This window comes from Bemisia tabaci, chromosome 5, assembly GCF_918797505.1.
Source record: "Bemisia tabaci chromosome 5, PGI_BMITA_v3".
NCBI lineage: Eukaryota > Metazoa > Arthropoda > Insecta > Hemiptera > Aleyrodidae > Bemisia > Bemisia tabaci.
This window is the reverse complement of record NC_092797.1, coordinates 35088980-35376677: the sequence shown is the minus strand read 5'-3', so window position 1 is coordinate 35376677 and position 287698 is coordinate 35088980. Positions and strand designations below refer to the sequence as shown.

Sequence of the window (287698 nt, the reverse complement as noted above, 5' to 3'; positions counted from 1 at the left end):
GGCTCTGAATGGAACTAAGGGTCGTATTCATAGTCACTCTATAAACAGCTCCTTTCCTTGGGAGGCCCTATAGCGTCGCTCCTTTGACGTAAGGGCTTGTTTCGATTTAGACATGAGACTTGGAAAGCATAGAGTTATATATGGACAACAGGATTCACGTGGAAATCGAGACACGTCCTTACGTCAGAGGGGCGATGAAATATTGATGGTAAAAGTCCTCAACCGAGTATTTCGGAAAATCCGATTTTTCAGAAGAGCGAAAAAACTGTCTACAATCCTCTTCTTTGACGGAATAGAAAGTGAAATAATAGAAGTGAAATAATTCTCATAGATTGCAAGGAACAGTAGCGATTTTGCAAGTCGGCGACACTATTTTTCCTCGATTTAAATCCATTGAAAATATCGATATTAGGTGACGCAAGCTGCCTCACCAAGAATCGATTTTTTGCATACTTTTGTATAGAGGAAAAACACTGTTGCTAAATTTAAATGATAGCCTTTGGCAAGGATAAGATGCCTTTGCCCTTGGTGCTTTTTATTAGAAATGTTCCTTGAAAATTTCATACTTAAACATTAAATGTATTTGTCCAAAAGGAGATGAAAATCAAACAAAGGATAACTTGTTAAAGAAAGTCAAAGACAATTCTACAAATCACGTTCAGATACCTGTATTTTTTGCGATTTTGAGGAGCGAGCACCGGCTACGTTGAGATACATTCAAATAATCAAAGCATTTTCGGGAAAACTGACTGTGTCGTGATAAAAACCAGCGATGGTTTACTTCATCGGTGCAATAGGCAACGGTGGAATTCAACTAAGGGGTAAGAAAAAACAAGCAGAGTGCCCTCAGCCCTGGTTAATATCGCATGCAACGAATACTGAACGAATTTAATCATATAGCTTGGATGCAACTATTCGAGCTCCAAGGATGTCCGCGTTGCATACTTACAAAGTTGAAGGCGTTTTGACTTTCCAGGCACTCACCGCACCGCTTCACCCGTGGCGCAGCGCAGCCGCACAGTGGATCGAGTCAAGAGAGGTCATACATGAACTGTTTGACTAAAACTGCAAATTCTAATGTTTAATGCGTCACATTTTAAAGTTTTAGGGGTGCTTTTAAAAGAAACGTTTTGTATAAACGGAGTTACAGGCGTTTAGAGTTTTCAAATGTTCGACCTGTCCTGTTGACTCGATCCTTTGTGAGCCGTGGAGTTCTACGAGGATCTTAGAGAACTGAGCACTATCGATTCTTCGTTTATACTACAAGCACATAAGTCCAACGGTGAAAGTCCGCAATCAACAGTCAATCTTGTTTGCGTTTTTTTTAAAAATCCCCGCTCATAATTTCTTTTTTCTTTTTTTTTTTTAGGGAGAACAAGTCGACATCATTACTTGTCGCAGAATTTTCTTCGCACAGGGGAGAAAAATCACGGCAGTTTTTAAAAATTGCTGTTAAGTAGTTTTCCATTTAAAATTTAAAGTATAACAGAACAGTTAGTTTCCAATGTCGCGATCCTAGATACGTGGTTGCAGACTTATACCGTCTATGTAGCATAACTATTCTAAGAGCAAGGGAATCCAGAAAAACTGCACTCCTCTTCTCCTTAATATTATAATTGCGGCAACGTTATATCCAGACACGAGTAATGAGTTTTGTTGGGTGCGGATTTGAGAACTTGCAAGAAACCGAATCTTTCAAGACAATGTTTAAAGACGCGACTATTAAGACACGTAGAATCTGTTTTCGCTTGATCGCTCAAATGAAGGTATACCGCGCTGTAGTTGCTTGCTCGAAACCACAGTATTTGCTACCGTGCATTGTTCCCCTCAATTTCAATGGAAGATAGCTCCTAGATGGGAGTACAGCCGCATTTACAAGGTAACTCTATCTGTATCAAGTTTTTAGAGGGGCCCAAAGCTATACGTATTGAATTATTTGGCGAGCTTGCAACAGCTGTTCCTGAGTTGTAAGTCCTAAATGAGACGTTCGTCAATCGAGCAAGGATGAGAGTTAATCATGATAATTTCACCCATTCACGAAATTTTAGCCTGCCCTGTAATCATTGAATTTCAAAAAAATATCCTTAGAGTCCAAATATCAGGAGATATGTATTTCTGCTTCCTTCCACAATGAATGAGGGATGCTCATTGTTATTTGAAAAATGCTAATGCATTACTGGTTTTAGATTAAAATTATCACAAGAACATTTGCACATGAAGTGTGCAGATCCAATGAATGATGCAAGAATCTCTTCCTTTAAGATAGGAATGCCCTATAACCATTTGAAGGAAGTTAGAATCTTGAGAGAAGCTCGTTCGTGTTTCCACCTTCAACTGCGCTTCACGTGTCAGGGACTAAAAACCACCTTGATATCGAAAAGTAGGCAAAACACAAAGCTTATGCCTCAAAATGGCCGCCTCTTTATCTACTGCGTTCGTGCTTCATCATGAATATCATGCCCCATCTTTCATCATATTTCATGCTTCATTGCAGCTCTTGAGGAATTTCAGTCGATGAAAGTTCCTTAACTGACTGTGACAGCCGGAGGAGGGAGTTCGCAAAAGTTAGACATGAATGTTTACTCCCTCAAGTCAATCTTAGAAAAGTGTGTGCACACAGCACTCGTTGAATTGTGTCCTATTTCAAACCAAGAAGACAATGAACTGCAAACTGAACGCAGAAAAATATATCTCAGTGTTTTGCGATCTAAATAAACATTTTGGTCATAGCCAACTGGAATTTATAACCGGTCAGTCATTCAGATATGGTCAAAACTGTTTTGAACCGCTGTCAGTCATAATTATGAGAAGTATTTTTCCGCGGTTGAGACCTTTTAAAGGTAACAAGGACTCAAACCATCAGCCTTTGAGTTTTTTTTCCTAATATGAAAAGGTTGAAAATAGGGAGATCCTCCTCCGTTTATGTTAAGCCGTGTCAAAGTCAAAGCAATCGACGAGAATGGAGATAAACGTTACTTCTTCGATTAATATTGAATGGCTGAGGAAATCACGGTATTGACAGTTTAATTTTTTGTGATTAGCGTAACCTATAACAGACGTGAATACACTTACATGGCCAAAATAGAACCGTAGCTTGCCCTAGATGAGTCGAAATGACTAGTATTCAGACTATTTCCACTTTGAATTTCTTCAAATTTTATATATTTTCTTGTGATTCAATGGTCCTAGTTTTGGCGCCCCACACTCCGAATATAGGTTGTTCCTATAGGTTGTTCTAGTAGGTTTTTAAGATATTAGTCTCGATCAAGACTATATACATAACTCTTATGGACACATTTTTTAGGACTGCACGACTTACAGTCAAATCAAACCTTAAACGTCAAAATACAATTAAAAATGTTTTAGTGTTAAAGAAATACAGCTGATCATTTAAGAATTAAACTTTTCTTCCTTAAATGATTTCCTCGTAAATTTTACTGCAAAAATATACATAGGGGGAAGAGGGTGTTCTAATATTACGTATTTCACTTAGAGGGGAAGGGGGTTTGAGCCAGCGTAACGGTGTGTTATACAAGGGGGAGGGGTTCACGGTTCAAGTCCAACGTTACGTGACGAATCCGAGCCAAGAGGGGCGGGAGGGGGGGGCAAACTTTGATAAAAACGTGCAAAAAATAAAAAATCCCGCCCTTCTCGAATGAATTCTTTGAAAATGGGGGGGGGGGGGCAAGCCAGCGTTACGTAATTCAAAGGGGGAATTAGGGCTGCGTTACGGGTGCGTTACAATAAGGGGGAGGGGGTAAAAAAATCGGAAAAAGTGCGTCACGTAACACTTGAAAGGCCTCCGAAAGGGATCTCTCTTGTTGTAATTTTAAAATTTTTCTTAGCATTTGTCTTAAAAACATGTAAGTTTTTTAAAAGTTTTTTTTTTTTTTTTTTTTTTTTTTTTTTTTTTTTTTACAAACGATTTAGGTGCTAACAGGGAAATTATGTTTAGGTGATAGAATCCCGTTGCTTGAAGAACTTCAACTTATGTTAGTAGATGGCAACGCATTGAGCCTCCTCCTCTTAGGCCCATGGTGGCATCGTTTAGCCGGTAATATCCTTTGTGGGGTGCGGTCTGTGCGCGCCTCAGCTTGTTGACCCGGCTTCCGGCTACCACGCTTTTCGGCGCATTTGTTTACTTTTAATCTCATCATCGCATCCCTTTACACGTCCTTTGCCGGACTAAATTAAGGCGTTTCTCACCTCAAGAGAATCAATTTGCGGCAGCGCGGGAAGGCGTAGGAGGCTCCCTCTAAGTAGGGAAGTCTCACTGAAATGGAGGCGTGTTCCGGCTCAAAGATCCTGTGTACTCAAGACGAAAAAGATCGACGCTGCAGGGTCTTTATTACCTCTCACTCCCGCATTGAAATCAAAAGTTGGGAGGGTTGCAAACCATGGTTACCACTTTTACGTTCCGCGCAGGCATATGGCGCAGTTACCATTTGGCAGTGCTCCTATTCTATGTCCATTAGAAGCTCCGGGATTCGGAACTTTTTTGTTGCAATTCCTCCCACTCCATGAAGGACAACAGTTCCAGGATTCTTTTTAAATTTTTTCAAAAGTTCCGAGAAAGTTCCGGAAAATGCAAAAGATCGGAAACATTTCGGGAATTTTTGAGGTTCCGGAAAATTTTCAGGAAAATCTCAAAATTGTGGACTGTTTGTTGAATTTGGTAGACAAAGCGATGAAAAAAAAGACAAAAGGGATATGGAGGTATCCTATTGGTGGAGGCGGGTGGTTGCAATGAACAAAGAGGTAGGTAATAGACTAACCAACGGCAACCAACCCACGAGAGACCCTGTAGATAGTCCATCCACCATTTAGTCGCCTTAGTCCGTCCTTAGTCTAACCACCCATATCAACCAATAGGACCGCTCCATATTCCCTACGTTTTAGATATTATCTATCGCTTTGTCTATCAATTTCAACAATCAGCCTGCAGTTGGCGATATGTTTGTTTCAATAACGCAGCATTGATTTACCAATAATTAGCCTGAAAAGACTGTGGTGTGATATCCATGTGTTTTCTTTTTTGTGTCGAATGGTTTCTTTTGCGCATACTTGAGCAGGAGCGGAAACCGCGAAGTTGCGCGGGAGGCGGAGACGACGCACAGTGAATCGAGTCAATTGGAGAGGTCGGACATGAAATTTTTGACTAAAAACTGCGAATTTCGATGTTTATTTTGCCGCATTTCAGACTTCAAGGGGTGTTTCTTGAAGTAAATCTCACAAAAAACCAATGAAACCACTTCCAGAGCCTCAAAGTTTTGTATAATACGCGTTTAAAATGTCCAAATCTTGTCCGACCTCTTCCAATGACTCGATCCACCGTGCGACGACGCATCGGCGAAAAATTGGATTTCGCTGAATGCCTTGGATCACGAAAAACGGAGCCCGGCGTGTGCGGAGTGGGACCGGGCCATTGTTATCCGGCTGGGAATTCAATAAAATCAAGAATCGAGTTGTTGAAACATTCCTATGATTGGAACGGAATGAGGAAACGTGCCTCCGATGGAATTCAAATTTATGGATTTATCTGGAATCTCCTACGTCCCTTCCGCCTCCCTCATGCATCCTCCATTTCAGTCTACCTCGGAGAGGGACTACAGCGTAAGTGATTTGCGGCACCTGCATGCAGAAAACCCCGGCCCTACCATCCTTCCGATCTTCCACACGTTTATGTATCCTATTCTCAAATATTCCATGAGTAGGTAGTACTCCCGGGTAGGTACTCCTGACCCGGATTTCCTGATGGATTTAGGATTGAGCCGATATGCACAGCTGAATCTAGGAATGAACTTAATGCACGCAGCAAGGGCCATAATGAAACGTATATCGACGGTGTAAGTCGGCAATCACAAAACTCGTTTGCGGTGTCTGAAAATCTCCGCCTCTATATTAATTTTTTAAAGGAGAACAAATTGAAATCATTCCTTGAAGTGATTGCAGAATTTTCTTCGCACAGAGAAGACAAATCACGACGGTTTTAAAGAATTGCTGGTGAGTAGTTTTCCGTTTAAAAAATAAAGTATGACAGGAAGTCTGCGCCGTCGCAAACCGAGTTATGTGATTTCCGACTTACACCGTCGATATGTCGAAGGCAAATCGTCGAATCAGGAATTTTGTCAAATTCCTAGGCAAATAGTCAAATATTCTTACTTTATTTTGAAATTTTGATTTTTTACCCTAATTTTAGACAAAATATTTCGTTGCTCCTGTAAGAGAGAGATCTCTGTAATCGCATGCAGCATACAATAGTATTTTAAACGATTTTAAGATCCTGAATGCACATTTCTCATGAACTTTTCAGCACGTCATGAAACATAGAATTTTTAAAATTTTAACATTTAAATGTGCTAGAGTCAGAGTTATTCTTCCCAAAATACTGAAAACCTGTGAACTCCTCGCCATAAATTTACAGAGTTCCGTGAACTGTCAAAATTTGACTACTAGGCATGCCTGATTTGACTAACTGCCTGCGACGTATACACACAAAACGGGTAAAACAGTGCAAAAGTAACGACAAGCACTGGAAAAAGTCAACTTTGTTTACTAAGATTATTTTATTTTAAAGAAATTTTACCCAGCGAAAGTCCACTAACTGGACCGCCTTCAGTAGAGAAAAACCAAGCCACATCAGCTATTGCCAAATTTAACTGAGCAATCTAATTTTTTACATGAAAACGGTTGTGCGGATTTCAGTGAATTTTCTTCACAGTGCGAAGCAAGTTCCTTAAAATGTTCAAAAGAATCCACAAAGACGTGCTCTTGCAAAAATTAAATTACCCAGTTAACTTTAGCTATGACTGATGTGGCTCGGTTCCTTTCTGCTCAACGCGTCTAACTCAATTATTACCCTTGACGTGCAACGGGCAACGGACACATTGAGCTGTTCTGATGAAAGAACTGTTGTTGCCTACCCATTGAATTGAAGGCGGAAAAACCCCTCGTCGTAGAACTTGCTCTCATTTGATCAACCGAGTGTTGTGCATCTCGTGATCCTTATTCAAACCCTCATTTCATAGCATCGACAAAAGCAAACCTCACGTGAAGGGATACACAAACCGTCTTCTTCTTTCTTCTTTTCACTCCCTCCCTGAGAAATTAAGAAAAAGACACACGCTTACACATGCATCTAGACAAGTTACTCACTCACATTTTGACGTATTTATGCTAAAAGGAACTATGTGCATATAGGTTGTACGCGCGATGTAGTTCTTTTTAGCATAGATACGTCCATTTTGAAGTGCCACCGAGAACGCTTCCGAGAACTTTTTCCCAATGATTCCCGGAAACTTTTCTGCTCCTCTTTTCGACACTTTACTTTTCCAGGAAACTAGATACAGTGGTCGAGATAACTACATTCCCAGAGTTCTGCATGTTCTTGAGAACCTTAAATTCTGAATCTCATGACACACTAAACTTAATGTGTATACGTAAATGTAATGGTGGAAAGGATAGTTGTATTTTAATTTTTTTCAGACTAAGTTTTTAATAGTTTTTATGATATCACTCACGCCAGATGGACCACCGGGAGAAATTAAGTATCACATTACATGTGCTTTCGTCAAAATTCACGCAGAGCATTGTGGATACATGATTCATTGGAACTTTCCGAATTTAACCCTTATGTGGACGATTATCGTCTTCGGTATTCGACAGGCAGATTTCCTCTCGGTTCTGGGGACCATATTTTCGGTTCACACGACCAAGCTTTTGGCGCGTATACGTAGTATACCGCCTTTGCGATCGTTTCGAACCCTGCTCGATACAATAACCGAGTCCCTTAGTTCCTTACCGAAAAGTGACTACCGCGAACTTCTGAGATTTTCCAAAGCGTGTAAAAAGTTTATTTATCCATCAATAATTATGATTTAAAGTTGTTTCTCATTCTGGGGCTCATTAGTTTATGTGCAGTGAATACCAAGAGTCTACGTTACTTGGTTTTTTCAAAAAAAAGCCTAAGAATGCGACGCGCTGATTTAAAATATGCATATATAAGCAGAATCAAGCGAATTGATTCGAGGATGGCTGAGCAGGTCGGCACTCTCGAAATGAGAATTTAACTCCTCCGTTTTGTTCAAAACGTTGCTTTGACAGATCTGTAACCTCGGTTATACTTTCCAAAAGTTGGTACCCGTGCTCTGATAGTGCAATCTGTGTAAGTGCAATCTATGATGAGCCTCGAGACTCATTAGACCATTAGCTAAACGTGGCTCATACAGGAATCCACTTACCCCTCTCTTTCCCACGCTCCTGCTCACTGCGTCGGCGTCTCGACGAACAACAGCTAATGACGGTCGCCAAGCGATGCCGGGATCCTCAGCCTCTCGCCCAATTACTTACGCTTCATTAACCATTTCACCGTCACGCTAGGATTCGTCCAATTTTCAAAAAAAATTGTTTCGCGAGTTTTTAGCAATTTTTTCCTTACTCTCCGTTAAAACACGAATTAAAAGAGGTCTCATTCATAAAAATCGGCCAAATAGAAGAGAAGTTACAGTATTCGAAATCCGAAGAAATCAACAAAACTTCTCCAAACAAAAAATAAAATGAAGGGGGGGGGGAATGTATAAATTACAATTTAATATGATTGACCTCAGAATGTGACAAGCAATTCAATTATAAAAAGGAGAAAAAATTGAGTGAAATTACAAAAAATTAGCCTCTTGCAAGGGGCTTCCTTGTATGAGTTTTGACCTGAAGACAAGTAAATCCCGTTATATTATTAAAACGAAATTGACTCCATAGTTTAATGCCTTAGTTTCTTGAATACGATTATTTTAAGCACTCGATTTATATCAGCAATTTTACCCATGAGGTGATTTCCTGAGAGCTGATAATATCACGAATTTCTCATAGAGCCCTTCAAAAATGGCTTGCTTTTTGGGCAGCCGATTCGGCCATCAAACCGGGGTTTAAATGGAAGCTGATAATAACACAAAGCTCTGAGAACAATTTTAAGATGAGTATAGGAACGGTTTGTACATTACGAGGAGAGGCGGGCATTCTGTTCAGCATATCGATACATAAGTATTTTCACACGTAGAATTCAATTTTCACGTCAGGGAGTCGACATATTTTGATTTTTTCGATTTTATACGGGAAATTTATGGTTTTTCGGGATTGAAATTACTTACAATTGTTTCATGAAAAATGAATGCACCCAAAATGACTATAGCATTTTGACTTTCACATACCTACGTGCACTCACTAAATTGATTGGTAAATTCAAAGAGTGGGTACATCGACCTGGTATATCAAGTTTCTGCGATTTTTTACGGCAAATCGGTAGATTTTCGGGATGTGGATTGCTTACTTTCAATTCATGAATGAATAAAGCATGGACATGGTTGAGCTTCTTTGCATGAAAAGACGTTTAAAATAACAAAATCAAGACATATTTAATACAATTGCATTTATATCGAGTCAATTTCTTTTCAATAATATAACGGGATTTATAATACCGGTGATTTGGGTATTTTAGCCCCAAAATACCTTTAAATCGACTTTATCTTCTAGGAATTCGACAGAATTTTTCCTTTCTTCGCTTAAATTTTTCCGTAGCACTTTTCTTCAAGAATCTGATAAGATTTTGCTTGAGGCGGATCAAAAAACTTAAATTTGTTCGAATAGCTTTCTAGATTCACAATACACGGTCTCGTCAAGATGCGTCGTTGACCTTGCAGTGTTGGATCGTGAATTCTCTTGTTGTGCTGCTTGCCTTTTTTAAAATCTCTGTAAATGAAAACTAAAGGGGTTGATATGTGCGAGTTAATGACGCGCCTTATCAACACATTGTGTTGGAGTTCACTGCTTGTTTTTTATTGTTCGGTTCGGTTTGAAAGCTTAGTTGCATGAACCGATCGGGGATACGGTTATTGTTCATATTTTGATCGAACTTTTTTCCTTAGAAAATAGGGGGGAGAGTAAATGCATACATGCATAAAGAACTTTTAAATGACACGTTTTATTGTACGGCCCTATCCTTTACAAATTTTTAATATAAAAGTGGCCCTCTTTGTAATTCGTTCCCTATTTTTAAAGGACATTGAATGGCAACAGACACGGAGGAGTGAGAACAAGATAGACTGAATAAGTAAAGGATACACAGAAAAAGGCATGGAGTAAAGACATTTTTGCATTCTTCGCAATGCAAAGGTAATTTTTACCAGTTAAAAAGTTTCAATATTCCATAGAATGCCACTTCCACTTTCCCTAGCAGACGGCCTATCGGAAATTAGCCCCTGAATTTTTGATCGGTTCTCTGTGTGCCGGTCCGTGTTTTCGTGAAAGTAATTATCACGTCGACGAATGGAGGAGTTAGAAAATTGTTGAAACCGTCGAGAAAATGACCACGAATGAATCGATATGTTTGATTACCCCGATAAACTAAGCCCGAAACTGAGTGGCAGATACTACCGAGTAATAGGTTTTGAGCCCGCCCAGTTCATCGCCATTTATTAGGCTATCGTACAATTGCAGTTTCGGTTAAACCTCGCTGTTATGTAAATATGAGCCGAGGTTACAGTTCTATCACGCATGCTTCGTCATGCCTCCAAGGGATAGTTTCTCAACATGCATGTTATGCTTAAATTAAGCCCAGCTTTCAATCTCTGCAGCTTTTCTAAGGTCAATAAGTCTGCCACAGACAAAAGATTTAGAAAGACAAATGAATATGTTGTTTAAGGTAAAACCACCCGAAAATCACTGTGAGAACGTGAAGAAACTGGGATATCTACCTTTAAAACTAGCTATTTTTAAATAGTTTTTGTCTGTATATGTAGTGTGCAGACTTATCGAATAACAAGGAGCCGCGCTAAGCATCGAAGGTTTGTCTTAATGACATTTCAAATTTGTATGAGCGTTAGTTTTCTTTGCTTTGTTTTTACTTTTATCAAGAAGCTTGCATTGACAATGGAAGAAGTATTGCTCGTACAGGGCACTGGAGGGGGAGGCCGAATATTCGTAATAGGATGTGCGTGCAGAATACGAGACAGAACTAATACTCGTTTTACGGTATCTTCCATAAAATTTAAAGTTTCATCAAACTTTCTAATCAAAGAGACGTCGCTCAGATTTAAGAGTAAAGCTAAAGAGCGAGGCTGGATTACGTCTCTCCTGTCTTCAGCTGTGTTGCACATGTAGCCTTTGAAGCAACACTACAAAATTACAAATAAAACGAACGGAACCAACACAATATGGAAATAGAGCAAGGGAAAGGAAGCGCGTTGATGACGGCGCAGAGATACAACTATTCGTACTTGATGGATGTCCGTGTTGCGTGTGCAAAATTGAAGGCGCGATAGCATGAGGCACGAACTCGCAATTCTGTATACTCTGTGCTGTCTATGAACTGTCGCTCAGATTCGGGAGGAAAGTTAAACAACGGAGCTAAAATACGTCTCAAACTCTTTGACTATGTTGACACTTGATTCTCTCTTTTTTAACGTAATGTCTGATCCTTTTACGACGTATTTGTATTTGTTTTCTATGTAAAGCAGGTAAGTACCGGTCCCATACAACCCACTCCACACGTTTTTCTTGGAAGACTCGAGTCAACTTGATCCGACTTAGGCATCTAAGGGATAAACTCCGACAGACTGAGGAAAAGCTAAAGGTGTGCACTTCAAATATCTTAAATTACGACTTGCGAGCTTGAATGCAAGGTTTACAAGAGGTGGCCAAACAGGCCACCCTTTGTAAACCCACGTAACATGCGCTCTACGGCACGTGCTCTTGGCTTTTTAACGTGTCAAAAAATACTTCCTAAAGAGTTAAAATTACCGCTGTGGATAATGAACCAAGAAAAAAACTCTGTCCTTGACGTTACGTATTATTCCGTCATCCTCTACTGTCCTAAATGACAACCACGGACGGAATTGTACTTTGTGTTTAAATTTTTAAGGATATTCGATGAAAAATTCCTATGAGGGTATAGGTCTGAAAATCATGTAATATCTTGAAAAAATAAATTTTGATGGACAAAATAGGAAACCACGTGGCTCTGTTTGCGACGTTACAGACTTCCTGCCAGATTTTATTTTATCCTCGAAAAACTATTCAACATAATTTCTTGATAAATTCTTTGATAATTCTTTTCTGCTAGCAGAATATTCTGTGTGAATTTCAAACTGCGAGTTGGCTAGTTTGTCTCGGAGAAAATATGCTAGGAGTGGAAATTTTGAAAAATCTTAAAGAAGATACGTGGTTTTGACTTTTGGCCATCGACATATGAAAGAGAATTTTTGGAAACACGACCAAAAAAATAATTTTTTTTTTTTTTATAGTTGCACCATAGACATACAATTCGACGACCTATTCTTAAGTGATGCGTCACCTCGAAATGTTCAATATTTATCTAGTGTGCAATAATTTTGGGCCAGAAAGGACATTCGGCCTTCGTTGGAAAGATTCATGTGACATGAGTGACTCTGAAGCTGGGAGCTATTAACAGAAAATACTCGCGGAACCTTTTTTTCCAGTTTTTTGTACTCGGACCTTTAAAGAATGGCACCATCAAAAGTAATAGATGAGGAACGATTATGTTCTTCGATTTGCACTCGAAAGCAGAGGAATGTAAACCGTGCTGACTGGCGGGAATTTTTTCTTTGTTAGTTGCCCGGACTCAGTCTGAGCTTTCCCGAGGGCTGAGGGTCGAGGGTATTCATTTGAATTTCAGTTGAGCGTGTTATTATCTCCACGATAAATCTCACGCCAAGCTGTGCCCTGCGAACTTTTTCTTTGTCTGGATTCATTCAATTCCGAACAGATTTAATTTTGCAATTCCTAATTTTTTTATCATCCTCAAATCTGATATTTTGCTGCTCCTTTGAGGTTCCGACCGTCATTTTGTGCACTATCGTCATTGTGTCCTGGCATATCTGAGAGTTTCTCGTATGAGAGCACTTCATTTCAGTCAAGCCACGTAGCTCTCAGTCCTACAGCAAAACTTTCTCACGCAACTAAGACGGGATGGAGGAGGTAAACTGAAAAGAGAAATTTTTTGAGTGAAGTTTTAACAAATGCACATCGGACGAAATTGCTTGTACTGTGGATAGCTATAGAGACATGAAGGTATTTCAGTGCACTAAAACTCACATTAATGATCCCTTGAGTTCATTCAGAGTATATTTTTGGAATAAAAACGTGCCATTAATGACGGTAAAACCGCCACGTGTAATATAAAATAAATTGATGTGCAATGTTCTCCTTCAGCCCAGTAATCTGAACGTAAGGGTTGTAAGTAGTCACATGAATATAGATCAGCTGTGAAGAAGGATTGCGCACATTTCAATCGAAAAGCACCATATCCATTACTATCCATTATTGTGATGCATATATTCTTGTGAATTTCAAGACTCGTTTCGGAATGGATGTAGTTAATTTTGATTTAAGCACGTCTAATACATCTAAATAAGAATTCACTGGTATTTGAAGAATTTGTACTCGGATGTATGTAAAATACCCTGAGCATATGAGTTGAACATCTACTGATATATGTAAATCAATGGTCAAAGTGTTGGACTACGTTCTGCATTGCGATTTTTCTAATTTCTGTTCCTATTTTCTTTTTTCGAAGGATAATAAATCAACTTCATACCTTGAAATTAACACAGAGTATTCTGCTAATAAGGAGGAAAAATAACGGTATTTTTTGAGAGAATACGGTCAATTTTGTGCCAAAGAAACAAATACAGTATGACAGGAAATCTGCAACGCCGCGAACCGATATACGTGGTTCCGTGCTTCGGTCATCGACATCGACGTGAAACTACAGGAATGAATATCTAGGTTGTGGTGTTTCGAAATCTCCGCCTCTACATTATTTTTCAAAAGCAGACGGAACCAACATTTTGGCTTGAAGTTTTCACAGAACTTACTTCATGTTATGGAAAGGAGAAAAATCGCTGAAATTTAAAAAAAAAGACGTTTATTACTTTTCCAAATAGGAAATAAAATGACAGAAAGTCTGCAACGCTGCAAACCAAGATACGCATTTTTGCAGTTTCACCATCGATTTGTTCGCCAAAACTGCCGTGCTGAGGGAAAACGCCGCATGAGTCTTCAGACGTTGCCAAGTTTCCTCCGATAAATACAAAATTTACTTGGAAAATTCTAAAAAATATTTTCCAAAAGGACGACGGACCGGTCTTATGGGAAAAGTGGGCCCGGTTAAATCGGCTGGCGTTTTGATATGTTGTAGGTCTTCACCTACTGATCAAAAGTGTCAATGGGCATTTCTCTCTATCTCGAAGTTTTACCCCCCATTTTGGGGGTCAAAGTTGCCAATTCGGCGTACAATTGGCAGTTTTTTACACCCGGGTTTATTGGTCGCCTATGAGACTCTTTGATGGTTTCTTGAGTCTTTTGTATCCTCTGAATAGGCTAGAGACCATCCGAACTCAAAAACTGACAATTTTGCCTTATGGGGAAGGGGGGGGTGTTCACGCCACCGATTTCAGAGTCGGCGAGCCGCATTAAAACCGATTCTTTCGCCATGTTTGGAGAATTTTTTATGCAAATGATTGCGACTGCATCTTGAAAGGTCGACTAAGATGTAGCTCAGAATATACCCCCGGGCGGGAGGGAGGGGGGGGGGGGTGCGACCGAACTCAAGCAGCGTAACTGGCTTGCGCGGGTCGGGTCAAACCGATGCTTCTATTATGTTTTAGAGAACTTTTTTGCAAATGACTCAGGCTGCTTCTTGAAAGGTCGACTGAGATGCAGCTCAAAATATACCTCCCCTCCCCCCCTCCTGGGGGGGGGGGGGGGCGGAAACTGGGCCGAAGAGCCGACCGAACTCGGGCAGCGAAACTAGCTTTCGCGAGTTGCATCAAACCGATGGTTTTGTCATGTTTTGGAGACTTTTATCACAATGAAGCAGACTGCATTTCGAAAGGTCGACTGAGATGGAGCACGGAATATACTGTATGAGAAAGGAGGCTTCTCAATCCGCACCCTCTGCCACAATAGGATCTCTCAGCATAGGTCAGTGTGGCACTGACACTAGTATAGTGGCACTTTTTACCACCACCAGCACTCATACATAATTCCAAGGGTCATTTTTAGCTGACACGCATTTCCGACTGAGCCTAATATTTCTATGAGCGAAAGCTAATGGTGCAGATGATTCCTACGGCTGAGACTATATAACGTCGGTTGATTTCAGAAATATCTCATCTAGGTGATTTTTTAAATGAAATCGCACATTATTATCGAGCATTAAACAGTTTTGTAGAATGTCAAGAAAGGCAAGGAAGAAAGCAAAGCATTCGCAAAAAGGCAATATATGCAATGCAATCAGTTCTGAAGGTATTTGACGAGTTCTGGGTTTTTCATTCTTTCTACTGGAGCTCCATAAGTAATGTATCAAATCCTGGAAGCTCTCAGTGCAGAAAGTGAGGCGAGCTCGCTGAGATTTTTTTACGTAATCAGAAAATCTAAGAAAAAAACAAGGTCATGTACTTCTTCTTTTTAATTTTTTTTCTTTTCAAAAGCAAATAACCCCTCCCCTCGTTGAGATTCTGAAATGCATCAGGATATGCTGAAAATTGAATGATGCGTTAAATGGTATGAAGTTTTAATCGTCCTAGCCACGTTAAAAAGTGTCACTCTACTACTTTGATGCAACTCGCGAGAGTTGCATCAAACCGATCAACTCAATCTCATCAACCAATCAACTCATCAACCGATCAACAATCAAGCTCGGGCATTTTTCGCTGCCCGTGTTCGGTCGGCTTTTCGGCCCAATTTTCGCCTCCCCCCGGGGAGGGGGGGGAGGGGAGGTATATTTTGAGCTGCATCTTAGTAGACCTTTCAAGAAGCAGCCTGAGTCATTTGCAAAAAAGTTCTCTAAAACATAATAGAAGCATCGGTTTGACCCGACCCGCGCAAGCCAGTTACGCTGCTCGAGTTTGGTCGCACCCCCCCCCCCCTCCCTCCCGCCCGGGGGTATATTCTGAGCTGCATCTTAGTCGACCTTTCAAGATGCAGTCGCAATCATTTGCATAAAAAATTCTCCAAAACATGGCGAAAGAATCGGTTTAATGCGGCTCGCCGACTCTGAAATCGGTGGCGTGAACACCCCCCCCCCCCTTCCCCATAAGGCAAAATTGTCAGTTTTTGAGTTCGGATGGTCTCTAGCCTATTTAGAGGATAAAAAAGACTCAAGAAACCATCAAAGAATCTCATAGGCGACCAATAAACCCGGGTGTAAAAACTGCCAATTATACGCCGAATTGGCAACTTTGACCCCCAAAATGGGGGGTAAAACTTCGAGATAGGGAGAAATGCCCATTGACACTTTTGATCAGTAGGTTAAGACCTACAACATATCAAAACGCCGGCCGATTTAACCGGGCCCACTTTTCCCTTAAGACCGGTCCGTCGTCCTTTTCAGACAATTTTGTACACAATTTAATTTAAACTATCTGAAAATTTCAAGGTAAAATATGCATGAATATTATCAAAAATATACGTTTTATCACGGGAAATTTGAAGATTCTCAAATGTTCATACGGCGTTCTTCCTTAGCACGGCAGAAAAACGCGTAGGTTAGGTGAACATTTTAGTAGGGAAACCTAGTCTGGAAACATAATGTTCCTTGAATCGATTAATCAGTCAGCGAAGCTTGTAGGTTGGCTGCATTGTTAATTAGTCTTTCCAGTTCGATATCCACAGATGCAAGTGAGTTCCTCAGCGGAGGCTCCGCTAAAATCGGGACTCGATCGAGCGGACAGTGCGGTTGGAGCCTGTCTGCTCCTGTCGCCCCATTTACGAAACTGACAGCGCCATAAAAAAGAATTATTTCCTTGTTTGTGCTGACCGGAATATTGCGGATGCTGTCGAATCTCCATCTTTAGAAGCGTCGCACAGTGAAAAGAGCTAATAGAAAAGGTCGGATATGAAATTATTGGCTGGCGCTTCAAATTTTGATGTTTTTTTCGTCACAAATTCAATTTTAAGGAGTGTTTTTGAGAGGAAATTTCACTACAAAACCAATGGAACAACTCTTAAACTTTTATGTTTTATGCTATCAAAAATATAAGCTTTCAAAGTTTTTAGATTTTGTCTGACTTTTCCTATTGACTCAATCCAATGTGCGTCGTGCCGAAGACTTCAACAATTTTCGACAATTTGCATGAGTTTCGATTGTGCGAGTCCACCGCACGGCTGCCCCTGTCCTATACTGCCGTGCTAAGGAAGAACGCCGTATGAACATTCGAGAGTTGCCAAATGTCCCCGAACAAAATGATCATTTTTGAGGAAAGTTATGACAATTTTTTCTTGAAAATTTCAGGAACTTTGGGTGAAATCGCGAACAAAATTATCTGAAAAATCGGAAGGAAAATATTCATAGGTTTACCAGGAAATTCGTGTTTTGTCAAAAGAAATTTGGCAACGCCGGAAGGTTCATACGGCGTTCTTCCTTAGCACGGCAGTATACGCCTCATAGAGCTTGATGGTTGAAAAGTTGCAGGCGGAAGAGGTTTACTCGAAACTTGAGGGAAAGAAAAAGCAGCAAAGAACCGAGCGAAAGGGGGACGGAGAGAGAGGGAGAGAGGAATTATTCGGGGAAGGGGTGAATTTGCGAACAGTTGCTTCCAGTTAAATGGCCGGGCGATGGGAGTGAAGAGACAAAGACGAGGACAGGCAACAGTTTTATAGTAACGAGCGTAAATTGCCGTTTTATAAATGTTGCAAATACAATGGCCGCGGCTGGCAGTGACCCAGAAAAAAAGATGCATACAACGGAAAATGGGACACTAGACAATGAATAGGTGCTTCAAGTATAGATTTACACGTACAGCTTAGCTCCGGCCCAGCGGTGTGCAGCATCCACCGTCGCGTCGCCGCTGCCACCCTACCGTGCTAAGAAAAAACGAAATATGAATATTCCAATGTTGCCAAATTTCTCTCGATAAAATATTTATTCGTTGCAACAGTTACGAATATTTCTCCTTGAAATTTTTGGACGTTTTAGATTTAATTTCGATTAAAATTCCCTGAGAAATTAGAAGCAAAATATTGAAAGGGTCTTTGGAAATTTCGTGTTTATCAAAGGAACTTTGGCAACGTTTGAGGGTTTATACGGCGTTCCTCCTTAGCACGGTTGCACCGGTCTCGCCGAGACGGGAATAATGAGGTGCCGGGACGAAAGCGCCAACTTTTGTCGGGGTAAAAGCCGGGGAGCTGAATGCTCCTCGTCATATCATTTCTCAATTATCGTGCTCACATCTTCCTCAGCCTCTTCCTTCGATCTTTTTTAGGTGGAGAGAAAAAAATTCCCCGAAGGTCCGACCGGAGCTCCTCAGAATGATACGAATTTCCATACGCCGCGCCGTGGCGGACAATGCACGGCATCCCACATGACCTCGCCTAAGGTGATGCGAAATATGATATCTGACCGGATCGGCGAACCTCCTCTGCAGAGCGAAAAGTTTCCGGCAAAATAGTATACTGCCTTGTCGAGGAAAAGCACAGTTTATTAGGGGAAATAGGCATTTATACCGTACGCCTTTCCATAATAAAATCTTACCCCGCGAGTTTGAGAGAGCAAAATTACGCACAAATATTAACAAAATGAAATATTGACATATGATAAACGGGGATGATCATCGGGCCTGTCCATTAAACGTTTTGTAATCAGGGCAATAGTAGAGTCAATTTTCGTTAAAAGAGTACTCTCCGTAGAATTTAATAATTTCTTTTTGATCGGGCAGTATAGGCAACCAGGTAAAAGATTACTGATTAATATTTGCAAGGAAAAAAACTTACAACTTTCTCAATAGATCTCTCGGCGTGACTTCAACTGAATATTCAAATGCAAACTGCCTGAGCTGAGCACTCTCCCTCCTCAGTTTTGTATTGATCCTCATTCGAGTTAAACATTTTTTGACTCTGATTGTAAATTTTGGGATTTCTCGGCTTCGTTCTCTCCGCGAAATAGTGTGGATCCAGCACTATTCTCCACCTTGTTACAAACAGTTTCGAGCCATTTTTTAGTGTTTTTCTCGTTGCTCAATGAGATAACAGCTAATTTACTTCATCTCTGACACTTAAATGGCATTAGTGGTTTTTTTATTTCTTCCGATCAGTATTTTAAAAAAGACACAGCAGTAAGACAAGTGTTTTGTATGAGTTCGTTTTATTACAATACTGTTGACTAGAAAAAAAGTAGAGTCCCCTGCAATTTAATTTGACACCTAAAACACGACACTTAGACGCGACGCACACGAAACTTCTCGAGTTTTTTTTACCGTTTTTCATGCCTTGTTTCCCTAGTTTTTGTTTTCCCTACATGTTCATTTGACATAACATGAGCATGAGCATATATATAAGCGGATACCATATAACGTCGCAATCGGCGACCGCATCTTTCTACTATAATCATCGAAATGCCCTTAAACCTCTTTTTAAAATATTAATCGTTATTTCCAAGAAATACTGTAAAGATTTGCCCTATTGACCTCACAAATTAAGGTCATTGTAAGCACCACTTTGTTATCCTCAATCATAAATTAAAATTATACATAATAGGCGCATGTTCGAAGACAGAGCCAACGTCGTTGTTTACTCGCATATCCGACTCTTGACTTCCGCGTGAATCGGTCGATCATAAAAGCGAACGTGCCAATCATCAGATGATCCCTAGAATGAAGGCATTCTTGCGGCACTCGGGGCCCACGATGAAATGCGCATGTTCGGTTTCCAATATTCACGTATTCATGTTTTGCCGTCAACCGTTTGTAGAGGAGCTCATTTGGCTCGTGACGGATTACGGATCCTCGGAGGGAGGTTTCTTGGAAGAGTCGTGCTCGAGTACTTTCTTACCCATTTACACGAGTCAAGGCACTATTCCTCGTTTCCCTCAAGAAAGAACGTAAGTTCATTCCAACGTTGTCAAATTGCCCCCCAAAAATTGCATTTTTATCGATAGAATTCTGAGTATTTCTAGGTGAGAATTTAACTAATTTTTCTTCGTGTCTCATGGAAAAATCAGAAATAATTTGGACAGCAATTGCAGGGTTGCGTTCTCGTAGAAAATTAAATTGTTTGAGTAAATTTGGCAACCTTGGAGTGAAGTTACGTTCCTTCGTGCGGGAAACGGCGTGTTCGGAGACGAGAAGGGCGAGGGCGTATCTACCGGCGCACAAATCACAAATTGCCGAAAATGTCAAGTACCAGCGCCGCGCCGGGGCTAACTCCCCTCTCGAGCCGGGATGTCAAGAGCTGGTTCTGCGCATCATCAACACGAGTGCGACAGTTTCGAATCATTCGCGCTTCGATGAAGCGGTCCTCCTCGATTCGATGGCGCGGCGGCTCGAGAACTTCAAAGGGAATTATTCAAAACATCCAAACGGAAACGAAAAACTGTAGAGGTGCTAGAATTAAGAGTCAGCTTATCTTATAAAATCCATGTCTCAGTGAGGGATAAGGGGCGCTTTCCCCATCCAGGGGGCTGAAGATGCATTAGGGGTTGGATCAAGTGTGCACCAGCTACTTATTTCTTAGATGACGGCTGATTACCAGACTTTCGAACGGTTTTTACGTTTTCTTATGATTTTATCATGAAAAATTATGAGTTGGATATGAATATATCGACGGTGCAAGTCCGCAATCACATATCTCACATATTTAATATGCGTACATTGCAATTAAAATGAATGATTGAACTATACGAAGAGTCCCAAAATGTCTTCGACTTCCTCGCGTGTGATTTCTATTATTTTATAGTAATTTTTCTCATCCTTAATAGAAAGAAGGAAAATATCTAAATCCATATATGCGTTGAAGTTCAGAGAAAACTTGCGAAATTTTTAGATACTTACATCAGATTTTCTTACGGCTCTCTTTGGGAAAATCAGGTAGCCAATGATGAAGAATCAAATCCTCGCGCGACGCGAAATCGACAATGCGTAATTGCAAGTACGCAAATAATTGTAATCTTCCGTCACATTCTTACGGCGCAATGATACAACTATTTGAACTCTCCAGAATGCGTGAGGTATCGCGCCGCATTTGAAGGCGTTTTAAAAACAGTCAAGTTCCGATGGCCGGATTATCGTTTTGCAGAGTTCTTATTATTATGTTTTATTTCCTACCACTTGTTTATTTATAATCCTCGTATAAAACAACCAATTTGCTGAATACAATTCTAGCTGGAGCGCACTTCATCTATGCATTCACCACTGCAAAAATGTCAAAGGAAATCGACAAGCCCAGCGTATATGGAGGCTATTTCAATTGTAATCTTCCGTCACATTCTTACGGCGCAATGATACAACTATTTGAACTCTCCGGAATGCGTGAGGTATCACGCCGCATTTGAAGGCGTTTTCTAAACAGCCAAGTTCCGATGGCCGCATTATCGTTTTGCAAAGTTCTTATTATTATGTTTTATTTCCTACCATTTGTTTTTTTTTCAATCCTCCTATAAAACTATTCATTTGCTGAATACACTTCTGGCTGGAGCGCATTTTAGCTATGCATTCACGACTACTAAAATGTCAAAGGAAATCAACAAGACTAGCGTGTGTGAAGGCTATTTCAATTGTAATCTGCCCTCGCATTTCTAAGGCGCAATGATACAACTATTTGAACTCTCCGGAATGCGTGAGGTATCACGCCGCATTTGAAGGCGTTTTCAAAACAGCCAAGTTCCGATACTCGGATTATCGTTTTGCAAAGTTCTTATGATTATGTTTTATCTCCTACCATTTGTTTGTTTTCAATCCTCGTATAAAAACCACCCATTTGCTGAATACAATTCTAGCTGGAGCGCACTTCAGCTATGCATTCATCACTGCAAAAATGTCAAAGGAAATCGACAAGCCCAGCGTGTATGGGGGCTATTTCAATTATTGTGCGTTAAAGAGAGGTTTCAGGCCTTTTTCAATTGCTCCTTGTGATTTGTGAGTGGCTCTCACTTATAAGACAAATGCCGATAATTTATGTGTATGTATTGTGTGAAATTTTTACATTAGAGACGAACAATACTCCCGTGCAACGCAAAAACGCCGTAAACGCCACTTTAAATTTTTCGGAAACAATACATCATAGCAATAAAAGTTGTGTACTTTGGGACAATGTTTTTACAGAATTCTTTTTCAAATGCTATCAAGAACTTGAAAATGCGAGGTGCATGGGTAAAACGGTTTTTATTTTATAAAGTGTCAAGTTCCGAAAACCGCGGAAAAATCTCGATGGATTTACGGTTGTCTTGCTTAGCACGGCAGTATGTGCTAACTTTATTTGGGCGCTGCATTTTGGCATTTCTGCATGTGCGAGAAAAGCCGGAAAGCACAACCGGCTGAGCTGAAGCAAGTTAATCAAGCGTCAGAGTTGAGATGCTCACACTGTTATGGGAGCCCAGCTGCATGGATGCGGTGAGAAGTGGTGTAGGTCGGAGGCCTTGCGGTGGTGGCGGTTGGGTTTAAGCTCAGTTTTGAAAGCTGGTGGTCCTGGTCCCAGCATGGCAGTGTTGGTGACGGGCCAGCGCTGCCGCACCAAGCCAAGAACACCGTATGAGCATTCGCATATTGCCAAAGTTCCTTAAATAAAATATTTATTTTAAAGAATTGTAAGGAATGTTTTCCCTCGAAATTTTCAGGCAAACTAGATTAAAATAAGAATAAAATTCTTTGAGAATACTAAAGAAAAAAGGGGTCGGCGATATGTGTGGTCTGACGAGCGCTGAAAGTTCCTGGGTTCTGACCACGGAGTGATCTAGTACTACTTGCCAATGGGCCTGTTGCAAACTTCAGCTAGAGGAAAAAGAAGAATTGATTTTTATAGAAAATGACTCGAAAATCACGATGAGCGCATTAAGCGAGTCTAAAGTACATTCCTAACTTCACAACCTGTCTGAGAAATAATTTTTTTGTAAGTTTCCCGCTTCTAAAACGATACTACGGCATACGTAAACATTTCTTGAGGGAAGTCGTTCCTTCCAACCCTCTTCGCACCAGGATGCTACCCAATTTTCAACATGGACATTTCTTTTCAACATGGACATTTCTTTTCAACATTTTTTCCCCCGCGTAAATCGTCAGGAAACACCATGATCTTTATCAACGTGAGGAAAATGTAAATATAAACACGCCGGTTCATAAAATCCAGTATCGTCACGTGTGTTATGACGGATTGGCGTCGGACGTGTCGAATACTGCGTAACATCCCAGTGCGAGAGGGTTGGATGGAGCGACTTCTATTACGAAATGTTCGCTTGTGCCGTAGTATCGTTCTTGAAACGAAAAGCTTAAAAATGCAAATTTCTTACGCAAATGGAGAATTTGCAAGGGACTGAAATTTGATGAATTTCCTGTTTAAGTGGAATCCTCTGAGTGAACTGAACACGAAGATACCCTTGATTCATAACTTGAGCAATTATTAGAGGAGATATGACAAAATAACCGATTCTGCTAAAATACATGCGTTTAAATGGGAAATGCCGCCAGATGACGTCACAAGGCGGCGCATTTTCTCACTTTTAAATCAATTTTTCTCCAATTTCCCATGTCAGAAAAAAATTATGAAAAATGTTGCGAACTCAGCTCATTAGGCACTTTCAGATGAAGCAATAAAAAAATTGCGTGCAAATTCTCCATTGTGAAGTTGAGACTGTATTTCAAACTTACCAAGTGCGATCATTCTATGTTTTGAACCATTTTCTGTAAGAAATAACTCTTCTTTTTGCTCTAGCTGAAGTTTGCAACAGGTCCATTCATTAGTTTTTTCATTTAAAAAAAGTTGATTTTATAGGCAGAAATTGAGCAACGTCCAAGTGTCCATGCGGTGTTTTTCCCCAGGACGACAGCGCGCGGGCGTGGCGCGGAAAAGAGGGGGGTAGGCCGTTGGGAAGGGGGGGGGGGGGCAGGGAGCGGTCCTCGAAAGGTGCTCATTTAATTGAAGTGCTCCCGAAGGTTTCTCACTTTCCCCGAAGCTCCCCGAGGACTTGCCGAAGCTCGTCGTCATGCCCTAGCGCACAGTGCGCCATTCCACTCTGGTTAGCACACCGCAAATAATAATTATCTCCAGACCACGCCGCTTGTCTTCCGAAGCTCCCCGGTTCTTTTAATTGACCAATTGAATAAGCCCAACTCCAAACCGTATAGCTCCAACCTGACCTCAGAATCCTGACGGAGCGCCGCGTTCCTCCGCGATTTTCCTTCGCCCACCCAATGAGCCGTGGCGCATCTCACGTTTCAGATTCGCGTCCCCAAGTCCCCCCCCCCCCCCCCCCCGCAAACACCCCTGTTCCATTTTCGATTTTCCGATTTTTGCCGATTGTCCGGATTTGTCAATACGTGCGCGGAATTCAGGAAAAGGGCTTTGGAGGTATTTTTGAGTTCCTACTCAGCTTGTTGATCGATACGGAGAAAACCCGACTTCGGATCAGAAAAATTAATTTTAAGTTGTCGATACAAGACGCCGTCTAATATTTTCAAAAACATTACGTGAGCATTGTGAGCCGAAATTTTCATTATCAATGATATCGTACATTTTGAATATGGATGGTAAAACTTCCAAACCACGTATTTCGGTTTGCGACGTTGCAGAGTGCGGACCTCCTGTCATACTTTATTTTTTAAATGGAAAAATACTTAACGGCAACTCTAAAAAACTGCCGTAATTTTTCTTCTCTGTGCGGAGAAAATTCTACAAAAATTTCAAGGAATATTGTCGATTTGTTCTCCTTTGAAAACATAAAATAAGAGAGGAGATTTTCAAACACTGCAAACGAGATACGTGGTTGCGGACACACACCGTCGTTATTCGGTTTTTGAATCCGATGAATTATGAGTCATTTACGCGATGAGAGGCCTGGGCATTTTAAATTGACTGAATTAAGTAGAGATGAAGCACGTCAAAATTGGGGTACGGGGTGGGGGGTGAGTTATGCATAGCCTTGAGTTTAACTGGCTGCGAATTTTCTCTTGTCAAATCGAGCGAAAATAGGCGTTGAACTTCGTCTCTGACGTCGAGTCTCATAGGAGAATGAAGCCTTGGTTGAAATGAGACACCGCGTTTCTTAGGAGGCAAATCGACGTAACATAATTGCAGTGTTTCAAAATTTCTGCTATTTTATTTGTTTGCATTAAAAGGAGCCAACTTGGCCCAACCAGCCCCTCCACATGTACTTCGATAATCGGGACTTTTTTACATTAAAAAGATGGGAGCTTATATCCGAATATAATGCATATGAAGTTTCAGGATTCGTATTGTACATATGTGTCCATTCTTATTTTCATACAAAAATGTGCGACCGTTCTCGGGAAATGGCAGGGGTGACTTTTCTTCATCAGTGTACGCCGGGTCCTGCAATTCTTGGTTTTAGTGTACGCACCATAACGGCCGCTGCCTCCCCCCCCCCCCCCCACCAACAAAAACAATTGATGCGCTCTCAGCTATTTTAATTAAACTTAAACGTAATCGCAGTAGTTTTCACCAAAATTAAGCAAGCGCGCTCACATTGTTTCTGCAACAGAATGATTCTTTTTAAAACTACTAATTAATACCTATGTAAATAAACAGAAAAAAATTAAACAGATTTTGTGTAATTTTTTTATCATTTCAAATGACGGTATTCCATACAAAAATTGCAAAAATTTAATGGTCATAATGAGTTGAAAGGCGCTGACTCAGCGGGTAACCAATCGCGCCAAGCACAATGCGGTCGTCGCGTTGCGCAAACCAGCGCCTACCAGACCGCAGGAATACTTCACGCATTGCGCGTATACTACGGTGCGTGCTCCACGCATGTTGGCGCCTACAAGACTGCAGGAATACTTCACGCATTGCGCGTACACCACGGTGCGCGCTTTGATCGTTGGAAATTCGTAACGAATTTCTTGATGCCAGACCTACCTACTGCAGTTTACACCATTTCTGACCTGTGCACACTGCGTGCCTGCATTCGTAGGATCGAGATATCTTAACAATCTTGCACCCTGAATGGTACCTTAATCGATGGAGTCATCAAGGAGGATGGAGTCGTTCAAGGTCTAGAGAAGTGTTTTTTAACCTTTTGGGGAGGGGGGGGGGACAATACCAAACATGTCAAAATGAACCGGAATTATGACTATATGAATTTTGAAATTCAGAAAATGTATCGTAGTTTCGAGAAAAATTTATTAAAAATTCTGATTTGCTTCGTTCAAGGAATATGAAATTGCAGAGTTACGATTGAACCTTCGCCATCTCGTGGCGCGAAAAGTAAAAACATTGCTCTCAACTTACTCTTTAAGAAATCATTGAGAGTTTTCCGCCAAAAGTTCAAAATCTTGTTTATTTGTATCCATAACTGGAAAAAAATCGCTTTATTAGTAATTGTACCCCCTTTGACTCTTTTACCCTCGGATGATTACATAAGCATTTAATTTTAACTTGAATCTCAAATAATTAGGATTCAAATAAACTCGAGAAAGAAATTAATGGCATAGAAGTTTAATACTGGCTTTTCAAGAAATACATTATATGAAGCATTCGAACTATGTGGGTTACAGCATATCACCTGAAAATGGACCCAAATCATGAGACCCAAGATACCTCTTACGCTATGTGTGATTCTATAACTACACGCATGTTCTAATGTAAAAACAGCGTAGGTTGAGTCTCTTTTCCTTACAACTACACTCCATATTTTCAACAGCCGTGCTTGCGAGCCTATGATTTAAGAGCGTTGCATTGTGCAGGAATAGCAAAATTCGCTTATGTTTTCTTGAGTGTGTTATAATTGAATCAGTGAGATCGAAAACACACCAACTCGGAAAAACGAAAGTAATCAAGACACACACAAAACTGCACAGTAGATAAAGAAATTAGTCCTAGAAAAAGATTTTTGGTGCCGAAATACAAGCACTTAAGGAAATTTTAAGGGTCCAAGTTGGAGTAGATGCGCGAACTTCACTGACCGTCATAAAAATTGACCGTCTTTGATGAAAATTGAGCATTTTCGAGTTACCATGTTGGTGTGTTTTCGATCTCATTGATTCAATTATTTAGTATTGAAAACCGGAAATCGATGTTTTTGTGCCTCTATTTCGCTGATGACCTCAACCGATAAAGAATTGCCGAAGTAAGGATTTATCGAGCAGGGTCGTTGGACAAAGATTCGACGACCGACTCGCTGATCCGAATATTTATTGCGATCCTCAGTCAATCATGAAGGCGCATCGCACGTAAAGCTCTAGGGGCGTTTAATGACGACAACTCTCAAATCTGTGCCCACGGTTTTGACTTCTTGATTTCCTCCGGTAGATAATGCCTTCGTCAGACCCTCATTATCTCTTTATCAGACACTCATTAGATCATGCTAATACCACTGTCAGATCGGATGATTCGGCTCAAATCCCTTCCAGCGGAATCAGTGGCGAGACGTGAATAATCGATTATCGATATTTCCCCATTTGAAGCTATGGTAAAGAATCGATTATTAGGGCGTTCGCTGCGAACACCCTGTTTATCGATCCTTTTCCATAGGTTTATATGACAGATCAATCGATATATCGCAAAGCACACGCTACTGAAGCGCCTAATTTCCAGCCTCACCTTAATCGATCGAACTGAACGGTTTTCCAGCCTTGTCGCGTGGTATGCCAAGCATAGGATAAGAGACAGAGAGAGAGGAGGGGAGGGTTGAGAGAAGTGGAGAAAGGTAAGCCTCTTATGATGTTCCCCCGCACCAAAATTTAACCCCAGGTTGACCGAGTCAGGTCCTTTAGAGCCGTAGCTCTCTATGATGGGTGGAATTGAGTAGGAGGATCACACCGATATGAAAAGTCTTGAAAAAACTCGTTATGTGTATTAGCGTATGTCTCAACATGCGTCAAATGGGAATACCTTAGAAATTGAGATTCGAAGAAGAAGAAGAAGAAGAAGAAGAAGAAGAAGAAGATGAAGAAGAAGAAGAAGAAGAAGAAGGAGAAGAAGGAGAAGAAGGATAAGAAGGAGAAGAAGGAGAAGAAGGAGAAGAAGGAGAAGAAGGAGAAGAAGAAGAAGGGAGAAAAGAGAAGATGAAAAATAACAAGAACAAGAGAAGAGGAAGGAAGATGGAAGAGGAGAAAAGGAAGTGGTATAGAGGGGGAGAAAAAGGAAGAAAAAGACGAAAACAAAGAAATTATATACCAGAGCGTGTTATGATGTTCTTCCGTAACAAAATGTAACCTCAGGTTGACCGAATCCCATCCTTCAAATGCGAAACCTACTATGATTATAGAATGAAATGTCTCATGGTGCACTGAGTATAGATTAATTAAAGTAATGAAAATTAGGTGTTCTCCTTCTTTCTCTTCATCTCTCTCTTCTTCCTCCCTTCTTTTTCTTCTTCCTTTTTTTCTTTTTATTCGCTGTCTCTCCTCTCTCTTCGTGTTTCTCCACCCTTTCTTTCCAACTCCTTTCTGTTTTTCTCCTTCCTTTTTTTCTTCTTCTCATTCTTCTTTCCCCCCCCCCTTTTTTTTGTAATGTCTCGAGTGTCCTCTCCTACGCATCTTACAATTTGAGTCTGTCAGTCTGAGATCAAGCCCGGTTGTATTTTCATACAAGAGATACTTCTGGTGGCAGCAGTTATCGATTCCTTGTCGATGTAATTGTTGTAATTGATGAAACAAGCGCAAAAGCACATAAATCTAGATTTGTGAAGTTGCAAACTCCAATATCGTATTTCAACATTCATTAGGGAGAGAGAGAGAGAGAGGAGTGGCGGTTTTATTGTAGTGCGAGTTGTACCGTCGTATGGCGCAGGGCAAAAGTTTAAACAACCTTGTTTCTTACCCTCGTGACCCTTGCCAGATGCTCCTTCCCGCAATGGCTTGTCGGCCACTCCGAACGGGGTATCGCCGCGTGCGTCACCTCACACGTTGGAAACAAGCCTTCATTTGTATCCTTATGCAACGCGGGTAACTGACAGGAGAGAGTGGCAGTGGTTGCTGTATCGAGGCGTTTTTCTTACTACACGTCGCGACCGTCGACCGCTATAGGAGACGGTTTCCCAGGAGAATAAAAGGAAGAAGAAGGAGGAGAAGGTAAAGAAAGAGAATAACGAGTGATGCATATGTCACAACTTTTTTCCTGCCGTTACACCTATAGTTTTAAAACGGGAGGCTTGAAAATGGACCGATTTCTTACGCAGATTATACCATATAACAATTCGTGAATTGCATTTCAGACCTCTCCAAAGGCAAATTTTCGCGAGAGGACTGGGTTAAAGTTTTCAACTTACTGTAAACCTCTGTTACAATAAACCGAAATTCCCTCCAGGCGACAGTGCGCCTACAAAAGTTTGTGCTCATGCTGGCAGCATTGACGTCCACTTCCAAAATTCTCGACCCACCTCCCGAGGTGCAAACGTTTGCCAAAATTCACCGAGAAACTAAATCTAGTTTTTGACATCTGCAGAGCTCTCCGGTGGTTTGCAACCCTGTCGACCTGGTTGAAAAATTCGACCAAATCCACTCGCGAAAATTCGCATCAATGCGCTCATTGTGACTTTTGAGCCGTCTTATTTCCTAAGAAACTATCCTCGTTTTCACTCTAGATGAAGTTTGCGACACACCCAATGTAATCATAGAAAGTGAATGAAATCGATTCCAGACTCATTCCGTCATTCCATTCACGCTAGAAGACTGCGAACAAACCAAGACCATGTCGCGTTGCACCATCAGATACTAATTTTTTCTTTCTTTTTTTTCGGAGAATGGATCTGTTGCATGTAATAAATACAGTCATGTGAATAGACTTTCTGCATGTGAAATCGCACGAAAATAACGTTGAGCACTTCAAAAAAGTCTGAAATTCACTCCCTAGCGCTCAGTTTCCTTAGTGTGTAACAAGGTCTCTTAAAATTACCGCGTCAGCGGGCAGTTTTCCATAGTGGCAGAAAATCAGGTTTGTCTAGAGGGGGACTATTTCTCGAGTTTTTTCTAACCTAAATATAAACAAACAGCCTCGCGATCTGTTAAAAACTTTCCTTACGTAGATTTCAAATCGATTTAAAGCTTTTGTTAATGCAAAATAAAGAAAGAAGAGGGGAAAAATAGCAGAAAACAAATACAATCATACACACAAAAAAAAAAAAAATCGCGAATTTTTTTGCTTATGCAAGTTAGGTTTTGAGTTTCTATCGGGGTAATCTTAACCGTCAGCCGTATTTTGTGAAAAACTACTCACAGAGGCGATAAATTTGGAAAAGCGTGTTACAAACGACGCAGATTGCGCTCTTAAGGCGTAAATACACACGGCGATCGAAAGACGAAAGCCAATGGAGAGCCGGGATTTCGATCCATTGACGTCGATGTATCGAAATCTAGGCTCTCCATTGGCTTCCGTCTTTCAATCGCTGCGATTAATAGCCGTGTGTATTACGCCTTAAGGTGTACATTTCAGACTCTTTTGATGTGACCAACGTGATTTTCGAGCGATTTTTCACGTGAAAAGTCATTTTCACTCGGCTGTATTTTCTGCATGCAACAGACCCGTTATCTCATAAGTCATAACTCGCCGTCTGGCTGCAAATGATTTGCGCGAACAAACCTCAAAAAAAAAAGAAGAAAAAAAACCGGACCTCGCACATCCGAATGTTCGACGAAGGAAGCATGCAAAAACATAATCGAGGGGAGTAGAGTCTCGCGGGGGGGGGGGGGGGGAGGGGAGAGAATGCGGCTGGATATAATCGAGAGGGAGAAGGAAAGTAGGTTAGCTGGTTTTCTCGTCGGTTTTAAAGCGCTCAGACTCCAAGTGGAGGAGGAGGGGGAACGGAAAGAGGTGTAGAGTAAGAGCTGAAAAAGGGAGGTGAGTTTGAAGCCCTTGACACTCGAGCTTTTTCATAGTCAGCCCGATTCGTGATGACGGCGGCAAAAATGAAAAGGAAGGAAAGTCAAGCGAAAAGTTCTCGACCAGTATTTAAACGTATCGACTAGTTTGTTAAGAGTGCTAGCTAATAACGAAACAGTTACATCAATCATTTCCATGTTACACATCTCTCTTTTTCCCTCTTGCTTTGAGAGGTTATCGGGACTCCTTAAACGCATTTTTGCTCATCCAGGTTCTTTCATCTTTTATTTTTTTCTTTCTCCCTTAACCTCTATTCGTGAGAGGTGTTTGAAGTACGCGAATTTTCGGAACAGATAGTATCAACTGGTATAAACGAATTTCTCTCCGGAGGAAGTTATCATCATGTTAACATCATGGGTGATCTTTTTGCTAATCTTTGCTAAAAATTTGCAGTTCATCCTCAATTTTTCTTTAGTGCGACCCCAACATCTACTCACATCGGAGGGAAACTTCAGTAGTTCGCGAGGAGAATTCATAATGGAACTTTAATTGACACGTTACGACACTGAACTTATCGCATAATGTTATTATTATTATAAAATTGTTTTCAAACTAAGGATTCATTTGAAAGCTTTGTAGGTTTTTCCGCAACTTTTCAATATTATTCATTTCCTCTAGGTACAGTCAGGGCCGGATTAAGGGGGTGGCCATATGGGCCGTGGCCCATGGCGGCAAATTTAAGGGGCGGCAAATTTTGCAATTTTTCTTAAATGTAGGTATAAAAAAATCGGATTCAGAAAAAAAATTATCAATGAGAAAAGGGGACAACATCTCTCTTTCCTGAGAGTATAGACATTTCTAATTTTTTCGTTTTTCGGTATTACAAGAGACAGCATCTTTAATTAGTCGAGTTAAGAGAGGAACTAAACACGCAATTTGGCCTGGAGCTTAGAGCAGAGAGGAATGACGACGAGGACTTGAAAATAATGAAAAGGACAAGCACTCGGCGCGGCGCGGCGGTCGGCATGTAACACATATTAGCGCCTACAAGACTGCATGAATACTTCACCCATTGCGTCGAATACAGTGCGGTCAGGAGCGATTGGCGTGAAACGCATAGCGCCTATAAGACTGCCGGAATACTTCACGCGTTGCGCCAACCACAGTGCGATCATCAGCGCGGCGCAGCGGCGGAAGTTAAAATTATTAAACCACATTTATGTTTGTTCTTTCATAATTTTTTGGTTCATTTCTTATAAATGAAGGACCTTGTCCACACAGAGACAGGTTTACGGAACTTAACTTTCGCGCAAAGTTCCGTGAAATTTGACTAGTAGTGTTGACAGGGCTTTTGCAAAAAATGTATCCAACATGAGTAGGTAAACGCGTCTTATGCACCCTTCCCCCTCCGGCACGTTCACTTGATAGTCTTTATTGATGTTTCAAAACGAATGAGAAGTGGGCGGCAAAATACAGGCGGCCCATGGGCGGCAAGTAGGTAAACCCGGCCCTGGGTACAGTATTGATGGAAAATAATTGAAACCGTGAGAGACATTCGAACGCAAATCCATATCCGCTTCAAAACCCGCTATTTTATGTATAAGTTCCATTAGTCGTGTTCACATCCCTGTAAATTGTCCTGTCTAAAATTGTGAATCAATCTGTTCCTCCATTACAAACATTTCCATACCTCGGTATTTTGTCGCATCTTTATTTTTCCATCTATTGTGAGTCCACACGCGGGTTTTTTTTAAAACGCAACTCCAAGAGCAGCAATTTTAATTGATTCCGTCATGTCAATCTTCACCAAAGACATAAAGACGGAGCACTAAAAGCAAAAAATGAAGCTTCTAGAGCTTCTTTTCAATCACCTTTACTATTGGCTAGAGGATTGGCGGCGAAATCGGGACAAGTTTGAATTCAAATGTAGGGCGGGAACTAATAAATAAAATTGCGGAAACAAAGTATTTTAGGTTGATTTTTGCCCTAATTCAGGTACACACTCATATTTTTTTAACTTTAGGTTAGTTTCAGTCCGTCGTCGACCGATTAATTTCATTTGGGAGTAACGTTGATCTAGAACTGTAACGGCCTGTTTGAACCTGCAGAACCACCATGAGCAGAAGAAAAACTAACTTTATCTGAGATTACTGCCTGTTACCGAGCAAAAGTAGGTGTATTATATTAGGACGCAGACCGAACTTTCTTAGTATATTCGTTTTAGGAATTTAAAATACGTTTCAAAGAAGAAATGTGCAAAAATCAAGAGGACAAGTTCAAATCAAATTTCCGTTTGCCGCCATGGATTCCCGCGCTCATTTACACACTCACACAAGCGCGCAGCGCCGAACCTAGCTTCACTTTTTCCCCGTGCTTTTAGATACGAGCGCTCCGTCTTTATGTCTTTGATCTTCACTCTAGAAAATTACAAACTTTCGAACCCCCCCCCCCCCCCCCCCCAACAACCGCCAACCTTTTCTCACATTTTTACAGCCCTTTGTTCGATACTAATCGAAGCAATTTGTTCCTAGAGACGAAAGACTAACTACTTCAAGCGCATAATTGCAAGCTGAAAAAAATAAAAACCTATTTTCTCTTATTCTTCTACGAATGCAAATCAAAGTTATAATTTGAATTATTACGGGTCGCGTGACACCTCCCCTCTCCCCTCTCCCTTCTAGGGGTCCATGGGGTACTTCATACTTTTCAGGAGATGAGGCGAGTCGTTGCTGATTGGCGAACGCGCAATTCCTGTCGATCGGTCGATGCCCAAATTCTATAGGATCCATAAGCGTGGCGTGAACGATCGATTATCGATATTTCACCATTTGAAGCTAAGGTAAAGAATCGAAGAACAAGATGTTAGCTGCGAACACCCTGTATTTCGATCCTTTTCCATACATTTAAATGGCAGATCAATCGATACATCGCAAAGCACGCCACGCTACTGATAGGGGCATTTATAAGTTGCCGGATGCCTTATAAATCAATCTCGGGAATTTACTCTAAAGATATTGGAGGGTAATAAGTCTAAAGTTCTGTTTTTCACTTCACTTAAAACTAGATTTTTTTTTTTTTTTTTTTTTTTTTTTTTTTTTTTTTTTGTAATCTGAAAATAATGGGCATATTTGCCACGTGCTCTTGGTTACTTTCCTCCCCTGTCCTTTATTTCCACTAGTTTCGAGAAACGAATTAAACTTTGCGTTTGTTACCGGCCAGCGGGGCGATTATTGAAATGTCATCGACTCTATGTCGCCGCTTACGACAAGACATAGCCCTATCTTAACCGTGCAATATATCGCAATTCGATGTTTTATCGGGCTGGTTTAAATTTCAATAATCGGCCCGCAGGGCTGAAAATTTGGATACCAACCGACCGAGGAGTTTGGCGAGAACCGTCATCAGTCAATTTAGAGTCCCTTCATAGAGGGAGTGAATACAAGGCGGCTCATGGATGTCAAAAACGAGCATGAAGATTACATAAATTGAACGTTTTTTTGTAATCTTTGATCAACCCATTCCCAAATTTCTATCTCCATTCCTTCTCTCGTTCCGTTTCTTCCTTGCCGGGCCCCTCATTCCCCAGTCCATTCCAGTTTCTAATCTTTGCGATTGGTGAATATGTAATATTTTTCTCCGTTTGTGACACTATGGAGGCCTAAAATAAGGGAACCAATCAGGAATGGATTCGTATTGTCTTCAGGGGCGGACTGGCCCTAAATTAAGTATGGGGCGGGCCCCTAGGGAGGTCTGGGGGGCCCCCCAGTAGAAGGGGGGTCCGGGGGCCCTCCCCCGGAAAATTTTGAAAATTAGGCCCTTTTAGAATGAATTTTACGCTATTTTAGACCCTATTCTTTAATATTATTTTTGAAACATTATCCAAAAAGAGACCAGAAATGCAAAACTTAGTATATTTTCTTCAACTGGATGAAAAAATGAGAATCCGTTGTATACTTGGAATTCAACTTTTATTTTCCTCTTCCAACGAAAAATTGTGCCAAAGCTAAATTAGTATACAGAAGATACATAGAATCAAGTAGAATAGTAATAGTGACAGTCTAAAAAGAACACATTCTGAAAAACACAGTTCGGATTTTTTTGTTCGTTTGTTTTTTTTAAATGTACTTTTTAGCCGCCAAAATTGACAACTGTCTTAATTTTTTTTGAACGTTTTATTGGATCCTTTCTTCGCTCTGCTCATAGAAAAATCAGTGCCGTTTACTAGTTAAATGACGCGTAATGAATGAATAAATCAATGGTTAAATTCTGAAAACACGTAACTCGGAATCCGCATCATGAACCCTGAGACTCGTAAGGATGCTCATGTTTTGCGTGTATCCTTATGAGTCTCAGGGTTCATGAGTTAATGATGCGGATTCCGAGATACGTGTTTTCAGAATTTAGCCATCGAAATAAAAATAAAAATGAAAATAAAAATACAAACAAAAAATTGACAAAAATCTGACACTTTGAAAATTATTGTGCTAATTAAACTGGAAATAGAAACACAGTTTTACGCCATTAACAGCCTTTTTAACTCTGTTGAGGTTGCCGCGATCAAGTTGATTATTATCTCGTGATCAATAGATTTGGTCAAATCTCTTTCTACGTACAATAACATCAAGTAAGTCAGTAGTTCTTGCCCAATTTGCGATCGAATCCGCGTTTTAATAAGTTTTAGTTTCGAAAATACTCGCTCACAGGTAACTTGGGTGCATGGTAAGGTTAAAACATACCTAAAGACAAGTAATAAACCATTAAAGTGGCCAGTTTGACTTGACTGTGCAAACACGATTTTATAGGCGCAATGGAGGCAGTTTTCGCAAGCCTTTTTGCCAATTTTGGTATATGCATGGGGACATTTTCTTACACTCTCCTCCTCATCCTCGCAATCTACATCGGAGTCAGTCTCAAAATTGCCTTCACCTATTAATTCGTCGAGCCAATCATTTGAGTGAAAGTTAGACTTGAAGGCAGGAAACAGATCTGCGAACTGTTTAAGCTCACTAATTATCGTTGAGCGATCAACTTTTACTAGTTTTGAAAGTTTCACAAATGTTTCAGGGAGGAAATCTTCAAGTACCATTTTCGTGATGGTTTCATACTTTGCTTTACTTTTCATACTTCATAGTGTCCTGTCCTCTCAGGAGTCTCGGGGCCCTTTCTCGAGGACGAACCGAAAAAGCCCTCGGGCGCTTCTTCGAAACGGCGAAATACGGCCCTTCAAATCGGCCAAAAGGGGCCCCTCGATGAAAGTGGGGCGATCGCCCCATCGCCACCCCGGCCAGTCCGTCCCTGATTGTCTTTACTCTCAGTAGAAAAGAAGTCTAAGTCAATTCATCACCTTAAGTAGGAGGTGCCATGCGGGCCGTAATTCAAATCACAGCTTTTGTGTTCTCTTTGATGCAAGTTGGACTTTTATCAAGCAGAAATAGTTGCCTTTGGGGACATGCTCAGCATAATCGTGGTGTTTGTTGGCGTTGGTGAAAATAAGTAATGAGAGTGCTTTGTTTTCAGTTCGGTCTTAATGAGCTGTCTATGTTCGAAAAATGCATTTTGAAAAAAAAAACGGTCATTCTCACATCCAGCGATTTCTTTTTTTGTAATATCCGACCATGTATTCAACTTTTCGCTCAAGAAACCCCCAAGCTCCTTGCAATTTTTCCGAGGGATTTTTCCTCTTCGTAAAATATTCATGCCTCAAATCCTCGTATCTGACATAGGATGTATTAGAGATTCGAATGTTTGAGGAGCAGTTGTTCGACTTGAAGACGAGTTTATAATCCTCCTTGAACCGCGCGCCTCGGTAAATATTCACTGACTTATAGCATGAGCGTATAAAAGTTCCCGTTGTTTACCAAGTACTAGAGAGGAAGTTCAATTTTTCTTCTGAAGTATTAATTAAGTTTAAGGTTGTGTGCCGTCTTCCGGTTTTCCGCCTCCTCAAAGACTTAAACGACTTATTTACTCCGCAGATCATTCATACCGGGGCATATTGCAGGGGCGGCCATGATAGAGGCGCAGTTGAATGCAACAGGCTTCGGGCTGCACCGCCGGGATGAAGATTCAAGGAAACTCTTGGGGATGGCGCGAGACGGTAAAAACAGAGGGGTGAAGGAGGGGGGAGCTTGAAAGGGATGACCTGTTTTTTTCTTTTTACTCCTTAGATAAGCGCAAACGGGTTTAATGCACTCAAGAGATGCAGCCAGAAGTGTGGACCGTTGGCAGGTAAAATCTGTGGCAAGTCAGTTTTCCAGAAAAAAATTTTCCTCCTATAAGTTTTCTAATATTTCTTTCCAAGTCGTTTCTTGTCCCATTACAAGTCGTTCTACAACTGCCGTGCTAAGGAAGAACGCCGTATGAACATTCGAGAGTTGCCAAATTTCCTCCGATAAAATGGTTATTTTGGAGGAAAATTATCAATATTTTTCCTTGAAATTTGCAGACTTTTAAGATCAAATTTCAAAGAAAAATTTCCTAAGAAATTGGAAGAAAAATATTCACAAATTTTTTTGAAAATTAGTGATTTGTCAAAGGAAATTCGGAAACGCCTGAGGGCTCATTTATCCTTAGCAGGGCAGACAAGCACACCCTTCAGAAAAAAGCCAGTAGGACATATCACTCGTAAGGCTTACTGTAATAGGACAAAAACGAGTAGGAAAAAAGTATTGAGAAAACTTTTGGTAGGAAGAAAAAATTTAGGACAAATGACCTAACGACGGTAAAATCACTCGAAAACCATGTTGAGCATACCATATCGACGGTGTAAGTTGGCAATCACATAACTCGATTTGCGACGTCGCAGACTTCCTATCATACTTTATTTTTTAAACGGAAAACTACTCAACGGCTACTCTTTAAAACTCCAGTGATTTTTCTTCTGTATGTGAAGAAAATTCTGCAAAAACTTCAAGGAATCATGTCAATTTGTTCTCCTCTAAAAAAATAACATAAAGGCGGAGATTTTCAGACACCGCAAACGAGTTATGTGATTGCCGACTTACACCGTGTAAAAGATCGACTTCATTAAAATTCCCGACGAGACAAGAGGCCATCAAAATGCGATGGATTGAATTCGCTTTGTACTTTACGATTAAGTACTTTCAATAATATCACTTTCCATCATGAAAGAGTTGCTCGTAGTTTAAAATTGCACTCTCTGTTTGGAGAAAATAACGTGAACCTATAAATCGGCTGTCTGTACCAATTCTGAGAGATTGATCCTCAAAAAAAAAAAAGAAAAAAAAAAAAAAAAAAGAAAGGAACTAGTAGGAGTAGTAAGATAAGTTTATTTTAAAGCGGTGCTTTAGCATCTAAGGCCATTTACACCTCTGTGTGTTTACATGGAAATCAAAAAGGAAGCAAGTAGTAGTAGTAAGATAAAGAAAGAAAAAAAGAAAGAAAGTAGTAGTAGTAAGATAAAGAAAGAAAAAAAGAAAGAAAGTAGTAGTAGTAGTTGGAAAAATTTATTTTAAAGCGGTGCTTTAACATCTAAGGCCATTTACACCTCTGAAGTAGTGGTAGTAGTAGTAGTAAGATAAGTTTATTTTAAAGCGGTGCTTTAGCATCTAAGGCCATTTACACATCTGTGTGTTTACATGGAAATCAAAGTTACATCAGTGAAAATACAAAAGGGTTGAGGGGGAGGTTGAAGAATACAGAGAAAATAAAGAGAGAAAGAAAGAAAGAAAGAAATAATGAAAAAAAAAATCTTTTACTTGAGTGTCTTAAACCAATCTTTGTGGAATGAGATGGATATCACTCTATAAGTCCGGGAGGAGAAGCTATTAAACTCAAAATCCAGTGATTATATTCCTACCTCACCACAGACCTCATCGAGGACAAAATGAAGGTCCACGAATTTAACAGGCTTTCAACTTGAATGACCTGATTACAAGGAGGGAGCGGAGGATCCGCCATTCGAGCGAAGGTAAATGGACCATTTCAATTAAATAATGAGGGCAAATAAAAAGGAAGAAAAATAGGAAGAAAGAAGACATTAAACTGTTTTGAAAGCTGAAACATGTGACAGCTTCACGTGGATCGACCATGAGATGAAATACGTAACTACCCAGGTTGCCAGTTCACCGCCAAAGAGGTCAATTTCATTCCTCATGGGGCGTTGATCCCGATGTTTTTCAAAATATTTCCAGAAGACCTTGAACGTTAATGAACCTTAAACTTAAACTTAAACTTAAAGTACTTAAATTAATCTTAAGTTTAATTCTATAAATTTGAATAGAAAAATTATGATTTTTATTTATGGTTTAAGAATTTCTGGATTTCCACCTTTTCTTGGATTTTTTATTAAATGGTTAGTAATTAATTATTTTTGATATCTTGGTTTGAAACTTTTAGTAAGATTAATGATTTTAATTTCAGTTTTATCAGTTTATTTCTATTTGCAATTATTTTTTTTTTTTTATACATACATATATTTCTAAATTAAAGCAAGAGGCAGTGTAAATACATTTTACTGAGCTGAGCTGTAATATTTTCTAGGTATTTTGAAGATATTATCATTAAATCCATCGCCACGTGCAAGCAAAAGAAACTAAGCATGTCGCGGTGAAACTCCCAAGCCACATAGCTCGGTTTGCGACGTTGTAGACTTCCTGCCTTATTTTGTTTTTTAGATCGGAAACAACTCAACATCGATACTTTATAACTTTCATGATTTTTCCTCTCCGTGCGAAGAAAATTATGTCAAAATTTCAAGGAATAATGTTGATATGTTCCTCTTTAAAAAGATAAAATGGGAAGCGGAGATTTTTTAACACCGCAAACGAGGTACGTGGTTTGGAAGTTTCGCCGTCAATGTCATAAAAACTTATGTGAACGCTCAGTTTTGCCGAGTAATGAGGGTTGCCATTAACCCCTCTTTTTAACATGTACATCGTCGTGCTTAACGCAAATTGCAAGATTGTTTTCAATTCGCCTTCAGCCACATCTGCAGCAGCTGTTGTTTTGGATATGTTGTGCGTGCAAATTTTAGCCCATAACATACTTGACTCTCTGAAGGCGTTCAAGCAATCCGCCTTCATCTGCGTCTGCAGCAATTGTTGTTGCGAATATGTTGTGCGTGCAAATTTTAACTCATTACATACTTGACTTTCTGAAGGCGTTTTATGTGCGCATGTAGAGCACTCTGTTGGAGAACGAACGAAGTAGAGATTGAGCGATGCATTTAATGTCTATTTTTGTTGGTTTCCAGCAGAGTGCGCTACTTGCGCACATAAAACGCCTTCAGAGAGTCAAGTATGTAATGAGCTGAAATCAGCACGCACAACATCATCGTAACAACAATTGCTGCAGACGCAACTGAAGGCGAATTGAAAAAACCTGTGTAATTCACGTTGAAAAACATTTTAGATTTTAAATTAACAATTTTACCTATTAAGAGCTGTATTTTACGGTCTTTCGACGGGGGATTCTTAACAAAATTTTCATAATAAACTAAGTTTCAATGCAATATGAAATAAACCATGCAACAAATTTTCAATCTTGGCAGCCTAAACTTCGCCCGCGAAGACTGAAACAGCGCCAAGACAACTGCGCTTTTTGTCGATTTTTGGAAGCTCTGTCAGAAGAGCATACCTTCGTTTTACCTAAAACGTGATTAAGAGGGGTTTAAGGAAGCCTTCAAGGTAACATCATCAAAAGAACATTTTTTGCCAAACTCTTATCAAATTGAGGATTATAACCATTCAGATGGGTCCTCGGAAGGGATTACATGGATATAGGTACCACCACAAAAAATGCTATACCCGGAAGGAAACATGTACAGGTACACGTACTAAAATTACACACCACATTAAAACTAAATGTTTGAAAATTGATCCACCATCTAATTTGGAGTATGCATGTCTATCTGATGGAGGGATATCTGAAAAAAAAAAAGATGACTTGATTCGAATTGAAATTTCCCTCGAATCAAGTAGGAAAGCAAGAAAAAGGTGACTTATACATATCAAGCAGAAAGCTTGGCTCAAGAAATTTTATCCTTAAATCAAGAGGGAATCTCCTCGGCAGTAAATGCAAGTAATTTTTCCCCCTGTGGTATTGGTTCAGTTTGAAGAAGTTTTTTTTTCCAATTTTGAAACTTTGGACATGAAACAAAAAATACCAAGATGCTTCAATGGCCCACGAGGGACTCCAATTTAATAAATTGGCACATTCGTTTCCAAGTGAGGTAGCATGATGCTGCGTTCCCATATAATCGAATTCTTCCTCAGATTTTAAGTTACAATATCAATAAATATGGACAATTGGTGTAACAAACCAAATGACAACGCTGTTTCACAATGAAATGCTGTCATAAACACTTTACAATTCGACCACTGTTTCGGAGTGCAAGGTGAGAAGTGGGGGTTGCGTTTCCTTCAACTCGTCCCCCTCCTCTCTCTTTCACTTACTTCATTTACCTTCCTTCTCATTTACACCCGCACTGAATGCTGAAAGGAACTTTCGAAGCCCAACGAAGTAACGAGGGCCGTTGGCTTTTTCTTGCGACGATGAACAAACGGCCTTTGAAATTGCCAAGACGGTGACGATTCGTAATTTTATAAGGAACGTATCTTCACTCCGAGGTTGCTTACTCGACTCAAAACAATTTTAATTTTTGGTGGAATCTGATGATGCAATTACTGTCCAAAATGTCTCTGATTTTTGTGCGGAAGCAGCGGGAAAAGCAGAGAAAGTTTCATCTTGAAATGTTCGACGGTTTCTGGGTAAAAGAAAAATTTTCGAGTGGAAATTTCGACGACGCTGGAATATACATGCTGCGTGAGACGCCTGGCTGAAAGTTAAACGCCTGTTACATTTTTTTTCTTTCTTCTTTTTTTATCTTGACTCTTTGTTTAAAACTAATTATATTTTATTGACCGAAACCTCGTTAGACGCACCAGTTGTTAAAGTTCTGGAATTTCAAAGGCAACTCTTGATTTAGTTTGTTACTCTTTCCGGAGCAGCAGCGTACCAGAGAAAGCTGAGGCGCTTAAGGTGATTCGATAGACGCCATATTTTGTGTCAAAACTACATGCGATAAAGCGCATCGATTGGTTCCATTTTTTCAGCTACTCGTCATTTTTCTCGAATTTTGAGATCGCAATTCTGTTGTCAGGAGACTAAGGAATTCTCTTACCCATGTTGACAAACAAATTCAACGAAATATAGGCGTGCTTTTTTTAGAGAGAAAATGTCGCATTTTAGTGCAGTTTTGATATCATTATCGAATGTGATATTTTTCCTCTAAAAAAAACACGCCTTTATTGAGTTAAATTTGTTTCTAAAAATTGGTAAGTGAATTCTTTAGTCTCCTGACAACAGAATTGCGATCTCAAAATTCGAAAAAAATGACAAGTAGCTGAGAAAATGGAACTAATCGATGCGATACATCGCATGTCGTCCTGACTCAAAATGTAGCGTCCATCGAATCACTTTAATGTCACCTATGAAAGGGTTTTGCTATTTAGAAGAAACTAACCTGTTTGCACCATGTTGAGATCAAGTTGTGACCAAGACAAAAAAATCGGACTCCGTATAATACATGTTTGAAAGAAAATGGCTCCTGAATCTGATATCGGCATATAATTATGCGAGATAGTAGATGGAAATATGCGTAGGAACTTATGTCTACGTAATCCAGAAATAGAAAAAATACTAAAGGAAGGAGTGGATGCAAAATAGGCAAATTCTTCCCATATCTGGGTGTGGGGTTCTTTCAACATGCTTTTGCAGGACAAAACAAAAGGAAAAAAATATTCTATGAAAAAAAGAGAAAAAAACGTATTAGGGAAAAATCTTTGGTAACATTGATCTAGAAAAACATCTGAGTCTACTTTGTATTGCTCTAAAGGAAATTCTAAAATGTAAGAATAAAGCAATAATAATGATTAAGTATGAGCCATGCAGGGCCGGGATTAAGGGGGTGGTCACATGGGCTGCGGCCCATGGCGACAAATCTATAGGGGGCGGCAAATTTTGCAATTTTTTTAAATGTAGGTATAAAAAAAAAAATCGGATTTAGAAAAAAAAATACAAACGAGAGAAGGCGACAAAATCTCTCATTTCCTGAGAGTATAATAATTTCTATTTTTGTCGTCTTTCAGAGATACAAGAGACAGCACCTTTTATTCAAGTAAAGAGAGAAACCAAACAGTTAAAACACGCAATTTGGCCCGGACCGTAGAGAGAAATGATGACGAGGACTTGAGATGAAAAGGAGAAGCCCTCGGCGCAGCGATCGACATGTAACACATATTAGCGCCTACAAGACTGAGTGAATACTTCACGCATTGCGTCAAACACAGTGCGTTCAGCAGCGGTCGGCGTGAGACTCACAGCGCCTACATAGACTGTTGGAATACTTCACGCATTGCGCCAAACACGGTGCGGTCAGCGCGGCGCGGCGGCGGAAGTTAAAATCATTAATCCACATTTATGTTTGTTCTTTCGTAATTTTTTCGTTCATTTCTTATGAATAGAAGGCCTTGTCCATACAGAGATAGGTTTACGAAACTTAACTTTCGCACAAAGTTCTGTGAACTTTTGCTAGTAGCGTTGACAGGGCTTTCGCAAAAAATGTGTCCAACACGAGTAAACGCGTCTTATGCACCCCTCCCCCGCTGTCACGTTCATTCGATGGTTTTTATTGATGTTTCAAAACAAATGAGAAGGGGGCGGCAAGTAGGTAAATCCGGCCCTGGTGTCATGTGCGATTTATAAATAAAGACTTGTGTGACACAAATGTCTTCGTTGTTTATTGGCCTTCCATCGGTGCTTTTTTGGAAGTATTAAGTTAAAAGGAACCACCCTAATTGTGACCTTTGCCTTGAGACTAATAAGAATACATGCATGACAGGGCTCATGTCAGAATGGGTATGGTTACTATTGATGTAAGTGCGTCCATTTACGAGTCTTTCTGGTGATGTCTTCTTAAAAGAATTTATAATTTTAATTTTATTTTTTATTCATTAATGTTTTTACTATGCGGAGAAAATTCTGAAAAAATTTCAAGGACTGATATTCGTTTCTCTTTTTCAGAGAAATAAAATGCGTGTGGAGATTTTCGAACAACGCAAATGAGATGCGTGGTTTTATGGCGTACCGCCGTCAAATGTCACTTTTACGAGGTAAAAACTCTAAAATATGGCCCTAACTGTATGTATCGAGATGGCTAAAGAGCGCTGCGAGGGCTCACAGTATTTAGCGGGGAAAGCAAGGCCAAAAAAATTTTAAAAAATTCCGAATAAATTCAAAATTTGAGTTCTAAAGAAAATTGGTCACTTATGCCCGCACCATCTTTCCTATAATACCAATCTTAATTTTTTACTCTAATATTCTTGTTCTCCTTTTTTTCGGTTTTCTCCTAATATTGGGGACCAACAAGCTAGGACGAGGTTGGAGCAATTCGATTAAGTCATACCAATGAGACTTGACGCACTCCCTGGCGTCGAATGCTGCAACATGTAGTTCTCGATCCTACTGACAGAATGAGCCCAATTGCTCGTTCCGATGGAGCTGAAAGCCCGTGCTACATCCCGTGCGGTAGCGGTAGAGGACCTTTGAGGGAAGAATATCTATGATCACTGCTCTTCTGCCGTGGTAAGTTAAAACACCGTATAAACATTCGAATGTGGCCAAAGTTCTTCTTTGAAAATATTTATTTTTGAAGAAAGTTATGAATGTTTTTCCTGATAATTTTCAGACTTTTTAGATCAAACTACGGACAAAATCCTGTGAAGAATCGGAGGAGAAATACTCATCAACCTTCCTGAAATTTTGTGATTTCGAAGGGAAATTTGGCAACGCTTGATGGCTTATACGGCGTTCTTACTTAGCACAATAGTGCTGCCATGCTGAGGAAGAGAGTAATATGAGTATTCACATGCTATCAAATTCAGCTCGGTAAAATATTTATTTTTGAGAAAATTCAAGGATATTTTTCCTCGAAATTTTCAGATGCTCTCGAAAAACGAGCAGAAACTCTGAACAGCTCTCTAGGCCTTTGCTTCCATCAAAACTGGTATAAGCGAGTCAGGGAAAAGGACGATTAAGGTGGAAGAGTAAAGGCAAACATCCATGAAACAAGTTACCCTCGTAAAAATGACCGGTAGAACAGTGAGATAATGCCAAGTTGAGCAGTTACATTTTTTCTGATCCTCACTAAACATTTTCCTTGCTTTTCTTTTTTTTTCTAAAACAATGAATCTGCTCCTACCAATTTATTATTACAATATCCACTCCGATTGATCTCTTTCTGACAACAGTTCATCAAGTTTTCGATCGACCAAGAGCAGTGCAATTACTCTCTACATAGATGCACTCCTGAGGGACCAATCAATCATAAATGAGGGCACCCCCCCACCCTGTTCCTTCTCTCTATTGGCGTAGGAAGTGGGAACAAGCAATGGTTTTGTTATCCCAAGGAATACTCTTACTTAATGTACTGCTTCCCAAACAATCCATTTCTTCCTACACCTGTCATTTCTTCCGAATTTTTGCATCAATTACAATCCGATTTTTTTTACTTCGTTTAAGTTGTATTTATACGTACGTATAGACTGTGCTATTTAGGCGGCAGAGCCAACCACTGAAAAAGATTTTTATTGATATATTTAAATAATTCCTTCAGATTTACTACTCGTGTCGCATGAGATTTTTTCTACTGGGACCGTTTTAAAATGATAATTATTTGTGTGGTATCATTCTAAATAAATGACTATCTATCTATTTATCTGTATAGTAGTTGAAAAAAATGATTTACCATCGCCATTTTGGGGGCCGAGCAGTATTCACAAAAATTCCAACTTCTATTTTTTGTAATCCTGACTGGAACCCTGCCACTAATTCAGAAAGTAAGTAACTAATGAATCAAAAACAAATAATCATAAAAAAACTGAATAACATGAACAGAGAACTCTAAAAAAAAAAAAAAAAAAAAAAAAAAAAAAAACTGAAAGCAAAAAATTATTAGAATAAGTAGTATTGAGATTTTCCTATTATTTACTCAATCTGTCCACGTACATATTTCTCTGTATAATATTCCTACTATTACTTATCACGTAGTTTTTGCTTCTACGATATTTCATCATTTTGAGATTGAAAGAGCGCTCCTGTTTTCAACGAGCGACAATTCATATTTTCCCGCTAAATCCCGAACCAATGTTTTTACGTCGGACTTTACCAGAAATACTTGTCGAATGGGTAGTAGAAGCGTTTCCCCTCTTTCTCGCCAGTTTCCGTTTCCTTGTTGTTTCCAGTATTGTGCTAAAATTGAATGTGTAGTATTTGTTACTCCCATCCAATGTAGTTAATAATTGTGTGTTGTTTTGTTATTTTGTGTTATAAACCGTTTTTAGTATTTTAGTTTTTCAAATTTTTACGATATGATTCATCAGTGTTTGCGAGGAAGCACTGCGATCAGTGCGAAAATCCCAGAAGTGCTGTGTTTTCGTCGAGGATTTTAAGGTTATGCTTGTTTTTGTGATATTGTTTGATGGCCAGGTCTCATTTACTCTAAATAGAGTTTCTCGTACACCGTGCAATTTGATTCCATCAGCTGTCTACTCGTAGAAAAGTGGAAGGTAATTTTCTTGTTTTTAAGTATTAGCCAGTCCTCCATTTATGTTTACGTGCATATCCTAACAACTCAGAACTTGCGCTGCTAGATACCTCAACTCAATCTTTCAACCGTGTTCACAGGACATGATATGTATTCTAGAAGGTTCTAAGTTTGCTGAAAGTAGGAACTATGTAATTTTATTGAACTACTTGCTTAGCTCCCGCTCTAGAGATAATCCTATTTACATATGAGCAACTGACGATACTTCTTATCAAGTTGAAAATCATACTTTAAAAACATAGTCCCTGTTTACGGAACAAGACATATCATGTATTCAGTATCTCTAAAGATCATTGTAAATTCGTAATTTCTTGCTGTATTGATGTGACATATTGGCCTTTGTCTGCTGTCTCCATTCTTCATTTTTGAACTGATGAATAGAGTCCCTGCTAAGTAAGTTTGCGCCTGTCTAGAGTGCGATGGAGATTAGCTGTCTTCAGTTTGGCATTAAAGGTAAACTCCAGAAGCAAGATGGTCGATCCTCTTCTTTACTCCGAAAATGCGCAATCTTATTCTGTTGACAATGGAAGTTAGTGAAAGCGCCAAATGAATTTGCTTGATCATTGCATAGAAATCATTTTCATACTGACTTATCAGTATAATGGAGTGAAATTGGACACGAGAGTTCCAATTTCTTGTGTCAACTTTTCAAATTAAGCTTGAAGTTTGAATTACAGATTTAATGGAAATATTATATAATTTCGTTGTCTACTGAATTGATAACAATTTCTTTAAGGCTAGCACCTATCTTGATATCGAGAGGGTCATCTCTCAAGAAACACTGCGGTGGAACACAAAGTTAGGTTGGTTTTTTCAGGAGTAAGTTGATATAATTTTTTATCATGAATTACTTCTATATCGCGGTTCAAATAATAATCATGAATGATAAGTCTAATATTGCACTGATTAGACACAAACCCACACAAAACTTGTGTCAGTTCACTTGATAGCTCTTTATTTTTGACCGTCATGTTTGGTAGAGTGTTTTTTATCAGCGCTCAAAAACGTCATCATCTGTGGCCAATCTTCAGTGGCCAGTTGACAACAACAAAGTGGTTTATCATAAACAGGAAGTCAACACCTGCCTCCTCACTTATCTGAAGCCAGTTTTTCAGGCTGACACCAGTGCGAAACACATATTTTCATAAATTTTTAATTGATCGCTTTTTGATCTTCGTTTAATTTTAATCACTTCCATGACTTAAACCATTCGGAAATCCTTAATTTTAAATTACAGAGCAAGGAACCTTATGGTGGAAAAAATAAACTCACTCATTGAGAGTAATTTTCTGAAAAATTGACAGTAGGTATTTCAAGGTTTCATTGGTCATTCAGGTGCGCATTGAAATTTTGAATTTCTATATCAGCTAAGCAGAGCGCACAGACTGAGTCAACTGTAAATCAGTCATGGTTGCAGTTGTGAGGTCTAGTGAAAGGTCATGTGAATCCCATATAAAAAAAATAGTTTATAACCGGGATGACATGTTCCTAGTAAGTACGAAAATCAAGAAAAACCTGGAAAAATCAGGTTACACTGCGTTTCAATCTCCTGCAGATTATTGCCTTATGAAACAAATTAGTATTTCATTGCCTGGCAAGATGTGGAGCAATGCAAAAGAAATTGAATCCCAGGGCAATGAGGAAAAATTTTGGCCCCACCACAACCTATTCTTATATGCAATCTGCAGGCAAGTGATACAAATGACATAGATGAGAGGGAATGTAACAGTAAAAATTTGGCGTGAAGCTGTGCAACAATTTTGTATCATTTCACCGCGCTATTTTGGGGCATTTTAAAAATTATGTTTCATTGCCCTGCGCTATTAATTTTTTTGTATTGCTCCTTGCAATTTAAAGTGATTTGTCACTGTTTCTGAGGTGGTCGAAGTGGCATGCGATATTACATCGAACCTGTCAAAAATCTTTGCAGATTTAGAATATTCAGCCAGAAAAAGAACGCACATGAGCCTTAAAAATCATTGTAAACAAAACAACTGACAAAATTAAGAAAAATGGAAACAGAATCCTGTTTAGAGTCGATTTCTGTATCAAATGCAAAGTTCTTTTCTAAACAGGATTCTGCTTTCATTTCTATGAATTTTTCGAATCGTTTAGTTTAGAATGATTCCTTAATTTTCCTAAATTTGCCAAGATTTTTGACATAATCGATGCCAGGTTGACCACGTCAGAAACCTTGACGAATCACGTAAGGAGGGTGTGTTTCTCGGGGAAATAATCTACGAGGCTTTGCAGTGTTACTCTCAGGAAAAAGTCAGTAAATTTTGCTGCAGAATCTTGAATCTTTTCCTGCAGTCCAAAAATTTAACTATTTTTAGGCCCTACTTATTAATAGATCCTATGACATATTGACTTTTCCTCTAAAAAGTTATATGGTAAAATTTTTTGTTCTAAATTTTCATTCGTAGGTAACAGATGAATTATTGTAAATATTCTGACTCATTCAAAGCAGCCTCTAACCTACTTTTTTTTAAAAAAAAGTGTGTCAGCAACTTTTCCCCTACTTAATTCGATCTGATGATATTAGATTTAGTTCTTTTTTATGAATTAAATGCCCCAGAAATATTCGCAGGAACTAATCGACGACTTAATTCCTTCACTATGTTTCGCAGCCGATTCCTCTTAGCGAGCTGAATAATTCATCTTTTCGAAACATTTTACCGTTCCACTTGCGTCATGCGCTGCAATTAGTAATTGTTTGTATCGTCATCTTTTAGCTTCTATAGCTAATTTTATTTACGACCTACTATATTTCCAGTTGATTCCATTGGAATTTGATTGTACTTAGTTCTCTTGCACACACATTGAGTCGGTGTAAGTCGGCAATCACATAACTCGTTTGCGGTGTCTGAAAATCTCCGCCTCCATGTCATTATTTTTAAAAGAGAATAAATTGACATGATTCCTTGGAGTTTTTGCAGAATTCTCTTCGCACAGAAGAAAAGTCACGGCAGTTTTGAAGAATGGCCGTTGAGTAGTTTTCCGTTTAAAAAATAAAGTAGGTGTGAAAGGAAGTCTGCGACGTCGCAAACCGAGTTATGTGATTGCCGACTTACACCGTCGATTGGCGATACTGGAAACTTGGCAACACTGGGATGCGCCCTTTTAAATGTATGTAAAATAACCGATAGCCTAGGATTTGCTTAAACGAAGGGAAAACGTTGCCCATAGTGAGAATTGCTGTTGTGTATGAATTCACTTTTACTCTTGAGGAATCTCAAGAAAAACCAACTGACGACCTGATTTAATTTTGTTTTCATTCTGTCAACAGTGAACCTGCTATGGATGAAGCAGTCATCAGAAAAGAAAATGAGACCGAAGAAGAAGACGACGACTCGGAAGAAGAGACGGAAGAAGAAAACGGGAACAACAACGACGGGGTGGGAGAGGGGCGGGTAGAGGAGGAGGAAGACGACGACGACGATGATGACGTCGACGACCTGGTGTCGGCCATCAACTACAACACCATCAACTCCTTATCGGCGCTCAAGGAGATCCTCGGGGACAGCCAGGAAAGCGAGCCCTGGTTCCAGCACTACTTCCTGCGCCACTGCAACCGGTTGCCCTCCCGGAACCAGCAGTACCCCGACTTCCCGCGGCGACGCCTCTCCGAGTGCAAGGAGGAAGACGAGTCCGTCGACGAGCGTGGCGACTCCCCGAAGACGCATACGACGGGCTCCTTGACGCCGACCAACGAATCAACCCCGACACCTACCCCCACGCCGACGGGGACGGTGACGACGATCAAGACCTGCGGGAACCACACGTTCACGGTCTCGGCCTGCGAGAAGGTCTCGGAATCGACCGGGACCAACGCGAGCAACACGTCGTCGGAAACGACGTCCACGTCGGCCACGCCCAACTCGTCGATGCCCTCGACGCCGATGAGGTCCAACCAGTCGGACACGCCGCCCCTCTCGCCGAGGGTGAGCAGGGCCGCGTCCCCGCACCTGGACAAGAAGTTCTTCGACTCCTCGCTCATCGAGATGAAGTCCCAGGCCTCGTCGTCTTCCACCATCGATAATGACTCGTCCGAGGACATCTGGGTCAAGCGCATCGATTTCGATTCATTCAAAAAGAGGGTGAGTCTTTTCCTATATTTATCTGCCTCTCTTTTTGTTTTGCTTCTCTTTAAGGAGTTTCAGGGAGTCTAGCATCAGGATTATCCCAATTCTATCAGGTTTTTGAGGTCAATTCGGACTTACTTAATTCCGATTTCATCAGGATTTGAGGAAAAATCGGACGTAAAATCAGCATTTGAGAAAAGTCGGCCGTCCGATCGGTTTTTTTTATCGAGCTATTTTTGTGATTTTTTTTGGTATTAATTTTTCTCCGCAAAAACTAGAATTTGATCAGGATTTGGAAAAATTATGAAATCAGGATTTAACAGTCATAAATCAGGATTTTCCAAAATGAAAATCTAGACACCTTGTTTGCTTTGGACGTTTTGGGCGTTTTTGTCCTAAAGTTTTCATGGCACGCTCTTCCATGTTCTGGAATTAATAAGACGAATCAGAGTTTTTGTGGACTAAGGCCCCGTATGAACAAGCATTGGCGGATCCAGCTAATCGGCAACATTGTCTTTTCTCCATTGAAACCTATGGAAATGTATAGATTCTTAGAGGGACCAGGTGCTCCGACAAGAATTCATTATTTAGCACAGGTTCAAATGGAGGCAATCCGGTGTTTCCAAATTGCTGGATCCGCCTCCGGCAAATGCACGAAAACGCCGCCGAAGCTCTCAAGCGCTCAGTCCACGTGCAAACTAGAGGCTTAAAAGAGGTTCACCGATGCCTTTCTTGGCTCTCTCATTGGCCAGTGCAGTGGTGCAAGTCGGAGTAATCGATGAGTCGCTTTGAAGCCTTTAGCTTGCACGTGGGCTCGACGCTGCAAATCGTGAGACTTGAAGTCTCGCCACCGATGAAACGTCTCAAGTTGACGTTCGTCCACACAACATCGTGACGCAGCACAACTAATTGCCCGGCGTCACCTTTCCCAGGTGCCTGTTTTTTTGCCTCATTTTCACCTGTTTATCGTCGTTGAAAAATTTCGGATCGGCGTTCGATTCGATCGATCCTTGATCTACATCCTGAGCAACGTTCGAGCGGCCGGAGCGGAGTGACGTCACCTGTTTGGACGTTGATCGTGACATGCCGCATGTCGCGCCACCCGGTCTCGCTCTGCTCCGCCTTGAACTTAAAGTTGTCGGATCGGCGGGAAAATGTGAATGCTCTCAATGGCAGAGCCATATTCGTCGCCTCGGATCCTCGCCCATTTGAACGGAGCGCGCGAGAATCCTCTTTTACGACCGGCATAACATTACTGCCTGCCGAGCTAACGAAAAACGCCGTATGTAAAATTAGACATTGCCAAATTCTCTACTAATAAAATACACAATTTTCTATAAAATTTTTGGATGATCTTCCTTGAATTTTTCCGAGAGGATTTTACTCGCGTTTTAATTCAGCGCACCCGTGAATTTCAAGGAAAATTATTCACGACTTTCCACGGAAATTAATTTTTTTATCTTGGGAAGTTTGGCAACATTCGAATGCTGATAAGGTGATTTTGCATAGCGTGATAGATTACCCATTACATCGCGTCAAGCGTTTTTCCTGGTAGTTGCTTTTTAGGTTTTAAGAAGGCAGAGGTGCAGAAAACGCGGGATCGTGAATCACGTTAGGAAAGGCAAGGGCTATTTAAATAGCCGTAATACCCACCCCCGCCCCCCTCTTATTTTTTTATTCACAATTACTTATAGGGAAATGTTGCAACACGATCTTGCATCAGGGCTGTCCAGGATCCATATATAACATGATGCGATTTTTTTAGATTTTTTGACGCCACCCGTCCCTTCTTCCAAATAATTACGTAAATGAATCTAAATTATAATATTGTAATTAATAATTATGACACCCAATTATGAAATGCGTTTATCTAAGGATAAAATAGTTGAAGAGAAATGTTGTGAAAAACACAAGTGAAAACTGTTAAAGCCGTGGACAATAAATGATAATGTTAGTCTAGAAAACGCGGGTTTCCCACGTGGTCGAATAGTGATATCACCATTCGCTTACATCATGTGCGCTTACTCGGAATACAAACAAAAAGTAGCTTTTACCTGACGAGAAGAGGTGACTTTAACGCCTTGTCAGTTCGCCTTCAACTTTTAGTGTAGGCAACATGGGCTCTTACGTGGTCGAATTGTGGTATCATAGTGCCATGGCACGTACAGTCGGAATACGCACAAAATATAGCTTTTCACTGGACAGAAAGAGGTGGATTTAAGGCCTTGTCAGTTCGCCTTCAACTTTTAGGGTAGGCAACATGGGCTCCCACGTGGTCGAATAGTGGTATCACCGTAAATGTCACGATTTATCGGAACACGCAAAGAATAATGTGGATAGATGATTCTAACGCATCGGTAGTTCTCCTCCAACTTTTAGTGTAGGCAACATGGGCTCCCACGTGGTCGAATAGTGGTATCATCGTGAAATGTCTCGCATACTTGGATCACACACAGACGCAAAGAAGAGATTCGCTCGCCTGCAATCGTGGTTCTATCCAATATAAACTTTCACATGATCAAATAGTAATAATGCTAAAAGGTGGATCGTGAGCTTACGTTTGTAGGACCTCCGTGAATTGGCGAGGCTAATACATTAAATTAAAATCTAATTGAAAACGTGAATATTTAAAGCACTGAACTAAGAAATATGCGTTTTTAAGGAAAGAACAGGTGAAAAAATGATTACCGAAGATAAGAGCGTACCGTTATTTTTGCACAGTCCCCTCACAGTTTTGCGAGAAAACTTCGCAACCATGACTTTGCGTGAATGTTTTGAGACAGCTTTCCGCGAAAATCACGCGATTTCGCGGCAGAATTCCCGATTTCTCTATTTTTACCTTTTCGTGCGTATGTAATGAAATATTGATCGCCGTTAAGTCAGCGTAGGTATGTACTTCTTGCCATTTGCTGTTTTCGAACGCACTTATCTTTTTCATCTTTGAAACTGTATTTCAATTAAGTTTTCGATGAAAATAGATCAGAACCGCCCGTGAGACGATTCAAGAGTTTTTCAAACTTTCCTGGGGGAGGCTTCTGTGTCCCTTCAAGGAGGAGCTTGGGAAGTTCTTCCAAATCTTCTCTTTTAACCGGTGGTGATCTTCAGACCTCTTTCCTTAAGGGATGTCTTTCTGTGTCCTCCGGACCTCTCTTAATCGGGTGCCCTTCCCTCCGCAAAAAGTTGCTATATTCGTATAGTTTCGCCCAGGGGAGCGGACTATATTTCTGTCATGATAGCGAAGAGAGCAGTAAGTGTCAAATTTTCGAAATCGAGTTTCCCTCAAAATTCATATAAACTCTTTAGATTAAATCACTGAAATAGCTAAAATAGAAAAATTCATCTTAATTCTATATAAATGATACACTTGTGAAAGCCATAAGTGCGCAAAAAATGACGTAGTTTCAGGCAAGACAGCAGTAAGTGACAATATTCCTCCAGAGAGCCAATGAAAACAGTTCTTTCAAGGAAAGTGCCGCCCTCCTCTGCCAATTTCTAACTTGACGATGTGTTTGTTGTGTGCCCAAAACGCAACCAGCAAGCACTTACGGCTGTCTTGCCTGACAATAACCTAGCATGAAAATGAAAAATACAATTTTTATGTAATGGAAATAAAATCAGTCGATTTTTAAGTACCCTCTATGATTCTTTCGGACGATTAGTGGCAATTTAACAAAGAACGGAGGCTTCTTTCAATACAATTTTCCGCTCAGGAGCTTCTGAGCCCGTTTTCTCAGAACTTCACTTTTGCACTTACTGCTCTCTTCCCATCAAAGAGTAGGTTCTTCTCGCTCGTCGCCGCGGCTGGTATGTTGAGGAAGGTCGGCACACCTTCGCCGTGCATACGATCACGCTCCTCAGCCAGTGTCAGTGTTTACAGTAACGACAGTGTCGCTAAACGGTGCGATTAACTTTGGAAGTAAACTCGTCGGTCTTATCGATTTCCTGTCCCCTCTTTTCCCTCCTCGCTCTCCGGTGAGATCTATTCTTTTCCGTTCGTTTCGCGTTCATTTTTGAGCAGGCGCCTCATTAAACAATTATCGTTCTCACCAAATATCCTCAAGGGCACCAGCGACTCGGGCCGTGTCGCCAAACTTTGTCCACGAATGATGAATCATTGATTTTAAAGTGGGACCCGATACTTCCTGGCCCATGGGAACAAGTACGCGTGAGGTTGTCACGTGACTTGGATTGTGTTACATCAAGCTTCGAAAGCTTCGAGCTTTGCGTTTCTTGACGTGCAGCATGGAGAGGGACCCAGCAATGAGTGGGAGTTTCCCTGGAAATTCTGGGGAAAATACACTGAAAAAAAAACTCCGGCCGTGGAAGCCGTACTTACGGGCTATATAGACATACCGTCCGCCTTCCGGGTTCGGAAGCCGAAAGTTCCAGGCGTTCCGGAACAATCGAAGCTACGGCTCCAGCACCCGGAACTTTCGGCCTCTGAGCTCGGAACGGTGTATTTCTATACATATACACTGGAAAAAAAAACACATTGGATCTAGAGTCCAGACTCTTGTAAACATTGACAAGAAAAAACACTATTGATTCAATCAGATTTAAGCTTTAATCAAAAGACAATCCGCTTAAATTAAGAAACTTGGATCTTGATTTAAGCAAAAATCCGATTAAATCAAGATTATTTTTTCTTTTCGATGTTTTTAAGAGTCTGGACTCTAGATCCAATGTATTTTTTTCCAGTGTGTATAACCCGTAATTTGTTTTTCCGTGTATGTACGTTCGGGGAAAATTTGATAGAAAAACATACACACATGCACGTCATGTACACGGTGATCACTCACACTCTAAAGGGACACTGAGAACTTTCCCGATAGTTCTCGGGGACGTCCCGCGTAATCCATTAGCTTGACAGCTCTTTGGAAAAAATCGATTCGAATTTTTTAATGAAAGGGAAGTGAAAGTTTATTGGAATGCTTCGAACGTAGCAATAGACAAAAATCCCAACAAAAAATATTGACATGACGATCGCTGAGCTCAAAATTTTGCAAGGAGCCAGGACCACAACAGGAATTATTAGCGTGTACCATCAGAATATTTGATGCTACCGAGCGAGCCTAACGTGCCAAAGAACGCACGATTACCTAGTTTTAATCAAACAGTTCTCAACTAGCAGAAAAACTGGTTCACCAATTAATAATTTCTGAATTTTAAGGTGCGTATCAAAATATCTCGGAAATTCAAGTTGTCTCAAATACAACAAAGTACAAACTAATGATCAGATCTGAAAATCCAATTGAAAACATGAGTTGAATAATAATATGCACTGGGAAAAAAACACATTGGATCTATAGAGTCCAGGCTCCAAAAAAAATCGACAAGAAAAAATAATCTTGATTCAATCAGATTTAAGCGTAAATCAAGAACCAAGCCTCTTAATTTGAGAGGATTCCCTTTTGATTTAAGCTTAAATTTGCTTGAATCAAGAGTCATTTTTCTTGTCAATGTTTTCAAGAGTCTGGACTCTAGATCCAATGTGTTTTTTTTTCCAGTGTGCCTTTGCGTAGCACTACTTTTCTCTCTTTAAAATGTACAGTAACCCTAATCTATATCTTTAAACCAAACCACGTTGAAAGAAGCAAGATCACCGATCACCTCCATTTGAAGAACATTAAACATGACCAGTGCATGCGACTGATTTTTGGAGTGGCAAGGCGTGAATGAGCGACTATCGATTTTTCCCCTCTTGAAGCTATGGCACAGAATCGATTATTCAGGTGTTCATCGCAAACGTCCTGTTTACCGATCTTTTTCATAGGTTTAAATGGCAGATCAATCGATTCATCGCAAAGTACGTCACGCCATTGGATTCTTGCATGGCGAGCATTATCAGTGGAAAGAAATCAATGCACGCATTCAAAGGAACTGGATTCTATAATATTGTTTGCTTTCCGACTACGCTCAAATCTTGATTGGGTGTCAGTGAGTGAAGTCAAGTGGCTAATGGCAGTGTGATGGAGGCTGTACACTTTGCAAAATTATCACCGCCATTCCGAAGGCGGTCGGAAAATTAGGGCATGATTCTGGTGTACCGAATCTCCAAGTCTTGTCGTTTAATCATGCTGATGTCATTGGCCTCAAGTTGAAAGCTCATGCACACACATGACCCGCGCTTCAACGCGAGGCCAAACGGCGCGATTTTTGGGCCTCGAAAGAGGTGGGATAGAGTTAACTATATTTGAGGGGCTTGGAGCACAAGGCGCATAAGTGCAGTTTTTGAAAAAAATGAGATATCACTGATTACAAGTAAAATCAGTCTCATTGCTGACTCTGTGAAAAATTCGCTCCCAAATTCTACTTTTTAAGAACTAAAAAGTCAGTTAAAACATTCTTTCCGCCGTAAGGCTCCATGGAATTTCAAAACTTCAAACACGTATTTCTCGAAATAGCAAAAACTGCACTCGTACGCCTTGTCCTCCAAGCCCGTCATTGATCGTTACGGAATAGGGGGCATGATCCGATCAGTCCACGCGGTCAAACTTTACAGTATAGCAATTTCTGTCTAGGTAGGTCGAAAAATTTAATTTTGAGTTTTCAACGGAAATCCCACCAGAGTGTCCTAACCTAAAAAAGAAAATATGATTATTTTAGTCAGTTTTAATGCCAAAAAAGGCGTGAAATTCCAACAGAGTCTGTCGATTTTTCCCCTGAAAATAGCAGGGTAGAATTCGGAACATGTTTCCTCGAAATTGCCATTTTCATTAGCCGCAAACTGCGAACAACAATAACTACAGTTTGTTTTGAAATTTTTGGGTGTCTCTTGTCACCAAATATTTGTAGAATACTCGTCTTTTATATTAGTATTAGTGGCTCTAGTACCAATTATTCAATTTTGAATTTTTGTGGATTAAATCCCCTTCCCCAATTCTCTTTTAACACTTCACGGATCGAGATAGGGGCGGACAGATTTATGACCTTAAGAAGGAGAATAAACATATAAGAGAAACATGTAATAATTGGAAGGCGTTAAACACAAACCAGTTAAATTACATCAGACATTGTCCTTAACTTCTCACGATTAAATTTTTATCAGAAAACTGACATCGAGTAGCGCTGTAACTCGCAGTTTTGTGATTGTATTCTTTAAAATCCATGGTAAACTTACAGTGATTTTAAAGGCGTGGTATGTTGCTTATTAGTTTTCTGTGGCAGGAAATCAGGCGATACGAAATCTAGTCGAGCTGATTCTGGCTGAAGCCGTCCACACATTAGAAGCTTTCGATTCCTTTGTAGGTTGACTTTAAAGTCACTTATGAACCGTCAATTAGTTTTCCGGGCCCGTGTCTCTTCACGTTGTCACCTCGAACTGAAGTTACTTAAGTGGCGAACAAATTTTAGTAACGTGACACCTAATCTCTTTATCGCCGTCCAGTCTCTTGTTTAATCACGCTAAGTGTGATCTTACCCCGACTTATTATCATATTCTCGCTTTATCTTTCTGTAGTTTGAGCTTTTGTCTTGTTCCCGATTGGCATCCGATCTTAACGCACAGTCTTTCCGCCCTTTTCTTGAGGTCCTTGTCGCATTGTCAAAGTTTCTGTCGCAGTTCGTTTTTTCTTTCATGTACGATCTTTTAACACAACCGCGTCGGTGTTTTTTGAAGTTTTTTCAACTTCCGTGTTCTGTTTTGAACTATTAATCGAACTTAAAGTGTAGTGGGATTTTATATTGTTGGTTCCCTATAATCGTGATTATTTTTCGAATCATCAAGCAGTTTCCTCTCCAGTGCAACGAATAAATCGAAGCTCCAAAGTATTGTCCTGTCATAAAAAACACCGTATGTACATCAGTTATATTTTCCTCCTTTCTCCAAAATCCTCTCCATTAATCTTGGATCTTGAGTATGAGTTCAGACGCAATAAACTGCGCGAAAAAACGGGTTCTCAGGTTGATCATTCACCTTCGTCTAAGGTACTCGAATGATAATGCCTTGCGCAATGCCATAAGCTTCACGTCTTGAGTTTCCAATTTTATGTCGAAGCTCACCTTCAGACCTGTACGCCCTCATCTTTTTTTTAGCGAAAGTTTCTCCTCTGCCTCCTCCTTTTCCTCCTTTTCCTCCTCCTCCACCTTCTCCTCCTCCTCTTTCGCCTTTCCTCCCCTTCATCAAAAATCACAGAAGGAACGGAATTTGTAAAAATAAAACTCTGCACGGTACAAAAAAAAAGTAACCAAAATGTTGTTTAAATATGGGAAATGAAATACAGAATAATGCAAGTCTTCGGTTATTTTTAGAGTTTCCCAGTCTCTCCGTTGTTTTCGGCGCTAAATTTACCGTAAACTTTACCAAAACCCACACGAAATTTAAGTTGGTTTGTGTTTTACTTCCTATATATTAACCAAAAGTAACCCAAAGAACACTAATATTTTTCTCAGTGTGGAAAAATATAGAGGTTCGTCTCACTTCGTGATTTTATGGATAATTCATACACCGCAATCGCTGTTTCTCAAATGAGCTATAAATGGTAGTTTCCTATCGTAAAATGAGATTCAAATGTAGTTCAATACAGCGCCGGATTTACCTACTTACCGCCCGTGGGCTGCCTGTTTTTTGCCGCCCCCTTCTCATTCGTTTTGAAACATCAATAAAAACCATCAAATGAACGTGCCAGCGGGGGAGGGGTGCCTAAGACGCGTTTACTCGTGTTGGACACATTTTTTGCGAAAGCCCTGTCAACACTATTAGCAAAAGTTCACGGTACTCGGTGCGAAAATTAAGTTTCGTAAACCTATCTCTGTGTGGACAAGGCCTTCCATTCATAAGAAATGAACGAAAAAATTACGAAAGCAGAACAAACATAAATGTGGATTAATGATTTTAACTTCCGCCGCCGCGCCGCGCTGACCGCACCGTGTTTGGCGCAATGCGTGAAGTATTCCGACAGTCTTGTAGGCGCTGTGAGTTTCACGCCGACCGCTGCTGAACGCACTGTGTTTGACGCAATGCATGAAGTATTCACGCAGTCTTGTAGGCGCTATCCGTTTTACGCTGACCGCAATGACCGCACTCTGTTTGATGCAATGTGTGAAGTATTCGTGCAGTCTTGTAGGCGCCAATATGTGTTACATGCCGATCGCCGCGCCGAGGGCTTCTCCTTTTCATCTCAAGTCCTCGTCATCATTTCTCTCTAAGTCGCGCCGTTCCGGGCCAAATTGCATGTTTTAACTATTTGGTTTCTCTCATTACTTGATTATACTCTCAGGAAATGGGAGATTTTGTCGCCTTCTCTCGTTTGTAATTTTTCTTTCTAAATTCGATTTTTTTTATACCTACATTAAAAAAAATGCAAAATTTGCCGCCCCCTCTAGATTTTTTACGCTGACCGCAATGACCGCACTCTGTTTGATGCAATGTGTGAAGTATTCATGCAGTCTTGTAGGCGCCAATATTTGTTACATGCCGATCGCCGCGCCGAGGGCTTCTCCTTTTCATCGCAAGTCCTCGTCATCATTTCTCTCTAAGTCGCGCCGTTCCGGGCCAAATTGCATGTTTTAACTATTTGGTTTCTCTCATTACTTGATTATACTCTCAGGAAATGGGAGATTATGTCGCCTTCTCTCGTTTGTAATTTTTTTTCTAAATCCGATTTTTTTTTATACCTACATTTAAAAAAATTGCAAAATTTGCCGCCCTCTATAGATTTGCCGCCATGGGCCGCGGCCCATGTGGCCACCCCTTAATCCGGCCCTGGCTCAATATTGACACGGAGTGGAGTTGGACTTATCATCTAGCCTACCTCTCGTCAAAGCTTGACATCTGCTTTCCCGTGCTGAAGCGGGTTGGTAATTGGACTTATTTATGCTAAAAGGAACTATGTGCATAGGATTTGCGTGTAACATAGTTCCTTTTAGCATAAACACGTCCAATTATGACTAATGCTTCACCCGCGACTCTCGGGCCAGCAAATTGAAGTTGGTATTCCTGACTCTGCCCTTTGTAAATATTAGAGAATTCCTGATCAGAGGGATTGAGATTTTCAATTACCAACCTGGGCAGCTTCATGAGCCTTCATGCACAGTGAGTTAAAATGTCCTATATTTCTGTGCTTGAGTACGATCTCTTGTTTTTGAGAAATGCGCCAAGTGGCGCCCCCTGCCCCGTTATTCCACGCAAATTATATTTCAGATTGGTCTCATTAGTGATTATGACAGGATCTGTGAAAACGGATCTTATTTTCCGGGAGAAAATGGTCCAGGAGAGCTGAATTTTGGGGAAACGATCTAAATTGGCGATTTTGAGTTCTCTTAAGAATCCTCAAGAACAAGCCACACGCGGTTTTAGTGTAATTCCTTACTACAGAGGACGATAGCTGATTTTTTTCTGCATGCATGTCAGATTCCTAATCTTAGAACCTAAAACTTAAGAATGTTGGTCTCTAAACTTCAAGACTTCATATCTTTCTCAATTTTTGAGCTTTCAGGGTCAAACCTGCGCCAAAAATTCCAATTTTCTTTTCTTTTATGCAGTGATTAGGGTTTCTTCCCACAGATTCCAATACAATGAATTATGCAAGTAAAATTATCAGAGCGGATTTCAGTCGTTTTTAATTAACGATACCAAACTAGCAGGCCCATCGACAAAACACCTCAAGTGACATTCATACGTCGCAAAAAGACAACATCCGCAGTCTTTTCACGTATCATCGCTTGTTTTCAATGTACAATTGTGCGTGCGTGAGCGACTTTTCCGCCTAGAATTTTGTCCAGCCAGCGAATTGTTTCCGATGGCGACAGCGCTGGAAAAGTAGGTGGAACGTGGGAGAGGTTAGAAAACCGCGTCGAAAGTTATCGGAAGTCTCAAGAAGAAAGGAAAAGTGCAGACGTATTACCGCCAGGAGAGGGGGGAGGGAGAGAAAACATCGCGTTTAATATCGAAGAAACAAACAAAAAAAATCGCATAAATAAGACGATAGTGCTGACAGGTCTGTGTGACCCAGTAACGGGTTGTCAGATCAACTCGTCGCCGGTTTAAAAGCGCACCTGTTGTGGTGGCTTTCGTCTTCGAGCAAGCGACAGCGCTGCCGGATTTCCGGGGAAAAAATAAAGTACACTCGTCTCCTCTCGAGTTAAAAATGGATTTCGCCGCCTTGACGGCAACAGGTTTTTTTTATTTTGATTTTGTTTTTTTTTTCCGGAAAGTTGGCAACATAGAGATGTCAACAGCGTGGTATGATGCGGGGCTAGGGTACTTGTTCTTTTTACATCGACACCGCGGCCCATAGAATATCATATTGTGCGGAAGTTGCGAACCTCAAGGAGGCACCCTAACCCCTAGTCAGAAACCCCGAGTTACCCATAAGATGTCGACTTGTTCTCTATTATTTAACCTCTCTGCACTAGTTTTAACGTACCGCGGATGAGTTAGTTTTTGAATTTGGAATTTTTTCCAACTCTCAGACAATAATCGTGCCGGAAAACAATAGCTAATTGAAACATTTTCTGCGTCGGTGATTTTTCGGAGGGTGTTCCAATGCTTTATCTACCAAGAGGGAGACCTGTAAGTCTTATCATTAATTTCATTCAATCGCAAAACTTTGTTTTATCGCTGGTATTTTCACTCATTCTAGCTGTTGCTACTGTCTTTCCTTACGTATATGTATCACTGCACTTCTCGAGTTACGCACCTCTGTCGCTTTGCCACTTTCTCGCCAGAAAATCATTTGAATCAATGTTTGTATTTTCGTTCCGTATGTCCTCTCTTGATCAGGAGCCTGGTGTGGTTTGAAAAATTTTGAAGCAAGTTTGAACCCATACGTATATTATCAAGTGAAAGAAAAATTGATTTCTCCTCGAAGATTTGATGCAAGAAAGTAAATAAATAGAAAAAACCTAGCATGTAATGATATTGCTAAAACTGTCAAAATTTAGGAGTTCCAGTTTGGAAAATAAGTTGGACATTAAATGCTCAGAGGTTTGATCAGAAAGGAAGACGTCAAACCCAAGAGGGTTCAATTTTTCTAAAATAGTCAAAACTTTGAAGTAAATGATTTAATTGTGCTCAAAACGTTTTTTAAAACGAGGATTTCCTCTAAGATCAAGTACATGTAAGTGCTGAAGCGCCTTTATCAAGTACATGAAGAGAACGATCAAGAGGTAGTTAAAGGTCTCAACACTGCTGTGTTGCAGCCGTCGCCCCCCCCCCCCCCCAAAAAAAATAATTTTTTTTTCCATGACCAAAATTCCTTAAGAATTTCATACAAGAAAGTAACGAGAAACTTGGTTTAAATGTCGAACTGTACTTCAATCCACCTAAACTTAAACTTGAAATCACGATAAGAATAAATACCAACTTTACTCTTGTCATCTCAGAGAGCAGTGACTGCCAAAATAAAGCCCGAAGTCAAATCCTGATTCCAATATTATACTCTCCAGTCAAAATTCCGAAATTATCAATGTAGCATAATCCGTATGAGCAATGAATCCTTACAGTCCAGTCAAGCGACGATAATTTTAGACGATAAAAATCCAAGCAATTTTAATAGTCATCTACTTACACTGTGTTCCAGTACAGAAGAAAATAGAGACTTTTCTGTATTCTAACAAAAAAAGTGAGAAAAAAAGAAACGAAGAAAGATGATCGTCCCGATGAATCTGACGATAGTTATAGAAAGTGCTGTCATCGTGTAGAAAAATACGAAATTTTAAATTCTTGCGGTATGAGGGAGAAATGCCAGTGTTGAACCGGTCAAGAAGTGGGAACTCACAAAAGCACCAAAAATTGTGAAACTAACAATAAGTCCTTAGGATGAAAGATAGTAAAAAGTATTCGTCTCATGTCGGAGTGATACGCCATCCATTTCTCGCTGTAGACTTGTTTTGCACTCGCTCGTAGCTGTAGGACTAAGGCGAAGCGTGAATGATCGATTATCGATTTTTCCGCATCTGAAGCCATGGTATATAATCGATTATTATAGTGATCCTTGCGAACATCCTGTTTATCGATCTCTTTCCATAGGTTTAAATGGCAGATCAATCGACGTATCGCAAAGCACGGCACGCCACTGCTGTAGGAAACATCCAGGCCGTTTAAAAGTGAGTTCAAAATGCAAGCCAGTGGCACTATTTCTGTCCGAAAATTATCGTCGGAGTGATTTAAATTCAAGAAAATTGAAATCGACTTTTGCAATTTGGCATAATTTTGATTGGGTGGCTAAGAATTTAATTTCAGTGAGTACAGGAATTTTTATCGTGCTCTTTCCGAACTTGGGAGCATCTACGTAGTCGCTATGGTGACGACGGAAGGTGTGTGGTTGTTGTATTTATGTGCATGTGTAGTAAGTTACCGGTCGAACTGCATGAAGTCACGCGATCGCTTCAGGATGACGGGTTTCAACCTGGGTGATGCAATGAATGCTTTCCTCTATATCAGGTTCTCTGAATGCGGAAGGACAAAAATTTAGAGGTTTATTTATTTTAATTTCCCCCAATAAACGATTATCATTTCCTAAGTGAATACATATCCAGGAGAAATTACCGGGAATCCGCGGGAACAGGTAGGAGGGTTGGAGGGGGGGGGTTGGGGGTTTGTTTGATGACTAAGTATGTATAATGTCACGAGCTTATAGCATCTTACACTGGGAAAAAAAACACATTGGATCTAGAGTCCATACTCTATACTCTTAAAAACATCGACAAGAAAAAATACTCTTGATTCAATCAGATTTAAGCTTAAATCAATAACCAAGCCTCTTAATTTGAGCGGATTTCCTTTTGATTTAAGCTTAAATCTGATTGAATCAAGAGTCCTTTTTCTAGTCGATGTTTTTAAGAGTATAGAGTATGGACTCTAGATCCAATGTGTTTTTTTCCCCAGTGTATAACATAATTCTTGTAAGGGTGGTCCCAAATGTTTTGGAAAATGACTAGCTGCCATAATTTTACTGTCCCATGGATTCATTTTTTGGTTTTAGGGTATTTAGTTTTAGCATTCTTTCGTAAATTCCTCATTTTGGAGGTTGTGTTCTATTGTTGGGGCACGTTTCGACTCTCGAGTTATCGAAACGACAGTATCGTTCCATGACGTCACAACTACATGCGTCTATATCACTTTTTCCTCCTCTTCTCTGTCAATTCAATCACATAACACTTTTTTAAAAGCCATGGGGCGTCTGCAAGTTAAGTGGGGCCACCGTACTGTCTTGCTAAGGAAGAACGCCGTATGAACATTCGAGAGTTGAAACATTTCCTCCGATAAAATGTTTATTTTTAAGGAAAATCATCAATACTTTTCCTTGAAATTTGCAAACTTTTAAGATCAAATTGCAAGCAAAATTACCTGAGAAATTAGAAGAAAAATATTCACAAATTTTCTTGGAAATTAGTGATTTGTCAAAGGAAATTCGACAACGCCTGATGGCTCATACGGCGTTTTTCCTTAGCACGGTAGCTTAGAACCCCATCGAATTCTGTCTAAGGCTTTCGGCCTTCAAGTTCAACGTGTCGCCATAATCGCACCAGGGAGCGTACATCATACATACATGCCGAGTCTTAAAGACATCGGTTTATTTTAAGTACCCCCTCCCCCTCCACCCTCCTAGCGAGACACACGTGGATGACAAATCTATAAACTGCTTTCGCTAAGCGCTGACAGCAATAAAGTCGGACCGAGAACATCAGGATTTTTGCTTTGATGAACCTCGCCAAAGGTAAACCTCGTTCGACCAAAACATAGACGAATAAGCTGTGAAACGATATCAACCAGACCAGCTTTTAAAAACCGCGGAGTCATATTTTCTCTCTCCTCATTCATTGTGTTTAACTAATTTTAGGCGTTTTAGTACCTCAGCCCCGAAATTCCTATCAATTCCCATGCCTTAAAGGACTGCAATGACGTTATGAGCCGCATCTATTTCGTTTAATTTGCAAATGACGCTGGGTATTTTTTCGGGACGAAAATCTCAAAGCGTTGTCCTTGTGAAACTCAGAATTTCCGCGTTTTTAGCCTATCGTTGCTACCAATTTGGGAGGGGTGTATATGTGAAAGGCCCCTAAAATGTACCCAATGTCATCTTTTCAGCTTTTTCTCCATTTCTTAGTTGATTATTAACACGGGAAAGGTGGGTGAGGGGGGAGGGGGCAAAAATACTAGATAAAGGTGTAACAAAACAAAAGGCAGAGGTACTATAAGATTGCTTGAATGTGAGAAATTAGCAAATTGCGTAATATTAAGATGATTTAGTGTAATGACAGGATTTATGAAGCAAAGAAATATTGTGGGGCTTAAACCCCCTGATCGCTTCGCGGTTCAACCCCCCGGAGCGCTTCGCGTCTCGGGCGTTATGCGTTAAGCGTTACTCTCATGATCTTACATCGTTGAGTTTGACAGTATTTCCTGTAATCTTAAAAATGTGTCACCAGAGCGTCATTTAACAAGACCATCCATTAAGCCCTAAACTCGGTTATCACATCGTCGCTGCAATAGAGGTCCCTAAGGCGTTGGGATGTGAGTAACAGCGGAGAGGAGGAGAGGATGCTGAAGGAGTGGAAGGGGGGGGGGCGGTCCAGTAGCTTCATGACCTATCTTTACTCTCTAGGCGGCTGGTATGGCAGGAGGCTGTGAAGCATGTGCTGGGATATACATAGAATGCATGAGCATGGTATGTGGCCGAGTACTCCACATCAAGGCTGACCTTGAACCCCATTGCACAATTCCAGAACCGGCGCATAATACACAACATCTTGGCCCCCTCAGCCTCAACTACAGCCTCATTGGACCGCTTCGCGGATCGCGCTCTTGCTCTCTTCCCTGTTTGCGGTGTTGCCGAATCTCTGTTCTCGTCATAAAACATCTCTCAATGAATTATCCCGAGGGACCCTAAGAGGAGGATTCGTGACACCTTGCAAAGTTTTGGTTTTTTTTTTTCAATTTTCCAAGTCGTTGAATATCCTTGGATTTCGAGAAATAACCAAACATACCTGAGAGTCTTAGAATTTGACTTAATCGCGATAGTTACAATGAAGAAAATTCCAAAATGCCCAATAATGTCGTTTGTAGGTCGTGAAAATGGATTTCGTTTCGAAATGAAGAGGGCTCTACTTTGGGCTCATCTATGAAAGCTCTTATCTGCATAGAAAAACTAAGACCACAATGTTGTCTCTGAATTGGACGTATTTATGCTAATAAGAACTGTGTGCATAGGGTTTGCGGGCAACATAGTTCCTTCCAGCATAAATACGTCCAATTGAGGTACTAATAGCGGTTCATCGTCGCAAAATGTATTCCAAATCACTTGCATTTATGCTTGACAGTCCTTGAAATTTTTTTGGAAATCCTTCAAACCGTACATGAAAATCCTTGATTTTGCTGCTGATAAATTCTGGGACAATCCCTGAAAATGATTTTATTTCTGAAAATTTTCTTCATTTATGCAATGAGTAACATTTACAGTACATTTGAAGAAGATACTCAGCAATTTAGGACTGAAGTTACTGAGTTTGTGCCTCTTTAGATCAGCTCATCGCGATTATCTTCTGATCTCACCTTTTAAAAGTCTACTAGGTAATTGGTCTGTTTATTCAAACACGATTCCATGATTAGCACAACTGATCATTTTACTTGATGATCAGCTGTCAGCCATCAATCAGATAATTTAAGAATAGTACGGAACCATCGAAGAATAGCACGGAAATCGTGAGTGAAAGAGTTGGAAAGCGAGGAAAGAGGTAACCAAATTGAGGACGAACGCAAGTACTTTATTATTTATCGAAGATCAATAGGACATTTAAAACGGCTTTTGCTCGTCGGGAGTCTCGCGCAATAAGACGAATGAAGTGACGAGCCTCGATTCGAACGACAGTAAATTTTAAAGCGACAGACAGAGGTGCCCTGGTGCCCGCCGCAGACTTCATTTTCCATGCACGCCTTGAGGTCAGCCTGCATGGCCCCAAATATTTCGGATAAAAAACGGAAGAGAAAAAAAAATCGGCCTTCATAATCGACTACTCGAGAGTTGTCACCTTAGTGCTCACAAATATTCAAAAGCAATAAATTAGATTTATCCTTTTTTATTTATGTTTTCTCTCGTCTCGAGCGTTGTAGGCAATACATTAAGTGCTCAATTTTTTTCTTTTTTTCCCCCTTAACTCTAGTGTGAAAAAAAAAAAAAAATCGATGGAATTAAGAGTCTATATAAAATCATCGTAATATCTTGTCTGTAACTGATTTTCTACTTTAAGAATTGATTAATTTATCATCATCCAAATGAAGAGCTGCAACATAATTGAACGTATTTATGCCAAAAGGACCTATGTGCATAGGGTTTGCGTGGGACATAGTCCCTTTTGGTATAAATACGTCCAATTTATCTATGTACAATTCAATTTATGGCGCATATCGACGGTGAAACTACTACACCGCGTATCGCGTCTGCGTGTTCGAAAATCTCCGCTTCCATTTGATTTTTTTGAAGGAGAAGGAATCGATATCATTCCTGGAAGTTCTCAGAGTTTTATTCGTTCAAAGAAGAGAAACCGTACGTAACTTTTCAAGGAGTGACGTTGATTAGTTTTCCATTTAAAACATTAAGTATGACAGGAAGTCTGCAAAGCGAGATACGTGGTTCTTCAGCTCTTCGTTTTTCATGCAATCAGTCGGTCAGAGACATTCCGCTAATCTTCAGTCTTGCTCGATTTATTTCTTACATTGCTGAGCGAAGATTTTATAGCTTTGAAGCTAGAGCCATTTTTTTAAAAAAATCGTTGTCATTTCTCGTTTATTGAATCCTCATCGTGACGAAAAAATCATAATCAATGGCAGAAATGAATATGGCACTCGCAAAACCCGCTCCGAGGCTCCATCAGTGGCGATCCTTGAAAGGTGGCAACACCGATTTTCTTCTATTTAATGCATGTAAAACAATCGATTCTTGGTAGTCAGCTTGCCCCTCATAAAATCGATATGTTTAATGGATTCAAATGGATCAGAAACAGTGTTGCCAACTTGCAAAATCGCCACTGGGCTCCATTAAACTCCATAATTATTCGCAGATGTGAGGCTCTTGCCCATTGTAATCGATTCATGATTGAATACGGTTTCGCAAAACCGTCACACGTGGAAGAAAAAAAACATTCTATCCATGTAAGACCATCGTCGATGCTATTTAGAATTTTAATGCAGCAATGGGGGGAAAAAAACACATTGGATCTAGAGTCCAGACTCTTGAAAACATCGACAAGAAAAAATACTCTTGATTCAATCAGATTTAAGCTTAAATCAAGAACCAAGCCTGTTAATTTGAGCGGATTTCTTTTTAATTTAAGCTTAAATCTGATTGAAACAAGAGTCCTTTTTCTTGTCAATGTTTCCAAGAGTCTGGACTCTAGATCCAATGTGTTTTTTTCCTTTTCCAGTGAGGGCTTCGCCGCTTCGTGTCCAGAAATATCCCAAATCCAGCTTCCTTACGACAAAACTTTATCTGAATTCTTCTGTCAAAAAGATGGTCACTTTAAATGGTTTTTCTAAGTAATATTAAAGTCGCAATTCTAAGACTAACGTAAGCAACTTATTACACATCTCAGATTCTCTCCGCGGTTCTGAGACTTTAAGCTCCGAGCTTGGCTTGCCGTTGGTGAGGACATCGATGAACGTCTGAAGTTTCATCATCGGAATTCGATTGGAGTCGGAGTTTTCGAGCCGTGGAAAATGACGTGTTTATGTTTTTTCACACGTTACAAGGTGCTTTGCAGTCTCGTTTCGCCTCTGCCACAGCTTCATTCCTCCGTGTCACGTCACTTCGCGTCGCGTCGCGGTGTATCTCTTACATGAACAGTATCCATCTCGGTGGAAACCACGAAAGCCGCTTTATTAGCTCCCCGCAGTTAAATTCGTCTCCTTTTATTGCCTAGTGTGCAGCAGGGTTGCACGCGTGAAATGAAAATATGAAAGAATCTAAATTCATATTTTCCAGGGGCTAGATTATGCAACGCGCACCAAAACACACAAAAACTGAAGACAGTCACAATTTATACATTTTGCGAAACATGAAAAGGAATCAGTGTTTTTCGATATCTTTCAGAAATGTCTAAAATTTCATGAAATATTTCACGTGAAATTTCAAGGTTGTATTTCTTATGAAAAATTGCAATCCTGGTGTGCAGTCGTCCAGCTGCTCGGATAAAAAGGCAGTTTAGTCGCTACCAGAATCCTGATTTCCCCAAGAAAATCCGTCATTCATGTGATTTTTAGGGGTTTGTTTTTATCCAGAACTAAAATGATTATGAGGACTGGTTACTAGATTTCCTAGGGATCATATCTTCGTTTCTCTCGCGGAAGAACGTAACGGCATTTTAATGGTTTTAAATTTGCTCCTCAAATTGCTTTTTCACTAAGAAAATTTTATACATTTCTAAATTAAAATTCCTTCGCATGCTAATATCATTAAAAATTGAATTTATTGAGTAAATTTTGCAGCCTTTGAATGATGGTGGGTTAGGTTGAACCCTTGAAGTGCTTTGCGCCCCATAGGTGTCATGCGTTACGCGTTTTTCTTATGATTTTATATCACTGAGTATGATAAGGCTCCAATATTTCTGGCTTATCTGTAAAAGCTCCCATCTATTTAAGGAAACCAATGGCAAATACTTTAAATGTTTTTGAAATGAACCAGTAATTGCGGTACTTTATACAGAATGTAGTCCATTTGTCTCTTTCAGCCGTAATAAGTGGATTTTACCCCTTATTCGAAAACCTTGGATTTTCCGGAATGGCAAAATTTGCTCCGGATTGAACTACACTCCAGACACCTTTTGGCGGTATCTAACAGCGTTGTATCCGCTCTTAATATCCGGGTTTTAGTGTCAACGCCCATTTATAAAACGTTTCCTAATCATGTGTTAGTCTCATAGCAATAAAAAATTGGCCGTGAGGAGGTCCATAGTGCTGTGTCTGTCAAATAGAACGGGACCAAACGCCTTTTCGTTAAAATGAGAAGCTGCCAATTGAGCGAGTTGAGAACGCGATTTTATTAGGCGCCTGAGCGGAAGGAGAGGGGATGGCACCGCAGTCCGTTTAAATTCACCAAGTGTAGACGCGAGTCTAAGTCAAAATTGATTCCTTAATCAGCGAGCCGCACGATCCTGCAGTCGCAAAATTGAACTGATGCTTGCCGCGCTGCGGTGACACACTGGATAGAATTCACGCATTTCTCGGTAAAAATGCCAACATCGCGGCTTTATGCAGCCCGTTTATGTAATAACAGGGTGTCTAGCATCAGGATTTTCCGGATTTGCCCGTTTCTATCAGGATTTGTGTTCAATCAGGATTTAAAACCGATTTCTTCAGGACTTGAGGAAAAATCGGTCGTAAATCAGGATTTGAGAAAAGTCCTCAGAACTTAATTCTACAGTTCTGCTTTCGCATACTCTTATGCAAACATTTTAATTTTTTTCCGCAAAAAATCCGGATTTAGAAAATATCTGAAATCAGGAGCTAGCAGTCAAAAGCCAGGAAAAATCAGGACTTCCCAGAATGGAAAAAAAACTTCTTCCTGAAAAAAGACTTCCTGAGTAAACTGAGCTCCTAAGACTTCCTGAGCTTTAGAGAGAGAGTGAGTTCAGAACTGCGTTGTTGCAGTGCCGATTTTTTGAAAATATAAGATAGGAGATCGACGCAAAGTGACAATTTTTATCACCGAAACGCGAATCGCACTGCGTAACGAGCTGTCGCTGACTATGATAGACTATCTGCGTGCTAACCATCTTTTCCCGTACGAAGAAACGTAACTTTATTCCACGGTTGCAAAGTTGAATCAGACAACTTAATTTTTTAGAAGAGTGTACCTGTGGACTTACGTTTTGTTGAAATTTGTTTCGATTTTTGTATGAAACCAGAGGAAAAATCACCTAAATTTTTAGGTAGATAAGTCCAAGATTCTCCTGATAAGAATGCAGTTTGCGTGGGGAAATCTGGCGATATTGAAATGTGGTTACGTTCCCTCGTGAGGAAAAGTACAAAATGTATGTAGGGAAAAATGAAGAGCGTGAAAAAAGTTGAATTTTTTCAAAGAATTCGCGCCACTTTTAGTCGTGACCGAATTTCATTGTTTTTAGTGATCCTGTTGTAGCGTTTCTCATAAAAGAAATCATCGCCAAACGCTAAGGGGAGGGGGCTCTCTTTTAGATTTTCTATCTATGAAATCAATTCAGAGAAAAGAGACCAACTGCGTAGTGATACTCATGGAGTGCTTTCAAGTATAGAAAAAGCACTTTCCTTGTTTGCCAAAAAGCCCGGTTTCTTTCCGTTGAAGTTCATCCATTTATCCCGGAATCGGTAGGCACAATCTATTCTTATTGTGAGCGCACAACGGCGTTATTCGAGTGCGACAGAACGGTGAAGAGAGCGCACTCATCTCGGGTTGATAAAAGCCGAGGAAAGTGCCATAAACGCAAATGAACCAATTCAGCGCGGCAGCCGCAACTGTTCGGAAAATGCGTCGTTCGGGAGCCTTTGTTTAGAGGGGACAGGGACAGGGTGCGGGGTGCGAGCGCCAAGGTCGCGTCAAATTATCTAGACCTTGAATGGCTTTACACCAGTCGACTAAGTCGCTCATAGTGACGTTGCGTTGTCGATGAGGCAGGGCACACACTGCGGCGCCCTCCAGGGATTACCCTAAGACTCGGGGCGTTGGTGTAAGAGCCGGCTCGGAAAAATATAGTCACGGAGGGAGGTTTGTGGGGTGGATTCCCCGCTGGACATCGCTCTCTTGGCAGAGGAAGTCGTCAGCTGTTGTCATCGATTTTTTTAGTAATGAGCTTACCAAAGCGACCGTTCATGAATGACGTAACGCAATTTTTCGGCATTTTTGACCCGCTCCCCCGCTTGTAAAGTTTTTGTGACGTAGATCCCTTATCCTTTAATACTTGAAAACAAAATGGCGCAATGTTCTTTTCGCACCCCCTAGTGTTACGTAATTTACGAACGGCCCCATTCGTAGATTGCGCTTTCATTAACTCTTCATTTTCTCTCGTAGCCTCTTCAAAAAATTTTGTAGGAAAAAAAGAACCAACATCAAATAACAATTTTGAAAAAATTAATTTCGTTTGCACTCTTCTGGGAGTCGTAATTCCCTCCTTAAAAATCTATGATCCGTTAAATATGTTTCGCCTGCAAAAAGATGTATTTGGTTTTTGTCGACAGATCGTCTTTTATGGGGCATTTTTCGCTTTTCCGAGTTCATGTCAATTGATATAATTGTTCTGAACTGTGGCCAAATATAATTCAAATACTTTAAATTGAACCGTTTTAGAATCAACTAATGTATTTGAGAAGAATCGCATTTTAGCCGTAAATAAAGCAAATCGCAAAACATTCCTTAATGATGGCTCGCTAGCTCTTTTCTTGTTCGCGAGATGATTGTTGAAACTATTTCTCATTATGGCAGCAAGGTGGGACCAGCTCATCTAAGTCACGTGATACATCGATTTTCGATGTTTTGTGCTGAAGTTAGTCTCTGCAATTCAGCCCGCAAGCGACCAGAATCTAAACTTTCATGTAAACTTCGTATTGGATGAAAAGTACGCGCTGCAACTTTTTCAACTCCTATGTAGCTTCCATTGCATAATCACCGAAGGTAAGGCGCGTCAGCTTCTCGCGTAGATCCATGTCAGAACTGATTGAATTTTTCCTGAATTTTTCTTACCTTTGGTCCAGCTCACAATTTTTAAGCAGCTTCTTGTTTTTTTTTTTTTTTTTTTTTTTTTTTTTTTTTATTTTTATTTTTCCTCTGGCGAACGGTAGCAGAAACCAGAATGCGGTTTGTGTAAGGTAAGAGTGCTAGTAGGTAATGACGATCGATAAAACAAAACCAACCATACCTCTCAATGTCAAACATTGACCAAGTTACAATGTCGGGCTGACCCATCCAGGATTTGTAGCATTTTTCCTGAAATAAAAACAATGATTTCAAGAGTCAAAAATTCTACACACACAAACAAACAAACCAACAGAAAACACCACGATCGGAAAAAAATCCTAGACGGGTCAGCCCAGCAAGTAATTTTCAAAACGCTGTAATTTGGTCAATTTTTTACACAGAGAGCTTAAGTTGATCTTGCTTTATCAGTCATTACTAGCACGCTAACCATACACAAACCACATTTTGATATCTGCCACCGTTACTCTAGCTACCGTTCATCAGAAAAAAGAAAACGCGCAACACTTTCTGGACACCCTGTATAGGCTACCGTTCATCAGAAGAAATAAAACGTGCAGTACTTTCACGACACCCTGTATAGTGGCCTGTCTAAAGCTCCATGAAGCCGTCATCTTCATTTTCGACTTCTGCGTAAACACCCTGCAATTGCGCCATGAATCGTACCCACAACGTAGAACGTAAGCCGGCAACTCGGTCACGGGGGTTGTCAGCTCGCGTTAAATCCGAAAATGCAGGAGTGCATGACTGCAGCTCGGGGTCGGCGTCGCGACGCCGGTGGCGCGCGTCCATGTCCTGTCTGCTCAACTCGGCTCGACGCACAGTAAATCGAGTCAGTCAGAAAGTCGGACATGAAATATTCGACCAAAACTGCAAATTGTGATGCTTGACTCGTCACAATTTCAATTATAAGGGGTGTTCCTAGAGGAAACTTTCACGAGGAATCCAATGAAACCAGTTTTAGAACCTCGAAATTTCGAAATGGACCTCTAGAGAAGGTACGAATTTCAGCATTCTGACACATGTTCCTTAACCAGAATTTCACGTAGAACACGATTTGCGCAACGAAAATTACTGAAACCAACTTCTAACGAAGATATTAACGTTTTTATTTCACATTGGTTACGAGGAATTTGAACTGCCCGCTCACAAGAAACTCAAAGCTTTACGTGAGTCAAATCGCGCGTTTCAGCAAGCTTCTCAATCGAGCAATGTTCATTTCCCACCATGTGTTTTTCAAACTATAAGCAATTTACTATAGCTGAGCCAAAGCGTCAACATTGCGGTTGCCAGATTTTTTTTTTTTTTTATCGCAGAGACGTTCATGATAACGTTTAGCGCGCGATGTGAGCAGAGCATTGAGTTTTCATGAGCGGGTGGTTTGAATTCACGCATCAAGAATCATTAAATATCTTTGTAAGGAGTTAATTTCGGTAATTTTTGTTGTAGGCATCGTGTTTTACGTGAAATTTTGATTCAGAAATATGTATCAGAATGCTTAAATTCGTACCTTGTTTAGTGGTCCATTATAAGCATTTTCAAATTTTTTCCGACCTCCCCGATTGACTGGCTCCGCCGTGCGGCGCGGCGTCTCCCGCTTTTGCGCGCTGGCTCCGGCGAGGAGCGTCGTCGATTTTGCTCAATGGGACTCGAGGCGGTGGCGGGCGTCCCGACGCTGGAGCCAGTCACGTTGTCCCCTCTACTCCCTCTCGCATGCTCCCGTTTTCCGCGCGTCCCTCGTCCCCGGGTGCGTTTCGCTTTGTTTTCACCGGGCCCCCTGCAACGGCCACCGCGGGATCATAACGCCGTTCTTTTTTTAAAACGGACCTATCGCCCGGCTGCAGCCGACTTATTGTCCGCGCTCGTGCCTGTGCGTGGGACTCGGCGCTTTTGGAGATTGGTTTAACGTTTAACGCCCTCCCGAGTGCGTTACTTCTACGACTAACCTCTTTCCACCCACACGTGGTCTACGCATTCGTGTCTTTTCCTCCGGGGCTCCGCTTTGTCTCGCGTGATTTTCATTCACAACTCGAGAGTATTTTTTACTCCTCGTCTTCACGCTGCGCTTACGGACCGCCCTACTGGTATACAAAACGGAAGCACTTAAACAGAGTGTCTACCGTCAGTAAGAAACTGGAATATAGCAGGAGAATTCGATGTTATTAGTATAAATCAGGAAAATAGGTGATTGATCTGGGAATTCTGAGTGCGTCGAGAGTTTTTCAACTTCATGCAGTTGAGCACATGCACGAGTGAAACATTTGGTTCAATTCACTAAATATGCTGGTTCATGAAATTACCACCTTACTTGCACCCTTACCTTTTTTTGCACCTTACTTGTGCAAAAAAAGAAAAAAAATCAGGAGATTTTATTTAAAATGTTAGGAAATATCAGGAAAATCCAAAATGAAATTTTGGTAGACACCCTGTAAGAGATATGTTTCCGATTCTGAAGTTCGTGCGAGAGACACTAATTTTGTTGAGAAAAATTTCAAAATCAGCTCATAGATGAGAAATAATTTTATTTTCGGATTAGAAAATTTAAAGTTCCCGACTGCGAAAAAACCAAAATCAACTTAGGGCAAATATTGGCCATTGGAAGTTAATTTATATTTAGGTAAAAGAGTAATGTCAGAGTTTACAAAAATCTCTCGTACTCTGAAACGCCGTATTTGTGAAGTCGTAAAGAGAAATTAGTTCAGTGGTCAATTTACTACAAGTAGATTACAGTTTTTTGGCCATTTGCAATTCTAAATCGACGAGCACAAGAAATGCAAGAAATCGTTTTCCATGTGAATGAAGTCTAAAAATGTTTCTTGTTTCTACTCAAAATTTGGTTAAGAAATCATAAGTCGTATTGCTGAATGTTTCACTCTATTTAGTGGTCCATTTCGTTTCTAGGATTGTCAGAAGTGGACGAAACGAGTAAGAATCGGAGACGCTGCAAAATGAATGCAAGAAAGTCCTTCTGGGGGGGGGGGGGGGGGGGATTTAACATGAAAGCGTGACGTAATCTATGCCAACCGGCAGGTCCCTCAAAATAAATTATGCTGTTGACTTCCCCCTTTGCAGTTTACTGTCACAAAAAAACGGATGAGCATTTGATTTTTCAACTGTTTTGCATCCCTCAATAATTCGATGATTTTGCCCATCACCGTTCATGGATTTTTCCAACCCAAACGAGCAGACTGTGAATGATCTGTTCTCGAGGTTTCTCCCCAGTTCGTGGCGTGCTGTCAAAAATATCGACCAACAAAGCAGCGGGAGGAGCGATCTCTGACAATGTTTACCCTGTGCTGTTTGATTTTGGCGTGTGTAATCAGGTCATTGAAGCGCGGTATCCCCATGTGCCCCGGCGGTGATCCGGAAATTCGTTTTCTAAATCTCGCTTTGAGTGGAGCTATGAACGGTTTGTGGTGGAACTTATCGCTCATTAGATTATTCAGGGTCATCTGTGCGGTTCGTGGACCTACAATCCAACCTCGATGCCGAGCGGTTGGTTGTTCTTGTAAAAGACGTGCAATGGCGGTGGAGGATACGAGATTGAAAGTAATCAAATCGTCATAGGTATCCTCGCTCAACGACTGGACCTTTTTTTGTCACAAGGTTCAGGTCTCGAAACTCAACGACATGGTGAGTTCGCTTTTTCAGCAGGTCGTTAATTGGTTCGCAGTTAGCAAAAAGGAACCAGCGTGACCACACTGTTTTAAAAATCCTGCAACTTCTTGATTTATTTTAAAAATACGAAATATAAGTACAGTATTAAAATTAACACAATTATTTCCATTTAAAATTAGCAATTTTTCGGTTGAACGCCAAAAGTTTTTGATATTTTGGGAGATATTTTTTTAATGATTAAGTATGCAAAAGCAACATTTCAACAACACTGTAATTGCGCTGGTTCCTTTTTGCTATATGCGATCCAGTTTGTATTATAAAGCGGCTGATTCTGAAGAATAATTATATAAAGGTTGCACTTTTGTCCCTTTCTCGCATTTCAAATCGTGTGAATAATATGAATGCAATAAATCTCAAGCCTCACGTATCCAGTCAAATTATGATTTCCTCTCCTATCATCATTTCCCTATTGCCTCCTCACAAGTAATACATGGTTTAAAATTCGATTTTATGAGCACACATGAAAGGAAAAGGATAGCGGTCTGAATCCTCGTTCCGCAATGACGCTTCAATGAAATAACCCAGGATCCTCGACTTCGGTAGTAATTTAATTTCTGAAGAGACACAGCACTACTATACACGGATAAAGGAGAATCATAGTGGCATTTTATCCGATCCATGTCAAATCAAGTAGCTGGGCTAGATTTTTGATGTTCTGTAACACGCGTCTTGTAATCGCAACAAAATGCATGTTTAACGCCGACAAAAATGTAGTATTGATAATTAGATTTCTTGTAGAGCATAATCTAGAATCTTGTAAGCACTAAAATTCTATTCATAAATGGATGAGAATAAGTTTCTTCCTGTGGCTGAACTTGATGTACCTATAAGCCGGAAAAGTCAACTGCGTCTTGGAATAACCAATGAATTTCGGGTCAAGTAGTTCTCAAAGAGAGTTTGTGGAATCGCGGGATGTTCATCTCGTGGATTTCAAATGAGTTATCGGGCAGAATGTATTTTTTTTAGCGAGAAATTGTGTTCATCCCGGGAAGTAACTTTCGTACACTGAGCTATGATGCAGGATAGATTCATCCTTGTTTCCTAATTTCTCTTCAATTTTGATTCCATAACTTTAGACACTGAATGTTTCCAATTTTAACAAATAGAAATCAAGTCATATTAGACTTGAACCGGAGAAATGTTTGAAGTTTCATTCCTCTACGCAAGACGCAACATGTAACAAGTGTTTTCACATTTCAAATTTTTTAACAACTTTGAATTAGCGATTAGAGAAAATGCTCTACAAACAAATCCTAACGCACTTTTTCCTTTATTTGACTTGGTTCTCTCCTGTTCATTTTCATCGAATTATTATTTTGTTTATTTCGTTGTATTAGTTCTTGAAAATAGTTGCAAGGTGAGCCGATGATTTTAAACTTAATTACTGAATACGACTTCACGTTATAGCAAAAAAGCTAGGAGAAATATATTTTTCATTCACAATTTAATTTCGCCTCTTATCATGCTTTCCATCGGTATATGTCTCCATATCATCGTTAACGGCGCGCAGAAATATGGCATCGTTAAATCTGAATAGAGAGCGGATGACGAATACAGTAACCTGACTCATGCTGGGTTCGAATCGATCAATGGGGAGGGTGTGAGCAACTCCAGTTTCAGGAAAATCGATGCCGTAAATTTTATGCATGCTGGGAGCAAATGTTATTTTCTCATTCGGCCATTTTTCTTTGCTTTTGCAATTCGCGAGGATAGCTCAATGAAGTCCATCCAGAATAATTTTCTTCTATCTCCTCCAAATTTGTCATCCTTCTACACCGTCTGTCCCGTCCATTCATAATCGTTCAAAAAGAAAAGTTCATCATATTATGATTGAAAGCTATTATATCCTGAGTCTTTTTCATTTTATGACCAATCTGTGAGAGAATTTGTGAATCAATGCGAGTCGTAGCCTTTCGAACAAAGTGAGGAACAATTGGATAAGGTATAAATTAAGAGCCTTCCTCTCATTCTTTCCGACTTTCCAATTTGAACGGGAAGGCGTCCATATATTTTTACGACTCTACGCTACGACCTCTCTCGTTATTGCAAACGGTACGCTCTCACGGACCTTTTTTTAAAAAACAATGCGCTTTCAAACGTTAAAGGAAAACCAAACATTTATTGAAAAGGAAATTTTCTATCCTACTAATGAAGAGCTCTTCAACTCTCAATTAATTGCACTTTTTGGACATCTTTTTCACTGTAAATCAATGTTTTGGAATTGAGGGAGGCTCAGAAAGAGCTTAGCTGCGTACATTCGTAGCCATTAATCCAGGGAGAGGGGGGAGTTATCTTAAACGATCCCCTAAGTCGTAAAATTTGTTATGGGCCAGTATCTGGGTTGATCTACGATCCTGATTCCAAGACTGCGCGGAAAACTGCGTCAGCGATGCCTTTTCTTACTCTTTCTAAGAAAAACTCTTCCACGTGTCTTTGCCATGATTTTAGGAAAAACTTTCGTGCTAGAAGCAAGAAGGAAGCACAGCGAGTCACGAATATAAAAAAAGAATATCCCAAGATCTTTCAAAGGCTTTTTCCTCGCGCAAAAAGTCAATTTCAAATTGAACAGATGAAAATTCTACAATTTTTAAAACTCTTGGAGTATAGTTATACATCATAAGTAAGTACGTGTGTTGATAAATAAAAAGTACTTATTTCTGTAGGGAAACGTTTATTTTTTCGCAAATGAGCCAGAAACAGTAGTTCCTCGTTGCAGAATTTAGTCCATCTGAAGGATACAACTATTCGGGCGTTAGTGTCGTGATCTGGTATCAACAGAAAATGAAGGCTCTTATTTTGTTCGATTCGTTTCCTCCTGCTCCTATACTGTTAAAGCGCATCGTCCCATTTCTTTTGTAGCTGTTTCCATTTTCTCTCTCTCCCTTTTGTCTTTTCTCTTAACAATAAGTTTGGAAACTTTCTTATCCGGGTCTACTTCATCTTATGCCCGTATTTTTAATCCGTTGTTTACTTTTTGTCATCGCATGCGATAAATTTTATTCTAACCGTTTTAAAAAAATAAAAAATCTGCGCATATCTTTCATTTCAATGATATATGGTCCGCGCCTCGTTTCTTCTGCAGTTTTTCTTTGAATTCCCATAATGAATACAGAAATTATTAGAATCTTTTGTTGGCGGTGGAAATATGGTGACTCATATTTTTTTTTTTTTTTTCTTTCGCAACAACACAGTCTCAGTTATGTATAATGTATAAATAAGTAGCGTGCGCTCCAAAAACAGACCAATTCTTTCAAGAAGTTTTCTTTTATCTTTTCTTTATTGTTTTAAGAAGGAAAATAATAAAAGATACCCATTTAATGATTTACCAGTATTTTCTCTCAAAAAGTATACATAGAGCATTACTATTAAACATATTTGCCGTTATTTTTTATAAAAATTAAACCTTAAAGGAAGTACTGAAAAATCACGGCTTAGTCGGGCAGTCTTCAAAAGAAGCCTTTTTTGTAAACGTGAACTCAAATAGCTTACGTGGATTGTGAAATTTTAAAGTAAAGTTCCGACTTTCCCGATGCGTTCATCGTAATTTATAAGTCCTCTCTTCTTGAGAAATAATTCCTCCATTGGATCAAGCAAAAATGTGCATCATTCGAAATCCTTACAGGCCCGACGGTTTCCTGAAAGTTCTGGGTGTGTTGACAGGTTATTTACGATAGCTCGAGAGTCCATATCCAGACCCTGTGTATTGATTCTCAAACGGAAGCTTGTCCCACAGGTTGATCGAATATTCCTTCGTGGGACGACACCCTCCTCGGCGAACGTCAATTATGAATGAAACCCTAGCTCAACTTTAAGTTTCGCTCGTATTTCGCCGCAGGAATTCAACGCCAATCGGTGGTGCCGCACAGTGAATCGAGTCAATCAGAGAGGTCGGCCATGAAAATTTTGACTAAAACTCCAAATTTTGATGTTTAATTCTTCACATTTTAAGCAGGATTGCCACAGTCGGGGAATACTGGGAAACCCGGGAAATATCAGGGAATTTTAAAAAGTCAGGGAACAATACGAAAATGTCGAAAATAACAGGGAAAAATTGTCGGCCACCTTTAATTGCTCTCTAGACTAAGTTTGACGTGTCAAACAATAGACTTTGCAAGAAAACTATTTGAACTAATGTCTTTTTAACCATCTGGCATATCTTTAATTGTCAGGGAATTTCGCCAATACACTGAAAAAAAGTATAGTAACTTTTACTATGAGTCTACTTGATTTTTTACACAGTGATACTATTTCGTGAAAATAACCAGAATTATAGTAGTATTCGCCAGAAGTCTGGGAATTCTTACCATAATATCGTAAATGCTATCATAGAGTCTGGTATTTATTACCATACCTTCTTGTATCATTGTGTCAAAGTATGGTAAAATTTAATATATTTTGTTTCAGTGTATATGACAGGGAAATCAAAGAATGTCAGGAAATTTCATTTTCTTCATTCTGTAGCAACCCTGTTTAAATTTTGAGGGGTGCTTCTGCAAGAAAATTTCACGAGAAAACCAATGAAACCATTTTGAAAATCTCAAAGTTTTGATTTCCCGTAGTTATAAGCTTTGAAAGTTTCCAAATTTTGTCCGACCGCTCCTATTGACTCGATCCACTGTGCGGCGCGTCACACCTACGTATTTGAATTCCTGTAACAAGCGCAAGCGACGTTGTTCGAGGAAAAGTGGCGCGCTTCACGATACAAAGTGGAAAAATGTATGGGAACTGTGCAGTTGTAACGAGATAAAAAAATCACGAGTTTCATTCAAATTCTGCGTGTTTGAGTGTATTATTGTTCGCTCGTGTCTGCTTCTTTCCATTATGTATTTGCTATATTTGTTGCAGTATTTTTGTTAGCTCCCCTTACAGTTCATAGCTTTGATAAGTCGCAGGCAAATAGTCAACTGAGGCACTTTTTTAATAACCAAGTTGAAGTTAGTACAGACAGAGGATGTTGAAGCAGGATTCTTTTCGAACGACTCAAAGCAACAGATAATATAATATCTTTCTTCGGTTTACTAAAAAATTTGTCTACCTTTTTTTTCCTTCTCTGCAAAAGAAGAAATGGCATAATCGCCTTCAACTCATTTTTTTGGAAATTTGACTTGGTTCTAATTGTATCCATCGGGATCTAATTTCCTTGGTTAAGAACAGTATTCAAAAATAGCCATAATTCGACGTAAAAGATACAAGAATATGGGTAAACAAGGCAAAAGATTCACATCAAGATTCTTGGGACCTCTAGGGATGATTTCAATCCTTCTGGCAACGAAAGAGTAAAAAATAAAATCGACCAAAAATAGAAAAAAAACCAAATCACCTGTTGGTCATAACAGATAAGAGGATATGGCATCCTCAGAAGCCTACCTTCAAGTGCTAGGTATATTTTACCAGAGTTATCATTGTAATTTTAAGTTTAATATGTTTTTTTATAGTTTTATTTTCTTTATTGTCATTTTAAGAAGGGATTATCTGGAGAAATTCTAAAACAATTTATTTATTTGATAGCCGTGTTTGATCTGCGCGAAGGGAATTATCCTCTCCGTCTCTTCTTAAAGCATCCCAAACTTTATGTCAAGCCTTAGCTCCTGGCATGATGAGTCATTATCAATCTTATGTATTTATTTTGTCTGATGTGTTTCAGGAGTTGGGACCGGAAGATGTGGACGGCCGCAGTAGTATGACCCATTATGGCGGACGCAGAACTCGAACGGGTAAGTTGCACAATATGTCACATGTCTTAAAGGTAACCTCAAACCTCCCTCGCGGAGATGGTACACGGACTTCATGTACACTTTTTTTACGTCCACAGACTTTTCGTCCACAATTTTTACGTCCACGGTTCTAAAGCCCACACTATTGTTAAGTCCATTACTTAAACGTCCACTAAGTTAAGTCCACAAATGTAAAGTCCACTAAAATCAAATTCAAGCGTCATATTTTAGTCCGCACATCGACCTCCTTGAGTCAAATACGTCCAATTTTGAGCGTTTAGTTGCGCTTACACCACGCTGCAGCACAGTAAAAGCCCAAAAGATAAAAGAATAAACTTGAATGCTTTGGAAATCATTCAATTTGACACGGAACCACTATTATATTTACAAAAAACACATTATATTTTCCAGTAGTACATATTTCTTTTTCATCAGTTTAAAAGGGAATAATCAATGCAGAGAGTGCAAACATTTCAAAATCATGAGTTGAAAAACGCTGACTCCGCGAGTTTAAATATTAGAGCTTAACACAGAGCGGAGCGGCGTATTAGCAGCGCAGAACGCGCACTGGCGCCTACAAACCTAACGGGATACTTCACGCTTTGCGCAACGCGTGAAGTATCCCGTTAGGTTTGTAGGCGCCTATGCGCGTTTCACGCTGGTTGCCTGCCGCGCCGCAACGCTTTAAGCAACTATTTCGCGTCAGAGGCGTTGCGCAGTACCCTACAAGATTGAAGGCGCACGAAATAACTAGTTAAAGAGGACTTTATATTTTGACTGCATCTGTTACTGAAAAATGTTTAATTTGGCATTTGAGCGTTTCCTAGGCTCCCGCTATGGTTTTCATCTCATCATATCCGTACAGTGTGCACATGAACATATGTTTTTATCTGCTCTTAGAGACTGTTCTTCGTTTATACTCCCATTTTCAAAATTATCTGTAAAGACGTTAATAGCCTGAGACGCTGAATGTCTTAAAATTATAATAACTATCTAACTCTTTCAAGACTTGATTCATGAATGAAATGTTTTTAAGAATGAAGGGAGTAGTAGTATGCATTTATTTATGAGGTGGTTCCTGTCATTTAAATGAGAAGAAAAAAATGTGGACCTAACATGTCCACAATTTGGACAATTTTGGACATTAAATCATGTGGACTTAATAAAGTCTGGACTTAACGTTTAGTGGACATTAATAGCGGTGTACATTTAATGGACGAAAGGTAGGTGGACATAAAGTCCTGGAAGCGCGGAGATCTCTCCGCTGATTCTGTAACTTCAATGATTCATTTGAAGAATTTTTGATTTTGCAGACTAATGATGCTCATTGAACGTACATTATGATTATAAGAGTATCACAATTCCTCAGTCAAAAAGTGACAATAGGTCTTCCGGTTTGATCACGACTATATCATCCACACTGTCAGGAATATCGGCGTGAAATTCGGAACACAACGCTACCGTGCTAAGGAAGAACACCGTATGAGCCTTCCTGCTTTGCCAAGTTTCCTTTGATAAAATACGAATTTATTGGGAAAGCTATGAATATTTGTCTTCCCATTTTTCAGACAATATTTTTCCCAGTTTAATCTAAAATATCTGAAAGTTTCAAGGACAAATATGTATAACTTGCTTTCACAATAAATATTTTATCGGTGGAAATTTGGCAATTCTCGAATGTTCATACGGCGTTTTTCCTTAGCACGGCAGAATAATAGGTGCCTGAAAATTCGAGTCAGATTATTAAGTAGAGTGAAATCCGCATTATTTCAGCCGAATTAACACCACAAAAAGAGTTGCTTCCGTTTTGTAAGAGTGGAGTCCACGCCGAAAGAAAAGTATTCCACTTTTCAATCCGTAGAGTTTGCTTTTCAAATTCTTTAAATTCAATTCTAGATGAAAAACGCTGTAAGTCGGCGCCACGAGTCGTTAACATGACGCGAAGTCGCGCCACGCCGCGCCGCGCCGCGCCGTCTGCGAGCGATGCAAAACACACTGTACGTTTGGCTGCGTCCATCGTGTTTGAAGGCGATTTATCCGCGTGCAATAATTGCAATCTCTCTCGCTCTTGTAATGGACGTCAGAGGATTTACATTCGTCTTGAGTTTAAAGTGCAAAAAGTGAGAAGGTGTTAAAAATTCTCACCTAGGCCAGCGGGCGAAGTTGGGTTCTAATTGATTTTTCGGGGTTCGTCTGGAAATTAAGTTTAGGCTCAGTCGGCCCAAAATTTAAATATCTTAACATTTCCAATAATCTCCAATGAACACCAGTTTTCCTGTCTGTGTGAGCAAAATAAACAATTTACCGCCGAAATTTTAAAACTTTGCAACGAAATTCGCCGTTTTCCTCATGTAAGAACGTAAATATATTTCAATGTTGCCAAATTTTCCTTCGAAAATTTCATTATTACCAGGACAATTTTGGATATTTCTGACTGAGAATTCCACTGTTTTTTCCTCTAATCTCACGCAAAAATCATAAAACTTGTGAACTAAAACTACACAAGCACACTTTTATAAAGAATTTAATTTTTTTTAGTCAATTTTGCAATCTTGGAATGGAGTTACGTTCCCTCATGCGGGAAATGACGAATTGACCAGGTTTGCCAGGGTTTCTACAAGTCTGAAATTTCCGGAAAGTTCGAAAATATTACTGATTTTTTAAGGGCAGTCCGGTATTACTGAAAAAAAGCGGAAATTCCGCAAGAAGGTCCGGAATTTTTGTCATTTTTTTCGTTATTTAAGCGAGAAATTTAAATGTTCGTAATTTATCGAATTTCGTCAAACGGAGGCACTGAATTTCCTGGGAATATACTGAAAAAGCACTGTAAAAGCACTGATTGTTGGCCAGCCGGTTTTAGTAGACACCCTGTTTGCTAGCAAGGGCTCATATTGTTGAGTTCCGTCACGTGAGCTGAAATAAGTTTATCCGCCACCAGCCTACATGGCTTCAGTGATCCCTCGGTCCAGAGCCCTGAAACATCAACACGAAATTAATTAATTCTCTGTGGTTATCGGTCTCAAGGGCCCTGAACTAAGCTCATCTTCCTCACTCTGTATGAAGTCCTTTAGGGACTCGCCGCTGTCCCTCTCTATTCCATTTCGCCCTTTTCCCGCCTCCTGGGAATGGGCGGATTGAGATCGCAAGTCAAAGGACTAATTAAACCTCTTTCAGAATAGTGTCTCATAATCAATTAATTGAGTTACTCAAAGGTTTTGGGGTCTGGGATAGGACTAACTGATCATACGTAGATTTCCGGAAAACAAGACGGTGCTTGTGGTTTTTTCTTGAGTCACTATCTGAACTCTTAAGTCCATGAAAAACCGTCTAAGTTGAAGCCGTAACCGCCAACAAAAAACCAAAAAAAATAATAACGAAAAAAAAACAAAACAAACAAAACAAACAAAACAAAAAACAAACAAAAAACAAAAAAAAAATAAAAAAAAATTTGATTTGAAATTTTGAATTTTGATTTTTTTAAATTTTGTTAATACAAAAAAATATGTAGCACACTGAACAGGGATAAGGTTCCAGTGCGAGCCGCAATGTATAGGGTTCGAAATAAAGTATCGCAATACTTATTTTCTTATCAAATTTCATTTAGGCCTCGATGAACGCATTGATAAAATTCAACTCATAAGTGAGTTTGCGTTTATTGTGCTCGGAAAAGTAAACAAGCGGGAAAGTTCTCAGCTGTCATGAAGACGCGTTTTTAATTTCACTGAAAAACGTTTTTCCGGAGATGTTACTTTGACTTAAATAAGCGTCGTCATTTGTCGACAAACTTTGTTCTTTTATTTTTTTTTAAGATTTATCTCAAAGTTAGTTTCTGGAGTTAAAAAACATTGTTTTGTTATTGTTTTTTTTTTAAACTTAAACTTAACGAAAACAAAACAACGTTTCTTTAATTAAAAAAAAGAAGAAAAAAATTGTCGACAAGAAACGTCGCTTTAAGTCAAAATAATCTGTAAAGAAAATGTTGTTCTGAGTTCCTCGATGAAAATGAGCACCGTTGAGATGAAAGAACTCGCTCATAAAAATTTCAACTAACAATTTTTAGAAAACTACACCACCTTTAAAAAAAATTAACCATACAAAAAACGATTATCATCCTCCGTGCTTTGACATCAGAAGGTAAAGGTATATCATAAAGGTATCACAGATTAATCCATTCTGAATATCTCATGCCCCTATGTACCGGATTCATTATCAAGACGAAACACAAAACATTTTGAACGGAAAGAGTCAAAAGCCATAAAATCAAGAATAATTTTTAGAAAATTTGCCTCATTGTAAAGGTGAACCTGTTCCCCACAATTTAATAATCAATGATATGCCGCCTAAAGGTATGTATCAGCCCAGGCGTGGATTTTGACAAAACCAGTAGCACCATCACGTTCCTCGCGAAATGCTACACAGGACTAGTTAATTAAATCGCAAATTCGAGGAACTCGTAGCAGCTTCATTCCATAGCATTTTAACGGGGCACGCAGAATGTTAACACATTTTGGCAAAGCAACCCCTAGCCTCTTGAACGGACTTCTCAGTAGAGAAACAACGAGTTATCCAGTTCAATGGCAGACGCCGTTATTCATGGGTTGATGCCAATTTTTTTTTTTTTATAGAATCCAAGAAAAACTGTCAAATGGTTTTTTATTCAATCAAAAAAGGAGACTCGCCAGATTTTAGTATGTTTAGCTGGCTGTGCATGAAATTTGATAAGTACACACGAACCATATTTCGCAATAAGGAACTAAAATTTCTGGTTCATCGATGAAAACACCAATTTGTATAGGGGAACTGATGGCACATATGTCATTTCTAACGTAAGCCATAAATTGTAGTTCCTCATTGCAGAATGTGGTCCAATTTTTTCTGAGTGCACCAACTGCTCTGGTCGGTGAAACTCGTTTGATGGCATGATTCAGTGCTCCCATTCCATGACTGTCAAAAGCTCCGGAATTCGAACTTTTTTGTCTCAATCTATCCCATTCCAGGACGGTCAAAAGTTCCGGAACTCCTTTTAGATTTTTTCAAAAGTTTCTAGAAAGTTCCGAAAAATGCAGAAGATCCAGTACCTTTCAGGAATTTCAAAATTCGGTTCAAAATTCACTAGTTCCGAGGAATGGGAGCACTGGCATGATTATTGTTCTCCCGACGATAATAATCATGTTTTCTGTTCCAGGTCCATGGGGAATCGTTCAGTTGACGCCTTACCATACGGTCCACGCCCCCACTTACGTGCCTCCGCCGAAGACAAGCGCCGAACGGCGATTGTCCAACGATGATATTTTGGTATCGACCGCCTCATCAAGAACCTCAGCTCAATCGCCTCGTCGGCACCCGACCATCTTCGACGTCTTCAGGCCCCGCTCCAAGTCAGATGCAACGAAAACCCAGAACAAGAAAACCGGATCCAATTTTATCTCTCAGATGAAAAACGCTGTCCAGGTACGTTTTGTACAACTGGCTTTCCAATTAGGAAATGCAATCTCTGGGTCATCCAGAGTAGAAGAAATGAAGAACCAGAAGTGCCAAACACAACACTGGAAAAAAAAGCACATTGGATCTAGAGTCTAGACTCTTAAAAACATCGACAAGAAAAAATACTCTTGATTCAATCAGATTTAAGCTTAAATCAAGAACCAAGCCTCTTAATTTGAGCGTATTTCCTTTTGATTTAAGTTTAAAGCTGATTGAATCAAGCGTCCTTTTTATTGTCAACGTTTTCAAGAGTCTGGACTCCAGATCCAATGTGGTTTTTTTCCAGTGCGTTAAAACATATGTACATAGGGAAACTAATGGTACCTACGTTTTTTCTTAACTGAGCCAGAAATTGTAGTACCGAAGTGAAAAATGATATCCAATAGAAGTTCCATCCCGTTGTTTTTGTTTTTTTAATTTCTTCCCCATTTCATTTTGTTTTCTTCAACTATTTAGAGCAGACCGGAACGGAAAACAATGGATCAGTTGAGCTGGTCACGGAATCGTGTGTGGATGCTTGATTTGTTTAGATTAACTCACAATCATGAGGTCTCTCAAACAGCAAGTTTCTACGTTCAATATTAATCGAAATATCGCGCTTAAAAAAATTCGGTTTATGACGTCATTCACCGCGGTAGTGACACGCTTGGCTTTTTCCACCTTGCTTTCATCCGAGTTTCACGTTGAGTACTCAGTGAATATGTGTGTCTTTCTAACGAATGAAAGCAAGGTGGAAGAAACCAAGGGTGTCGCCAACACGAAGGACGACGTCACGAAGGAATTTTTCAAAACGTGATATCTCGGTTCAACGCCGAGAATTGCTGTATCAACAGATCTTATTGTTTCAGCTTCTCCACAAGAATGAAACATCAAACACAATTCTGTGACCGGCGCAACTGACCCATTAAAAAATACGGGGGAAAATAGAAAATTATGCTCTCAAACTTCCCCAAGGGTTAGCAAATATTTTATAGTACCTAAATGAAGTTGGAGCGATAAATCTTATGCTCTTTGCATTTCTGTTTGCGTTCCAAGTTGGTCGCTTGAAACTTGGCTCCGTCACAAACTAAGGCGGACTTCCCTGATACTACTACCGTGCTAAGGAAAAACGCCGTAAGAACATTCGAACGTTGCCAAATTTATCCAGATAAAAAACTTATTTTTGAGGAAAATTATGCACGTTTTTCCCTTGATATTTCCCGATAATTTAGATATAACTGCAGATCAAATTCTTTGCAAAATGGAAGAAAATTGTTCAAAAGTTTCACAGAAAAAGCGTAATGTGCCAAATTACATTTGGCATCGTCCGGAGGCTTATAAAGCGTTTTTCCTTCGCACGGCAGATTATTTGGACGTATTTCTGTCAAACGGAACTATGTACGTTAAGACATGAGCCCTGAGACCCATAAGAATATATGTATAACATGGCTCACGTCATAATGCACATAGTTCCGTTTGACAGAAATACGTCCATTTGAAGAGTTCCCCCAAGAGAACGAAATTTTTTACATGCGTCCTCAAAGCGTGGTTAAATATTTGCACCCGCATTCACCGCGTATTACCCCGTAGTGTGTCGACGTTGAGTGAGGATTTGAACTTGCAATGTTTCAGAATTCGTTGATGTCGCCTGGATCCTCGAGCCGGACGTCTGCGAGCAGTAGTGCATCGAATTCCTCCAACGAGGCGTCCATCGAATCTCGCTCTCAGTCGAACTCCTCGGAACATTCGCTGTCGAAACAGAAACGGAACACCGGTCACGCGGACCATAGTAAAGCGAGCGGTGATTCGGCGGGAAGCAGACCGCGCGCCGGCTCGGATAGCACCACCCTACCACGTGGGCCTGTTTCCAAAATGATGGACATGTTCCGTCACCGCTCCAACTCTGCTGTCTCGGAGTCGGATAAACGACGATCGGTGAGTTCATCTTCATTTACTTACTTTATTTAATTTTTATGGATTTACGAATGTAATGACGTCCAATGTCGGGGACGGCTCGTAAAGGGATGGCGGAAGGGCGTTGACGAAGAGATGTTGCGGTGTCAGTTGCCCGATAACCTCTGGGAGGATAGGCATATCGACGGTGAAAGTCGGCAATCACATAACTCGGTTTGCGACGTCGCAGACTTCCTGTCATACTTTATTTTTTAAACGGAAAACTACTCAACGGTAATTCTTTAAAACTGCCGTGATTTTTCTTCTATGTGCGAGGAAAATTCTGCAAAAACTTCAAGGAATCATGTCCATTTGTTCTCCTTTAAAAAAATAACATAGTTGCGGAGATTTTCAGACACCGCAAACGAGTTATGTGATTGCCGACTTGCACCGTCGATATGTGGCGTTTGGGTGTCGCAGAACGTCAGAGTACGTTGTAGGAGCGACTGTATATGTATACAAATGTAATGAGCCGGGGACATTCAGACTCAACGTTGACTGTACCGTTACGAGAGCTGTCTGTTAGCAGTCTGGGAAACCGGAAAAATCAGGGCAAGTTGGGAAGTTTGTAGCGGCCAGGAAGAGTCAGGGAATTTCTGGCACATCTACTAATGGATAGAACATTTCTATGATCTGCTAACTGTTTACCCTGTATGGTCTTTTTAAGACTTGTCATTTTTGAACTAGCCGTTTAATGCTTTTTTTCCAACCATTTGTGAATCTTTAAAAGAATACGTTTAAGGAAGAAAGGAAGTGAAGAAAACTTTGTCCCCGCTAATACTCAGGTAAAGAATAGGTGGAAATTTTGTGTGAATGTCAGGGAAAGTCAGGAAATTAAGAAATTTTTCAGTCAGGAAATTAAGAAATTTTGAAGTCAGGAAATTAAGAAATTTTGGAGTCAGGAAATTAAGAAATATTGGAGTCAGGAAATTGGGAAATTTTTGAGTCAGGAAAATAAAAAAAGTTAGGAAACAGTCAGGGAATCAGAAAATGAAGAAATTATGGCAACTCCGTAACAATAATAGAGAGAGAGGTTAATTTCCATCCGTAGTATTAAGTTGGAGCTAGCATCACGATGCATTGAAGAAAGATTGTTCAACATTAATTTATTGTAAGCTATAAGGTCTTAGTGAAGGCCCTTATCTGAAGGAGCTATAAATGTGTGTTTTTCGAAGATACAACTATTCGAACTCTCCGGTAGGTTTATTGCCTATCCGGCGAAATTGAAGTAGAACCTTGAGTGGACGCTGCCCATCACTCGGTTTACAACGTCTCGGCGTTTGTCGGTTCAATTAAAGTTCTTGAGGCAAGATGAATGTGTGTTTTTCGAAGATACAACTATTCGAACTCCCCGGAAGGTTTGTTGCTTATGCGGCAAAATTGAAGGAGAATCTTGAGTGGACGCTACCCGTCACTCTCTTTACAACGTCGTGGCGTTTATCGTTCAATCAAAGTTCTTGAGGCGAGATGAATGTGTGTTTTTCGAAGATACAACTATTCGAACTCCCCGGTAGGTTTTTTGCCTACATGGCGAAATTGAAGGAGAACCTCGAGTGGACGATACTAGTCGGTTCGCACCATCGTCTATCGGTTCTGTCCAAGTCCAAACTGATGGAGAGATAAAAATGTGACGATTCGAAATTGACATTTCATTCGCTTAATTTCCGACCGCAGGTAGGTTTGTTGTCTGTAAGCCAGCATTGTAGGCAAACTTTCGTGCTGCTCGGTAGAATCGTAGCATAACCGGAAAAACTGAAGGTGAAAAGGCGGACAATGCGATATCTGAAAAAAGGAATGATCTAAAACTTGTCCTACTCATAAGACACTTTGACAAGGCTTTACTTTGTTAATATTGTATATCGTAGGAGAATTTCAGTGGTTTCATTCTCTGTTCACCCGAAAATTTTAATAGGAACTTTGGTTGTTCCTCAGAAGTCTTCTCAATCAACACTGAGAAACAAGTTATGATTGCTTGCACGAGATCGGATTAAAAGTTTGACTCTCCTCTGGGGACTCATCTCCCTCCCAAAAATCCCTCTTCTCTTCTAATAAAATCACTTATCCTAGCGAGTTTCAAATAATTTGAATGGGAGTGTGCCTGCCACTAAAAAAAAAAAAAAAAAAAGACTGCTTCAAAATGTTAAGGTTTAAATTTTCTTTTTCTTTTTTTGACTCTTTCAACAAGGAAACCGTCCAATTTTCCAAGCCCTAGTAATTTTATCGTGTAATCTCAGGAGGCATCTCGTGAACTCTGGAACCATGAAAGTGAAAACTTTGGTGTCATTTCAAACTTTAAACTGCCTCCTCTTATTCTTTCGCTTTTTTCCCCCTCTTCATATACTTTATTCCTCTCCCTCGTGTCAGACCAGCCCCTGAAAATTGCTTCAGTTACGCTTACAGGGTGCCCGGTGCGGTACGTTTGATTACATCTTTCTGAATCGCCCTCAGATTTTTCTTCTCCTGCGGCTACCGGAGATTTTTTAGCGGATGACATTCCATCCAACAAAGCGGTAATCGTTGTCGGCTCGGGTAAGGCGATGAGATAGTACATCGCACAGTGGAACAAACCATTCAGAGAGGTCGGACATGACATTTTTGTCTAAAACTGCAAATTTTGTTGTGTATTACATTACATTTTAAATTTTAATGGGTGCTCCTTGAAAAAGATTTTACGAGAAAATCAAATGAACCACTTTCAAACCTCTTACGTTTTCTATTGCCGAACTGTACACTTTATAACATTTTGAAGGGACATTATATTCTGTGCCGGAGTCTATACAGCGCCCAAAGCTATATAAATGCGGAGCTGGAGCTATGCTCCGTATGCACTCGTACGGAGTGACTTTCACTCGCACGGAGTGACTTTCACTCGTACGGAGCGGAATCTACTCTTCTTGCGTACGGTCATACGCTTTTGTGGTGCTAATTTCACTTCGCATTCCTATCACTCGCGGTTTTGGGGCGCTGTATAGACTCCGGCACCGAATTGTACACGGAAAAAAAGTGTAAAGGGCTCATACCTAAAATTGTGGGAGAACCTTAATTTGTTGGATGATATAGGCATTTTCTATTATTTTTGATAGTACCGCACTTCACGTTGTGGCCGCACCGCAACATTTGGGTTGGTAACCTGATTTATTTGCGTATTACTCTATTGCAGAATTTGCAGGTGTCTCAAATTTTGTGAATTTCATCTTTAAAATGATTTTACTAGGAAAACTGGGCACGAGGGTATCCTTGGTTTCTGAATTGAACAGTTATTGGAGGAAATATGACAAAATAACCTAATCCGCTAAAATACATGTGTTTAAATGGAGATGAGCCAGATGTCGTCGTAACTCGGCACATTTTCTCACTTTTAAATCTATTTTTCTCCTATTTCGCATATCAGAAAAAAATTATGAAAAATACTGCGAACTCAGCTCATTGAGCACTCTCTGATGAAACAATAATTTTTTTGTGTGCAAATTCTCCATTAATCTGAAATGTCTATATCATCAAACAACCCCGTACTCTTTTTTTCCGTGTACCATTCGATTTTTATTAGCGTAAGCTTGTTAAGTTTCCGCATCATTTCCGACCTTTTTGCGTGGGTCCATTGTGCGTCGGTGTCATCAGCGTTTGCCAAAACTTAAGTGGTCGTCTGAGAATGGACGACTCCTCACGCGCTCGTGACAAATGAAGCATGCGGCCGGTGATTCGGACCCCGATTTTGGGTGAATGAACCTGGTTTGAATGGTCGATAGCAGCGCCCACCGCGCAGGTGGCATGGCGCGGCGCGCTGCGTGGCTGCGTGGTCGTCATGGTCGCGAAATACCCGTGCACGCTTTTTCATTCATACCTTCTATTCTTACCGGCCGACCAAGTTCCTCAGCCCTCGTTGTCAAATCTGGTAGAATTCAGCGTGGTTTCGCAAAAACTTCCGGACTGAATCTGGTTTTTGATCCTGAACCGATCCTACAAGTTTGGAAGTTCATGAGCCGTGTTTGACTCTGAACGTGACGAGTTGCCCGGCCCCAAAGTGATTCTTGCAATATTGCAGCGCTGCTTTTTCTCCATTTAAATGCATGTAAAACAATCGATTCTAGATGAGACTAAAAATGGACTTTTCTTGGAATTTTCATGGACTTAAATGGAGAAAAATAGTGTTACAAACTCGTAAGAGTCGTCACTATATCATCTCTTGAGTTATTTATTTGAATCGAATCGGAATTTTTGCGTTAAGTTTCTGTTGATTTGATTCGATTGACACTTCACTTTTATTCTGAGTTTTGGAAGACATTTTTCAGAAATATATAGACGTATGACGTACTATACTTAGTTTTTTCTTTAGAAATTAAACTAGTTAACTTAATTTCTCGAAAACTTCCTGGATTTTCCTCCTCTTTTAATAGGATTTTTGGTAGAAATGCCAAGCTACATAGCTGACTTGTTTCTGTTTGCAAAAATAAAATAAGAGCAGAGTTTTTGAAACACCGTAATGGAGATACCCAGGTTCGCACTTTAGCCATCGGTGTGTCGATGATTTTTTACTTTCACGTAAAAGTCACCTTAAAAAGATAAAATGAGAACCGCGAATGGAATCAAGCGTTGTTCGTCGCAGTTTCTTGTCGTCGATTTTGAAAAACCTTAGAATCTCGGGAGCCGGAAAAATTGTACGAAAGAGACGATTAGAGTTCATAACCGGTCGTAACGAGCGTCAGGTTTAACGCACTTTAATGAGGCTAAGGTTAACCGCTGAAGGAACCGTACTCCACCGTGTTTTTCAAGGTTTTCACGCCGAACACAAATTCTCCTCCAAGTAGTTTCAGACTGCAACTTGCTCCACGTTGAGCACTCGGAGAAAGTGCTCGGGAAATGTTTACACGGAAGTTCAATCAGGTTTTCTCGTGGCACTTGAACAAAGTCGACTTGAAAAATGAGGCAAGATGAATCTACCGATCCCAATTAATTTTTCAAGGGTTGTACACTTTACAAGGCCAGCCCGAAAGAGCCAATTAATTGCACGTCGATGTTTGCACAAGTTGCCGCGTTTTTGGCTCCTTCCTCCGTTTATGTACGTTTTTTAAAGCCTGGTATCTAGGACTGGGAATATCCGGGATTCATCAAGGAGTGAACAATTTTGGGGGAAATCAGGGAATAATCGGGGTGTATTTTTCAGAATCCTGAAGTCTCCCCTTCTATCACATAGAGACTATTTTGTTCCAGTCATTGTCCACTTAAAAGATAGATAAGGATAATGTCTTTGTGCTTATCTTTTCTTTTCAGCTTGTAATTTGTCTACCTTTTTTTTGCATCTTAAGGAAGTTTTTCATTCTCCTCATGCATCATCACTTTTCCTCTCTAGTCCTTTCATTAAGAATCGAGAACATGTGTATCTAACTTCATTTACTTTTTTTCAATCTATTTATGTTCAGAAGAAAAAAGAACTTATCGGCCGTCTTACAAAGGGTCACAGATTTAAAAGTTGATGTACTGTTTCGATGTATTTCAACAGGTCATTGTCAAATTCAGACCCAGTTAGGATATCTTAACAAAACTTAATGGAAAACTTTCCAGTGTCCATAGAGATTCACAATAAAAATAGTCAGAAGTGTAGCCTCGTTCAAGTAGTTTTACGATGCATATTTATGTCTCGTGTCCTTCTTTCGTATTTATTTCTTTAAAATATTTAGAAATAAGTGGGTACGAGTAAGTCATAGCGACAAAGAAGCGTATAGAGATGTCAATAAGATTTCTTCTTTTTCTCCCATTTAAAATTTGCATAGAAGGAGATTTCCCCACATGGAGTACATACTCCGATCCAAATTCAAAGGGCAATCTCAAATTCTTGAAGCGCAATTTTGAGTAGATCTCACTTAATAATTTTGTATTTGAATGTATTTTAATAGTCTTATACTGCTGTGCTAAGGAAGAACGCCTCGTGAGCATTCTGACGTTTACAAATCATTTCCAATGAAACGAAAAATATCCAGGAAACCATGGCAATTTTTTCCGGTCATTGTAGAGAATTTTATTCGGAATTGTGTCGAAAATGTCTACAATTTTCAAGACAAAATATCCTTAATTTTTCCCAATAATAAATACTTCATAAGGAAAATTTGGCAACATTTGAATGTTCTTACGGCATTTTTCCTCAACCCGGCAGTATAGCCGGCCGGTCATGTCTGTGGATTTTCCAAGCCGACCTTCCTAGCTGCATTAACACGTTCGCCAAAGTAAACACGTAATGAATCAAGCGAATGAGATTTTGATGTCATAAGCTTTATCCTCTTTTAGGGTCGTTCAAAATTACGTAACTCACTTGTCCGGGTTTTTTACTACCCCGCGCCCTCTCGGAACGCACTGCCGTGCTATGGAAAAACCCCGTATGAACATTCGAGAGTTGCCAAATTTCCCTTGATAAAACATGAACTTTGGACAACATTCCTGGATATTTTTCCTTGAAATTTTCAGATATTTTAGATTAAATTTCGTACTAAATTGTCTAAAAATTTTGGAAAATAATATTTGCAATTCTCCCAGAAAACTCGGTTTTAATCGGGAGAAACTTGGCAACTCTCGAATGTTCATACGGCGTTTTTCCTTAGCACGGCAGCACACTTCTGCGATTCTGCATCGGAGCGTAAACACTGATGGAGACACGACTAGGCCCATTACGTAATACTTAACGGCCGATTTCCCGCTTGAAAGCTCTGCTGTCACAAAACGCCCGCATCAATTTTTCTTCGATCCTCAGCAATTTTATGTCGTCGGCACCGATTATAGGCCCGGTAGGCTCGATGGCGCCAACGGAATTGACCCTCCGACGATGCCAAATTTATTTTCATAAAATCTGAATTTTCCGGAAAATTTGTGAATCAGTGGCAAAGCGTGGATAATCGGTATCGATTTTTCCCCCACTTGAAGATATGGCAAAGAATCGGTTATTGAGTTGTTCGTTGTGAAAACCCTGTTTATCATTCCTTGTCCATAGGTTTCAAAGGCAGATTAATCGATTTATCGCAAAGCATGTCACACCACTGTTGTGAATTTTTTTCCTCTAATTTTCTGAAGAATTTTTTCTCTGAATTTGATCGCAGGCACCCCAAACTTTTACAGGAAAGAATTCTTAAACTTTCATGATAGCATAGCAGTAGATCAATCTACGGATCTAGATTTTTTTGCAAAACTTTGGAAAATTTGTCTTCCAATTTTTTTTCCAATTTTTTTCCTAATTTGATCTAAAGCATCCAGAAGTTTCAAAGAAAAGAAATCTTAAATTTTGTTTAGAAATAATTATTTTTTTGGGAGGAATTGAAGTATATCCGAATGTTTTTACGGCGTTTATACGTAGCAACACATTGGACCAATCCGCGGATCTGAATTTTTTCCCACCAATTTTGTTGAGAATTTTTTCTAAATTTGATCTAAAGCATCCATAAATTTTTATGAAAAGAGTTCTAAAATTTTCTCCAGAAATAACTATTTTAGCGGGAGCGTTTTAGCCATAATTGAATATTCTTACGTTGTTTTTCCGTAGCACGGCAGTGGACCAGCCGGCGGATCCCTGTCCCCGTACCCTGTCTGGCCCCCTCCGTATAGTGGGGCGCGGCGTGGCTTCCCGGCTCGCTTTAAATAACGCCTCCAAGTCTCGAACTTTTCTCATTGATGTTAAACTGCACGTTATTCATCGCATTCTACGGCGAGTCTGTTGTGTCGTGGCTACATCGCGTCGCATTGTTTACTTCAAGCTTGTCCGGCATTCAATGTTGCCAACTCTCTCGTTGTTGCCTTCTCAAGGATACTTGTTACGTTATATCTCTATTCTGCCGTCCGAAGGAAAAAATGCCGTATGAACCGTCAGGCGTTGCCAATTTTTCTTTGACAGAACGCGAATTTCTCGGTAAACTTATGAATATTTTTATTGGAATCTTACAGATAATTTTGTTCACAATTTCACCAAAAATTCATGAAAATTTTAAGGAAATATATTCATAACCTCCTCAGAAATATAAGTTTCATCCGGAGAAATTTGGCAACTCTCGAATGTTCTTACGGCGTTCTTCCTTAGCACGGCAGTAATAGAGTCCCGGCTTGCTTTTTTAGAGGAACAATCAATAGTTTCCGCTCAGTTAGCTGAATAGTGAATATTGAACTAGTTTTTTTTTTTTGTGAAACTTGACGCACCCAATTTGTCAGCACAAGTTTCCAACATCCGCATCAACAGTAGCTCCAATTTGCTGTAAATTCACTCAATATCTGTCTTTCTTTTTTAATTTATTTGTACTCTTTTTGGCGTAAGAGTTACGTATTTGCCGACCCATTCCTTTGATTCGTAGAGACAATACGCGTTTTCATCGACCTGTCAGAAGTCAGGATTTTGTCACTTAACGATTTAAATGTGAAAAATCGATTTATTGAATATAGATTCATTGATTTGAAGTTGAATATTGGCTGATAAAAAGTTGATCCAACGGAAGGTCACTCAGAACATCCCCACACTCTTTTTTTCACATGGGTCTAAGTTCAAGCCTTGACAGCCACGTGACTTCAACTTTGGACGCTGTGTAGAGATGTGACATTTTTTTATCAGCTCGAAGTATGAATTTCTTCTAATGACGATTTACATATGTGAAAAAAAATGCATCTAATGAGGATTCGTTCAGTAAGAGCTTCATTATCAAAGAAATCTAAGATTAATTGGTAGTCCCTGCGTTCCGCTCTTCTTTTCATAATTCAGATACCACTAATATAGCCCCGAAGGGTTTACTTTTGCTTATCTCGTGAAATGAAGGCAGAACGCTTCTTCCGTGTAGCCGTCACATTTTTCCCGTGCTTTAATACGGTGCACGGCGAAGTATGCATTTTGTGTATGATCGAGAGTCCAGGGCCGGATGAAGGGGGTGGCCACATGGGCCGCGGCCCATGGCGGCAAATCTAGGGGGCGGCAAATTTTGCAATTTTTTTAAATGTAGGCATAAAAAAAAATCGGATTCAGAATAAAAAATTACAAACGAGAAAAGGCTACAAAATCTCTCATTTCCTGAGAGTATAGTAATTTCTAATTTTGTCGTCTTTCAGTGATACAAGAGACAGCACCTTTAATTAGTCGAGTTAAGAGAGAAACCGAACACAAAATTTGTCCCGGAACGGCGCGACTTTGGGAGAAATGATGACGAGGACTTTAGATGAAAAGGAGAAGCCTTCGGCGCGGCAATCGGCATGTAACACATATTAGCACCTACAAGACTGCATGAATACTTCACGCATTGCGCCAAACACAGTGCGGTCGGCGTGAAACGCATAGCGCCTACAAGACTGCGTGAATACTTCACGCATTGCGCCAAACACGTTGCGGTCAGCGCGGCGCGGCGGCGGAAGTTAAAATCATTAAACGAAATTTTGTGTTTGTTCTTTCATAATTTTTTCGTTCATTTCTTATGAATGGAAGGCCTTGTCCATTAGAGATAGGTTTACGAAACTTGACTTTCGCGCAAAGTTCCGGGACCTTTTGCTAGTAGTGTTGACAGGGCTTTCCCAAAAAATGTGTTCAACACGAGTAAACGCGTCTTATGCACCCCTCCCCTGCTGGCACGTTCACTTGACGATTTTTATTGATGTTTCAAAACGAATGAGAAGGGGGCGGCAAAATACAGGCGGCCAATGGGCGGCAAGTAGGAAATTCCAGCCCTGCGAGAGTCTACTATAATTCTGGAAATTGTAATGCAATTGACTTCGCACCTCGTTGAATCTGCGAGATCAATTTTTGCGGTCTTGACTCTTGTCTCGCTTTTATTCTTGAACACAAGAAGAAGTTGTCTGTTGTAGTTAAATCAATCTCTTCTTTAAATCAGACATGTCGAAATTTTTTATCGATTCGAAGTGTATGGTCTGGTGTAGTGATAGGATTGGAAACACCATTGAAGTTAAATGAAACTACAAACTCACTCTCAGAGAATTTCTGTCAAACATCGCCAAAATCGTAATGAGTGAATTGATTAAACGAACCAAAGCTATCATGCAGCTTTTGTAGCACCTTTTGTATTATTGTGTGAGGTATGTAATTTTATACTCTGAAGATAACCACTAGATCGAAAAGCTTTAAGCAGTAAACAAATTGAAAAAATTACATTGCTTTGGTTCTTTTAATCAGTTCACTCATAACAAACTTACCGTCAGTAGTTTTCTATGAGACTGCTGACTCGCGACGTACGGTTGATTCTCAGTTGATGCAGACTATGTGTTCACTGGTTGAGACCAGCAGTAGAACAGGATGTCTAGCATCAAGGTTTTTCCCGATTTTCCCGACCCTATCAAGATTTGAGGCTAATCAGGATTGAATCCGTATCTCATCAGGATTTGAGGAAAAATCGGTTGTATAATCAGGATTTGGGGGAAAGTCGGCCGTCCGATCGGATTTTTTTCATCGAGCTATTTTTGTGAATTTACATTCGCCTCTTTTTCTCCGCAAAAAATCAGGATTTAGCGGTCGAAAATCAAGAAAAATCAGGATTTCCCGACATTAGGAAGAAAAACTAGACACCCTGTAGATTAAACTCGTGCCAGCATGCTCATAGCCTGCATCAACCGAGAATCAACCGTATGTCGCAAGTGAGCAATCTCACAGAAAACCACTGAAGGTAAGTTGGATTGCATGTTGCATAAAGGAACCAGGAGCATTCCAATGTCGCTAAGATGGTGCAACTTTGTTTACCTCGCAAATATAAACTAATCATCTAAACAATATTCACCTTTACTCTCAATAAACTATAAATTCATGACGAAAATTACCCTCGTATATTTAATTTTTTGCATGATTCCAGTAATTGTATTGTAAAGAATGTAAGTTGCACAATCCTAGCAACGTTGGAATGCTCTTGGTCCCTTTTTGCAAAATGCAATCCAGTTAATAGTTCAATTGGATTGCATTTTGCAAAAAGAAACCACTAGTACTGCAATGATGCTAAGATTGTGCAACTTCATCTTTTGCAATAAAATTGCGGAAATCGTGAAAAACTATGAAATTTAGATGGTAATTTTTGTCTTAAATTTACAGATTTTAGCGAGTAAAATAGAAACTATTAATGGATTATCGGGTTTTTCCTCCAAGACAAAAGAAGTTGCACAATCTTAGCAACATTGCAATGCAAAAGGTTCCTTTTCGCAAAATGCAATCCAATTTTACCTCAATGGTGTTTCTAATCATATCACTTCACCAGAACATACACTCTCCACCTACTCAGCCATCTTCGGTAATACGGCAGTGCAGTAGTGCAGCGGAGACTGCATCTCGTTGCATCGGCGGCGACAAGCTACAAGCATCGCCGAATTTCTCGCGATTATCGGCGTCTTCCCCGGACCCGCGGCGCGGCGCCGCGACTCCCACCGCCGCCGCAACACCGCACCGCTGCGGGCTGCGGCATGCTACCGGCTCGGCCGCCGTCTCCGTCTCCGTCTTGGTCTTCGCGCCTCAGTTGTTTCCCGTCGTCGTCGCGCAACCGATCAGGAGCCGCCGCGCTCTTCACGCCAGTCTGGCCCGCGCGTAAACTCACCCGCCAGCGTGCGACTCGCGCCGGGAAAATCGCCTCCGTCTTTTCCGCCGACAGCGCCATCGCCAGTGAGCTCATTCGCGAAACGCGATCCTCTTGTGGTCTCCTTCTCCTTGCTTACACACTTCCGCTCCGACGCGGTGTCAGTGTCGGTTTCCCGGTTTTCCTCCTCGGGTTTTCGTGTTTGTTTGGTTTTGAAATCCAGCGCATCGCGGAACCCCGCCTCGTCAGTGCGAGCAACGCAGTTTCGATGCGCGCATCGATCTGATTTTTCTTTTTAATTTTCCGCGAAACCATCAGTGAAGAGTGTTCGTGTGTGTTGTTTTGGTTTTTTTCTCGCTCCGGAGCTTGAAATTCCGACAGTGTCAGTGCTTCGGAGGCATTCGAGTGAAAGTGGAATTCAAGTGCTGCATTTCGTGCATTTGACCTCTCCGGATAGGAGAAATTCCGTTCGACCGCCGGGCTCTGCCCTTTTTTCGACTTTTTTTGTCGCCTCTACTCATTGTGTCGTAAGATCACTTGTGCTGTTTTTGTAATTGCAAAGCGACGGTGAATCTGCAGAGACACGTATCTTGATTGCCCGATTGAAAATCCACACTCTCTTTTTATTCTGCCGTGCGAAGGAAGAACGCTGTACGAACATTCGAGAGTTGCCAAATTTCCCTTAATAAACTCGTTTTTCATTGAAATTTTCAGATTAAATTGCGTACAGAATTGTCTGAAAATATCGGGAAAAAATATTCACAATTTTCCCAGTAAATTCAGATTTTACCGAAGGAAACTTGGCAACGTCTGAAGGCGCATACGGCGTTCTTCCTTAGCACGGCTGCACGGCAGTATTATACCAAAAGAAAGAGAAACAAAACAACATCATTGATTAAAATTCTCGCAAAATATTATTTACACACAGATAGAAGATCATTGAAATTTTCAAGAAATTATGTTAAGCAGTTTCCCCTGAGTACGTAAAGTATGACAGGAAGTATGTAATGTCCCCAAGGGACTTACGCGTTTCTGCAGTTTCTCCGCCGAATCGTCACTAGTCGCGTTCTTCATGGTATCTTGAAATCTGAAGTTTCCCTTCGCCAAACCGGCCGGTCTTTCCCAGTACTGTCAGTGCACTTACAAGTTGAGCTTGTGCGGGCTCACAATACTGGCTCGAGGCATTGCTCTTGAATTCATGTTGAGAGTTTCTGTTCGCAAATATCTCACAGAAGATTATGTCTATCCAGTGGCCAGTATCAGAAGCTTGTAGTTTTTTAAACTAAATCGGACCCAAATTCATTTTGAATTTGTAGTTTTAGCCAGAATCCCAACACTGTCCTTTTTTTAGCCTTCTCAGTATGTCACCTTAGTTGTTCGGAATGTTTTATCCCGGAAATATATTACGTATCGAAGACCAAGATGACCTAATAACTTCCCCATCAACATTTTTTTACAATAATTTTAAAGGAAACTTGGAAATTGCTCTATTAAATCCAGCATTCAAATCCACAAATCTTCATTTTATGTAGTTATGCATTTTTCAATATTTTCTTTCATGTCAGGTTCACGTCTTTCAAAGGCTTTTAGAGCCAAAAAGTTCAGCATGACCTTGAATAAGAGGAATACAGTATGACACATAGATAATTTTCTTGAAATTTTAATGTAAATACTTTTTACGTTCTTATCAAAGATCATTTAATGAACACAAACTAAATCATAGATCACTGTTTCATTTTTTTAAAGATAATGTCACTTCCTAATATCGTGAAAAATTCCCTCGGTAGGTTTATTGTAATAAAAGTCGTACGTCTAAGACTCGGTTCCCTAATTTTTTAATTTCCCACTTTTAGGAAGCAGACAATGCGTAATTCAATTTATGTTCGAAAAGAAGGAACGAGAAGGGTTGAGTTGCGATAAATATTCTGCACACCAGAATATAATTTTGCTAGGAAACAGAGGCAAGTTTACGGGAGCTTTCAATCCAGCTCGCTTTTGGTCGCTCGTAAATTTTGCGCAGATATTGCACTAAAACTTCGCTGTGTCGCACTGCACCACAGCCGACTATGACCCATCCTATAACCTATTTTTAACTATCAGTGCGGCTCGTTTGTCGCCTTAAATAAACATTTGAATAAGTCTGCACACCGAGATTGTTTGAAGATTTCCATGGAAAAATATCACGCACCTAGAGGTTTTCAAAAGCTTGACGCGAAATTTCGGCACCTTTAGTATTTTGTTGTTTGCTTTGGCCATCATAAAAAAGATCGATTTTGAGGTGCGAAAGTCATTGACGTCTACCCTCGACGAAATTCACTTCCTTTACGCTCAAATTTCTCGCCGGAAACGTCAAAATCATGCTTGAAGAAATTAAGTAAACGTACTGTATTTTCAGTATTGACGCATTCGGACTGAAAAAATTCCCGAAGCAGTTACAAAGTGGCATTTTGATTCAAGCTTAGTTTACATTTTCTCGTGGAGGAGTATCTTCGCGTCTTTAAATTTGTTTTTATTCATCGCGGATTCTTATGCCCTTTTTTCAAAAGTCATTCCTAAAATTTGAAAGTTTTGAAGTTTTCGGCCGCCAGAACTAAAGGATGAGCTTCGTTCTGTCATCGCCCCTGATTACCCTTGGCGATTCTCACGAGCTGGTCAGTGGCGAGGTGTCAATGATCGATTATCGATATTTCCCCATTTAAAGCTATAGTGAAGAATCGATTATTAAAGTGCTCGTTGTGGACACCCTATTCATCGATACTTTTTCAGAGGTTTAGATGGCAGATCAATCGATACATCGCAAAGCACGTCGCCAAGCCACTGGAGCTGGTACTGGTGGGTTATGTCTTTTTTTTATACATCGAAATGTGCTGTTTTACGTAGGTAGAACCGATTTTCGATAACTGATGTTAACGCAGGAAAAACAAGGTTGACAACTTGCGAGAACCCTCACTGCCGTTAATAGTATTCACAGTCTAAGTCTTTGCCGCGAATTTCAATAATAGATGTTTTTTTTTCACACGTTAGCATTGAATTGCGTAGGTAGTGTGACTGGCCTGTTTTTAATCAAGACAAAAAATTTCGAGCTTGTTGAAATCCGGTGTTCTCAGCAAGAGTATTTTACAAACTTCTCTCATCAGTCATCAGTCGCGGGTTCATTCTTAATTTTGAAACTGCGCTCGGGAATAAAGAATTTTGTTAAAAAATATTAGGTATTGAGCGTTATTCTGAGTGAATGCCTACAGGATTCCTGGGTCTCAGTATTTACCAACGAAATTCTTTTATAACCGGGCGTAAAAAAACAATTGTGTTTACACCCCCGCCCCCCTCCAACCCATGCGCTGGCATCAATCGTCGACTTTTCTCAGTGTTGGAAGTCTGCTCAGCTTCATTCAAAGAAACAACGGGGGAATCGTTGCTCTTCTGACGTAAGGGCGTATCTCGATTTCCAAGTGACACCTGCTCTCCATATAACTCTACGCTATTCAGGGGTCATGTGGATATAGAGAAACGCCCTTACGGTAGTGGCGCGACGAAATAACCTGCTTGACTGTGGAGGTGTATTCTCACAACCTTGAACAATTATCGCTAATTTAACAGACCACGGTGAGGAACTCAACCAAAACTATTACACTCACGGAAGGATGAGAGATTCCGTATGTAAACAACTCTATTATTTTCTCTCTCAATGACTTTTGAAGTTAGGTCGCGAGAAAAATCACTCGAAATGTGACCTCTAATAGTTTTGTGAGAGCGAACATCACGGGTGATCTCTCGTCTGAGCTTATTGTCAGCCAGAGATTAGACTTTTATCGCGTCTCTTGCTATTTTTAATTTTTTCACTCGATCTCTACCTGCAGTCATCAGAGCTTAAGTTTGTCCTAAATTACCATTGTACGATTCGTACCACATTCAATTAAGGTGCATGATCGCATTTTATTTTTATTTCATCCCGTTATCGGCCGCCTTACCTTTGAACCCTGCGTTCGTGAAATGACTTCTTTTCAAAATAAAAGCTCTCATGAAAGTGATACGCCTGCCAGCACGTATGCATTTATCTTCAGTCATACAGGTTAGGAGAGGCTTTTCAACCGAGCGACGTCTATCGAACTTTGGAACTCTCGTTTTTTGTCGCTCAACGCAACCTCATAAACACTGCGTCGACGGATTCATCACATTCTGCAGTTTTTCTGCCGTTCTGACAAAGTGATATTTCTGCCGGTTGATCAGAATAATTGTTTCGTCAATGACCCCATAAACCACTGCATAACTAACTTGTTTTCACGGAGATATCCCAGGGCGATTTATCAACTCAGAACTGAAACCTGTGCATACTCTCGAGAGAAAAAGTTCAAAGTGCGTCACGTAGGGTGTCTAGTGTCCACGGGTCGGAAAAATCGTCTGGAAATTTCATCAGTCTGGAAGTTAAGGAAAAATCTGGAAATCGTATAAATAAGATCAGAAATTCGAAATATCCTTGAAAAACTCTCAATTTTATTCTTATAAAAATGCATTATGATCAATATTGACTTTGTGACCATTACTTTTTCTGCGTAGGATTCATTTCTGGAGCCCATTCTTTCTTTATACGTTCAAGCTTTCCGCGGTATTTACTGCTGCAGGAAACAAAAATCGTGTCTACTCCTTATCTGGCATGATATCATGATGTACTCTCTAAAACGGAGAGAAACAGCATGTCCTATTTTATACTTACTACTCTTTAATTCCCCACAATGTGCACTTTCAAACCGACCAGCGTCCATTCTGAACTTCAGTCCGTTTATGCATCAGTCCTTGCTTTCCTTGCGGAGAATTCTAGAAAAAATAACAAAATCTAGAAGTAGACACTAGGTGCACTTTGCCGTAATTTTTAGTTTCTCTCCTGCGTGACATTATTATCAAATTACAGTAGAAGCAACCCTCCAAGAAAAGGCAGCACGCAGCGCCTCACGAACGGACATGCACATGCCTCCGTATTTCGTCTCATCTCGGAAAAGTAAAGCCGAATTTATGGCATGTCTTCTCTGTGGGTGAGTCGATGAATGATGCAGCGCTCATCTTAGGTGTGCTATTGTCATCTCACTCGATTTATTTTCCTTTTTAAGAGTTTTTGTGCCTGACTCCACAAAACGCCTGTAGAGGCGGCTTTCATTCCCATCGCATAATGACATCTCTTGATCATATTCGATCATCCTCAATTTTGTAAGGCTTTGAGTGAATATATGAATCACGAACTGTATTTCCTCTCTCTCGCTCTCATTCTTTTAATCAAGAACAAATCGTCAAGTCCTTATGCAGTGCAAGTATGTTAATCAAAGCCTTTTCGTCAGGAAGTTAATTTCTTGACACTGCCAATTCAGAATGCAAGTGTCTCACGAAAACTTCGTAACCGTTTGAATTAGCTAATTTTGTTGGAGCATTAACTTTTCACGGTTTCTCGAGTTTCCAGAATCTGTAAACGGAGAAAAAACGTCGTGCGTGGGACCCAAAGTTTAGGTCATATGGATCTCTGAAGTTTCGATTGAGCATTGAACACTTTAGGTCCAGCTGTGAGGTTTGGATCACACATCTGAAACTTCAGTTCTAATCTGGAGTACTTCGGTTTCACTGTTTTCATGAAATTGAAATGACTTATGAAAGAATGTGTGGTGTACTTGCTGGGAAAACAGCAAAATTGAAAAATTGTCGCGCCAGTGTGAGAAACACCCAGCAGAAATATTTAATCGCTCAATAAATGAGCCACGATTAGCAGACAGGAACTAAGCAACATCAGCTATTGCCAAATTTAACTGGGAAATCCAATTTTTTACAAGAGAACTTGTGTGCGGATTCCTTTGAAAATTTTAAGGAATTTGCTCGGTGCTGTACGAAAAATGTACTGAAATTTGCGCACAAATCCGCTCAACCGTTTTCATGTACACAAATTAAATTGCCCAAATTAATTTGGCAGTAGCGGATGTAGTTTGGTTCCTTTTTGGTTAACGCGGTCTAAATAGTTACTAAAAAGCTTTGCCTCCTCGCCGCTACGCCGTACAGTAGAACGAGCTAATAGAAGAGGCTGGACATGAAATTTCTGGCTAAAATTTCTAATTTTGATGTTGATTTCGTCACGAATTCAATTTCAAGGAGTGTTTCCGAGAGGAAATTTTACGGAAAATCCAATGGAACCATTCTTAAACTTTTTTGTTTCATATTTTCGAAAATATAAGCTTTCAAAGTTTCCAGATTTTATCCGATCCCTCCTATTGATTCGGTCTAGTGTGCGCCGCCCAACTCCCAGTCCGGACCGCGGAGCAGTCAAGGGGCGTGGCCTTCCAGGGTGTCTACAAGTCCGGAAATAGTACTGATATTTTAAGGGCGGTCCGGAAGTACTGAAAAAGTGCAAAAAGGTCCGGAATTTTTTTAAAATTTTTGTAATTTTTTTCGCAATTTCAAATTTTTGAAATTTTTCTAATTTCGTCAAATGGAGGTACTGAAAAAGTACGGATTTTTTCTGTTGGAGGAGGCACTGAACTTCTCGAGAATGTACTGAAAAAGTACTTTACAAGTACTTATTTTTGACCAGCCTGTTCTGGTAGACACCTTGAGCCTTCTAGTCTATATTATTTCCAAAGATTTCACTCTCGTTTTCAAAGATTTGAATTTATGGCTATAACGGCTGAGAAAAGAGCAAACTTGAATGATCATTGCGCCAATGCGAGAAATCCCCAGAAGGGAACACGGGGAAATGACGTGAACTCGCAATTAGGTATTTCGTGCGAATGCACTCGAAGGACGGTGACCGTATACGAAGTCATGAGTCGAGTAAAAAATTACAGGGGTAAACAAGTGAGCACTGATGCGATAACCGCTTATCACTGACCTACCGTTCAACTGCCATGCCGCGGACAGCGCGCAGCGCAGCGCCCGGATCCATCGCAGTGCCGCGGCGTGAATTGCGATACATCGATCGTTATGTCATTTAAACCTATGGAAAAGGATCGATAAACAGGGTGTTTGCAGCGAACACCTTAATAATCGATTCTTTACCATAGGTTTAAGTGGCATAACAATCGATGTATCGCAATTCACGCCACGCCACTGGCAGCAGCGCCCGGATCCATCGCTACGTGCCGCTAATCATAGTCGTCCGTTTCCAATTAATCTCGCACTTGTCTCATGTCCATCAGCTCCTGGTTTCCATTCGCGTCGATTTAATTTGAAAATATCCACGGGTCTCCGCTGTGTCATGGAAAAGAGCCGTAAGTGCGGTCTGGAATGAGCCCCGAGATGCATACGAGCATGTGTTGATCATGCCTCTTACAGGGATGCACATACGGTTCTCTTCCGTGGTATGACAGGTCGAGCCGGCCCCTTCGCCGGGCGCCGGGCGCCCATTAGTGCAATTTACGAGAGAGCCCTGACCCACGGGAAAATATCGCGAGTCCATGCGTGGAGTCGTGGACTAGTCTGCCCTGCTAAGGAAGAACGCCGTACGAGCCTTCAGACGCTGCCAAGTTTCCTCCGATAAAAACCGAATTTACTGGGAAAATTGCGAACATTATTTTCCAAAATTTTCAGACAGTTTTGTACGCAATATAACCTAAAATATCTGAAATTTTCGAGGAAAAATATGCATGAATGTTCTCAAAAATACAAATTTTATGAGAGGAAATTTGGCAACATCCGAATGCTCATACGCTGTTTTTCCGTAGCACGGCAGTGCAGTCCAGGCGAAAATATCAATTAAAATTCCACGCGTCAACCCACTCGCATTTGGATCAAGGTGATTCGGTCATCCGGATGAAGTTCGTCGGACGCATCGTGCTTTATCATATTGGTCGTTACGGTTTCGATTCTAACGAATCTCCCCAAGTTTCTATAGCATTGCTTCACTTTTCCGGCTCCCAAGGGGCTGGCCGTGAATTCCGCACCGCTCAGAGGAGTCCTTTAACAGGATGTCTAGCTACATCGATTTTCCTGATTCTATCAGGATTTGAGGTCAATCAGGATTAATCCCGATTTCATCAGGATTTGAGGTCAATCAGGATTTAATCCGATTTCATCAGGATTTGAGGAAAAATCGGTCGTAAAATCAGGATCTGAGAAAAGTCGGCCGTTCAATCGGACTGCTTTCGCATACGCTTATATGCTGAAGATGTAATTTTTCTCCGCAAAAAAAATCTCACCCTTGACAGATTCCAGTGGCGGTTAGGTGTCGCAGAACCTACTACAGTGCGCTGTAAAATCAACTGGCTCATGCACACTGTTAAAAATATAATATTTATTTCGTTCCATAAATAAGTCGAATTAATTGACTCGTAGGTACTGTCAATGACGAGGCTTCATTTTAGAGGCATTTATAGTAATCTAGAGTCAAATGGTGCATCTTAGAGTCATTTAGAGATAATTAGAACTAAATGAATTGAAATATAGTCAGACATGAGTGATCTGACTAAGACGTGTTGTTGAAGTTGAATTGATCTTATTTTCCATGATGGCACGGAGTATTATTAATTTTTCAACAGCGTATGTCGGAAAAATACAGTTTGACAGAAACATGGATCATGTTCAAGTAAATCAAAGGAAAACATATTTTTGCATACGCAGAGCAGGTAGATCCCTCATGCATGCATATTAACTTGAGGAGAGTGTGCAAAACAAGCAGAAAATGGAAACAATGTATCCTTTTGCATAGTTTTATGAACACGGCTGCATTTCCTTAGCATTTCTGATTTTCCTTTCCTGACGGGAATCATTTTTAACCGACATCTGCCGCCCGACGAGACGCAACGTCCAGAGTGCCGTGCTAAGGAAAAACGCCGTATGAGTCTTCAGGCGTTGCCAAATTTTCTTCGATAAAACACGAATTCCCTGGTAAAGTTATGAATATTTTTCTTCCAATTTTTCAGGGAATATTCTTTGTATTTTGATCTAAAGTTCCTGAAAATTTCATGGAAAAATATTCATAATTTTCTTCATAAATAAACATTTTATCAAAGGAAAATTGGCAACTGTCGAATGTTCATACGGCGTTCTTCCTGAGCACGGCAGCAGTGTCCGTTGCGAATCTGAGAATATTTGTTGGTTATGTCTCGCGCCGCGTTTGTCAGCGGTCGAGCGACCACGTGGTTTTATTACTTTCAAATAGTGCACGAAGAAGTCTCAAGGTCAAAATAATGAATCAGCGGTGTCTCCCGCGATCCGAGTTCCACAAAGCAACATTGTAACCTTAAAAATGAGAAACTAGTCTTGACATTGAGGACATAAATTTATTATCGCGAGCGTTTTTGTCGGAGTGTAACTCGCGCTCCGCTGACACCTGCCGCGTTTTTCATTAATTTGAATACGTTCAGCTCGGTTAATGGAAGAAAAATTGTCGCAAATTCTCGGTTGTATCGTGCGACTTTTAATAGAAGACACAAATATTATTGTCGAGAAACCCCTAGGATAGGAGAGAAATTCAATACGTGGTCTGTAGCAGCTAACTCCTACCTGTGTGAGAAGAAATTCCCAACTGCTCTTTTTGGACACTTAAAAAATTCATGCAACCGTAAAAATTGATTAAATTGAAAAGCATCATATATTTGGATCGCGTTTAGCAGAAAGGAACCAAGCCACCTCAGCTATTGCCAAATTTAACCGGTAATTTAATTTTTTTACAAGAGAACGTTTGGGCGGAGTCCTTTGGAAATTTTAAGGAATTTGCCTCGTACTTTGCTAAAAATTCACTGAAATTTGCACAAGAATCCGCGCAACCGTTCTCATGTAAAAGATTAAATTACCCAATTAAATTTTGCAATAGCTGATGTGGCTTGGTTCCTTTCTGCTTAACACGGTCCATTTAGAGAGTTTAAACTTTAATTTAGTTAAGTTACCGATTCAAAACATGGTTTTGCCAGCGTATTTCATATTTTATGAGGAAACCAATAAGTAGATTGTAACAGAATTTCATGAGAAATCAGAAGCAATGTAAATATTTTTTGACGTATCACCTCTCCTCTTCTGCAGAAGTGATCGCCCAAAATCGGGACGGATAGGATATATGGACTAATAGAGATTTTTGAGTATCAGTCAGGGTTCTTACATGGCACACACTTGAAAAAAAACACACTGGATGTAGAGTCCAGACTCTTGAAAACATTGACAAGAAAAAGGACTCTTGATTCAATCGGATTTATGCTTAAATGAAGAACCAAGCCTCTTAATTTGAGCGGATTTCCTTTTGATTTAAGCAAAAATCTGATTGAATCAAGAGTATTCTTTCTTGTCAATGTTTTGACGAGTCTGGACTCAAGATCCAATGTGTTTTTTTCCAGTGTAGGATTGAAGAATTTTATCCTAGTTTAGAGCCGGCCACGTTTCCTTTACAAATTGCAGAATAAGAGTAAGGGTTACTCCGTACTACTTTATGAAACTCGCAACTTCCTCTCATCCCACCGTTTCCCCCTCTTCTCTCCTGTTTCAAAGAGTGAATAGTAAAAGTGTCGTTGTATATGGCTTGCAATTGAGAGCTATAAATGGATTTCTAACCTATAGGTGAAGCGCAGCGGAGGAAGTTAATTGGAAAAAGATATGGTCATGAACTCTCGCACAAAGAGTGAGACCTCCGTTTACAACTTAGGTCAGTCAGAACGCAGCAGCAGTGCAGCACCTGCCTCTTTGCTGGGCTCCAACAGCTAATGAAGAAAATAATCGTGTCTAGAGTCCCGACTTTCGCAAGGGTCTTTAAATATCGTGCGTAAAGTATTTACGCACCTCCTGCCGAGGCTGTCAGAAAATATGGCACTTGGATTGTTGATTCATAAAAAGCTACCTCTATTACGTTGACTGTGAAAACCTGTTTTCCTCCTTGTGTAGTAAATTCTTTTCGTTTTAACTCTACCTATAGCCCACTCTCAATAGAAGTGATGATAGCTATCGGGGCAACTCGCAATTATGCCTGCGGAAACCCAAACTTTTTACCCGGCTTGTGAAGCTAGGAGTAAATTTTCGACTTTTCCGATATGCTCATCGTGATTTTCAAGCCTTTCCTCTTCGAAGGCAACTCGTCTGTTTGCTGTAGCAAAAGTTTATGCATCAGCGGATCGATTGTTGAATCGTTATCGGAGGACCTTGATCGATACATAGCATTGTCATTCGATATGATTTGACATAATGATTCAACAATCGACCCGCAGACCCATTTCATCACTTATTATCAAAAAATCCTGAGGCATCTCTCCAAAAAAAAAAAAAAAAAAAAAAAAAAAAAAAAAAAAAAAAAAAAACAGCGGGCCTATCTAAACACACTTATTACTTGTCTGTAGCTGCAATACCCATGGAAATCTTGCCTGTGTATCCCAGAAAAAACTATGATAAAAAATTAAAATTTGGGGATTGAAAAGGTTCATACACATGATAATTAATGACAACGTGACTTTTCGTTGTGGCGTGGGGCTTAAAATGTAAATTAGTTGACAACTGCGCAAGAAAACTCACGTTTTTCGTTTCATTGACGAGGTAGCTCTATTGCTCGTTTTCGCTTTGCTGCTTGAATCTGACGGGAAACGATGACAAAATCAGGGAACGTTGTTAACCTTCGTCAAACTGGGAGAACAACCGAAAGCGGCGGCAGCGGTGCTGAAGACAAGTGCTCTGTCGTGCTAAACAGGAACCGCCTAACTTCAATGGAAACCATACACATCTACGCTGTTCTTGCTAAGCATGACGAGACAAGACGTCACGTTGCGGGCGATTGACCGCACGTATCATTTATCGTCCACGCGCAGTGTTGTCCAATCCCGGAAAATATATCCTTTTTTTGTCCAAAGAAGTTGACAGTTGATGAAAATCAATACGGCGCAGTCATGAACTATGGAATTATAAAATATATTAGAAGAGTAAATTTATTATTCTCGGAATTTCTTGCAGAACGCCTTAATATGAGTTAAAATGAGAGAAAACCATTGATAAAAATCAGTAGCGTAAGTTGCCAAGCGCGGGTCCGCCCAAAGACTATTGCTGAGCCCTCCTCAACACCACCAATAAGGCTCGATTAAGGGATAACATTTATTTAAAAGTTTTAAAAATGTTTTTAAAAGTTCCAGCTGGGCTGGGCTGGGCCCCTTAGAGATGTGGGCCCTTCCGCATCGCGGGCCTTATAAGTACGCCACTGATAAAGAACATTTACGAGTATCTTGTTAGTTGAACTAGACCATCCGAAATGAACGCAACCCAAAGGCTAGTGCCAGTATCATAAAGAACGCGAATTTCTGGGAGTTTTTTCTTTCTTTCTTTTTTTTTTTTGGTGGATATGTCTAAGAATGACGGCAAGCACGCATGTAACCTCCGATTTTATGTTTTTACATCATCACATTTTACGTGCTCGGAATGAAGTGTTGGTTCCCGTTGGTCTAACGCGCTCTAAACGCCAAGATTCTCTCAAGCGATTTTACCTTGCCGTGCTGAGGAAGAACGATGTATGAGCATTCGTTTGCTGCCAAATTCCCCCGTCTAAATACATGTTTATCATGGATATTTTCCCCATCCAATTTTCAGATACATTAGAATGAAATTTGAAATAAAATCCTCTGAAAAATTGAATTATACCATCCATAAGGTTCCCACGAAACGTATGTTTTAGCAGAAGGAATTTAAAAACGTCCAAATGTCATACGGTATTTTTCTTTAGCACGGCAGTGCCGTCCTATGCCCATCCGTCGTTCACTTACCGTCAGGTTGCCAAACTAATCTTCCTCAACTTAAGTTTCTCAGCCAAGTCCCGCTCCTAGTTTTTAGCACCTTTTTGGCAACCACGCTTTTGTTACAGAGGTGCTAATTAACGAATTTAATTGAGCTCATCGTGCAGAGTGTCATCGGTAAAACAAACGCGAGGCTGCTGCAATTTAGTGGTGTGACGCAAGATTTCCTACGAAAATTTGCATCATCACCAAATTGCAGTTACTCTGGTGTTAATTATAGTTTTGGAAGGTCCTCTAGGATTTTAATTTTCTGTTTTACCATTGATCTTCTAAATTGAATCTAACAGAAAGCACTATAACTTTATCTAGAGAGAATGATCACTAAGATATCTTTTCATAATTGGATTGCATTTTGCAAAAAGGAACCACTAGCATTCCAGTGTTGCAAGGATTGTGCAGCTTATACATTCTCTTCAAATAAATACTGAAATAATGCAAACATTTACAATAAAAAATTTAATTTTCGTCTTAATTCATAGTAAATGGGGAGTAAGATTTCGATTATCAGTTTATATATTTGCAAGGTAAACAAAGTTGCACAATCTTAGCAACATTGGAATGCTAGTGGCTCCTTTTTGCAAAATGCAATCCAATTGGTTCTATGAAGATTTTATGGTCAAAAAGGGATCTTCTTTCGTTTTTAATTGCAGGCTTTAAACCTTGAAAACCCCGCTTCCTAGAATAATTGTTTGATATCCTCTCTTTCTCTTACATAATCTTTCACTGACCAATTTCTCTGTACGATCGAAAGAAATTCAATGAGATTTTATGCAATGCGAGAAAGTTGAATTCCAACGATGTTTCGTTTAAAGGGCGTCGATAATTGGGTAACAAGTTAAAAGAGAACTTGAATGCGGTGTTAGAATTTTTCGCCATGCAACAATCTTTTTTGCGAACATATCACACCCGAATTAAAGGTGACTTACATTCGCGAGAATAATTGGATATAAAAAATTGGTCGTGTGAATTGGGCTTCAGGATGGTGAGACCGGTGTCCGTCGCCGGTATTCTAATTTCATCGTTAGCCTCCTACCCATCGCAAAAAAATTTCTTAAATTATGCGACCTTTTGATAGATTCTTTCGTCGAGCTTCCGACCTAGAGCTTCCTCGTTCAAGGTCAGCTGAAAAGACTTTATCTCGTGCTGCTCAACAGAGCAATGTGAAGCCCCGCTTCCACAGGCTGTGCGCGACGAGAAGTCACCGGCTCATTCGCGCGACCGGATCCAATGATTTTAAACCCGTCCGTTGCCACACGCGTTTGCAATGCGAATTGCTTTAACAGTGGCAACAGCCATTTGCTGAGCAACTGATTTTTGACATTGATAGACAAAGCTATTGACAAAGAAGACGAAAAGGATAAGGAGGGATCCCATTGTTGGAAGTGGGTGGCAGTGTTCGAAACTCACTGCAGGCGCCAATGCTCTGAATGCGCCCAAGAAATCCGTCATGACGCCTGTAAAATGAAGGCTTTGCGACAACGTGACCCCTAAAAATAGCCCCCTCCTCCCCCCCTAAAAAAATCGAATTGGTGATTTTTCGAAATTTCAACGCACGGCACCATATTACAACTTTTCCTGAAATGCGCCGTGATATATAGGCAAAAACTCAACTTGGCCCCTAAAAAATCCTCAATGGCTCCTAAAAATCGAGCTTGATTGGCTAGGAGGCTCCTGAAACTCGAAGGTGAGTTTCGAATACTGGTGGGTGGTTGCAATGTAGTCCATCATTTTCTCCCCTAATCTACAGGAACCACCCATTTCAACCAATAGGATCGCTCCGTACCCTCCATTTCTTCTTTATCGATCACTTTGTCTATCAAACTTAACAACCAACCCGTAGGTATATTTTAAATCATCGCACCGGGGGGCGCGGATTTGCCGCGCGGCCAATTCCACGTCGCGTCGCGAGCCGCCTGTGGAAGCGTGGCTTAACCGGGGTCCTGATTCCGATCAGCTGATGGCTGATTTGAACCCCGCGTCGCGTTCACTTTTTGCGCTACAGTGAGTCATCTATTCAATTTCGCTCTCTTCCTCCTCACCTTTTATCGTCTATCGTTGGGCTGAGGATGAGAATAGGAATTCAATTTTACTAATCACTTCGTCAGACTCCGAAGCCTCCAGTGTATACAGTAGCAACCGGTTCTGCTGTCGCGTCGATAACATCATTCAAATTTTCAATACAGGGCGGGTTTTATTCGCGCTGATATCTCTTTGTCAAGACGCTGTATGGCCCACAGCGACAACAATAGACTTGTACTTGTACAGATTTTTTTATCCCCTTTGCCTTTACACCTCACCCTACCCCCATTCCCCAGCCAGTAGATTCTCTTCCGTTCCCTCCGATTTTAAATTTCTTGTATAATACTGGAAACAAATTTTGAATGGGGGCAAAAAATCCGATTGTGTCAATAAATTTAGGGTTCTCGGCGGTCTGGAAAATCGATAAAGTGAGGGAATTTTCAGCGACCGGGAAAAGTCAAAGAAAGTAAGGGAACTCAGTCAAAAAGTCAGATAATTTAAGGAGTTAAGCTTTTAGCAGAAATCAGTGCAATTTTAAGGGAAAAATCAAAGTGGAAGTATTATTCGAAGGGGGATGTCAGAGAATGCGAAAATTTCAGAGTCAGGGAATAGCAAGAATAGTCAGGGAATTTAAATATGATGAAATTATGGCAACCCTGTAAAATAAAAGTCGTATCGTACGTGTAGTAGTTACGAAATTTATTCTTATAAAGTTTTTAAAAAAGGAACTGTCCAATCGAATCTGTTCACATTATTTTGAAGATCTCAAAAAACTGTTCAGAGCTCGAACTTGGTATGTTTAGATAAAGCGGCAGAGTAGGTTGAATGTTAACATCTAAGCCGCTTACTAAACTCCGATCCGTCTTGTGGTTTCAAAAATATTTTAATCTTGAATTGTGTGTATCTGATAACCTAAATGTATCCTCTTTTATGCATGAATCTGCATTTAAAGGATTCCAGTACATTCGTCCTATACCTCCCGTCCGATTTACGTCGCATTAGCATTATATAATAAATGGATCAGAATATGTTTAAAGTTGCATCTCCTTTTCCTGATATATTTGTCAGCGATACTCATAATATTTATCTCTGCGGTTCTCCTGGTCTTCGATACTTGAAATATTTTTTTATTTTGCTCCCTGGCGTAGTTTCTTTAACTATTTTTCTTTACCGGCAGCGTAGCCGTTAACCCTGGAATTTAACAGCGTTTAAACATGAAAATTGACAAAATTTTAGAGAAGTAAAATCAAGTCATGTGCGGATTCCAGTGCTATGAAGACTCGACTCGTGCAAATTCTCACGTCAAAAACCGGTTGTTTCGGACCAAACTTTAGTGTTCTCTGTTCGCAATTATGTTCAAACTAAATTTAATATACTGTTCATAAGGTCGGAATTCCATTTTTAATAGACATACGCAATTATTACGGTGTTTATTTCATCGTTGGTGTATTATTGAAGCAAAATTTGTTCGTGAGTGAAAGTGCTCGATAGCTTTTGCCTCAACGCGATCAAGACGCTGAAGTCATGTCCTCTTACTTCCGTTGGATTATTAAAAAAAGCGAGGAAGATTCGATCTTATCCAAACCTCGGAGCCGATCTTTGGATCCTGATTCCCTAGAGGCCTCTGGAATTCGAACTGTGCAGCACGTATGTTATACTAATTTTTTATGTTGATTCTATTTGTATATATTGATCATTGATAGTTCATCTCTTTTATTTACAAAGAGATGGAAAAAGAGAACCTCTTGAAAACTGCTTTTTTCAGGATTTTCAGCATACAGGGAGGTGGAAAATGCGGATGCACGGGAACTTCAATTTGACGAGAAAAAACATGGAAAAAAGAATTAAAGGACACTGGAAAATACAAAATTTTTATGTGATACTATACTGATCGGCGTAGATTTGAAGCGTTCGCTGCTTAAATTGTTTTAACGCTGATTTTTACCGTTTCTTTTCCCGTGCAAAAACCAAAAAAAAATTAAGGATAAAAGCATCAGGATTTAAGAGCAGAAACAAGAAAAGGAACAGGGAACAGGAAAAGTCGAGGAAGATTAGGAAACCGAATGTGCCACAGTGAACCTGGTATTACATAATAAAAGAAGAATATCAGTGGCTAATAGATTTCTGATTATAAATTATGATCCCCCAAAAATCTAGTAATCAGTACTGGATTTGTAACAGCCTTCATCGCGTGGCTGGTAAACTCAACCGGAGGCATGATTCACACTGACAGAAATCTAATACTATTACTCGATTCCCGTGAGACAATAATATGATCAGGAATCTAATAACCATAAATGCTCTGTTTTACCCTTGCGCTGCCTGTTACTCTCTGAAAATTTAACAACTGCCCGATAAATACACTGGAAAAACAGAACACATTGGATCTAGAGTCCAGATACTTGAAAACATCGACAAGAAAAAGGACTCTTAATTCAATCAGATTTAAGCTTAAATCAAAAGGAAATCCGCTCAAATTAAGAGGCTTGGTTCTTGATTTAAGCTTTAATCTGATTGAATCAAGAGTATTTTTTCTTGTCGATGTTTTTAAGATTCTGTACTGTAGACCAAATGTGTTTTTTTTCCGGTATTCTTTCAGAAAATTGAAAATAATGATTCCAATCAGTATTTTTCGCATGTGTTTCTCCTCCGAGTTGAGTCATCTTCGAACGAAACGGTTCAATAACAAGCGTACGCTTGTCACTTTTCTTCGTGCCTCTCCCGTCGAGTGATTATTTTTTCGTCGGATCCGGATAATTAATTTGAAATCCCTCGACGGGCGCGGGTCATCGGATTCTGCGCGGGAGGACGTACACAATGCGAGGGCGTGCGTGTGGATCGGACAAGCGCAAGCGGCGACGATAAAATGAAGAGTTCGCCTCGTCTTAAATCTAAATTAAGACGCCCGCGCGAAGGACGCACACCGATCGAACTAATGAAAAACAAACTTAAAATCGCGCGAATGTTCGTGCCGTCGCGCGTGGCGCAGCCGCAGACCAAAAACGGCGAGTCCCGGTTCTTCCTTCTGTTTGAGGCTATGGAAAAGCTGACGAGGAGGACCCAGTCCGGCGCCCCCGACCCCCGCCCACCCACAAAAATCGTGGAAAATATTTTGGAATCGATTTTCGCAATATCCGGGAGTTTTCTATTTCTAGCACACTGGAAAAAAATACACATTGGATCTTGAGTCCAGACTCTTGAAAACATTGACAAGAAAAAAGACTCTTGATTCAATCAGATTTAAGCTTAAATCAAGAACAAAGTCTCTTAATTTGAGCGGATTTCCTTTTGATTTAAGCTAACATCTGATTGAATCAAGAGTCCTTTTTCTTGTCAATGTCTTCAAGAGTCTGGACTCTAGATCCAATGTGTTTATTTTACCAGTGCAGGGTGTCAACCGTACGGAAAAACGGATACCGACGGTGGAATCTCCTAACCATGTATCTCGTTTGCGATGTTTAAACGTCTCCACTCCTGTTGAATGTTTTTTTAATGGAGAACAAATCGACATCACCCCTAGAAGTTTTTTTCGGAATTTGCTCTGCACAGAGAAGAAGAATCTTGGAAGTTCTTTAAGAATTGACGTTGAAGAATTCTTCATTTACAAAATCAAGTATGACAGAAAGTCTGCAACGTTGCAAACCGAGATACGCGGTCTGGTAGTTTCCCCAACGATACGTTGATTGAAGCACGGTTTTTACGAGATTGATATGGAAGTTCAGGAAACGCCCGAATTCTCCTGTTTAGCGGTACGGAAATACCCGATTCTTACGATGACCTCAAAAAGAAAATTGTATGTGTGATTTTTACACGTAACTAATCATTTCATATTCCCACGAAATTTGAATTAAATTCCCCGTTTCCAGTAAAGTAGTGAAAGGATTGAGATGCAATACCTAGTTTCTCCACATAGGCGCTCTTTTTAAGGGCGCTATAACTATAATGGCAACTCTCGTGCATTTCTGAAGAGGTAAGAAAAGCGAAAGTGCCTTCAATTTTGAACATGCAACACGCACATCCGTAGAACACGAATAGTTGTATCAGGGCGCCTTAACCCAATTACAAATATTAGTGTAGTAGTAGATCGAGAAAATGATCGTTTTGAATCAATTATTGTAAAAAAAAAACTTCAGCGCCATTTATTGTAATCCGAGAAAAACAGTAACGCCGTTTTAATCGACCCGCTCTAAATTTTAAAGTCCTGAAATATTAAAGCGGTAAATTATTAAATCACATTATTAAGTAACGTACGATTTAAAACAGATTGATCACTACAGTCACCAATGTTTTTCTCGTATTTTCATTTCTGGCTTTCAAGTCTTTTTTTAGAATGACCGATTCAATTATTGGCCTCAGATTCTATAGCATCTTGTCACTAACTCAAGAGTACTCTCCCCATATCAGCACTCTGTTTTTAGAGTGCTACGACTGACGAGTACCGGGCATCTTTGAGGAAGTGAGAAAAGCGAAAGTGCCTTCAATTTTTGAATATGCAACACGCACATCCGTAGAACACGAATAGTTGCATCAAGGCGCTTTAACTTAAAACCAGCTTTACAACTTTAAACTAATAATGATTTTCCAGTAATTTATACTTTTTCTAGCTATCACAAATACGATTTGACCTAAAAATCTGAAAAGTCACACGTACACCTCTTAGAAGGAAAAGAAGAATTATTCTCTCATAATTCAATTTTTTTCCACCATTTTATGAAACCCACTTGAATTTAAGCTTCTTTAATCCTAACACTGTAATGGTGTAACTCACAATGTTTTTTTTTTCCGGAAGATACAGTTGATGTAAGGTGTTTCCTATTTCCCCCTGAGCCCTCGACTGTTCATTTCAATTCCTTCAGTTTAAATTTGAATATGGATTAAAAAGTATTTGTGTAGTGCGATGGTATTACCCCAATTTCGTTGCAAAGTGGAATTCTGATCCTACATGTACTTCAAATATCATTTTTGACAACGCAGTCACACACATCTCAATGTTGTTTCAGTACTCGATTTTGTTTTCCTAATACGGGTTCGTCCGGAAGTATGAGCCACGCTCATACTCATTGAGCATTTTCTGCTCACCGTTTTCGGGTGTAAGGGTCCGGGTTCAAAGAAACTGGATTCTTGTGTGAGGGAAAAAGTTTTGAAAATAGTTCCTCGCCTTGATGAATCTCCGAGATAGTCGCGACAAAGCAAGCATGCTCGCATATGACCTCCAGCCACCACTGGGTGACATAACTCAAAAATACGCCCATGCAGATCACAGTACGCGTATTTGTTTTGTACACATCTACCAACGTTGCCCGGTTACTTTTCGCTTTTAAAATACGTTTAACGTGAGAGTCTCTTCACGAAAGATAGCAAAGGCACACGATTTCGCTACCCACCTTTTTGAAAGAGGATTCTCGGCATCCCCCTCAACGTTATCCACTGACACATTCGTGATCATCCACGGGAAAAAAAAGATTCAGTACACTAAAATGTAATGCAGTTTTCGATATTAGAGCACAAGAGATAATTTTACACATATTTTGCGACGAAAATTGTAAAACCAAACTACAGTTATGGCAATTTAAAGTTAACAGTTTCAAAAATCATATTAATGAGGAACAGCCTTGATCTGCTGAGTTGAGGGTGCCAAATCACCCGATTATAATGCAATTTAACGGCTCTCCCGGTGCAAAAATGAAACAAGGCAATTTGATCCGGAGTACATTTATTATAGGGTTAGTTTTCCGGCGAAATTCCAAATCCGATTTTTCCATCCAGCCCAACAAAAATCGATCTACTAAAAAACTAGATTATTATTACCTCCATATGTGTGTCATCGTAATATGATTTAATCAGACGATTAATTTGGATACCTATTTCCAAAATAGCCAACATTTCTTTATTCAAAAAAAAAAAAAACAAAAAAAAATGAAATCTTAAATCTGCCGCCAAGAAATATTTTTCCTTGAATAAAAAAGTATGATGCTCAATAAGCCACTGTTTTGCTTATCCCCAGGATTTCTTTCTCGTTCCTAGAGAAATTCAGCTCGAATCAAGAGGTGAAAACTCCCGGCGGCAATTTGAGAATCGTCATGCATGAGCCAAGCACCGTGTTTTCAGTGATTTTGAAGCATGAGTTTAATTTGGCCGGTTCTACAATTTAGACTCTGTGTATTTTCTTTTCTGTCATTTCCGTACAGTGGAAGTAGGAATTCTCCTGCTGATGAGCTAGCTTCCGCGGTTTGAATGGGTGTTTGATGAAGCGGTGAGAATTGTCAAAGATTAAACCGTGCGGGTTGTGTCAAAGGGCGGAATGCAGTGACACTACTTGAATCAAGTGTCTTCCAAGGACGGCACACAGCGCAGCGACTCGGTGCCTCAGAAACATTCTCCTAAGTGCTTGCACACGTAATTAATGCACATCATGTTAGTCCCCGAAAACGAGCTAAACTCCAACCGAGCACCAGAGTGGAAACCGAAACCTAAATGTATGCGGCACACCTGCGGGCCGATTATTGAAATTTATTATAGACAAAGCTATAGACAAAGAAGACATAAGGAGTATAGAGCGATCCTATCGGTTGAAATGGGTGGTCCTTATAGACTAAGGGGGTAAATGATGGACTAACTATCGGGTCTCTCGTAGGTTGCCGTTAGTTAGTCCATTACCTACGTCCTCTGTCCATTGCAACCACCTGCTTCCACCATTAGGATCCCTCCATATCCTTTTTATCCTCTTTGTCCATAGCTTTTGTATATCAATTTCAATAATCAGCCTGCAGGATGGGATTTCCTAACCTAACCAAGGTCTGCGGCCACCTGGAAAACCGGAAAGCTAAGGAATTCTTTGAAAAAGTGAGAGTATTTTGAGAGTAGTGCGTCAACCGGTGCCATCAGATTAGAATGGATTTTGGGAGACGATTTTTTTCTTGATCAGTAATAGAAACTTTACTCGAAACATTACGGATTTGAACTCGTTGATGAGGGAGACTGTATGAAGCCCTCATTAAATCGAGGAATCGGTCGAAAAATCAGGAAATATTGAATCGTAAAAAGCCAAGAGATTTCATTTAATCGGGAAACATCTTAATTTTCCTTTAAGTTTGATAAATGAACGATTATAATTTAAATATCTTCCCATATCACCAGAACAAACCCGCAACTTTTGAATTTTCTATCGCACCTGAATGACTTACCTTCGAAACTTTTTGTAGAAATGCATAATCATGCCCAAAATCTTGATGGAACCGCAGGATTTTTTTAATACGTTTCCAGTCCACACAAGTCCAAAAAACGGAAATTTTAAAACGTAAGGAAACTCGTCTTTCCAAGACACTTAAAAGTAGTCAAAATCTCCCTATACTTGCTTTAATATGGAACAATATCAGTAAGAAATATCGCTAAGCCAAGAAAAAACGCAAGTTAATCGTCAAAAGGAGAAAGTGCGGTCACTCTTAAGTAAATATCAGCGTATTTCTAAGAAATGCAATATGATCATTCAGATGAATGAGAACCAAGTACTCGTAAGCCTCAGCGTCGGTTTGTCGGTTGTCGTAAAACGTCGGAACCGAACTAAAATGCTCGGAGAAAAATGCAACTCACTTGCCGTGGAACTTCCCAAGTTCATAACTTTACCATTCAATTCCATACTTTTTCTCGCGATTCCAGGCCATGAAACTTTCCGGGCACAGAAAATTACTTCCGTGCAAAGTTTTTGAGCAAGACTAATTGTCCGGTGAGCGTCCCCACTAAAGTCCGGTCTCCAGTCAATATTTATTTAACCTATTCGGTTTGACTTATTTCTAACAGTTCGGCTTTAAGAGGGTTGTCAAAGGAGGTGAACTCGACTGAGAGGTGGAACTGGGATTTTATGCGATAACTTCCGGCCGCCTTCCTTTAAATACTTCCTCTTTGATTCGTTTTTTTTTTTTTTTTTTTTTTTTTTTTTTTTTTAATGAACTCAGTTCTTTGACTCTCCAATCCGATGATTCTGAAGCAACTAGAAACGTAAAACATATTTTTTTACAAGCTTTGGGCCCTGCCAAGTCGGACTCTAAATTAACCGTAGATTGATTTACATTTTTGACCGGACTTATTTCTAACTCTTAAGGGGGGAAAATACAAGTATGTTGAGAATCGCACTCGAATTTTGCCTAAAGTGACCATGAAACGACTGTACCGCATTCGTCGGTCTTAGATCAGAGAAGATAGGGTCTGCAGCTTACGTTTTAGGACGGCAACATTGTTATACATTTAAACAGTCAAAGCATTATTCGGAAAATTGACAATGTTGCGATAAAAATTAGTTTTATTTTACCGCATCGGCACAAAAACGCTTGAATTGAGTCACGGTGTAAAAAAAGCATGCCCAATATCCTAAGTTAATGTAAAATGTGACGCACACTATTCACACTTTATTTTAACTCCTGGATGCAACTATTCGAGCTCCATGGATGTCCGTGTTGCATACACACAAAAGTGAAGGCGTTTTGACAGTCCAGGAGCAGGCACTCACCGTTTCACCCACTGCGCAGCGCCAACGGCGGGCTTTACTGCAAGGATCCAAAATAAGAGACAGCTTTTAATTCCTCTTTTATACACATTAAACATAGAAATTTTGCAATCTTAGCAATATCGCAATAGAAGTGTCTCTTTATTGCGAAATATGGTAAATATTTTGCATTTTCAGTTCCTACTTGCAAAATGGGAAAATTTATCGCGATGAAAAATCAGCATCTCCTTTACAACGCACTCTTTCATTTTAAATTAGTATTTCAGGGGAAAAAGTGCGTGAATTGACTCAACTCCTCCAAGTGGACGATCTTTTTCAATCGTCCGTATCCGTGATGGCTTTCAATGCCGACCGATGAAAAATACTGCAGTTCGATTTTAGGAAAGTTCTCGGAAGGGGGTCGGCATCTGTGCAAGACACTCTGGAATAGATGACCTGCGATATCTTAGCGTCACCCCTGTTTCCACCTTTGACTTGGTGCTCTCAGCTCCGCACTGTGCTTCGCTTGGGAGGTCACTAAGTCACTGTTCGATTTAGTGTCAGTTCCTGTACCCTTCACTTTCCCCCTTTGCAGAAAAAATTCTGTGTCGCAAAAAGCTAAAATCAACTATAGAGAATTGCAGTTTGTGAGACTCGCAAGAACAGCATGTCTACTGTACGAAGGTAGGAGCTTACTATATCAGTGGCGTGGCGTGCTTTGCGACATATCGATGACCTATCGATTTAAACCTATGAGAAATTATCGATAATCAGGGTGTTCGCAACGAACATCTTAATAATCGACTCTTCACTATAGCTTCAAATGGGGGAATATCGATAATCTATCATTCACGCCTTGCCACTGTACTACATCTATCATGCCCCCCCCCCCCCCCAAACAAACAAAAAAAAAACAAAAAAAAATTAATCGGCCCGAAAAGAAAGTACAGACATAACATAAAATAAGGCCTCAAAAAATACATAAATAAACCCGGGACGTTTCGCGAAGATTACATCCGCATTTTCAATCGGCAAAAAAATATTAAGAAATTCACAAAGAAAGCGCATCAACGGCAAAGCATAGAGCTTGAAGATGGACGGCGCATCGAAGAGTGTGATGAGTACAAGTATCTCGGTGTCTGGCTTGATCAGGATGGAAGGATGGATAGAGCAATTAAGGACAGGATCATCCAGGGCAGGAGACCCATCGCGATGCTGAACGGGGTGCTCTGGGATCAGAGCATCTCAAAGGCAAACAAGCACCGGATATATGACGCCATCGTTAAAAGTATCGTGCTCTGTGGTAGTGAAGTGTGGCCTTTGACGAAAAGAACGCAAGAAATGTTGAGGGCAACTGAAATGGATTTTTGGCGGCGATCTGCCGGCATTTCGAGACGGGACCGTGTCCGTAATGAGAGAATTCGCCAGGTGATGAAGGTTGAGAAAGATATCGTGCACGACGTCATGTCCAGGCAGTTGTGCTGGTATGAACATGTGCAAAGAATGTCGGAGGAGAGGTTGCCCAGACAAGTTTTGGATTGGGTACCACCTGGGAAGAGGCGACGGGGACGTCCCGTAAAGGGTTGGCGGCAGGGCGTTGACGAAGAGATGTTGCGGTGTCAGTTGCCCGATAACCTCTGGGAAGATAGGCATATGTGGCGTTTGGGTGTCGTAGAACGCCAGAGTGCGTTGTAAAGCGACTTTACATACACAAAGAAACACGGTCTATCATGACACTAGAAAAACTTCATTAGTAAAAAGATAAATTTATTTAAATATCATGTATCAACTTCTTCAATGCTGCGGCCCATTCCTCGTCCCGAAAATGCATTCGTTGAATACTCAAATGTATTTTTATCACTATCTTTTTACGTCCTCTATAGTACCTTTTCTCAGCTCTCTATTACCTCTGGAATTAAGATATTAATAGTTTTAGGGATCGAGCTTTTTTTCGTAGCCACGGAGGAGCCGGCGGCTCGTCAAGCACTCCGGATTCGTGACCCCATGCTCATACCGCATTTTATATTGATATTTCTCTCTTCTTTAGGGCGTTTGCTCTGCTTTTGGGCTCCAGCCAAATTTTTGCCTCTCTGTTTATTTATTCGCGTCGGTATTCTCAACTGAATACCAGCCTCGGTGAAGGTCACATCAGGGGAGGCGTTCCTGCTTATGAAATCGGGGCTATAAAAAATTAGAATCCAGCACTCCGGGAAGAATTTTCTTCTTCCCTTTGATAACATTCTGGAAGAACTTATCCCTATTTCAACGAAAAATTTTACGGAAGTGGTGTGGTGGTTTCTGAAATGAGGAGGTGTTCGAGTGGTTTTTTTTAGGGATATTCCCGCCATAAATATTGTAACGAAATCAGGAAACCCTCTCAGTGCAGGTCACGTTTACGTGCTTGAGCGTAATGCTCATCATTCCTTTCGATAACATTCCGAAAGAACTTATCCCTATTTCAACGAAAAATTGTACGGAAGTGACGTGATGGTTTCTGAAATGAGGAGTTGTTCGGGGTTTTTTTAGGTATATTCCCGTCGTGAAAATTGTAACGAAAACCGGAAATCTGTCTCAGTGCAGGTCACGTTTAAGTGCTTAACCGTAATTTGCACTATTTCTATGAATAGGTAATATTCCGGAAGAACTTATCCCTTTTTCAACGAACTTTCATTTTACGGAACTAATTTGATGGTTTCTGAAAAAAAGGTGTCGTCTGATTATTTTTAGGGATATTCCCGTCGTGAAAATTGTAACAAAACCGGGAATCTCTCTCGATGCAGGTCACGTTCACGTGCTTAACTGTAATTTGCACCATTTCCATGAATAGTATTCCGGAAAAACTTATCCCTTTTCAACGAATAATTTTACGGAACTAATGTGATAGTTTCTGAAAAAAGGAGTCGCCAATGTTGCAATTTCTGAGAATTGTAACAACAGCCGGAAATGTTTCTCAATGCAGGTCACGTTCACGTGCTTCACCATAATTTTCATCAGTTACGAGGCTTCTCCCAATTTTTTATCAATTTATTTTTGGAAGCACTTGAATCGCGTTCATGACTTATGCGTGAAAGTTATCTTTGCATCCTCTGATATTGGACGTATTTATGCTAAAATGAACCATGTTGCGCGCAAATCCTATGCACATAGTTCCTTTTAGCATAAATACGTCCTATTCTAGAATGCAAGAGCTCGGAAAATTCCCGCGAATTCACCTCAATCATCTCGATATCATATTATCTGCGCTACAATGACGCGTTCTGATACGTGAAGAAAAATTCCATGATCGAATCAATTTGCACTCACAAGTCTCGTGTAAATCCGCAAAACAGATCAAAAACAAATCTAATTCAAACTGATTGCGGTAAACGCACGGGTTGTAAGACAATGATGGATTTTTTTAGCCATCGTGCATCAGCTTTAAGCTGAACTTTTTACGCACGATGGCTAAAAAACTACATCAAAATCTAATTCAGTTTCACAAGTCTCAAAAAGTCTTATAGATTTTTTTCTGACTCTTGAAGTTTTTTAAAATTGATCATTTTTATCGAAGAACCCTCTACTTACCATACCGTCTTCGTGACATACACGATATACATTATTGCTTTGTTGGTATTTTTTGCGGTCACATGGCGTACCAACAGAATGGGCGTGACCAACAAAAAAAAAGAAAATTGATAAAGGCAAGTTTAGAAAAATGAAATAGGTTTTTTTTATCCCCCTTCCCCGCTATCAATACGCTTCCTCCTCCCCATGACGCTAAGGTACACATTCCAACTACAGTAGTGAGCATCCTGAATTATCACTCTCCAGTTTGATCATTAAAAAATACTGAAAATTTCAATTCAAGTTGAACAAAAGTGTATCAGTGTCTTAAAACTGCCTATTTTTGTCGACCCGCAGCGGACACTTTGCTGTAGAATCCTCTTGGTTTTACCCACTGTGTGTATTTCAATCTATTGTTTTCTTTGTACTCATAATATAATTTTCTCCTTTTATTTTTATGTTTCAGAAAGCTGCCGCAGCCTTGCACATCACCTCGCAAGGTAAGAATCCTTCTTTTTTTATTTTTCGAATAAAAATCAAAACAAAAATTATTTCTATGCTTCTCTGTCATCGGATTCGATCTCCTTCAGTTTTTGAATTTTTGAGTTCAAATACTGGGAATGGGTCCTTTTGTAAGTCTCATATTTTTCGCTATTCTCTCGTGTCGTGGCATATTAGCGCATCAACGCAACGCGTCGGTTAAATCGCCTTCAGATCATCGGGTATACGTACCGAGGATGGAGTGCAGTAAAAGTTGCCTATCCTCTAATCGGAAGGCGTTTTGAAGTCTGCAGTGCTCCTGTTGCGCGCCTTGCCCGCCTCCTCGCCCTCGCTGTGTCGCTTCGTAAGCTGCTTTGCGTGTTATCGAGTGTGATCTTGTATGAAAAAACTTACAATAGAAAATATGCGTAATATGACCGAACCAAGACTGGTAGTAGAATACATTCGCTTCACTGGATTTTATGTTAATCGCCTCGAATGGGGTTTTTCTCGTCTTTCTCGAGGAAACAAAGTTTTCTGAAGGAAATTGAACTATTTACTAAGAACAAGCCGCGCTGAGATAAGGCCAAACTGTGTCACTTCTCACAATCGTTTGAAAAGCTTACATTAATGTCACCTACCATATTTTCTCCCGCAATCGTCGCTAATCTCGGATCTTTGTTATTTACCTTTCTTGTGAGGATATGGCTAGAATTCTCTGTTGTTGCTTGCAGTTTGAGATGTTTTAGTATGACCACTAAATATCAAGGTTTCCCAACGAAAATTATTGAAATTCCTACTAAAAAGAATGTACTTGCATGTTTGGCATCTTGTAAATAGGTCGATTATGACGTGTGAGGGGCCAGAGGCATTTTTGTCATTAATTTTCTAAAAAATGATGTTTGATACGGAAACAAAGTTACACTCTAGAAATTGAGCGTTTAAAAAAAAACATTATGCGTTGAATTAGTTACGTCAAAACAACGGACGTTACGGTAACGGAAAGTTACGGTCCATTTTCCATTCATAGAAAAATTGGGAATAATGGTATTTGGTAGGAATGCTGACGCCTCTAATACCCATTTACATCGAAGTCCAAACGAATAAACCGCCACCATGCTTTTTATTCCCTGCTCGGAAGAAAACAATTTCTCTGCTTCTAACTCAATTTTTTTCTCAGTTAAGGCGAATTTCCGCAAGTGGTCAAGTTTTAGACTCTTTACGGTTTTCATTTTTTGTTACAACTTTTTCTGAAAATCTACCGGGCCAATTTTCATTATTTTTGCGACCATCGATAGGAGATGGTACAAAAACGAGTCTTTAAAGAGATTGGTCGGACGTACTTCTGCCAAGTAGAACTATAGACGAGTGGGAATGATGGGGTGTGCTCTAGAAAGCTGCAGAAAAAACAATGTTTAAGTGGGCATAATTCCCTTCGGAGAAATAGAAAAGCGGGATTTTACATCCTGTCAAACGGACCTATGTGCCAACTGAATGCGGCACTCGTGAGCCGTGGGCATGGCAAAGGAGCGTCGTGGACAGGGCTCATGAGTTAATGCCGACCAAGAGCGACAACGGAGACGGTTTTGTCGCTGCTGACGTCACTGGCGCTTTATGATTCCCATTCATTCGTAGGACCCTCAACTAACGAGCACATCCCTCTTTCCCACCTTTCTATGGCTCCGTCTGGCAGAAGTACGTCCAATTAACGGGGATCCGCGCCTCAGATAGCGTAATGCGCTCTCATGGGCATGGGGTTGGGTCGCGTAGCGGCCAACGGGTTGATCATTGAAATTGATAGACAAAGCAATAGACAAAGAAGACACAGAGAAAACGGAGCGATCCTATCGATGAAAGCGGGTGGTTGCAATGGACAAAGGCGGTAAGCAATATACTAACGAACAGCAACTCACGAGGGACCCTATAGTTAGTCCATCATTTCCCCTCTTGTCTGCAAAAACTGCTCGTTTCAACCAATAGGATCGCTCCATTTTCTATTGATTATCCATTCCTTTGTCTATCAATTTCAATAATCAGCCCCCAGGGGGCGTGACCCCCCTCCCCCAGTAATAGAATAGCTAACGGCAAGCCACCCCACAGTCAGTCTATAATTTTCCTCATCGGTCCATTTTAAGGATCACCCGATTCAACCATCAGAAACAGGATCGCTTATGTCCTCTTGGTCTTCTGAGGTCCACCTTGTCAATAATCAGTCCGGAGCACTCTTGAGGTTGAGGATGATCGGCGTGCCGGTGGTCAGTTCATAATTTTTCTCGTCGGTCCATTTTAAGAATCACCCGATTCAACCATCGAGAACAGGATCGCTTCTTTCCTCCTTGTCTTCTGAGGTCTTCCTCGTCAATAATCAGTCCGGAGCACTCTTGAGGTTGAGGATGATCGGCGCGCCGGTGCCGGTGGTTTCTCTGCGGAGCCACAGGTCGGCAGGTGGGCCGCGGTGATGGCGAAGACGTCGGACGGCATGGGAATGGGACGGCATGGCGGGCGGCGTGGCGCAGCGTTCATCGCTCCTGTTCTCGCGCCAAGTTGCATCGTCGCGCGCGGCCAAGCCAGTCATCAGTCTCAGTCTCCGCCAGGACGCGAAACCACGAGCATCCGCCGACCGCCGTTTTCCCGCTTTCCCGCCTCGCTGTGCGCCCGACCGAATTCCAGGATTACGCGATTGTGTCAGTGTTTTCCACCTAGATTCGGATTTAATTTTCGCCACGCTGTCTTAGTCAGGGATCGCTCTGTTTGTGAAAAAGTCTTTCCTCGTCGAGGTATCAGTGTGTTTTCACCATCGTGAGTCCTGCACCTTTGTTCTCGCCGAGATATTTACCGGTGTGTAATTTTGTGATGGAGTTTCTCTCTATTTGATCGAATACTTCATAATCAGTTGTACAAAGATTCTACCCTGAGGCAAGTGCCGATTAATGAATGTATTTTATGGATGCAATATTTTTGGGGGGAATCGCCAACGCTGCTCGCTAAATTTAATGAAACTTGGTACCATTTTGAAAATAGTTTTCCTCGTTGACGCATTTCGGATTTTTACCCCCTAACGCAGTGCGTTCCCATCATCGTCATTTTAATTTGTCGCACGGTGTTATTTGGACGTCACGAAAATGCTGGATTTCACTCAGCAGTTGAATTTTGAAATTTGTGTTGGATCCGTGTGGAAGAACAAAAATATCTTGCAGTGCACAATTTCTTACCCTGTCCAGTGATTCACTATTTTTCTTTGAATACCCCTCTGCCTTTTGCTTCTTTTACGTATTGCTACGATAATTCTCCGGGGTCCCAAAGCATAACCGACTAATTATATGGACCGCGTTAATCAGAAGGGAACCAAGGTACCTCCAGCTATTACCAACTTTATTTGGGCACTTTAATATTTTACATGAAAACGGTTGTGCTGATTTTTGTGCAAATTTCAGTGAATTTTCTGCACAGTACGAAGCAAATTCTTTAAAATTTTCAAAGGAATCCGCACAAACATTCTCTCGTAAAAAATTAAATTGCCCAATTACATTTGGCAACAGCTGATGTGGCTTGGTTCCTTTCTGCTATATAGAACTGGCCGTTTGACCATACTTTCTTCATGAAACCACTCGAGTCAATTGACCGATTCCGGCAAAGGAGCATCGTTTGATATCCGAGCGACTAGAGGATAAAAGGTTAAGTATTTGGCGCTGACAGTATTTCATAAGTAGCACCGATCACGTGACTTAAGTAAGACTCTGCCAGATACTTTCAACCGTAGAATCTCTCAAAGCTCGTGCAGGTATCACGTCCGATCCGAAATGAGCAAGCACTGCCGACCCATGTTACCAAGTGCTCCAAGATCGTGCTTTGGCATTTCCAATGACAACAGATTTACGGTCATTCCTCTTTTCCCGTCAGGCCGTAAGAAATGAAAGGCAGGGGGTAGAGAAGGAAGTAGCGATGAAAAACCCCCCTTCCCCTTTCAGTCGATTTGTCAAGTCCCGGAAGGGTGACCGTCCCCCCCTTTTCGCGGCACTGATAAGAGCGATAAGGGATGAAACTGAATATTGGGGACGTATGAGGAAAGCAACCTTGGTGGGAGCTATCGTTAAGGCACTGGATACAGCATTAAATATTTTTCTGTGCTATAAATTGGTGCTTCCAGCCAACTAGATGTCAGATGCATATAACTTCATAATTTTTAGAGTCACAATAGAAGGGGAAGGGGTTCCTATTCATGAATTGTAAGCAAACAGTTTTCGATTGCGGGTTGCCGGACTTGGATATTTTGTTCACTGCTTTCCTGATCCGTTCCATTATATGGTGGTGAAGCTGTTTTTTGTCGCATGAGCGTGTGAAAAATGATTAGCGGTTGTTAATAGCCGGTTTTATGCGCGTATTTGCAGATTGACGTCTGATTTTACAATGCAATTTTTTATGCGCATTTGAACGCGAAAGAAAAAAACAACCTCTCTTCACTGATTTTATCCGATAATTCTTCGAAAGACTCGACGCGGTAATGACATAACAATAAGGACAATCATTCGTTTAATCCATTAGTTCAAAAGGGAACATAATGAAGCAAGAGCCGTTTTTACTTTGATGTCCTAGACCTATACTGCCTTATTTTTCTTTCTGAATTTAAATGAAAGGAAAAGAATAATGCTACATTTTGGGTGGCAGATAATTCAGTAGTGCAAGGTTTTAAGTGAAGATTTTTATTCGCAATTTTGCGAAAAGTTATGAAACTTATACATTATCGATGTCCGTAATTTTTTTTTTGAGAAACGAATGATGCCAGTTACTTGTTACTCACGTTAATATAGCAATCGTTAATATCTCATCGGGGCGTTGATCTCAAGTATTCGCACGTGAGTCCTTTTTACGCGGCATTATGATGAGAAATGGTCTACACAAGAAGAAATTGTTGTAATAAGTCATTTTGTCCTTGTTCATTGTGTTACACATTAATTTTGGAGGGAGTTGGGGGAGATGGTACTAGTCGAACCTCCTTGCAAATAACTTTTCTATTGATAGTTTAATAATTCAAACAAGAATTTTTAAAATGTATCTATCTATTATTAATTCAACTGATCTTTTTCACTACATTTAAGAATCAACATCATAATCAAAATTACCCTTAAAAACAAGAGAGTGTCCATTTGTCCAGTCAAATCATAATTGGACAGCTTTATGCAATAAGGAACTAGGGTCAAATTTTCGATTTTTTTTTATGATGAATTTCGTATCAGGAGGGTATTTACTTACTATTGAGAAAAAGAAAATCCTCAAAAACAATTTTTATCCCGCTTCAGCGACCCCGCAAAAATTTGCCGTCGCACGATCACGCGAAGTTCATTTTGCAATTGGGACCTATACTATGGTTCCCTATTGCGTAATGCGAAACTCGGATTTCCCATTTTGCAATTCGGAACTATAGACAGGACGGCATAATGCTTTCTCGGCATTCTCGGCTCCTGTTCGACCGATCTTGCTGATTTTTGGTACCCGGGGGTATTTTTCGACGGGAAACTCGAATTTCTGGTCAAATTTTGAAAATTCAAAAATCCAAGATGGCGGATGTGGCCTAAAATGCTATCTCGGCTCCTGTTCGATGGATCTTGCTGATTTTTGGTATCCGGGGGTATTTTTCGACGGGAAACTTGAATTTCTGGTCAAATTTTGAAAATTCAAAAATCCAAGATGGCGGATGTGGCCTAAAATGCTATCTCGGCTCCTTTTCGATGGATCTTGCTGATTTTTGGCATCCGGAGGTATTTTTCGACAAGAAACTCGAATTTCTGGTCAAATTTTGAAAATTCAAAAATCCAAGATGGCGGATGTGGCCTAAAATGCTATCTCGGCTCCTGTTCGATGGATCTTGCTGATTTTTGGTAACCGGGGGTATTTTTCGACGGGAAACTCGAATTTCTGGTCAAATTTTGAAAATTCAAAAATCCAAGATGGCGGATGTGGCCTAAAATGCTATCTCGGCTCCTGTTCGATGGATCTTGCTGATTTTTGGTAACCGGGGGTATTTTTCGACGGGAAACTCAAATTTCTGGTCAAATTTTGAAAATTCAAAAATCCAAGATGGCGGATGCGGCCTAAAATGCTATCCCGGCTCTGGTTTGATCGATCTTGCTGATTTTTGGTACCAGGAGGTACCGTAATAGCACACCTAGTCTTAGCGATGTTTTTAAAACGTGTCAATGACACCAAGCCTCATTTCTGAAATGTTTCACGTGATACTTTAAAAACCCGAATGAAGTGTCAAACACGAAGCCACTCTGTGTTCAACACATTCCATGTCACCACATTTTATGTGTCTGTGAAACATTTGCAGATTGTGTCACCGAAATGTTTCGAATTCATTTTTTACATATTTCAATGACACAATGGGCAAAGGTCTCCGTTGGCAGTGCATTTTTGACACATTTCTGACCCATTTGTAAAACAATGAGCCTTTAACTCAGATTTTCCTCTGATTTTCCAAATGTTTATGACACATTTTCGGTATAATCACTACAGTCCATGTAGTGTTAAACACGAGCCCACTCTGTGTTGAATACATCCGCATGTCACTACTTCTTAACCGTAAAAAAATTTTCAGACATCTGTTTTAGCAAATGTCGTGGAGGCATTATAGCTATCTAATCAAGTGCCTGGGCGGCCTGATTACAGACTATGCCTAAGGAGAGTATGGAACTATGGGTTCACTCCATCAGTATTAAACTATCAGAGGGATTAGGACGTCCTCACTTTAGAAAAGTATACGCAAAGCATGATGTACGGTTTCAATATTTTAGATAATCCATAACTTATAAGCGCTTATGGAGATAAATGCGATGCATACTAAGAATTTAAAACTAGTTTTAACTCTGCATAATTAAATAGCCAAAAAGTAAACCTTGAGACAAAAAAATAAACCAAAATTTGGTAAAATTGGAAAATGAAACGTTAACGCTCTCTGGTGGGTTCAGTTTGATCTAGGAAAATTTTTAGAAAGGTCTGAGAAATGTTTTCAACTTGTGTTCACCAGGTTTTAATGACAATCAAGGCACTGTTTTGTTTAACTGATATATTCCTGACACATTTCTGAAATAAATTTCCTTACCCTTATGCGTTTAAATTAATTTTATAAATGGTTATGACGTACGATCGCCGCGGATCAATTAAATGAAAGTGATACGAGTATTTCAACTGGAGAGCAATGAGGGAAATCCGTACACGAAAATCTGAAGGCGTTTCAAATACCATTCCGTCACGTTTCATACATAGATTCAACATATAGCTGTACCTTATCAGATTAAAAATACGAAATATCTGCCAGTTGTTTCTGAAACATGTTTTTGAAGGATCTTGGAAACGTTGCTAAATTGTGTCAGAAATATGTCAGGTTTATTTCTCAGAAACTTCGAACTTCCAAGAATTTTTGCAGCAACGTTTTAAATATGTTTTAGAAATGTTTCCAAAATATTTAGTTGATCTCCTTTCCCAACATATCGTACACAAATCTAATATGAATCTGTGCCTGGGTCGTTAAAAAAGAAATTGACACAATTACAAATTTTTTCCGATAGATGTCAATAAAGGTTCATTGATTTTCATATAAATTGTGGCAGAAATGTTCCGTAAATATGTTTCAATCATAGGCTTAGCTGTGGCAATGGTTTTGAAATGTTTTTGAAACCTTTCTGATATAGTTTATTGAACGGACTGCAATATATTGACAACACATAGCTGACACAATTCTTACACATTTTTCGGGTGGGTTATTTATGCCTTTTTGAAATAAGTTTGAAACGTTTCCAACTTATTTTTAAAAAAGTTTGAATGACCGCAATTAGAAACATTTTCGATTTGTTTTCAATACGTTTCAAAGGCACGGCCAACTTGCCCATTTCATGTATTCGTTTTGAAAATTTGTTGGAAACATATGTCAATGACTGATCCGAGATTGACATAATTTGAAACATTTTAAAAACATTCCATTGGGTAACTGTGCTATTAGGGATTTTGGACGGGAAACTTGAATTTCTGGTCAAATTTTGAAAATTTGAAAATCCGAGAAGGCGGATGTGGCCTAAAATGCTATCTCGGGCTGCTCGACCTATCGTGGTGAATCTTGGTTGTATAGGGGGTATTTTTGGCCGGGAAACTCAAATTCCTAGCCGAGTTTCGAAAAATTGAAATTTTTCAAATTTTGACATTGAGCTTGTTCAATGATTTTTGATTTTTGCGTTTTTTGAAGTATTTACTACGCATAAGCCACAAATAATTTCTCCGATATTTTTCGCATTTCAATCCACGAAAAACAAGTTTGAGGTTGCGTCTTCTGAGCTCCCCTTTAAACGTGTGTCCGAGGAATGAAAGATCCCCCAGGGGATACTTACTCAAGTAAGGTCATTTTCGGCCACATCCACCATCTTGGATTTTCGAATTTTCAAAATTCGATCAGAAATTCGAGTTTCCCATCCAAAAATACTACCTGGTACCAAGATTCACCGCGATAGATGGAGCACGAGCCGGGATAGCATTTTAGGCCACATCCGCCATCTTGGATTTTTAAATTTTCAAAATTTGACCAGAAATTCGAGTTTCCCGTCCAAAAATACCCCCGGATACCAAAAATCAGCAAGATCCATCGAACAGGAGCCGAGATATCATTTTAGGCCACATCCGCCATCTTGGATTTTTGAATTTTCAAAATTTGACCAGAAATTCGAGTTTTCCGTCCATAAATACCCCCTGACCCCGAAAATCAGCATGATCGATCGAACAGGAGCCGAGATAGCATTATAAGCCACATCCTTAATCTTGGATTTTCGAATTTTCAAAATTTCACGATTCACGGGTTTGTTGACCTATTCAAGGGTTTATCGATCAATTCACGGATTTTTCGAACGAATCACGGAGTTGTCAATCGATTCACGGATTTGCGGATCGATTCGCTGGTTTTTGATCGATTCACGGTCGTCAATCGAATCAGTGCCGATCAAATCACGTCAATCGGTTCATGTTCTAACTTTTCGATGGATTCATGTCGGCCATGTCGGAATCATACCGGTTTTTCAATAATTTGTCAATCGAGTCGGTGTCGATCGATTCATGCTTTCATTTTTTGATCGATTCATGTCAATCAAATCTATAAACCCTCCCGTCCAAATTGCATGTTAATATTTGCCACCATTCTCGAAATATTAGCAAGTCGGTAGGTATCCATATTTTTGGCACACCCTGTTTTTTGTAGAATATCTTTCCGCAGGGACAATGCACCTCCCCCCTTCCTCGTATGATGGAAGGAAGGGGTGTTTTCTCTGTTGGGGTTAACCCTCCAGTTTGTAATAGTGATACCTGGGTCGTCTCCCCTATGCAGTCAGTGCTAAAACAATCTATAGTTCCTAATTGCAAAATGAGCTTCCGCGGATTCTTCATTTTGCAATAAGGAACTATAGCCTTTTTCTGTAATTATTGGCAACAGTGTGATGTTTTTGACGAATCTGTCAACACAGGGTGTTAAAGGAACTCCATAGCTATAAAATGAACCATCAAACCGCAACATTGATCGTTTTGATGAAAAACGCCAATGGTTTTTGCAAAAGTTGCTCTCCTGAAAACCTACCGTTCTGCCTATAGTTCCGAATTGCAAAATGCTATCCAATTGCAGTTCCTCATAGGATCGCTAACTACTCCTATATGCGTGCTACCGAAGTCCCGACAGTCAATTTGAAATTTCCATGTGTTCGAAGGCTATTAAAATTCAGTTGAAGAGTTCCTAGCCCCGCCAAAAATTATTTTCTGTTTTGTTTTTTACCTCGTTGTGTTGTCAATTTTTTTCTCACCTTGTTAACTCTCCGACGCATTTCTCCTCCTCCATACTACTCGTGGACTTAATGTATGAAAAATATTCAGGGGACAACTCTAGTCGAGTAGTTGGTCTGGTACACAATGATCGGTAGTGTTCTTAAATCCGACCAGTGACGAATCGTTGAATTTTAAAAACGTAACAAATGATTCCATGTCAAACGAAGACTTCATACTGTATTCCAGGGTTGCAACCGCTGCGACTTAATGCATGTTTTCTCCAATCGTCCGTGCACTGCCGTACAGTGGATTGAGTCAATTCGAGAGGTCGGACATGAAAGTTTTGACCAAAACTACAAAATTCGATTCGTATTTCGTCACATTCAAAATGTCAAGGGGTGTTTATAGAAACAGATTTTACGAGGAAACCAATGGAACCACTTTTAGAACCTCAAAGTTTTGTATGAACGGATTTATAAGCGTTTAAAGTTTCCAAATTTTGTCCCACCTCTCCTGTTGACTCGATCCACTGTGCAGCGCAGGCGCAGTTTTTCTGTGTTGCTAGCTGCAAGCATTGAGATGCCAGATGCACTCTTTAAGGCACGGTAGTGAGATCGATGTTCATCGCTAGTTGTATTAGTAGTACGGACTCGATGACTTGAGAGTAGAATCGTGACGATCAAACGAATGATTGCATGACACGAAATTGGGTTAATTATATGTAGTGGAAATTAGTCCAACATTATATATAGCTATTATGCACTTGACTCGCGCTAGAAATAGTCTCAAAAGTCGCATCTTTGTCACATTTGCTTCTCATTAACCAGTGCCAATTATATTGCTCAGCGCGCTGTGCAGCACGATGCTTTATCTGGTCTCAACACAACTGCGCTTCATTTGTCGAGGAGGGCACCGGGACCCATCGGTGAAATTCCTGTATATGTGGGTCAATAAAAATGACCGTGATTCACCGAATGCTGTATATGTCTAGGTGAAAATAGAGTTCGGAATCAGAAATATCCTTGAGCTTTCCTATCTTTTTATGTCAAACCAAAACGAATGAAAGTGGAAAGCGCAAGAAACCTCCGAGCTTTCCGCTCCTGGTCAAAGAGTAATACTGGAGCCCTTGAGCGGTTCTATGGCTTTTTAGAGAAAGATTCTAGGTGGCGGTAGCCACTCCGGCCCAATCCTAAAAAACTCCCCCTAAAAAGTTGACGACCAAAAAAAATAAAAAAAAATTAATATTTGCCCAATCAATTGATAATTTCTGGATTCTAGAGCATTTTCTCAAAAACTAGCAAACAATACACTACTTTGAAGTGCTTCAGGTGTTGGTATAAGATATTTGACGCAGAAATGTTTCGAAATAACTGGGGAAGAACGTCCCGAGTCCCGAGTGAACATGGCAGATTTTTTCGTCTGAATGACACGTTTGCACTCACTGGGAGTGTATACTGTTAAAGTAATTAAAATATTTATCGGTCAAAACTTGTGTACGTTTACCCGCTTGACTACGGCGTGATGTGACTTCGAGGGCGTGAGCCTTCGAAAAATTTCCTAGAATTCAAATATTTTAATTTGTAGATTGATTATTGAATCGCTTTCGAAAGTGTTTGTTCTTGAAAAGGGTAGTGTCGTGAACTGTTAACGCAGGCCGCCGCGCTGCGACGATGAGTCGCACTGCCTCGCTTCAATTCCAGCCTTCTCGTGAGCTTTACATTTTTCAGCGTAGCGGCACTGAAAAGCATTTATGATAGCATGTGCCTGTGCCAATACCCGCAAAAATGCTCGGGATGCCCCTGGAATAGACGCTGATGCCGGAATCAGTGGCTTGGCGTGCTTTGCGATTCATCGATTGATCTCCTAATCAAACCTGTGGAAAAGGATCGATAGACAGGGTGTTCGCAACACCTTAATAGTCGATTCTTTACCATAGCTTCGAATGGAGGAAGTATCGATAGTCGATCATTCATGCCTCGTCCTTGGCCGGAATCTCATCGACCCTTCACAGGAACTGTGCGCAGCTATCCCTTTAGAATTTAAACGTTCCTTTTTCTCAGTGTGTCATGAAGCTCTAGAGCGAGTAAATGAATGGGTGCACGGAAAAAAATAAAATGCCAATATAGAATTCGATGTGTCAAAAATGTGTCGCATGATCCATAGACTCGTAGACGTTACCTTGACTGTCCCAGGTCCCCGTGTATATTCAGAACGGAAACCTAGGGGATTTCATTCGGTACATAGCTATAAAATAATCGAAATCTATTTGGACCGTTTTAATTTCTATCAGCTTTGCCGCGCTTTGAAACCGCAGTATAATTAAAGCAGCCAATGAGAGTGTTGAAATTTTTGGAGATTAGGGGTATGTTTTTGTTTATAATTAAACCAGCGAAAATATCTATCTATCGAATGACATGATCGCTAACAGCATCTAGGGATCCCCTAAAAGCAGCAGCAGGCATATTTTTGACACCCGAGATGGTAGACCAGCCTATCGGCGGTTAAATTCCCAAACCGGGCATCTCCTTTGCGGTGATCAAAATCTCCGCTGCCATTTTATTTTTTTAAAAGAGGACGGATCAACAACATTCCTTGTACTTTTTATAGAATTTTCTTCGCACATGGAAGAAAAATCACGGACATTTTCATGGATAGACGTTAAGTAGTTTTTCATTTGAAAAACCAAGTACGACAAGAAGTCTGCAACTCCACAAACCGAGGTACGCGGCATGGGAGTCTCGCTGCTGATATGTTATGCCCCGTGTGAATTTGGAATTAAAAAACCAGTTTCCAGGAGCTAGCTTTTTACGGACCAAAGAAAGTTCAATTATATTGTTGCCTGTCATTTTCAAAACCTACGATTCTAGGATACCTAAAGGGTGTAGTGTGTGCAAGGGGGTAAAGTGACTGCATACATGAAAGCAATTTTCACTCTCTGCTATCGAGTTTTCTGTTGGATTTTGTTTCCTGTATACAATTTGCGACTGTCTTGTAAACCTACCTTAAAAGGTAATTTAAAAAAGGGCGTTGCCTCTCTCTGTAGATCACATTCCTTTTATTCAATCTCAAGACTTTCGAAAACATCCAGTAAGATGCTTTCTCATTAAAACACGTGGAACGCAATTCGGAAAGTGGTACCAAATTACCCTTCCGCTAAGACGTTAACGTTTTTTGCGTTTGTCAATCCAGACTCGCGGTTCTGGAGAATCAAACGTCCCTCTCAGCACTATACAAAATGTATACATAAGTCGTTTTGTAATTGAAGGAGTGCTCTTTTCTTTTTAAAAAAGTTAAGAGCATGTGAGGATAAACTAGGCTGTTAATGTTTACTCATGAGTTCTGATTATTCCTGATCATAAGGAAATCTTGTAGCCCTAGCCGTTACCACTTGTCTGGCAGTGTTTACCACCGTATGCATCACTAACACTGAAAGAATTCTATATCTTTGGCTCCTAGCTTTTCCTCAGGATCTTATATGATCAGAAATCTCTTGGCCATCACTCTTTTGAATCCGTGAATTTTAATGGAATAAGGGCGGGATAAATACTTAAAGATAACTGTTTTAATCCACACCCTGGCCAGTTTTTCATTCTCCATTCAGTCGCGTTTCCTTCCAAATTGTATTAAATCGACTCTTTTCCCCTTGAAAATAAACCATGATCAATGGCCGTAAATGAAAATTTCGTAGACGAATAAACTAAATTGAGTTGAATCAGGAAAAATAGCTTCGGGTCCATCCGATGATTTTCATTTTTATGAAGAAAGCTGTTTAGCTTCACTGTTTGCCGTGCGGATTTGACGGAGACGTTTTCCACCCGTAGCGTCACGGTAAAATTGTTGCAGACTCAACTTGAGTAAGTAAAATCCCTCAAGATTTTGACTCGCCGCGTTTAATTTATCTGTCAAAGTTGGTCTTGCCAGTGCTCACGTAAATTTTCTCCGAGCTGAAAGTGGCAGCGTTCAGAATAAAATAAATCGTCAGATCCCGGGAATATGAGTCTTTGAAGTTTTTCCTTACCTCTCTCACGGATTTTCCCCCATTAATCTTTAGCTCTCTCTGGATGGCGCTTTTTATTCCCCCGAAAAATTTCTCCCCTACTTTTCCATTCCTCCTCGTGAATTCATCACGGGAGCGGGCATATATGCTCCGCATGTGGAAGAAAACACTCTAGTGGATGATAGGAAATTCCCCCGTAAAACCTTTGTTTCTTTCTTCTGCGGGCATTCGCATACAAATATTTATGACAGTATGTACACTCGTATAAATCTCTCTCAACCCTCTCTCCAGCTGAACGAGTTGCACAGAGAACTTTGAAAGCACGTATTCAAAAAGCCCGATTAAGCCACGGAGATATTTGTTTTCATGATCTAACGTGTAACTTTTCATGCTTACTCTCAAAATATGACGTCACGTTTTTAGCTTTTAATAGAAATAAAATTGTGAAGAAAATCCATAATTGTTTCATGTTGAATCTCAGAGAGACAGAGAGTGTTACTGGTGAAAAAGGGTGTTTACTCTTCCTCGGCAAGCAGCATTTTTTCCTTCTTTGTGTGATAATTTTCTGTCGTAGATTTAGATGATGATAGCCTCTTTTTGAGAGTTGATAACGGACCCAAACAACGTTTGAAATAATCATCGCTCTCTTTTAACGAAGGAGATTAAGACCAAAATAAGCGAAGTGAGCAGTCAACTCCAGGCAACCATACAATCTGATAAGTCGATGAAAGTTTCCAATATTAAGTCGTCGCTTATTCGCTCGGAGAGTTTAAAGTTTCGAGGCGGCAGACACGCGATTACGTGACAGCTTTAAGCATGAACATGAAACTCAGATTTTGGAAACTTTCATATCGCATTTTCGGTTTTTAAGTTGCTAACATATACGTCGACTTCACCAGTGCGCTTATCTCGGAATTTTATTTTCTTTTTCTCTCTCTCCCATTCTCCCCCTTCCCTCTCCCATTCTTTGAGTCTTTAAAGGACTACCATTTCACCAGCATCGGTTTCCAAAAGATTAGTACCAGCAGCGGTCCTTTTCAGAGGAGACCGCTGTCTCAAAACTTAAAATGTATTCAGCGAGACTTGTGTCTGATGTTAGGTCGTCGTTCTTTCGGATGAAGCATGATCTCAGCGTCGCACAGTGGATTGAGTCAATTAGACGGTCGGACATGAAATTTTCTACTAAAACTGCAAATTTTGATGTTTATTTCGTCACATTTTAAATTTCAAGGTGTGCTTTCAGCAGGACAGTTTACGAGGAAACCAGTAAACCCACTTTTAGAGCTTCAAAGATTTGTAGTAACGGAGCTATAAGCGTTTAAAGTTTCTGAATTTTGTCGACCTCTCCTATGGACTCGGTCCACTGTGCGTCGGCATATCGTCGTCTCAGCAGTGGAATGAAAAATTTTCTTTGTTGTTTTTTTTTAGTTTTTTTCCCCGCTGCTCACGCTCTTGTCTTTGTTCCTCCTATATCTTTCTTCAGACTGTAGAAAATTAATTTTGGCGGGATATTCTGTGCATCCTACAAGGCTTTTTTAATCCCCTCGAAATTCCTGGCCAAAGTCAAGAAGCTATCTCTGCGACCAACGCCTCCACGAAAGATTTAGTTGGAACCGCACCTCGCCCCGCCCCGCCCGTTAGAGCCCCGCCGATCGCACCTCTGTTATTTTTCATGCCTCTTGCCGCTCCTCCTCTCTTGTCCTCCAATTTTCTCCTGCTTTGTTGCCAATTCTCAGGCGTGCATTTGTGTTTTTTTTAAAATCTAACGGTCGGTCCTAAGTTCAGCTCTTCCGTACTATGGAAGAATGCCGTATGAAACTTCGAGAGTTGTCAAAGTGCCCCGGATAATACGTGTATTTTTGAGAACGATTGTGCGTATTTTTCCTTGAAATTTGCAGAGATTTTAGACAAAATTGTCTGAAAAAATTGAAGAAAAACAAACACGATTTTTCCAGTAAATTCAGGTTTTATTGAAGGAAATGTGGCAACGTCTGAAGGCTGATACGGCGTTTATCCTCAGCACGGCAGAGCTGGTCTTGGAGGCCAAGTTCAATTCATCATGAAATTGAGGCGTTGGGTGCAGAAAGGGTATTTCTTGGTTGTGGTGTTTTGGAATCTTCGTCGCTATTTTATATTTTAGAGAGACAACTATTGGTTGAATTTTCTGTAATTTTTCGGTTTCAACATTGTAGAATCATACAGAAAATTCCGTAAACGTTTTAACGAATTACGTACATTTGCTTTAATTATGATCGATGAATGTTATTGGAGATTCTGAGACTTCGCAACCAAGAAGTGCCCATCCTGCACCCAACGCTTCAATTACAGGAGGTCGTGACCAGTTCTGCCGTGCTAAGGAAGAACGCCGTATGAGCATTCGAATGTTGCCAAATTGCCTCTCAGAAAATACTTATTTCTGAAGATAGTTATGCATATTTTTCCTTGAAATTTCCAGAAACTTTCGATCAAATCACGAACAAAATGCCTCAAAAAACTGGATGAAAAAATTATAAAAACAAATATTCCCGAAAATTCCAGATTTCTCGAAGGAGATTTAGCAACGCCTGAAGGCTCATACGTCGTTCTTCCTTAGCACGGCAGAGTTGGGACGTGGCAGCCGTTTCGCTCTTCATTTGATGGCATCGTGGAGTATTTGCCACACGGTATGAAGTAGAGTACCTATTATCAAAATCTGTAACTAGTCGACCAATCGGAAAACGACATTCCTTGTGATGCAATAGGATTCAGGTGGTATTACTTTCCCCATGTAGTCAGTCTAGCACAAGAAATTTTCTACAGGGTGTTTCCCCCGTCCGAACTTGTCTCGCTTGTCCATCGTGATTTTTCCCGAAATTCGCATAATCTCAAGCTCCAGCCACAGAATCGGTTTATCATTAGCCTTGACCCCATTTTCAAACCGTTGCGCCGGCCGGATTAGCATCACACATCCGGAAAAACGCGTGAACCGCCTCGAGGTTCCATCCTGCTTCTTGACCGAATTTAGGTCGGCAACTCTGGAGTCGTAAACCGAGGACTTTTTACTACGTAGTTGAATGTATTTCGATTTTTAAATAGCATCGAGAATAACTCGAACCAGCAATGCTGCGGGACTAATTGCTCCACTCCGAGCTCCACGATTCGAAGCGGAGCGGCTCATGGAATTCAGATCCATGGAATCAGACTGATCTGCTGACTGCCCTCTGTCTCATCCTCGCATTCACCGCTCAAGGAAACCACGGTGAACCGTCAACAAGTTTTACGAGTTCCCCGACACTCCCCCCCCTGCTGCCCCCGCCCCCACTAAGCGCCCCCATCTTACCCCCTTGTCTCCCCGTTCCCCCTGTCTGAACCGCTCACCTGTTGCCTTCCGCTGGCGAATCCGAGTTGCAGGGATGGGATCGCGGGCAGGGATGTCTACCTCCTGAATATTAATTCTCGTTCCATCCGGGGCCAGTGTGTGTGTGAGCGAGTTCCTGTAGGATTGCAGCGGTGTGAGAGAAGCCTCCTCGAGGAACCGAACCCCACCTCTATCAGCAGCGTTGTGTTGATTAAAAATTAGTCGGACGAGTTCTTTATAAATTGAATTGTTCTTTTCTTCAACTCGGGAAGAAGCTTGATTAGTTTTGAAGTAGACGTTGTAATTCATGTTGTTCTACCTCGGACGACGATGACACCTTTGACAACTGTCAACGTAGCGGCGTTGTCTTTTACGGGATCGTGCGTAAAGCAGAAACTTCAGTAGTAAACCTCAATACGCAGTAATATTCATTGCAAATTCCAGTAAATACCATGCAATACTTCTTGAAATCTTGTGTGTTCTAATGTTAGACAATATATAGGAATAAGTGAAACATACCAACTGAAATGTTGGCACGGTCTACATTGAATTTAGGACAGAAAACAATGGAAAAACTGACTAACTTTATAGTCAACCGAAGGCTTATCTCGCTCTCAACTTCGCATATGAACCGAACTTGCATTATCTGCTCTCAATGTAGCAGGAGTGCAAATAAATGACGAATTTTGCGAGTGGATTTGGTTGAAGTTTTTAACTCACTGCCAACTTCCGTTACTATAAAACGAAATTCCTTCCGGGCGACGGTGCGCCTACATTAAGTTTAAAATGCTGGAAGCCCACATCCAAAATTCTTGACCCACCTGCATGCAAAAGTTGGATGCAAAAGTTGGCCGAAATTCATCAAGCAACTGAGATTGGTTCTTGGCTTCGGCAGAGCGTTTTTTTCTCCTTTGGTCTTCAACCCTCACTGGAAAAAAGTCGCTTGGATCCCGAGTCCAGACTCTTAATAACATTGACAAAGAAAAATACTCTTGATTCAATCCAATTTTTCCTTGAATTGAAGAGCCAAGCCTCTTGATTTAGGCGGATTTCCTTTAGATTCAAGCAAAAAGTCGGATTGAAACAGAGTACTTTTTCTTGTCAATGTTTTTAAGAGTCTAGACTTTAGATTCAAGCTAATTTTTCTTCCAGTGTGCCCATCTGGTTGAAAAGTTAACCAAATCCACTCGCGAAAATTCCTCTGAAGACCTCAATTCGTGTAAACCGTCATCAACAAAGGAGCCATAGATTAATTATTAGAAGTCCGCATAAGTTAGATGAATGCACGCGCAAACCCTTAGTCAACCTTAACGCGTTGTCAGGACGGAGCTGGTTATTATTATCGCTTCCGAAGCCGGGGCAACGCGAAGTGCATGGTGCATCGATGAATGGAGTCAACTCCTACAGCCTCCGACTCCACCTCGTGCAAGAATGTGTGCCTATCAGCTCGCGCCGATAAAGGAACGCGGGGTGGAACGCAAGGCTACGGCTCCGCGAAATTGTTGGAAGGGAGGAATCCAGGGAAGAAAGGAATACAGTAAAATAAATGCGAACTTTCACGCCATGAGTGATTGTGTTTTTGAAACCGGAGGAGAGGTGAGCGTTGTTGCCGAACCGCCCCGGAAAATCCTGTCACCTTTTCTTGATTTATCCATTGTTCATTGAATCCGACAGCGCGGAGCTCGCGCCACAAATCGCACGCAATTTTTCCTCGATGGATAAAGCATCCATCATCAATACGAAGTATTTAGCCGATGTGTCGTTCTGGTTCTTTGAAGACGTTCGCTCATTTTGCAGAAATTCAATCCTATTGGTTCTTGGGTTCCTTCGTCGAGATCTTGCACCGTATTCCCTCCGACCATATTTCATACCTGCAATCGGTTCTCTCAGTCTACTGAATTCTGTCTGTTACGTTTAGAATGAAGCAGTGGCGAGGCACGAATGATCGATTATCGATATTTCCCTATTTGAAGCTATGGTAAAGAATCGATTATTAAGAAACACCCTGCTTATCGATCTTTTTTCATAGGTTTAAATGACAGATCAATCGATATATCGCAAATCACGCCACGCCACTGGAATGAAGTGGGTTGATAATATCATTATTTATTCGCGCGGGGTCCTCTGCGTGTACCCTTTTGAGCAATTCCTGTCAGTTTTACGAGTTCTGTGGCGGACGAGTTCCCAAGAATTATTATTTATCTCGCCTCAAAAATTTGTTTTCGCATAGCTTGTTAATTGTTGTACCTCCTTGATTTCGTTTCTCACCTCAATAAATGTTAAAAGCCGAAATTCATATCCTTTTATCACTCATAACCGTGTGCTAAACGTAATAAATAAGTATAAAGGTTGCATCTTCCTCTGCCTCTGTCCGTTGAAAACTCGTTTTAATAATGAGCTATTGGGAGAAACACGTTACAAGTTGCGTTGATTTAAAGAGTAGAGCTTGATATAGTTCTGATTCTCGAATATTATTCTTTATACGATCTTAATACGATGAAAACGGTGTATAGAATTAGCTTTAAAGCTCTACAGGAGAAACAGCTAGCACACTATTCTCGTTCGTCAATTTTTCAAAGTCTCATTTAAAGTTCAACCGCTTGAAGCCCGGATCAGACAAACTGCGTCTCCTGGGTCCTGAACAGCTTCGATTAAAAGACTTAAACACAACCGCAATCGAAGATTGTTCTGTTTTCGCCCACTTTCTTCGCGTCTTAGCTTCGTTTGAATACTCAATCAACCATTTGAGTGTACATAGTTGAGTTTTCACCTCGTCGAGTTTTTAACCTCTGATCAAAAATCTGGATTTAAACTTAAGCACAAAATTTTATTTATCAGTTTCTCGCGCTCTGTACTCTTTCTCTCTCTCACTCTCCTTGCTCCATCTTTTCTCTCCATGTCGCTCCTTCTTTAACCAGGACACAAAGTGACCTATAAATGTCTTACGTGGTGTATTTGAGTCGCACTAGTTCCCGTTTATTGCCTAGGAGCATCAGGTCCGCACCCATTTATTTCGATTAAGGTTGATCATACTGAACTTTTTAATTTTATTGCATCCATTCGAGCTGCCATAAAACGAATATCAAACCTGCAAGGTAACACCCTTAATGGCTGTAAAAATAAATTTAAAAAATCAAGTTTTGCAAGAAGCATAATCCTAAGTTCAAGACATTGGACCTGGACCACCCAGTGCAGGTCCCAGGAAATGTCGACGCTCTCTCTCGAAGAGTTCTATCCATTGCTGTTTCTCAGGCTTTTTTAAACGTTATTTTATCTCCGAAATCATCATCATCATTCAAAATATTAACGAGCGTCCTTCAGCTTCCCAGTCAATTATTTGATGTCGTATCAAAACTTGAATCAATATTAACATGCAGTATTATTTGTCTTATGTCATATGTCATGGTCTCTGATGAGTAGATTCGTGGAACTGGTATTTTTAGTCTTATTCTACGTATCAAAAATCTGTCTGATCTTCTTGCATGTCAAAGTCAGTGCATGAAGGTACATTTATTAAACCCTTACAAAAAGGGGAAAAGGGCTCAATGCTCAGATTGAGTGATGTATATTTTCATGAAATTGGCCGTCTTGAGCGATGAAGTTATTTATATACACCAACATTCCACATTCCTTATATGAAGTTGATTATTACTTGGAGAAGATAGATTTAGGAAAAAATTTCTGAGAATGCAAAAGACACAGCTACATCAAATACTCTATAACTCAACGTCTCCGAAATTTTAGCTCTTTATTTTCAAGAACAGTTTAAAAAAAAAAACTCATACGAATTGACAATTTTAATGCACACTTCTTAACTCTCCTCTATTCTGAATTTTCACTCTTAAGAAGTGTGTTTCTCAATAAATCGGGAAAACAAGCTTCGTTAATGATCCCTAATGCTTCCTGAGTGCAGCTTTATAGACGTTGCAAATAACGGCACAACCATCCATGATAAATCAACGACATACTTTGATTTTAGCGAGAGCCCTCCCAATGACTAATCGATCGTTGTAAGGGCGATCCTCTGTGTTTAAAGTCAGATTTTCACATTTTCAACCATCAATAAAATTATTGTCGTTGATACTCGATGGAAAAAATCTAGTCATCAATTAAATTGCAAGGGAATCACTCAAAAATAGCTGAAATGACATGAAAAAATCACAATACTTGTATGTCAGCGCCTTGATACAACTATTCGTACCTAGTCGATGTCCGTGTTGCATATCGAACATATTGAAGGCGTTTTGATTTCTCTTGCCCGCATGGCAAAGCATAGCGACTAGTGTAGCAGTTCGCACAGCGCTTCCACCGTTTCGTTTATAAGCCAGTTTAGCCAGTTAAATCCTAATCGAGAGAATGCATTGGATTTATTTTTCTCTGTCCGTCCCACTTTAATGAATGTTCTGTCAAGCGGAAAAAAGCGACCCCTCAGGTGTGACCGTTGCTAAATGCACGTATTAACTAATTACGAAAAGAGGATTAATTGTAAAAAAAAATGCATTCCCCCAGGAGGCACAAAGGCCGCTTAAAACCACTTTTTACCCCTCTTTGATTTTAATACCCGATTCCGATCCACGTATATTTTACCTTCTTTGGCTGAGCAATTAGTTTTGCATTTGTGGCGAGCAAACCTATGTTCATAACTCGATAAAGGGTATTTTGATTGAAATAAAAATGAGCCGTCAGATGCAGGAGGGGATCCTTTGTGAGTCCCTTTGTAGTTCTTTGTGGTTTGGGAATTTTTTTTAGAGCTTTATCTTAACCAGCTTTCGTCGTTTTAACATTTTGCCATTTCACTCATTACTTTGACATTGCCTTAATGCTTAATTAAACTTCATAATGTAGACAGCAAGGTTGGGTGTGTGTGTTATGACGCCAACTGGAGACGTTTTTGAAAAAATACGAGGGTGGATTTTTAAGCAAGTTTACCCATTTCACATCTCTAAAACTATCGACGTTAGACAAAGAACCAGATCGGCTTTTGAACGACCATGTACTCAGCTTTCTAACAATGTATAGGTTTTAAAATTTGGTACACGTTGTGTGGTGGTTAACTTACCTAAAGATCCACCCTTGTATATTTTGAGAACTTAAGTCCAATGGAGATGTTGAATGTGTGAGGAATTTGCGATTTGACTGTTGATTTTTGTGTAAAAAATCGCGAGAAACACGATGGTGCTACTGGTTTTCTCTGAACTCAACTCCCAAGCTCAAAAAAAGCGCTCAAGTTGAGGCCAAAATGGAGGGGATATCCCACGCTATCCTGAGAGTCCATCCCTACATCAAAACAAACTCTCCATGCAAGGATAGGGAGCAAACACATTAGCAGGGATGCCGTGTTTTCAGTTTTAGAGTCCCCAAATAAAATGGCAGTCCTGTCAAAGTATTTGCTCCGTATCTTTGCATGGAGAGTTTGTTTTGATGTAGAAGTGGACTCTCAGGATAGCGTGGGATATCCCCTCCATTTCGGCCTCAACTTGAGAGCTTTTTTTGAGCTTGGGAGTTGATTTCAGAGAAAACCAGTGGCACTACCGTGTTTCTCGCGAACTTTTACAGAAGAATCAATAGTCAAATCGCAAATTCCTCACATAGAAACATCTCCATCGTGGCCCAAACCAGCTATGGAGTCAGACCGTTTAACCCTTGAACACCCTGTAGATGCATCTCAGAGCTTCGCGCTAGTGAAGGAAACGTACAATTAACTCTAATTGGTACGGCGGGCGTTGCTAAAAATTCGATTTTTGATCAGTTAGTATTCAAGGTTGGTCGGAGCGGTAGGCAGGGTGATTTATTCGGGCTCCCTGGATGCAATCTAAGCGGGCAGCGGTCACTCTGCCACGTTCCGAGTGCTTCGGGTGGTGAATTTTGTGACAACTAAATTGATGGTTACCCCGACCGGCGATCGCTGCTCGTTTGGATCGCACGCGCGCTGCTCGAGTGTGGAGTCGCGGAGTGACCCGCTCGGCGAAATCTAATTTACGTCGTCTTCGCGCGTTCGGCTAATTTTATTTTAATTAGTACCCTGTTCCCTTTCCCCGTTCCTCGTTCTGTTCCCCGTCTAATTCGGAGCGTCGCGTCGCGTCGCTGCGTCGCGCTCGGAGCACGGATACGCAAGTTCATTCCGCTTTACGGGAGCCAATGTCAATTATAGACCGGGTCAGCGTTTGCTCTCTTCGGCAAATCCGACCGGTATAAATGTCTATTCTAGGTCTCGCATGGTCGTTTGTGTTGCTTTCTCGCTGTTGCCGGATCAGGGTGTCTACCAGTCCGTAAAGTCCGGAAAAAGTACGCATTTTTTAAAGTCGGTCCGTAAGTATACCTTAAAAGTACGTAAATCTCGCGGAAGGTCCGTAATTTTTCGCATTTTGCGCTGCGCGTTCAGTTCCTCTGTGCGTTGTCCGTCAGGCGTATCAGTGCAATGTCAGCCCGTAAGAGCGCGGTTGTTGTAGAGGAGCGGAATAAGGCATTTCCCTAGATTTGACGGAAACAGCCGAAAAGACCACGGGAATAGCCGAAGTAAAGCGCGCGGCAGTGCCAAAATCGAAGAATTGCTATACATATCGAAAAGGTACTTAAAAAGTACTTAATTTTTCCCGAAGGCGAGGTACTTAAATTTTTCCTAAAGCTTCTAAAAAGTACTGAAAAAGTACTTATTTTATTTTTGTGGACCTCAGTAGATACCCTACCGGATAATGGTGGGCAGGGCTTAGGGGTTCGTGACGCATTGAATAGTTCTTAATTATGCTTGTTGTTCGAATTGTCTTTGACTGGGTCAGTTGGCCTGGTCACAAAATCGTGTTTTGATGCTTGATTTTTGTAGATTATTTCTAAATAATAAGATTTGTCCGAACAGCAATTTTCTATGTTTAATATTAACAGAGATATCGCCCTTTGAAAATTCGGGGTTTTTACTTCATCCACCGTGGTAGTGACACCCTTGGTTTCTTCCACCATGTTTTCATCCGAGTTTAGCATTGAGTAACTAGTGCAAATGTGTGTCTCACTGATTGATGAAAGCAAGGTGGAAGAACCAAGGGTGTCACTGCCGCGGTGGATGCGTAGGAAATGTTTTACATGCTTGATAGAACTATTAAATGTTTACAACGGTCCTTGAACAATCCTTAAGAGTCTGTGATCTCACCGATGTAAAACTCCCTTATAAGTCCTTTAAAGTTCTCGGTTTTGGTTTTGTAAATCTGTATAATGAACCTTGGTTGTGCTCTTGTAATCCACAGGACGAGTTAGAAAGCTCTGTATTAACATGTTTTTCATAAAATTTTACACTAAAGCATGCTGAAATCGCAGACCACAGTCGCATGTTAGAGTTCTTTGTAATGAAATAAATCTCTTGGAAGAATTCGCCACGAATTTGGCGTCACATCCCACGCAGAATCACGCGAAAAACCCGTTATAGAATTAGGAACCATCATGGTTGCGTGTCAAGGCGTCGTATATTTCCGGAGTTCGTCGCTCTCCCGACAAAAGAACGTAACTTCATTTCAACGTTGCAACAATTCCACTCCTTATTCGTATTATTACCAGGAAACTTTTGTTCGTTTCTAACCGAATATTTCACTGATTTTTCCTGTGATCAATTGCTACTCCAAGCAAAATTGTGTACAGGAATCATAGAGTCATAATTATTTCATGAAAACCTAATCGTTTGAGTCAATTTCGGAAGCTTGGAATGTAGTTACGTGTTTTCGTCTGAAACACGAAAACTCGCGTGGAGGACAGCCTGTATGAACTCTCATGACGATTTAGAGGTACAAGTTCGACAGCCTAAAGTTATATTTGATGAGCGATATCAATACAATTCAAATAAATGCTTTTCTTCTTCTCTTTGGCTAAATAATACCTTGACGATTTGGGAAAGGTTGTTAGGAGTACTGTATCGTTTTGTTCAGGAAAAACGTAACTCGGAAAAATGACATTTTGATTTTATTGTAGGAAAGTGGATTTTGAAATCACGCCTATCCTTTATTTTCGTCGCTTTTTTCGCTTTTTCTGCACATTGTAAATCAAGCCCAAAAGAACAATGCCCAACTTCCAGGTTTAAGAACGTCAATGTCGCACCATTAGAGGACCTATGAGCACCATAATTTTGGCTACAAGGCCTGTTTTTGGGAGCTAAATAACATTTATAGATAATTTTTCCTTCAGCCGATTTTCGTTTTTTGCGTTTTCTAGATAACTTCTCGGAGTTGGATTTGGGCACTTTAAGATACAGGCGATTCAATTATCGAACAGTTAAACCATAAAAGTATTGCAAAATGTGGTATAAGAGAAATTTGTCTATTCCAGACTGCATACCGAATTGCTGACATGGATTTGGCGACTCCTATCGTCAAATTTGTAGGGTTGACTAAACCGCAATTGTTGCCTGGCAACGATCTCATGAGTTGGCGTTGAGGGTTTACAATTAGTAACACGGTTTCCAGCTATCGAGCATGACCAACCTGTGCGCTTCCTGATACTGTGTTTTCCCTCGATCTACATCACATATTGACGAAACGGGGGTAGCAAGTGCATCTCCTCGCTGTAAGCCAATTGTCCATTGACACGGTTGTTATAATTCGCAAATTTTCAGATCCACCCAAAGGTTTCATCGAACTATCATACGTTTGAGGTTGCTGGCGAGATCGAAAAGACATGTTTAGCGCTAGGAAGCCCTTGCGCTGAGTGCTTCCGGAATTGAATTAGCATTTTAAAAGGGTCTCCAACCCTCCTTGCGGGTAATCTAATTTGCAAACTGCAACTTGTATCTACCAGAAGTGCTCCAAAAACGACGCCAGTAACGAGGAAAGTTTATGGGGTTGGTTGGCATTCTCGTTTAATTTCAACAGATATGAATGTTGATTGTTCGATTAATGCTGTAATTGCCCATTGCACAGGTTCGCAAAATCATTTACGATGATTCAAGACGAATTTTTAGCGCTTAATGCGAAAGTGCCGTCCATTTTCCCTCATCTTGTATATAGAATTTCTGGGAGATGGAACTTGTTTGGAATAAAGGGATGTCATTTTGGGATTCAGCAGCCATTAAAAGATAGGGAAAATAGAGATAGGCGAAATAGTAAAGACTTTGGAGATACCGCAAAGACATAGGAGATCTGGAGGAGACTTAATTTTTGTGAGCTAAAATGCGGCTTCTGTGACCGAAACTTTTGGTTTTATCGAAAAAGTGACCGAAGCTCGGCGCACACCGGGCTCGGAACTCGTCGATCAGAACATGGCGCCAGATCTCCCATTAACATTGCGACTCTATGTAACTCTATGAACGAACGTTCACCAGTTCCTTCTTCAACTGAAATCCATGACACTTTTAAGTGATGAGATATTCGTCAAAGTTACATGCGTGACTTTCGAGAACGTGATGCTGATACGTGATACAGCTTCATCGTGATACTGTGGGGGTAGGTAGGATAAAATATCTTCGGAGAGGGAGGGATGGGATGATCGGTCGGCGAGCTAGCCGAGGCAGAAATGATTCGAGCCAAGATTAATTAGAGGTACGGTGCAGCTCCGTTTCTCTCGGCCGATTTGAATACGACCTTATAACGCATTACGTTCATAATTTGAATTCTGTGTCGTATTTCCGGATTTCAAATGAACCCAACCGGAGTAAATACTGACCAGTGGCGTGGCGTGAACAATCGTTTATCGATATTTCTCCATTTCAAGCTATAGTAAAGAATCGATTATTAAGGTGTTCGTTACGAACACCCTGACTATCGATTCTTTTCCCTGGGTTCAAATGGCAGATCAATCGATTTATCGCAAAGCACGCCACGCCACTGATACTGACCGCAGCTCTGACCACAGGCGTCGCGACGTGCGAGATAGCAGCCGTCATTTCGCGTGATACCCTGTCAGTTTTTCGAACATCTCGTTCGCCTCTTTTCAAATACCACCTCTCGTCAGCCCAATTCGGGACTACACGCTCCGAAAGACGCAACAACTCGTTTTTGGGGTAATGGAGGATTTTAATCCGCTTTCGACAGATCGTTTTCAAACAAATCAATGAAAAATTAAGTCGGAGCCGTTTAATGGGGTTATGTCTTTATCCGTGACGTAACAGAGTGTGTATAAGTGAGGCTCTCGGAACGCCGCAGGGGTTAGCTAATTAATTCGCAGATCCTTATTTAGTTTGTTGGTGTCACTCGTGATCTTTTTTTTAAAAAAAATTTTCCCTTTTTTGTTTTGAAAAAAAAGAGAAAGAAATGATAAAGGTGTAATAAGATCCGAAATACTTGATCGTAGCCAAAAACTACATAGAAATACCTGTTTAAAAGTTTTTACATCGCACTATGTGTCTGCCGCTCTGAAAGAGGCACAGGCTAACGCATAGACATCTTCAATGTAAAAGCTTGAAATGATCAAGAAAAACTCATCAAAAACGTAGGAAATAGGGAGAAAGCATAATCTGTGTAGTAGCGGCTTTCTCAAATTTCCCGCGACCGTAGGCGTTTGCCTTTCGTCGTTGACAAACAGGTTTGCTCGGTAACAGAGAAATGTGAGAAAACCTAAGTTTATATTCTAGAAACTATACAAGAGAACGTCAGGCAATATCAACTGGACTTCATTTTGCAATAAGGAACTACTATTTCCCACTCATCCGGAAAAAACACCTAGGTGCCCAGGGAAACCAATGGTATTCATACATTGTCTCTGCTCTGAACTGAGCCGGAAATTGTAGTTCCTAATGGGACTAATTTTGCAATTAGGAACTACAGTTTCTAGACCATCCGTAAAAACGTCATGTGTGCATAGGGAAACCAATGGTACATTGGTCCGGTTTCTAAATTGAGTCAGATATCGTAGTTCCGAATTGCAAAATGCAGGCCAACGGTATAGTTGAGCTGATTCGGGCGCACTCCGTTCAATTGGAGTACATTTTGCAATTAGGAGCTACAATCTCTAGCTCATGTCAGAAACAACATATGTGCCATTAGCTTTCCCACGCAGATACGCGTTTTCACGTATGAGCCCGAAATTGAGGTTCCTTATTGCAAAATGCAGTCCAATTGATCTTCGTTGATTGGATATTGGCAGTTGTGATGCCCCCTCCCACGAACTGTCCTCTTTGATTAAGTGTACTGACACTCTGCATTTTCGCCCGTACTTAGCCCATTCAATATAGCTTGTGAATAATGTATTGTATAAGGTCAATGAGCTGTGTAAACGATCAAATTTATTCATGAAATGCAAAGCTCTAGTTTATAGATCTTGCACTCCAAGGCTGGTTCGGTTGGTCCGAAGCAGCCATTCGAATTTCTGATTCCAACGATGTTTCATCCGAGGTTTCAGCCGAATCCGGCGCCTAAAAAATATCGCAATTAATTGATTTTTATTGATTCGTCTTTTGCCGTTTTGAATTCAAGTCAACCACGTTCACCTTTCCAAATCCCGATGGCAACTATTAAAATCAATGCCTTGACTGGTTGTGAGTTCGATTTAAACCGTGTTTAAAGTTTGACACAGACCAGTGCTAGTTTCCGGTCATCGGCGCATCCAGCAAATCGTCATTATTTTTTTTCTCTCTATTGAAACCTATGGAATCGTATCGATTCTTGAAGGGGCCAGATGCTCCGCCAATAATCGATTATTTAACATAGGTTTGAATGGAGGAAATACTGTGTTGCCAAATTGCTGGACCCGCCCCTGTCTCCGGTACAGCTCATGTCCAAGGATCTAGGTGAAAATGTTCCCAGGAAAGTTCTGAAGAACTCCTGGCTAAATTCTATTTTCTCGGAGTGCTGTGACGGAGAAAAACACACACAGTCACTCGATAATTACCCACTTTCAGAAGAGCCACCGGAAACTTTTTACGTTGGTGCGACGTCCTATCGTTACCCTCATTGGAGACAGAAACAAAATCATTTTACAGTTCAGCTTTCTTACTGTCGATTTCAAGTGTAGGTAGAATCAGATCGCGGGGTGTAAATGCTGCAAAGCTTTTTCAAACGTTTAATGCGGGGCACCCGTAATGCCACTTGTGCCGTTGTTGCCGGAAGTAACGCAAAAATAACAGAGCCCGTCGTTTTATCCAGGTGAGGGCCAGCATTATCTCTCGGTCGTCTGACAAAGGTGGTACCACTTGAGACGTTTTACACGGCAGAAAGAGCCTTCTTGAACACGTTTCGAGCCTTCGCTCACGTATTTTGATTTCCTTTTTCTTCTTTTACGTTGTATCCCCAAGCCCTCCGATGTCACATTTTCTTTCCTCCTATTACTCCATTGAGGGATAACGAAGAACGAACGCAGCAGTAAACGCGTCTTTCGGAAAAAACATTTACGTGAAGCGCTTATGATCCGCATGCTCCATAGAAAAATGAGAAGTGATACCTTAGTTATCAGTTGCATCCATGTACAGGGTGTTCCTGGTTTAGCTAGTTGAAGTTCACGGGGTGGTTTTTTGGTTCCAAAAAAGAGAATGAGACATTATTCTCCTCTGTGAACGTGGGTCGTAACGTCAAAGCGCGCGCAACTTATCCGTTTTTCCAATTAGGAGAGAGTTATAGGTCATCGTTCTTGAAAATTCGCAATTATAAAAATCCTGAATATGCCAAATCTTAAATTCAGGCCAAAACTATACCGGTTCACAGTTTGACTTGTCTATGAGGGGTCTTCGACTTCAATTGGTCAACTTTTTTTGAAGACCCCCCCCCCCCCTGCCTCCCCCCCAATTCTCAAAAGGTGAATGCTTTGAGGTAAAAAGGTAAAATTTTATTTAAAATCTGGCTTTAGTTTGGCTCTGAAAAATACCGTGAACCGCTAACAATAAATTGCATGATAGTTATGGATCCAAAAGTGTCTCAAAAATTCAAGAAAAACCTGATATCGTTTTTAACTTTGGCGGGCTGTGACGTGGCTTCGAAGTGATCAACTTCAAGACCCATGTTCTTTAAGAGGAAAAAGTACCTTATTTTGAGTTAAGGGATAGCCCCCTAAAATTCCGCTTTTTAAACTTGGAACTCCCACATAGAATGTTTATCTCATATGCTAGGAGGCAAAGTTTTACCGAGGATGATTTCTGATCAAATCCGCAAACAGGATAGAAACGTGAAGTAATACCATGCCCTCTAGCATTATGTCCTAAAATGTTAACCTTATCAAATTTAATTTCTTCTGGTATAAATCGCAGCACGAGTCATCATTGGTGTTGCTCAACTATGCATCACAGTTTTTGACGACTTGTTATGAAACATGCTCGGAAATATTAGTTATACATGCAATTACGCAAGCATGCTTATTAAAAATTGACAGCCATCTCCAGAAGTGAGAATCTGACCTATCTCTGTAACACAGCTCCAATAATAGCTACCAGCCGTGCCTCTGCTTCAGTTGATTTTTCCATTTTGACTTTTAAAAATGTACTTGAATCGTCCTCCGTATTCTGTTGTCATCTCTTCGAAGCTTTGCAATTTCTTTCATTGCGAATAATTGCGTAAACTTATGCGCAGGGTCTGCCTTCGTTTTTTGACCACAGTCTAAATCCGCCGAGGTTATTAACTAAATCGATTCGATATATCGCTCGCCAGTTCGACCATGCAAAAACTAAGTCAAATACGTGCTTCACAAACGATGAGTCGTAACAATGGTAACAATAAGTCATCAAATATTTTGATAATTTGAATTCATAGGCCCTAAAAGCACCGTGACCTTAACTCAAAATTACAGGCACATTCGCACCCTCTCTGTACATAGTCCATCTATAGAGAGAAGTGAGACAACGCGGCTTAGGGATGTCACAAACGGGAATAAAGATTACACAAATCGGACGTTTTTTGTAATCTTTGATCAACCCATTCCCGAATTCCTATCTCTGTTCCCTCTCTCATTCCATTTATTCCTTGTCGTACCCCCAATATCCCCGGTCCATTCCAGTTTATAATCTTTGCATTTGGTGACAATGTAATCTTCATTCCTGTTTGTGACACTGTGAAGGCCAAAAATATGGGAACCAATCAGATTTGGATTCGCATTGTCTTTACTCTCAGTAAAAAGGGATTCTAAGGTACTCTAATTTCACCCCATATATTGTTCCTTCGACGACGCTTGGTAATCGAAGCGGAAATTGTTAAGTACGCAACTAGATCACAGGGTCAAGCAAATATTGAAGTCGCGCAACCTTGAAAACACCCAGATTGGTTTTTTAGAGTCTTGTTTAGAAAAGGCTCGAACCCCCCGATACCCTTGAAAACCGAAGCGGGCGCACAGGTATAGGTAAACACCACCGGCTGGAAGGAAAAACGCACGAGCCATGACCGTCCCTCCGCTCTCGTCACATGTGACGTCATTTTCACGCGTAACGAGCCGGGAAAGACAAACGTGGCGCGACGCGAAGTTCAGTACACTTGGACAGGTTGTTCTAAAACCCCTTATCGTTATGCCCCCGCTCACCGAAACGATCGATGCCAAAACCGATCATGCCCATTATCTGAAGCACTCTCGAGTATGAGCGTTTTTATGGACCGCGGGGCTCATTAGAAAACGGACTCGTCAACGTCGACCGCCTCATGTACAATATCTATTGACAGAGCGTATCGCATAGCTAATGGGGGTAAGGCAAGTGCTAGATATCGACGTCCTGGAGTCCCGTCTCGCCGCGAGCTGGGGAAAAAATTAGCGCAGTTTCGCTCAACAGGCCAGGCCAGGACACTCACCTCCCCGCCTCCCTGCATTAGCTGCTCGGGCGTGCTTTCGCACCTTTCGCCGTGCTGGAAAAACGCCGAATGAAAATTCCAAGGTTGCCAAATTTCTTACGATTGATCATTTTACTTATGAGGACACTATAAGAATTTGGCCTGAATGTTGTAAATGATGGGCCGTCCGCATGAAGAAACGTCAGGTACGTAGGGATCAGAAGAATCTAACACGCCTTGGAAAATCTCAATAATTTAAAAGGTTGAGAGAAAAACCCAACATATAGGGAGGAAGGGGGGGTGTAACATTTGAAGAAAGTACTTGATATCATGTCCTTGTAACAAGATGGTTTTTGAGGCGAGTTCTGTATACCCTGCTCCAAACCAATATAAACATTATTATATTACCAATTATTTCATTGAATTGTGTTAGTCATATTTTTTGATCATAATAAGAGTCCTTCTTCTGAGCAATATTCTAGTTGAAATTAAGGATGAAATCAGAAACTTAACTAAGTTATCTTTAGTTTCACAGATTTATCCGGAAGAGGAAGTACGGATATTTACCTTGAATTTGCAGAATTACCTTATAGACCAAGCTGAGAATCAAATGAGATACATATTAAACCAGGAAAAATGCATGAATTATTAAGAAAATTTATTTTTTACCAGATTTTTGGCAACTTTTAAATACTCGGATGACGCTCTTCCTCCGCATGGTAGCACTGTCGAGGTAACTTTTCACTCGCAAAATTTACCTTTGCTTTGAAAGTTTTAAAACAGGGGGCGGAGGTCTACACCGCCCGCATTAATTCTCTGGAGCCTAGTAAAAGTTCCCAAGTTTTTCGATGTATGAATTTTTAAAATGGAGCACTAGACATTGTGCGAACTAAAGCACTCCGTTTCATGCTTACTCTTCAAAATTTTACGTGTAAAGCAAATCGCATTATGGGACGTTAACTCGCGCAGACTATAAAATCATTGTTAATAATTATAAATTATAGTTAAACGGCAACAATATAATTGATATCTTTGTGAAAAAATCAACGCGAAAAATTCTCAAATCACTTCATGGTACTAACAAATAATGGTAGAAATAAAGGAAGAACATTAGGGTAGCTGGGAAAAAGAAGAGTACCTATAGGAAGAATATAATCAAATGTGTGCCGCATTTTGATAGGTAGCGCAAAGTACGTGTTCTTGATGATGCTCTCATAACCGCAAGTCCAAAATGTCTATGTCATCAACATTTTGGATTGCTTCCAGAAAGAACTCGATGAAATCATCATGAAATAAACTAATTGAAGATGTTATTATTTGATGAAAAAAACTACACGGTTAATTTTTGATCAAAATAACAAACTATTTAAAGAAAGCATGTGTAGTCGTGTCGATCCAGAGAGAGAAGGTTAGTATCGGATTTTGGAGTATTTCGTATTCCTTCATGAGGAGGTGGCATAACTTCTACGGCAACCTATCGACCAACAAGAATTTAGTATGCTTATACTTACGGCCGTAAGAGCTGCATAAAAACCAATTAAAAAGCGGCACAACTTCTCTGTTCTGAAAAAGGTAAAAATGGTAATACTCTCCCTTTAAAGTTACTCTAGAAAAAAGTAGGTACTTAGCAACGTTGTTGGTTTCAGTGAGTATCCATTTATCCACGCGGAGGGAATAATTGCTTGGATGCAGGTAGTCCTTGACGGTAAATGTAACAATTAGGATCAAGCGTACCACCTGAGTATTGCCGAAGGTGAAATAAAGGCGACGCGACCTGCGCAACGTTGGGTGGCGCCTCCCATCGAGTTCTTACGTGATTAAACGTCCGGTAAATAATAAATTATGTATTCGTTTGAACTTAAAAATATTTTGTCGCCAGGTTGTATCAGTCTCATTTTATACACTGCAACATAGGCATGCTGAAACGAATCAGCAATGAAAGCATTTGAAATTTGCCGAATTCTCATTCGTGATGCATTTGCGTGATTCATCTGTGTATTTTTCTTGGTAATCGCATAGAAATTGGACTACATTTTGCAATTAGGAACCATAAAGTCTGGCTCAGTTAAAGAACAACGTGTGTACCATTAGTTTCCCTGTGTACATAAGTGTTTTTCCGGATGAGCCAGGAATTGTTGTTCCGAACTGCAAAAAGCAGTCCAATTGGTTAGCGCCTTGTTCTTTTTTGTTGCGATAAGAAAATTCGCAATCATTTCAACTTTTTTGAGTTTACTCCTTGAAACAACACAGAACAAAAGTTAGTGCTTGGTATCAACGGTATGGCTGATCTTGACCTAGCTATAACCTAGTTAGTTCTATGCACCGACCGAATACGTGTTATTTACCAACTAAAGGGCAATACACGTATTTCATTTTGTGGTAAAGAGATAGTTAAGAAATACTATCACCACATAGAGAATTATTCAATAATTGGTATAAAACACCAATTTTACTGACGTTTCGCCTTCATTAGGTTAGCAAACGTTAAGTTTTTAGTTTTTTAATTGATGCTCATCGTCAAGCACAATGTTCTTCGTGAATCAGTGGGACAATCTTTAGCCATATCTCATTTTTAGACTTAACATCGCTCCATTTCTTATTGGAGCCCTGGCAACCCTTGGAACAAACGGTTTTCAGACACTGCTTGTTTATAATCTGTTGAAAAAATACCGATTCATGGTGATCGTTCTTATAATTTGCTAATTTATTCATTCCTCCTCATCCAACGCGTTGCACCTATAATAGCAGACGAATGAAAAGTTTTACGCGAAGTTATTTGCTTACTTGCATTATCATAATTACCTCTGCTGCATTGTACAGCGAGAAATGAGGCTCAACTCTTCATCACCATTGCCAAATGCTCCTGAAAATATGAAAAAACATACCCTTCTCCATTTTTCTCCGCTTGAAGCCAGAAGCTCAAAAATTCGCCAATGTTTGCGCAGAATAGACCTTCCTAATGCTATCATTTTGATTTTTTGGTAATTTCCTGGGAAATACAACTCTTATACTCTGTCAAGCAACAGTTTCCAATAGACCCATTCCGCCGTGCTAAAGGCAGAACCCCGTATGAACATTCGAGAGTTGCCAAGTTTCAAACATGTTCGTGGATAAAACATGTCTTTTAGAAGAAAGTGTTGTATATTTTTACTTGAAATTTTCAGATGTTAAACATTGAATACCAAACAAAATTGACTGACAATTTTGAAAGAAAAATTCACAATTTCCCCAGTAAATTCGGTTTTTATTGAAGGATATATGGCAACGTCTGAAGGCTCTTGCGACGTTTTCCCTCAGCACGGCCGCATTGAGCTGCATCTCGAGAGCGTTGAGCGCGCTAAATTGTCAGCGCCAATGATCGATGGTCCACTCCACAACCGCGTAAATTGACAAACATGGATTATAACCCCCGTAGGTTGGAATACAATTCAGACCCCCTCGCGTTACCTCATTGTCTGTCGTCCTCAGGAAAAAACACCGTATCAACATTCAAACGTTGCCAAATTTTGCTCAGTACAATATGAATCCCTTGAGAAGGCTACGCATACTTTTCCTTGAAATCTGCAGATCCTTCAGATCAAATTGCGAATTAACCTCTCTAAAAAAATAAAGGGACAACACTGTCGAATTTTCCGAAAAATTCGCAATTTTACTGAGGGAAATTTGGCAACGTCCGTAAATTCATACGGTTTTCTTCCTGAGTGGTATCTTTGCGCAAGAGGATGGGTCAGCCTCAAATTAGAGGCAACAATGGGCCGCCAGTCGGAATGTCTCACCTCACAATCAACTCATTAATCAAAGTGTGATAATTAAGCCACGGCTAGGCGCCATGCATCGCACTCTGAGTACCAATCAGCTCAGCAGTTCTATACTAGCGCGCGGTGTAAGCGTAGGTGGTTGCTTTCTTGTTGAAGAGAGAGTCCGAGAGAAATGGCTTGAATTTTCTTACGATAAACGCAAAGTTGTAGATTGCATCTAATTGGTTAGGATCTCTACCATTTAAGATTTGCTGATTTTGATACATTGCAAGTGCAAAGAAAGGGGGAAAAATTGAGTTAGAAAAATGAGGAGGGGACAAGGAAGAAGATGACAATGACGATAATGATAATGATGCTGAAGACGCAGACGAAGTAGACGAGTTGGAAGAAGTTGAAAAAAAAAATGAGGAAGAGGATCAAGTCAAAGAGGAAGAAAAAGTTGAATATGAAGATATTTTTAACCTGTTCCTACCTCCTACCTCTTTCTTTTATTCCGCTTCTTCTTTTTCTTGCCTCTCTATCTTTTTCTACCTTCCCTTGTGTTGTCTTCTTATTTCTGTTCCTCTCCTTATTTTCTCCTGCTTCTTTCTCCTCCTCTTTTCCTTCTTCTGATTTCGTGTATATGTACGTGAGGAATCCTAAAGCTACCCTGCTGTGCTAAGGAAAAAGGCCGTATGAGCCTTCAGGCGTTGCCAAATTTTTTTCGATAATGCTTGGAAATCCTGGAAAACTTGTGGATATTTTTCTACCAATTTTTCACAGGCTTTCAATCATAATTTAATCTAAAGTATCTAAAAACTTTAAGGGAAAATATTCATATCTCTACTAAAAAATTAACATTTCACTGGAGAAAATTTGGCAACTCTCGGATGCTCATACGGCGTTCTTCCTTAGCAAGGCAGTATTATGCATCAATGGTTTTTCTATGCCTCCCCTCCCCCTCTCTCTCTTTGGAAGTTCCAAGAGACTCGTGTTTCCATAACTAGGGTTCGCAATGATTTGCGTAATTCAATATAGCCAGGTGCCCTCAACCCAAATCTGGATTTAACCAACGAACGGAACAAGAATAATAAGCTTTCTCAAGTTTGAACGGCACCGTGAGTTACTGCGACTCCCAGTCGTACGTCCTCTTCGGTTCGTTGAGTTTTAGCAGCGCAGTATTTTCGGTAAGCTTTAACCGAATCCGTCGCTGCTAAAACACAACATGCTCATTAAGTGATGAACCCTACGATAGAGGCGTTTTAATGGAGCTCAGAGCTTACCAGTGAATGGACATGTCAACTTTTACCATGGACAGATTCAACTCGCCATGCTACCGCGCTCACCAAGGTCTGATGGTTCACGCAATAGATCCTGAACGTGGATTGGAGGGGATAAGATTTTGATCACCACATTCTCAGGAGCTAAGTAAATACAATGAGAACTCTTGGCGGTGTTGGAGGATTTTCTGCCGTGCTTAAGAAGAAGAACGCCGTATAAACATTCGAGAGTTGCCAAATTTCCCCCGATAAAACGTGTATTTTTTACGACATTCATGCTCGTTTTTCTTTGAGATTTTCAGATTTTTTAGATTAAATTGCGTACAAAATTGTCTGAAAATATCGGGGGAAAATATTCACAATTTTCCAAATAAATTCAGATTTTATCGAAGGAAACTTGGCAACGTCTGAAGGCTCATGCGGCGTTCTTCGTCAGCACGGCAGTATACCTCTCGAGTGGGAGAGGGTGCGTGCGTGAATGCGTGTTCCGTTCGCGCATGCGCCTTCGTTTTCGTGTCGGCATAAGTCTCTCGCGAATCTTGTTTTTTTTATGTTGATTTCCGACTCGAAAGAAAAATCTAGGGCTTGACATTTAATGTACCTCTGGAATCTGTTACAAGTAAAAACAGAAGCAACGGGCTTAATTGCAAATAAATTGATTGTAATTGAAGGAGGCACGAATTATTTCATCAGTAACATTGTGGCACACGCTGACATTTAAAGTGAATATTTTAGGCATTCAATCTAATTTTTTCATAACTTTTCTGCATTTTTTAATCCGTCGTTTTCTTTTTTGCTGCGTACTTCAAGAAGCTTTGGTAGTTACCATGCATTTTTTCTTCTGAGGTTAACTTTTTTTCTTTTTTGTTCTCTTGCAAGAATTCCCTTCCTCCCTTTCTTTGAAGTTTTCATTTTCTGCCGTCTCTAATGCAACACAACGCAACATTTACGTGTTCTTGACCTCAGAATTTTGCCTCTCATCATTTTGAGTATTATAAGTTTGGTCATTCTTCATATAATTATTTTTTCGAATTTTATTCGTCCTTTCATTATGTTACATTGAAAATGGGCTTCTTGAAAGTAAGGATTAATAATTGTGATACAGCTCTAGTAGTCACTACTTTAGAACAATCGCTTCAGTAATAATTTTCCATCACCCAAACGAAAGAAGGGAGCTTTTCAATGTTTCGACATTTTTATTTTACATAAGAATGGCTGTACCATTTCTCCTTCGAATCCTTGATGTGCCAGCTATCTCCTGAAACATTTTCAAACGCAAATTTAAAATTTACAACAGTTTCCCAGTAAAAATACGGATTTCGAAAGGAAATTTCGCCGCACTGAAATGAAGATACGTTCCATCAGCCGGGAAGCGACGAATTGTGCTTTTTCTACTTTTGAGTAGTTTTAACTTCTTCCTTTAAAAAAAACACTGTTAAATGAAAACCTCTGTATCGCATATTAAAAAAAAACTACTCTTGTTCAAAATGTCTTCTTACTGTGATTCTTGCAGTTTCAAATCTTCAGAATATTTGAACATAGCAAACGGCGCGCCGTCCTATTTTGAGTAGCGTGGGTTTTCCTACTTGTTTTCCCCTTTACCATTTTAACGAAGAAAATTCGAACAGTAATGTGCCGCACGTTAGTGCACGGAACCCTAATCCATAGTGAGTAACAAACGATGAGAGAAAATAATATATCTTCATCCAGAGGGTGTCTGTTGGGACTTAACGTTAGGTCCTTAGTGAGTGAACACCCTGGCGCCTCTCCAAGTTTTAATCAGCAGACTTGTCGAAGGTAGAGAATTATGCTCTAGTGTATAACTTACGGTCGTTGTCTGGTCAAGCACCTCGCAGAGACCTACGTCTTGGAGTTACCATTTACCCTGAGACTTATATTTACTTCATCATTTTCAAATGAGTAAGTAAATTAATGATTTAATCTCGAAAATAACGACTTGGAAACCGTAATAACTTACAATTATTGTCCTCTACCAATCCCCCGCGACACTTGATTTGCGACTGTCCGTCTGTTTTTACAGCTGCTTGATGCGAACCACGCGGTGGACTCGCTATTGAATTAGATTGAAAACAGTACCGCTAAAGGCCCTCACAATTTTCAAGCTGATTCTTATAGTTTGTTTGTTTGTTCGTTTGTCCGTTTGTTCGTTTGTTCGTTTTTTTCGTTTTTTCGTTCGTTTCGTTTGTTCGTTCGTTTGTTCGTTTGTTTGTTTGTTTGTTTGTTTGAGTTTAACATCCATATTGTTGAAAAATGGTACTAGTCTGTAGAAATGTTTTTCCCAGTTCTCTTCTTTATTGATTAAAGAGCGATCAGCAAGGGTGGATCTAAAGACTTGTTAAAAAGAGAAGGAAATATTCTCGACAGGTGAAAAATGAAATATTTACCCTAATGTTAATAACAATGATTAAATTTGTATGGTCAGGGCAAGGAAAGAACTCAAAACCGTCCACGGCTAGTCTTGGGTTCTAATACCGGAAGAAATCCTCTGAGTTAAAAATATGGGTTTATTTTTCTGCTGCAAAAATGATTCCTTCAGTCATTCTTTGACAACGTATATTCTAAATTTTTACCTTGAATTGCAACGTATTGACACACTTTTTGCGGCTTTCTTACATTTTGAAATCAAACAAAAAAGATATCCATTTATTGTCCCATACACTCCTTTACAGCAAATAGGCAAAAATTTTCTCCGAAACGGAACTCCGTCATTCCTGAGATTTTTCGGAGTACTTTTCCTGCTCTCCTTCCTCTAGTCGTTTTTTTTCCTCGTTTCTTTCCTCCTCTACTCCCCGCTTTCCCTAATCGTCTAATCTTTTACTAATGAGTTTGCAAATTACCTCACGTAAATGTCAGCCGTGAAAAATTGCTCGTCTGTCGCACGAAAAATCATTTTTCTCACATATTTCACCAGCTTTCAATTTATTCGAAGATCTTTTTACTTCATTCCTATAATGAGACTGCAAATTCAGTACCCATTGTTTCAGAGAATTACCAGTTGAAGGTTTCTCGTGGAAATGTAACATACCTACTTATCTTAAAGAACTATTCTAGTCAAGCAGATAAGCTCTCACCTAATAGTTCTCCCAAAGTATACAGGGGAAGGAGGATAACATCCCGTCTTATTCTTAAGTAAAACTGTCGATGCTATTATTTCGATGTTTTTTTTTACACCCTCGACAAGCGCGCTCCAGAATTTCCTCCATGCGAAGATGTCGGAATTTGATTTTTTTTTATCGTAAGGGCCCCCCTCTTAGATGCTACTGTATCTCTTGGTTTTACATGACAGATTCTCCATCAACATTTGATACAACAAGTTGACATTTCAACAGACCTAGTTCTAAAAGAGGGTTTTGAGGATTCCCTTAGCATCAGATCGTGGGGGGGAGGGTCGGGGGGGGCAAAAATTTTGGAAAACTGAGGTATCTCAGAGGAAATCTTGAGCTGTTCCCATACCGTAACGTTGATCCAATCTTTATTTAGATGGTAAAAAAATTGTAATACATTTACTCAGCAAAATCCCTCATATTTCTGGGGAGGGCCGAGTCGATCTCTGGAAAGAGGCGACTCCCCTATTTCCGCCCATCGCCGTCAGCAGTGCTCCTATTTCCCGGAACCTTTGAGATTTTCCTGGATTTTTCCTAGAACTTTCGAAATTCCTGAAATTTTCCGGATCTTTTGCATTTTTCGGAACTTTCTCGGAACTCTCGAAAAAATCTAAAAGGATTCCCGGAACTTTTGATGGACATGGAATGGGAGCACTAACCGTCAGTTTCTTCACGAATGTCTGTGCGCATGTGGATTGCAGTCCAGCGGGTTGATTATTGAAATTGATAGACAAAGCGATGGAAATAAGGACACAGGGAGTATGGAGCGATCCTATTGGTTGAAATGTGTGGTTCCCATAGACTAAGGGAGAAGATGATGGACTAACTGTCGGGTTTCTCGTGGGTTGTCTTTAGTTAGTCTATACCTACTGCCTTTGTCCATTGCAACCACCCGCTTCCACCAATAGGATCCCTCCAAATCCCTTTTGTCGTCTTTGTCTATAGCTTTGTCTATCAGTTTCATGATCGGCTCGCAGTTGACACTCATAGGCATCCCTGTGTTTTTTACCCCATACCCGAATGGAAAATCAGTCACTCTTTGTTTTCGCGAATTGCCCATTTCGGTCAAAATCATTCGCGGCGAAAGGATTCAGGTCGTCCTTCACTTTCACTTTTTTTCACAAACCTCTTCCTAATATAGATCGTGTATGAATTTTTGTACCGACGCATCTCAATCGTAGTCTAGCTTCTCGTTTTAGCTGTCGCACAGTGGGTCGAGTCAGTAAGAGAGGTCAGACAAATTTTGGAAACTTTGAAAGCTCATAGTTCCGTACATACAAAACTTTGAGGTTTTAAAAGTGGTTCCATTGGTTTCCTCGTGGACTTTTCTTCTAGAGACACCCATTAAAATTTATAATGTGACGAATTATACATCGAAATTTTCAGTTTAAGTTAAACATTTTATGTCCGACCTCTCTGATTGGCTCGATCCACCGTGTGTCGCATGTCGTCCGTCTTGATATCATGTTTTCTCCAGACCTGTCCACATCGTCGCTTGTTGTGAACCTCTTTGTCCGGAACCTACGCCCTACGTGGACAGGAATCGAAAACAAGTGCTTTGTAGATGCATACCGCCGCGGTGCAGTGCGATGGTAAACAGTGTAAGGCCATGCACGTCCCTCCCAATCTGGTATCAGCAAGAGTACAACACAGTTGTTCATGTAGACCACTAAATCTGCCCGCACCTCGCTGCGGTCCATGGTTTCTGCCGTGAACATTCGAACGTTGTCGAATTTCCTTCGATAAAATATACCTATGTTTTGGGCCGGTTCCATCACCTCTGTTGGTTATCTTCTCTCGAACGTAACCTACAAGGGGGAAAATTTTACCTAGAGGTTTTGCCCTAAAAGTGCGGCACTACCCCAATTTCTTGGATGAAATGGATGTTTCTAATTAATTTTGGTAGTACCGCAACATTTCGGGTAAGTAACCTAAATTATTGTGGTACTACCACTATTAAATTAAATTTGTCCATATCATTCAACAACCCCTCGCTCTTTTTTTGCCGTGAACAGCCGTTGGTTTCACATCTTGGCATTGCATATGCTGTACGTATCAGCATTTTATAAGTCCTCGCAAACTTTTTTTACATCCTAAATATTAAATCAATTCCACTTTTATTTTTGGCGCTCCTTTACGCATATTTTTCTTTGAAAATTTCAGCGGCACTGGATGCAATCGCAAAAAAATTCTCTGAAAAATTCAAAGCGAATAATATGAAAACTTAGTAGACAATCTGCGCATTAAAATGATAAACCTGGCAACGTTAGAACGTGGATAGGGCGTTTTTTCTCTACGGGAGCCGTCGCCTCCGAATCGTAAACGAAGCTCGTAAATATAAATATCGACGGCTTTCTGTGTTGCGCGATCCTTGAGGAAGATTTGTTTTTCGTTGGGCGGTGGACGGTGGCTAGTCGTTGTCGTTGTCCTTGCACACCTGTCTGTGTGTTTTGCGTCTTTGGGATCGTGTTTTTCGTGTGCTCGCCATCGAGCGCTGCGCAACTGCATTCGATAAGTCGCCGAGCGGTGCATTTCGCACGATCGTTGCCCCCGCGTCCACGACTGCAGCGTCGTCGTTTCTGTCGCTTCGACCCGCGGTTCCTCGCTCCGGTTCGCGCTATCCATCACAGTCCATCGGTGAGTAGTTCGTTTCGACCGGCAGAAACTCCTAAGGCTTCCTTTCTCCATTAAAGACTTCGGTTCAAACGAGTGATAAGTCATTTCAGCTGACAAACCATATTTACTGGATCGGTGTACTGCCGTGCTAAGGAAGAACGCCGTATGAACATTCGAGAGCTGCCATATTTCCTGCAGTAAAATGTTTATTTTTGAGGATAATTATGAATATTTTTTCCTCGAAATTCTCAGGAACTGAAAGTAAAATTGCGAAATAATGTACCTAAAAAATTTGACGAAAAATATGCATAAGTTTACGCGGAAATTCATGCTTAATCAGTCGAAATTTGGCAACGCCTGAAGGTTAATACGGCGTTTTTCCTTAGCACGGCAGTGTAAGGAATACTGTTAAAATTTTCTGAGTAGAATTCGGAATGTGTGGTTCACTCCAAAGCGTACACACACATACAAAGAGAAGACTCAACACCAAAGTTTGGTTAATACGGGAAGTAAAACACAGAATAACCCAAGCCTTCGGTTGACTTCGACGTTTTCTAGTCTCTCCTTTGTTTTCTGCGCTAAATTATCTGCAAACTGTACGGTAATCAACACAAAATTTGGGTCGGTTTGTATTTCGCTTCCTATATTAACCAAAAGTATCATAAGAACACAAATATTTTTATCACCTTTATTAGTCTATGCCTATCTGTTTGGGGGCTTAACCAAGGGACATCCTGTATATACTAGAGCTTTTTATAAGGTGTGCGCATGTTTGTACGCGTCCCACTAGCTGTTTTTCGTAAAGAGTTGAACGCAACGTCAGAAAAAAGATATGTGAGATTTGTTTCATGCGCCGAGAACCTGGAAGTGAATGATTTTTAAACCGGTCAGAAACCAGTATCTTCCCTCCACCGAAAAAAAATACACTCGCCATAGCTCGTGGTTTATGTTACTTCGGGAGAGCGGGTTTTTATTTATTTATGTTTTTGAAGAAAATCGGAATCCAAATCCACGCCTATTTTCAAGTCATTCCAGCTCGAGTTCCGATCTATTCGGGTTGCGTTTCCTCCACTGTTTATTCATGAATTTTTTCTCCTCGATCCGTCCACCGTGGCGCGCTGACGGCGCACAGTGGATCGACGATCAGGATGTCTAGCATCAGGATTTTTCCTATTTTCCCAATTCTATCAGGATTAGAGGTCCATCAGGATTTATCCGATTCTCAGGATTTGAGGTAAAATCGGTCGTAAAATCAGGCGTCGATCGATTTTTCACTGAAAAAAAGAATCTAAGCCGCCAGAAGATTTCTCTAAATCAGATTTGCTGGTAATAAGACTTTTTGCTTACTCAGCATTATTTTTTGATCAGAATAGTCAGCTTAAGCAGATAAGCAATTCTGCGCAATTCAGATTATCTGCTTGATCCGAGCTACTTTTTTTTCAGTGTTATCGAGCTATTTTGTGAAGTAACATTCGCCCATTTTTCTCCGCAAAAATTCAGGATTTGGAAAAATTATGAATTCAGGATTTAGCAGTAGAAAATCAGGAAAATTCAGGACTTCATTAGGATTTCCTAAAATGAAATAAAAAAAAACTGGACTCCCTGTTCGAGTCAATGGGAGAGGTCGGACAATATTTGGAAACTTTAAAAGCTTGCAACTTCGTTCAATCAAAACCTCGTGATTTTAAAAGTGGCACCATTGGTTTCCTCGTGAAATTGTCTGCCAGGGCACCCCTTTTTAGTCAAAATGTGACGAATTAAACATCAAAATTGCCAGTTTTAGTCAAAAATTACATGTCCAACCTCTCTAACTTATTCTATCCACTGAGCGGCGGCGTAACCGTAATCGCACGTTCCACATGCTCCACGTGTTAATTTAAAAGTTGTGCTTTTCACGTCGGCAGGGAAACCTCAAACCGCCTATTAATACCACCGGGATACCGGCTGTTGAGCCGAAGAACGAGTATCATAGCGCCTCCGGGTTTAATCGTGACGTCACGCCACCGTGATATGATTCGAGGAATCATATACACAACCGCCTTTACGTCCTGGACGATTCTAATTTGCATTAATTCTTGCTCATCGTTCGAGAACTTGCTTCTCGATGGAAGTAAATACTTTTTATGATGGTCTTTACATTTTATTCGAATTCCTATCGACTCTGTAATTCCTCTGTGGAAGCTCTGGCTTCCTCTTATCCCTGTTTATTATTGGGACGTGATGCGCTTAAGGAAGGAGGGCCTAATTCCGACCCCCCCCCCCCCCCCCCCTCGAAACTTCTACTCGTTGGTTCCCTTTTATTCCCCTTTGGCCTTTTGTTCAAACGGTCTGTCGCAGAATATCTTAATTTTTGGGTTTATTCATTTGTTTATTTACTCTCTCATTTCGTTTATTATTATAAATCTCATCAGCAAGGAGATTACCGGTGGTTCATTTGGTCGAAAGTCGCTAAGCTTTGTTTTATGACCGAGGATTTCTGCGCGATATGAAATTCTGCAATGAAGTACATACTCTAACTTCTAATGACTTAATCCGATCGAATTAAGTGTGCAGGAAAGTGGTGAAGTATTAATAAAAATTCAACATGAATCGGACTCAATCTGTATGATTTTATGAGAGGGAATCACAAACGCCAGGTTTTACTTAGAGAGTTCCATTATAATAGATTAATTTAGTGGCGACGTCTTTCGTCACTAGAAAAAAAGTCTCTCGGATCCAGAGTCCAGACTCTTAAAAAATTCAACAAGTAAAATAATAAACAAGCAGTTCCAACGCCAAAGCGTTGGAGGGCGCTTCTTTAACACTGCGCATGCGAGGAACGTTTTCATACGGCCAAGCGAGAGTATTGCGGACGGACGATGTATAACAAATTGCCTACGTGAAGGTGGTCCGGCAGCAACATACCCGCCGCTAGTCTCTGGAAAACAATAGAAAAAATAGTAGTTGCGTACGTTGTCAGCGAGCGCGCTGCGAGCGCATCTGTTTCAATTACCTAGCATAGAGTCGGGCCTCTAACTTTCTATTCTCTCTGACATAACCTTAAACCTTCAACCCAGAGCCGCAAACAGCTGACGCTTGACGATGCTGCGCCGAGAAAATGAACCAATCACAAAATAGCACAGTAATACGTCACTAAAATGAAGAGATCACGTGACTGTTCGTGATTTTTTCGAATCAATCTGAAACTACAACCTCGAATATGAGGCATTTAAGCATAACGAAGCCCCAAAATAGTTTAACCAGGTAATACGTCCGTGCGAGATTGTTATGCTTAAAAGCAAAACATTTCACGAAAACTTTTACGAATACCAGATGCAGAAAAAAATCAAATTTTCCCGGGTGTACCAGAATGGCGTCATTACCCATAAGGCAAAACGGTATGTAGTATAGTACATGTTACATCGGGGGAGTCGAACGGTTGGAAAGGGCGCATCTGGTACCCAGAAGCGCCCAAAATACTCTTAATTCAGTCTGATTTTTGCTTGAAACGGAAGGAAAGCCTCTCAAATTAAGAAGCTCTGCCTCTCGATTCGAGCAAAAATCCGACTGAACCAAGAGTATTTTTTCTTGTCAAATTTGTTAATAGTCTGGACTATGGATCCACGAGACTTTTTCCCCGGTAGTTGCATATTGCAGTTTGGTGACTCTATTCTGGACAAACTCATAACCTCGTCGTTCTCAAATTATGCGGTAGAATATGCGTTTAAGTGTTTCTTGCAATCGGAATTTCTCGTGTTTAAAGATTCATGAAATGATTCCTGATTTTTTAATGAAAAATTCGTAATGACTCAACACAATAAACTCGCACACTGAGTTTGAACTTGAGGTTATGTCCCATCGTTTTAGTTGGTCAAGCCATGGAAAATCGATGCGATGAACGCCGTAAAAACGGCGTGGTCTCTTAATTAGTCTATGATGGAGGGAAAAACAGGTACCCATTTGTTTTCTCTAACTCTGAAGGGAATAAATAGCATCGTGAATCCTGGAGCTACAATGACTCGCTGCAGTCGCTCCATCCTCGTCCCGCCAATGACGCGATGCATCTCTCCATCCTTGTCAGGCCAATGACGTATCCGAGGAGGGCTCCAACTGCATCGATCAAAGGATTAAAATCCTCGGAAATCGTATTTCACGTTGAATTTTTCCCCCTTTGAATGGCGCGGAGAGTGCCCCGGGTGAGAAAATCAATTTTGTCAACTGTAAGTACGATCGACCGATCCGATTGCTCTTCTCACCCCAGTGATGGAACGGCTCGCAATTTAAAATTATAAGATAGCTCAAGGAGAGCGCAGCCGTGCTATGTAAAAACGCCGTATGAGCCTCTAGACGTTGCCATATCTCCTTCAATGAAAAACGAATTTACCGCGGAAATTATGAATATTTTTCTTCGAATTTTTCAGACAATTTTGTTCGGTATCCAATCTAAAGTATCTGAAAATTGCAAAGTAAAATATACAACATTTTCTTCGAAAATACATGTTTTATCCGGTGAGATTTGGCAAGTCTGGAAAGTTCTTACGGCGTTGTTCCTTAGCACGGCGGAGCGTATAGTTTAATCAAGTCGATGGGAAATATTGTTTACGGAGTCTGGATCTTCTCGTTACTCCGTCGTTTTTCCGCACCGAGTTTCCACAGTCCAACTCATCCGCAGCGAATTAAAACGCCCGGGAAAATTAAAAGCTCAAGGTAGCGCCAACGCCAACACGCGTCCGCGCCAAATCAGTAACTTGGTCTAAGCAAATTGTTTTCATTAGCGCGGAAAAAGAAACGGGGAGGGAATTAGCTCCCTCGCAGCTTTCCAGCCGGGGACGTGCCTCGATTCTCATTTGTATTCATGCCAAAAGGGACTATGTCCATAGGGTTGCCGTGCAACATAGTTCGTTTTAGCATAACGCGTCCGTTTTAAAGACGCGAATATATAAGTTCTCGTGAAATTAAATGTTCCCTCGCGCCGCTCATTTCAACGTAGCGGCCTATTAAAAGGCCCAGAAGTGCAGTTGACGCGCCCGTTATGGAGGCTAAAAGCTATTCAAAGGGCCTTTGCTCACGGCCCCCTTTTTTTTACTCAGGTAAAAAATTGACGGTATTAATCTCACAAGTTAATTTTTCCCCGGGCACATCCTGGCCAGGAGCAACACGAACACAGTTGCAAGCGGCGCCCTGTGCTAAGGAAAAACGCCGTATGAGCCTTCAAGTGTTGCCAAATTTCCGTCGTTAAAATGCGAATTTCCTGGAAAACTTGTGGATATTTTCCTCTCGATTTTTCGCAGAATTTCATACGCAATTTAATCTACTGTATCCCAAAATTTCAAGGACAAACATTCACAACGCTCTTCAAAAATTAGCATTTTATCGGAGAAAAGTTGGCAACTCTAGAATGTTTTTTGCGGCGTTTTTCCTCAACACGGTAGTGGATTTCTGTGCAAAGGAAGAATACCGTATGAGTCTTCAGACATTGCCAATTTTCCTCTCATAAAATACGAATACTCTGGAGAATTCGTCAATTTTCCCCCCTCATTTTTCGAGGGAACTTCAAGTTCAGTTTACACAAGTGTACCTTAAAATTTCAAGGGATAGTGTTTGTAACGTTCTCTAGAACTGAATATTTTGCCGGAGACGATTTGGCAGTATCCTAATGTTCTTACTGCGGTCTTCCTCAGCGCATTAGCGGACCCAGTCGCTGTGTTCCTCTCGGCAGCCTTTAATTATAGCTTGCTCCCTCGACAATTAATATACTTAACGTCTCAAATTACCCACGCCCCCTTTCCCTTATTTGTTTCCTCTGCCGAAAACTTTGCTAATGCGCGAACGGTCTCTCGAGTTCACTCATCTGATTTGCTGAAGGAGTGAACCTTTGTGATTATTATTATCATCACTTTTTTTCGTCCTCGCTCAAGGCCGAGTAATTTGACTCCATCGGGTCATTCGTTTTGTCGTACGGGACACTCGAAAATCCCTTGAAGCCGCTCGTTAAATAACTCAACGTTAAGAATCGGATTTAATTACTAGTGTAGTGCGAATTTGCACCCCCTAAAAATACATCTTTCATCCCTTGACAACCCTTCAGCATGCAAAAAAGGAACACTGTCATACCTCAGTTTTTCCTTTCCTTCTCTTTTCATGTGAAAATAATTAATAGAGACAAGTGTGGAAAAATAATATTAAGGCCGAGTAAGTGATCCAAAATTTGTTTTTAATTATAAAATTGAAAGTGGAAGGTGAATATTAGAACAAAAGAGAAAATTTTAAAATTAATATGGACTAAACTCAAAAAGTCAAAAAAAAGACATCATTACTATAATAAGGGAAAGTAGAGCGTCAAACGTTAGGTACTTAACGCGGTCTTGAACCCATTCCCTTCTCCATAACGCAGGGTGAAACCCTCCCTAACCGAGTTTCGTAATTTATGAGCGGCCCCTTCAACCTCTGAAAAAGATTCAAGGGAAAAGCTAGAAACCTGTTTACATTTTTCAAATGGGGAAAAAAAACTGTTGTGATAAAAATACACCAATTTAGCTTTACTTATTGAGAGGCTCCAAATTTGATATGCAAGGGAAATAGGAATCGAGTGCAGTCGATGCTTACTAATCCTCGGATGTGGGTCTCGTTGCGTTTCGAAGTGGTTTTTTCCAGTGGCGTGGCGTGCTTTGCGATGTATCGATTGTTATGCAATGTAAACCTATGGGGAAGGATCGATTAACAGGGTGTTCGCAGGGAACACCTTAATAATCGACTCTTTACTACGCTTTCAAATGGGGAAATATCGCTGATCGATCATTCACGCCGCGCCACTGGGCTTTTTCTGAAGCACGTTCGGCGCTCTCAGTGCCCCCGCTTTGCCCCGACCCGGGACGCGGTGCGTTTCAAAACAAACTAATCAACGCTCGCAACTTTGTTCCTTGTTTTCTCATCAGTCGCAGCCGCGATGTCGATGTACTTGCTGTTGCCGTTTTGAGTTTAAAACAACCTGATCGAGCCTATCTGTTCAGGCATGCATATTCAACGGAAATTTAAAAGTAGAGAATTCGGTGTTAAACGTAGAAACTTCATGGTTTTTCTCATGCGTAGATACATTTTTTAGAAGAAATTGGACGCAGTTGAAGAAAATTCGGAGAGCAGAATGACAGTTGCGCTGCTTATTGAATTGATCGAGGGTCGTTATATTATGAATGTGTCATCGAGAGACCAGATGCCGTCATCGGTTTTCTTGAATCACGCTATCGAATGATACGAAATGATGTCATCAGAGGCATTCAATCTTAAAGCAAAACACTATTCCTTAAATCAAAACGCAATGTTTAACTTAGCTTTACCTAAATCATCATCAGATTACATTCTGCAAACAAGTCTCTAAATAATTGAAAAAAGAGCTTGCCATTCATCCAGAAAATTCTTAATTTGTAGGGGAGGAAATTTGGAAACGCTTGAGTGTCTATACGGCGTTTTTCCCTGACGCTTCAGTATTGATCACCAAGCGGAGGACAATAATGATATCGGTAATAACGCCTTGATACAACTATTCGTGCTCTATGGACATCCGTGTTACCTACTACAAATTGAAGGCGCTCTGGTGATTCTAGCCCACGGAGCAGTGCTCGCAGCGACACGTTGTCACGACTCGGTGTGGTAGTGAAGTATTATGTCCTGATATATGTGAAAATGGTGCGGAAATATCCTTTCCTGTCCTTTCCCCTTAGTTTTTATCCGAAAATTGCATCGTTCCACATATTTGTACTGGCGTGGCGCGCTACACACTGCTGCGACGCTGCGTGCATTACTTCACGGACTAGAGTGACCAGAGCGCCTTCCATTTTTTCATATGCAACACGCGCGTCCATAGAGTACGAATAGTTGTATCAAGGCGTTTTTATTAACATCATTTAATTTATTGCTTTTGTTGACTGAGATATCAGCATGAAAGGTCCCGTCTCGTCCTATTTCACCCGAGTACCCTCTGAAAAATTAATTTGGAAAATGAGTTCATTTAAAAATACTATTATTTTGAAGTTGTTGGGCCAAGAAAAAAAAGAAACCCTTTTAATCGATTTTTTTGTAATTTTTCATCAGTTGATGTTACTCGAGGATTGATATTGACGTTGACAGTACGACCACTATCAATTGTGACCTCTATTCAATGTCCTTGGTTGTGACACAGCGTTAATGTCCATCATGAGGTTTTGTTTAGAACGACTTTGAACAGAATCCCTACGTTTTTAGAAAGTAGAACAAAAAGACCCCTTTTATTGACAGGCGCGTTCAGGTTTGATCATAAAACCTATCTTTAATTTAAAGATTGCGTTATTGTATCCTTGAGTAGTAGAATAGAACAAAATGCTAATCGTATGTGTACCTCTTATAAGTCCATAACTCCCTCTAAGGTTTTCTAGTTTGAGATTTTACGGCAATTTTTTTTTTAAAAAAAATTGACAGAATCATGAATGCATTCATCTTATCTTCCAAAGTGGCAACTCTGATCGACGAAGATCTGCTTTGATTTACCCTTGCGTATCTTTAGTCGTCTTCGTGTATTTTGGCGCCTTGAAAAAGCCTTCACCGGAGGATGCGATATGCTAATTAGTCAAGAGTATCTTTATTGATTTTTTTACATCAATCATGTTTTTCCAACGCATCGACGACGGTGGTGCAGTCTGCAGTGCTGCCTCCAAAAGTCAGCGCAAATTGCATACACGTTGAACGTGCTCCGACTCCCTTCCTCTCCGAAGTTCCACGTTTGCGTCATTGTCTTCTAAATCGAGATATAGTGTGACCCAAAACTGTCGCGGCGGTGAAGCTTTAAAAATTACCTCTCTACAAAACTGGAAGTTCTGTCAGAAGACCTGTTTTCCTCTCAGCCTACGCCAGTTTTCTTATGCTTAGAATACAGAGAAAGAGGGTGCTTTTGGCAGTGTTAGCAGAGGCTACAACTAAAACACGACAGCAATGCCGAACAACTTTGTTAATTTAAACAATTCCACTAAAACAGCTCGATTTTATCTTTCCTTTAAAAACAGGAGTTGTATGAGAGAGCCGTAAGCCTGCTGTATCCTGCGAGAAAGTAGTGCCCTCTCAAAGAGAAAAAAAAGGAGGCGTTAGCATTTCGGGCATCTTGGAATTTTTTGATGATTTGATGACGTAGGTCGGTACAGCGACATCCCCTTCACGCTAAACGTCGCTGTACCGACCTACGTCATCAAATCATCAAAAAATTCCAAGATGCCCGAAATGCAAACACCTGCTTTTTTTTCTCTATGGTGCCCTCTACTGTCGTATGTGCAAATTTGCGCCTTTTTCTGCTATTTTCTAACCTTGAAATGTGTTTTTTGTTTGTTTGTTTTTTGGTCAAAAACATATTCACGAAAGCTCACAGACGAAAGCACATACTGATTTTTTGCTGAGAGTGAAACAGTTCCCTTCTTGAATGGATTGAAAGTTGATTCTTAAATACCTGAACAGCTTTTAAGAATCTTTCACGTAAGAATTGACCATTTTTACAAAAACTACATAGAGGACATGCATTTTCAATAATATTTTCCGCTCGAACACTTTTTGATCTATTTTCTCAATACTACTTCATCCATGGAGTTACCTACTGCCTACACTGCCGTGCTTAGGAAAAACGTCGTATGAACTTTCACCCTTCGCCAAATTTTCTTTGATAAGACACGAATTTCCCGGTAAACTTTTGGATATTTTTCTATCAACTTTGCAGATTGTTTTGTTCGTTTTACCTAAAGCTCCTGAAAATTTTAAGGAAAATTTTTCATTAATTTTCTTAAAAATGAACGTTTCACCGAAGGAAATCTGGCAGCTCTCGAATGTTCATACGGCGTTCTTTCTTAGCGTGACAGCACTGCCCGCTTCAATAACACAGCAAAGTAGGAGCCAATTTGTTGTTGAAGATCGAAAACAAATCTTGGCCTATGACGATTTTGCGCACGTGGATTCGCAGTCGATTTAAATAAATGTCCACCCCGGGTATGTGGATCAAACGCGCGTCAAGCCCGTTTTCCATCGTTGCCATATCAACGCCGTACGTTCCCGCCGGCACAAAATGAATGAAACTTTTTTTCTTCTTATTCAACGAGATCGCGGCAATGAATCGACACACGTCAATATTGAGGGCGAGAGTAAGAGACGCTATGAATAGTGATCTCGGCGCGACAGTTTTAGTACCGGATTATAATAGCCTTTCGTGTAGGTCGTAAAATTCCTGCAGCTCTTCGTAGAAATTGTGCCTAACCTAACCCACGCCCTTGTGGAGAAAATGAGGTACGAACCTTTTTTCGATGAAAAACTCTGTCGTGATTAATCGAAAAATTCTCTAATTGGGTCGCCTTCGCCACGATGTTAGTTTATCCGGATTTAAATTGAGTTTACATGGGTAATCTACATTATCTGCCCAGATTTTTGATTTATTGGAACGTCGACTGCAACATAGCCTTATCAAATCCAGGAGCCAATGATGTAACCGAGCATTGAAAAAAGTGGGAGGAAGTATATACGGACGGGCGTGTTCTTTTCACTGTCCCTCTGTAATTATCGATACCTGTAGATGTAGACCTTTGAAATGGAAATTTTGTGAATTTTGATCGTAAGTTATCTCGATCGTCGATTAAATGACGTCAAAAGAAAAATCGGGGAAGACATTTTAAAATGAGCTGTGAATTGTCAAACAGCTCACCATCAGTGAGACTCGTTCCAAGATGTAGTTAGTATTACGCGTAACGCTTCTCAAATAATGAACAACCTGTCATTAGCGTTGTGACTTGTTTAATCTGATTTTAAAGAATTAAAACAGCCTCATCTGAAAGTAATTAAGTAATTCATTGTATCCTAATTAATTTTCTCCCTATATTCTTATATTGCAAGCAGCGTTGCGCGATTTTTTATTTTCCCCCGTATAGAAATGGTATTCTGTTTACAGGGGGGAAATGTGCCCGAACATCATAATAACAACATAGTGGAAACTTTAAACAGAACAACTTTCTTCGAAAAGATGGTATAACTGTTTGGGTAGAATCTTTGTCCAGCTGAATTATCAAGTTATAAATCACGGTTTTATGCGCGAAAACGAGAAATTCTCAATCTTAGCCCTTTTCAAACCAGTCGACTTAGATTCAATTCAACGTGGCGAGCTGGGTTAACTCAGACTCTAACAGGAGTCATTTATTTTGTCCGAACAAACTCCAGACGCGTTGTCAGTCAGTTTGACAGCATTAACGACATCAGCTCAGTCGTTGCTTGATTTTCTCTCATGTTGTATTTCTTTAAAATAAGACCAAGCAAAAGTCCGCCCTTACAAATAATTGAGTTTATTCTTCATACTCAGGAGAGAAATTATTCATGACAAGTTTCAGAGTGCCATGTTGCGTGAATTTCCTGTGAAAAATAAAGCATGAGATGTAATCAGGGGACGTAGTAAAATGCAGTCAGTGGCGACTCTTACAAAGTGGCAGCACAGTTTCTTGTCCATTTAAATATACGTTGAACAATCGATTCTGGGTGAGGCAACCTGTCTCGTCTGGAATCGATATATTCAATGGATTTTAATGGAGTATCAACAGTGTTGTCAACTTGCTGAAGTCGCCACTAAATGCAATGAAACTACACAAAAAAATGATATAGTGCTAAGCACTAACTGTTTAGGTCAAATGGAGCCAGCTAGTATGGCAGTAGCGCTAAGCCCTAAAACTTTACGGTCCAGCCCTACACACTGTAGGTTTTAGCAGTACTGCCATATCAGCCAGCTCCATTTGATCTAAACAGTCAGTGCTCAGCACTATATCGTTTTTACCGTGTAATTCTGGTCAAAATCGTCCGGTTTACGACCTGGCCGCCATATTGAATCGAATCTAAGTTAACTCAGTTCCCATTCTCATCGTAAAGTGCGTATTTTTCAGCGACAATAGCAGTGCTTCGCTATGCCTGCGGAGTGTGTCCAACCGTCGAGTTGATTTTCGTAAGCCAGTGAATTGACCCGGAAGTTAGTGGATCTTAGTCCGGGGCAATCCTTAATGACTCAGAGTGTAAACGTGACATGTGCACAGTTCTCCCGACAGTCGTCATCGAACGCGAATTCGGGAGGTGGTTCGTGAATCAGTGATCCCCCTCGATGCCAAGTGCGAACGACACCCACACGTTCCGGGCGACTCCCCGCGGCCATGGACTAGCTCGGGCGGAGTGGAGCTGATAATGATGGAAAACCGGGTGAAACGAGACCGGGGCAACAGTCTGCCGGTGCCGATGGCGACGCCGCTCATCTACCGGACGCCGCCGGACGACGAGGCGCCCGCCCGCTACTTCCGCCCCATCAGCCCGCACGGGGTCGGGATGTTCCCGAGGGAGCGCTCCCGCTCGCCGAGCCCGACGCTCCTCTCGACGAGCCCCGGCGCGGCCGCCGTCGCCATCCGCTTGGAGCGCCACGAGCGGTCGCAGAGCCCCAAGCCCTCCAGGGGGAGCTCGCGGAGCGCCTCGCCCGTCTCCAGCCCGGCCACCACGCCGACGACCCCCAAGCACAACAAGTCCATCCAGGACCTGATCAAGTCCATCGGGCGCCGCATGAGCGGCTCCTACCACAAGAAGAATTCCTCGCAGCCGACGACGGCCACCGATAGGAGGACCTCCTGCTTCCTCGAGGTCCCCGATGATGCCGGCCAGTTCCGCTCCAGGTCTAAGTCTATGGATGATACCATCAGGAAGCCCCCGCTCGACTGCGAGGCTACGTATAGGATCTACGAGGAAATCGTCAGAGAAGGTACTGTTCGCTTATTTCAACCCTCCAGCGGACTGATTATTGAAATTAATAGACATAGCGATAGACAAAGAAGACATAGAGAGTATGGAGCGATCCTATTGCTTGAAATGGGTGGTTCCTATAGACTGAGGGAGAAAATGATGGACTAACTATCGGGTCTCTCGTGGGGTGCGGTTAGTTAGTCTATTACCTACCTCCTTTGTCCATTGCAACCACCCGCTTCCACCAATAGGATCCCTCCATATCTCTTGTCTTCTTTGTCTATAGTTTTGTCTATCAATTTCAATATTCGGCCTGCTGGGCTCTTCGTTTTTCCTCTGTCTTTCACGTCCGGTATATACCTTCCGCCGATTCTTCATTCCTTCATCCATCTTTTTCTTTCAGGAATTGGCAGGATCTTAGGGTGACGATTTCTTGAAATTGTTTGAGGAATCCTGGAAAAGTCAGAGAATATTGCTCAATCCTGGAAAGTCAGAGGACAGTTAGAAAATTTTGTTGTGCAACATTTAAATTCTTTTTCTTCCAGCCAAAAGATTGCATTTTTCCGATTGCTGCAAGAGGCTTCGCATTTCAAAAATTTCGTAACTAAAATTCTGAAGAAAAATTCTACCAAGAAACTTGAAAAATTCTGGGAATTGTGAAGTCCAAGGAAAAACTTATCACCTTCTCGCACCGTCCAGGGCTTTTCGTTTCTCCTCTTCTTTTCACTTTGCACGTCCTATTCCCCCGCTTCTAGAATCTTTCATTAATCTTTTTCTTTCAGATACCGGCAGAATTAAATACAGTAGCGCTCCGCCTTTTTTTCAGTTTGCTTCAAATGTTTTTCTGTATTTCTAGTATACCGATAACAGGGATAAAAGAAACCCTGAACCAGGCTGGCAAGGCTGCCATCAAACATTTCTCACGGACTGACGAAAAAACGCAGTTAAAATGTATGATTTAGCACATGTTTGGGGAAAATTTTCGAGTAACTCAAGAATGGGAGGATGGGTCCGGCTCCCAAATTTTTAAAATAATAGTCACCACCCCAAAAAATTAATTCCATTTTAGTGCCTTTCTCAAAAATAAAGTACTAAGATCCACAATTTGCATCTACTAAAAAAAAAAATGCATCACCAGTCTTGATACTCCATAAGCATTCAGATGTCTCATTGAAATGGAAGGTAAAGCGTTGACAGTATTATAGAAAGTTTAAGTTTTGTCAAATCCGCTAAGAAGTTTTTCCTCTTACTCGTTCGTTCTTCTCAGAAGAAATGGTACTCTTCCCTCTTTTTTTGTCGGTAAGTTTCAAAGTTTTTCCTTCGAGGATGAACTTAATCTATTGTATAACTTTTCTTGAAATTACAACTTCCCGGTGCATGAGCAAGAAGGAAACTTCTCTAATTACCTTGAATCGAACAAAGGATAATGACTTGTTTTTAGAGCAGGAATTCCATTTTGTACAATGTATTGGTCGAGTTTTGCCAGCTATGGGACCCCTGGGGTTTATTTTAATAATGTAAAAACGACTCTTCGGTTTCCTCTACATTTTTCGTGAACTTTTTAACTGGAACTTAAAATCACTTTGAATGAATTAAATAAATCACCGGTTGATTTATTCAACGTGTCAATTGCTGAAAATATAAAAGCCACCGAGTGACTCTGAAATTTTAGGTTGTAAATAACCCTCTTCGTCATAAAATTTGTCGATTTATTTAACTTACAACCCTCGCTTCCTTGTTTACCATTCAAGTTTTTCAACCGTGAAAACATGTGCAGATTACATTGTAAATCATGGTCTTAAATAATAGCTTTTTACAGCTATGGAAATATACCCACGGCTTAAGTTTTTTAGATATTATATTAGTTATATAGAGATGCTGGCGACCAAGGAAGTATGAAGAAGTATCAATGGTGTCAGGCACCAATGCCCTTGAGGTCGAAAACCAAATTTTTCGGTGCAGCTAGAAACCGCTTTTGAGTGAAAACCATCGATTTTCAGGTTACGGTGCTTAATTCTTTTTAATAATTAACACTCTAATACTCTCACAAAAATTAAGTCAAAATTTTAAGCCACAATTAGCACCATAAACAATGTCATGATCGTTTGCAATTAATTGTGTCCAAAGCTGGCAACAGCACAGGCTAACTTAATCTGTATTTTTTCCAATTCACTGCCCTAACTTTGAAATGCTCACAAAGGTTCAATTTTTTTTTTCTAAATTTTAATTTGAGTTTTCTTTGCGCTAAATGACGCAGAATTAACTCTTCTGAGTTGTAAAATCTTTATTTAATTTCATTTTCCCCCTCTAAAGAGCCTTTTCGCCTGACTTCACAACAATTGATGAGTGGAAATTCTAAACCTGAGCTTTTTTCCTTAACGCTAAGAACGCCATCAGACGTTGTTAAAACTGAGCATGATTTTCAAAGAACTTAAATGCCTTTACAATGATTATCCTAGATGTATGAAAATACTTTATTACGAAATGCTGAACAGTTGCTGTTGCAGTTGAAATGCATGTCAAACTGATCAAAATTTCGAAATGGGATATTTTCATGCATCTAGACTAATCATTGGAAAGTCAATCAAAAAATAAATGCAGTAACGTAAAACTAAAATAAACTTAAATGCCCTTGCTTCATAAACTTTTTAATGGGAAATTATCCATGGTAATTTCATGGCAAGAATCGTTCGTCTTTGGCCACTAGATTCTCGTTATTAGGGTGTCTACAAGTCCGGAATTTCCGGAAAGTCCGGAAATAGTACTGATTTTTAAGGGCGGTCCGATAGTACTAGAAAAGTGCGGAAATTCCACAAAAAGGTCCGGAATTTGTTCAATTTTTTGTTATTTTTTGCCCAATTTCAAATTGAATGAATGAAAATGATTTTTTTTGTCAGAGGAGGTACTGAATTTCTTGAGAATGTACTGAAAAAGTACTGTAAAAGTTCTTATTTTTGACCAGCCTGTTTTTGCAGACACCCTGAATGTTATTGGGATTTGAAAGGCACAAATGCACGAGCTTAGCAACCTCTGATAGCTCTCTTGATCTCCCTCTCTTGGATTTTCAAAGTCGAAGAGAGAGAACGAAAACTAACGGGTATCGAGTACGAAAAGGCGTCCAGTGCGGACTCACGCAGGACGGGATAACTTGACTAATACGCATTTTTACGTCGGCGATGCAGCTGCAACTTTCTCTGATCCCGATGATGAATGGAGACCACCAGGAAAGCTGAGGCGAAGCAGGGCGTGTGACGCTAGAATGCGCTCAGTCATGCATCACTTTCGATGCATCTTATAAGAATGTAAATGCTCCTTCCCGCAAGGGGCACGGCGGGAGGTGGGGGGGGGGGGGACCGGGGGGACCCGTTTAAATCGGCTCTCGCGGGTATTGTTGCCGCCGGCGTTTATTTAGGGTTCGACAGCTTTCCCGCTAACCCCGCCCGTTTCTGATCCCTCGTTTAAAAATTCGTGACATCTTTGATCCGCTTACGGTGTGGCGGCTCCGGCTCATACCCGTCGTTAAGGGCTAGCAAAGCACGGTTTTTCCACAGCACGACTCCTAATACCGCCGTGCTGAGGAAAAACGCCGTATGAACTCTCAGGCGTTGCCAAGTTTCCTTCGATAAAAATCGAATTTACTGAGAAAGTTGTGAATATTTGTTTTTGAAATTTTTAGACAAATTTGTAAGCATTTTAATCTAAAATATTTAAGAATTTCAAAGGAAAAATATGCATGATTCTCGTCAAAAATACATGTTTTATCAAGGGGAAGTTGGCAACTCTCGTATGTTCATGTATGTTCATACGGTGTTCTTCCTTAGCGCGGCAGAATACGATCCGAACTTTGCCTCGGCCCTCGCCGAAAAGAGAAGCTTGCTGCCGTGATAGCGAAGAGAGCTGTAAGGGCATGCTGGGATGAACCTCGAGACACATAAAAGCATGTGCTAACCATGGCCCATACAGAAGTGCACTTAATGCTCTCTTAGCTATCACGGCAGCTTTTAGGATCAACAAGCGCTCAAAGTCACTCCCTCTGACTCTTTAAAGAGCCGCAGACAAATGTGAATTTTTGCACGGCGTATTTTTTTTTATTAAAATAATTTTAAAACCCCAAAATATGGACGAAAATTTAACATTTGAATCGCGGCTGAGGATGATGCCAAAGGTGTCGAAACGCCTCCTAAATTTTATGTTTAGTGCAAGTGAAATGAATTTTTGTCCATTTTTTGGTTCTTAAAATTTTAATCGCTGGGTTGCGCGCCACCATTTAGGTGCACTAAGATTATTCTTTTTAGTCAAAGCCTAATTTACAACCTGGGGCCAGTGTGACCACTGCGCAATAGTAAAACCACGGTGAATTTGACAAACGGGCCGAAGTAACATCCGTTTTTTTTTTTTTTTTAAAGGAAAAATGTTAAGTTTTACAGGAGATGAAAATTTGATTTTGTGGTTATGACCTCACTCCAATTAATACCGTTTATACATCTAGTACAATGAAATTTTAAAAAGTCTGCAAGGAGTGCTTGACACTTAACATTTTACTTGGTAAAGGATTTTCGCTTCTGGGCTCTAATTCTCTAAAATTTGCGTTCATAGGCTGGAATGAAGATTTTCGCGGATTGGCTACACTATTTTTCCTTATTCAACACAATTGTAAATAATCAATTCTTGGATAGAAATCGATTATTGCACATACCTCTGAATAGGCAGTGTCCAAAGTTGTCAACTTTTAACGATCGCCACTGCTAGGCTGTGGGCATCGAAAAATCAAAGAGTGTAGCAGGAAGTACGTCGTTACCTGACATCTAGCAGTTTACAATATTTCCACCTCAGAGTCAGTCAAACAGATTAACTTTCTTTTCGAAAGGACCGAATGCGATAGAACTTGAGAAATTAGGGTGTATCTCCTGCAGTATAATAAGATCCTCCTCTGTTTGCGGATCTATTTTATGGGAGAAAAAATTTCCTCCCCAGAGGACGAGGGGCGGAAATTACGAGACTTGTGGAAAAAAATAAGGAGAGAATACCGGTGCATATCAGATCCTCTCTTTGGAAACTCATTACAAGACCCAGCAGGAGCCGGGGGTGTTGACGGATCTGATGATGTTCCGGGAAATATTTAGCGGAGATAAGGAGCTTACCGATTTGCCATTCAAGACACGTTTTTCGCAGTCTTATTCATAAAATTTTGTGAGACGGAATGGCGTGAGCTGACGCCAATAACAGGAGCTCGATAGCAGGGGGAGGATGGAGAGAGAGAGAGAGAGAAAAGTCGCAGGTTGATGTTCGTCGTCTCCGAACGTCTCGTGCCCTGTCAGCCTCTCTCTAATTACAACCTATCACTAGATTTTATGACATTTTATGGCTCTGGGAACGCTCGGCTTACGTCCCATTTTTCAATGCCGTTAGCTTAATTGTGGCCCGAAAACGATTCCAGAGGTGTTATTAAGCCTGTATACGATGGGCTAATGAGACGGGGTGGAGGGAACGGAGCGAGGCTAACGATCTTTTATTCTGCCTGGGGGTCACTCCGAGCTAAATTTGTCTCCATTCCATTTATATATTTCATACATGTGTATTTTTATGTAACTTTTATTAACTGGGTAGCTAAAATTGTTTTTCATGTTGAGTTAGGCCTCACTGGAAAAAAAAGTCTCTCGGATCGAGAATCCTGGCTCTTGAAAAGTTTGACCGAAAAAAATATTCTTGATTCAACCGGATTTTTGCTTGAATCGAGAGCCGATAGCCTCTTAATGACAGCGAACTTCGTTCTCAGTGGGGTACTGCGCAGCCTACTGACAGTGAATGAAATTATTTTTAAAAAAAAACTACTCGTAAATGGAAACATCTCATAGATCTGATAATTTTTTTCAGTAATTTAACCATTCCGAAGAGTGTACAAGTTAAACAGAACGAGAATTTTATGCATTAACCGTACGCTTTATTATTAGAATGGCCTTTCTCCAGCGTGTATTAATTGGTTCTTCCGTTATTTATCCCATTTTTGCCTCTCGTTTGATCATCCCCTCCTTTTTTTTGAGAACAATGTAACAACCACTGTAAATTAAAGGAGTGTTTAAAACTTTCCATTGACGCAGAGAAGCTGCGTTCCGAGTAGAGCAGTCGTGGGTTTTGCATGAAAGATTAAAGAAACGTTACAACTATGCGTTTTCCGAATCGATTGATTTGATTCTTCGTAAATTGCTTTCAAAGTTGAAAGAAGTTATTGGTTTTACGTCGAACCAATTGCTCTTTACCGTAGTTGCCGGATTGTTTTCAATCAGATCAATATTTGAAGCTACGGATTTTCAATTTAGTACACTGGAAAAAAAAGTCGCTTGGACTCTTGAAAACAATGACAAGAAAAAATACTCTCGGTTCAATTGGAGTTTTGCTTGAATCAAAAGGAAATCCGCTTAAATTAAGAGGCTTGGTTCACAATTTAAGCAAAAATTCGATTGAATCGAGAGTATTTTTTCTTGTCGATCATGTTTTTAAGAGTCTGGACTCTAGATCCAAGCGACTTTTTTTTTTGCAATGTATGCTGAATAGTGACAGGAAACTTTACTATCATAATTTTTTCACTAAATCCTTCCCCGTGCAGTTTTTTTGCCCCATGGCAAAGGATTATTAATGCATTGTATCAATATTTCATCTATTTATGTTTTATTTTTTTTAAAATAAATCCATCCAGCGAGCCTGTCGCGACGAACCATGTTCAACAACGTATGATCATTTGATTGTTGTCCAATTCCCCCAACCCCCAATGAAATATGTATCTATTTCTGAAGAAATGTATCAATGTTTGCTCTCGACTTTTTTAGATGTGTTCGATCCAGTTGCAAATTAGACTCTATGATAATGTTGTAGAAAGATATTTATAAGTTTCCCAGAAAATTTGTGTTCTATCAAACGAATTTTGATGAGGGCCAAAGGCTCATACGCTGTTTTTCCTTTGCGCGGCAGAATAGTTTTGTTTAATCCGTTGGAAGAAGATAAAAATAACGCTCATTCGGTGAAAGCTGGTCAAAAATGAGTGACAAAGATGGTTGACGTTTACCTCACCATGTGTCAACATCGCCTCGAATTAATTAATTTAGGTCGCTACAGTAATAATTACTGATTTTTATCGGCGCATCTGAGTGTAAAGTGCTAGTCCAAGAGAGGGAAACATGCCAATAATTTTCGCTCATCCACTTAACCGTTCAAGTGCTCATACATATTGACAGCTTTATGATTCGATTGCTCTTAACTGTAATTCCCTTTTCATGTAATAGTTCATACCATGCCAACGGGTCTGCAAAATCCCCGTGAACCTCAATTGGACTACATTTTGCAATAAGGAACTACTATTCTAAACACGTTTTAGAATCAACGTATGGATCATTATTTTACCCATGCCAGTAGGTGCTTTTATGAACGAGCCAGAAATATTAGTTCCTAATTGCAAAATGTAGTCCAATTCTACCTCATGAACCACAAAACAGCTGCAAAAAGTGCCTCCATGCAAAATAACGAGAGTCGTATTCGCTCGACTGATTCTTTTAATCTTTCTCACCTGTTATCTCTGTTTTGTTTTAATTAAAACGACACAGTTTCCATCCTGTAAAAACTACATTTCTCTCCATTCAAATCAATTCAAATCCTTCCTTTATGGACATGAAATTTGAATTTCCTTTTCTTATGCAAATTTTTGCTGAAATCCTTCGCAGACCATCTCACTCCGTCGCTTTCTTTCCATTCCCCTTTTCTCATCTCTTTTTATTCCCTTATTAATCGACTTAATCCTCCTGCTCTACTCTTTGTAATTTTACCTTTTTTAGCTTTCCTGATAAAAAAAAGATTCGTTTAAGTAGTGGATTGGAATTTGTATTAAAAAACGGTAGCATCAGGATAATTTTCGTTTGTCTTGCGATTTCTCAACTTTCAAATATCTCAACACCAGCCACCGCGCAAATCAGTTCCGTTCAGATAATTTATAATTTCCAGTATTCTGTTTCTAACGCGTTCTGTTTCATTTATCCATACAATGGTCAAAATACTTTATTGTTATAATTTTACGCACGAAAATCACATCACTGCTCCTTATGTCCATTTTCCTCGTTAAAAATATACCAATCAACTGAGTTTGTGAAGCCCCAAAAAACCGTCAATACAAACACTAGAATTTTTTTCTCAGAATTTTCCAGTCATTCGATATCCTTGCTTTTTAGAAGATTGCACGGGTGTGCTTGAAGGACCGTAAATTTTACATCATCTGGTTATTTTGCTTTTATGACATCTCGGAAGATTAGACTTTTTCCTTCCTATCTGAGCTACTGAATTTTTAAGCAGTGCATCTTACGTCACGCAAGAGCTTCGGTAAAAAGAGGTAGTCGGAAACAAAGGGATAAGATATATCTTCATGTCTTATTTTAAAGACATCCTCGAAGCTCTTGAAACTCTCGCACACTGGAAAACAAGAGTGTCAAATGTAGACTCGGAAACAGAAGCAAGTTCATTCTTCTTTAGAGCTTTAAAGTTAACTAAAAAATTTAACTACTTTTTTTAAAAAAGGAAGTGGTTGACTGTTTTTTAAAAATAAATTGCCATCATAATGCTGCGAAAAGCTATACTTTTTAATCAATTTTACTGACGGTCAAACGGCCAAAAAAAAAAATCCATGAGTCGCCATGAAGAAAATTAAACAGACAGCTGTCCTTTAACTAAGACGATTCGAGTTTTAAAAATGATGACACTGGATATCTCTTCAACAAAATGTGGATGGGTAATTTATTAAGTTGCGGGATTCATTTTTAATGACTTTCCATTAAACCTCATACTCAAAAAGTGCTTAAGAAAAACGTTTGATTTTATCGATTTTTTAGTTCATATCCTAATGTTATTCATAATTTGACGGTAAAACTGCAAAAACCACGCATGCATCTGGGTTTGCAACGCTGTATGGCTTTACTGCCAAATCTAAGTTTTGTCAAGGACTGGTAATGTTTTATGAGCAAGCCTTTATGCATTTTTTTTTACTTTTTCACAAAAATTCTTCAACAATTTTGCACGAGTATTTTAAGAGAAATCAGCATAAATTTAATGAAAATTAATAAAAAAAAAAAATTACAAAAAAATGGAAATTTTTAGACGTTGCACCGAGCCGGCTTATATTTTTTGTTCTAAACAAATGTAGGTTTTTTTTTTTTGTTTTGTTTTTTTTTTTATCTTGCAGGATTTCTCCTGGTATTAATAACCCAAGACGAGTCGAGGACTAGAGGTCCTTTTCATTCCCTAACCATTAAAATTTTTTAGAATAGAAAACTAAAAAAACGAAAAGAGAAATAAGAGAGATACAAGATAGAGGACTATTACATGTTTAGGAAACCTCCAACTATACTGTAGGTATTATTATTAAATATATTATTATTGATTATATAATTACTACATAATATATATCTTAGGATGAAATTGAAGTGTGATTATCAAGAAAAACTTTTTATGGGAAGAAATGAAATAAGCATAAAGTTACCTGGAAATCGTCGAGTTGAAGTAAACCAATGCAGCGCAGCATCAAAATAATTCGATGAACCGAATCGAAGACTCAGAATGTCACGAGTGTCAACAAAGACGAGCGCACAATGGTCAGGGGAATGATTTGCACTGCGCGCATGTGGCTCACTGATCGCTCAAAGTTGACTTAACCTTTGATCAGTCTCGCTGCGTAATCCATTCACCGGTGTGAACCATCTGCAACAAAATCAAATTTCGATCAATGAATTGAGCTTTGTTTGCCGTTTGGACTGTTAACCTACCTGTCTCACTCTCGGTTTCGAATTCCATGGCATGCTCTGTGCGCATGCCCTTTACGAGGGGCCGTGAACTTGGATGGTGGAATGTAGACTTGTGACCGATATTCTCACTTCCGGACGGAGTTATCTTATTTTTGCAACACTTTTAGTTTGATAAAATGAGTCGTTTGATTTCGGAAGCGGGGCTGAATGTATTCAAGTATGACGTCACTGTTAGGATTCTCCGTTGAAACAGGTTACGATTAAATTGATTTGGACCCAGAAATCCTAAATCACGCGCAAATGAAGAGCCGTCAAAAATTCATGTTATAATATTGTATCGAATTTTTTAACTTTCCGTTTTTTCGAGATACCTATTTATCTTATCGGAGGTTTTGTAATAATCCCTCTCGATCCTTTTTTTTTATTTTTTTATTTTTTTTTTAAAAAAAAAATCACGAGTAAAATATTTAAATTTTTTTTTCGATTATCATTGTCTCACCCTCTCTCTTTTAAGTCTCAACTTTCCTAAGTACACGTGTTTCCAAAAACAGGGTTTCATTCGACTGAGATCCAGGGGCTTTTTATTGGTTTTTTATCAGCAAAAAGGTATAGGTAACCAACCAAATCAGTAGTAGTAATACTGTTCGATAATGTTTCTATACTATTTTCACTATAAGATGAGAAGAATAAAAAAACTGACTTGCTTGACTATCGCGGAAAACAGCTGGAGAAACACATAAAGTGCTGGAAAATTTGGAGCCCATAGAATATATTTACAAAACACTAGTTTGAAAGGAGAGTAAAAGAGCATAGAGTGAACTTTCACGAATGAGGCTAAATATTGTGGATACGCATCACTCTTCTTTAGAAGATAACACTAATTGAAAAAGATAAAAAAATTGAAATTCTATACTTTTGGACGTGCTGAAAATAGCACAAACAAACAATAGTTTTATGAAAAACGTGGCACTGCATCTAATTAAGCACGTTTTTGGAAGCAGCTGATTGAGAATAGTTGCACTAGCTAATAGATATGACACACCGATATGACGGAATGAGTGCGTGACACAGACATTACACTGCTACTTGTTTTCTCACAGGCTCTGTCGCCAATTTTCACACCGCACTGTAAACTGCAGCCAGATGTCTGAATTTCGGTGTTGTAAAGTATGGCAAATAATCATAGATTTCTCCCTAAGAATCAGAAAAGTTCATGGAAAGTCAGACAATTTGTGAACCGCGATGCTTGAATATCCATAGATACCGTATAATGAATCATCAGAGGCTACATGAACGTCATTGACCCTGACGTATCACCAGGGTTCTAAGAATACCCTGCAATTTTGAAAGTATGCAACCTGCACAGTTTTTAATTGATGAAAGTTGTATGACTACCCTCTGAGATGTGTATTGCTGAGGATGTTTTTTTCTTTTTTTTTCTGTCTTTTAGATCAACTCCAAAGAAAAAAGTAGGAGATTAGTATAATATGTTTGAAAGGATCAGGGGTAAATTAATATTTTCTATGCAAATAATCATTGAAAGAGAAAAATTACCGGAGAAAGGTTACAAAAATACCGCAAAAAGCTCTGGGACTAAAATTCATTGTTACACTTATTTTTACGAAAAAAACTGGGTCATTTGAAAAACTGGGATTAAGTAGAGCAAAATCACCAATCGAAGAATTACAATTCTCGTCTTGAAATGAAGACAAAAGTTTGAGAAAATTATTGATAAAAATTCGGGAAATCGAGAGCATTTGGTTTTTTTTCTTCTTTTCTTCTACCTTGAGAAACACGATTAACAATTCTAGCTACACCTGATGGATCTTAGGATGTTTTGAATTTTTGTTCCTCCGATATGAGCGGATATAAAAATGAACGATGAGACGATTCAACTTCACACGGTTACGAGAGGACATGTGCAAATTGATGCACGTTCGTATGTCCACCTGAGCATTTTTTCTTTAGTCGACTCAATGTAAAAACAGGAATTTATAAGCTTTTGTCTATCGTCGGATTAATGATTTTTTGATCGGGCAGTCCCAAAATACGTACACGTGCTCGTGCGTTGATAAAAGTAATGTAAATGTTACTTTCTAATTGTCAAGATGTGTGATCTCGATTAAATCTAGGTGTAAACACCTGACTAACAATAAAATCACGACTGCTAGATGAGGATGACAGGAATCTGAATTATTGGCTTTTTGAATACTAGCATGACCACAAGTAGCTAGACAGTTTGACGAACTTTACTTTTCTTTTCTCTTTAAGAGCAGTAATTGCTTTTCAGGTTTCACATGAAGTCAAATCCAATAACGAGAACAATATTCTTGAAATAATAAAATAGTATTTGAAGAGTAATTTTAAACACGAATGTATAAATTTTGCAATGCTGTTAAATTGTGGAACGCTAAATGTATAATTTGTTCCAAACGAAATGAGCATATATTTTACTTATTTTCGTAGAAAAATAAATGCAAATAAGAAAGATCCTTGGGAGAAGTTTTGGGAGGAATTTGAAAATTTTTGACAGTTTGTTTGTGCTTTATCGTTTGAGAGTAAATGATGCAGCATTGCAAAATTTATTACACTTGCTTGATGGCAAGATCTCTTAAATGGGTCAGTGGTTTCACACACTTTCTGTAATTAATTTTCTGAAAGTGTGGAGTGAAGGAATTAAGCATCTTAGAATTTTTACAAATTTTTTTTAACCCTAAACGGCAAAGAAACCCCGTTTTGAAAACGCCAAAAATGGGAACCGTTTGAAAATATATTTTTGGTGAGCGCTGATCACGTAGCCAGACGGGAGGAACGGCATTTGCTGATTCTTTTCCGCGGGATCCGGGGGAGGTCGGAAAATGACACAAGCAGTTCCAACGCCCAAGCGTTGAAGGGCGCTTCTTTGACAAAGCATATTACTACCAACTTATGTACCCGAAGGCTGACGAAGATGGAATTTGAAGTGGGATTCTTTAACCGCAAAACCCTTCAAAACTACAGATCGACCGCGAAGATCTGAAACTTTCCACAAGCACTTTGTGACGAATGTAAGTTGGTGGTGAATGGAAACATAAAGGATCCACTGTAAATCAGACGACGGGAAAGAGCGGCGGAACCTCTAAAGCTGGTGCGTCAACGCGATCTAGCGGACAGCGGCGTCGCGACGCCGCGAGGTAGGGCGCGCAGGTCGCGGGGGAGCGGGGCCGCGTGAAGAGGAGTTCAGCCAGGGGGAGGGGAAGCGCGGGTCGCGGGGAAGAGAGGGACCGGCCGGCCGGCGGTGACATCGGCCATGGATGAAAATATAGGCAGCGCTAATGTCTCCGCTAACTGGAGTTGGGGGTCCTTATTCATTCTCATGGTCCATGACATAACCTTAAACCTTCCGCTCAATGCCGCAAACAGCTGACGTGTCGATGCTGCGCCAATAAAATGAACCAATCACAAAGTAGCACAGTAATACGTCACTAAAATGAAGAGATCACGTGACTGTTCGTAATATTTTCAAATCGATCTGAAAGTACTGCCTCGGATATAAGTATTTAAAGCATAAGGAGGCCCTAAAATACTTTAACCAGGTAATACGTTCGTGCGAGATTGTTATGCTTAAAAGCAAAACATTTCACGAAAACTTTTACGAATACCAGATGCAGAAAAAAATCAAATTTTCCCGGGTGTACCAGAATGGCGTCATTACCCATAAGGCAAAAGGGCATGTAGTATAGTACATGTTACATCGGGGGAGTCGAACGGTTGGAAAGGGCGCATCTGGTACCCAGAAGCGCCCAAAAGCACATTGGATCTAAAATCAAGACTCTTAAAAACATCGACAAGAAAAAGTACCTGCTCTTGATTCAATCGGATTTTTGCTTAAATCAAGAACCGAGCCTCTTAATTTAAGCGGATTTCGTTTTGATTCAAGCAAAAATCCGATTGAATCAAGAGTATTTTTTCTTGTCAATGTTTTCAAGTGTCTGGACTCAGGATCCAATTTGTTTATTTTTCCAGTGCACATTATTGAAAACATTGTAAATTTTATTTTCAAATGTCCTTGACAGAGCTCTAAAACTCCTTAATTTTACCAATTGGAACTCCTTGATAAGCCGGCAAAAGTCCTTGGTATTGCTTTCAAAGAGCTGTCATGAGCTGCGGGCTGATCGTCGAAATTGGTAGACAAAGCTATAGACAAAGAAGACAACAGGGATATGGGGGGATCCTATTGGTGGAAGCGGGTGGTTGCAATGGACAAAGGAGGTAGGTAATAGACTAACTAACGACAATCCACGGGAGACTCGATAGTTAGTCCATCATTTTCTCCCTTAGTCTATAGGAACCATCCATTTCAACCAATAGGATCGCTCCATACTCCCTATTTCTTCCTTGTCTGTCGTTTTGTCAGTCAATTTCAACAATCAGCCCGCTGCGGTTTTATCTTCGAAATTGGTAGACAAAGCTATAGACAAAGAAGACAACAGGGATATGGGGGGACCCTGTTGGTGGAAGCGGGTGGTTGCAATGGACAAAGGAGGTAGGTAATAGACTAACTAACGACAATCCACAGGAGACCCGATAATCAGTCCATTATTTTCTCCCTTAGTCTATAGAAACCATCCATTTCAACCAAAAGGATCGCTCCACACTCCCTATTTTTTCCTTGTCTGTCGTTTTGTCAGTCAGTTTCAACAATCAGCCCGCTGGTCAAAGAAACCTCAGTCAAATAAAAGTAATAATAGTGAATACGAACACGACCTTTAATGAGCGATTCAATGGAAGGATATACCCTTTTCTTTCTTAAAGTAAACTGGATTAATAAGCTCATTTTAGGAGACGAGCACCGAGCGGTTTTGCATCAGACCGAAAAGCTGCCGAATTCATAATAAAATTACGCAGGAATAGCTTTTTATCTTTTAAGAGGGTCCTTTTTTTAGGTTCCCTCGAAGATCAGGATCGAGACTCGTCGAGAAATGCTTGATAAAGGAGCGAGTAATTATCTGGAGAGATTCTCGAGATAGAGTACAGCATAACGTAACAGAGGCAGGGTTAACAAGCATCCAAATTTCCCCCGCAGTGTCGTAAACCGCAAGCCAGACCAGAAAATTAAGCGTCAAGGGCTGAACTGAACCATCGAGTGACACGTCCTCGGGCCTCTTTCCATCATTCCTCTGTCGTAAGGGCGTATCTCTTTCTCCACAAAAGCCGTGGAAATCATGGAGTTATATGGACAGCAGGGCTCATGTGGAAATTGAAAGATACGCGCTTACGTAAGAGGGACGACGTCTTGTCGCGCATCGCGCTTCATCGCGTCCCAGATTCGCCCCCGCCGATCGCGTTCCTCCCGCGGAAAAACTCTGTTTTCCTTTCATTTTGACGGAGCAGAGCAGGAATGGAAAAGAATGAAATCGTCAACTCCACACGAGTACCGACGAGGTAATGAACAACAACGCTGTAGCTCTTGGCACGAAATGGTTTTCGCCATTTTCGCGGAATGTTGCAATTGCGCGGATGATGCATGCCACAAGGTGTTCACTTAGTATATAGCCCGTGTTCGTCGACATCATCTCTAAAAATTCTGCCGATTAGATTTTCATTTTGAGACTTTTTATACTGTGAGAGGGACAGCACTGGAAAAAAACCACATTGGATCTACAGTCTAGACTCTTGAAAACATCGACAAGAAAAAATACTCTTGATTCAATCAGATTTAAGCTTAAATCAAAAGGAAATCCGCTCAAATTATGAGGCTGGGTTCTTGATTTAAACTTAAATCCGATTTAATCAAGAGTATTTTTTCTTGTCGATGTTTTTAAGAGTCTGGACTCTAGATACAATGTGTTTTTTTTCCAGTGAGGGAACGCAAATAATTTTGGAATTTTGAAGCCCTATTCTAGAGATGAAAGTAAGCTACGGGTGAAGGTTAAATTTAGAGTATTGAAGTCAACTCATCATAGGAAATGAAAAATGGTTTTTAGATCCGACTATACATGATGCTGTAAACCGCAGGCAAAGTTCTCAGGCTTGAAGGACAATAAGAAAAAGAAAAGGAAGAATAAAACACGAATAAACTAAAATTCTTCCCCCACTCTCCATCTTCTCCTGTTTTCATTATTTTTCCCATTTTCTCTTATTTTTCCCTTCTGATTCCTTTTCCTCCTATCGTCCCTCTCTACGTGTCTTCTTCCTTTACCTCCTCGCGCGCCTTCACTCTTTCCTTCTTCTTCCTCCACTCTTCACTTCCCTCTCTTTCCATCTTCTTTCCTCACCTCCTTCTTATTCCTCTTCCCTTTTTTTTCTCTTCCGTCTGTCCTCACCTGACATATATTGAGAATCCAAAGCTCCGAACTAGAGTTAAGGCATTAGCACCGTCGAGGATCTTATCGAACATAATTCGCCTGTTTGCGAATGTAGGGAAAAGATTAGCGAAGGAGTCGCGTGGAATTCTCGGTCATCATCAATCGTGCGCGATTATGGGATCAACTCGGCATAAATCATTTCCAGCCAAAGGTGCGGGCCCGATTCGGCAGTTTTAAATTTTCGGACGCGTTCGTGTCGCGTTTCCGAACGATTCGCCGGTGTCGATCGAACTCGGGACACTTCGCCGGTCGTGGCTTCTGTCTGCGAACGTCACGGCTCGCAAAAACCGGTCCTCGGCGGAAACACGAAGCCGATCATCCATCTGACAACTGAATCAATCCATCTTAAAGCCTAACAAGTCTATGTTTCCATGAGCCCTGAGCTACATAAGAATGCCTACATTACAGAGCTCATCTAATAATAGACGTATTCGGTTTTAACGTCCGTGCGAACTACCGCCGCGGCTGCGCACCGGTGGAGACGCAAGCCGCGGTCGTTGTTCGCGCCACTCCGTCGCGTCGCTCCTCTGACGTAAGCACGTAACTTCATTTTGAGATGAGCTTCGTTGTCCGTATAATTCCATGATTCCGAGGGCTCACGTGTAAATAGAGTTACGCTGTTATGTTGAAACAGCAACTTGTAGCGTGTCGCTATCCTCGAAGCTGTCTCGTCGATTGCCCTCACAAGTAGAGCGGGCGCGATCATGCTACATGCAATTCTCGTGGAGTTCCCATCCGAAAAGCCATCTTCCAGATGAGTATTGCCTTTGTAGAATCACTATGACGATTCCTGAACCAGTTTAGTACAGGAGGATGATGATTACTTTTTTCCGTTTCGAGACATCAAGAGGGAACTCCCCGGGCCCCACTGCGCTTCCAGTAACAATTTTGGATTTTTGCGTCTCGAGTTCGGTGAAAGACATCAGTGTCGAATATTTGTTCACATATAGAGCCTCTCCTAAGTCCTAATCGTATTAAGATAGAATGTGTAACTGACTTGATTTTTAGAGAAATATCAATTACGATTCTCTTGCTCTATATTATTGATGTATAAATTGTAAGAATTTGGGACGCATGATCCTGGAATTCCTTTACCGCGTTTTTTTACCTTTATCCAATAGTTAGGTATTTTGCATCAAATTCTTAACTTATTTTTCGCCTTTACTCACCTCAAGAACAAGAACACCAAGAAATATGGTCTGGGCCATATGACGTAATGAGGTGGTTAAGAGCTCAAAATGTTTGACTGTAATTGAAATTTTTAAACTTTTTGGCCTTTTTTTCGCCGGCAAATAGCGTGAACCTGCACTATTATACCATATTTTTACCCATCGTAGCTCACTATAAAAAATTTACCAAGGACGGATCGCACCACTTGAATAGTAGTAAGGATGGAATGCCCAGAAGAGCAAAACAGGCGTGTTGGGCATTCAGGCGCTGAAAGGGCCTTGTGCATTAAGCGAAAGATAAGTGCTGTACTGGAGCGTCAATAACAATTTAAGAAGCCGCAATGAAACCGAATTCTTATCTTTATTGTCTACTGTGTATTTATTCTATCACTTCTACAGTTCTACCTCACTTTTTAGGCCGTAATTTTGAAACGCACAATGATCCCACTTCGACAGTTTTTCCGTGTATAAAAATTCCTACTTTAAAGCGAGTTCAAGGTGATTTCTGGTCATAGTTTTTAGCACCGTCCTAAAACCGGAACAGGATTCTCAAGTCTCAGCAGTGAAAACAAAGGGAATATTACGAAGATCGCTGAGGGGTCTGTCTTTATATACTCTAGTGAACCACAGGCCCACGCCGGAAAGTTCTATTATCATCAACAAAGAAAATAACTGCCACATTTTTACCCCAAACTACGGCATGACTGTTTTACCTTTTCCGGGAATCAAGTCTCAAGCCCTCTCTCCGAAGTGATTTCCCTTAGGGGCGTCCATAAATTACGTCACCCAAGGAGAAGGAAGGGGTGGATTTAGCGGTGAGTGGCGGGAGGGAGGGGGGAGTCTAGCCAAGGCTGACGTATGCTTTTCTGAAGGCTGAAAGGCTGTAAAGGCTTGCTTGAAATTTGACCATATCGATAAAAATACTGATTTTTATCGATTTTCTGCGTTTTATCTCCAAAGGGGGGAGGGGCTACGCTAAAGATGACGCAATTTTAAGGGGATGGGGAGTGACGGTTGGATTGGGTGAGGTAGGGAGAGGTTGAAAAATTGAAAAAATGGGTGACGTAATTTATAAACGGCTCCTTATCACTGTCGAAAACCATTGAATTTTTCGTGAATCTAGTCGAGCTCGTGCTGCGGGCCGTGCTGTCGTGCTAAGGAAGAACGCCATATGACCATTCGAGAGTTGCCAAATTTTCACCGATAAATTGTTTATTTTTGCGAAAAATTGTCGATATTTTTCGATGACATTTTCAGGTTTTTTTTTTTTTTTTTTTTTTTTTTTTTTTTTTATCAAATTGCAAGCAAAATTACCTGAGAACAGAGGCGGATCCAGCAATTGGGCAACGCCGTATTTCCTCCATTTAAACCTATGCTAAATAATCGATTATTGTCGGAGCACCCGGCTCCTCTAAGAATCGATACATTTCCATAGGTTTACATGGACGAATTCCGGTGTTGCCAAATTGCTTGATCCGCCAATGCCTGAGAAATTGGAAGAAAAATATTCACAAATTTCCTCGAAAATTAGTGAATTGTCAAAGGAAATTGGCAACGTCGCAAGGCTCTTACGGCGTTTTTACTTAGAACGGTAGTGTGGTGGAAGGTATACTTACATACATGATCGCGCTCCTCGCGCCTTTCTCTGGGCTACGTCAATGCACTCGCATATTTTCTCAAGGCGCTCGGCCTTTAGCCGGCCTTAATTGCGCCGTGAAAACGGGACCAGATCTCGCCCCCTCTCCCGCCCCCTCCCTCGGCCGGCCTTATTTACACGGAGCCTTTTTGTTTTGATCCCTCCTGCATCGGGAAATTACTGCAAGTCGCTAATGCCTCCGCTAAACCTGATTCTTTATTTACGCGCTCCGTACAACTGGGCGACCGTGACGTAAAATCTCCCGCTCTTTTCCTCCATCGCATCGCTCAATCACCTTGTTTTCTCACCGCACTGCCGTGTTACTCAAGAAACCAGTAAGTCCATAAGTAAGCTTTTGGGAAAATGGACCTCGCATCGTTTTGGCGAAAAATTTTACTGAAGAGATCCTCCGTTTTTTTTCGTGAAATTTTTAATTATCATCTACGCGACTATTACTTATAGTTCAAGTGGTTAAGAATTGCCAAGTATTACCTTCGACTGCAAACAAAAAGTGACTTATTTATTTCACGAAATGCAGTACACTGCCGTGCTAAGGAAGAACGCCGCATAAACATTCGAAAGTTGCCAAATTGTCCTTGATAAAACATGCATTTTTAAATACATTCATGCATATTTTTCTTTGAAATTTTCAGATATTTTAGATTAAATTGCGTACTTAATTTTCTGAAAATTTTGGAAAATAATATTCATAATTTTCCCAGTAATTTTTGTTTTTATCGGAGGAAACTTGGCAACGTTTGAAGGCTCATACGGCGTTTTTCCCTAGCACGGCAGTACAGCCGTATGTGCAATCCTCTGCATGCTTTTTTGTAAGTAACAGAAAAATTTTACCGTTAGGCGTCGGCAAAAAAGGGCACCATTTTGCACAAAGCAGCAGCAAGTACGGTTCTCTCGCAGGATGATGTGGATTTACTGTTGTTTGTTGGAAATTACAGCGAATATTGCTGTTTTATTGGAATCATCCAGTTTACTTAAGTCAAATTGGTGGAATTCGGAAAAAAAAGTCGATTTTGAAAAAATGTTCATGACCTCTCCTGAGTACACGGCGCGGGGTAGTCTATATCAAAACCTTTGACTCAGTTTTTGCCGATTATTCTGAGTCCGGGTACGGGGACGCAGTTGGAATGCTGCCTTTGCCAGTCTACTGCCGAATGTTAGCCACGCAATATTTGCATTTACAACTCGTATGATTTACAATCCGCAGTTTTCACATTGCTTACATGTTCGCACGTTGATTTTATTGAAACATGTACACAAACCTTTTTAATTTCCCTTTTTAGATAAAATTGTTTACATCTGTAATAGTATTAAGCTTTATTCAATAAATTTACTCAAATGATATTTTTATTCGCCCGCTTTTTTGGATTTCCGTCCCGGCTGCGGCCTTTTACGGAGGCTTTTATCAGAGACCCTTAGAAATGGTTGTTTCTTCTTCCCCATCCTTTCAAAAGTGTCATTAGCTGGAGCTACGGCTTCTAAATGTTTTTGGAAAATCATCATTTTCTCTACGTTGCAGCGACAATATGGACCAATACTGATGTAAAACGGCTGTCCTCCTCCGTAGTGCTGAATTCTCAGAAATACTAAAATCTCAAGTTTTAGCACAATGTTAAGGGGTCCGAGTTTTTTTTCACCAAGATCCAAAACTCCCTGACATTCCCCTTTAACTTAAGATTTTGACATTCTTGCGGTCATGGATTGATTTAGCGCTGATAATTATGAAAGGCAACCATGCCCTTTGTTTTGGTCCATAGTTGCAGCGCCAAAATTCAGAAAAAAACTATGCTTTTCCCAAAAACATGGGAGGCTTAGCTCCGACTGAGGACACTTTTTGAACATCTTTACAAAGGAGAAGACCTCTCCTCATTTTGACCTCACAGAGCACCTTTCTGCAGCCTGACAGTCTTCCCCCCCCCCCCCTGTATTCTTCCTGATCGTAAAAATGATACCGCATCAAATCGCTTAATGGACCACTAGACAAGGTACGAATTTAAGCAATCTGATACATGTTTCTTAACCAGAATTTCACGTAAAACACGATCCACACTACGAAAATTACCGAAATCAACTTCTAACGAAGATATTAACGTTTTTATTTTGCACTGATTACGAGGACTTTGAAATGCCCGCTCACAAGAAACTCAAAGCTCTACGTGAGTCAAATCGCGCACTACAACGGTTTCAGCAAGCTTCTCAATCGAGCAATGTACATTTTCCACCATGTGTTGTTCAAACTATTGGTAATTTGCTATAGCTGAACCAAAGTGTCAAGATTGAAGTTGAAGATTTTTACATCGCAGAGACTGTCATGATAAACATTTAGCGCGCGATGTGAATGACGTAGAGCATTGAGTTTTCATGAGCGGGTGGTTTGAATTCACGCATCAAGAATCATTAAATATCTTAGTCAGGAGTTGATTTTGGTAATTTTCGTTGTGCGTATCGTGTTCTACGTGAAATTTTGGTTGAGAAACATGTATTAGAATGCTGAAATTCGTACCTTGTCTAGTGGTCCATTCTGCTGGTGTACTTTTTTATTTTTATGCGAGTGAGTAGATATTAACTGCAGAAGTTTTCTCTGAACTTTAATGCTGCGCAGTACGTGTTTTGAATCTTGAAACTGCCACTGTATAGATCATCACGGATGATAGTGTCATATTCTGGATGTCCAGAAAGAGGGTAATCTGTCGTGGTCATTCCCATGCTAATACTCGTCACAGATTTATTCAAAATTTATGGCGAATAAGCAATGACTCGCGCTGAATCCCCTCGTTGGTGCCTTGTCGTTCCGCTTTCAATACATCTGCATCACAACGGCATTGTAGTAAGGGAAACTAAAGACGTTTGTTGGATTATGCCGGGAAATTAACTCATCATTTTAAGTCTTTTATTGCCCTCCTGGACTTTTATGGCTCGACAGTAGTTTTGTACCACTTGATTATTTGTGTCGAGATTTTTAATTCCTTTTAAAGGTTATTTGTATGGATGAAATCTTAATTGAAGAATGGGAAAAAGCCATTCTGAGGTGTACAAAAGCTACCGCTTACGTAATTTATTTACGTAGCTAAGTAGTGTTTTGAGGCTTTAAATTGATTATATTGAACTTTTCAGCGAATCAAATATTTTACGCGCAGGTGATTTGTATGTTAATTAATTATTCGCCAATTAATTAATTTGTAATTAATTGTCTGTTTTAGGCATACGAAGGAGTTCTGATGCTGATAGGAGACGAAGTTCTCTAGGAACCGCAACCGCTCATAGAGGCTCTGACGCTAGTCTAGACCCTCACCATGCTGCCATTCTTTTTAGGGATTCTCGAGGCGTAAGTTATTTTTACCGTTTTATTATCATTTTTAGTTTTGTTATTAATCAGTCTTAAGTGCAGACCCTCCTCCAGCTTCTCAGCGATAGGTGAAAACTTCTTTTTTCGAGGCTTTACCATTCAACCCCTGGAATTATCTCTTTTTGGCTGTTAAAGGACGTGTTGAACTTTAGACAATGTTTGAAACCCTTTTTGGGCGTGTACGTTCAACTCTTGTAGTCGATGCAACAGCCAGCAGGAAGATAAGCCGATATGTGCGTGGTTCTGCCTAGAAAAAAAGGGGTTGATGGAAAATAATAGCCTGGACAAATTTTTTTTCCATTATTGCCGAGATGGATGAAAGGGGGGCTTTTAAAATTGGTAAATGAATGGCTCTCCTAGCTAATTTTTTCACAATTTTTTTCCTAAGAACTAAAGGACTCTTTTTAGGCACTTTTCAGTACCTGAAGTTTCCCCCCCCCCCCACCTCTCACGCTTTCAGCATATCGATGTCGAGAGTCCTAAACCACGTATAGTTTGCGGCGTTTTAAAATCTCAGCTCTCGTTTTATTTTTTGGAAGGAAAACAAATCAATATCAATTTTGAAAATTTTCACAGAATTTTTCTCGCGCCGTGAAGAAACATCACGAGTGTTTTGAAGCGAATTGACTTTGAGTAGTTACCCACTCAAAATATAAAATATGACAGGAAGTACGCTACGTGGTTTTGGGAATTTCATTGAAGATATAGTCCTCGCCTCAGGAATGTGATCTACCCATTGAGTGCGTAGCTCTGAAAGCACGTAACAGCATTTCAAAATCTCCGTTCATATTTTACTAATTTAAAAAGTAAACTAACGAATATAATAGCTTGAAATGTCTAGGAATAATCGAGACAGGGCAGGTTGATGATAAATTCTAGTGTATGTCAAGGAACAGTCACGAAATGTCTTTTTTAAAAGATAGAATACGTGAGTAAATTTGCAACGTCGCATTTTTAGCCCGGGGTTTTATGAGTTTAGCCGTCGCCATGTCCGCGTTTGTGAATGAATCGTTCTTATCAAGCGGTAACCCAGCTTGTAGTCGTGCAGGTCTTGTTTTCATACGCCATGAGTTAATGGATTTTAAACTTTGTGGTGCATACATGCATCGTAACCGTATACCTCTGTCATCCTGCAGTTGATAATCCTATCATTAACATTCTGCGCAAGTAGTAGAATTCCATTAGAGGTGAATATATAATAAACAATTGGTTTCAATTACATCTTCTACCCTTCGTTTGCCCTCTACCCATCAACACTCTCGGTGAATCGATGCAATCTATTTAATCACGACTTCCGCCTCTTCTGCAAGTAATCACCATCGTAACTTCCTCTTTCGCCTTGCGTATCCTTCGTTATGCTGTCCATCACTCGAGTTCGCCCAGAAGGTTCGCAATGCTCTGCTTTGATCCTCACGATAGGTGCAGCAATATTTTGTTTTATTTTGTTATCATATCATTCATATCAGCAATATTTCGTCAGGATAAGTTAAGATCCCAGCCATTTCTGTCGGTGGAAATCTGTGGATTATTTGTATCATTTTTTTTTTCAAATTTAACGATAAAGTTTCGTATTTCCAACCAGGCAAGGTACAGATTGAGGACCAGAAGACATGCATCTTCATCAAAATTCATACACATAGAATTCGACAAATCTATTGAAAATTTTCGATTTCAACTCCCAAGTCAGAAAGCAGCATTTTACTGTAATTTCCGACGGAAAAATACAATATTTGTGATTCAAATAAACCACCTGCTCGCACACAACCACAGTCTACTCAAGTCAAATCGAGCAGTGAATTTTCGATATGCATGTTTTTTGGTGTGCTGATTTTTTTTTTTTTTTTTTTTTTTTTTTCCAACTTTATGAGCTATGGGAGTGAAAGTTAACTTAGAGTAGCTTTGGACAATTGACTGATTCCAATTTCAAATACAGAAGTCAATAGCTTTTTGTACGTAAAGTTTTGAAGTTTCCAAAATTTTCAACGTATTCCGCTGGAAATTTTGAAGAAAATGACATGTTAAAGTTTAATACTTACCTTAGCTCATGGTCCATTCTACGCGCGTCGCCAAAAGTCTTGAAAAGAAATAGATGTATCCTCAAAAATAAGCAATAATTGAAAAGTTGATTCAAGTAATATTTATTACCTAGTCGGTTTAGCGAGTTGTTATTTTTGCAACTGAGCAGAAGTGTTTTATCCGCACACCAGCTTGCCGCATGATCTGCTGCATATCTGTCAGCGAGTCGCACGGAAAATCAATGGGAAACGGGCCAAAAATTAGATTAGTCGGGTAATTCTTCCAGCGAACAGTGTAGTCTGTATTTGGTTGCATGTGGCTTCAGTGGAGACGGACGCAATTAGCATTCGCAACGTATATGATGTAATATGGGCTACACTTCGCAATAAGGAACTATACAATTTCTTGCGCTGGCATGAAAACACGTATATCCACTTAACGAAACTAATGGCACATATGATATTTCTAAAATGAGTCAGAAACAGTTGTTCATCATCGCAAAATATAGTCAATACATGATCAAATGTCACCTTTCTCTTTGCTTAAGTAGCACGCACAGCTAGAAAATGGCAAGATAATGCGATTTCTGGGTAGTTTTCATCGCTTAATGTGTGATAATATACATATGTTATCATCATTCAAATATTTTTCGGAAAATAGCTGCTATCCTCCTTTCGAAATTGTATATGGGTACAAGCTCGATTTCCTGGAAAATTGGCGATCAATGAGTAAAAAGTCAAGATCATTTGTATTTGGATGTAGCCGCCGAGAATACGTGGGAACACTCCTATAGGCAATCAAGCTAAGAATTTTCTTGCTCTTCAAATAACCAAATCCACTCATTTGTCTTATGTAAATCTCATGCATTTGCTTTGCTTCTCAGGGTAAAATTTGTTTCCAACAGTCTAACGTGGCCAATTCGTTGCATTTTTTTGCAATTTTAAATTCAAAAATGGCTCTCGTTTTGCTGTCTCATACCGATCCTTCTGAAAGTTGAACCTATCAAAAAAACAATTTTTTCTGCGTAACAAAAGGCACAATCGGATTGCACGTGTAAAACATACTACAACCTAATAATTTAACTAAAATTATCACAAATTCCAACTAATGGGTAAAATGTTCAACATTTGCGTTTTTATGAATTCTCTTTTTGCTATCCTGGTTGAGGATTCCTAACTGGTTGCTCGGACCCCTTTATAGTCCGACTGATCAACGAAGCAAAAACAACAATTCTCAACAACATTTAATGCTCCATCGTTTCGCTGTAAGTGGCGTCAATGAGAAAATGTTGGATGTGGAATGTGGGTGTTGACTATCCTTTATATTTATGATCTTACTGCACATCCATGCCGAGAAGCCGGAAAGCAAGAGAGAGTTGAAGGCAGCACTGCTGTGATAGCAAAGAACGCAGTAAGTGCTTCTGTATGAGCCATGGTTAGCACATGCTTTTATGTGTCTCGAGGTTCATCCTCGCAGGCGCTTACCGCTTTCTTCGCTACCGCGGCAGAGCACTGTCATCTGGACGGATTACACCGGTAATGAGCAACAATCAAATTGTCGACAATCCACAATCGGAAGAACACCGAACAAAAGTGTTGCGGGAGAAAGATGTTGTTCTACGCTTCTGCTCTCGAGTTTTGTCTCAAAGGACCCCGATTGGCCTGGATTTTGTCCGGAATCAAGCGATGTAGCATCCCGCTTCCAGTTCTAGACAATCTTCGACTGAAATGGGCTCCGACACCCGGGGAAATATGGATTCATGCACCCGTTAACTACGCTGAACAGTGAACCTATCGAAAATGTAATAAGACGCGAAAAGAACAATAATAATGCATACATGAATAAATACAATCAAAGTTTATCACAAGTATTCTGAGGTCACCTTGCTCCTGGACGTTTCTCATTTCCGTGTTCAGACGAAGGAACCTAAATTCATTCCATGACTGCAAACGGACTCGAACAATTTCATTTTTTATGAGAATACATCCGCACAGTTCTTGTATTATATTTTCCTGATCCTTGCGTGGAATCAGTTACAAAAAATTGAAGAAACCTGCAGTCAGAAATTCCCTCCAGTTTTTTCAGTAAAATTAAAATTTACGAATGAAAAATTGGCAACGTTGAAATTTAGCTACGTTCGTTTGTCCGGGCAACGACTATTCTTGGTGAGGCAGAAAATGAAATTCCCGACTTATTATAAGCACATATTTCTATAGTTTGTCAAACGCTCTCTGCAAATATTTCAGCGCCACGTCCTCAAATGAAGAATAATAAGTAGGTATTCAAGTGTCCCAACGTCTGGATCCGATTGTGATAAGCGCAACCACTTCTCACGTAACGAGAATCCCGATGCGGGAAGTTGGTAGTTTTGAAAACGCCTTCAAGTGTGGCGTGATACCTCCCGCATTCCGGAGAGTACGAATAGTTGTATCATTGCGCCTTAGCAGTGCGATGGAAGATTAATATTGACGTCTCCTCCCTGCCGGCCTTGTCGGTTTTCCTCTGCTGCTATTGCATTTTTGACCGCATAGTTTAAGTGTGCTCAAGCCAGAATTGCGTTTAGCAAATGGATAATTTTTATAGAATAATTAAAAATAAACACGTGGTAGGAAATTTAACTAAACATAACAATAGGAACTCAAATCAACAAACAACTTAAAGGCACCGAAAAATTACCGAGTTTTCCCTGCTTTTGAGCTACTGAATTTTTTGAAAAGGTTACTGAAAAATTACTGCAAAAGTGTTTAATTTTTTCACGCCAGTTTTTACGCGAATTAAATCTGAAACCTGGTTGAAAACCTGCCTTTAGAATTGTAGTATACTAGTGGCAATGCAATCAAATGGCGCACCAGCTCAGTAACAAGACGGCGGAGAAGGGCCTGACATATTTAGAATAGATTACCTAATCTGCGATACCTTTATTTAATGCTCCTGATGTCAAAACACGGAGGGCGATAGTCGTTTTCCTGTAATTTATTTCTTTAGCGGTGGTGTAGGTTTCTCAAAATATTGATAGTTGAAACTTTGGTGAGCGAGTTCTTTCATCTCAACGGTGAAGCATCTTCTCCGGGAAGCTTAAAAACGCGCCTACATGAAAAACATCCAAGCATTTCTCTAATACAAGCGTATATTAGAGCTTTGCCGCTTATTTCCTTTTGATTTAAATCGTTTGGGCATAGTTTCTTTCGTGCGCATTTAAATCAAAAGAAACCATATCCTGTGTGACCTGAGCCCTGTCTTGCGTGTATTCTTAAGGATCTCAAGGCTCATACCAGAATTTATATAGTTCCTTTTGATTTAAGTACGTCCTTTCAGCATGAATACGATCAACTGGAAAGCGTATCACGTCCACATGGCGTCCCTTCCCCGCCACTGGAGTTACACCTCGCTGGGTTGAAAGTGTTTTTTCCCCCATTCGAGCTGCTGTGAATTGACCGATTGGAGTTGGCTCACGCTGATGAATTGCGTCTACTTCATTCGCGGGCCCGCTATCAATTAAGGACCGCAAGGATCCAGATAGGGCACGGACCCCCCGTCTAATCGGATGTCCAAGTGTTTTCAACCGTTTTCGTTTCGCCCACCACGAGCCGCGGTGGTGACGGCGGCGGCGGGTCTCGGCGGGTTCCAATTAAGGCATCTTCGATAAAATATCGATTTCGCGATAGCGTTAACACGTACGCGAGCATCCGTCAGACGAGCACTCGCGCTCCCAGCTGCTCTTCGCTCGACCCTCGACCTCCCACCCACGCAGGAAGAAAAATTTCCGTTTCGATCGATGGAAACGTCCGACGAATACCGCCGTCGTGTTACCGTAGAAACTCAAAAAATTATGTTTCGGGAAATTGGACCTTGTGGCGTTTTGGTGGAAAGTTGTATTGAGTGAATCCTCTGTTCGTCGTAAAATTGTCAATTTTTATCCGAAAGTCTCTTAGGCCTTGACCAGAGTCTCCGGAACCTTCCTCAGATATTATTCCGGCCTGCACACAGAAAAGGGGCGAAAAACGATGCGCAACTGAAAGTTCCGCGATCTCACAATTAGCCTGGTAAAGTTTCGCGATCTTACCTTGGTAATGTTCCACAATCTTGTTCCGGCAAGGTTCCGCGATCTTGTTCCGGCAAGGTTCCGCGATCTTGTTCCGGCAAGGTATCGCGATCTTGTTTCGGTAAAGTTCCGCTATCTTGTTTCGGTAAAGTTCCGCTATCTTGTTCCGGCAAGGTTCCGCGCTCTTGTTCCGGCAAAGTTCCGTGTACCGTTGCTCGTGCGGACGTGGCCTTAGTATTGTTCTTATGATTAGGAATCGTCGAATTTTACCTTCGTCTGTGTGTAAAACTTCCTAGGAAGGTTACATAAACTAAACTCTTAAAAAAAAAAAAAAAAAAAAAAAAAAAAAAAAAAAAAATGCGTAAAAGGCTTTATTCATTTCAGGTTTTGTAGGACAGTAGTATGTGTCATATGCTGCATGTTTGCGTGGTTACGTTTTGGACGGTTAACAAAAACTCTGAAGGTTAGAAATTGGCATAAAACCCTGGTATTTTGTACCCAACAACTATAGATAATGCTTTCTCGTGAAATAGTGTAGAATTCCTGCTATATTTTGCCTGAAATGACGTTTGTCACACGCGCTTACTAACTCAACTCTTTCACTGGTCCCTCCATTCAGCGTGTCTTCGTGTGGCTCTCTAGAGAATCTACTTTACGCCCTTGAAATGTTTGATTTTTTTAAATGTAAAAAGCTTCGGAAAATCCCTCTTTTAATGAGTGCATGATTCATTCGTTTCAACCTTCTGTTTACTATCGTTTAAAATATATCTCTTTTGTTATTTGTTTCAGTTGCCTGTTGCTGATCCATTTTTAGAAAAAGTTGATCTTACTGATTTAGGTAAGTTGTAGACATCTTTTCTTACTAATTTTTTTAGGGGTTCCCTTTACAGGGATACTAATATTAAACCACTACATAAGTTCACGACTTCTCTCCGAGGGAAGGGGGACCTATAGGTTGAGGCTGAAGCTTTTCCTATACAGGAACAGTTTTTTAGTGTGGAATGACAACCACTTAAAAACTTTTTAAAGGCCCTAGCAAGGGCTTAGCGTGCCTAATTGCCTGTCCATAAGCAAAAACCGTAAGAAAGTGCGCGGATAAAAAAGTGTAACGGGTTTTCCCCAAATTTGTGGTACTACCCCAATTTGTTGGATGACATGGGCGTATCCAATTAATTGTGGTAGTAACCTAATTTATTAGGGCACTACCACAATTAATTGGAAATGCACATATCGTCCAACAACTCCTACCTCTCTTTTTCCGTGTGAAAATCGGGAAAACCCCGAGTTGGTGAGTTTTCATTCTCACTGATTCAAATCAAGTTCAGCCGGTAAATCCTCCCCTCTTCCACCATTTCAACCCTTCTTTTCCTGCGGAATTGCAGGGTACTCACAGGCATCTTTGCGCGCATTTGAGACCTCGTGACCTCGCGTCTCGCGCCTGTCGCATACTTGACCTCGCGGTTCCCCTCGAGTCACACCCTTCACAAATACCTTCGCCGTGCCGCGCCGGGACGTCCAGAGCGTATAAGGGTTCCGTCCGTTGTCTTGCTATCATATTTCGGATAAGTGAAGCGGCGACAATATTAGTTCCCAGAAAGCACAAGTTCTGCTCCAAGGATGTGCCCGTGGGCGACCATCTTTGCATTCCTTCCCGGAATTCCCGCCGTTTGGACAGAATATCCGATTCTATGGTTTCCGCAAACATGTCTCTAATAGCTCGCCAACAGAGATAATATGCTTTAGACACCCTCCACTACTATCTTTCCTACTGTGTAAAAAATTCTCTCGAAAGTGAACGCACAGGTTCGCTTTAATGTTAGCTCTCAACCAGTTTTTTTCCAATTTTTTTCTTTTTTTCCCCTTTACTTTTTTAAAGTACTTGATAGATATACAACAACTTGTCAAATTAACGGCTGGCTTTACTGCGAGGATCCAAAATGACCGAGCGCTTTCAATTCTTCGTAAATACTACAAAGATATCTTCTCGGCACAAATGGTTGCATGCAGGCGTAGTCCTTTTTCCACAGGACGTTTCATGGTATTTGTCCCAAGTTCGAATCGGAGGAATGAAGCTTCCAGGCTTTTTCCCAGTTAAAGAAAACAAGAAATTTCTTCTCCTCTCTGAGTAGCTCCTAGGCCTCCACAAGGACTGTGATTAGTATTGACCAACTCAATTTTTTCCCAACTTCGCAAGTGAGATTTTTCCCTAGGACAAATTCCATGAAACGTACCACGGAGACAAGGAATAAATGAAAAAATGAAGAGTAAAATGCTTTCTATCACTTTAGATCATCATACAGTAGCGCCCGTGCCGCAGGATGCAGGCGCCAGGCCGCGGGTGAGGCAGTGAGTGTCTGGAGAGTCAAAACGCCTTCACTTCCGCGCGTATGCAACACGGACATCCGTGGAGCTCGAATAGTTGCATCCACGCCTTTCGAATAAATGCGTTTCGTGTTCGTCGCATTCGACACTACGCGAGGGCGCTCTGTTTCTAACAAATTAATAGTCCAGGGCAGCGCTCGGTCAACACCTCGAGGAATTACATTGGATAATTCATTCGGCAACTGTTTTAAAAATTGGTGGAATTCACCAGAGTTATTGATTTTTCATATTTCAACCGTATTCTGCGTGAAAATTTGAAAAACAATTATATGTTTTGGTGCTGAACTTCTCACCCTTCCTAGAGATCTATTCCTTGGGAATCTTTGCATATTTGTGTGAGACCTCGCTGCCTCCTTCTCTCTGTATTCCGTCGGTGTAAAAGTTTACAGGTTTAAATCTCTGTAAATGCTGTCAGTAATGGCCTGTGTCGCATTTTTTACAAGTATTTTTTCAATGAAAATGTACAGGGTGAACCAGGGTTAAACGCCCTGACTGCAGGAGCCGAAACACCCCCAAACCCCCCCATTTAAATTGAGATTTCGATTTTTTTTAGATCATTTATGAATTCAGGGCATATATGTACAGGAAAACACAAATTCGCATGAGATTTGGTTCACAACCGTTGCCAAAATTCAGGGAAAACGATTTACATTCCGTTTCCCGTGATTTCAATTAAAATCGTTCGTAATATTATTGTAAATTTTTAAAGAAAATCTGTGCGTATCTTTTAAATATATTGATTGAAATTGAAGCATTAACTGTGGTTTGCAACGTTGCAATCCAGGTAAATAATGGTAAATGTCGCGACCAAATTTCCCGTGATTTCAATTAAAATCGTTCGTAAAATTATTGTAAATTTTTAAAGAAAATCTGTGCGTATCTTTTAAACTATATTGATTGAAATTGAAGCATTAACTGTGGTTTGCAACGTTGCAATCAAGGTAAATAAGCTCCTTTTCGCGAGGAAGCATCGATATTTGAGTTCGTTTACGGCAGGCGTGACATACAACTATTTGACCACGAGTGTAAGCATGTTGCAGCTCCTCCGGATTGAAGGCGCGCCAAACTGCGAAGATGTCTTCACCGCCCAGCCGACCTTCGCTGGCGGGACGAACGCTAAAATTGCTGCGACACTTAGACGACGCGTTATTATTTATGACTCCCTTCTAATTTTCCCCATTAAAAACCAAAATAACTATCCTGATAGCTACGATTTAGAATCAGGGACCGTGGTTTTTTTTTCGGTAAAAAGAAAAAAAGGAAAATAGGACTAAAAATAATGTGGCGACGAAAGGGGGGCTGTAGCTCCGACTGGGGGCACTTTTGAAAGAAAAACTGAATACACTTAAAAAGTTTTATTTTGACCCACAGAACAGGCTCCTGCAGTGTAGCCGTTTAACACTGGATCACCCCGTGTATGTTATGATCAAGAATTTTCAAAATATGTTGAAGGATTAGATCGTAATCGGCCATCGAATCATGTTCATTTCCACTGACAGTCGTCCATGAGCCGTGCAGATCATCAGTGCACAGTGCACATCTGTTCTAGACTAATTTGTTAATGCATACATGTAGATCCATCTCCCGGTTTTAATTTAGCTGCATCGCATGTCGAAATAGTCGTACGCTGGGCGCTTCGAGTTTGTCGCCGCCTTGCGACAAGTTCGACGTCCTCCCCCCCTCCCCCCAGAACTTACCGCCTCCATTCCGTTCGCGCCCCATCAATTCAACAGACTGAACTTCCCCGTTTTCAATGTTCAATTAACAATTTTTTATACCGTTTCTGTGGAGTGCACTCCGTGTCTTCATTCAGCCTTCTCAGAACATCTTCCCCCTCGTACTCGCAGGCGAGAATTCTATTCGCTCGTACATGAATTCGTCTCATTAAACGTAGCGTCCTCGATGTTTTAAAAAAAAATTAAATTAATATTTATTGATTCCACTTCTAACTTCCAACAAACGAAAACAAAATACCTTTGCGTTGTGGCTGTAATGGTGGTGGATTATTAAATAATCAGAGGGAGCCTAGTTCTGTAATTCTAGCTCCTGCATACCCATAGGGGTCCAAAACGTTCCTAAACTCTTACATTTTAGCGGGATTCTATTCTCTTGCTTCAGGGCTAAATTTCCGATTTGCCGAACAGAAAAAGGTCCGTTTTTTGGTAAAATGTACGATTTTCCCGACGTTTTGAAGACGATGAAGCATGCATGAAAGGAACGTTGAACAGGCTCCTGAGCCAAAATTTGCCCCACGTTATCCGCGGGGCACCTTTTACACACTTGCTCCGCATGATCAGCCTTATCTATGTTTGTATTAGTCGCCTTTACAGAGTTTTAGGGCGCTCTGCGATACCCAACCGTCACCAACCCTGTCTGTGGGTTGAGACTTTAACCATAGTTACGAAAGTGCACTCTGACAATTGAAATTTTGACCACCATTCTTTCAGGATCTGAACTCTCGAAATTTATTTTCGAGATCAGATGTTTACCTTAAATGATACCAGTGGCATACCATCGTACTTCTCAAGAAAATTTACAGTAAATCATAAATCCTTCGTTCTTCAGGAACTATTTTTGTCGTCATTCTTGAGCTAAAGTTTGGAAAATTCTGGGAATTTCCCGTTCTTGTGCTTTTGTAGGTATCGTTGCGATTTACGAGTAAATTGAAATTTTCCAGTCGAAATTATTGGCGATTGCAAACTAATTGAGCTCAGTAAGATTGATATTGTGGCAACGAGGCGTCGCATGAGTGCCAGTAATACTGCCGTGCTAAGGAAGAACGCCGTATGAACATTCGAGAGTTGCCAAATTTCCTTCGATAAAACATGTATTTTTGACGAAAAATATGCACATTTTTCTTTGAAATTTTCAGATATTTTAGTGTAAATTGCGTACAAAATTGTCTGAAAATGTTGGAAATAAGTATTCAAAATTTGCCCAGTGAATTCGGTTTTTATCGAATGAAACTTGGCACCGCCTGAAGGCTCATACGGCGTTTTTCCTTAGCACGGCAGAATACCTCCAAATGCTAGTTACGGTGCGATGTGAGACGCGCAGTCGTTTTGAAACAAAATGACTGATAGTGAAAACACGAAGAATTTTTTCGATGATAATCTTTTAATTGCTCGGGTCGATAAAACCATCAGCTTCGGTGTTTCTTAATTCGAAGGCAATCGCACAGGGGACCTCTTCGTTAAGTATTGAGAATTCGTGTCTGTGAACCAAGTCTCGCGCCGAGGATTTTTGTAGGAGATATGTTACCCTCGAAAAAGACCCATTTTCCCGAAGAATGAAACTTATTAATTGGACTGCATTTTGCAATTTAGAATGAAATATCTGGCTCAGTTCAGAATCGACGTAAGTACCATTCCTTTCCATATTCACACGAGTATTTTTACGAATGGGCTAGAAATCGTTGCTCCTAATCTCAAAATATAGTTTCGAAGCATCCACCCGCGTTCGGTTACCTATCGGTCTTTATACCTGTACGTGTACATGTTATATTCTATCGCAGTATAGAGGATCAAAAACTAATTTTCTGATATATATGTAGAATAGTGCTCTGGAGAAACCAGAAAACGTCGCATCTTGTCCTGCGCCGTTATAAACTTTCTATCCTATATTTGTTTTATTAAAGTTTTTGTCCAACCGCTGTGTGTTAGTAAAATTCAGCTAAATATTTCTACCAAAAATTTCCTATCGAAAATTCATGCTGAAAGATCAGATTTTTCTCTTGGATGAAGTAAAAGTTAAAATTTTAAAAACCCGTATTCGAAACGGAAAGTTGAGTACACCATCAAAATCAAGGCGATGAATAGCGCGCGTTAACATATTGGAAATAAATTCGTTTCGGGCTCGATCCCTTCAAAAATCAAAAAATATTTAGGGAGGAAAATGAGCGACAAAACTAAAATGCGAAATTGTTTTAAAACATTCGCTAAACAAGCCCCCTCCGTGAGAAATGAAAATTCTTGTCTGTCGTTACATTTTATTTTTATTCACTACAAATAACTAATTAATAGGCGAAAATGTATAAAAAATTCGTAAAATATGCCCCCTCCACGAGAAATAAAATCCTCGTCCACCGCCGTGTTTTTATTTTTATTCAATACGTATTTCAACCATATTTTCCAAGGCTATTTTATGAGTTTATCCACCGAGGTGTGTTTCAAATGCAATTTAATCAACCCTCTTTGTACGTACCTATTCAACGTTTTTTGTGCTTTCATTCTTTTGGTGCATGCATGCTGACACAGAGATTAAACCACTCGGCTACTCCCGCACCCAGTTTATTCGAATGTCCAGGATTGATAATTGATTCTCCCAAGTTGCATTCATATCCACTACTTATGAATCTATAAATTATGTTCTCAGAGATTTCGTGATAATTAATGTCCAGAGCAGCTTCGCGGCTCAACTTTTTTCGTCGCATTAATTACCCGAGAAATCGGCGCCCGAGAGACTATTGATGACAGTTATGATTAAGGTCACGTTTTGACCCGGAGTCGCATTCGAGGAAGGATCAGATCTCTGCGGTGATGAGAAGAAACATCATATGGACATTCGAGTGTTGCCAAATTCCTCCCGATAAAATATTTATATTGGAGAAAAATTATTGATATTTTTTCTCGAAATTTTTAGATATGGAGGAACAGCGTTCGAAACTCGTCTTTCAGTTTCAGGAGCCATGTGGTGCATCAAGCTCGATTTTTAGGGGCCATTGAAGACATTTTAGGGGCCAGATTGACTTTTTGCCTGTATATCACAGCGCATTTAGTAAAAAGTTAGACGGAAGATGTTTTAGTTGAACTAGTAACAGTAATTGGGGGAAATTTTGAAACATCACCAAAAAGAAAAATTAGGATTTTTTTTTTTTTTGGGAGGGAGGCAATTTTTGAGGGGCCACGTTGGCGCAGAACCTTCATTTTTAGGCGCCATGACTGATTTCTTAGGCGCGTTTGGCGCGTTGGCGCCCGTGAGTTTCGAACACTGTACAAGATTGAATGCGACTAAAACCCCCCGAAAAATTCCAGGAGTTTACTCGGACAATTTTCCCAAAAAATTCATATTTTACCAGAATTCGAGTGTTGTCAAATTCCTCCCGATCAAATATTTATACTGAAGAAACGTTATTGATATTTTTTCTTGAAATTTTGGGATTTGCAAGAGTAAATCGCGATTAAAACTCCCTGAAAAATTCGAGGAGTTTATTCGAACAATTTTCCCATAAAATTCTTATTTTACTAGAATTCGAGTGTTGTCAAATTCCTCCCGATCAAATATTTATACTGGAAAAAAGTTAATGATATTTTTCTCGAAATTTTCGGATACGCAAGAGTAAATTGTGAGTTAAGCCCCTTGAAAAATTCAAGGAGTTTTTTCGAACAATTTTCCCGTAAAATTCTTATTTTACTAGAATTCGAGTGTTGCCAAAGTCCTCCCGACTAAATATGTATACTGGAGAAAAGTTATTGATATTTTTCTCGAAATTTTTGGATACGCTAGAGTAAATTGCGAGTAAAGCCCCTCGACAAATTCAAGGTGTTCATTCGGACAAAAAAAAAATTCATATTTTACTTGAGGAGATTCGCTAACATTCGAACGCTCGCACTGCTTTTCCTTGGCATGATGGATCACCTCGCTTGGTGGTCCCATGTATAGCAGTTTCTGATTTTTATATATGAGAAAAACTATAATTATAATTTGCCTTATGATTAGATCATCTCAAGATAAGAGCTTGATTAAATGATGGCTTGGGAAGATGACTCCCTTCCCCCCGCGTCATCTCAAAATTCGAATATTCAATCAGTTGTTTATCGCAAGCAAAACGTCGTGGAATGACGCAAGTGAGGGTTAGTTTCAAGTTGTCCATCCTTACCAGTTCTCTCAGATGAAACGGTATAACACTATACAAGTTCCTCGATTACGGAAATATATTGTCCACGCACCGTCGGCTCTGACGTTTGAAAAATATCCAAGCTTGTTGTCGTTGGTTAGGTTTTTTTCTTCGTTTCTTTTTTTTTTTCAAAAAAACATTTTTGGAATAAATTTCTTGTCTTCTCCGTCTGCGTCATTTTACTGGCGGTTGGCGCCCTGGTTTGTTCTACCCTTTGCGCGTCGTAAGCTATATAGAGCTTTATTAATGCATTTTGTTCGTATTTTTGGGTTCCAGTCGTTCTCTCTGAAGCCATATCCTTCCCTTAAGGTGGCGATAGAACTGTCGTATATTTTGGGCTTCTAGGAGCACTTTTTTTTTTTTCAAAATTCTGTGTTTAATGCTTTTTTGGGTTACTGTGACTTACCTACTTTTTTTCGGCCAGATCAACTAAAAGAACCTGGTCGATTGATCAAATTAGTTTAAACTACTAAAATCGTAAGTTACTAGAGTCCACGTCAACTAAGTTAACGCACTTTGAGCCAGTGATATGAGATTCGTCATCTTGCTCTTCCCATTTACCTACTTAACATGTAAAAGTGACGTCAAACGACCTTCTGTCGCAGTCTAAAAGTGCGCAAACTTATTTGGCGTGGATTCCATGGAAAATCAAGGGTTGAAGAAATTGTCCTGCTGATCCAATGTACTCTAGTTTCTCTCGATGTCACTCAAAGATTGCGACTTGCGAGTGGCTAGCACATCGGAATATCGCAATTGCGATCCAGATTCGATCCTGGCGGCTCGCGCCATTTTGTACCGAGGTTACACATTTGTAGAATTAAATTAAGAATTGATTAAATTTTTCCAAGATCTGATCAATGTAACTCAAAGAAAAACTAGGTAACCAAAACATATTTACCGCGTGTTTAGGTTACGTCGTGCTCTACTTTCCGTATCACCACAAAATGTTGGTTATTTTATTTGAAGAGCTTGGAGGACAAGGCGCAAAAGTGCAGTTTTTCCTATTTCAAGAAACACCCGTTTGAAGTTTCGAAATTACAAGGAGCCTTATGGCGGAAAGAAATTTCAAACTGACTTTTTGATGCTCAAAAATCGGAATTTGGGAGCAAATTTTTCGCAGAATATGCATTAAGACTAGTTCTATTTGAAATCATTAACATCTTAATGTTTCAAAATATAGTAAATATATATATATATTTCGCATAGTTGGACGTGTTCGTGCTGAAAGGAACTATGTCGCTCGCGATCCCTATGCACTTAGTTCCTTTTAGCATAAACGCGTCCAGATGACGGAATTCTGCCGCCTTTGATTGATCGCTCTCCGAGGAATCGAGCACAGGCTGTGTGTCGCTTTCGTTTGTCGTCTGCTGATCTACCGCTATCTCACTTTTCCTCCAAGCTCCTCATTTACTGTATAATCTCTTATCTAGATAATCAAGTATGGCAGGAAGTCTGCAATGTCGCAAACCGAGGCACACGTGCCTGCAGTTCACCGAAATCATCCTGGATTCACCTCAAAGAAATTTCAACTCTCGTCCGAATTCGAGATCCTTCAACGGGCGCGGCATGAATCAAAGCGCTCTAATCAAAGGAAGGCTTGCTCTGAAAATGTCTCGAATGCATTTAGTAAAACAAATTGAGGATGAGCTTAACGACGGCGTGCGGAGCTGAATGTAAAAAAGTATGCACGCTAATTAAGCTGCATGCTCCCTGGACTTAATGTCACTTGCTCGCCCCGTCGCGGGATCCAATGACTGTATTTTAGTGAAAAGGTGTCAAAAGTCGAAGATTAATCTCTCGCATAGTTGGACGTGTTCGTGCTGAAAGGAACTAAGTCGCACGCAATCCCTATTCACTTAGTTCCTTTTAGCATAAACGCGTCCAGTTGGCGGAATTCTGCCGCCTTTGATTGATCGCTCTCCGAGGAATCGAGCACAGGCTGTGTGTCGCTTTCGTTTGTCGTCTGCTGATCTACCGTGCTAAGGAAGAACGCCGTATGAGCCTTCAGGCGTTGCCACATCTCTTTCGAGAAATCTCGAATTTTCGGGAATATTTATAAACTTTTGACCTCAAATTTTTTCAAGAATTTTGTTCGTGATTTGATCTAAAGTTCCTGAAAATTTCAAGGAAAAATATGCATAACTGTCCAAAGAAATTAATATTTTCTGAGAGGCAACTTGGCAACATTCGAATGCTCATACGGCGTTTTACCTTAGCACGGCAGTGATCGCGTCATGTCCTCGTCGCTCAGTGGAACGAGTCTTTTGAAGAGGTCGGACATGAAATCTTTGACAAAAATTGTAAAATTTTACGCTTATCTCGTCTTCGTTTTAATCCTAAGGGATGCTTTTTATAGAAAATTTTAGGAGGAAACCATTGGAACCGCCTCTAAAACCTCAAGTTCTGTATGGACGGAGTTATGAGCTTTTAAAGTTTCCAAATTTCGTCCGACCTCTCCCGTTAACTCGATCCATTGTGTCTCGCCGCTGTATCCGCCACCCGAAGGAGCTTTTACCTTGGAAACCTTCGTCGAAAAATAAAGGGGTGAAAACCGTAGTAGGGGCACAAACGTATTGCAACGTCGCTGAGTTTTTCCTGAAAACATTATCGAAATTAATTATTGAAGGGTGCATGTTTGATTTTGCAAAGTGCAAAGAATTTTCGTCAAATCATGAAGAAAATTTATGAGGGTTTTTAAATTTGTTGCTATTCCAGTTATATGTATAGTGAATTCGCCCAACTGCAGATAAAGATAAATAATTTATCCTTTCTTTTTTTTTATTAATTTTATTTTTATGAAGTATATTTTCTGAAGAGAGAACCATCCTTTCTCGAGAATTTGGTTAAAAAATATTCGGCTGATTGCTTGTAGTAGTTGCAGAGTTTCCACCATCAGGGGAAAGTGATAAGGGTCAGGGAATTTACAATTTCCACAAAACCGGGATCTGTCAGGAAAAATGATGGAAATTTCAGGGAAAATGACGAAAACATCAGGTGAAAATTTTAATATCACCTTCATTTGCTCTCTAAAATGTGTTGAGCATTTTAAACAAAAAATCTTCCGTGTTTGGAGTTAGTATAGGTGATTTGTAACCATTCGGCATATTGTCACACGTCAGGGAATTTTACCAAAATTTTTCAGGGCAATCAGGAAAATGTGGGAGGAAATTTCATTTCCTAAATTCTGTGGTAACTCTGTATCTATGATACCTAACTGTTCCTAAAAAAGTGCAACTCTGCTAACTTGATCTTCTTTGTACTTCAGTATTGTTAAGTTTACTAACGATCCTATTATTTTGCTTTTTCTAATTATTGTCTTGTGTTTTGTTTTTTGTTTCAGAAAAAGATGAAAGTCAAATTTTTGTTAAGTTTTTCAAATTCCACAAGTGTTACGATCTGATTCCAACAAGCGCAAAACTAGTAGTTTTTGACACTCAGTTATTTGTGAAGAAAGCTTTTTTTGCTCTCGTCTATAATGGTAAGTTGTTAGAATGTACAGGGTGTTTCAGACCACCCGTACCAGGCCTTTTTCTCGGTTGGTTTAGGTCGTGCGAAGTCGGAGACCGCGGGGATGAATAGGGAATTGACCCCAAGGAATCCGAATTTCGTGGTCCCGAAACCCCACCACCGCCCCTTGGGGGGTAAAGGGGGGGTCACGATGCTAAAAGTCACGGTTCCCGACCGAATTGCGGATAGATCGCATCAGAATTGAAAAGCACGAAAAATTTCACGTGGAATTGACCCCTAAAAATCCAAAATCGGACCATCCAAGGCCCAAATATGACCCCCTAAAGAGGGGGCCAGTCGGCCAGTACCCCCCTCCATAATTTCTCTTTGGTCTCAAAATTGACGTAGATTCTCCAGAAAAAGACAATTTCCCAAGTAATCGACCTCGAGAAATCCAAATTTCATGGTCCCGAAGCTCCTCTAGCCCCCCTTGGGGGATAAACGGGGGGGGGGGCCCAATTTTAAAAATCGGGGCTCCTTTCCGAATCGCAAATTGATTGCATCCAAATTGAGGAGCAGAACACATTTACATCTTTGGTGACTCCTAAGAGTTCTAATAGACCCCCTGAATGGCAGAAAGTAACTCCCTGAGGAGGGGGGCTTCGCCCCCGCCAAAAATTTCTCAAGATTCCTCTTTGGTCGCAAAATTGACGTCGATTCTCCAGAAAAAGACGGTCTCCCATGTAGTTGACCCCGAGGAGCTCAGGGAACATGAAATTTAGAGTCCTCGGGGTCGATTACATGGGAAATCGTCCTTTTCTGGAGAATCGACGTCAATTTTGCGACCAAAGAGGAATCCTGAGAAATTTTTGGCGAGGGCGAGGCCCCCTTCCTCAAGGGGTTACTTTCTGCCATTCAGGGGGGTCAATTAGAACTCTTAGGAGTCACCAAAGATGTAAATGTGTTCTGCTCCTCAATTTGGATGCAATCAATTTGCGATTCGGAAAGGAGCCCCGATTTTTAAAATTGGGCCCCCCCGTTTACCCCCCAGGGGGAGCTAGAGGAGCTTCGGGACCATGAAATTTGGATTTCTCGAGGTCGATTACCTGGGAAACTGTCTTTTTCTGGAGAATCTACGTCAATTTTGAGACCAAAGAGAAATTATGGAGGGGGGTACTGGCCCCCTCTTTAGGGGGTCATTTTTGGGCCTTGGATGGTCCAATTTTGGATTTTTAGGGGTCAATTCCACGTGAAATTTTTCGTGCTTTTCAATTCTGATGCGATCTATCCGCAATTCGGTCGGGAACCGTGACTTTTAGCATCGTGACCCCCCCTTTACCCCCCAAGGGGCGGTGGTGGGGTTTCGGGACCACGAAATTCGGATTCCTTGGGGTCAATTCTCTATTCATCCCCGCGGTCTCCGACTTCGTACGACCTAAACCAACCGAGAAAAAGGCCTGGTACGGGTGGTCTGAAACACCCTGTATAATTGGGTAAAACCACGAACTATAACATACCTCTCTTTTCTTAGTCAGAACTTGTTCCCATCTCAGTCCGCATGTGTATATTCATATTTTTTTTAAAATTTAACTTTTTTCTTTCTTTTTGACACTGTTTCAAACAGTTAATTCTAAGGTCACCATTAACTGTGCAATCATTTAGATCCCCCAAATTCTGGTTCTAGAGGAAAAACATGTAGCATAGTTCTAAAGCTTTGAAATTAATGAAACTTTGTCTTTGAAGCTCTAACCGTTTCATCAATGGAGAAGTAAAGAAAGAGGATGGGATTTTCTGCTCCTCAATTAAAATCTACGAAGTGCCTCTTGCAGCCAGGAAAAAAGGATCAAAGAGGATAGTTATGAATTTGTTAAAAACCATTCATTATAAAAAAGTATCAATGAAACACATGTATCAATTAAAATCTTGACAAATATCTGGAAAAGAATACCATACAACACATTCTCTTTGTTAACAAGGTATTAAAATACATGATGTTCAGTAGATGATTTAAAATGATTTAGGAATATAAGCTTGTGCCAAATTTGAGAAGTAATATGTAAATTCTTTGACTTTTTGAATTAAAGACATCTCTCTTGAATAGATAATTGTGCCAGATATTGTGATTTGTGATATTTGTGCTCTGGGGGGGGGGGGGGGGAGTTAAGTTAATTGTCATGTATTGAACCTTTCAACATGGTAGATATAATGTTTGTATTAATGCTGATACAATGAAAAAAATCCTTGAAATTTTAAAAAATTACATTGACGCTCTTTCTTTTGTAAGATTTTGAACGAATGTTGTTCTGAAACATTTATGAATTCTTGCAGGTGTAAGAGCTGCTCCTCTGTGGGATAGCCAGAAGCAAGAGTTTGTTGGAATGCTTACCATAACCGACTTCATTAAAATTTTGCAAATGTACTACACAACATCCTCAAAAACCATTGATGAACTAGAAGAACACAAAATAGATACTTGGAGAGGTAAGAACCCCATTTTTACCTAGTCTTCCTCCTGCTCTGGAGTATTATCATGTCTGTTTCTTTGGTGTGTTACGAATTATGTACGAAGTTGCACAAACTGAGTAGTTTTGCAAGCTTACACGTCTTGTCTCCATTATATCAATTAATATCCAGTCTGTAAGGTTCGATTTCCTTTTGACCCCTCCAGTTGATCTAAAATTTCTTGTTCTTCTTATCAAGCTATACTTGTCCCATGTTTTTCATCAACCCATGCAGCTCCTAATTCAATATCATAAGATTTGTACAAGTGTGTAGCCTGTAAGTTTTTTTTGAGAGTATTAAAAACTCAGTCTCTACTATATGATTCAGGGTACAATTTACCGTCGAAGTCGCTGAATGTTGTTCTTTCCTTTTTTCTTTGAAAAGACCTTGCACAGAAAACTGAAGAATTCAAAGTCAGCTTTTAGTTATTATTTAATTTGATGTCTTTTGCAACTCGCATTTTTCGCCATATTGATGGCTAAAGAACAATACCACCTATCTGCAAACTGACGATTTTGCAGGACAAAGAAAAAAAATCACTATTTTTTTATTTCGAAGTTAGATTTGCAATTTTTTTTATTTATTACAGTGTCACTACAGCACTTCCATGCAGAATTGGAGAAAACAAAAAACATCAGTGTGCTTATTTTATACTTTAGAATGCGACAAAGTTGCCAACTGATTTTCGCCAAAATTCCAGTTTAGCGGTATTTTCCTTAGCCCTCGATATTTGTTTCACCAACTTTCTTTTTGTTTTTTGCTGTAAAATGTTTGTGATCACCTTATAAATTATTGAATTTTTTATAGTATTACAGGGGCAAGAAAGAACCCTTGTGAGTATTGGTCCAGACTGTTCCTTATATGATGCCATTAAAACATTGATCCACAATAGGATACATCGATTGCCAGTAATTGATCCAGTGACTGGTAATGTCCTCTACATTTTAACTCACAAAAGAATTTTGCGGTTTTTGTTCCTATATGTAAGTATTATTTGCTGAGATAGTTTTAATTGATTTGTTAAAATTTTTATTTCTAATTTTCAAGGAAAGTATCAAGTTCCTCCAACAGTGTTGTCTCATGAACTCCGAATGGTATTTTTAAGTGAGACCCTAAAGAATAAGCATTGCAATACATGAAGAGGTGGACTTTTTTGGAACTCTCTTATGGGAAAACTGGATATTGAGTATCAGCACTGTTGTTGCAAAGCGTTTTTCACAATTATTTTTTGCCATGAAAGTGCATAAAAATGTCACATTAAACCAAAGTCTTGATGATTCAAAGTTTTCCGTGGAGATTGCTAAGTAATGGCAGAAATGCTACAGGAAGAATATGTTTACAGTAAACGCAGATACTGCGTTTGTGGTAATGAAAGAATTTAAGGAGAATCTTGTGACACTTTCAACAGCAAAACACATTATAATCAAGTGCATTATTGTTAATTCTAATCTCAATTCTAAAGCACTGTCACACTCTTTGTTTCTAATCATGAAATCTAACTCTTTGTTTCTAATCATGAAATCACACTCTTTGTTTCTAATCATGAAAAATATTTCTCATGAAAGGTAAAAATTGATCACTCTCACCAACTTTTGAATTTTTTTGCAGATACATGACCTACCAAAACCTAGTTATCTCTTCAAAACGTTACGTGAATTGAAAATTGGCACTTTTGAAAATGTCGAGACAGTTGCAGAGGAAACCTCCATTATTTTAGCACTAAAAAAATTCGTCGAAAGACGTGTTTCTGCTTTACCCATGGTTGACCCCCAAGGACGTCTTGTAGATATTTTTGCAAAATTCGATGTGATTGTAAGTTCTGTTCTTTATTCATAGTATTAATTTTCATTGAATCATCTGAAAAATGAAAAAACTGAAATTAGATGGAAAGTTATATATTCAGAAGGCTGCTGCCACTTTATGAAGGTATAAAAAAGATTCTCAACTGTGATTTATAGAAAGGGCATCTGGGAAAAAGATGAGGCCTGGATCATTTTCAACAAAATTAAGAATGTATGTCTTGCAGAAAATACACTTTTCCTTTATTATTTTTTCTAAGCAATATGTGAATAATAATTACTTTCTCATGAAACAAGTGGCTCATTTTTTCAATACATCAAATTAAATACATGTGTCAAAAATATGTTTTAAGCTTTCTGTAGAAATTGCAGCCACTAACAATTAAAACTCTGATCTGAAGAGGTGGTCGAGTATTTAAAGGGAGATGGATTAAGTGGAAAAAATGCAAAATTCTGGGAGGTAACTGTGTGACCCCCCAGAAATTTTCTCCTCTGAACCAAATTAATCTTAAAACTTAACTTGATATAAGATTTATCTTTGATGTAGCAATTCTACTTGTCCATAAGCTACTCAGCCGTCTTTATCTGTCCTAGGTTCTCCTCATAATTGATCTAATACTTGATTTTTACCCCCTCTAATCTTTCTTCCTCTTTTTTCATAGAATTTAGCTGCTGAAAAGACTTACAATAACTTGGATATCTCACTGAAAAAAGCCAACGAGCATCGAACAGAATGGTTTGAAGGTGTTCAAAAATGTACCCTGGACGAAACTTTACTTTCAATAATGGAAAAAATAGTTAGAGCAGAGGTTTGTATGACTATATCTTTAAAACTTTTCTAAAAAGCATACAACTAAGAGGGCAGTTCTTAAACTGGAGTCTTGAAGTCTTCTACTACAGGCAAAAAATCGACCATCGCGATTTTTCGAAAAGGTCTTTATCTGTTTTGTGTCAGATCAATCCTCAAGGAGATATTGACTTCAATTGTTCACGAGTCATTCTTTATTCCACAAGAATGTATGCTAAACCACTGCTAAGGTTCATCTAGTAGCAGGACGTCATCTAAAGATAGCAGTAGCCATATTTTTTATAGCAATGGAGAAGAAATTTTTTGGAAAGGTCTAGAAGTTTTTGCTAGAGCACATAGATGGCCATAATGAATGAATTCCTACGTCATTAGGTAAAATAGAGGTTAATTAATTGCAGGTACAAACGTGATAATTAAAAAAGCCACAACACTAATCTTTTCGGGCAGATTTCTGGGAAACTTAACAATCGACAGCTTTTGTGAGCACCAACATGCACTGAGTGAATAAAAACAAATGGTGGCGCAGTAATTAGAACTTGGCGCTGCTGGCGAGAACTTTTGAAAAACAGAAATGTGTGGATAAATGTGACTGCAGAAGCTTGTGACCAAGAAATTTGCCATTTCAAGCTAAATGCAATGCATTACTCTGTAAAAACCTGTATACTATGTAAATTGAACCTTTGCCTTGTCCTAAAAAAAAGAAGAAGAAGAAATGATCAAGTATTGTGTGCGTTTAAGTAAGATAACTATCTTGGTGTGCGACTGGGGAGAAACATGACATTTCAGCCTTTTTCCCTAATTTTATTGTACTATTTCCTGTTAATAAAAGAAAATTGGGATGAGCCTTTCAGAAGGAAGGTTGTTTCATTCAAGAACATAAGCAAATGCCACTTTTCTGGCGGAAACCAAACAATATTTCTAAACGATAATCCAAAATATAAAGAAGGATTTCCCTTTAGTTAATGGCCAAAAAACTGTAACTTTATTTTTACCATTTTGAAAATTCAGGGGGAAATCATGCGACATATCTTTGGCCTGCAGCGTATTTTGCAAATTTAGAAACCCTTGCTCTTTGGTCCAGTGTTAGGTATGAGAACCAGTTGTCTAGTTTAATGGGTTTTATAAAATTTGGGTTCTTTAATAGACGTTGGTTACAAAAAGGAGGTCAAAAAATAAAAAGAAATAGATGTCATTTTTGGACTCAGCGACGCAATAATAGCATTGCTCAGCTGTCAGACTTTTTGTCCATTTTATTTACGCAGGTTTTCTCTTATTCTCCAGTACCATTGAGTATTTCTCTCTTCTTAAATCAAATCGATCAAATTTTAATCCTCAAATTTTCCATTTTTCGTGAACAATATATTCCTTTTGTATCGTATTTTAACACATGTAGCTGTTTTCAAGATTTTTCCTAACAGATCATCTTGATGATTTTCAGGTTCATAGATTGGTGGTCGTAGATGAAGAAGACAAAGTCATTGGAATATTATCTTTGTCAGACTTGCTCTTATTCTTAGTCCTAAGGCCATGTGGTAAGCAGTTTATTTTTCTCTGTATTCATGCTTACTTACTTTCGTAATCAGCTACTCATTAAGGATGCAACAGCCCTACCTACAGCTGTAACCATTTGTGGTGAAGAACTCCAAATCGTTTAAATTGCAATGAAAGATAGCGTTGATAAGCTCATATTTTCTTTAACTTTAACAGTTCAAAGAATGCCCAAGAGACCTGGTGCGTAGCTTTTAAAAGTTTTGGGTACTTTTTCTAAAATAAATTGGGTAGTAAATCAAATTGTCAATCAAGCAAATACTATAGTTAAACTCAGCAAGAGATTGTATTTAATTTCAAAAATGTATGAGTAAAAAAAAAAATGTTTTCATTGAAACTTGGTTGAAACAACCAATATACCTCTAGCAGTCAAATTGGTCATCATTTTCAACTGATTTTCATGCCGTTTCGCTCATCATTTACTCAGCTCTAACCTCCCATTTAAATTAAAATCAAAACCCCCATCAATAACAGTTTGTGTTTCTTGATGCCCTATTATTTTCCATTCAATCCTTTAAGTTAATTTTTTGGTTTACTGACATTGTTAAGCATATTTTCTTATTAAAAATTCACTCTTTTCTCCCCACTTGTGGTATCAGGAAGATCCTATCTACTTAAAAAAAAGCGGTAAAGGGGGAATTTCAGTGACTGAAGTCATTCACAACCTTCAAAAATTTGCAGAAAACTACAGAATCATCATGTAAGTGAACCACAAGGAAAACATGTATTTTAACAAGAATGTAATGGCTTGAAAATAAAATGATGAGCATGATAAGCATGTTTTTTTAACGTTTGTGAAACTAGAGGGATGAAAGAAAGTGGAAGTGGGAAAAAGTTCTTCCACTAGTTGCACTTCGTTGTAGTCCGCAGTTGGTAGGTCTGCTATTGGTTGATATATTTAACTGATAGAAATTGTTTAGGCTGTCGAGCATGGGGGGAAACAAATTAAAATAGTTGTGCAACCACACAGACAACTAAACTTGTCACTGCCAGTTTTGCTCATGACGTGTTTGACGAAATTTTTCAATGAGTCATTGCATTGGGTTAAGCAGGCATGCTTTTCTGTACCATAGAAAGTTTCATGGCAAAAATGAATGCAATGAGCGCCTCCTGGTTTGATTTGCCAAATTAATCAGCTGATTGCAGATTTAATAAAATTTTCACCCGAGCAAGTATACTCAAACCTTTTTGAACGTTTTCAGGTGAAACTGTTGACGCCTCATCTCTTCGTGATCAAGAGGCCCCTACAAATGTCTTAGCAAGTCAAAATTCAACTGAAGAAACAATACCTGAAGAAGAAGTAGACCAGGTGAGTGAAGCTAGTGAGACTAGTCCTCCGCGCTCTCCATCACCTACGATAACCACAGCGGCAGCTCAATCACCTGATACTGGATGGCGTGAAGTCACCGTATCCGGAGGCGAGTGAGCACATTCAGAAATAAGCCACTGAAAATCAGTGATTGGTGCCCAATTATTACGAACCTCTGAAGACTCAAGTGGGAAACTTGGTCAAGTTCTGCTGAAATGTTGGTGTTGAATGTCTCACCATTCTATCTGACTCATTTTTTCCCCATTTTCACCATCGTTTTTCTTTGAATGCATTTCAGTATTTTGCCCTGAAAAGGCTCATAATTGTCAAGCTGTGATGACAAGTAATTAGTTTGTGAACATGTATTCAATCTTAAATGTTTATGGCCTACATTTCCATTCCTTTCTTTAGTAAATTAACTAAAAACACCTAAACCAAAATGTTTGATTGATTATGAATTTTCAAAGAAAGGGTTAGCCATTAATAAATCTATAGTAAAGAAAATTTCATCTCACATTGTAATTTTGACGGGAGGTTAAGAAAAAACTCAATCTCTCCAATATTTTTTTTCTAAGATTTTGTTAATTTTTTGTATTTTTCTATTAAAGATGTAATAATCAGAAACATGTATGAGAAGTTATTTTGAATAATTATATGTTCTCAGCGTTAAACATAAAGCTCCCTCAAATATCTTTAGAACTCTAGATACTTGCAAATAAACTGGTTTTGCCTTCATTTGTGAGATAAACTGAAGGAAACTACAAGTCTTTTTTTTTCTTTTTTTTTAAAAAAAACAATTACTTGAAATTTGTGAACTGTGATAATGATGTTTGCTTGTAATTGAGTAAATTTGTAGTACCTTAATGTAAAGAATCTTGTTCAAATTCAATTTTGATGCAGTGATCAAGATATTAGTGATGATGGAGTTGTAAATTAAGTATGGGTCCCCTCACAGATTTCTTACTGTCCAAGCCATTCCTGAATGGCTGGCTCCAAGCTTTTACTGATGGATGTAAATCAGCCTCCTTGCCTCTGACCAGAGTTGTACATAATTTTGAACCCATCAAATACAAGTAGTCCTTTACCAAAATGTTACAGTTTTTATCAGTCTATAATGAGATATCCATTACAAGATCCTTCTGAAAAAATTATGCATCAAGAAATTTGTCAATTTTTTCCTCTTTTTTTTTAAAAACATAATTGTAATTTAAAATAAAAGATGATTTAAAAAATAAAAAAAAAAAAAAAAACCTGAAAATTTTGTAAAAGTGGATTCTTAAAAGAACAAATCAAATACAAACATGCCTGTTTAAATTTGTAAGATCTCAAAATAGAGATATGGTACCATTTTGGCATAATATCATACTAGTCCTGCCTACTTTCTGTATGGAAACCTACAGTTTCAGTTTAAAGGTTGAAAGAAGCAGATTTGTAAGCAATGTAGCTTAGTATCATCATATATTCCTCATAGGAATGAAAACTCAGTAAGTGAATTTGCTTATCATAAATGTTAATCCCACTCCCTTTTTTCTCAAAAGTTGAAGCAAATTTAATTTCTGTTTAATGCATGCTAAATTCTATAGTAATCTTTAGTTTTTTTAATATTTATTTATTTTTTTTCTCAATGGCTTTGGCTAATTGATGATGCGTATGTCACCATTTTTTTCCCATTGTGTAAGTATCTTATTTTTCATCCCATTGTATATTCTGCAGAAAAATTTTTTCTTTTTAATGTTCCCCTGTTCTAGAGTAAGATTTGAATTATTTTCACTAATTTTGTATCACTTTATTCACTTTACCTGCATTTTTGAGAGGTAGATGGGAACTAGTTTCAACAAAATAAGTAAAAAACACTCCACCTCTGTGCTTGAAGATATCAATCATACACCTGCTAATTTAAGGTCAGTTTTGAACAACTGGAAAGAAGTTGATCGACAGAGCTCTGTCATTGGTAAATTATGGTGTTCCACTTTTCCTTCTCTGCTTGTCTCCATTATATATTTTCTAAGTATTTGCGTTCCAAAATTTTGTCTCTTACCATGTTGCAGCATTTTTAGCACTGAAGGATATAAATTTTACTAAATAGTGGTATTAGAAGTGAAACTTTCAAGTGAATAATAGTACAGCTAAACTTCCCGTTAGCATGAAAGGAATGCTTGCACTTAAATTCCAGGTTTAAAGAATTTTATCGAGACTCTCAACTAACCGACCAACCAACAACGAAAAAATAGTGTCATCGTTGCCAACACGTGCCAACTACTTTCGAAGGAGTTGATGAAAACTTCAAAAAATCCATGTGCAATCTAGACATTTTATCAATATTTAATATTTCAATTTTATTTTTTCTTCACTGCCAATAATTTACTTTTGTTTTGAGTCAACAGAACTTGATTTTTTTCTTTTATGTTCTTTTACATAAAATATCAAAAAAAATAAAGAATCCAAATTTGTATTGCCATCATTGTTTTGAAGCTTAAAGTAATAAAACTCTTTGAGCTGATTGAATGTGGAGCTTGTAATAAGTTGTTTTGGAACGAGTCTTTTTGTTCTATTTTTTGTTTGTGATACAGCAAATTAAGAATAGTCTCTTTAAGATGCAAATATTCAGAACGTAACTTTTCTTTTACCAAAATGGTAGATTTTTAAACAATTTGATCAAAATCAGAAACTACAGAAAATTTAACCCGAGTAAATACCAGAAAGTCCAAAATTGATTCATTCCTGTCCAAAATGCTGACTTTTTAAGTAAAGGAACAGAGTTCTTGATAATTGAATGCTCTGTTGCTAAATTGATGTAGAGGCCTGGGGAAAAGGAGTTTTTATTTACAATTGACTTCCAGGAATTTGGTTGATGAAAGTCAGATTCCTTGGGGTCAATTGCCTGCTCAACGAAGCGGACTTCAACTTTGTTGAACCTTAAATAACCGTGAGAAGAATCTGGTACGGGTGGTCTGGGACACTACTTGTACATATCTTTCATTCCCAATGAGGAGGAACTTTCAGAAACTTTATTTGGTTACTAGCGCACCAATTTTCCTCTCCAAAAACAAATTTACTTTGGGACACAATTCAAAATAATCAAACATATTTTTTTCAATATGTGGTGAATTGTGTGTGCGCCCCTCTCTCTCAACAGCACTTTCAACTCAGCCAGCTACACAGTTTTTCCAAGTTCATAAACTTGTATGTAATAAGTATGAATGTTTACCTGTAATAATCATATCAGAAGAAGCAGAGAGTTAGAAAGAAAGACATGGTAATGGTGCTCTAACATATTAATGTAAACTTCATCAGATAATATTGATTTTGAGCAGCTATCATCTTGAATTAACCGTTATTTCAACTTTCTTCTTAATACTTTCACAATGAACAATTACTTATAGAAGTAGCCATTGCATCAGTAAGTTTCATACCCAGTTGTAAGGAGGTGTATCTGGTAATATTTTCTACAATTAACTGCAAAGTAGTATTATTTAATATAATATTGTACATAGGACCCTCATAAACTACTTTAATTCTAAATCATGCGTTAACAGATTTTTTGTAACAGATAATTGCAAAGAATTGTGGCTCTTTTTTATCTAATAGTTTTTCTTTTTTTATTTTTAATTAAATTTAAGCATCATTGTTTAATTTATTAAATAATTCCCTCATCCAATTTTTTTGTGTTTCACTTGCATTTTCAATCAAGTTTAAGAAATTATTTCACCTTTAGGCTGTGCCTTTATAAACGTGAAGAAGCTCATAACATATAAATTATACGTAGTGCAGTATTTATATTGTGTTTGCTTTGAAAACTATGATAGCCAAAAGTTTTGTCAGTATTTATTCTATTATTTGTTGTTTAGAATCTGCTGGCTGTACATTTATTGTTTCAAAAACTGTCGATGTAGTGTTAATGACCAATGCTTCTTTTTTCAGTGGCTAAATTATGTCTGTTACACTATGAATAGTTTAGTCCTACCTATTTTTTCTCTTAGTGAAATTATAGATTCCTTGTAAAAATTGTACCTGTAAATACCTTCCAGGTTTTATTTATTTTGTTTAAAATCATTGCTTCAGATGTCTCCAAAATAGTAAAAGCAAACTTTCAAAAGGTTCAAAGAGTTCACTCTAAGGTCATTGATATAATTCATTTACATGGGTCAAACAACTGCCTTTGTTGTTAAATCAATTGAAAAAAAAGGCCAACCGAATTTCTCAACTTTAATTTTTCTTTTTTTTGTACCAATTAAAATTTCACTCAATTTAAAGGAAGGATGCCCATGAAGGTCAAAATTGACCTATTTTCAATTCTGTGGTCCCTCTCACCCCCCATGTCAAGTCCCTCCCCAGAGGCAGTCTTCGATATCCCCCTCCCTTGTGGCTAGAGCACCTAAAGTTATATAGACCGTTCCTGAACATAGGTCTGAAAACCGAAGTGGCCATTTTTTTCTGGTTTTTTCAAAATCAATGGGGTTCTCTGACAGAGCTGAAGCTCGCCCCCAGTTTAGAGATGTCAATGGACACAAAAGCCTCCTGTAATGCCTCTGTACCATGGTTATAAAACAAAACAAAACAAAAAAAAAACCCTTCCCAGAAAATTATTTTCCTATCCTGATGATTTAAAGACACCAAAGCTTAATGACTACAAACCTGCCAAGTATCAAAATTAGTGAACAAATGCTAGAAAATTACTTCTCACAATCAATCCCAGCTGCATTAAGGCAACAAGTGTATGATTTTGCTCCATAAAAAATTGTATGCAACTTTCTGTAACTAATCAAAGATTTACTGAACTAAGTCTAGGATTACGAAGGTCTCCATAAAGAGGGATAAGTTATTAGTGAACTTTAAAAAACCGGAAAAGACAGGGAATTTTATTGGTGGTTGAGTAATTTTTTTATTGAAAATTTTGCAAAGGTAATTTATAGAATTACTGTCTGGTTTTGATAATTTTTTAACATTTTTTCTTTTTTCTTTTCTAAATTGTCAGAGAATTTTGGTAAAGTCACAAAAAGTCAGAGAATTTGGGCTTATAATTATGCAAAGTCAGGTAAAGTCATAAGAATATGCATTAAATTGCACAAATTAAATTGTACAAATTGCCTTAACTTGTGATCCTTATAATTAATAAGGTACATGACTACCTCAATATCTAAAATGAGTCATTTCCTGCTCTCTTCCATCCTCCTTTCTCCTTCCAATGTTGTCTTGTTGTTCCATTGTTGTCCTTCCAAGTATCAATGTTGCCATATTCCAAAGCAATGAATTTAATCTAGACTCAAAATAATAGAAGTTTAGCACTTTCTAACTCGTAATTATCATGGGAGACTATTTGGGGACGGAATGACCTGTTTATCTATAATTTAACCTGTACAGCAGTATTCACCGTTGTAATTGGCATTCATTAAAAGTATAATCTCTGCTAAATGCGGAAGGAAGTGGAGTGAGAAAATATGGTCAATTTGAGTTATTGAGGTGGTCTTGTGACTGTCTATCAATTTAGGGCCCTGATCTGTATTGTGCATTTGTCAACCAATCATTTTGTTTTTCCAAGTTTTGATGTTCGCCAACTTATTGTTCCAGTGGATCTCTTCTGAATTTTCGAATTCATAGAAAGTTGCATACACTTTTTGAAACTGAGTAACCGTATACTTGTCTCCTTGATGCTTCTATGGTCAGACAGTATGCAAACACTGACTTAATTCACTTAATAAATCAAATCACATCATAAAGTACATTGAAGTCTATTTTTTTTAAATTTCTGCACCGACAAATTGTTGATTTTGTCCACAAATTTTCTATCCATGAGCCCAAAAACTAAATGATCGCTGCACAGGAATGAGGAATATTTGTATTCTTCTTTTTTCTGCTTCTCTAAAAGCAGTCAAGAATTCATTATTTAAAACAGAAAAAGTTTGCTGTGATATCAAGTTTTACCAATTATTTTTTTTAATGAATCTTCCTGCGTTTCTTTGGAACTTTATGGATAAAAACCAAGCAACATCGTTTTTATCTCTCACAGCTTTTTAAAATGCTTGTTAATATATGAAAGTAAATCCTTTAATGACCTATCAAGAAGGAAATTACATTGTAGGAATATTTTTGCTAATCAAATAATTTATGTTGAGAATAATTATTATGTATTTCTTCATTTTTTGTCTTCTTTTTTCATATTGAATTAATTTGCTTCTGTTGTTTATTTTTGATGGTGTCTGCATCATCTATTGAAACTTTTGATTATTTATTGTTAACTTTATGTACCTATTTAATTCTAAATATAATGAAACATACTTTCATAAAAATCGTTTTAATCATTCTGTGGTTTGTCAAAATAGGTCTGTTGCACGCTAGAGATACAGCCAATTAGATATACCTTTAACGGGTAACATCGCCCGAAAATCATGTGGAGCATATCAAAAAAATCTGAAATCCATTCCGTAGTGTGCAATCTGCGTGGTTTCTAAAACGCTTTTTCAAGTTTCCCGCATCTGCAGGCAGTTTTTCTCAGTTACTGCAGACCAGGTTTCCACAGACAGGAGTAAGAAAAACTAATCTAAGTAAACAAACGGTTTCACTATCTTTTTCTATCATATGATTTCAATCGTTTTCAAGCGTTTTTCTCATTTTTCTTTCTTTATTTTACAAAAACAAAAGCTTTGAATCAAGTGAAATCTTACGCAAGGAGAGTTTATAACAGAGTTTGCGAGATTGTTTGTTTATTCAGGTTAGGTCTCTCTTTGGGCAAACCTGATTGCCCCCTACCAAGAAAAACTGCCGGCATATGCGGTAAATTTGAAAAAGTATGTTACAAATTACGCATATTGCCAGCCAAAGAGTAATTTCAGACTTTATTGTTGTGCGCAACGTGATTTTCGAGCAAATTTTCCCATAGATTGTGCATTCAATCAGTTGTATCTCTTGGTTGCAACAGACCTACGCCTACTAAATCTCAATTAAATTTTCAACACAATATTTTTACCCCTCTAAACTCAGCGATATCACCATCTATAACTTGCTCCTCTCAAGAGCTCTCTGAAGACTTTGTTTGACGAAACTTGAAATAGTATTACAGGAATCTCATCCTAAATAGCTGAATGAATAGTAAAAAATGTAAAGAAAAAGAGGGGGTATTTCATTATAACAAGAAAAAATAAAGAATTAAAAAATTAAGTTTTCCCTAAAAAAAATCCAACCTATCAGTAACAGTTAGCTCAAAGAGACTGCAGAAAACTACAAACAATTTGATGACATTTTCGAAACTCCTGGCTCCATCTAGAGAGATAAATATTTACTGCCTCAATATCAATGCCAACCTTCTGATGACTTTTCTCGCTTCTGCCTTTCCCACATAAGCATGGTTAGCGGAACTACGGGCAAATTTGCTCCAGGTACTCAATATAGGTACCTATAACTGACCTAATTAAAATCACTTTTTCCGCGAACCCCTAGTTTTCAGAACTAAATTCGCCTGAACTGCCCTCGTGTTGACGAGGTCTCAAAAATAAAAATTTTAGTTCAATATTGGAATTTTTGTATACACTAGAAGCCCCTTTTGGAAAATATTGTTGGAGAATCCATGATGATTACTAATCTGTTGCTGAAATTTATTCTTTTGATCAAATATAGGAGCGAACGGCAAGTAATCAACTGGACATTTTCAGTCTGTAAAATCTCATGTTATAGATGAGGGGCTTGAAGTAGGTAATAGATCGATGCTTGAAGGACAAGGTGCATTATAAGTGTCCAATTTCAGTAATGAACACTTTATTTGTGAATCGTACAATACAAAATCTCATATTCTACCTGTTACTATGGAAAATAAATGTTTTTAACGAATTCTAAAAATTGAAGTTGTGTGAGTCAATGTGTGAAGCTTCATATTCAGCCTTTTCTTTTAAAAATGTCAGGACGTCACTGTCATGATTGGTAAGTCGCTATGTTGACAGGATCATAACTTTGTTTTTTGGTCATATCAATTTTTCCAATTTATGCACTAATCTTATCAAGAATACTTGTAGTTGAATTAAGAATGCATTTGATCCCAAAATGTGTGTGTGAACCAATGTGTTCTCCACCCGAAATATGTAGAAATTCCAATATAATCTTTGTTCATCTCAGCGCGAATGGAAATCACATGTTGTGCGGAAACGGGCGGATCATAATTTACCGGAAACGGAAATGAACGGAATGGTCCTTGATTATCGAGTGTGAACCCCACTCCTCATATCCGGTTTATAGGTTATCACATTCGGCCGGTGTGTGTGGTATCCGGGGTGGTGTGATTAATTAATTTTTCCGGAGGCACAAGACAATAATCAAAGTAAGTATGCACTGGATCCGTTGATTTTCCATTATTTTCAGAAAAGTCACGATAGCTCGCTAATCTCATCCACTTCTTACCTCATTCTATTTTCTTTGATAAATTGACTCTTTGTCTGCTTGCTCGGATCTGAGACTTAACTTTCCTTACCGCAGGAAAAGATGTTCTAAACGTTACTTAAACTAGTTTAGATCGCCAGCCTGCTTTCACACATGACAGTTACAGTATCTGCACAAGCAAATGATGAAGTCAATCTTATCTGGATCGGGGATCCACCCAATTACAGAACCAACATTTAAATTCAAATCGCGCGGTGAAGAAACAAAATTTTAAATCGGTTCCCTCTAGCATGAGTATCCCAAGAGCCAAAATGTCAACTGTACAGGAGATACAGAAAATTGATTTGCCATGGCTAGCATCATAATTTTGGCTTGAATTTTGGCACATAGGTGTGGAATATAGTTACTAAGTATTTTATACCTGCATCAGAGTCGCTGATTCAGCTCTCTGCAATGTACAACTGTCACAGACCCTTATTCTCGCAAAGCTCTTCTGAAAGAAGGCACTCCCTCATTTTTGTTCAACCCTGTGCTAGCGGCTGTTCACAGGTCATCTCCTTTGTCCTCTCCCACGAGAAGCTCAATTAATCATCAGTTCGTCAACTTTTTTTAACATCCTGCTCACTTAACCATACTCGACCAGCTGTATTTAAACCTCTATGGTCTGACACACTACATGTCATTATGTATCCAACCCCTTCTAGGAATTTTTGCTAATCTCCTCCAGAAATCCATCTTCTGTGCCGTCAGCAACATGTCAGTGCAGTCCTGTGCTCGTTTGCAAGACCAATCCACACAGGTCAGTCATTATGCGCACCTTTTTGAAAGCCACTTCTCCGCCCGGCCTAACTCGGCGGCACTCAATGCTACGTCACAATGGGTGCTCCCATAAGAAAGACATTGCAGGCACTCAATACTACGTCACTGCGCAGTAGAGTATATCAAAACTCGTCCTCGGGAATGACTGACCTGTGTAGATTGGTCTTGCTTGTTTCTGCAGGTGCTAAAATTTCACAAACATATGTTTCAATACTTTTCATCGTGGCACTATGAATTTTCCTTTTGTTCTCCTTATTATTATTTATTTATATTATATTATCACTGTATTATTTGTTTGGATTATTCCAAGGGATTTCATTCACCATCAATGTAGCCTTTCTCTCTAAGGTTCTTTCTCCTTGATGGCTTTATCCGTCCTTCCATCCTGCAGGGTTATCCACGGTCTGTACGTAAACCTTAATGTGTGGCCATGACCTGTATTATAGCCATGCACATGGCTCTTGACTCAAATGTAAAAATAAATTTAAAAATGAATAAGTGAATAAAATCCCTGCTGTATCATTGCTATGTTTCATCTATCATTCATTTCAATTTTTCTGTTATAGGATACTTACTGTTTCCAATATGGATCCTTCGACAAAAATCTGGAAAACCATTGTTTTAGCTGATGCCTCTTTGGAATTTGACAAAAATGAGCTCGAAGCACAAAAACAGCGTCTGTTAGAAGAATTAAAGCATACCAATTCCCAAATTAGTGATGCTTTGGCCACAAATGCTGAATTAAAATCAGGCATTGAGTCTGAAGACAAGGTTTTTCAATCCTTAGCTAGTTCAGTTTCCCTTCTCAAAGAGTCAAAAAATTCTTTGTCTAAAGAAAAAAATGACCTCTTGAAACAACTTGAATTGCAGCAAATTAAAAACCATGAGGATAAGAAACAGCAAGATGCAACAATCTCCTTTTATGAAGCAATGTGGGAGAAAAATCTAGCCCAGTTTCATAATATACCTTCAGTTAAGAGAAAGCTACAATTAGAGACAGAAGTAAAAAAGCAAGAGATAGAATTGCGAATGAAAAAAAAAGAACTCGAGGAAACATCCAATAGCATTAAACAGTTTGTTGAAATAAATGAACGGCGGTGGCAAGTGCAATGCATCAAACTTGCTCAAGCCTGGGCCAACAAGGAATCAGAAGTAAAAAGAAATGAGCAGCTTCATAAAAAACTAAATGATTTGATGAAGAGAGCAGATCATCCGAAAGAAAAACGTGAAGCCACCTCGAAAGCACAAAAAGCAGTCAGCACTGTCCAAGTATTGCCCTATAAGAAAGGCACACGGGACTTATCAGCACCTCACAGCAGGTTTGGTAGGCTGCAAGATATATCCTTAGACTTCTCACCCTCAGGCATTGATATGAAATTGAAAGAATGGCAAAAAAAGCGAGAGGCTGATAACTATCGACATTTTAGTTTCTCTGTCAATCAAAGTAATTTGCAAGAATCTGCAGATAATAATACAAATGAATTTGTTCAGAGTAATGCACCTCACAATTCCAGAAATGTTGCATCAAGAATTCCAGTATTTGATGGGGCAAAGTTTAAAGGAGTAAGCCCATCCCTCATCAATATGAGGCAGGAAAGAGTGTCAAGACTGGAAATCCATACTCCGAAAATTGCCAAACCTAGTGAAATTATGTCGCCTAGAAACTCAAGAATCCCAATTTCTAACAGTCCCATGAACCGTGTGAAAGAACTCACCTCTTCAGATAGAACCAAAAACGCCACTCTTATAAGAGGTAAAGGATTTTCTCAAGGATTGTCGGCAGCTTCAAACGTATCTCGTTCTCATGCATCAACTGCTTTAAAAAAATTACCCACTACCATTCAGAGACAGGTGGTTCCTTCCTTGCATTCTGCCACTCCTGACTCATCCAAGAGGAAATTTGACAGCAAGAGTTTTAAAAACAAAGAAACTCCACAAAAATTTCCGAAAAAGGACATTTTCCCCAGCAGTGTAAAGCAACAAGAACGGAACATTCGTCAAGAAGTATCAACTATGCCACACAATTTTCATCGATCAAGAGAACAGTCTAATCAAGAACATCAGATAATTAGCAGATGTGAGGAAATGGATGGAACCCATGAAAATGAGACAGAAATTGGTAAATCACTTTCTCCTAGTTATTATTTTCAAATTTTTTTTTTTTTTTTTTCCACGAGTTATGAACAAAAAGCATTCTAGAAATAGCGCTATTAAGAACCCAACTTTTTTCCAAAAATGATCTTACATGCTGAGAAGAATTGCAGGTAGGACCTATAAGTCAGTGCAGCTATCCATGCTCAAACTTTTACAAGAAATAACTGCCTAACAAGAGAGCGAGCTGCAATTTTGTCAGCAACACCCTACCAGATAATATTTCTTGGAGTTAGGTGCGTTTTCACTAGATTGAGATACTGCAAAATCAGCAACATTTTTTAGCAATATTTGTTGAATGTCGTGAATACCTACACTGATACCGAGTTAATTTTCCTCTATAGCTTGAATGTCACTGTAAATATTCTCTGGCAAATATTACCCAACAATATTCAGCCACATACTTGCCAAATTTGCGAAGCAATATTACTTATCAAATGAAAATTTTTTATTGCATTGAATTGAAATTTTATTTGATTATATTTTATTGCATATTGCTACTTAAGCAGGTGGATGGATTTTAGGATGGATCACAAGTTATTAGTATGCATTGAATCTTTCAGTTATCAAGTATTTTGGCTTCTAGTCATCTTCTCTCTTAATTCCAAGTATTAATTTATCATCATTTTTCTTCAATTTCAATACACTGACAATTTTTTAGTCACTTCTCAAGAAAATCAAGTAGTTTTCAGATATGATGAGCTGTTAGATAATGAACTCAAATCTCACTTACAGATTACAGCAGCAGCCTCCATGGATCACTCAATAAAACCTTCACAGTTGGAGGTGCAACCATGGTCAACAGAGAGGAGAATACATCGCTCCGATCTTCGACCCCAGTAGAGCCAGGACATAGAGATGAAAACTTTGACGAATACAGAGTCGACAATTCCCTACCATCAGGTCCTATGAATGAAGAAAGGGTAAGACTTTAACTGGATTCTCCAGTTTTAATGATTAAAGACAAAGTCTCAAATTTCCTTTGCATCACCAAAATGCCCAATCCCTGACCATTGCAAAACCTTGCATCCTTATTAAAGTGTTTGAAATAATCGGGCTCTATATTTCATCTCTCCACCTGTTCAGTTTAGGTTGGCACTTTTGTTTAAAATAAATATGTAGCTATTATTAAGGCTAAAGTTAAAACGGCTTTTAAAGACGAAAAAGTCTAAAAGCTCTTCTCTGTACAATGTTTATAAAGTGCAAATAAAAGAAAAAAAAAAAAGAAAAAAAATTAAAGTGTTTAAAAATTTCCACCTCTATTGTATTTTTTCTGAAGAAAGACAAGCCCAGTTCATAACTTAAAATTTATACAGAATATTTTGCTGTCAGAGGAGAAAAATCAAGGAAGTTTTCAAGAATTTACGCCTACTACTTTTCTGGAAAAAGTAAAATCGGTTCGATTTTCTGAAGAAGCTCGATCTCTGGTGGTGACAGGTTTTTTCACACTTGAAAATCAGTCATTGTGGTGGCGCTTTTGCCACTCCAATATCCTATTTGTCCCTCGGAGGCAACAGTGCGAGGGCTGGACTTACCTACCTGGCATTAGTCAGTCTGCACTGTACAAGTCCTCTCCATAAGATTGAAGCTCCGAGCTACCACTTTACAGTCATTTTTCCCTAGAATAAAACTTCTTTTTTCATTATTATTCTTCATTAAGAACATAGAGAACTACAAAATGTTTACAAGTATTAACCCTATTAATTTTAACTTAATATTTTACTTCTATCAATTTTGACGGTCATTCATGAGTGGTAGAGAATAATTATTATTTTTAATCATTCTTACGCTGAAATTTTCTTCAAGAGTCCTCCAAAAAAATTTTCAGAGGTCATTGATGAAATCCATGAAAGTCTTTGATTTCGCCGAGTTTAAAATTGGTATCATGCACCATGATTAACAAGATTTCAAAATTTTTGCAACCTATATAATATTAAGAAGGATTTATATATAAACAAGCTTACAACCCTCCATGCATGCACTAACATGTAAATAAATCAAACTTTCTATATTTTTCTACCGTATGTTTTCTGGATTTGTACTCATCAGAGAATCAAGATAGAGCATTTTCACTGTTTCAGTCCATTCATTTGACAGTAAAATTTTTGCCTTTATTTTGCAGATTGATGGAACGGTGTCCAAGTATTTTAATCGTACGTCGGATAAAGAAAATACACCACCTGGAGGCATAATTGAAAAAAGTCCAACACCAAATCGAACTTTTCAAAGTGATGATGGAGGTAATCAATCATGTTTATTATCCTTAATGTTAACTAACAATGTTGCCTCTTTTGGGGCAAATTCAAATCTCTGAATGCTGTTGTTGGTTTGAAGGAGGTTGCAATCTAACCTCAGGTGAGGCTAATCGACCCCCTCTGTGATAGCATGAATACAATCTCTGTCCATTTACAGTGGATAAACCTTGTGCCTTGGAAGGTTAAATGCTGGAGGCATGTCCTCCGTCACCATCACCGAGGAGGGTAGACTTACAACAAAGGAGCTACTGGCTCCTATGCAGTGGTGATAAGGGGTTTCAACATGAAGAGTAAGAGGAGATAACAGAGCAGGCAATTTAAATTTTACTCAATGTAATGGGGGCGCACGAAGGAGGACAATACACATGAATTTAACGTAATAGTGCGAAAGAAGAGTCATTTTAAAAGTTGATTACAGGTGCGTGATAAACACTGTGATGAGTCACATATAAAGGAAACAGTGCAAAAAAAAGTCGAGTTAAGAGAGAATCGATTTTTTCTGAGATTTGAACATAGATTTATTAGGGATTATCTGATAGGAAGAAACAGTTATTTTTCATTAAAAAGCAATTATGTGTAGAGTTTTTCAGGGAAATAATTTGGGGTTGTTTTTCCTATGAAAAAGTAAAACATGATCGAAGATTTTTAAACACTGCTATGGAGTTTTGCAGTTTTTGTCCTCAGTCATCAATTTGTTGCCTCCTCTTGCAAATTCAATTTTCAAAATAATCTTTTCGCCAAGTAGCAGTGAACGCGATGAATAGCGATTTTATCGGTGGCACTTTATTGCGATATTATCAAATGAAAAATTGCGATTTATGGCGATTAAATCGCTATGCATCGCAATTTTTTGTTCATTAAAATCGCGATCAATTTTCGTCGATAAAATCGAGATTAAATCGTCATATATTGCGATTTTTGTTTCGATAACATCGCGATAAATTGCCGGGCAATAAAATCGCGATTACATTGCAACAAGATGGAGGATAATTGCTCAGATGTTGATGATCCTAGCGATTTAATAGCCGATTAAATTGCAATATATCGAGATTTTTCTGTTGAAAAATGCTACTTGGATCGCCCCTGTTAAAGCCTCAAATGCTATGATTTTCTTTTTCCCAGAAATTTTGCCAAATGAAAATGCAGATGATGCATCAATCCTAGAAAATCAATTTGATACCTCAGCTTTGGATAATAACTATAGTTTTCAAGCAATTTCTCCTCCCATGTCTCCTCTTCAAATGGATGATGATATTTCAGGTAAAGCAAAAGTTCCATTTGATTTTACTAGTTTTGTGTCTAATTTTTTTACTAGACTCTCTGATGAAACATCTGCCTCTCAAGGAAATTGTAGATGCAGAGGCAAGACACTAGATTGCTCTATTTGTTCAGAAAGGCTTACCATAATCGCTTGCATATAAAATGCAATTCATCTGAGATTTTGCCGGCTGAGATCTAGGATGCATCTTATCTGCAAGAATTTCATAAATAAATTTTTACCAAACATGACATTCATGCATGAACTTAAAAAATTTTCATATTTTTTAAGCACTTTCATGGTATTTAAATCTAGCCGTGAGGGCTGTGACAGTAGCGTAAAAATATAAATTGCCCTTTTGAATGTTTCTGTGATATAATATTGATAAATTGGGGCTCTAATTTACGTTGAATACATATGAAATCCAGTAGTGTGATTGGTTCTTTCCTAGCGTTCACAGTTTGCATGAGAAACCTGAGGAGACCTTACTTTCTGAATGACCCTCATAAATTGCAACTCAAAATACTGCTTTTCCAAAGTTACTACTTTTTATGACTTTGGTTGATTTAGAATTTGGCACTATCTTTTTTCCCCCACCCAAAGTTTCTCAAGGCTGTAAAAATTTGGCTGAAGTATCAAACTCCAGCTTCATCAATGATAATCTTATCAATGATGGCTAACATCCAAGGAAGGAGTAGTCATAAACTATTGGGAGTAGACAGATTTCAATTGACTGACTCGAGACGGGAAAAAATTATTACCAAAAAAAAAAGTTGGTAATAGTTTTGAGTTTAATCAGCTGCACATTTTCTCTGTCAAATTGAGTGAAACTTTAAAACTTCTTTTTCTCGGAACAATCTTGATGTGACTTGGTTTTCCTGTATCAAATTTGGTCCAATTATCCTTCTTCTTTGTTTTCGGGTTCATTGCTTGTTGTAAGTCCTGGTGGAAACTACTTTTAATTTTTTTTCACCCGTCATTTTTTCAGGGGAAAATTTTTCCAAGGACCTCAATAAAGAAGGAGATTCCTCAGATGGTGAGCGGAGGAATGCCCAGACAAGATATATTGTTGACACTTTCTCTTTTACCTCTCAACCCAAGAAGAAGCCATTAAATTCCTTATTTTAATCCTAATTTCTTCTAAAGTTTTTGGAGCTCCTACAAAATGTACCATGAGGGGACCAGAAGCAGCTGAACTAAATTAAAGTAAAGTGACACCAGAACTTAACATAAAATAATGTTCATAGTTATAATCCCAAGATCTCTTTTCCTTTTTTTTTTGAGGGTTTTTATTGTAGTACTATTTTATTATTTCATTATATTGTTTATTCAAATATTTTTATCCAAAGATATCCAAGTGTTCTTGTAAATGAAGATGTTTGTTATTAATTTCGTGAAGTTTAATTTCCATTGTTATCCGTATATTGGTTTTTCTATGTAGTTAGTAATATCCATAAATTATGGAAAAACGACTCTGTCTGGGTACTGAAGTCATAAAATGACCATTACTTGTAAATGTATCGTAACACCTCCTCTCAGGAGAAGACTCAAATATTCAAGGTAGATATCTTACCTAGCATTGCTTTTTAAATATGCCTACAATTTTTTTGAATTCATTACAGTGTTCAATAATGTAGCCGTCTAGCTTTTTCTTTTTTTGTCTCTCCAAAAAAAATTAATAATAATTAGAATTTATATTGTTCCTTTGTACCAAATCATTTTTATAACTACTTACCTATTGTTGCCATTATATCAAATTCAATTGTTCTTCCTTTAAAAAGTTATCCGTTCTCAGTGCATATTTCCACCATCTTCTTAATTTTTTTTTTTTTATATCATATTATTAACATCGGTATACTAGATGAATTAAAAAAATTAGTTTCTTTCCAAAAAATGTTGCTTTTTTTGTCCTCATAATTTTAAAAAAACCTCATACCTGTAAAAGGCGCATTCAGGCGACTCGACAAGCAGCTTACAAACATGTAATTGTATTCTCGAATTGCTGCATGTAGCAAGCGCTGATTGCTAAAACTTGTCAAGTGGCTTAACGAGCTGACTGAATGTGTCTTTAGTTTGTCAAAGACACACTTCGATAAACCAACTTTAACGTATAAAATGACTTATTAAGTCATCGCTAGATCAATTGGATAGCATTTGGCAGAAAAGAATCAAGTCCATTACAGTGTTTTTAAAATCATGTAACTCTTTCTTTTTCTGGAAAAAACCCCAAAGTTAGAATAGTTTTCATTTTTTCATTAAAAAATTCTTAATTTTAGGTAAAAAAAAAATTCTGCAAGTCTCATCATTGTAATGCATTCACTTTCCTTTAAGGTGAAGAATTTGCACGATTTTGAAAACACCACTAGTGGACATGGTTTTTATCTGCTGAATGCTGTTCAGTTTTAAGTCCAGACCATTAAATTGTTGGAATATTTTAGGAATTCGCAAACGCATCAAAAGGTTTTCTCTTTCAATCTTGAAGGGGTGAAAAAACTTCCAATAGATTTTTCCAGATTTTTCCATTCTGCCCATTAACTATGGGTTTCTGTTTAAGTAGAATGTTGCGTTTCTCTACGATTAAGTTAACAAAAAACAACCATTTCAAAAAGATGAATTTTATCATAAAAAAATATAACATTAGTAGATCTTACATTACACATGATAAATATTAAAAAGATTGAAACAGTCTTTTAGCCTGCAGAAGCTCTTCTGTCTTAGAAAGAACGTTAAGGACTAAAAGAAATTTAAAGACTAAGTAAAAACAACACACAAAAACAGAAACAAGAAAGAAAATATGAAGCCTTTGTTGTCAAAACCTGCTAAACCCATCATAAAATTTTGGTACCTCTGTCCAAAACTGATTCTTTAAGGTGATTCGATGGACGCCATATTTTGTGTCAAAACTACATGCGATATATCGCATCAATTGGTTCTATTTTTTCAGCTACCTGTCATTTTTCTCGAATTTTGAGATCGCAATTCTGTCGTCAGGAGACTAAAGAATTCACCCACCAATTTTGACTAATAAATTCAACGTAATATAGGCGTGGTTTTTTTAGAGAGAAAATATCGCATTCAAAGGCAGTTTCGATATCAGTATCGAATGCGATATTTTTCTTCTAAAAAAACCACGCCTTTATTACGTTGAATTTCTTTGTCAAATTTGGTACATGAACTCTTTAGACTCATGACAACAGATGTGCGATCTCAAAATTCGAAAAAAATGACAAGTAGCTAAAATTATAGAACGAATTGATGCTATAAATCGCCTGTCACTCTGACACAAAAAATGGCGTCCGTCGAATTACCTTAAAAGGAGAACCAACATACAAATTGCTTGGAAATTTTCCCAGGTCCTCCTTCTACAGGGAAGCAAAATGGAGGAAATAGCTCAGCATGTACGTATTGATGGCTGAAGTCAGAAATTGCGCAACTGCCAGTGCAACAATGCGAATCTCTGCTCAAGTTTCATCCACTTGAAAGAAATCGGATTAACATTTTCTCTTAAAATTTGTTTGTGAATTTTTCCCACTCATTGAAATCATTTCCCTAAAAATTACAAGAATACATTTCGGTCCGTTCCCTTTTAAGAAATATTGTAATGGAGATTTTTACTTCAGCCATCAATATGTTTATCATTTTTTATTACAGAGTTAAAAATTCTTTGAGATACTTATGAACATCATGAGAATTATCTAGGCTTTAATACAGGCTTGTATCGCTGATCCTAATATCTGTATCGGGAAACTTATATCCTGATACAGATTTGTCCAGCACATGACGTACATGTCTTCATGCAAACTGCATACATCTACATTCATAGTTTTGAGGAGACATTTATTCACCATAAAAATCTAATGTACTAATATTTTTCTTGCTTTAGAATACCAATTAGTGAAAGGCACAGTTGAAAAATGCTGGAATTAATCGTAAAAAGGGTCATTACAAGACAGATTTGAACAGGAAAAGCAAGAAAGCCAAATTCGATTTTGAGATGTGTTTTAGTAGTCTATGGTAATTAAAGACTTCAGATGAGTTTAGAAGACACTACATTCAATTGACGCTGTCAGTTTATGATTACATATTCTGAGTAGACCTATTTCCAAAGTTTTCAGCTAAAAATTTTTATCAAGGAATGATTTTACTCCCCTTGCCTTGTTCTTTTTTTTTTTGTTGAAATCCTTGACACAATGTTTAAATTGACAGAAGTTTGGCTCTAGTAGATGATAATCAAATATATTTTTCCTGTCCAAAAAAAGAACTTTATTAAAATCCAGTGTAGAGTGTTTTAAGCAGTCATACTTTTTTCTAAAAACTAGAAGAGCACTAAACAAAGATAGACAAGGACACATAGCTGCAAGGATTAACCGTGATGCATCACAAGATATGCACATAAAACCTAGGGTTAGATTGCTTTACTACAGAAGCATATTCTATGGGTCTAAATACGACTTTATCCGACTGTAAATTTTCCTTGAAAACCACCTCTTGGTGCTACCACAACTGCCCTAATTTCAGAAAGTGAACTGTTCTTCCTGAATTAAGCAGCAAATATGGATAAACTTCATGGAAATTGGAGGATGATTGGCAAAGGACGTTGAATTCAATTTCTTCACACAAGAATTGTTTTTTCCTCTGAAATGAACCCCAGCTTGAGGGGATTTTGCTTAAATTTTTTGCCACAACATTCACAAATTCCTATGAAGTGATTTTCTGCTAAGAATTCCACTCATAATGAAATCAGAGAAAACCAGGTTTCTAAATGGGATGATTAAAGATAGTAGATGATAAATGTTAAGAAGAAAAATGAAAAATGCTGGTTAAAAATAAACTTATTTATAGAAATGATGACTGAATAAAATGCTTGCAACTTTACCGATTAAAAGAATAAAACAATTTCAAAACGACTTTCCTCCTGGGCCTTACTGTCTGTTTGTTTTCATGCATTTTTATGGAATGTTATTTATTACAGTTGAAATGCTATTATTTATATTTTAAAGTTAGTATAAATACAAGCCAAAGATAATGAGAGAATATATGAACTTAACAAAGCCCCATTTTTCTACAGAGACTATTGTTCAATGGTGAAAATAATTGAGCCCATTTTAGACCCATTCCAAACCTGGTATATTATCTATGCCGAATTTAGTGTTAACTCAACTTATGCACTCATCGTGTATGTTAAATACCTTGGTATTTTTTTGTGTTACAACTTTTACGCATGCATAACGGCAAATGCAGTATGTCCTATGCTGGAGCTGGAGTGCCTAAAAAACTGGTGAAATAAAAATTTAACAAGGTTCCTCTTTCACCAATTTGAAGAAGAAACAATCGTCCACTAATTAAAAATTTCATATAATTAATTATTGTACAGTTTAGATAAGGCAAATATGAGAGAAAAACTCTTGTTAAGGATCATAAAAATCAACACATCAGATTAAGAAGCTACTGACTGATTCAATAGTGACATCACTACAGGAATTTTCCATTAAGCCAGGTACCAGGTATCGTTTGACTAAATTTTAATTGAAACAATGGAAACCATCTCTTCCAATGCTACAAATGGAGATAAATTGACAATGATCACTCACACAATACATCTGAATCAGTCTAGTGAATCAGATTTAATTTCTACGTAGGATATTGTAAGTTTCCGGTCAAAAAATTCTTGGGTTGATACTTAAAATTTAAATGAGACTGAAATCTCAGTGAACATTAATTTCACAGTCAAGCCCCTTGAAGGTGCAGAGCAAAAGTTCCAAAAGCAGTAAAATACAAGAATCAAGATGGCGAATCTTTCAGCGCACTCTAGAAGTGCGTACATTTATTTGGCATGGACTCTACGCAACTTTACATCCTTCATTGGCACGAAAATTAAGTGACCTTTTGCGAATAATTATAGGGTTCTTTGGAGAGGGTTTTGCTGAATTTCAAAATCTAATTTTTTGACCTAATGCAACAAAAGTTAATGTACTTAAAATTCTGCCCTCTTCAGAGAAAGTGAACTTCATTGTCGCGCTAATGTTCTAAAAATTTAAGAAACATTTACCTTAGCTGCAAGAATTATTCTCAGATTTTTTTTTAACTTGGAACTTGGAACATCCTACATTAAGAAAATTCAGGGATATAGTAAATGAAGGAGTTAAGTACATTTTTCCAATTTGGGTTCAAGATAAACAATTTATATGCTTCAAATTATATTATGTCTTGAGGCATTAAGAAAATTGAACAAATGTGTGAAAATATAAAAATGATTTTAATAGATCAATACTTTTGCTTAAAAAGCTCTGAAATGGGCCATTTTCACAAAATTACTGAGTCAAACTTTATCAATTAGTGTTAGTCTTCATTCGATCCCTTTAAATATTGACTTTCCTTGGACAACAGAAAAAACTGGAATACAAGGAAACTCAACATGATGGAGAAAAATTCCTGTCTTTGAAAATTACATGATCAAGTAAGGAAGGCAACGAAAATAAATTTGGCTTAGTAAAATCTCTGTAACAATGAAATCAGATATTAGTCACTAAAAATAATAAAAAATCAATGAAAAACTAGGCCCTCTTCACGAGTTTAAGCCAAGCTTCCTTGTCAGTAATACACGCAAATTGTGATGAAATTATATGATTGACCCGGAGGGTAGTACACACATCCAATTACTCTAAAATGCAGGTCAAACGCTTAGGCATGACTTCAAAGCAAGGTAGAAAAATACATTTTTTTTTTACTCTTAGCTGCATCTAATGTAAAGCTTGACTGGCATCATAAAAATGAAGGTACTTAGGAACAAATTTCACAAATTAACTTTTTGGTTCGTTCACAGCTTACCGCTTGAAAAAATGATAATAAAAAAAAAAAACAAATTGGAACTAGTCACATGAGAAACTAATGATGGATTGAGAATCGTCAGTGGTATTCAGTGACAGGGTACTTAGCAAAAGAGAGTTCTGGTTTACTGAGTTTCTGGTGTTCCAATGGGTGAAAGGATAGAAGGAGCCAATCTGCTGTTTGCTTTCAACGGACATCACGCTGCTACCAGGTGGTAATAATAATTCTCTGATTGCCAAGTCAACCTAACAGCACATCGAAATTGAAAAAAAAAGAAGTAGGATCAGTTTTCAGAGGCGAAATTAATTTTAAGATAAAGAGAGAAAGTCTCAGAAAGAGAGTCCAGTCGCTCCTAGTCAGTTGCTCTGTGCCTATAAATTTCTCATTATGAAGAATGAACGATAGAATGGTCTTTTTCAAGGCATGAATTTAGATAGCGCAGTAATACTCTGGAAGAATTATAACAAAGAGAAGCAGTTTAAGGCTTGAGTTATTTCAACGAAGAGATAGATTTTCTAGATTATCAAAAGTGCAGTAAAAGGGTCAATTAACTTTACTCGATGAGATAATAACTCAAATTTACTTCTTCCTTGACTATCACTTATTGTTCTGAGAAGTCATGCAGAGAGTTAAAAGTGGGCATGTTCAGAGAAGTGGCGGGTGTGGAAAATGCATGATTTCTCTACGAAATATGGATCAAATTTAAAAAACTATAGCTTGTTGGAAAGCTGAAGATATGTGTGTTTTGATATTGGTTTTGTTTTTTTCCTAACATTGATAGTTCTTGAAAAACTTAATAGTTGAACTAACTTTGAAATCCACCCCTGCGAGAGCAAGAAAACAAGAGAGGTCATTCTACATGGAGATTCTTTCAGATAGAGGAACAATTTATAGAGACTCGGCAGTAAAAAATATGGTAAGTTTGCCACTTGCTAATCAATTTTACCAATTATTTCTTTGCTTCTTTGAAAAAATGCAGATATTCTTGGTTTTTTTTACAGGCGCACCAGCAGCATTAAATAACAGGGCTATTCAGCTGATAAGAGAAATGGGAAAATTTGTGGGCGATAACTTACCTGAGGTTTACCTCCTCCTTTTATTTCTAGTATGGGTAGAAATCGAAAATAGCATTGACTCCACAAGTGCAAACATGGCACACCTGATTTAACTTCTAAATGTTTTGGTGATTCTCTATATAGAGGATTTGAGAATGATGCAATATCTCTTTCTGGAAGTTGCTCTCCAAAATCCCACACACTTCGCAAGATTACTGGTGAAACCTGTAAAAAATATAAATTTTGAGGATAATCATCTGCGGTACAGTCTACTACACAAGGGTAAGTTGAACAGTCATATCTGGATGATTATGTATTACAGAAAGGTGAGACTTAATGAAGTTTGTTAAAAATGTCAGTTTTCTGCATCCTGATGTTGCTCCCACACCGGTGCAAAAAATACTTGAGCTTGCAGATCTTATTGTTAGCTCACATGTGGCTTGAGGACATTTTTGGATGAAGTTGTTGTTGCTGTAGTTTTTGAGACAAAAAATAAGAGAATCAGCAAAAATTTAAAAAAAAAAACTATGGCAGGGGTGTAGAAAGTTCTATAACTTCACATTTTTTGAGGCTGCTTGCACATTGCCGTCCACATAAAACTGCATGCTTCATTATTTTCCTCGCATTAAAGAATGCCTTACACAGTTTCCTCCACCAAAAGTACTGCTCTAGTAGTCCCTTCTAAAAAATTGCGTGTTTAATAGTGTCCCATACAAAAATACCTTTCACTTTCACATTTTTCCCCGTTTTTAGGTGCCTTTAATTTTCTCCTACGATTGGACGATTGAGCACATTCTCCCTTCAGAACTATGGTTGAAAGATGCTGTTCCCCACAAACTTACCGAAGAGGCTTCACTTCGCTCTTTTTCAGAGTCAAAGATAAATGTTTCAAATATTGGAATTAAAGATGAATCCCACAAGGTTGTGAGATAAATTTGGTTGAATTCAAATTCTAATGGATACTGCTGAAGAAGTTGCCAAACACAATCCAAAAATAGCAACCAGACAGGTGACTGAAAAAAAGAAAGAAAATGAAATAAAACAATACTTTGTTCAAAATATTTGAGCTAAACCGATGGAAAAACTGATTCTAAGATTCCAAAGATCTAGATACTTAGGCTAGAGAGGGAGAGTATGACAGTCTGGGTTTTTCAATGTAGGTAACTTTAGAACATTTTTTTAACTCTCGGTGACATAGTGCTTTCTGCGTATTCCCCTGTTTTCCCTAAGCTTACAAATTAAGAAAAAAATCTTGCAAAATAATTAAGCACTAAAGTAACTGCACTGAACTCAAATAATTACTTAGCACCACAACTGTACTGAGCCAAAAACTGATTAGCCAGATAAAGATCAGCTCGTGTATTAATTTTAAAAATAATTAAGACCCTTATCAGCCAGGATTGTTCTAGCAGAGGAAAAACCAGTGATTTCCCTTTCAATTTTCCTATCTTTCCTGTTTCTCTTGATATTTTTTCTCCTTGAAACTGTACAAAGGATGAATTTAGCACACATTGATACAGTTTGAGATATAAGATTCCATTTTAGCGGCTCTGGTGCTTGCACTAGAGCTGCTATTCCGGACGGTCCCAGCTGGGGAGTATCAACGGACCATGTTACATTGGAGAGACCGCGTGTTGGTTGAATGGGATGGGAATCGGCGCCATTTTCTGCTGTTTAGGGGGGACTGATTTTATTTTAATTGATATCTTTTTCCTGTGAGCGAATGCTATGTTGTGTAGTGTATTTTTGGAATCATGGTGATACTGTCAATAATTCAAAACGGGTCTGTGCTTTAATCTCGCACTGGAAAAAATGTACTTTACGTTTAAAATTTGAAAATTCAAATCTATAAGTTTTCGCGCTTTTTTCGAAGAATGCCGTGGTTGGAGCTTCCTAGTCATACTACTCGACATCAGCTGATAGCAAACAAAGGTTACCAAGGAAACCGTAAACGCGTAACAACTACCTACCGTCGCCAGAGCCGCTTTCCGACGCGAATGCGTTGGAGCTTCCTGCTTGTTCAGGGTTCTAGAAATGAGAGTAAAGAAAGCCACTAGATATAGCAGCTTTTGATACTCAGAGAATACCACAATTTTGAATCTACAGCCGTATTCCGTAGCCAAAAGTAGTTCTGGATCAGCATTATTTCCCATTGGTGAAAAGTGACTCCTTAGTAAGTAAAGAAATAATCAAAAAATTATATAACTTACTCTTGCAAGATAGAAGTTCTAAATAAAAAACTGATTAAATCTGGCACTGTAAACCCCTGCTACAAAAGTAGTAAAAATAGTTCGGCAAAGTCCCACCCCCATTAGCATGCACTTTCTGTACTTTTTATTGATTAATGATGATACTCACTTGCTGAGTATTAGATTTGTAGATATGGCCAAGCCTTATGCAGAAAGGGTGCCCCATGGAAACCCATTCTTTTTGGACGAGTGACTGGAAACCATTAATAGTTCGAAAGTATGGATCCATGATAATTTGAGTTAGACTAGCTATCACACATGATATATCTCGGCCGTCTGACTCTGAAAGCAATAAAATATGGAAATAATAGATTACAAATCAAGGGCAAAATAAAAAGTAAAAAGACTGGAGATAATTGCAAGAAATACTTTTTTTCAATTAGAAAATTAATACGCTCCTGTCACTAACATTGACAAGACTGATGAAGGACTATGATAGCATAATACAAAATACATTAATGATGGCTGTAATCATTGGATGTCCTTTGATATGACACAAAACCGTGAGGAATTGATGGACAGCTCTTTTCTTCCTAGTTAATTGTAATATCCTTGCGGCAATAGTGCCTGCAATTGAATGATATTTTGACAAATGTTCCAAAGCCATTTGTTTGTCATAGCATTTATTCAAAACAAGAAGCGTTTAGAAAAAGGAATCTTGGAGACAAAATTCAAAGGGAAAAATCTATATGAGAAATGTGTAAACGTTCCAATTTTCCGATTTCAAAGTATCATAATTTTGATAAACCAATACTCAACAAATGAACCTAACTTTATTTTAACTAAAAATTGAACCTGATGATTTTTCAGAGGGAAGCGAAATCATCTACTTGGTCATATTTGTTTGGAGTTAAAGAACAAGTACCCAGACTTTAAAGGCAGCTTACATATTTTACCACGCTAACGAAAAAATAATATGATCTTCAACGTAAAGACAAATTATTGATAATATGTAAAAGATTTACCTTGAAGAACAACCGTTATATCTTTGGCTAAATTTGATGCAGCGTTAACTGCCTTTAATAAACAATTTCCTACATAGTGTAACCATCTGGTACTCTCCAATGATGAATAGAACTGAGAATCCTGTTCCCAAAAATGTTTTTCATTATCTGTAAAAAAAGAAAAAAAAAAAAAAAATAGATGAGAAAAGGAAGGAAAATTACTTCTCTGTAAAATAATTTTTTGAGAAATTTCTCAAGACCTTGTCATCAAAAAAAAAAAAAATAGTAGAATTTCAGAAACTATCTTGGTAAAAGTTTCTTTGACTGTGCTGGCCAGACATACTTGGTACGGAAAATACCTAACTCAACGGTAGACAAAACATTCTATTTCCGTTTAAAGTATTTCAAAAGGGTATAAAGGGTAAAGCGTCTGTCAAACGGACATAAAGTTTTACAAATAATCCCACATGAATTCTTCATATCTGCAGTTATAAGACAAAGAATCATATGTAACTACATTTTCAGAGACATTCGCTTACACTAGCTGATAATTTTTTTGTGCAAAAGGCCCCCCTATTGAGCATGTCAAGAACAAAAATAAATCGATTTTTCAAAAATATTGATAAAGTTTCTTCGCCACAAACACATTGCCATCAAATTTCATTTTCAGATCAACACATGAAAATCATGTGCTTTCAGAGTAAATTATCAATTAGTTTCTGTCGAAAAATTCATTTCTTTTGTCATTTTTATTTCAGATTCATTTCATGAGTCATAACTTCAAACTTTCCGCTCCTAAAAAAAACCATAATATACTTGAAGTAAAACACACACTAAACGTTATCGTAACAGGCTCAGCTGATTGAAAACATGACAACCTCAATTTCAACGCTCCAGCTCAGTTGTTTAACATCATTTAGACTTTAAACACAGGTTGAGGAAGGAACATTCCTCCATAAAGAAACTCATCAAAATCGTTGGAGTGCGCAATGTGATTCGAGTTGACTCTGATTTTTCTTGTAAGAGGGAAAATTAAAATTTTTTGTCACTATTGCTAAATAAAAACGTTAATATCTTGGTTGAGAGTTAATGTCAGTAAGTTTAGTTGTGCAATTTGTATTTTACATGGAATTTTGAAGAAATAACACAAATCAGAATGCTTAATTATATGCCTTGTCCAGGGGTCTATTAAAACATCATTTCTACCTCTTCCCTTCCTCGTTTTAAGAACATTTTATTCTTAATACATAAACATTTTGAAGGACGATATATTTTTTTTTTTGGCCATGGCTAAGCTTACTCATCAATACATGGACTACATCATTATCAAGCGACTGTGGCAGATATGATTGATGATAAATCAACATAAAACCATTGCATTGCATGCTATAAGGAATATTACTCACCAGCTACGCACAGGTCTCTAAGTTTACAAAAACTGACTTGAATATGCCTTAAGGAGGGCATGTCTTTTGTGAGCTCTATTACAACTGGTTGCGTTAAACGTGGATGACTCTTCCGAACTGTTTCCAATAGAATATTTTCTTGCATTCTGAAAAATCATTCAAGGGTTAGATAGACAAAAAAAAAAAAAAAACCTTGTGAGCAGAATGGACCACTACACAGAGTAAAACATTAGGCACCATAATAAATGAGTGAGGAGCAAAGAAATTCATTGACAATTTTATTGAAGAAAAGAGGAAGATTTGCAAACATCATTTTGGGATTGAGAAAATAGATTACTGCTCAATAAATTGGGGAAGATTGCTCTTAAAAAGTCATTGTCAAAAGACTATACATACATCTATTATTAGTGAGACCGGCTTAACTGCTTACCTTCATTGCGCTGATACAATATGAAATAATTTCTCTATTCTACAATTAAAATTGACAAGATGAAGCTTTTTCTTCATTTGTTGGCTCAGTTTTAATTTTACATTTGATTGCCTTTTATAAAATAAAAAGAATTATGAGATCTAAAGAAACTATCTAAGTGGTGATCAACTCACCTCACTTTGTAGTGCAAGCTCTTTCGATCTTTTATTCTATCAGAGGCGGATACGACATCTGCCATTCTAACAAGAGCAGCTCCAGAATGAGAGCTCCAGCACCATTGCGGCAGCCTGCCTCCATTAAAATGAGGAGCAGCCTCCCTTAACTGTTTATCTAATATGGACGAACAAACAACTAGCCACTGGGGCGAACTGAAAAGAGATGACAAGTTCATTAATACATCGAGAGGAAAAAATTCAGCAGGGAGAGAAGATTTTAAGGCGAAAGGACCAAACACACTTTAAATGGCCCTGGAATTTCTAATCAGGAAATGAAAAGAGGAAAAACCTCGTTCCTTCCCAGGTTTTTGTGTGTTCGCTTAGCCTTCCTTTAATAGAGAATCACTTTTCGGCCGTAGTGCTTTTCAAGGAAAGAAAGACTTCAAACAGTCCTAACTAAACATTACTTGTGAAAAAAAGTAAAGTTAGAATCTTTTTTTCAAATGGAATTAGGCTCCAGGGAACAATGATGAAAGATACCATCAACCGCCTTCAATGCAAAATTCAGATCAAATCCTCAACGTCCCAGAATGGTTAGCTTGCCGGTGCTCGGACACAAAGTTCCCTGCACTATGTCTCCATTTTCTTCTCAACAGTGTGAGCAAAAGTCAACTTAGATAAGCATACCTCCCTTCTAGTGTCAAAAACAAGCCTAAAGGGTAGTTCAGGCAGTAGCTATTGTCCTCGGTATATCTGCACAATTAAGAACATGGGATGAGAAGCTGAAAAATTATCGGACCATTCTGGAACGTTTAATACTTTGCAGAGTAAAGCTACTGACCTGACGTAACTTTCATAGTTAACTCAAAACTTCCTCCTTAACACTAGCAAAACAATTAACTGGTTAGCATCGTTAGAAAAATTGAATACCTTTCCGATAATCTAAAATTCTGGTTGACAGTAGAAATCCTCCATCCAACACTAGCAGTTCGTGTTAACTCTTTTTCCCAGTCCACAGCTGTACGAAACATGGTAACTTGATGGTTGCCTGGATAGTATGGTACCCTGTGATACAACGTAAATAAAATTGTAAGCAATTAAACTGAAGGAAATATAATTCAACTTCCGAAAATGAGGAAAATGTTTACACCATTGAAAAATATTGCAAATAGGTGATTACTACCTTGACAGATTTCTTAGTAGCATGTAATTATAGCTCAAGTCATCATTAACCTTAAAATGCGGCAGCAATGAAAATAACGAATGTAAATAGTTCATAAGAGTTTAATAACATCTTCATAATTAAAGCGTTAATGGCTAAAAATGCACCTTTTAATAGCCTTCTGTACACTGATACTTGAGTGGTCAATTGACGAGTAAGTTATTCTTCATTTTTTTTTGTCAACAAATTGGATTCAACCATTCATCTTTCTGCAAATATTTCCTTGACTATCAAGAGTAAACTCATGAAATTTCAAGTTTTAATCTCACCTAGTTTTTTGTGAGAAAACAAGACACAAGAGGCAATTGGGCACTGTCTGATGTAGTTACACTGATTCTGGTAAAACGATTTTGTCCGATTTTGAAGAGGAAAATAGGACCACAAATTCTCCGTTTCATTGTGCGCTCACTTGCCAGTAACCTTGTTAACTCAAGGACAAACAATAAGAAGAGAAAAACTAATAATAAGGCCCAAATACTGTAAATAACAGGATTGTAGAAAGAAAAATAAGTATGTTGACAAAATATTGACTCAAAAGACCTCCTTTCCTCGAGAAATTAAAAAAAAACTGGAATACCGTGGTGATATTTTATTCACAGCATTCAAGTTTAGACAGTGTACTTACGTGTACTCAAAAGGAAAAAGAAGATGGTGTTGCTTTGGAAAGCCATGATGTAATAAGGCATTAGTAAGCTTTCTCCCGTGCCCTGGTGGTGAGAGTTTAAAACTAAAAGTCAAAGCTCGCATATCCTGAAAATTAGAGGTACGAAAAATGAGCAACAAGACAAGGAAAAATTCAAGCAAACTAGGACTAGATTGCAATTTGAAAAATGTCCTTTCCTAATAAGACAATTTTCTTCCTTCTCAATAAGTTTTTAGAGCACGGTCTTTTGGTATGAGACTGAGGTTCTCTTGATACAGGGGGAAAAAGCTCATTAAGATATGCTGTTTGACACAACACTGGTTATGACTAATCAGGAGGGTAATTATAGACACTATTGAGTCTAGTTGGACCAATCATCACCACAAAGTAGCTTCTGGACTTCTTACTTTCAGTTTGCCAGTAGTACTGGAAACAACACTCATTTCTCACTGCTCGTGAGATTCGATGAACAATAAGTAATCCTATTCTCATGGAATGACTTATCGTTAATTTGTATGTAATCAGAAATGATTATAAAATGAAAGACATGAATAAGATAGAACTTACTTTGCACAATACAAAAATTCCTTTCACTTGATCGGAGACACTTGATCCAGGAGTAAGCTTACGCTTTTTGCTACTGATCTGATACAAGACGTCAACATTTGATAATGAGACATCATTTGGACCCAGTAGCATGTTTCTCTGATAGGAAATATAATACTAGAACAAACAAAAAGACAAAGTCAGTTATTTTCCTAATTAATGCATGGCTTTGAAAGGTGAAAAGTTCTATTGTTTTAAACAGGTAAGTTGTAAAGGTACACATTACAAACAAGAATTTTCCTCCATTACTTCATACGCAATATTTCCTTAGAGAAATAGTTTTTAGATGATCTTGTATTCTTGATTGTGTGCGCTCGTGTCAAAAAATGATGATAGAGGATCAAGAAACTTCATCATCACAGTCTTTTGGAGAGAGACCGATAGGTATGTTTTTTTTAAACTATAGTCTATACGGCTTCACCGCACGACTAAAAAGGAAGAAAAAAAGATACATAGAGTATTTTCTGTATGACTCACTACCTAATGGGATCTCTCTTTCTTGAAATTTTGATTTAGATTTGTAAGTTAACGACGGAACTGTAAATAGGGGGAAAAAACATTACTTACAGTATTTTGTTCTTCTTCTGCTGTGATGAATGATAGTTTGAAGTTAGTAACTACAAGAACGCCCAACTTTCCATTTTTTTTATCACTCACAGGAGTGAAAAGTAATACACTATGAGCTTCTGCCACAACCATCTCGCCTGAAAAAAATAAAAATGTTAATGCACATCAAAGATAGTAGTCACTTGTACAAATGAATGCAATGATGTAAGATGTGATGTGTGATGTGCATTGATGTCAAATAATAATACTCATCATCTTTTTGCATATATCCACTGCTTGAGGCCCAAATATTGAAAATAACCCAAATTAAAGAGGACGGCAACCCTAAAATCGAAAATGACATAGTATTAAAAATTGAAGCAGGAAGGTATAGGAAGCAACATGCCTCTGCTCCGAATGAAAAATTCGCAAAATCGGCAGAGATATGAAAGATTGTATGTCTGACTGGTGACGGCATGCGTTCCCGGTGCGACTGCAGTTTGGTGCGTTTGCTGTCTGGCGCCGCGAAGTTGCCTTAATAGTCACACCTGAGCAAAGAAAAAAGAGTCGGCCAGGAACAAGCAAGATTGGAGCGAACTAATAACTTGTCGCGAACATGCGTCCGCCACTTGACACAGGAGACAGTATGCAGAGTGCAGACAGCAAAATGTGAGACGGAGCTCATGACGTCACAAGCTCAGCTGTTTTTTCGCGATAGTGGCTCAACAAATGCAGATATTCGCAACGGATTTTGGCATCATTGATTGCACACTTTTCTTCGTCAATTTAGTCAAACTTGTTTTTAAGGTTGCCGTCCCCTTTAAACCCATTAGTAGTCATAAATCTAAGTAGTAGAAATACAGGGTATGTATAGATTTCCCTATTTTTTCTTGAAGCTTCATCAGACTGACTTCATCTCATGAAGTAGGGGGACATCCAACTTGAGTCCGAGAATTCTTGACTTTAAACAATGTTTCATGTTTCACACTGTTGCACAAATATATTTTCACTGATTCAGTGCAAAAGAAGAGCAATCTTTATCGGGAGGCAATCTGATATGAGACTGACTGACTTAAAATTAGCATGAGATAGAAAATAATTCAAATTAATAGGATTAAGAAACTGACCAGGCAGCAACTTTGGAAGCAGTATTTCTGAGAATGATTCATCATTGCTGATGTCATGTGCCTGTAAAAGAAAACAAAATGTTACTTCACTTAGTTGTTCAAAAGAAAGGATTCATAAATTATACATGCAATTCAATGCGTAGCCTTTCTTAAATCATTATATAAACTTTCAGGGAATGACTGAATCGATTAGTTTGACAAATTCAATTTAGGATTCAAGCCAGGCTATTGATATTTTTGTTGGGTCAAGTGGAGTCTGCTTTTCTTCTGCTTCAACAGTCTGCGTCTGCTTCTTGTGAGCAGCCACAACAAGCAGCACTTTCAAAAACCATCCGGAACTTCATAAAAAGTCAAAGGCAGATACTCAGAGGTTTCCAACTCTCCTATAGGACTTCTTTGAGTAGTATAATTCTTACTTGGAGCGAAACAAGTCTTACAACGTAAGGACATCAGCGGACCGATTATTGAAATTTAAACCAGCCCGGTAAGACATCGAATTGCGATATATTGCATGGTTAAGATAGGGCTATGTCTTGTCGTGTCAGGCTGACATAGTTTCAATAATCGGGCCGCAGGAAAAACTCTCTAGACTGGGTCACATTTTTCACCGCTTTGTCCTACTCTATGTGTGGTAACTTGCCCTCTAACACAAAATCAGCCCCTGAGTCAGTTTCCAAACTCCAACCCTGGACTCTCATGCATCTATTATGCCGAAAGGTTTTACCTTAAAACTTCTGATGAAGGTAGACTTCTTTTGTATAAAGTTATAACAATGGGCCTGTTACAAACTTATGCTAGAGCAAAAATGGACATATTTCTATCAAATGGAACTAAGCACCAATTTGAGTTCCTTTTGAGCAATTTAGAATCCCGGATAGCGCGTTCTGTCAAACGGACCTAAGCGCCATGGAAAAGCATTGCGAGTATAGGACGGAATAAGCCGGACGCCCGATTCCGCCGCCAATCCAAGCCCCCCTCTACCTTCCTCACCCTATAGCGCTTAGGTCCGTTTGATAGAAATACGTACAAATAAGAGTTGTATTTATCGGTTCTACTTACAAAATTTGCGTTTTTTTGAGCTTCCCATTTCAAACCAATACTACGGCACAGGTGAACACATCGTTGGAGGAGTCGTTCCATTCAACCCTTTCGAAATAGCAGTACCCAACATAGCCGACACTTCCTCACACATACCCAAATTCGAAGCACATGGTCAACCAAGGTGAATCTTTACCAACACGAAGAAATCGTCAATGTAGGCACGCTGGGTTGTTAACAAATGTTTAGAATCTCGTCCAGGCACATGTTTCGGTGGATTGGTGTCGGCCATGTTAAATATTGTGTAGCATACTAGTCAAGAGGGGTTGGATAGAATGATACCTCTAACGAAATGTTTACTTGTGCCGTAGTATCGCTTTAGAAGCGGGAAGCTCAAAAAAACGCAAATTTCTTACACAGGTTATGAAGTTAGGGTTGCGTTTAAAACTTTGCTAATGTACTCATCGTGATTTTGGAAACATTAACGGGCAGAAACAACTCTTATTTTCGCTCTAGCAAAAGTTCGCAACAGGCCCATTAAGATTAAAAATGATACCTACTATGCTCCCGCAGTAAAGTGATACGTAAGAAATCACAGAAAGATCTACTGTGGTGCAGAATATGAACTATCCAAGCTGTCAGTCCTAAATAGAGAAAGTTTAAGAGTGCAATTCATAAATTGGCCTGGCTTAGGTAGATTCGTCCAGGAGTTGTTAGGGTTAGGGTCTGGAGCGATTTCATCATCTTCCAAGCTATGACCATAAATCATCGCTCCCATGCAGACCAGAGTAAGGACATGAGAATGCTATGGTGAAATCCTTGCGGGCAAATTTGAATGCTGATTCTACTTGTGGTGAGAGAAGAATACGTCCTTCCCTTTCAAAAAATGTTAACTTACTACTCACCGAAAGATTGGTGTCATGTAGTCCGATGTAACTTTTGAAACTGTTGTTAGTTTTGGTATCGCTCATAATAAAATTCATCGAGAATATTAGACTGAACACGGCAGGATTAGAGTTCTATGAACATCCGAACGAATTCAGTAGGCACCTCACATCACAAAACAGTTGACTGAAGGAAAAAAAGAACACAGCAGGACGAAATTGTGGAAACACCACTTAAGTAATTATTCGCAACTGTGGGAATATAGAAATTGTTATACAATAATAAAATTTGGAATTTATATCTACTGGAGGTTTACTTTCCTGAAGTACAAGTGTGAGAGAAAAATTAGAGACGGACTAAAAGAAAATATACAGAATCATCAATATTATTATGAATCATGATATGATATGAGATAACATAATAACTAAACATAACCTAAAAATTGGAGGCAGCATGGTGTTCATAAATATCACGAGAGAGCGCTGTAGTAAAACCGTGGCGGGATTTTTAACTGGGCTGCAGATTGATAGATTGATGTGGACCTAAAGTCCTGTGGACCCAGCGTTATTCTATCATCCTGTTGCTTACCTCTTCCTCTCTACTTTTCTCCCATGTAAAATCAGACTTAATAGGTTGCTATGGTACGGACGAAAACAAAGAGTAAATAATTGTCTTCAAATTTTGCCATTCACGTTTGTCAGCCAATGACTGTAAGAAACGAAGTGGGAGTTAGAACAGGTTTTATTCAGGATAATTCATTCAAAAATCAAAAATTTTCCATCATCACTTAAGAATTAATTGAATCTTTCAGTTCAAAAGTGACCCACCTCGGAAAAATGAAATTTATTAGGAGACGGTAAAAACTATGGGGTCAGGAAAGGAGTGTTTCCAATCAAAAGAATGAACATCGTATAAACCCGAGTTGAGTCATTTCCGAACTGAAAGATTCAATTTTCATTAACTTCCCTGCACCTTTTCTGAAAATGTTTTCATGAACTATCTACTTAAGCCCCTAAATTGTCACTAGTTTCATTGAACTCTTCAAGCACTACTTAATGTGTGCTGGTGAAATCATCATTTCGAGATGTGCCACTAAAAAATAGCAAAATGCTTTTTTTATCTTTCATACTTATGATTATTTTTTTTTTTTTTTTTTTTTTTTTTTTTGCATTTTTAATCATCTCTTGCAATTTGAGTTAGCGGAAAATCAAGCTCAGTTTTTCTTCAGTTACAATCGAAAAATATTCTCAAGAGTTCCAGCTTTTCTTTCAGATCCTGAGCTGATGGCAGCTCTCTGTAGTTTCATTTAATTGTTGAAAATTAACCGTTTCTGATAATCAAATGCATAAACTGTAAATTTTTTTACAATGAAAAAAAAATCAGCATTTTACTACTATCACAAAAAATAGTTGCAAGAGTGCTCGGAAAAAATCTTAGTAAATTAATTCGTAAACCACTAACTCATATATGTGCCCCAATGCTAACAAGAATCTGCATGAACACTTAAATGCCCCTCATGTATGCCTAATATACCTTGTGATCGTAAAATTTTGAGGGGTCACTTTAATCTTGATTCAAAAGTGAAAATGGAAAGAAAAATAGGTGAAATGGCTGAATAGCTTCAAAAATTTTACTGTGAATTACAATAAATGCACAAAAATTGGTTCAAAATATTACAGTTCTGACATAATCTTATTTATAAGGTACATATCACAAAGACTTAAAAAACTAGAAACTAACGGATGGTTTTTAGGTAATATCTGCATTAAAAGTTGTGTAGTAGTTGCAGGACATCCAACGAATAATAACCGTTGATTGGTTTAATAAAAAGGTCTTTCATTACATCAGCATCTGAATATTTTAAGTATAGAGGAGAGCCGAGGGGACAAAAGAGATGGAAAGGGAGAAAAATAGATAGAAAAAGAAAAAATAGATTACAGACAGTATATCACCGAAAAAAGAAGATAAAACAATTACAGAGAAACGATACACCTGATCACAAGTAAGACACTAGTATTGACTAATTCTAAATTGAACGTAGCTCACTATTCTATAATAATGATCAGGTAAATCAAGAGACCGATGGAAATGGAAAATTTTACCTAAAACAATAATGGTAAAAATAAAAGCAAAATATGATAAAAAGAAAATCTCTGTGATAAAATTTTTTACAATAATTTCTGCTCCATTTCTTTTGTTATTATCCTTTACGTAACATCCAGTTTGAGCAACTTACATAGTTTAAAATCATTCAAAATAGAGAGTAAGAGACCATTACGAGAAATCTAAACAAATTTGTAAACAACTTCATGAAAATAAAATAAATATATTATACAGAGTTTGACTGAGAAGTAACATTTCGATGGCTAGAGTACAAAAATCCAAATCTCCATTGCAATGTTTCAAAAACTCTACTCATTTTTAAAAAAAAAAAAAAATTGAAAGAGGAAACTAATGGACAGTTTACCTCGGAATTTTCTGTGAATTTTCTTCCCAAATTGAAACCTATCCACAAAAAATTTCAAGAAGAATCACTGGTTATTTTCCTGCTCAAGAGATAAAATATGAACAGAGAATTGCGACAACATTTTCCGAGGTATGCATTTTCCTAGCCATCGATTTGCGTTTCACTCTCCTTTCAGCAGACTTACACGCACGAACCACAACCGGTGTTTTCTTTGCTATTCAAGTAATTCCTACAAATAAATCTAATTCATTCAATTCAGGCTTGATTGCTGTAATTCAAAAAATAAATAATGATTTGGAGTTCTCGGCATACAGTCACCCGTTTCCTATGTCATATTTACAAATAGGTGATAGTGTCATATGAGAAATTTCAAGAAAAAGAGGATGCTTGAAAAAATCAACCTGTTGCCATAGAATTTTTGCCTTGAAACATAAAGACGGGGTAAGAAAGTGAGCACTTCAAAACATGCTTCCTCATCAAAACTTTATGTAGAATGCAGCAAGCACACTGCACGGTTCCAAATTTAACTCAAAAGTAATAAAATGGCATTTTTGTAAGTGTTATTCACCCTTTCTGCTCTCAATAAAAACTAACGTCTACTGAAATAGAATCGGATGTTAACTATTTTCAGTATACTTCTTAACTGCAGAATTTTCTGTATGCTAAATTTCTTTGACTTGTTTACAAGTTCCACGCATTGTAGTAGAGGTAAAATTTTGCAAAGCAAAATGGTGTAGAAGTGCTGTTGATTTATCAAACAAATTAGATTGCTTTCTATCTTGGATTGAACTTACATTGATTTTGGTTTTTCTTGCAATCAACCTTAAATTCTAATGTTAAGAACATGCGATAATTTTGTGTTCATAAGGTGATTTTAGAAGCTTTGGATACATTAAATGTGTTCTGAGTGAAGTTTTAGGGGGAACAAGTCTCGTAGTACTAAATTTTCATCCTGTCTTGTGGTTACCTATTATAATCAATGTTGGCTGATTGACTATAATCCGAAAAATGAGAAATAATCTTGTTGGAGCTACTAAGAATAAACTGCATTAAGCCATTGTTTTGGTTTGTATCCTAAGGCAGACTGATGATTTAGTAATGCTTTAAGCTGCAAGTTAGATTATGATCAATAAAATTTGGACAAATGTTATCCATTTCTTTTTTTTAACGCAAACCCATTGATTCACCCACCAGAAACATTCCCTTCTTCTGATAATAACAACTGATTGGATGGAGATGTACAAATGAGATAAAAATGATTACCCTTGTTTTGGGATGCATAAACATTTTTGATGTTATCAATGCGACAACACGAATGAGATGGAATCGGACACTACCTATCGGTGAGCTTTTGTACTTAAAAATATTTTCAACATAAGTAGCAAATATTGCCAAACAATTTAGGAATTTTCTATCTTTACAACTCATCGTGTTCATGCTGTTCGTATTGTTTGATCAAGTCTAGATGACAGGCAGCTGGTGTGATAAAATCAAATAAATATTCGCACCGATTGGGCTCACTAGCAGAGATTAAAGCTGATTCTAGACCACATAAAATATTGATCTGCAACAGAAAGAAATTTTTTGATATTAGAACATGCGAATAAGCAGTGGGAGGTTTCTCAAAACCATAAAAACTAAAATATGGATCAAAACTCGCCAGAGAGGGCTATTTCTCTTAAAGTTTAATTTTCTGCACAGATTTTCCATAGAAAAATTTTACATGCATATTTAAAGAGGTAAACGACATTATAATTTACAGAAAATTAAAGTTTCATTATGATCGCTGACATTGATTTGAAAAGCATTACTTACAGAATTTACAACCCATACTTTTCCTGTCCCACTATATGTTCGCAAGAAATGTTCATTTTATTTTACAATGTACAAAAATCTTGTTAGACCTAGTTGATCGATACAAAATATTTAAGTTTTTGTAATAATAAGCTTTGCTAAACAGTTCATCTTACAATAAGAGGGGGAAAAATTATATTTGTGCTCATTTGTGAGTTCATTCATCTTTATGATCTTCCTCTTTTCCAGACAAGATAGGGAATGTCAAAACTAGGATATATTTTCCAGGGTTACCACAGAATTCATAAAACGAAATTTCCTGACACTTCCGTGAGTTCTCTGACAAATTCTAGTAAAATTCCCTGACATTTGATGATATCAAGATGGTTAAAAATTCATTTTTCCACCTCTGAACTGAAACAGACTGAAGACAGATTTCAGAACTGACAGAGCTTTTGTTGTTTGAAATGTCAAACATACTCTAGAAAGCAAATAAAGTTGGTTTAACTATTTTTCCCGGACTCATTTGTCATTTTTTCTTGCATTTCCCAGTTTTCAATAATATGTAATAGTAACCCTGTTTTTCCTGTGCAGCAAAAAAATCTACAGAACGGTCACAATTGCTTTAAAACAGAATTCATTTCCAGTGGAAATTTCATTTGATAGGAAATTTTCCTAACCTATAAAAGTTTTCTGAGCATATGAATTGTATATTTGGACAAACACAATTGGTTGATGAGCCTGGAGAAGACCGCAGTCATGAATTTTTTAAATTTTCATCAGTAGCAGAAAAATGAATCATGATTTTAGATACTTTTGATATTCGTCCCAACATTCGATGAGGAAGTTCTGAAACGTTTATGATTGACATCTGAATCCTGATCTCAACTTCTTAAAAACAGTAAAAGGAAGTAAACAAATTAACATGCTTACATGTGCTGATCTGGGAGGACCATTCCAACACGTTTGACCTCCATCATACTTCATTGCATCATATTTGTTTGGTCCAATCCAACCAGCCCAATTTCCTAGTCGGGTTTCCATACCACCACTTACAGGCCTTTGACTTATCTGGAAAATCCAAGAGACATTTAAAGCCTCGATTCTTTGACAGAGAGGAGAAACATGTCATAGCTAACTTTAAACATTATGAAATATAAAAAAAAAAAATTCTGAAGTACGTCTTTGTGGAAGAGTTTGGTTCATTCCTTTCATGAGAAAGGAGCAGTGCTGATGAAACCTTATCACAATATTATCGTCTGTTATGTAATCTTGTTAGAAAAACTGAGAACTAAAGGATAAAATTGAGAAAACTTCAAGCAACATGGACCATCTGAACAAAGGACATTCCAAAAATGATGTGATTCGACTCCCAGACAGGCTGATCTGAATCCATCCACCTTCTTTGAGTTGCGGAACAAACATCATTTTGAAATCATCTGGTGTGAAGTGCACTGATCGTGAGTAAAATTTTCCTTCCCAAAAATCAAATACTATTCGATATTGTAGACAAAAATTTGCAATTATTCACAAAAGAGCATAGTTAGCAGCTTGCTGCTACACATGCTTGCAAAGCATATATTACCGAGTTTGAAAAGTCTAAAAAAAAATACTTTTGGCAAAGAAGAAATATAAGGTTTGACAAACCTGATCAAATGGACAGAATTTGTATGTGTACTCTCTGTCAGTGTATTCAAAGCACTCTCCTTCGAGAGGTGCGAATTCTTCATTAGATCCGTAATCTTTGTTTATAGAGTCCTCTATCTGCTTCTTTTCTCTTTCGATGTCCCTGACAGCTCTTTCAGCTTCGTCATACTCTGATCTTGCTCTGTTCGCACCTTTCAAAGAAAAACATACATTGGTTAAGTGACAAATTACAATAAAATTGTAAAATTGAGTGATCAGCCTACATCCGTGGATTAAAGGGGAAAATAATGAACTGCTTAGTCCAGGGCTCCATTAATTAGTGTGAACAAGCCATTTTTTCTGGGAGATAGAATGAATGAGAGGGCAACATTTGAAGACCTTAAATCAATAACGGGCTGAGTGCCAAAAAGTCAAGTTTCAGTTATTCAACATTTATTTCTCACAGATTGCCCGGCACATACCACGTACCGCTACCTATCGGGGCACACTGCACACTACTGTCATGGTCGTGGCACTCAGCCCGCTTCACGGGTTGCTGTCCTTGGTACAGAGAACACTATTCGAGGTCTAACTCGATTTTCATTTTTTTGGCACTTAGCCCGTTATTGATTTAAGGTCTTCATTTGTGCAGGGAGATAACACTGGCCATTTGTAAGTCTGGATCACAACAATGAAGCATGCTTTAAATCCACGTGATAAGCACTCCGTCTCCTGTGACATCCAGCAGCTATTGGCTATCTGCATGGCCTATTGCCATTTGTCACTTCTGCTCTGGTCCCAAGTATACAATCTAGAGTTTCTGGCAACTATTTGGTAGGGCAGCTGAGAAAAATCTTTTCTTCTGGGTCAACAACAACAAAAAGGAAAAAAAAGGAAACAACAAGAGAGAACGAAAAAAACAAAAATAAAAGGTTCGCTGATTTCATACAGTAATTTTTGGACTCTTACTTTCAATCAATTGTTGAGTTTCTTCATCATACTTGGCTGAGTGATCCGGACTTGGCTCTTCGGAAGCATGATCTTCCTCTTCTTTATCATCCAAATCTCCTTCATCCCCTTCTTCTTCCTTCGCAAATGAAAATGGAAAAAACAAATCAAAATTACGATGGATGGAAGTGAGATGAGTGGTCAGATTAGGAGCAGAGTTGTTAACATTCCATCATATGGACCTCGGTACTTATACACATCATATGGAAAAAAACTCATTCTCACCAAACTTTCCCTTTCAGAGCTCCGCTGTTTGGAGTAACACTAGTTATGACCGATCCAGAAGGCAAGAAGGCAATTGCAGACTCGTTCTGGGTCCATCATCAGTGCAGTACAGTCTCTTGACTTTGCTTACAAGCTGTAAGACGTTCGGTTAAACGGGTTAAGAGGAACAATTTTCAACAAGTGCAACATTAATTTCAGAGCCAGAGAACTTAAATTGTTGAGTTACTCCTACAAAAGAAATAAAATAGCTCAGGGGATGTGGTAAATAAAATGAGCAAAAGTCTCCCATGACAAAAAAGAACATTCGCTGAGCACAAAAAGTTGTTGATGAAAGAGACTGCACATTGACATCATGAATCAATGGTGAGCTACCAGACCACTTATCTCGGTTTGCGATGTTGCAGACTTCTTGTTATACTTAAGTTTTTAAATGGAAAACTATTCCTCGTCAATTTTTGAAAACTTCCCTGAATTTTCCTCTTTGTGGTAAGAAAATTCTGTGAAAGCTTCAGGGAACAATATTGATTTATTCTTCTTCAAAAATTGGAAATGAGAGCGGAGATTTTTAAACACAACATACAAGAAACGTGGTTTGGTTGTTTCACCATCGAAATTCAAAGCAATTATGAAGTATCATGAATTTCACAGAGAGAATCACTAAAGGTACTTGCCTCAGGTTCATGGTCAGGCTCATGATCTGATTCTTCACTTCGATCCTGGAAAAAGTGTTCGGAATACAATTGGAATTTTTAGGTAATTGATAATATAGCAAATCAAGTGATGGATACATACACTCAAGCATAGGCAGGAAAATTTTACAAAAAATGTTTTTCTTCTTTTATAGAATTAGTACATACAGTAGTATGTCCAAGGATTCTTGGTTTTCTACAATTCCATATACGCAGCACTTCAGTGGATTTTTAAAGCACTTATAAAATTTACTCAAAAGTGTTGTGAAAAAAATTTTTTGAATTGAACTAAAATAAAATTTAAAAAAACATTCTAAAAAAATTATAATTTATTCTTATTCTTCCTCTAATAGGCCAGGCACCAAGGGAATGAATATTGAATTAAATGCTGGAAAGCTGGAAATTTTTTTAAAAGACGTATTATGAGGTCCTTAAATAAGGGTTAATTTTGCACCATTCCTGAAGTGGAGCTTTAGCCGCCATCTTGGATTTTTAGGCCTAAAATCGCTTTTTTTTCGGTTTTTGGCCTGTAAGTCAGTGAAAAAGTCATATTTCCGTTAAAATACCTCAGTGCTAAAATCAAGCCTATAAAATTTTCTATTAAAAAGGTGGTATACGTTTTTTCCACACGACCCACCGTTTTCGAGTTATGATCGTCGCAAAGTTGGGCTTTTAAACTCAAAATCGACCGAAACCCGACTTCCAAGTTTCCAGTGCGCTACAACTTAACAAAAACCGAGGAAAGAGAGGAAAACTCATTCCGAAACTAAAATCTGTGATTTCTCAAAAATTAATCCCAAAATCCAAATGCGTGGGGGGGGGGGGGGGCGGGGGCGGCACGGTGACCGAATCTGTGGGCCGCGCGCGCACTGTTTTTACACACCGTGTCGTATCGCGCTGTATTATCAGCTACTAAGTGTCGAATGGCAATCATTTATATTGGTTTAGAGACTCCCGGTCTGATCCAAAGATTAATTGTCATAAAACTCGTGAAGTTGGTATGGCGCGAATGAGAGCGCTAGAGGGCACTTCTGGTGAAATCAAATTTAAAAGGAGCAACCGGGTGTTATGTACCTATTTCTGTAACAGACTGCATCGTTAAATTAAATAATAAAGTGATACCCATTAATCCTACATTTCTTTTTCAAAGGATTTCATTCCTTAAAAAATCATAGACAAAAAATTTGAGGATTATTTTCAATTCGAATTGATTCCTTTTCCATTAGCTCTTTTTGACGAATCTGGATTGCGGAAAATGTCCAACCTAGTGATTTATGACTTTCTTTTCAACTTGTGAAACTGCAGTCAAATTGAAAGGTTCTGTCCGTGTGATTGATGGAGGATTTATGGTTCACAAAATTGTCTGGCATCGGCAAGAAATATTCTCCCAAATACTTGATAAACATGTTGAGTATGTACAGAAAAATTATTCCTCTAACACGTCAGTAGTGTTTGTCGGATATCCGGAGGACAGCGCAGCAAAGAGGACCAAAACAGCGGAACGCTGTCGGAGATCAAAATCATTATTATCTCCAGAAATTATTTTTGAAGAGAACATGTCAGTGACTGTCACACTAAGTAAATTCCTCAAGAACGAGAAAAATAAAAGTCGACTGATAGCTTTACTAAGAGAGAGGTTTGAGAGTGCAGGTATTAAAACTAAACAAGCAAAGGAGGATGCTGACGTGCTCATTGTAAATCGAGTGCTCTGAAAATTCCCCATCAGTCATAATTGTAAGTGAAGACTCTGATCTCTTAGTTATCCTTACAGCTTCAAGCAACTCTAAGAAAAACATTTATTTTCTGAAGTCAGGTAAAGGTAAAGTTCCAAATAAAACTTACTCGCTGAACCAGAACCTAACTTTAGCAGATAATGTTTCATTTACACGCATTCACCGGTTGTGATACCACATCTGCAATTTTTAGGCGAGGAAAACATAAGCTCTTCAAATTGTTACAAAAAGATGAGAGCTTAAAAGTAGCGGCTCAAATTTTCAAAGAACCAAATGCTTCATCAGAGGCAGTAGCTAGTGCAGGGGAAAAATTGTTTCTTTCCCTCTACGGTGCTCGAGGTGATGTATCATTGAATCAATTTAGGTACCATAGTGCTTCACACAAGCGATAAGCAAAAGTGCACCGAATTTAGCTTCCTTGCCCCCTTCTTCAGATTCAGCATGTTTGCATTCATTTAGAGTCTATTTACAAATGCAGATGTGGTATATGGTCACGAAATATCTCTATTACAGTAAGGGGTGGAGACATTGTAAAACTGGATTATTCCCGATTCCGATGCAGAAAGATCCGGCGCCTCAAGAGCTTTTAAAATTAATTTCATGCAAATGTGTGAAGGGCTGTCAAAATTCTTGTTCCTGCCGAAAAGCAGGCTTACACTGCTCTTTACTTTGCAAAAACTGCGAAGGTAGATCATGCTCAAACGTGGCCGATATCATTGAAGATGAGGATAGCATGGATGAGGAAGAAAAGTAAGGATCTCATGTGTAGATTGTCCGGCAAAGATGAACCTCTGCCAGGTGTTAAACATGATTTTTTTTTTTTTGTATTCAGTGAATTTTTAAATAAATGTTCAACTGTCAATCGGAGAAACTTACTGTTCTTTTTTTCTTTGTAAGTGACTCCTTTTTTCTGCTAAATGGGTACGTCACTTTATTTCCATGGCTTTAACAGCTGAAACTACGAACAATTTTGCAGCAACTAACAGAAAGGAACCAGGTGATCTAAGGGCACTTAAGTTGCAGGTTGAGTTCTGTAACGCTTCACCGAAGAAAAGCAAAGAATCATTTTGCAATTTCATTTCAATCACCAAAAAAGCTAACGAACTGTGCGCGTGAGCAGCGGCGCGCTACGGCACTGGGACATCTTGCCCCCCCCCCCCCCCCCCCACGCATTTGGATTTTGGGATTAATTTTTGAGAAATCACAGATTTTAGTTTCGGAATGAGTTTTCCTCTCTTTCCTCGGTTTTTGTTAAGTTGTAGCGCACTGGAAACTTGGAAGTCGGGTTTTGGTCGATTTTGAGTTTAAAAGCCCAACTTTGCGACGATCATAACTCGAAAACGGTGGGTCGTATGGAAAAAACGTATACCACCTTTTTAATAGAAAATTTTATAGGCTTGATTTTAGCACTGAGGTATTTTGACGGAAAAATGACTTTTTCACTGACTTACAGGCCAAAAACCGAAAAAATAGCGATTTTAGGCCTAAAAATCCAAGATGGCGGCTAAAGCTCCACTTCAGGAATGGTGCAAAATTAACCCTTATTTAAGGACCTCATAATACGTCTTTTAAAAAAATTTCCAGCTTTCCAGCATTTAATTCAATATTACCCCCCATATGGATAAGGATTTTTACTGTAAGTACATAGATCTTTGCAGATAATGGAAACAGAAATTCCCTGCAGTTATCAAAAGAATTAATTGCAAGTTTGCGACCTACTGTATTTACTCATGTGTAATGCACAATTTTTTTTAAAAGTTCAAAGTAGCATATTTTGAGCTCCACTTTAAACGCACATCACCAAGAAAATCCTAACAGCATTTGAAAATATTCCTCCCGAAGCAGGTGCACTTCCGACAGAGCAGTGCCACTGCTACAATTCATAATCCGAGCAGCTGTTATCAATCAATGCACAGCAGTGTGGATCATTCATTAAGGAAGAGGCACCGTACAGCCTTCGGGAGTGTGGCCGCAACAGGAAGGATATTTTCGGATACCATGTGGATTTTTAGGCAGAGTGCATTAAAATGAGAGCTTGAAGTATGCAACTTGAACTCATTTTTAGGGGTGTATTTTGTTACAAAAATCACGGGAATACTAAAAAAAAAACAGATGATCTTACCTGGTCATCAAAATCGTTTGATTTGGGAGACGTTGAGCCAGTCTGTTGCTGATTCTCAGCTTCCACTTGTTGTTGGTAAGCAATCAGCAGAGGTTTCAAACGGGGCCATCCAATATCATGAAACTGAGACCAACTATAAGATTCTGCAGCTCCTAGGAAATACTAATGAGAAAGAGAAGAAAAATAAAAATATTACTACGAGTATAATTACGTAAGCAGCTTAAGTAAGATAATGCAAACTGATCGGTATATTTTCACTGTAATCATAATCTTTATTCTTCATATGTAATATGTCAGCTATTTTTCATGGAAAATAATTCTTTTTTTCGCTCCAGCAAAAGTCTGCATTGGGTAAATTACAGTCAATTATGAAAATCAAACGAGGACATTTGATGTTTTTTCAGTAGAAACGTTCACTTGCTAAGGACAACAAAATATTCAAGTTCAATTTGAAATTTACTTGAGAATCCTAACTGTCTCATTAGTAGCTGCTGTGCAGTACGACTAAGTTTCACTTTCAACAGTACTTGAAGTCAACTTCACGACCCATGAAAGGTCTTGGTACTTAAATTATGGTAATGGTGGGCTTCATCGCTAAAAGGCAGCAATAGCTGACTAAATATGCAACTTTAAAGATTAACCTCACGGCTCATTCAGAAGAGGAAAGGATAAATTTTTAATGAATTCATCCGAGGCATTAGTAAATAAAAAATTCAGTTCAAACAAAGAAAGTAGCCATCGTAAAATTTAAAACACTTTACCTGTACTTCCTCATCTGATATTACTCCATCTTTGTTTGTATCAAACACACCATAAGCTTGAACTTCATCGATAGTTATTCTGGGGGAAAACAATAGTGAAATAATGCATTAAATTAACATTTAGAGGGAAAAATTGATACTCAAACATGAAAAAGAAAATTTTTTTGTGCACATTTGACTGTCCATGGGAAAAGAGACCTAGGTCTACGAAATTGAGTTACTGAAGCATTAAGTTATCATGAAAAGGAGCAAGACTCAATAGCATACATTTATGAAAAATTGAAATAACAAAAGGAGTCCATGAGAGAACAAATGAATATAATCCTTACATTTCATCATGATTTTGATCAATGTCGGAGAAAAACTTGAAAATTTCTTGCATTTGTGCATTTTTTTCTTCTTCAGCTACTTTCTTCTTCTCTTGCTCCTCTATCAATCGGTATTTCTCCAATGCCACATTCTCCGAACTCTCGGCTTCTGCTTTCAGTTTTTCTTTCTCTTGCTTCAAATATTCTGCCTCTTGTTTTTGTTTTTCCAGTTGATGTAATCGTTCCTGCAACAAAGTACATAAGTTGTGTTGAGGAAAAAACTTGAATAGAGCATTCTGATATATGACAAAACTTACCAAGTGATCCGCGGATTTAACTAAAAATGTTGTGCTATCATCAGGTCCATTTGATGTTTACTTTCCAGCGCCCTCTTCACCATCACTTAAAGAACGGCGTAGTCAAGATTTCTGGTGAATTCGAAGTTTCAGGTATTGTTCATCTCTTGTTACCTAATCATCATATGTTCCATCGATTGCTTAAATCAACCAAGGGCGCAGAATGTTCTTAACCTCCAAATTTCTTGAGACACCTTCTATACCATTGCGTATAATAATAAAAAAAAAATTCTACACTTTTCTGAACAAAAAGTAGCTTGTTAAATCATTTTATGCATATAATTTGGCAAATCCACGCAAAATGGTATCTCTTTGAACAGAAAAGAGAAAAAGAACCTACTGACTTTGGAATTTCTGGCAGCCTTCACATTCTCCCAAACGACCAAACCATGACCAGCCAATCAATCAATTGATCAACATCTGCACCCCTGAAACGAACTTCCAACTTTCCTTCTATAAGCTGATGGGCATTTACGACTTTTTTCAAAGAATACCCTGGAAAAGCATGATCTTTCAATTTGTTCGAGATGCACTAAACAACCAGAAATAACAAACACTGTTTGAGGTGTAAATATAAAACCAACAAAATAGTGAAAAATGTATTATACTACTGAGGAATAAGAAAGTTACTACTGGTTGAATATCCTGCTAGTGCAAAAATTTCTAGAGCACACAACGAATGCATTGCACATCAAGATGACAAGCTGTCGAGAGGGAATTTAGAAAATAGGAAAGCTGGTTCAAGAAAGCATAAAAAATCACACGAATCTCACCTATCAGTTGCAAAAAGGATGTACTGAAGCTCGAAATGTACCTACTATTTTTAGTCATAAACAAGCGAGTAAGTTTCTTTTTATTACTTTGAATTTTTCATGCTGAATCAAAGTTTGTGGTTTAAAATAATATTCTACTAGGTATGATTCTTTCAGTGTAAACATACTCTTGGCCTATGAGTATCTCTTGGCTGAAAATTTTCTCTCATTTCTAATTCTGCTTAAGAGAATATAGTTCTTTTCTGTTCCCTGAATAATACTCCTAAAAACAATTGTCGATTCTATCACGATGTAAAACAGGTATTTTAAAAGATATTCTCTCAAGTTGAATGAGTCACACTAAAGAATATGTGAAATTTAGATTTTAGAAGGTTTCATCAAATACTTTGATAAGCAACAGCTTGAATGGGTTCAAATTACCTGCTTTTCTTTCTTCATTTTTTTTCCATGGTCACTTAATTGCCGCATAAGTTCACTTCCTTGCCTAACTAATTCTTCTTTTTGACGAGCCTCTTCCCTGGCTGCATAGCCCAATGCATCACAGTTGTTAACACAGTTGGCATGAGTTGCATATTCGTCTGTACCATCACAACAATCTAAAAACATGGTGCAAAACACGGTACCGTGAGTATGATGAGGACTCAAAGGCTAAAACGTGAAGAAGATAAAATGCTCAGAGAGCAAAAACCGTTGAGCAGATGATTTGGTGACATGAAGAGGGAATAGAATAACACCATGTATTTTGACGTAGCCCAAAAAAGTGTTGACAGGGATAACAAAGGTACAGCCATGAGTTGATTAAGGAAACAATGGAAAGCAAGGAAAAAACTTTCTAAGAAAAAACTGAAACGTTCTGGATGGTAAGTAACTCAGACTTTAAAAATTGATGAGAATATGTATAAAGATACAAAATTGAAGGATAGAAACCTGAAAACTGTTTTTTGGTTTAGTCCTTGACTAAAGAAGAAAAACGATCAATTGATACCTTGAAGACAAAACCAACCAAGAGAAAAGCATTGATTTTTTGGTCTTTGTGTTATCAATGTATCATTTCTTTTCCTCTGTTTAAACACCAGACCAAAAATATGATTTTTAACTTTTTATTTTTCAATCTTTCATACTAAATAAGGGAACCAGCCAAAACATTCCAGCCCTTTTTTCTCTCTTCTTCTTCTTAAGTATAAATTGTTAACCAAGTTTCCTGTTGTTATGTGTTTTTGTCATTGTTCATACCATATTTTATTGTCTCAAGCTGGTAAATAAAATTTTTTAACCTCATTGTTTATAGTTAAAGATGACAGACGTGAATTTACCACTTAAAATTTAAACATATTGTATGCAATGTTTTAAAGCAATTACCGCAAATGCCATCGTTGACCCGCGATGATGGTATTAATTGTGGGGTATGTCCAGCATTTGTACAATAGAAAGTTCCATTTGGACAAGCAGATGTGCCTGGTTCATCACTACCATCTTGGCAATCACAGTAGTCATCGTTTACATACACAAAAGGTATGGTGTAACTTCCATCGAAACATGTGAAGTCTGCATTCGGAACGTAGAGGGAGGCTTCTGTAAGAAAAAAAGAACATCAAATCTACTATATGGTCGAAAAACTTCAGGTAAAAAGAATTGGACTAAACTAAGCCAGAAATGTTCATATGAGTGATCTTTCAGGCAAACGGTAACTGTCCCACTTGAATTACTGGCGTTCTAAATTTTATAGCTTCAAATTTAACATATGGAAGACCATTTACACGGAGCTAACTAATTATACCCTATAACTAGCATTTGCGGAAGAATGACATAAATATTCATAGACTTAAAATGTAGACTAAGCTCTGATAGCAATGCAACTAACTCTCTTGTCCGGACAGGCAAATAAGTTGATATTTCAGAGGCAATTTATGAGATCTTTGCGCACCTGGTGCGACTTTCTTTCATTGGGGAATGTGAGTTTTTCAAGAATCTCCGAAGAGGTGAATTTTAAAGGAGTGAGGTCCCTCCTTTCAGTACCTACCCCACAGAAAGTGGGAATGACAAGCCCAGAACCACCTGAACAGATAGCAGGAACTAGAGGTACTTACTTGATAAGGCAACACCTCGAGGCTTTAGTACACTCGAACTGCAAGCTAAACTTAAAATAAACTGGAAAACTAACAAAATATCATAAACCTGAAACATATTAGTGGGAAAGCCGGTTATCAATATGAAGGGAAATTCTCAACAGCTATCTTCCATGTCACTACAGGATCCTTTATCAGAAGATGGGATTTGAGGTTATGTCAATGTTGTCAAAGGAAATCCACCAATAGGAAATAACCAAGTACTGAACGGACGCTGATTGGCTGAGCCGCACCGGAAAAGTGCTGCTTGGGACCGTTTCCGCTTTCTTTTCTCTATGCCGTTTCCGGTTCCGTCACATCTGTAGTCCGTAGTCAAATTACTCCACAGCACAGCCCGCACTCGGCAAGTCGGCAAACATTTTTCATTTGAGAATCGGTCAGGTAGCTACTAGCTCGTCGCAGTCAAAGTAAATTCCAATAAAACCTTCAAAGAACGTGAGAGCGGAAGCCGAAAACAAAATCCAGTAGCTCAGACGATTCATTGGAGAACGTATATTCAACTATTATTTTCGTTGGGATTCATTCCGATCAGATACCAAACATTCAGTCACAGGTCAATATGGAATTTGATTTCGGTGAGGACTCTTTTAAATATCTATTTCCGAGCATTCCATACTTTGATTCCTTTTGCTCAAGCACATGAACCCACCGAAAATATATTCGTAAAACACTTGTTTCTAAGCACGAGTAGATTTTCTCCCTCCTCTGTTGAAAGATGAGCAAATTTAATGTTATAACTTGCATCCAATTCGTACATAATGAAGTGTTACAAAGAACCTATCCTTCTTGCCTACCTACATCTTTTCAGGGACGTCAAAGGAATCTGGGGATCTTGTAAGTAAGATTCAAAGACGACCATAGCTTGAAAGTGGCGGCCTTACCTAAACTACTCTTAAAACCATTTTGGAAACAGGAGACTTGGTCACCTCCTCTGTAATATTAAATGTATAACTGCCCAATCCTAAAATCAGTAAAACCGAGTTGAAGGGGGCAAGTAGGTATGTTTCCTGGAGAATAAGTCAATCTAAAGTCAGACTGACTATAGTGACTTATTGTCAGTTTCATTACTTAGGTACCCATGTACTTTGATCTACATCAGGCTGCAAGCTCCTCTTAATGGCACTACAACTACGGTGAAACTATCAGATCATATATCCTGTTTGCAGTGTTTAAAAAAATCAACTGCCAATTTTTTTTAAAAAAAGACAAGCCAGCATCATTCCTTAAAGTTTTTACTGAGATTTCTTCGTAGAGAAGAACAATCATGGGAATTTTCAAGAATTTACCTATGTTGGGCAGTTTTTCATTTCAAAGATAAAGTAGGTACTTAAGTATGACAGGAAGTCTGGAACGTCGCAAACTGAGATATGTGGTCTGGTAATTTCACTGACGATTATTCTGACATCAGAGTGATGTCAGAGGCTGACACTAAACTGCTACCAAAATGATCCATGTTATGTCAGAAATTTGTTGCATCTAATAGCTGTTTGATGGGAGTCAGTCTGATCCACTTTCGCTGTGAGGCGATGTGAGTAGATTTGGCATTGACATACCTACTGGGGGAGAGGGGGGGGGGGGCAAAGCTAGGTACCTATACACAAAAATTTTCACTGTGCAAATAAATTGGATTGACTTTAATTTGGAGACATTGCCATACTGCCATTGATGTAGAGATGAAAATTGGGGAACTCATTAAATGGATTGCATTTTGCAATAAGGAACCAAGAGTACCTATTACAATGTCGCTAAGATGGTGCAACTTTTTTTACCTTGCAAATATAAACTGATCATCTAAAGAAGTTGTATCCTTTCTCCCAATAGACTATAATTCAAGACGAAAATTACCTTTGTAAATTTAATTTTTCGCACGACTTCAGTAATTTTATTGCAAAGAATGTAAGTTGCACGATCATAGTAACATTGCAATGCTCTTGGTTCCTTTTCGAAAAATGCAATCCAAATATGAAACACACTTAAAACTGCCTTGAAATTTTTCTTAACTTTGAGAACTTCCTTTCAGTTTCGTCATATTGAATTGACAGTATGAGGGCTGAGGAATTAGTGGATTCTTACAAGGGCAAACTCAGTGACGTTATTTTATTTCTCCTAAATTTTCACCTTCTTTTGAAATTGTTTTGACTTTGATAGTTCATAATCACCAACCACACATACTTAATTCTATTCCTTTTATCCTGAAATATCCACAACGCACATAAAAATTGGAATAATAGATATCTAGGTACTTACCTGGGAGATGAAAGCGCTCCTATAAATTCCTCCACGTAAACTGATTTGAAATAAATGATTTCTATTTTTAATGTGGCAATCTCAATAACTGGTGCAGAGAAATTGTGACATCAATTTTTCTTTGGTGGAACTGACTGACTATATTTTGGCAAGGATACCAGGCAATGCAAAAATAAATTAGGATATTCTTGTATATGTAATAAGAGTTGTCAGAGCTAGGTTTAGGCATGGGTAGAATTAGAATTTAAGCAAATGCATGTTCACGGTTAGTAAGACCTCGAAATCAAAGATCGTCCAAGCTTGAATCATCTATCCGCAAGTACATAAGTACAATACAAAGTTGTGCATTTGATTTGTTTCTTCCAAAAATCCATCTTCATACTGCGCAGCTAATTGGAATTGAACAACTATTAAAAGAGGGTGTAGGTACTAAATTTTGCAATAAACTTTGCAGATTGCGATTTCAATAATTTTTTATTCAAGATATTAACACTTTAATATTTCACTATGATTACGAATAAATTAAATTTCCTGCTCACAAGAAAAACCAATATCTACGTGAATAAAATCGTGCACTACTTACTGACCGATTTGGCAGGCTTCTAAATCAATCAGAGTTCCCTCCCAGCTCTGTGTTGTTCAAAATGTTAAAAGCATGCAACAGCTGAGCTAAAGCGTTGAGAATGAAGTTGCCATTATTTTACACAACAATAACTGTTACAGTGACATTTAGTGTACAATTTAACTCAAGTAGATTAGGTATGGTTTTTTGATGAGTGGGAAGTTTAAATTTAGGCATTGAAAAACGTTACTATGTATCTTGGTTAGGAGTTACTTTCAATAATTTTTGTTGCATGAATCCTGTTCTACATGAAATTTTGATGAAAAAACATGCATCAAACTTTAATTCACACCGTGTCTAGTGGTCTATTTTGTAGCATACCCAGCAAATCTTAGACGTACCTTCTTACTAATTAAGTCTTGACTGATGAAACAATTGAAGTTTTCCATTGAGTGACAATCATTGAAACAATGTTTACCTATTTCTAGATGTTGATCTTACTGATGATGAAGCAGTGAAAGCTTATGTCAAGAGCTGCATTGACAATAAGGAAAAAATAGAGCTGATAGTTTGGGCCAAGCATTTCCTGACTAAGCCGCAGGATCGGATCCCGCTGCTTACAACAATGTATGAGGAACGTTATCGCTATAACTCTCGCCTTTACAACTTTCTGCAGCCATCACAAATTAATGGAATGACTCTGAAATATTTTGGTATTCCCAACATTTGTGGCGAAGTCTCAAGGTAAGATTTTACAAATCAATAAATGTTTCACGCATGATTTAAGCGGCACACTTTGGCGTCACCTGAACCAGAGCCTTTCTAGTTTCCCATAACGCCGACCAACAACAATTTTGTCTTTCACACATGACAGATTGATGGCCAAAGTGCGTAACCACTTATCTTCATTGCGGGGTTCCAGAATCTCTGCTCCTTTTTAATTTTTTTGAGGAGAATCAAGTCAACTTTATAGCTTGAAATTTGTACAGAATACTCTGCTAACAGAGAGGAAAAATCAAGAGAGTTTCTAAGAAATTTATTGGCTAGTTTTCCAAAAAAAGAATAAAGTACCTATGCCAGAGGATCTGCGACGTCAAAAACTTAGTTACAGTGGTTTCGCACTTTAGCCATCGATACGCCAAAATTAATTGAATATTTTGACAATTGGTAAAAGTCAAAATACCGATGAGCCATAAAAGACATTTATAGTAACTGTTTCAGAGGGTCATTAGTTTTAAACTTACGCCCTTTTTGCGAGTTTCAAAGAGTACAATGAGGCATACAGAGCTCATGGAGTACAATACCGTGGAAGAATTTATAGTTGTGCCAAGAACAGGGTACAGTATGCATCAGAAAAAATATCAAGAGCTGGAATGTTATTACTTTGAACTTGCGTACGATAAGTTGTTTACTTTTAAATTTTGTGTGGAGTCAGCTGACTCTTAAATGCAATGGTCGCCTCATCCTTGGTCGATTCTTCGTTGCTAATAGACGATTTGCAAAAAGAGGGTGAACAATTGCTAACTTACGGAGGAGCTCTGCAGTAAAACTGCCGGATTTCATCGAAACTTTATGCAAGTTTAAAGTACAAAAATGAACTAAGTGCAAAATAATCGATACTTGTAGTGGCAGCTTGAGACTGTATCAAGTTCAATGATCAGCACAAAAACCGTCAAAATATAATTTGTCCAAATGTAAATAAAAACCCTTGCAGACTATGTTGTACAGACTAGCAATTCATCATAAAAAAGTTTTTCTGCATCATTTGGCCTACCAGTCAGTATTTCGGAAACGAACAGCCAGTAAATCTTTTGAGCCAGAAAGACTCTTCATGAGCACCTTTTCTTACTCCCATGCTATTGATGTCGCCCAAATTACAATCACAAGAAATTAGCGCTTTGCGCAGTTTTCAATTCGAGCTTACCGCTCGTCAAAAAACAACTGAGGCCTACTCAAGTTGATTCGGACACTTAACTAATTTTTAATGTTTTTTGATTGGATAATTTTCTGTGATTGCTGATGTTTTTTTGATAAGCCTGAGGATGTAGTTTCAAATTTGGTAAAATTAAACTTTAGTTACTGAACAAGTAAGTTATGAGTTGAATGGTCAATGTGACCTACATTGATTTTATACTTTTTTCGCAGAATGCAAGTTAGAAGTTTAAATTGATACATTTTTTTTTTTTTAAATTATATAAACGCTAATTTTTCAAGTATGAGTTTATCTAAAATAAAATCTCTTTGTGTTAGCATGAAGATGATAAATCATGATGTGCTGTCTTTTGACTTTTACCTTGTCGAGTGGTCCATTTGTAAAGACAAGCCGTCTGTGATATACAGGGTGTTTCAGACAGCCTGTGCCAGGCTTTTTACTCAGTTATTTTAAGTCAGATGAAGTGGAAGACCTCAGGGATGAATAAAAATTTGACACCAAGCGAACCAAATTTCATCATTCCAAAGTCCGCCCATTCCGCCTTGAAGAGTGAAAGGGGGGGGGGGGGGTTTGTGTGCCTTAACTTGGAAAATCAGGGTTTTTGCCACAAATTTGAACTTATGTTGATGAAATCAAAAATTACAGATACTTTTATTCCAAAGCGACAAAAAAATATCCATAATCGGTCCATCTTTTTACGAAATTCTGACTTCTGGCATTGGGAGACAGAACCCTTCTCACTGGAATGTCTGGGTCCCAAAATTGTTGTGGAGACCTGGGCAGAGGATATTTTCACAAGTGAGCGACAGCCCTGAAGCGCAACGGGACCTAAGTAGAAGATAGCGTACTAGGCGAGCCCTAGACCTGCTAAATATTTAAGTTGGGGGCCCCTCTCTACCCCATTAGCAAGACCCTCAGTGCTTCAGGTTTGTCAGATTTGGGTTTCTCATGGTTCATCATCCATGAAAACATA

General features: G+C 39.2%; 4 protein-coding genes across 5 annotated transcripts; 2 read left to right on the top strand and 2 right to left on the bottom strand.

Moving 5' to 3' along the window:
- The first annotated feature begins 46031 nt into the window (after window positions 1-46031).
- On the top strand, window positions 46032-238301 carry SNF4Agamma (SNF4/AMP-activated protein kinase gamma subunit). Its single transcript, XM_019056809.2, has 15 exons — window positions 46032-46364; window positions 49692-50502; window positions 82471-82540; window positions 87726-87991; window positions 89636-89938; window positions 128696-128729; window positions 206120-206244; window positions 213113-213161; window positions 223942-224079; window positions 226377-226529; window positions 227358-227533; window positions 228159-228362; window positions 229012-229158; window positions 230596-230689; window positions 231908-238301. Exons 2-15 carry the CDS (start codon window positions 49702-49704, stop codon window positions 232129-232131), a joined length of 2784 nt encoding a protein of 927 aa, XP_018912354.2. The 5' UTR covers window positions 46032-46364; window positions 49692-49701; the 3' UTR covers window positions 232132-238301.
- Window positions 238302-240162: 1861 nt separating this feature from the next.
- Window positions 240163-249312, top strand: LOC109040854 (uncharacterized). 2 transcript variants are annotated; one of them, XM_019056943.2, is made up of 6 exons: window positions 240163-240319; window positions 241764-243316; window positions 244084-244271; window positions 245471-245588; window positions 246726-246863; window positions 247850-248952. In XM_019056943.2, the coding sequence occupies exons 2-6, from the start codon at window positions 241783-241785 to the stop codon at window positions 247987-247989; spliced, it is 2118 nt and encodes a 705-aa protein (XP_018912488.2). In that variant the 5' UTR covers window positions 240163-240319; window positions 241764-241782; the 3' UTR covers window positions 247990-248952. The 2 variants fall into 2 exon arrangements, with proteins under 2 accessions (XP_018912488.2, XP_072156722.1); XM_072300621.1 differs by lacking the exon at window positions 246726-246863 and having other exon boundaries at window positions 247850-249312.
- A 1704-nt stretch (window positions 249313-251016) lies between these two features.
- On the bottom strand, window positions 251017-266433 carry LOC109040792 (myotubularin-related protein 10-B). Its single transcript, XM_019056858.2, has 13 exons — window positions 266016-266433; window positions 264073-264133; window positions 262967-263103; window positions 262361-262516; window positions 261776-261900; window positions 260859-260993; window positions 259947-260141; window positions 259344-259489; window positions 257959-258105; window positions 257103-257275; window positions 255587-255757; window positions 254766-254969; window positions 251017-253934 (listed from the first exon to the last, which is right to left on the bottom strand). Exons 1-13 carry the CDS (start codon window positions 266091-266093, stop codon window positions 253731-253733), a joined length of 1932 nt encoding a protein of 643 aa, XP_018912403.2. The 5' UTR covers window positions 266094-266433; the 3' UTR covers window positions 251017-253730.
- Window positions 266434-267611: 1178 nt separating this feature from the next.
- GCS2beta (glucosidase 2 subunit beta) lies at window positions 267612-282144 on the bottom strand. Its single transcript, XM_072300624.1, has 11 exons — window positions 281945-282144; window positions 281217-281429; window positions 280278-280453; window positions 278750-278973; window positions 278421-278499; window positions 277660-277821; window positions 273783-273831; window positions 272852-272965; window positions 271904-272094; window positions 271190-271327; window positions 267612-270026 (listed from the first exon to the last, which is right to left on the bottom strand). Exons 1-11 carry the CDS (start codon window positions 282039-282041, stop codon window positions 269880-269882), a joined length of 1590 nt encoding a protein of 529 aa, XP_072156725.1. The 5' UTR covers window positions 282042-282144; the 3' UTR covers window positions 267612-269879.
- Between the last annotated feature and the right edge of the window lie 5554 nt (window positions 282145-287698).

Bases quoted from the DNA above. Each gene is read 5' to 3' on its own strand.
- GCS2beta (XM_072300624.1), bottom strand. From the start codon at position 282,041: ATGTTTCAGGTTTATGATATTTTGTTAGTTTTCCAGTTTATTTTAAGT. The intron at 280,454-281,216 runs GTAATTGCTTTA...CCATGTTTTTAG, and splicing joins GGTCAACGATGGCATTTGCG to ATTGTTGTGATGGTACAGAC. The intron at 277,822-278,420 runs GTAAAGTGTTTT...CTTTCTCATTAG, and splicing joins TATCAGATGAGGAAGTACAG to TATTTCCTAGGAGCTGCAGA.
- SNF4Agamma (XM_019056809.2), top strand. From the start codon at position 49,702: ATGGATGAAGCAGTCATCAGAAAAGAAAATGAGACCGAAGAAGAAGAC. The intron at 213,162-223,941 runs GTAAGTTGTAGA...TTTTTGTTTCAG, and splicing joins AGTTGATCTTACTGATTTAG to AAAAAGATGAAAGTCAAATT. The intron at 227,534-228,158 runs GTAAGTATTATT...ATTTTTTTGCAG, and splicing joins TGCGGTTTTTGTTCCTATAT to ATACATGACCTACCAAAACC.
- LOC109040854 (XM_019056943.2), top strand. From the start codon at position 241,783: ATGGATCCTTCGACAAAAATCTGGAAAACCATTGTTTTAGCTGATGCC. The intron at 245,589-246,725 runs GTAATCAATCAT...TCTTTTTCCCAG, and splicing joins TTTTCAAAGTGATGATGGAG to AAATTTTGCCAAATGAAAAT. The intron at 246,864-247,849 runs GTAAAGCAAAAG...TCATTTTTTCAG, and splicing joins AATGGATGATGATATTTCAG to GGGAAAATTTTTCCAAGGAC.
- LOC109040792 (XM_019056858.2), bottom strand. From the start codon at position 266,093: ATGAATTTTATTATGAGCGATACCAAAACTAACAACAGTTTCAAAAGT. The intron at 263,104-264,072 runs GTCAGTTTCTTA...TATTTTTTTCAG, and splicing joins GCTTCCAAAGTTGCTGCCTG to GCGAGATGGTTGTGGCAGAA. The intron at 257,276-257,958 runs GTAAATCTTTTA...TATTGCTTTCAG, and splicing joins TATAACGGTTGTTCTTCAAG to AGTCAGACGGCCGAGATATA.